Source organism: Phyllostomus discolor, chromosome 12 (genome assembly GCF_004126475.2).
Source record: "Phyllostomus discolor isolate MPI-MPIP mPhyDis1 chromosome 12, mPhyDis1.pri.v3, whole genome shotgun sequence".
In the NCBI taxonomy this organism is placed as follows: domain Eukaryota; kingdom Metazoa; phylum Chordata; class Mammalia; order Chiroptera; family Phyllostomidae; genus Phyllostomus; species Phyllostomus discolor.
In genome coordinates, this window is record NC_040914.2 from 16,221,914 (window position 1) to 16,465,706 (window position 243,793).

Sequence of the window (243,793 nt, forward strand, 5' to 3'; positions counted from 1 at the left end):
GGGTTTCAGCAGAGTAGTCATCAGTATTCCTGGTGAGCCCTTTCAGAGTCGTGGTCGCCACTGATTGGTCAGTGAAAAGGCAGGGGATCCTTAGTCCCTGCAGCCACCCACCTGGTTTTGCTGCTTTTCTGGGTCTGGAGCTGAAATACACCTGGATGTTATCTCCAGGGAGGGGAGCTTCTACGTCTGGCTGTAAATTGCTGGACCAGTTTGTTTCGCTATCTGCCTCAGTTTCCCTGCTCCACGTGTGCTGGCTTCCTGGCCTGTCTCTGTCGGATGTTGCCGTAAACACCTTTTTAAAGAGCACGGTAGTAAGAAGAAGTGGTGCGGCAGGACCGATGAAAAACCGGAGACAAATGGATGTGTCCCGGTAGGGGGCAGGGGGCGGCTCAGCGGACTCGCGCTGACTGGACACGGGGCTGGCGTCTGTGACAAGGACACGGATTCTATGAAGGAGAGGGATGAGTGGGAACAAATCTAATCAGCATTTTAAGTTGCATTATAGGAAACAGTGCCTGGCAGCTGAACTAAATTCAACGTTGCTGTAATTGGACTCGGGACCTGAGGAGTCCGCCCCTGCCGGTTGGGCAGAAGAACTGGTTTGGATCTTCCCTCGGACGGATGTGACACCTGGGACTGCCTGTCTGAGCCAGGTGTGGAGTGTATATTGTCCTATGACTCATACATCAGAAGACCATCTTCCAGGCCGGAAGTGTCATTACCGATAAAAAAGTCTAAAGTCTCAACTGATATTCACTTAGTCTTCAAAGAGTCGTTGTACTAATCACCCTCCAAAGGCAGGACCAGGAACGGTTCGGAGATAACAGTCGGCAAGACAGCAGCCTTGCCCTGGCCGGGTGGCTCAGTGGGTTGGAGCCTTGTCCCCATGCACCAAAAGCTCGCAGGTTTGCTCCCTGGTCACGGCTCAAATCTGGGTTACAGTCTTGATTCCGGTCAGGGCCCCTGTGGGAGGCAACCAACAGATGTTTCTCTCTGTCTCTCTTTGTCCCTCCTGTCCTCTCTAAAAAAAAACGAAAAGAAAAATCATAAACATATCCTTGGGTGAGGATTTAAAAAAAAAAAAGGCGAGCACCTTTAGGTGCTCCCTGGCTGCAGAGCAGCCCTGACTCACGCCCAATGCCCCTTCCACTGCCCCCACCTCCATCCTATCTCTTTCCTCACACATGCACCCAAGTGTTTTTCAAAACGTGCCCCAGCAAAATTTGCCACTCCCCACAAACGCTTAGCACAGTGGAATCCCCTCCACCCCGTGTGATTTGCATGGATTTCGTGCACCCGGAACAAAAAGAGAAACCCTGCAATGCTGTGCCCAGTCCCCTGCTGCGAACTTGGTGAGGGCAGGGCTCAGGAGCAGACCGGGCCCAGGAGTGTACATGCTGTCACCTGGGGGGAGTGGGGACATGTCAGTGCCCCTGAGCTCACGGGCCGCTCAAGGACTTTACGGGGTAGAGACAACTGACTCTAGAACCTAACCAATGAAAGCTCCATGTGGGAGTTCAACTCTGTATTAGAAACTGTATTCCCCCCACTTGGAGTGACAGAGCCCCAACAGACCATGGTCCCTACACCTCGAGACTTCAACACCTGCCTTAATGGAGCTTCCACAGGTGGGGTGGGGTGGGCTGTAAGACAGCAGAAGGTCAAGTATACAGTGCATCAACCGGCACAGCTCGGCTGGGCATCCTCCCAGAAAGCGAAAGGTTGCCAGTTTGATTCCCGGCCAGGGCACGCGCCGGGGTTTGCACGTTTGGTTCCTCTTTTGGCGTGTGGGAGAGCCAACCGATGGATGTTTCCATCCCTGTCTCTCTCTCTCCCTTCCCCTCTCTCTAAAAATATAAATAAATTAAAACCTTTTAAATGTATATACACCCATACATATACATACACAGTGCGTCAGATAGCAATGCTGCGGGGCGGGGGGAAAAGCAGGAAGAGGGGCTGCGGGCTCCTGCTCGAGGTAGGGAGGGTTTGTCTGAGCAGGGAAGGTTGGGGCAAAGAGGAGCCGGGGGTGAAGGGCAAGCCCTGTGCACAGCTGTGGGAAGGCCCAGGCAAAGAGGGGCTAAGCGCACAGGCAGGAGTGCGCCCACCCAGCCCGGGGTCTGGGCGCAGTGGATATCGGGCAAGTGTGAGGAGCTGAAGGCAGGGGAGAGGCTCAGTGGGCGGCCGGGACAGACGGGCGAGCACCTTTACTCCGAGCGAGAGGAGGGCCTGAGAAATCGCCCTCCCACGGCTCTCCACACCCTGCACTGTGCCGTCCTCGTGTGTTCCCCAAACAGCATCTCTGTGTGCTTTAAATGTTCAATGTTACCCGTCCTGTACCCACCAATGTAAAAGAAGGATGTGTCTCTCCATTTTAGTTTTTATCCAATCAGAGAGTTCCCCGCTCTGCTTTCCTCTCCCCCACCCACTTAATCCACCATCAGTGGATTTCCTGTAACCCTCCTCATGTCCTCTCCTTTTGATGGGGGATTCAAATGTAGGGAAATTTTTAGTTTAAATAATAGCGAGTAAGCTTAGTCATCCATGCATGTAAAGGGTATTGTTCTGGGAAGTGAAGGTGTGACCCTCTGACTCCAGGAGACCAGAAGCAGTTCCAATTTTGTGCCTCGGGAGGGACTGGGAGAGCCTCAGGATGCAACCGGAGCCACTGTGCTCCAGGGTGAGAGGACCTAGGGCAAGAACGCTGCAGGGTTTGTAAGCCAATTAATTTTCCCCTGAATTCCAAACCCCTTACCTACACTTTGTCCTCCTTATAAAAAGGGCCGCTTTGAAATGGACTCTAAGACGGTCCATTAGGGTGCAAACCCACCGTCTTCTCAGGTCGCCGTCCATCTGGAGACAGCGCCTGTCCAGATTCAGTCCCGGTCTCTGCTGATTGGGTCTAGGTCTGGTAGGAGACAGGCGGCAAGAACACTAGGTTTTCCGCTCTCTCTTTGATCTAATGCATAAAACAAGCTGCAAAACTGCCATTCTCCGAAGCATTTCTCTCAATCCGTTGAGTTTGTGCTTCCTGGCAGCTGTCGGTTTGGCTGAAGTAAAAATTCTCTATAGTTTGGGTGTTTCTTTAGTAACATGAATAGTATTCCATTGTATATATCCATGTGTACAAAACAGAACCGGACCTGTAAATACCATGAATTTAAGAAAGACTCACACCTATAAGAATCTGTATGAGTTTATTGGAGCCCAGCTAACAACAACCGCCTGGAAACAAAATCTCGGTGGATCGAGGGGATGCTCGGGAAAACAGCAATTCTGCACCTTCTTTTGCTCACTCCAGTCCAACAAGGAGACTACGGGGGTTACATGAAGTCCATCGGTGGTAGCACAGGGAGGCAGGAGAAAGCAAAGAGGAGGGTAATCTCTGAGGCTGGGAAAAAAAGTAAAATGAAGAGGCAGGTACTTAACTTCCTTGACATTGGCGAATACAGGATGGGCACGGTTAGCAACTGCAGTTGACACGGCAACAGTAGCGTGAGGGCTTCCCTGGTGTCTGGTCTGCAGCCATAACTCTGCCCGGAGGGGACTGGAAAAGGGAAGCTCTGACCTTCCCGAGACACGTCATCGGAGATGCCAAAGGACAATTAAGGTAACAGGGACCTTCTCCAGGGAAGATACCGCCCTAGGACATGACGACCCACCATGACTCACTTTCGGTTACGAAGTTTTCATTTCAGGCCCTCCTGTGAGGTGACTTTCGGTTTCCGAGTTTGTGGGCCCCGCCACGCGGGCCTCCCCTGGGCTCATCCCTCAGGTGCCGTACCTGGCGCGTTTTTCATCCACGTCACAAAGAACAAACTGCTGGCTGCCAGAGGGGAAGGGGGGATGGGTGGAAAAGGTGGAAGCGAGTGAGAGGCACAAACTTCCAGTGATAAAATAAACAGGCCACGGGCCTGCGATGTCCAGCACGGGGAACATGTCAATAACAACGTAACAGCTTCACACGCCGACAGGTGATCACTAGACTCACCCCAGGGATCACCTTGTAAGGTGCAGGAGTGTCAAACGCTATGTTGTACGCCTGAAACTAATATACTTTAACGAAAACATTTCAAATAAAGTCAATGTTCTTTGTTAAAAGAGAAAAAAAACGTTATGTCGGAGACTGGGTGTGGCTTCCGTTTCTGATCGCAGGGTAGGAGTCAGCCCTGATTTCACTTCCTTTTCTGGGCTTTGGGAAGACGGGAGGGGAACAACCGCCCAGAGCCAGGCTGTACTCAGAGTGGACGGGGCTGGACACGTGGGCGGGGGCTGGTGGGAGACAGGGAAGTGGAAGTGACCACTCTGGCAGCCAGCCACCTCTCGGGGAAGACAGGCAGGTAGCTGTTGTCTGCGGTGGGATTCCCCCCCAAACCCCCATGTTCTCCTGCTCACTTGGCTGCAGAGCATCGAGGAGGAGAATTCTGCCCCAACCCGACATCCCACTCCCTTTCCGCCACCGCAGCACCACAGGAAGAGTGGGGATGGGATCCTCGCTGCTCCTCGGGAGAGGAACCTGAGATTGAGCTGCACGCAGGTCCTCGCCCTGTATGAAACTCTCTATGGCTCCCTCCTGCCCACGGCAGTAGTAACCCCGCAGGGTCACACTGGGGCTGTCACAGCCTCGGGACACCCGTCGTACTTGCTGCCACTTGTTGAGCAGCTGTATCGATAAACAGCTTTTTCACCATATCACTTATTGCCAAATAACCCATTTAACCATCACCACAGGTTTTTATGATCCCCTATTTTACGAATGAGAAAAAGAAGGCGAAAGACTCGACCCTAATAGCATAGGGTCACCAGCTATTAATCGGTGAAACTGGAGTTTGAACCAAGGAAGCCACACTCTGAAACCCCACCCCTATTCCACAGTTCCCAGCCTCCTTCTCTCCCCTCCCTCTCTGCTCTCTCTCCCAACTTCTCCCACCCCGCCCCCCGCCCCCGGTCTTCTTCCCACTCCACTTTCTGCCTCCCTTTCTTTCCCTCCATCTCTCCACCTCCTCACCCGCTAGGTTCCTACATCAGATCCTTTGGGGCAAAGCTTCACACCTAAAATTGTAAAAGCTTCAGTTCACTACTGTAGGTAGAATACACTGCCAGGCTCCTACTCGGCTGCCAAGAGTGCTGGGTAAAGCCCTGGCTGGTGTAGCTCAGTGGATGGAGCGTGGGCTGGGAACCAAAGTGTCCCAGGTTCAATTCCCAGCCTGGGTACATTCCTGGGTTGCAGGCCGTAACTCCCAGCAACCGCACATTAATGTTTCTTTCTTTCTCTCTCCCCCTTCCCTCTCTAAAAATAAATAAATAAAATATTTTTTAAAAAAAGAGTGCTGGGTAACACTTGGCGACAGCCTCTGAAACCACAAACGTGCGTGGCCTGGGACCCAGCTTCAAGGAACGAGTGGAACTGATGATGTCACACACGTGGGAAACGGCAGGGGCACAGATCCTCAGCGCAGCACACTCTGTAAGAGCAAAGGTCAGAAACACCTTAAGGGCCTGTCCACCCAGGGCGGGTTCAAAATGCAGGGCTTGTTCATGGAACAGCACACGGCTGTGAAGGAGTGAGTGAATGAGTGAATGAGGCACTTGCTACATCCTTTTGTGACAAGATCATGAAGCAAAGTGAAACGCAAGAAGAGACAGAACAATGCCACTGTTTATTCTTCTACATTGGGATGGAAGAGTAAGGAAGTTGCATCCAGAAGGTGGAAACCCATGGCCGGACTCCGAGGAACTTCAACAGGTCCATTGGAGATATTCACTCGCTTATTTTTCTTTCAGTAGATACGTCAGCCATCGCGTGAAGACCAGTGCCTAGAACCGGCCCGACCCTTGAACAGTTTAGACCTGTGCCTGGGAGACACAGAGAAACAAGCGGATGTCGTGTCCCAAACCAAACTTGCTCTTCCTTCCACACCTGCTGCTGCTGCCCTGTCACCCCCACATCCCTCAAAGGGACCACCCTCTTCCGGAGGGCCAGAGCCTGAGGTCCTGGGTGAGAAAGAGGCAACTCCATACCCCACCCCCAGGCTGTAAGCAACGTCCTGGGTCTCCCCCATCAAAGCACAGTGGAATCCAACCACCTCTCACCCTCGCCCCCCCCCACCACCACCCTGAAATGAGCCTCCCTCTGACACCAGAGACCATGGCAGTGGCTTCCCAGCTGACGTCAACCCTCCCCCTCCCCACCCCCAGTCTGTTCCCCACGGAGGGATCCTATTAAAACACAAGTCCAAGCACACCCTCAGCACGAAACTCTCTCAGGTCTCGTCATCTCCATGAAACATAAACATCTCTCCACGGCCTAGGAGGCCCAGGAATGTTTGGCCCCTTCATATCTCCTCCAACTATTCCTTGCACTCTCCATCGCTCTTTCTATTGTAGCCATGCTGGCCCCTTTGCTGGTCCTCAGTCATCACACAGGTTTCCGCCTCAGGGCCTTTGCACTTGCTCTTTGCTGTGCCTGAAACACCCCCGTCATTTGCGGAGCTCACTTCATTTAGGTCTCTGCTTCCACTCATCACCTCGGAGCTGATTTTTCTATCTGCCAGCTTTCATTACATTTTGCTGTAATAAGAAACCACCCCCAAATCTTGGTGGCTTGCATCACTAATTTCTCACATTACACGTTGACCCCAGGCCAGCTGTAGCTCTCACACATTGTCTTCATCCTGGGATCCTGGCGGAAGGACCAGACCCACCTGGGACAGGTTGAGCGGAGGGAAAAAATCAGGCCACAGTTTTAAAACACCTGCTCAGAGTGTTACAGAACAACAAGGGGGGCCTGGGACGATATACTATTACCGAAAGGAACCCCCAGGTCCATTATGTCTGCCATCTATAGGAAAGATGTCTCTCAATGTCAGAGATTCGTGAAAAGGAAAGGAAGTGTTTATTTAATGGTATACAAACTTAAAGTAATGACCTAATGTCTTCATCAAAGTCCTAAAGTCCCTTAAAACACCCACAAGCACATACAGTCTTTCCTTCCCCCTTTGCCCAGTCTGGGGTACCATATCTCAGGAAAAGAAATAGAAGTCCTTGGCTCAGGCAGCCCACGGTTCTTCCCAGTAATCCGTCTTGGCTGGGAGACCTCCCTGGGTTCCCGGCACCCTCAGATGTGTCGCCAAGATCTCTGCTAAAGCCAGGTGGTGGTTCCCCCTACTAATGCTGCAGGGGTCCCCACTCTGGCAGAGGCACGAGGTTCTCTCTCCACTGCTCCAGCCACATGGTCCTCTCTCCCAGGGCCACAGGAGCCCCACGCAGCCAAAACCGCGTGCTTCTCTCTTCAATGGCTGCTGTGTCTGGGTTTAAATCCCCGCACCAATCTTCCTCTGCAGCCCCATTTCCAACTCCTCCCACACTCGACCACACTTGCCCTCAATCTCCCGTCCTTTCCAGCTTTTCTAGCTGCCTGGGTCTGGGCAGGTGTGGCCCCATGTCATGCAGCCAATCTTCTCCGAGCTCCCACACAGGTGCTGTAACTCGGGGGACCTGCCCCCCAGTCACATCTTGGGCGGGTGGTGGGGGGAGTCCCTTTCCATGCCCTGGCCAAGAGCATGGCCACAGCTATTCAGCATATCTAAGTGACCAGCCAAAGGCTATAGGTATGTCAAATGACCATGCCATGGATTAGCTGCAAAGTTGTTGCTGCATAAAACAGCCCTGAATGTTCTTGCTCCGTGTGTCCCTTCCCCCAACTCACACCTGTGGGAGAAGGGGTGAAGACATCTTAAAAATCTCTTGGACACCTTGAGTTCTGGACCCTATTTCAAATGCCCATTTGGGGTCCCCCCTCTTGGCTGCAGCCTGTAACAAGAGCACTGACTGAGTAGCTCATTTGATTGGAGCATCATCCTGATATGCCAAGGTTGCGGGTTCAATCCCTCATCAGGGCACATACAAGAATCAACCACTGAATAGATAAATAAGTAGAACAATAAGACGTCTCTTTCTCCCTCTCTAAAATCAGTAATTTTTTAATTATTAAAAACAAGTAAAAAATAAAACATCTGCTCAGAACCAGGTCGCATTTTCCCCTCCAAATGCAACTCAAGGGTGACACCTCGTTCAAAGGCCCCCACCCGCTACAGGAAACCCTAACGCTGGGAGCTGGGAGTTTCTGACTTATGCCTTGGGGAGGGGACACTGGAGGGAGGGGACTCAAAGTGTTGGACAGCCGCAAAGGAGGGAATTTGAAGAAATTCTTCCTAGTCTCCTTACCCTGTCTTTTTTTTAAGATTTTATTTATTTGCTTTTAGAGATAAAGGAAGGGAGGGAGGAAAATAGGGAGAGAAACATCAATGTGTGAGAGAAAAATCTATCGCTGGCCTCTCACATGCACACCAACCACAGACCAAGCCCACAACCCAGGCATGTGCCCTGACCGGGAATCAAACTGGCCACCTTTCACTTTGTGAAATAACATGCAACCGAGTGAGCCACGCCAATCAGGTCTCCTTGGCCCCTCTTATTTTTTTTCGTGGCTTTTACCATCCCCCGGTATAGTACCCATCTACTTCTTTTTACCTTTCTCTCCCCAACTCCCATCCAGCAAGGGACTTCCAGGGGGACAGGACTTCACTGTTGTTCTTCAGCATTGAGCACATAGTAGGGGCTCAATAAGTATATCTCAATCGAATGAATCCAAGGAGAAAAGGGCCATGGGCCCCAGTGGGGGATCCCAAGGAGCTGTGGGAACCAGAGGAGGGTAGTTTCAGTAAGACCCCGGGACACCTCTCACAGAGACCCCTCACAGCTGAGGGGTCAGCAGGGGCCAGGGGAGTGGCTGTCAGGGGAATCAGGCAGCTCCTTGGCTCAACCCACCCGTTCCGACTGGCACTAGTCTCCCTTCCTCACATCCTCACCCAATTTCTTTTCTTTTAAAGATTTTATTTACTTATTTTTAGAGCAAGAGGGAAAGGAGAAAGAGAGAGAAACATTGATCATTTGGTTGCCTCTCTCAGGCCCCCAGCCTGAGACCTGGTCCACAACCTAGGCACGTGCCCTGACTGGGAATCGAACCAGCAACCTTGAGGTATGCAGGCCAGTGCTCAATCCACTGAGCTACACCAGCCAGGGCACATCCTCACCCAATTTCATCTAGACCTGACACAAGACATTTTATTGAATGCAGCAATTTTTAAAAGACTTTATTTATTTACTTTTAAGAGAGAGGAAAGGAGAGAGAAAGAGAGGAAGAGGAACATCAATGTGTGGTTGCCTCTGTCGCATTCCCCACTGGGGACCTGGCCCACAACCCAGGCATGTGCCCTGCCTGGGAATCGAACCAGCAACCTTGAGGTTCACAGGCCAGCACTCAATCCACTGAGCCATACAAGCCAGGGCAAATCCAGCAATTTTGACAGCATGGATCCTTTGGCCTTCCCAACTATTTATTGACTGAACTTAACTCTTTTTTTTTTTTGGCCCAGGAATACCAGCCACTGAAGGCCCTCCCTCTTCCACTGGCCCTCACCACATCCTAGCCCCATCCCTGAGACCCTGCCTCTCCTTGACCCTCCCACTCCGATTCCATCTCTGAACCTGACCCCATCCCCTGTCCCCAGCCCTGCCTTGACCCCACTCTTGAGTTTCAGTGGCTGGCAGCCTGTATCACTGCCATTATGTGGAACTGTTCAGGACCAAGGCTCTGAGGGTTTGTTTTCAGAGAGAGGTTCTGTTCCTCTCGCCAAGGAGTCACATAGATGCCCAAGGGGAAAGATCGGAGTATGGGGTGAGTTGGGCCCCCTAGCTGGAGCCGGAATGTCAGCAGGGGCGGAGGAGACACCACGGAGAGAAGGCTGCTGGACCACCTGGCTGGGGACTAGGAGAGCTTCCTGGGTGCTAACCCATGAATGGTCTGTTTCCCTCCCGGAGAGGGTGGGCTCCATAAAGGCAGGAATTTGGCGCTGTATTTATTTCTGGCACATCCCTGTACCCGCAATACTGTCTAGCTCAATAAACATAATTGTGTTTTGTGTTTTAGGTTGTTTGTTTTGTTTTTTTTTTATCGTAGTAAAATACACAGAACGTAAAATGTAACATCTTAACCATTTCAAGCACACAGCTCCCTGGTATTAAGCAGCTCTCACCACCATCCATCCCCAGAGCTCTTTTCATCTTCAAAACAGAAACTGTTTATCCATGAAACAAGAACTCCCCATTCCCCCCTCTCCCCAGTTCAATAAAGGTACGTGAACTCTCACCAACATTAGTATTTGATGATAACAGCAAGGTGACGATGATACTTGTCATTCTTAGAGCTGCCAGGAATCAGGCTAAGCAGTTGCTTAAGTCTTACATCACCCCTGTGAGGAAACCGAGGCCCCAAGAGGAGCAGCAACATGCCCTCGCCTGGAGTCCGGGGGCGCAGTGGGATGGGGGAGGAGGTTAAACTGGTTGGCTAAGAACTCAGGGTCTGTCCCGATTGTAGGTTTGAATCTCAGCTCTGTCACTTACCAGCAAAGAGCTGCAGAAAGTCCCTGACTCTCTAGGTCGCCTGCGCCTTCACCCTGTCCAGCGGGGATCCGCGCATCGGGAGCTGCCAGCGCCCAGGACCCACCGCTCCCGGAAACTGCTCTGCCTCCGCGCCCCGCCCCTCCCCTCCCGCCGCGCCCCGCCCCGCCGCGCCCCTCCGCTCCCCCTCCAGCGCTGGCTCGGGGGTGCTGGACGGATCCTGGGAATTTCTGAGCAGGGTTATCTCCGAAGTCTCTAGGATCCGCACGCGGAGCTACTCTCTGTATTCTCTCCCACCATGGCCGGAGCTGCGGGGCCGCCGCCGCTGCTGACGCTGCTGCTGTTGCTGCTGCTGCCGCTGCTGTCGCTGTCCGGTGAGTTCCCGCAGTCCGCGGGCCCTGCTCCTTCTGTCCTCCCCACCTGCCCGGGCACTCAGTCCCCCTTCATTCCGAGGGTTGGTGGATCTTAGGGGCCAGGACTCTTCTCTTGGCTCCCAGAAAGCGCCGGTTTCCTGCTACGTAGGGCAGGTTTCTCATTCCTGTTAGAACAGTGACTCATTCTCCAGAAAACAGCAGAGGTCATTCATTGCCCTGCTCACCATGCCCAGACAAAGGTCTCATGGAGAACAGGGGGTCAGGGTCGGCCTCCTTCTAACCCCATGTCGGGCTGTAATGGCTTGGCCATTCATTCATTCTTCCCCCTCCCGCCGCCCCCCCCCCATCCTCGAGATGTCGTTATTGATGGGGGAGGGAGGGGAGGCGAGCGGAGAGAGAGAAAGAAAAACACCGATGTGGGAGAGAATCCGGACCAGGGATCAAATCTGCAACGCAGGCATGTGCCCTGACCAGGGATCGAACCCACAACCTTTTGGTGCAGGGGATGAAGCTCCAAACCTCTGAGCCACCCGGCCAGGGCTAAGGATACAGCTCTGAAGTCAGACAGCCCTAGATTCAAAACATCTTTAGGCTTTAATACCTGTGTGACCTCAGGAAAATTACCTAAACTCTCTGCTTCCGTAAAATGTGTTGGGGTGGGGAATCCCACCTACCTGGTGAGCTCATGTCTAGGGAGGTGCTGAGCAAGAGTGTGCGCTCCAGACGAACAAATGGAAATGATCATTCATTAGAACAATAGTGATACTGAATCTAGACCCAGGGACGCCGGAGTCCCTCATCTCAGCATTTCTGAAAAATCGATTCACAGAACACCAGATGCTTCTCCCCAGAAAAGAGGGCGCCAAGGCTTGATGGGGAGACTGAGGCACAGAGAGGGGCAGTAATTCGCCCAAGGCACCCGGCAGGAGGTAGCGGAGCGGATGAGTGTGAACTGAAACAGTGGCCAGAGACAGCTGTCCTAGGGTGGGAGAGCCCAGTGCCCTGGGGCCTGGGCGCAGGCCAGACCAGGCCAGGGTCTGAACCCAGGCTCTCCCCCTTGTTTGCTGGTTAGCCCAGGCACGTGGCTTGACCCTCAGAGGCTCACTTGCCCCCTCTGTCCAAGGTGATGAAAACTAGCACCTATCTCTTGGGGCCATGGACAGGTTTAGAAAAGGTCACACTTCAGGGAGCAGCTCAGTGCCTGGCTCCAATGTGACGATGACACAGAAACATGCTGAAAGAAAGGCCACTTCACCCAATGTCATCCGCATGGCAGCCTTGTTAAGGAGGAGACCCTACCCTCTGGTGGAGGAAGTCACCAGAGAAGGAGACTCACTTGTCCAGAGCTGCACAGCACGCCCGTGGCAGAGCTGGCATTCAAACCCAGACCAGCATGCTCACCACGCCACAGTTCCCTGTGTCCAGACTGCACTCTCTCTCCGCACAGCCCCCGTCCACTACCTCCCGGCTTCCTCTTCCTCGTAATGATGATGATGATAACATTTGCCCTTCAGAGTGCTCGGCATTGCTAACCCTTCACATGGATTGCATCACCGAGTCCTCCCAGCAATCCCAAGTTTAGAGCACCTGCATTTTACCAGTGCGGAAACTGAGGCTCTGAGGGGTGAAACCACCAGAACAGAGGGCCACATCGAGTGAGTGGCAGGGCTGAGGTTCCAAGGACGGAACTCTTTCCCTTCCCACCTTCTCCATCACCCTTGTTACTATGAATGAGCATGCACAGCATTGTGTTTATTAGTGTCAGGAAGAGCTATCATGTGTTGAGGACCTAGTATGTGCTGGGGCCCCTAGCAGAAAGAGTGTCCTATGGAACCTGGTGGCTTAGAGGGGCTCTTGACTGCAGCTGGCCCAGGTTCAAATCCCACCTCTGCCACTTACCCTCTGTGTCTTCTGGAGCACATGGCTCTGTACGGAAGTGTCCCCATCTATAAGGCGGGGCTGACAGTGGTACTGGCCTCAAGGAGCTCTTGAAGGACTAAATGCCGAGAGATGCGTGAAGCACTCAGAACAGCCTCTGATCTGTGTAAACAACTCCTGAGCATTCACTGTTGTGAGTCCCATTTCACAAACTAGAGAAAAGAATCAGAGAAGTCAAGTAACCTGCCTGAAGTGTCACAGCAGAGATCGGAATAGATCCAGAAACCCTGGGCTATAATTACCTCCCTTTCTTATTCCAGGATCCCCTACAAACATTCTCCCAGGTCAGGTCCACACAGAGTAGTAGTAGTAGTAATATACCACGTTTCTTATAGATTCTAAGACCTAGGGTTTCTTCCCCTTTTTACTCCTCTAAATCAGAGATGCGCTAAATATTGACGCTGAGCCCCGCCGTAAATGCCAGCACCACTGGAAATTGCATCTTAAAATTGATGGCATGGGGGTGATGAAAGTGTCCCAGAACTAGGTAGCGGTGATGGTCACACAACACCGTGAATGTAATTAATGCCACTAACTGTACACTTTAGAATGGCTTAAACTGCAAATTTAATTTTTTAACCGCTATCTTAAAAATCAGTGATGCTAGGATGGAGCAACTGTAGTAATAGAAGAAAAAATATGGTAGTAAAAGCCCAGTGAAGCAGCACCCACCAGGTCGCAGACCCAACCCATCCACTCTCCCTTTCGCCAGCGCCTGGATGGGGACCGGACCCCTGCAAACACACACACACGCACGCACACGCGCACACACGCGCGCACACACTCCCGAGGGACTCTAGTCCCCTGGTGAGCGACCCTCTAGGCGCCCCTCCCCATCCAGACCCGGATGTCTAGGCCTGACTCCCAACCCCCTCCAACCCGTTTCCCCGCAGAGGCAAGCACCCAGTCCTTCGAGGTGCAGGTGCTCACCCAGGTGAAGGGCTTCCTGGGCCACAACGTGACGCTGCAGTGTAAGGTGCAGACACAGGAGGACGACCTGCAAGTGACGCTGGTGACCTGGCAGCGGCAGGACTCCACGGGGGTCCCCCGCACCGTGGCTGTCTTCCACCCGACCCAGGGCAGCAGCTTCCCTGAGAGCAGGCGGTTGGAGTTCGTGGCCGCCAGGCCCCGTGAGAAGCTGCGGGACGCGTCGCTGACGGTGTTGGAACTGCAAACAGGGGATGAGGCGAACTACACCTGCCACATCGCCACGTTCCCGCAGGGCAGCAAGAGCGCCCGCACCTGGCTCCGTGTGCTGGGTGAGCAGGGAGAAAGGGGACAAAAGGGTGGGTGGGTAGGTGGGAGTTGGAGGGGGCGGGAAAGCAGAGTGGAAAAGGCCCGGGAGGGAGTGATGCCCTCTGGAGCGGAGATCCTGTCAGGACAAAAGTAGGTGGGGCCTGGGAAGCGGAGGACTGGGTTTGCAGGCCACGCTAGTGTCTTGGGCAAGTGGTTTCCAAGTGCTGTCCTCAGCAAGCTGTCCACAGGGTCCCGGGAGGTTACCCAGGTGACCCGCTTAGAACAGAGGTCCCTGTGAGCCCCTGGTAGCTGCCAGCTGTTGTCACTCCCGAATTCTAGGAAGGGGTCGTAGAAAGGCCGAGCTGGAAGGAAAGGGGCTCGGATACCTGGGGGGGGGGGGGGGGGGCTGCTTTACTGGCGGGACCCCGGCGCCCTCTAGCGTCCTGGACTCTGGTTCACTCTCTTGAGCCCAGGGAAGAAGAGGACAGGTCCTCCTTTCCTGGAAATTGAGTAAGAAGTCTCTGTGCCTGGGCGTCCTCTTCTGTGAAACGGATATGGCCATGAGGATGAATAAGACCTGACATTTATTTTCCAATTATGTGCCAGGGACCGTTCCCAGTTTTGCCAGAGTGACTCATGATGAGGCAGGTGCTTGGAGCAGGGCCAGCCACCCAGCACCCGAGCCAACGGCTCTGGTCATTTCAGCAAACCTGGGGCTTCAGGTCTTACGGTTCAGGATGAGGGCAAAGCAAAACCACCCATGAGTCAAATTAAAGAGAAACCTTCAGTAAGTAATAACCCCAGGGAAGGATGGGGGAGGAACCGAGTGAAGCCCCAGGTTTGGGAATCACCAGAATGATGATTAAGAGACACACCTAGAGCTCAAGGCCAGTCCTGTCACTCGCTGCCTCCAGCCAGGCACTCACCCTCTTTACCGCAGAAGCACAGCCCTGCCCTCCTCTCCTCCACAAAGCCCTCTATGGCCACCCCCACTCAGGCCCTCCTCTGGGCTCCCCCATCTCAGCCTCACCCATGGTGGGTCATCACTGCCTGAGAGAGTGCCTGTCTTCCCCTTGGGCTGGACAACCCATAGAGGCAAGGGTGGGGCTGTCTCGGTCGTTGCTGGGTCCCCGACACTGCCCATCCCAGGGCCAGGCCATGTCTTCAGTGACAGATAATAATAACAACATTTATTGAGCACTTATTATGTACCCATACCACTTTAAGAGCTGTGCATGTGTATTCTCATTGCCTGTGGTCCTGTCTTTAGCCCCAGTTGACAGACAAGGAAACTGAGGCACAGGCTTACCCAAGGCCCCCCAAGTGCTCAGGGCCAGAGCTGGGATTTGAACCTGGTTGTCCTACATCCTCAATTAAGCCACCTCCCTCTGCTGCCCACATGTTTGTCATTAATCAATGATGGCAGGTGAGGAGTGACCTGTCCCCTTTCGCTCCTCTCCCCAGCCAAGCCCCGGAACAAGGCTGAGATCCAGGAGGTCCCGCTCCGCCCGCTCGGCCAGGAGCCCGTGCCTGTGGCCCGCTGTGTCTCCACGGCAGGCCGCCCACCCGCGAGAATCTCCTGGTCCTCGGGTGAGGAGGTGAATGAGAGCCAGGAGCCGGGACCAGTGCCCGGCACATTCAACGTCGTCAGCCTCTTAACCTTAACACCCTCGAGCCGGGTGGACGGCAAAAATGTCACCTGCACAGTGGAGCATGAGACCTTCGAGAAGCCTGTCCTGCTGCCTGTGACCCTCAGTGTGCACTGTGAGTGTGCCCGCGTGTGAGCGAGCATGGGAACCACTGCCCTCGAGCAACACGCTTCTTCATTAAGTAGGCCAACTTCTTAGGCCGCAGTCTACACTGCTGCCCCGGTGGTCTGCCCTGACCCACCAGCCGCTGTCCACACTGACACGCACCCCGTGTGCACCGGCTCCTGGAGCACAGTCTGCCTCCAGCTCCCTTGTCCACTGTCTACACTGCCTCGCCCTAGCCTACACTGGCTCCTCTAGCCCACACACAGCACTGCCCCTGTTGTCCCCGGTCACCTGGGCCACCGGCTCTGGGGAGCTGGGTTCCCATTACCCCAGACTCCTCACAGGCCTCTCCGTCTGGGGCTGTTCCCGTAACCTGCTGAGGCTTTTTCCTGTTCTGGCGTGAATCTCGCAGGTCTTCAGTCCCCTCTGAAGGCTCCCTATCTCTGAGTTTTCGTGTCTGTTTCACCCAGACCCCCCCGAGGTCTCCATCTCCGGCTATGATGACCACTGGGACCTCGGCCGCAGTGAAGTCACCCTGAACTGTGACGTCCGCAGCAACCCGGAGCCCACAGAATACGTCTGGAGCACGTGAGTCCTGGGCAGATCCAGACTCGGGGGTCTGAGGGAGGAGAAGATGCAGGAAAGTATAAAGAAAAGTCAACTAGGCCCCTGGCTGGTGTGGCTCAGCAGATTGAGTGCTGGCCTGTGAATCAAAGTGCTGCTGGTTCAATTCCCAGTCAGGGCGCATGCTTGGGTTGTGGGCAGGGTCTCCGGTTGGGGGCACGCAAGAGGCAACCACACATTGATGTTTCTCTCCCTCTCTTTCTCCCTCCCTTCCTCTCTCTGTAAATATAAATAAATAAAATCTTTAAAAAAGAAAAAAGTCAATTTGGGACCCTGAGGAATTTTCTGAATGGCATGCTCAGAGTTTATGAGGGGGTTAGTTTGGGTTCACTGATACACCTGCTCTTTTTTTCTTCTTCTTCTTCGGGTTTTCACTATTTTTTTTTCATTTATGTTTTTATTTTTAGAGAGAGGGACAGGGAGGGACAAAGAGAGGGAGAGAAACATCGATGTGTGAGGGAACCATCTATCAGTTGCCTCTCAAACCCACAACCTAAGCATGCACCCTGGCCAGGAATTGAACCAGCAACCTTTTGCTTTGTGGGACGAGGCTCAACCAACTGAGCCACATCAGTCAGGGCTACCCCTGCTCTTTACAGCCTGCCCGCTCTGTGACCAGTACTTAACTCATGCCGTGGGATCCTCGAATTCTAGCGCATCCCCAGGTCAAAGATCAGCTGGGCCCCAACAGGTGCCATCCTTTGCCCAGGTCACACAGCCATGAGGACACAGAGGCACCTCCAATGGCTGCCTGACTCCAAACTCAGTCCTCTAGCTTCTGGGCCGTGCCACCTCCCTGGCCACCTCGTGCAGCCTGCGCAGTCCTCTCTGAGGGAGCAAACACTGTCCCCACTGTCTGGGTGAGCACACGGAGGCTCAGGGCAGACAGAAGTTACCCTCAAATTCATACCAGTGCTGGTGTTAAGGGTGGTGGCAGCAAAAGGCAAAGGGGAAAACTGCATGACATAATTTCCATTGGGCTTTTTTCCTTAGTACAAAAATAACACAATGCCATTATGGAAACTTTAGATAATTGTGACCGAAAAAAGAATATTGCATCTACAGTGAAAGTACCCGGCCACTTCCAGAAATATCCACTGTCGCCTCTCATCCCGACCCTTCCTGTCTTTTTTCCTGTACGTCTCTAAACAAAAACTGCCGTGGATGCATTTTAACCTTTTCTTCCACCTCGTGAACCCCTTTCCACATCAAAGCACATAGATCCACATCCCTGTCTCTACAAAATTTTATGAGGAAAATTTTCTTTTTTTTTTAAGATTTTATTTGTTTATTTTTAGAGACGGGGAGGAAGGGTAAAAGACAAAGAGAGAAACATCAGCGTGTGGTTGCCTCTCACGTGCCCCCCCACTGGGGACCTGGCCCGCAACCCAGGCACGGGTCCTGCCTGGGAATCGAACCAGCGACCCTTTGGTTTGCAGGCCGGCACTCAATCCACTGAGCCACACCAGCCAGGGCTTTGTGAGGACCATTTTCAAACATACAGAGAAATTGTAGGAATTTCCCAGTGAACATTCAAAAACCCACCACGTGGCTTCTTCTGCTAACATTTCACTACCTTTGTTGTTTTGTCATGTTCTGCCCATCAGTCCATCCCTCTCTCCATCGTCCATCAGTTCTTATCTTGTACGCATGTCAAAATGCCCCAGCCCCTTTTTAATGCTGCTGGGCTTCCCTCTGGGTGCGTGACATCGATGACTTCACCAGCCCTGAGTGTGGGGTGCGGATGCACTCTCCGTTTCTATCTGTGCACATGCCGCGCTGGTGACCACCCTGGTCTGCCTGGTCTGCCCCCCCCCCCCCCCCCCCCGTGGAAGCCACAGTCAGTGAAAGGTGTTGCCAGTCAGAGGCCTCCCGTCTGTGTTGACAGACACCGCTCTCTGGCCACGAGCCACAGCAGGGTTTCCACCCCAGCTCTGCAGACGCCCACATCTCCACGCTTGTCTCTCCCCTGTCCAGTAAGCCCGTGTTTCTCGGCCGCTCCCCGTGTGCCAGGTGCTATTTCCTGGCACACCTGGGTAGATGAAGCAGGCCAGATTCCCTTCGCTCCCAGAGCTTCCTTTCTGGCAGGGAGAGAAATAATCAGATAACATGGTAAACTACGCAACGCCATGGAAAAGAGGAAGCAGAGAAGGGCCATGAGGAGGGGACCCCGCAGTTGAAGTAGGGTGGCCAAGGAAGGTGTTGCTAAGGTGATAGGTGAGCAGAGAGGCCTGAGGGAGGTGAGGGTGAGCTCTGCCGGTACCTGGGGGAACAGCATTTCAGGCAGAGAGAACAGCGTATGCAAAGACTCTGAGGTGGGAGCATAGCTGGATTGTTCAAGAATCAGCCAGGGGAGAGGAGCGGATAATGTGGTCAGTGGTATGGGCGCTGGCTGACGTGGGGCCTGTGGCTGCAGTGGGGCCTGTGGCTGCAGTAAGGACTTTGGATTTACTCCGAGTAAAGCGGGGGCTATGGGAGGGTTAAGACTGCCTTAGTGCGAACGAGATCATGCAGGCTGCAGAGCTGGGGACAGACTGGAGTGGGGGGCAGGGGCGGAAGCGGGGAGCCCAGTGGGAAGGTGGCCACAGTAGCCCGGGGTGGGGGCATCAGACCAGGGTGGTGGCAGGAGAGGCTTTAAGGAGTGGCTGGACTCTGGATACATTGAAGGTGGGGCAGGCAGGAGCTGCTGATAGGCTGGATGTGGGCGTGAGAGAGGGAGTCGGGAGAGTCTCAGGGCTGTTCTCAACTTACACCCCAGACGACGGGAGGGTGTTTGCACTCCTGGCGTGCCGTCCAGGCCGCCCACAGAGGCGGCTTCCTTACCCAGCTGTCTCTCCCAGGACCACAGGTTCCCTGCCACGCTCTGCCGACGCCCAGGGCTCCCAGCTCCTGCTCCATCCCGTGGACGAGTCCATCAACACGACTTTTATCTGCCATGTCACCAATCCCCTAGGGACAGGCGAGGCAGAACAGACTGTCCTGTTCAGAGGTGAGGAGGCCCCTGGGTGAGGGAGTCCCTCGGTCCCAGGACCGCTCTCTGACTTCCATCCTCCCCCGCCCCTCCCAAAAGCACCAACAGGGTCAGCTTTACTTTCTGTGGGCCCATCGTCTGTGCCATTGGCCCCATTGCACAGCTGCCCAGGTACCCCGCTCTGGGAACCCAGGCTGGGGCCATCGTATGGTGCCTCTTCCCCTGGCACCCAGAAAGGCCTGTCCGAATGTATTAGGCAGAACTCTATCAGTTGCAGCTGATAGAGACACAACTCAAAATAGTCCAAGCAAAAGGGGGACTTTATTAAAAATGTACCTGCAGTTATAATTAAACCAGGTGCTCCAGCTGTGTGATCCAGGAGCTTTTCTTTACCTCTCTTGTCTCTGTTTTTCTCTATGCTGGTTTTATTCTCAGGCAGATGCTCCACTTGGGGAGGCAAGATGGCCCTCAACAGCAACAGGCTGACATCCCAATAGTGTAGCACTCCCAGCACAAAAGATATACCACTTTCAGCAGCTCTAGCCAAAATCCCAGGGCTGGCTCTCATTGGCTCAACTTAGGTCACAGCCACCCTGTGAACCAATCACGGCAGCCAGAGAGAATGGAATGCTCTGATTGGCCAGATCTAGGTCAAAGTCCCATCGTAGGAACCAGAGGGTGGGGTGGAGTCAACCTGAACCATTTAGACTGAGGAGGAGGCAGAATGGTAACTTCTGAAAGAAATAAGGAATGATATTTGCGGGGCAGGTCACACCCCAAAAATCTCTGAACCTAAATCCCTGTTTCCTTCTTCTCTTCTAGGAGAACATCCCAGGGATCAGTCCTCTGGGACCACCACCCTGGTCGTGGGCCTAATCGTGGTTGGTCTGGTTGTGGTTGTTCTGGCTTTTGTCCTGTGGTACAGAAAAACACACTCCCGTGAGTCCCCCCCTCTTTGACACATCCCCTGCCTGTCTGCTATGAGTGAACGTCACCGCAGCCACCATAGCTGAGCACTAGTGTGCTCACCCTTCCCATGACAGCCTCTCTCTGAACCCTCTCCCTGACACCACACGGTCCCACCATATTACAGGCAGGGACACTCACATCAGAAAGTCCTGGTCATTGGATCATAGATCCGTTTGACAAATATTCAGGGAGTTGGGGCAGATTCTGCAGGACCTCGAAAGCCACAGTAAGGATTTTGGCTTTCAATCCAGGTGACACAGAGTGGATGGAGGACAGACAAGGACTGAACCGTCCCCAGCTTTCCTCCGCTGGTCTGCTCAGGAATGGTGCCCTAACTCGCGGAAAGTGGTGAGGGTGGCAGGAACTGACACCCCGAACCCCAGATCTAAGTGGCCCTGATGGTCTCTCACCTCAAGGGCCGCGCACAGACTGTTTCCCTGCCTGGAGCACCCTCCACATGGCTCCTTCTGGCAAAGTCCTACAGCTAATTTTTAAGATTTCATCTATTTTTAGAGAGAGGGGAAGGGAGGGAGAAAGAGAGGGAGATAAACATCAGTGTGTGGCTGCTTCTTGCACGCCCCCTACTGGGGACCTAGCCTGCAACCCAGGCATGTGCCCAGACTGGGGATTGAACCAGTGACCCTTTGGTTCTCAGGCCAATGCTCAATCCACTGAGCCACAGCAGCCAGGGCTCCTCCAGCTAATTCTATAATCAAAAGAGCTAGTTTGCCGAGCCCTTTCCACATGCCAGGCACTGTCTGGGCACAGCCCCCTTGAGTGCTCACAAAGCCCCAGCAAAGTGAGTGCTCCTGTGAGCCCCACTTCACAGAGGAGGAAAGGTCACCTGCCAACCGGCACACAGCTTGAAGGACTGGAGCAGAAGGCAGTTCTCTTGGCTACAAAGAATGTTCCCTCGACCACTGAACAAAATTGCCTCCTCACATACCAGCCAGGGGACCCCTCCTCCAGGAAGCCCTCCACGATCCTTCAGGATGATCCAATTACCTGCTCTGGGCCCCCTCACCCATGCCTTGCTGACTCTAGCACATCACCGTGTGGGGACTTGTCTGTCTCTCCAGTGGACTGTGAGCCCCAGGAGGGCAGAGCTAGAACTGCTCGCCACAGCTATGTCCCCAGCACCACCCACCACCAGACCAGGCACAAAAGAGGCATTTGAGGAAGCATTTGCTGGATGTGTCTTCTGCAGAGCCAGACTGCCTGTGTCTGGGCCCTCTACCACTTTATCCATTGTGTCGCCATGGGCAAATGACTCAGTTTCCTCATCTGTGAAATGGGAGTAACTGTACCTGATAATCCAGGTAAAGCAGCTAGCACAGCATTTGGCACATTGTAAGCCATGCACTGGGTACCTAAGCTCTGATTAGTACTGCTATTGTTGCTATAATTATTAGTGTAAATTCCATGAGAACAGGCCTTGTCGTCTGTTTTGTTCACAGTTATATCCCCAGCTCCCAGAATGCACCTGGCACAATGTAGACATTTACTATTTGCTAAATAAATCTCTGTCTGATGATTGAGGACAGTGAGGCACAGAGAGGTTAAGTCATTTGCCCAAGGTCACACAGCTCCTAAAGGACAGAGCTGGGATTTGAACCCTTCCACCTGGTTCCAGAGCCATCCGCAAACAGTATTTATTTATGCTTAATAACTGGGGGAAGAACCTATCCCATTCCTGCTCTACAAATGTATAAACCACTCTGGGACGAGGTACCCCCATGTCAAGAGCAGAGCTGGCCCTAGCATTCAGTGTCCCTGCCACCCACCTGTGTCAACTTCCCGTGCTTCCCACACGGTCCTCCATCCCTGACGACTTCTCCTGTTTCTCCTGTTTCCCAGGTCGGAACCAACGCAGACCCCCGGATAACAATGTAAGGGTGGTGGTGGAGTGCAGGGTGTGTGGGTGGGGGTGGGGTGGGGGCAGTCATTCCTGCATGACCACAGACTAACTGCTGTGGGCTTCCCCAAAGAGGGGACAGGCATGTCTGGGTGCCTACGGCCTTGTGAGGAAGCCAGCGTGGCCTCAGGCACCGGGTCCTGGGTCTTTTTTGGAGATGCCCCTAGCGGCTAGCCATCCCCGGCCCTTCCTGCCGGGCAGAAGCCCCTGGAAGGTTTGCTGAGATGCAGGTTCCTGGAGCTCAGTCCCTGAGAGTCCGGTCTGCTGGGCCTGTGCTGGGACCTGGGATGTGCAGTGGCATCGGTGCCCCTTCCCTCAGGTCACCTTGCCCCTGAAAGTGCTGCCCCGGCTCCCAGGGAGGGGGAGGAGGGGGAGAGGCAGGCCTGCGGCTCCGGCTCCGCACAAGGACTTCAGAGGGAAGACTTTCATCTGAAAGGGCCCTGAGGCTAAAGTCTGAATGTCCCTCTTCTAGGAGGTCTCCTATTTAGCTGTCAACTCTGAGGCCAGCTCTCCCCAGGACCTGCAGGCAGACGGCACAAGGTGACGCCTCCCGGACTGAATGGAGGGAGACTGCAGCCGGCGAGGACGAGGGCCTTGCAGCTGGACCCCGCCGCCACGGGTGAAGTCTCTCTCCAAAGAAGCAGACCGCCCTCTCTGTGCCAGGCCTCAAGATGCCCCCTCTGTGTTGCAAGGCAGCGGGCGGGTGTCCGTTCAGAGCCCCCAGAGCCCCCTCAGGTTCAGCGTGCTCACTAAGGACTCCCAGAACTCAGGGTCGGTGCCACACTCCGGGCCACGGTTCAGTGAGGTTCCTGTCAGCGATGTGATCAGTGGGAGGGCAGAGCCCGGGAGAGACCCGGCCCGCTCACCCGCTTGTCCGCTCCTGGGGGAGACACACGACAGCTCTTCCTTCTCCCAGGAGCAACACATGACAACATACAGGGTTCCATCAACTGGAAAACTCATCCCAGGCTCGGCTTCCAGAGTTTCCGCTGGGGGTCAGGCAGGTAGACGCGGCCGACCTTCGTCTCAAGCACCTCCTTAGGTCAAGCCAATGTGGTGGCCCGGGGCCACCATCAATCGCACTACTAGCACCGCTGTCCTTGGGGAAACAAGGACTGCTATCAGCCAGGACACTGCAAGAGCTTAGAGGTTATCTCCCGTGACAAAAGGTCAGCTCTCTCTCTGGGCAAAATCCATCTCTTCCTGCGCTGCGGGGTCATGGGGTCACACTGGATGTTCCAACTGCCGGGGAATTTTGATGAGACTTCTTTTACCTTCGGCCTTGAGCTTCCGAATCTCCACGTCAGTTGAATTTCTGTGGCTCCAAGAAACAGCCGCTGATCCAAGTCCCCAGAAGAGAGCCAGAGGCTGGGATGCAGCTGCCTGGGGCTGTCCAAGGAGCAGGAAGAACTGGTGGACGTGAACTTGGAGGTTATCGGCTCCTGGCACCTTCTTCAGGGGGTAGCATCTGTCGCCAGCTGGCTGGAGTTGACAGGACCCTGGGGCAGGGGTGCCGGTAACTCACGAAGGAAAGCAGATGTCGGTCCCAAAAGGTGGAGGAAGAGGTGCCAGGGGAGCCGCTGTGCCAGACACCTGCCCTCAGAGCAGGACAGATGCAGCCCGAGACCAGGAGGCAGAGCTGCTCAGCTTGACATGCCCACTTTGAAATGGTCTGTGGTTGTCAGAATTCCTCTCAGAGCAACAGCTGTGTGCTGGGGGATATACCTCAGGGAGGTGAGACCTTGGGCCAGGATGCTGAACTGGAGAGCAAGGCGGGGCCTGCTCTGCCCGAGAAACCAGGAAGGATCTGGGACCTGCCCTAGGCAGAGATGGGAGAGCGAGGAACAGAGGATGGGGAAGAGACAGGACCTGTGGGATGGGGAGGGTGAGGGGCTCAGGTGGCGGCCAGGCCAGTGGAGCTCTGCAGGACAAGGGGGAGACTGGCGGCCTTGCTGCCATGGAAACCCCTCAACGGTCCACAGTCCCCAGACAGTGGGCCATCCCCATGTGGGATGGAACCCGAGAGATGGCAGCAACACCCTGAATCAAGAAGGTCACATGGTGGACACTTGTCCCCAGGGTTCTCCGACACCGCACAGAGAGCTCGTCTGATTCCTATTTATTTATTTATTTATTTATTTTTAGAAAGAGGGAGCAGGAGGGAGAAGGGAGAGAAACATGAAATGAGAAAGAAACGCAGACTGATGGGGCCTGCGATGGGGCGGGGGCGGGGGGGGGGGGGGCGGGGGGGGATCTAACCGGCCGCCTTTCCATTGGCAGGAGGATGCCCAACCAACTGGAGTTGCACCGGCCGGGGCTGTCTTTTTAATTTTTTTAACTGGGTAACACGTAGACATCCGCAAATCTAAAATAAGACGTCAGGGATCCCCTCTGAGTTAACTTGTGCGTAGGGCAAAGGAAGGGCCCGGCTTCCTTCTTCTGCAGGGGGATGTCCAGTTTTGCGCAACACTTGAATGTCACCAGTGCCATGAAATTATGCACTTAAAAGTGGCTAAAGTGGCAGCTTTTTTGTCATCTCTATTTCCCCCACAATTTTTAAAACTGTTTCATGGAACACATCGAAATCATTAAATTGTACGCTTTAGGTGTGGGGATTCTATTACCACAAACTTAGTGGCTTGAAAAACACAAATGATTCTCTGAAAGTTCTGGCAGTCTGAAGTCCCAAATGGGTCTCACCGAGCTAAAATCAAGCCATGGGCAGTTGGCTCCTCCCTGAGGACCCAGCCCTTCCCTGGCCTTTCCTGCTTCAGAGGCCGCCCGCGTGCCTGGGCGTACAGCCCAGGGGCACAGCCTTTTCCCAACTCTCCCGGGTCAGGGAGAGGACGCTGCCTCCCTCTTTCCTCTACCAGGGCCCTGTGAGTTCTCCGGGCCCATCCAGCTCATCCAGGATAAGCTCCCCACACAAGGGCCTTCACAGCATCACATCCGCAAAGTCTGCTGCTTTAAGAGAGCATGTTGGGAGGTTCGTGGGATTGGGACCCAGGTGGCTTTGGGGGCGCATCATTCTATTTGCCACCCGCACCCACGGCCCCTGTCCCACTGCAGATGAGCATGGCGCCACCTCCTGGTGAGTTTAGGCACACAACGGTGTGCGCCGTTCTGCGCCCGCCAGTAACATCTCGCACTCTGCCCAGCGCCTCGGTTCTGTCACTGAAGGCTCCTGAAAGGTCAGAGGGCGTCTTTCAGCCCTTTCATAGCCTCATGTGGACTTTTTCTACCAGGCCCCTAGGGATGGGCGTTTGTGTGGTGTCTGCCCTTTTACAACTACAGCATCGTAGTGACTGTCACTTAGCGTGGGTGTGGGGACACACTCTGGAGGCGCAGTTGCTGAGTCGAAAAGGACGGCCCTTGTCGCGGTAGATTTTGACAGGCGGTGTCCCGCGGGAGTGGAACTGAGTGATCTCTGTTCCCACCAGCAGTGGATGTGATGGCCTGTGTTTTGTGGGCCCCATAGCACCGGAGGGCCCCAGAATTTGGGTTTAGGTGTTGTACGGCTTCACATAAGACTGAGAAAACCACAAGTATCCATATCAGAGGATGGAAGGGAGAGGGCGCAGTGCAGGTCACGGAGAGGCTGGAACAGCACCCCCACCCCTGCACTGTTCTGCACGGAGTGAGTGGGGGCGGGGTCTGAGCTGTCATTAACCCACTTCAGGTTGCCGTGAGGTCCCAGGAGCCTCTGCGCTGAGGATTGCTCTGGGTGAGGATGCCTGTGCTACCAAAATCTAACTTACTAAAAAACAACATTGCCCCAGCCAGAGTGACTCAGTCGGTTGGAGCGTTGTTCCACAACCTTTTGGCCACGGGTTCGATTCCCAGTCAGGGGGTATACCTAGGTTTCGAGTCTGATCCCGGGTCTGCACGTGAACGGGAGGCAACCAATTGGTGTTTTTTCCTCTCCCTCCCTTCCTCTGTCTCTACAAAGCAGTGAAAAAGTGTCCTCAGGTGAAGATTAAGTAAATTTAAAAACCAATGAGGTGACCCAAGAATTCCACTGCTAGGTAGATACCCAAAATGATCCAACACCCAAATAAACTGGTGTATGAAAACGCTCAGAGCAGCACTCTGCACCAATCAAAATGTAGAGGCAGCCCACGGGGATCAGTGGCTCCGCAGACGAGCAACATATGCTCCGGCTGCACAATGCGACACTGTCCAACCATCAGAAGGAAACACCGACCCACACCGCAACATGGGCGAGCCCCGGGAACAGCATGCAGAGTGAGAGAAGCCAGACATGAAAGACTACATATCGTGGCATCCCGTCTACATGAAATGTCCAATACAGGCAAATCCGCAGAGACAGGAAGGAGATCGGAGGTTGCCAGGGCCTGGGGGAGGGGGAGGGGGCAGCTACATGGGCGCAAGGTTTCCTTTGGGCGAGATGAACGGTGTCGTGGAAACAGACTGTGGGGGCAGGGCACAGCACCGTGAACGTGCTATGAGCCACTCCACTGTGTGCTGTAAAGTGGCTGAAATTCTAAGTTTGGTACGTGTTTCACCACAATAAAAAAAAAACTTAAAGATTTTCTTACAGAAAATGTTTTTTTCATTTCCTCACTCTTACTGGCAGAATTTGCAGAACCCAACTACATTCATGATAGGAAGGATGGGTGCATTGTGGAAGAACAGATAATATTCTAACTGGTGAAGAAAACTATTGTCCAATGACACTTATTAATGCATGATAAGGCAGACTTCATCCAAGGGGGGCATGGGGACCACCGCAAGGGGAGGCTGCAGGGAGATCAGACTCAACTCCAAGTGCAACAGGCCGGTGGGAGTGTGTGGCCCAGGAGCAGGCTGGGGTCGGTGGATGGGAACCACTGAGAAGAAACATCCAGGGTGAAGGAGGATTCTGGGTAAACCCACCTGACAGGATCTGGCTGAAGGCAGGCCAGGGCGATCAGACGTCCCCTGGGGAAGGGGGAAGATAAGGATGCCCTGGGCCCTTTTCTAACTCTGCTCTCATATCAAGGGTGGGAAGTTCCAGTTAAACTGATTTAGGGAGGTTCTTGCTAAAATCTGGACAATGCAGAGATGAACACAAGAGTCCAAATGCCAAAGCAGAGTTAAAAAAGGGTCCAGGAGACCCTGAGTAGAGATCAGTTAATCAGAGGCTATAAAAATGTTACCAGGCCCTGGCAGGTGCAGCTCACTGGATTGAGCACAGGCTGTGAACCAAAGGGTTGCCAGTTTGATTCCCAGTCAGGGCACATGCCTGAGTTGCAGGCCAGGTCTCCAGTAGGGGGTGCACGGGAGGCAACCACACATTGATGTTTCTCTCCCTCTCTTTCTCCTTCCCTTCCCCTCTCTCTAAAAATAAATAAAATCTTTTTTAAAAATGTGATGATCAGGATGACCAGGCTGGGATTAAAAACAAGACACCAGATTGTCTGGTTCCACCCCAGCCACCATGTGTGGAGTTCAGCTTTGCATCTCTGCTGTTCGTTTTTTCCCTCCACATACTGGCATCGTCCTTGGGCTGGAGCCAACATGGCTGCTGTGTTCCGGGTATCACAGCCAGATGTGAACCCGGAGAGGCAGCCCACCCCATCCTGGGTGAGCTTCCCCAGCAGCCTCCCCTTAGATCTTATTGGGCCAGTACTGCCCACCATTCAACCAATCCCTGGCCAGAAGCTTGGGGTGGCCTGGGAGGCTTGAACCAATCAGGATCTGCCCTCTGGAGCTGGGGAGAAAGGGGGATGAAGGGTACGGGAGAGGAGATAGAAGCCTGAACATCAGCTATTAGCAACAACACTCTCTCTCTCTCTCTCTCTCTCTCTCTCTCTCTCTCTGAATTTTACTCTCTTCTTTTTGAGTCTCTACTGTCTAAATTTCTGTAACAAACCAACTCCTTTTTAACGCATGCAAATGGAATCAAAGTTATTATTGAGAGTGAGATTTAGCAACTGGAAAATCCAGAGTAACTGGCTGTATGCACTGCCTGGCATTGCTCACAACCGCAATAGCACCACATTGGAGACCGTGGTTGTTCGGAAACCGGGACACCCCAAGGCCACGTGGCCCTCCAGGTGGTTCAGAGTCGAGATTTCTCCCTCACTCCAACCGGGGGACTCTGAAAGACGCCATCACCTCCCACAATCTGATGTGTGCCCAGGACACACACACACACACCAACTTGGTGTTCTCTCACCCTGCAGACCCAGAAATTTCACCCAGCACTGTCCCACCTTCTGCCCCCTCCCCCACCCCAGACGAGCGCTATTCGAGGGAACCTTCTGCAATGATGATGGAAATGTTCTAGGTCAAGGGTCTCCAGCCCCCGGGCCCCAGACAGGTACCCGTCTGTGGCCTGTCAGGAACCAGGCTCCACAGCACGAGGTGAGTGGTGGGCCAGTGATCAAAGCTCCGTCCCACCCCCTGCAAACCCCGGACCGTGGAAAAATCATCTTCCACAAAAACCATCAACCACAAAAATGGTTGCTGGTGCCAAAAAGGTTGGGGACTGCTGTTCTACATCTGTCTAATGTCATAGCCACAAGTCACAAGGGGCTATTGGGCACTTGAAAGTGGCTGGCTTGGGGGAACTAACTTTTTTAAGGCATTAAACTTTAATTAGTTTAAATGTATATTTCAACAGCCATATATAGCTAGTGGCTACAGTATTGGCACAACCCTGGACCCTCCATCACCCAGACTCTGTCCCAACAGAGCTCAAAACTGTAAGCGGCCCCTCCCACTTCTCTAGCCACATACGCCCACCAGTCCAGGATTCTGCAGCTTCCTCAAAGCATCTCCATGGCGTGTAGCCTTGTGCTTCTGCTTGCTTGTGCCGTTTACACTGACCTCACCCCACCTGGTACACCTCACCCCACCCACCTGGTACACCTCACCCCACCCCACCACACCCAATTATCTGCCTCATTCCTACTCCTACTCCAAATCTCAGCTGTCCCCTCCTCCAGGAAGCCCTTCCTGCCTGTCAAGCTGAGTGAAGCATCCCCTTGGGCTCTCCCAACCCCCTGGCTCCCCCATGCCAGCCCTGATCACTCTGGACCATCATTATCTGGAGGTGGGTCTGTCCCACTGTGGACCAAGGGCAAGGTAGGAGCTGTCCTAATAGTCACTGTGTCTCCGGTACTGCCCGGCTTGGGGTTGGGCATAAGAAGTGTGAGTTGGAATGAATGAATGAATGGTTTTGAAAAACCGTGCGAAGAGTTTTAGAATTAGCCAGCCATAGGTCAAATCCCATCTGCCCCTTCTGGCGGACTCGCCTGTCTCTCTCCCCCTCCCCTCAGCTTCCTCATCTCTGAAACGGGCACCGCCGTGCATGGTGGGTATCGGACAAGGTAGTACGTGCTGGGCCAGGCACAGGTGGGGCGCGTTGCTCAGCCAGGAGCCACTGTGACTGCTGTTGTGACTGACAGTCAGCTGAGTGGTAAGAAGAGATGGAAGCAGGTCAAGGGAGGAGTGCTGGGAAGCTCCGGGAAGTCCCCCCGTCACCCAGGGAAACTGGTTCGACCAGTGTCTGCACATTCATTCCAGGGAGCGCAGGAGAAGTCTCCGGAGCCTGTGGAAAGGGGGTGCCGGGGCTCGGCCAGCCTCTGCCATGTCTCATAGGCACCCCCTGGATCCTCACTGAGCAGGCCCACTGCAGACACCCAGGGCGCGGCCCTCCAGCCCCCTCAGTGTCCAGTGGGTGGACCCTTGGCGCCTCCACAGGACATCAGGATGGAGATTCCCATGGGGACGCGGTGCCGCTTCTCCAAGGATTTCCTGCTCTCAGGTAAGGAGGAAGTGTGACCCCAGGGCCTAGGTGAGAATGTGGGACTTAACCCGGGGGTTGAGGTTTCCCTCTGGAAGAAGGGAGGATTGTCAGGGAAGTTGAAATTATTAGAGTAAAATGAAAGGGAGAGCAACAGAGGTACAAACCCATCACCATTTTACCTATGGAATTTTCTAGAATGTTAGGACCATGAGGGCAGGAATTTATCTGTATTCAGTCCCCTGCTGTATCTCCAGTGCCTAGAAACCTAGGGAATTTTACATATATCATATATAATTGATGGGGTAGCATAAATAATGCATATGCCTATAAGTATTGGTTAGATGAATGAATTAATGAAGTCAGAGGGTCTGACTGCTTACAGGCAGTCCACACAGCATCTCAGGGCAGAAGAACCTTCTGGACCAATGGGATGGCAAACCTGTGGCATGCATACCTGGATTTCCACTCCTGAACCCAGGACAGACATCACTAATCAATCCCAGCACTATTTCCAATGAACAGCACTCAGAGTTCTAACCCCCAGATGAGGACTTAGAGGGCAGAAAATGCTGTGACCCCTGCCCAACACACTTCTGACCTCAGGCCTCCCTTTAATTCCTGACAGCCTCAGTCCTGGCCCTCTGGACCCTCCAAGGCTCCTGGGCAGCTCTCTACATCCAAAAGATTCCAGAAAAACCTCAAAAGAACCAGAACCTCCTCCTGTCTGTCCAGGGCCTCCCAGACACCTTCCAAGACATCGTGTGGTACCACGGGGAGGAGGCAGATGGTGGCACAAGGCTGTTCTCCTACATCCCTGACCTACAGCGACCCCAGAGAGATGGCAACGCCATGAAGCAACGAGACATCGTCGGCTTCCGCAATGGCTCCATGCTGTTGCGTCGCGCCCAGCCCAGCGACAGTGGCACCTACCAGGTAGAGGTCACCATCAACCCTGCCTGGACCATGCGGGCCACGACCAAGGTCCAGGTGGCCGGTGAGTGCTGGGTGATGGGGGAGGAAGTGGGAAGTTAATGCTCCCTGAGCAGCTACGATGTGCCCGGCCCTGTGCAAACACTACCTCTCTTCAACACACATTGATTGAGCGCTTACTGTGTACCAGGCCCTAAAGATATTTGCTCCCCGCATGCATTAACAAATAAAACATCTATAGAGTGTCCAACAGGGAGCCAGAGCTGGAGAATGGACTGCCTCACTGACTCCTCACATGCAGTCATTAATGAAACATTTATTGAGCACCTAGTGTTTGCCAGGTCTAGAGGGAGACCATGCAGTCATTAATGAGACATTTACTGAGCACCTAGTGTTTGCCAGGTCTAGAGGAAGACCATGCAGTCATTAATGAGACAGTTACTGAGCACCTAGTGTTTGCTGGGTCTACAGGGAGACGCTGTATCACACGATCCTCGTGTTCATACTCAAGTGTTTTTTTGGTGAATCTACTGTGAGCAAAGTGCTAGAGACAGGGCAGTGGACAACAGCAAAAGCTAACATTTCATGGACACTTGCTGTGGGACAGGTACTGTTGTGAACACGCACTAGGCGGGGGTGTCCAAATTCTTGGCGTCTCTGGGCCACACTGGAAGAAGAGTTGTCTTGGGCCACACGTGAAATACATGGAGAAAAGTAATCACAAACAAACAAACAAACAAACTGATAGTGTTTTAAGTAGATTTATAATTTTGTGTTGAGCTGCATTCATCGCCACCCTGGACCGCTTGTGGCCTCCGGGCCGTGGGTCAGACACGCCTGCTAGCGCCACAGCCTGGGCACAGCTGACATTTGAATCCCGCTAATTCTCTATGTGGGGGGGGGGGCTGTCCTGTGCGCTGTGGGACATCGAGCAGCCTCTCTGGCCTCTGTCCTCTACGTGCCGGTAGTGCCCTTCCAGTTGTGACAGGCCAAAATGTCTCCAGACATTGCCAAATGTCCCCCAGGGACTAAATCACCCCGACTGAGAACCACTGCCCCATAGTAACTCACCCATTTTTGCCTTTAAGAAACTCCATGGAATGTCACATGTCAACAATATCTCCATGGGCCTGGCAGGCGGTGGCAAATAATAAATAGACTTGATTGCTCATTGTCTATGTCCCCAGAGCTACTTTCTGACTGTCATGATGTATTCTGTTTGTTTATTTATTTTTAGAGACAGGGGAAGGGAGGGAGAAAGAGAGGGAGAGAAACAGCAATGTGTGGTTGCCTCTCGTGCACCCCACCCCAGGGAACCTGGCCTGCAACCCAGGCATGCCCTGACTGGGAATCGAACCAGCGACCCTTTGGTTCACCAGCCAGCACTCGATCCACTCGATCCACACCAGCCAGGGCTTGTATTCTAATTTATCAGTTTACACACTGGCCTCACTAGGATAATCATTCTTCAAAGTGAGAGAAATAGGGGCATACTCTTCCTTTTATCATCCAACGTCTACTCCAGTATGTGGGATGTAGTAGGTTCTCAGTTAATGTTTGCTGACTAAATAAATAAATGAATGAAAACTTTAATTAAAAAAGAAACTCCAAGAGGCAGGAGCCATTATTGTTTCCATTTTACAGATGAGAAAACTGTGGCACAGAAAATGGTAGAGCTGAGATTTGATCCTATGAAGTCATGATGCCAGGGTCTGGGAGATTAACCACATCCTCACAAAGAGAAAAAGAAGAGTCTCCCACTGTCATTGAAATGTGGGGTGCCGATAATGAGCATGCATAATAAATTAAGATGCCATTGCAGATAGTGACCTCTACAATAATAGTGATAGCTAACATTATTTAGAGCTTGTCCCATGCTAGCTTTGCATATAGTCACTCATCTAATCCTCACAGAAGCCCTGTGAGGTGCACAGTAGCATTAGGCCGATTTTACAGATGGGGAAACTGAGGCACAGAAAGGTTATGACTTGCCCAGTGAAGACAAATGAAACAGAATGATGTGATCTGGGATGGGAGGTAATCAGGGAGGCCTTCCTGGAGACAGGACACTGAGCAGAGATGAAAAGAAGGCAAGGGAGGGAGGGAGCCGTGCAGGTTTTGGGGGGACCAAGTTCCCGGCAGAGGGAACAGCACGTGCAAAGGCCCTGAGGCCAGACTAATTTGGTGCGTCCTAAACACAGATGGAAGGACACCGTGGCCCACAGGGTGATGAACAAGTTGGGTGTTCGCAGGCGAGTCTGAGAGGCACTCAGGGGACAAGCCTGTAGGCCATGGGGGAATGGACAAGAAGCCACAGTTTAACCCGCCAGTGGGGCCCAGTGCAGGTTGCATTTGCATTTCATCCAGGGGGGACCTGAGGCTCAGGCGGCTTGAGGCGCCTCCCATTTCAGGCAGCTAATCCTCAAATTAGTGGTGCAGGATTTGAATGCAGGGCTGCCTGAATCAGAGACCCGGCTGTCTCTGAAGACACTAAACCACCCATTCACTTATTCCTTCAGCAAACACTCCCCAGGCGCCTCCTCCTCAAGGCCTCATTTGCATCTGGCCCACACTGAGTGGTGCTGGGGACACAGTGGTGACCAAAGCAACCCTGGCCCCGTGTCCCCAGTGCTCACAGCCCAGGAGGGAAGACAGATAGGAACTAAATAATCACACACACATGCACGCACACAAGCAGATCATTGTACACAGTGCAGGGAAGGAAAAGCAAGGGCAGGGGTTATGAGGCTGTAGGTGGGGCATCCACTGTGGGTATTAAGGAGGTTGGGCCAGAAAGGTGATCCTTCAGCAAAGCTTGAATGATGACTGGCCTTTCTAAGTAGAAGGGAAAGAAGCTTTGGGAGGAGTTCGGGTAGAGAGCTCAGCCTGTGCCAAGGGCCTGTGGCAGGAAGCTGCAGGGCTGGTAAACTGAGCTGGCAGCAGAGCTAGGAGAGCATCCTAAGCATGTCTTTGAGCCAGGGCGGAGGTTGTAAGGACAGAAGCTCTCTCCAGCTGGCTCAAAGTGGAGAGAGCTGTTAAAACCCCGGAGGGAGCCCCTGGGAAATAAGCACCACGAGGCCTGGGTTCACAGCTGCTCCCTGGAGCCTAGAGCAGGGCAGGACCCACTGCTGAAGGGGCCCCGCAAGAACTGGGGGGAAATAGTCGTTAGGGAGGCCAGTGCTCCTTCCACCTCCAGAGGACGCCTCCTCTGGTCCTGTCTCCTCTCAGACTCCATGCCCCTCTCCATGGCCCAGCATTCCCTCCCGGACACGACAGCAAAGAGTGTGTTCGCCCAGGCTTCTTTGCATATTCTGAATCCCTTCTTGCAGAATGTGGAGATTTTTTGTAAAAAGGAGCTGAAGAGAGACAGACAGAGAGATTGACAGAGAGACAGACAGAGAATCTGGATGGCCCAGTCTGGCCTGCGATTTGCTTCCCTTGAGTCAAGGGCCCACCCCTTGTCCGAGGGGGTGGGGTCAAGTAGGACAAACCAGAGGCAGAGCTGGGGGTCTGGGCACCAGGGCTGGGAAGATGAACAAGAACTCAACACCTGCCATTTCTAGTAATGATGATATGTATTTGTTATCAGTTTGTTCACCATTAATCCCCTGGTGCCTCGGGCAGTGTTCAGCACACCCTAAGGATCCGATACGTATTTGCAAAGGCATCACCTGTCTAGGGAGCACTTGCTACATGCGAGGGACATCCAGGCTCGGACCTGTGCTGATCTCACCTCACCTCACCTCATTCCATTCCCACGGGAACCCCCTTGGGAAGGCCCTGGGATGACTCCCTCTCTGCAGAGGGGCAAACAGGGGCCCAGAGAGGACCCAAGGCCACGCCTCTGGGAGGAGGGGCACCGAGGCTCCCACTGGGTCCCACTGCATTCCCTCCAGCCCCTGCCACCTGGCTCTTCTCTATCCACGGTGCTTCCACCCCACCGGGGCTCCAGAGAAGCACCAAGGGGTCCCCATGGAGTGTGGCACATAACGTAACGTAGGAGCTGCCCTGGCTCTCAGAGGGCTGAGCTGAGCACAGGGAGTGGGGAGGCAAAGCCACTCAGCTAGATGGAAAAGGAAGAGCCACGGGAAGGCGGAGGCCCTGACCCCTGTGGCTCCGCGGGCCGGGCATTGTCCTGCAGAGCAAAAGGTCACGGGTTCCTTTCCTGGGTAGGGCAGTAAAAAAAAAAAATTAAATTACAACATTTAAAATAAATAAATAAAAAGGCGGAAGCTGAATTCATGGGAATTAGGGACAGAGTTGAAAGTGTCCTCAAGTCAGAATGGTCTCCTTGGCAACCAAGGGCATTTATTTTTGAGGGCAATTGTGGCCCAAACTTCAGCTGCTTCATGGTGGGGGGTGGAGATGGCGGGGTGCACTTCCTGCACCCCCACCCCCTGCCCTCTGTAACTCAGGTGCTCTCTCTGTCCTAATCATGAGGGGATTGGCCGTAACAGAAGCCGCCCCAGCTGGCGTGTGCAGGAGAGGGGTTAGTAGAGGGCACTGCGTGCTCACAGGGCCTCCAGAGGGCTGGGAAACAGGAACAACATACAGATTACTCAGCAAAACTGCTCCCGCCCCTCAGCCCCAGAACAGGCATGGCCCACGCTGACAACGCTGGGCCCAGAACCCCTGCACATGGGGCACCGGGAAGCTGCATTCATTCAGTCCTTTATTCATTCCACAAACATCCACTGAGCCCCTGCTGGGTGAGCAGCACTGAGTTTACAGAAGGAACAGGACAGAGAGCCCTGTCCTTGTGGAGTTTATAGGTCAGTGGGCCTGGCGACCTCATTCCCACCATCGAAGGCCTGGCCCGAGGATGACAGTGCCAGACTGAAGAGGAGGCTAAGGCCCTGGCTGGTGGGGCTCAGTGGATTGAGCGCAGCCTGATAACCTAAGGGTTGGTGGTTCGATTCCCAGTCAGGGCATGTGCCTGGGCTGCCGACCAGGTCCCTAGTAGAGGGTGCATGGGAGGCAACCACACATTGATGTTTCTCTCCCTCTCTTTCTCCTTCCCTTCCCCTCTCTCCAAAAATAAATAAATAAAATATTTTTTAAAAAAAGGAAAAAAAAAAAGGAGGCTAAGAAAGCTAGTCTCTGGCAGGACTCCTGAGGTAGAGGATTCCCAGGCACAGGGCAGCCTGGAAACATGAGACAGGCCCAGGACACGTAGGTACCATGGCTGTCTCCACTGCACAGATGGGGAAACTGAGGCTCAGAGAGGGGAAGTCGGTAGCCCAAGCTCCCACAGCCAGGAAGCAGCAGAAACCAGGCTCAAGAGCCCAGAGGGAAGTCATAGTCACTTATGGCTGGTGTCTGTTGTTTTGTAAACCTCATCGTGGGGATTTCAAGCGGCGCTACATGGGCACCTCAAAAACCTCTGGGCCCCCCGACAACCAGGCCAGTGAATAGGGAGCTGCACATCCCTTAACCGGCCATGCACAGAGAGTCCACATATACTTATCTTCTGCATCCTCCCAGCCACAGCATCATGACCCCCGTTATTTAGGGGGGAAACTGAGGCACAGAGAGCTTAAGCAGCACATCCAGGCCACCTGGCTGGGGACCAGGACTTGGACCCAGGCTGGCCAGCTCCAGAGCCCACAATCTTCACTACGACTTTAGAGGAGCCCCGCCCCCCACCCCCCACCCCCACCCCCACCATCCCTTATCTGGAGTTCTGTTTTCTGCCTTTTGGTGACCTGTGGTCTGAAAATGCTAAATGGAAAGTTCCAGAAATAGACAATTCATCAGTTGTCAATTGTGTGCCATCCTGAGGAGCATGATGAAATGTGCCACCACCCAGCTCCGTCCTGCCCAGGACGTGAATCATCCTTCGTCCAGCATGTCCCTCCCGTGCCCACTCCCTGCCCCTCAGTCACCCAAAGGGCAGGACTAGTGATGCTAGCAACTCTGACATGCCCACGGGAACCCAAACAGTGCTTCCTGCAAGTGAAAGGTGAGTGCAGCGCAGTCAGACACTTTAAGAGACAGAGAGAGAGAGAGAGAGCCCATTCTCGTAACTTTTATTACAGTATAGTTATAATTGTTTTATTATTGTTGTTAGGGCCTTCCTGTGTCTAATTTATAAATTAGACTTTATTAGAGGTACGTAAGCATAAAAAACATAGTATATACAGGGTTTGGTATGATCTGTGGCTTCAGGCATCCACTTGGGGGTGTTGGAACGTATCCCCAGCGGATAAAGGGGAGACTAGTGTATTCCATCTCATCATGAACAGCCATCACAGAAGGCTAACTCCAGGGTGTCAGCGGTTTACTGCTCACCAGCCATTGGACCTTTCATCAGATGGCCACGCCATTCAGAGCCTCCATTGCCACATCTGACAATGGGGGCAACCACGACACCTCCCCCCTCAGGGTTGTTTTCAGGGTGACCCTGGAGCATCCTTATGCTGCTGCTGCCTTTGAAGCTCTGCAAATCAACAGAGCCCAACCAAAGGAGAGAAGCGCAGGCTGTTTATTCAGAGTTCACTCTGTACAGCAAGGCATCAGCCACTGTCACCCTCATCGTGGCTGAGACTCAAAGGCAGGCAGAGGGAAAGCTCAAGGGTGCCCTCCGTGGGGGCCGTTGGCACAGGGAAGCGATCTAGAAGTGGGGCATCCTACTCGACCGGTTAGGGCACATATCTGGCTCCCCCTGGTTGGTCCTGAGTTAGAAGTTCAAATGAATATTAGGGAAGCTGTCAGTTATCAGCCAAGTCCCGACTGCGTGGAGCTGACTGTTACAGAAGTTATTTAGCTCCTGGGACGGTCACTGAGGCCAGCAAGCTGGCTTCCTGCCAGTCTGGCATAGAGCAGGCTGGCTTTTCCGGGGCTGTTGTGAGAGCGTTGGTTTCCCAGGCGGGGGCTACTGCAGGCTGTGGGTCAGAATTCTGCCTTTATAGATGGTCTGGCCATTGTCCGTTTGTAACACGGTCCCTCGAAGCTTTCAGATGTGATCGTGTCTAATAAAATATCAGCATGGACACATCCTGTCTGCAGAAGAAGACCCAGATAATTCCTTTTTAGTAGAGCTGAGCATAAGCGGTCCCAGAGACCAGTGAGGAGAAATGTCAAAAAGAAAGTTTTCAATCCCGGAAGGTGAAACAGCATGTGAGGGCAAGTTCCAGTTACTCCTCGCTGCAGAGCAAACTCGGCGGTATAAAACAAACACCATTTTATCACGTTTTTGACTTTGGGGATCAGGCGTTTAGACAGAGCACAGCAGGGACAGCTCCTCGGCTCTGTGGTGTCTGCAGCCTCCGATGGGAAGACGCAGGAGGCCGAGGTTAGCTCCAGTGCTGGAGGCTGCGTCATCCAGGGCTGTCTGCGCCCACGTGTGTGGCTGGCAACCGGGACTTGGGCTGGGGCTGTTGACCAGATCAGCGTCACGTGGCCCCTCCAGTGTGACTGCCTGGGACTCCTCACAGCCTGGTGGCCGGGTTCTGAGGGAGCGAACATGGAGACTGGGGGTAACCCAAAAGACCGAGGCAGAATATGGACGGCTTCTCCTGAGTGTCACCTACAACGCATTCTTTCTCTTTAAAGAATTTATTTATTTATTCTTAAAGAGAGGGGATGGGAGGGAAAGAGAGAGGGAGAGAAACACTGATGTGAAAAAGAAACATTGATACACAACCCGACCAGGGACCAAACCCGAAACCCAGGCATGTGCCCTGACCAGAAATCGAACCGGTGAACTTTCACTTCTTGGGACAACACCCCACCACGCCACACGGGTCAAGACTACATGGCATTCTTTTGGTTACAAGGAAGTTTACGGTTGGCCCAGATTCAAGGTGGAGGTTGAGGGTGAGGGCATAAATCTTTCTGCTAGATGGGAGAATAGCAAGGTCATATCACAGAAGAGCATACTGTTGCAATCAACTTTGGAAAATCCGGTGATTCACAGGCTTTCTCTTTACATGCTCACTGTCTATAATGAAAGGCAGGAAACACATCACACAAGTTGTTATAAAAAGAGGGCAATTATGTGAATCAGGCTGGGTAATTGCTTCAGCAACAGAAACTGCTTCTGGCTGATTTAGGCAGCAGGAGAGTGGATTAAAGAGTCCTGAACAGCTCGAAGACTCTCAGGACAGAGGACCAGGCTTGGGAGGTGTTTTATGTTGAATCAGGTCTCCTCCAAAAGATATGTTGAGTCCTAACCTGCAGTCCCCCAGAATAGAACCTTATTTGGAAATCACATCTTTACAGAGGTAAGCAAGGTAAAATGAGGTCATACCGGGGGCCCTGACCCAATATGCCTGGTGTCCTCATAAATTGGAGAAATCTGGACACAGAAACGTGTATGTGAAGTTGCCTAGGGTTTCAGTGTCAGAAGCAATACTGGTGTTTTGTTTAGTCAGCACAGTGCTTTAAGGCAGGTTTAAATGAGTGGTCCACACATGAGGCTGGAAAATGTCTTTATTTGGGGCAGGCTTCTGCCCAGTTAAAACTCAGGGTTCTCTTTCCAAGGAAGCAAAGGTAAGGTCTTCACGGCAGCAGCAGCAATAGGACTCCAGTGCTCACGGGCCTCCCAACTCCACAACCGACTTCCAGGGCAGGGGATGTCCTTTTTCCAGGCTCTGAATTGCAGCCCTTCACTTCACTCTGATTGGACCAAGCTGAACCAATCACTTAGGCCAAGTGAATGAGGAGTTCTGATTGGCTTACATCTGGATGGCTGCCTATTCTGATCCAATCACTGTGACAGGGTTGGGACTATACTGATTGGAATATGCTAATGAAGTCCCACCCAGAACTGAGGGTGGAATCAATCCCTCTATCTCTTGGAAATCCTGGAAACTTCACAACAGTGGAATGGTAGAAGGTGCTGGGGAAACACCCACATGCCCATTCTACCAACATTAACTAATTGCATAATTAAGTAATGAGCCATGAAGAAAAAGTGTATCAGGAGTCTCCTTGGCCTAGGGTTATAAAAGAAAGCTTCTAGAAGGAGCTGGGAATGGAAAAGTGAGCAGGAGTTGTAGCACGTGGGGAAGAGCATGCCAGGCAGAGGGAACAGTATGGGCAAAGGCTGGATAGCTCAGAGAGTGAGGAAGGGAGTTGTGAGTGGTGAGACTGGGTGGATGGACTGGGCAGCAGGTGCCAGAGCGAGCAGGTCCTGGGGGAGGGGACTCCAGATGTTGTAAGAAGACTGGCCGATTGGTGGAAGGACGGGGGAAGGGCAGGGACTGGAAGGCTCTCTAAGCCAGCCAACTCAGCCTCAGCCTTGTCCCATCTCCGGAGTCACTCAGGGAAGTCACCTAATAACCACCTGCTGTTGTGGGAATTGGATAATGTAGACACAGAAGGTGCAAAAATTGTTGGTACAGTTTCTGGAAGGGGGACAGCCTTCTACTGTCTGCCCAAAGTGGCCTGCTGGGCCTTGGTTTGTACATCTGCAGAATGGGCCTAACTTAGCCAGCTCCTGAGGTAGGGAGACAGCTACTGAATATGCCCAAATACCAGACAAGTCTGGACGCAGCTACCCATTTCCTCCCAGGGACAAGATTAAACTTTAACATGGACTTCGAACACTTTGAACAGATAAACTTTTAGGGAGATGGATGAAATAGGCAAACATTTATTAATTTGAATACACACACGCACACAGACACTCACACACACATAGAGAGAAAGAGAGAGAGATTCTAGTCCATTGGGAAATGCCTTTACTGGCTCAGAGCCTGAAATAGCTCATTCCCACCATTCAAGGCTCTCAGGACCCAGGCATCTCTTTCAGAAGCCACACGCAGTGGTCATTAGGAGTTCAGGTGTCCCAGGTATGATCCCAGCACTGCAATTACCGTGAACTTACCATGAGCCCTCAGGTAGATCAGTTCACTTTTCTGTGCCTCAGTTTCCTCATCTGTACAATGGCACAGAATCTACTTCAGTGGATAATTGAGAGAGCTGTGTGTGTGTGTGTGTGTGTGTGTGTGTAAACTCATTCAGTCTTCACCACAACCCTACAAAGTAGGTATTCTTACAATCCCCATTTCACAGATGCAAAAACTGAGGCACAGAAAGGCTGAGTGATCTGCCCAAGGCCACATAGCCAGTAGGCAGCAGGGACTAGAACCCCAGTATTCTGACCTCAGGGTCTACGAACTCAGCTGCCAAGAAGGGCTGGGATATAAGTGTTCAACTTGACATGAAAGGCTGGAGGCCTCAGGCTGGGGGCCAGAAGCCTGGTAGGCTTTGTCCCAAACCTGGCACATTGAGTTTGAGAGCCCTGCTAGTCCAGTGCTCTCTGTCCTTCACAAAACACAGCTCAGAACCTCCTGCTTTCACTGGAAGAATGGAGACGACATACCTGAGGCAGAAAAAAGTGGGTAGGCAGGGTGGGGTAGGGGATCACATCAGGAGATGGGTTTGGGATGTGCTGGGAGTGGTAGGAAATCCTAGGGAAGCTGAGACCTTGAGGTGGGGCAGCCAAGGAGCTCCATCCGGGACTCACTGGGTTCTGTGTGCAGTGGAGTCAACCAGGTGGTGGGATACTCAGGTCCAAAAAATGGAAGAAAGCTCTGGGCTGGGAAGTTGCCCAGATCACACCTCAGCTCTCGGTGGATAGTCATGGATGTGGGGGGTAGGGTGTGCTCCTGAGACATCACACAGTCTTGTCTCTCTCTCTCATTCTCTTAGAAAAGCTGCCCGTAAGCACTGGGAATATGACTGCCATCATCATCGGATCTCTTATTGCTGGGTCCCTCTTCATCAGCATCATTGCCTATGTCCTGGTAACAAGAGGCTGGAGGGGCCGTAGCCACAGGTACAGGGGCCCCAGGCCTCTCTGCTTTCCTTCTGTCTCCTCCCCCTGCCCCCTCAATCAACCCCATTCATTGATTCTTCCACAAGTCACATCATCTGACCGATACACAATTTCATCAAATCTTAGGGCCCCTAAAGTGAAAGAAACTTTCCATCCTGATTTTAGAGAGAATTCTGTATTGCAAGGGACAAAAACCCAAAACTTGAATTGGCTTACAAAGAATTAGAAACTGTTTTTGTCCTATGTGAGCTTCAGGTGTGGCTGGATCCAGGGGCTCAATTTTTGCCAAGAAACTCCTTTAGCCCTGACCAGTGTGGTTTAGTTGATTGGGCGTCATCCTGCAAAGTGAGAGGTCATGGGTTCAATTCCTGGTCAGGGAACATGCCTGAGTTGCAGGTTCAGTCCCTGGTTGGGGTTTTTATGAGAGGCAACCAATTAATGTTTCTCTCTCACATCAGTGTTCCTCTCCCTGTCTCTCTCCCTCTCTAAAATAAATAAATATTTTTTCAAGAAAAGAAAGCCCTGGCTGATGTGACTCAGTGGATTGAGCACCAGCCTGAGAACCAAAGGGTCGCTGGTTCAATTCCCAGTCAGGGCACATGCCTGGGTTGCAAGCCAGGTCCCCAGTAGGGGGCGTGTGAGAGGCAACCACACATTGGTGTTCTCTCTCTCTCTCTCTCTCCCTCCCTCCCCCCTTTCCCCTCTCTAAAAATAAATAAAAATTTTTTAAAGAAGAAAAAAAACTCCTCCACATGCCTCTCAACTCTGCCTTTCTCTATGGCGGCTTTATTCTCAGGCAGGTTCTCACCTTGTAGTGTGACAAGAAAGCTCCCAGCAGCTCCAGGCTTATGCCCCACCAGCTCAATTCCCGCAGAGGACAAAACTGCCTCATGTTCCTGATAGTTCCAACCAAAGCCCAAGGGTTGACTTAAATCACATGTTCTCACATGGAGTAGTTACTGTGGCCAGGTGCTGGAATGCTCTGATTGTCCAAACATAGGCTGTTTGGGAAGCCCTGGAGCTGGAAATACAACCAGCTTCACAAGACCAAATGGATTGAGAGTGGGGAGGGGTTCCTCAAAGGCAAACCAGACGCTATTGCCAAAGAAGTGGAATGCATGGTGAGCAGGCAAAGCCATCAGACAGTGCCTACTTCTGCATGGGTGGGGAGAGAGCAGCGGGGGCCTATTTCCCCAGGAGACAGTCTGTTTGCGAAACACTCCTCCCTCCTGAGATGAGCCTCTTCAGAACTTGGTTCTGAGCTGGTTGCAGATAAGCCATCCAATTTTTCTGCCCCCCGCCCAATCCCCAGAAAATGAAGGCAGCAATCTTCTCTCTTCCCTCAACTGTTGCTTGCTTGTTGTGGTTTCTTGACCTTCATCACCTTACTTGTCTTCCTCCTGATATGTCCTAATTTAGGGGTGTCAAGAGGCTGTAAAAAATACTATAAACAGAGCCACTTTAAAATGGAGCCAGAGCAACAAACAGAATAGACTCATAGATACAGAAGACAGACTGACAGCTATCAGAGGGGAGGGGGTAAAGGGGCTGGGTGAAAAAGATGAAGGTGTTAAGAAAAAAAAAAAACAAACATAGACAATGGTATGGTGATTACCAGAAAGAAAAGAAGGTAGGGGGAGATAATGTTACAGAACAGACGGAGGGAGTGTTGAACGACATAAAAGATGCCCCCTTTTTCTCCGGGGGGGGTCCTCCCCCATATGAGGTGCACTTTGCCGCCACAGGAAAGACTCTCAATGCCAGAAAATGGTGAAAAGGAAAGGAATTATTTATTTAAAAGTTATACAGACTAAAGTTCTTTATAATATCCACAAATGCACACAGTCCTTCCCTCTTCCTCTGCCCCATCTGGAGTACTGTATCTCAGGAAAGAAGTAGAAGTCTGTGATTCAGGCTCCCGGCACCATCCACATGGCAAAAGGGAGCACTTCCAAAGCCACATGATCCCAACAAGACACCCAAGCCACATGGTCCTGAAAAGATGCCTAATGGCTGCCGGGCCTGGGTTTAAATCCCAGCGCAAATCTTCCTCTGCAGCCCCATTTCCGGCTCCTCCCACAAGTGACCACAGCTGCCAGCATTTGGGGCAGGTGTGGCCCTATGGTGTGGAGCCAATCCTCTCCAAGCTCATCTGGACCCCATTACAACTCCCTATTTGGGGCTCCCCTCTTGGCTGCGCCCTGTTACAGTAAGAGAGGATAAAGGGGGGGGAAAGGGTGACGGAAGACTTGACTTGGGGTGGTGAACACACAATACACTATACAGATGATGAATTATAGAATTGTACACCTAAAACCTATATAGTTTTATTAACCAGTCACCCCAATAAATTCTATTATTAGTTAATTAATTAACTAAATGGAGCTGGAGCAGCCGTCCTGAGGAAGCACCTTGCACCTCTTATCCCTCCAACCTCTGGAATCTTAAAACCGGACAAGACAGGCTCTGGACTGGAACTAATGCAGCGTTGTGTCCAAAAATAACACTGTTTGCAAAGATAACCAGGAAGCAGACATTATCGCTATGACTACCCAACCGACTGGTGACTGTTAGGTTAATAATTTGAAACATTGTGTGCTTATCTGCACCAACAGAAATGCCTCCTACTGGTGTCATCGTTTCCCTTTCCTTTCTCATGCTTCACCTCCTCACCGGAACACTTTTTGGATTTCTGCCTAAATCCGTTACTTGCTAACTAGCTCTTCCTTTTTTTTTTTTTTTTTTAAAGATTTTATTTATTTATTTTTAGAGAGGGAAGGGAGGGAGATAGAGAGAGAGAGAGAGAAACGTCAATGTGCGGTTGCTGGGGGTTATGGCCTGCAACCCAGGCATGTACCCTGGCTGGGAATCGAACCTGGGATACTTTGGTTCCCAGTCCGCGCTCAATCCACTGAGCTACGCCAGCCAGGGCTAGCTCTTCCTTTTTTATCTCAAGTAAAAGCCGTGGCCTTTCGCTTTGAGCATTTTATTTTTAGCTTTCACCTCCTAGCCCGATTCTGATCAGGAAAACAGTCAACACATATTTGCAGAGGACCTACTAGGTGCCTGGCACTCTTCCAGGCACTAGAAGCTCCAGTGGAAACGGGTTGGAGGTCACATCTAAGTTCAGGGGGAAAGGATGCTGTGATTGGCTACTAATGTCTGCCGCCATCCTATCAAAGGTAGAGCAGGCACAGAAGCCCTTCCCGCTACACTCCTTCACTCCAAGAGCTTCAAGAGGAACCGAAAGAGGTGATGGGGAGCATCTGTCCCTCGGAACACAGTTTGCTGTAGTCTCTAGAGCCTCTCTTTAGAGGCGTGAAGTCATTCACCAAATGGTCTAGAACTGGCTTGCGACTGCCAAGAGTTTCTCGGGACAGAACCCGGTGACTTGGAAACTCCAGACAAAACTAGGCTCCGTGTGTCCTGACCCTCTAACCAGCTTTTCCCCGACTACGACCAGTGATTCTCACAGACTCTGAGAGATTCTCAAAGCGCTGGCTAAACTACAGGCAACTTAACCTGGCATTCCGGGCCAGGGCATTAAAAACACAGAATCATGGAAATACTTAAATACATGGAAGTATTTCTGGGTAAAAGGCCATCCTTTTGAAACTTACCCTCAGATGGTTCTAGAAAAAAAATATGCATGGGGTAAGAGAGAGGAAGAGAAAGAAGACAGATGCTAAAGCAAATGGAGTAAAAATAATAGGTCAATTTGAATAAAAATAATAGGCCAATTTGAGTAAAAGTTATATAGATGTTTTTCATACTATTTTTGTAAATTTTTCTCTAAGTTTGAAATGGTTTCACATAAAAAGGTTTTTTTAATGGCTTGGTATTTTTAAAGGCTTTGGAACACGTGGTGAAAAAATTATTTTTCCATTCTCTTGGCCTCATTCTGCTTGTGGTAACTGAACAGAATTCGATTCTAGCCAGCCTTTAATGCCTTTCTAATATTTGCTGGCTTTTACCAAAAGAAAGTCGGCAGCTACACCAAGCTACAAATCATTGTTGGGCTTTTATAATTTTCCCAGGCATTTTCTGCTTATGTCTCCTTGGAATTAGTTTTTATGTATAATATAACAGCTTCTGATGGGGCTCCCAGCTTCCACTCCTGGCCCCACAGTCTGTTCCCCATTCAGCAGCCAGAGACACCCTGTTCAAATCCGTGAGCTCAGCGTCCCTCAGAGTCAAGGCCACCATGGACATGAGACCCGGCTCAGTCTCCTGCCCCACCCCACCCCACCTCACCTCCCTGACCTCACCACTTCCCACTTTCACAGCCTCTCTTCCCAGCCACATTCCTCTCCTTGCTGTTCCTTTGCTGCTCCTGCTCCTGCCTCAGGGCCTTGCACAGACTGCCCCCCTCAGCCTGCAACTCTCTGTTCCTGATTCCTGCACATCTGGTCCCCTTGGCTATTTAAGGATCCTTAGACTATCCTACTTAAAATCACACACACGCACCTCTTCTGCCCTCTGCTCCTTTCCATCTTCATTTTCCTTCATAATATTTTCCACTCTACTGTTGATTGTTTATTCCAATTCTCTACCATCTAATCTAGTGTCATCTCTGTCTTTCTCTTTCCCCACTAGAGTGTCTGCTCCAGAATGCCAGGGGTCTCTGTCAGTCTTGTTCCCAGCTGTGTCCCCAGTGCCTTCGACAGCATCCAGCTCATGGTTGGTGTTCCATAAATATTTATCCAGTGAAGTTACTAATTGGAGGTAGTGATGCCAAGTGTATTTTAAATAAGAGTATTCAAATGAGCCTATTTAAAGAGAACTATTTTGCCCTGGCTAGTGCAGCTCAGTTGGTTGGAGTGTCATCCCATACACCAAAAGACTGAGGGTTCCATTCCCAGGCAGGGCACATACCTAGGTTGCAGGTTCGATCCCCAGTCAGGGTGCGTATGGGAGGCAACCAATCAATGCTTCTTTCTCACATTAATGTCTGTCTGTCTGTCTCTCTCTCTCTCTCCCCTTCCTCTATTTCTAAAATCAATAAACAAATTTTTAATTTTTTTAAGAAGTACCTTTTCTTTCTTTTTTTAAGATTTTATTTATTTATTTTTAGAGAGGGAAGGGAGGAAGAGAGAGAGAGAGAGAAACATCACTGTGCGGTTGCTGGGAGCCATGGCCTGCAACCCAGGCATGTGCCCTGACTGGGAATCGAACCTGCGATGCTTTGGTTCGCAGCCCGCTCAATCCACTGAGCTACGCCAGCCAGGGCTTATTTTTAATTTTAAAAAAATTTTAAAAGTCAAGAGAAATATTTTTTTTCAAATACAAACAACAGTTTGTTTAGAAAGTCACAGAGTTGTTTTTTGTTTTGTTTTTCAGTGAGCCAGTTGGGCTTTGGGGGCTCAGGAAACAAGTTATAGGGGAAAGAAGGGCCCTTGGAGCTTGAGAGAGAGAGAGAGAGAGAGAGAACAAAAGTACGTGCCTGGAGGGAAGAAGAGGGGGAAGGGGTGGAGAAAGAGAGACAGACAGACGGAGAGCCTAAAGAGAAATATCAAGGAGATCATGAAACAGGTGGACAGAGTGGAATTGCTTAGACGGCCTGTATAAATGACAGCTTTGGAGAAATGTTGCTTATTGGTGTAAGATGGAAGCTGGGGATACTGAGGAAGGGCTGCGTAGCTGGGGATTATGGGAGAAGAGATGTGGATGGGGACCGGTCTCATCCTGGCTCACGCTGAAGCAGGGACCACCTCTCTCTCTGGAGCCTGGTGGGCTTTCCAGCTCCCCTGGGTCTCTGCCTACCTACCCGAGCATTTGACTGTACTAATGCTGGTTCCCTCCATGTGCCCCCAGGATGGCGACCACAGGGAAACCGGAGCTGGACCCCAGTCGTAACAGTGGTAAGCCAAGGGCCCCGCCCTGCTACCTGGCCTTGCTCATGGCTCTCTCCTCTTCTTCCACAGCAACAAACCGCCTTGCCCTCCGCTACTTGGGTTCTCCCAACTGTCTACCCCACCCAGACCTCTCTGGGGTCCCCAGACTCAGCCCACAGATCCCGAGGGCATGGGCACTCACCCCAAACCTGTTTTTCTCCTCTCCTCAATGGCTGGCGCTCCCAGTCCCCAGGCACCATCTCACCCGCCCAGCCACCAACGGGCCACACCCACCTCAGGCTCCAGCGCTCAGATCCCTCCACCCAGCTCCTCCAGGGTGTCCCAGGACAGCCATCACCCCATTCCTGGCAGGGCCCTTCCAAAACTCCTACCGTGTCTCTACTCACAGACCCTCATGGCTCCCCAGTGCCCTTAAGGTAAAGTTCAGGCTCCCTAACATGTCTTTCATGGACTCCCATAAACCGGTCCCCACTGTCTATCCGGCTTCATCTCTGACACATAACATTCCCACCCTCAAACCAACAAACAAACCAAAAGACAGACCAAACATATAGTTCCTCAAACACAGCAGGCTCATCCTGGCTGGTGTGGCTCAGTGGACTGAGCACCAGCCTGTGAAACGAAAGGTCGCCTGTTTGATTCCCAGTCAGGGCACATGCCAATCAATGTTTCTCTCACACATCGATGTTTCTCTCCCTTTCTCCCTCCTTTCCCCTCTCTGTAAAAATAAATACATAAAATCTTTTTTTAAAAAATCTTCACTTCTCCTTACAGTCTCAGGTGTACCCCTCTTCCAGGAAGCCCTCCATGACCCTTCTCCAGGCCCTGACCCCTCTCTGGGAGCTGTCTGGGCTTCCCAGCTCCAGCCCTGCTCACTCTGGGTCTTCACTGTGTGGGGACAGATCTGTCCCCGACATAGGGCTGGACAAAAAGAGGGATTTGCACAAATGTTAGTTGAAGACATAAATGAATGTCGACAGCAGCCAGAGTGGGCCTCTGGGTGTTTCCTCCCTTTGTCCTCTGCTTCAGGTGACAACAACATCTACGAAGTGCTGCCGTCTCCAGTCCTCCTGGTGTCCCCGCTTAGTGACGCGGGGTCCACCAACGCCACCACGGTGAGCCCCTACCCCTCTCCCCTCCCCTCTGACCTGGTGCCTCCCCTCCAAGTCGTCCCTGGTACCTCTGGGGTGCACTGTCACACAGTTTGGGAACAGTGACTGTCTCTCCGGCACCCTTCCTTCCTTAACAACCGGAAGGAAGAGAGACTGGAAGGAAACAGCACGAAGGGCATTTGTCTCTGGGCCTGGAGTCCTGGGGGCGGCTCCGCTTTCCCCCCCATCTGTGTTTTCCACACTGCGCATACACGTTCCCTTTATGCTCAGGTGGGAAGGGTTGATGAAAATAAGAATTAAATGAAACAAGAAGAGAAACTTGAGGAGCTAAGACTATACACATGGAACAGCAGGTGGTGACTGGGAGGCTGACGTTAACAGGGTGACTGTCAGGCCACTAGACGCACCCCATGAGGCGGCACCCTCGCACCCATCGCTCGGAGGGGAGCACGGAGGTGCAGGCAGGTTGCACCTTTCACCTGGGCTTCGCAGTCAGGGAGGGGCGATGGGGACTGGGAGTCAGGCCTTCCCTAACACCAAAGGTCAAGGGCAGCTGGTGGGGGTACCAGGACCTGGCTAACCTGTGTTCTTCCATTGCAGCCCCCGCCCCCGCTCCCACTCCCAGCCCCGCCCCCGCCCCTGCAGCCGGAGCCAGCGCTGGAGAACCACCAATACCAGGTGCGGGTCTCTCAGGCAGGAGGGATGGCCAGGACCCCACAGGCGCGGTGGGGAAGGGTCAAGGAGGCCGCTAGGAGAGCTGCCCTCGCCACCATGCCCCACTCTCGGGGTCTCGCTGAGAGACCTTTGGCAAGTCCTTTCCCCTCCTGGGTTGCACTTTCCTCCTGCATCAAAGGGACTCAGGGCTGAGAGTTTGCACAGGAGGAAATGAAGGGCGGGGGGGGGGGGGGGGGGGGGCGTCGCTCAGGGTCCCTCCGTGGTCAAGGCCCACCCCTGGGCCTGGGTCTCAGCCCCTGTCCGGCCGTCCCCTCCGGTCTGCCCCTGGGTCTCCGTCTTTGTCTCTCAGTGTCCCCGCCTGTCTGCGTGTTTCTGTGTGTGTCTCTCTACCCCCTCCCTCTCCTCTCGCTCCCTCTCTCTGTCCTTCCCTGTTTCTCTCCCTAACTCTCTCTGTATGTCCTCATGTCTTTGTTTCTCTGTATCTTCTCATCTTTTTCTGTGTCTCTGTCCCTCCCATCTCTTCGTCTCTGTCACTCCATGTCCACCCCTTTTTCTGGCTCCTCCAGTACCTCCATGCTCTGCATCTCCCTCCGTCCTCCGTCTCGGCCTCCTGGTCTCTGTTCGGCTGTGTTTTTCTTTTTTTTTTTCTTTTTTTTTTTATATTTTAGGCTTGACTCCTTTTTTTAAGATTTTTATTTATTTATTTATTTTTATTTTTAGAGAGGGAAGGGGGGGGAGAGAGAGAGAGAGAGAGAGAGAGAGAAACATCAATGTGCGGTTGCTGGGGGTCATGGCCTGCAACCCAGGCATGTACCCTGGCTGGGAATCAAACCTGCAATGCTTTGGTTCGCAGCCCGCTCAATCCACTGAGCTACTCCAGCCAGGGCTCGGCTGTGTTTTTCTCCATGTCTCCCAGTCTCTAGCTGGTGCTTCTTTCTCCCCACAACTCAACCCCCAACAACAACCCCCCCTCTCCCTCTCTCCCCCACCAGGATCTGCTGAACCCCGACCCTGCCCCTTACTGCCAGCTGGTGCCAACCCCCTGAAGGGGGCCCCAGCCGGGCCAGTGGGCGGGGAAAGGCCTCAGACCTCCCCTGGAGGCCTCACCCCTGCAGAAAAGTCTCACCAGAGACGCAGCAGGACCAGGCTGTCGGGGCTGTGGGGCCGATTGGGTGGACTCGGCTGAAGACACGGCAAGGCATCCGGCAGGTGTCCGGGGGTGGAGGGGCGGAACGGAAGACCACGAGGGGCCTGGCTTCCCACTCACTCGGCGTGTACCACCCGCCCTTAGTCCAGTCCTTCTTGCAACCTGACCTATGCCATGGGCCTGGGGAAAGCAGGCTCTCACCCCCTTCTCCTCCTCCGCTGGGATATTTGGGAGTTAGGAGGAGGTGGTCTCGGGCCTGCCTCCAGCCAGACCTCTTGGACACCCACTTTGCTGGACTCCCCACCGACTGTCAGTCCACAACGCCCTACCCCCGATCCCTGGTGGCCCTCGGAGCCCCTGTCCCTGGGGACAAGGCAGCCCCCACCATGCATGCCCCAGAGGACAAGGAACATGGCAGGAAGGGCTGGCCCCACAGGTCTGTGGCCCCAGGTGATAGTCCTAGTCAGTTCCGATGGCTGTCGGACCCCTTCCCTGCTCAGCAGAGCCAACCCTTCCCAAAACCCAGTCTCTCGGAACCTGTGGCCATCTTCTGTCCTGTGCCCCCCACTCTGAATCTCACCGCACCCCTCAGGGCAGGACTCCCTCCTCTGCCCCACCCCCCCACCCCCCCACTCCCAAATGTGAGCATGGTCTGTGGCCCTTAATTTATTCATCCATTCAACAATACGTGGGCTGTGCGCCATGCACAGCTCTGGGTCCTGCAGCTCTGGCAGGGAAGGAAGCAGAGAAGACTCCCGCTCTCCCAGAGGAACCTCGGTCCAGGGAGAGAGTCAGGAAACTAAGTAACTAACAAAGGACAAAGGGTGTTGGACAGCACTCAGGGAAATAAAGAAAGGAGGGGGGTTGGGAGTGGTTCACTGAGAAGGTGACAGTGACCTTTAGTGCTCAGTGACACTGAGCAAAGACCTGAAGGAGGAGAGGGAGGGAGCCATGTGAAGAGCTGCAGGCAGAGCTTCTCAGGCAAAGGGGACGGCAAGTGCAAAGGCCCTGAGGTAGGAGGGTGCCGGTGTGTTCAAGGAGCAGCAAGGAGGCCAGGGTGGTGGGAGCAGAAGACGGACAGGGCTGAAGGGTGGGAGGTGACGTCAGGAAGGCGGGCAGCAGCAGAGCGAGCAGGGCCGTGTATCGGGCACTGCACAGACTGTGGCTTTCGCTCGGGAGCTGAAAACAGAGACTGTGGTAGACTGAATAATGGTCCCTCAAAGTGCCTATGTCCTTACCGATGTCGCCCCATGAATTCAATAAAAATATCTATGTCCTAATTCCCTGTGGATGTTACTTATACGGCAAAAGGGACTTTGCTGCTGTGACTAAATTGAGGACCCCCGAGATGGGGAGTTATCCTGGGCTATCCTGGGGGGGACCTAAATGTAATCACAAGGGCGCGTATAAGAGACACAGGAAGAGCAAGCATCAGAGCAGGAGGGAAGGGAGCAGAGACCCCACGGCACACGTGAGAGACGGAGGGAGGGGCCAGAAGCCAAGGCAGCGCAGACTCAGGTACTGGGGTTCCACTGGCCCTCGCTGGCTTTGGAGATGGAAAAGGGCCAGTGAGCAGAAGCTTCTAGAAGCTGAAAAAGGCAAGAAAATAGACCGTCCCCTCGAATCCCCAGAAAGCAACACAGCACTGCTGACATCATGGTTTTGGCCCAGTGAGGCCCGTTTCGGACTCTGGAACTCCAGAGGTGTAAAAAGATAAATTCCTGCGGTTTTAAGCCATTAAATTTGTGGCAATTTATAATAGCAGCAACAGGAAACTGATAGAGAGAATGAGGAAGCATTCACAGAAAGGGAAGGTGCACCTCCCGTGGCCCAGCATGCAAATACTCCGTGCGAGGGACTTCCATCCCCAGACTTCTCAGGACACCCAATGCCTGGTCACTGACCTCCTGCTCGCTGCAAAGGTCAGTGAGGTCAATCACATGTGCAAGCCTCAGCTTCAGGATTGGCTGCTAGGGTGCCGCATATGGGGGTGCTCTGTTCAACTCAACCCTGGATGAGGAGAACCCACGTGCCTGCTTCTCATCTTCTATGCCAACAACTGCCTGTCAGACCCCGTACCTGTTCTCTCCTCTCCTGGATAATGGGGTTTTTAACTAAGCATATGGCTGCCGAGCATAAAAACTACACTTCCCAGCTTCCCTTGCAGCTAGGTGTTATCCCTGTGATGAATTCCAAGCCAATAGGATGTGAGCAAAAGTGATACACAAATCCTCAGGTCATATCCTTAAAAAGAAAGGATTCTGCTTCTTGTCTGGTGACTTAGACTGGAGACAGGCTGCGGTGGTGGGAGCCACCTGGGATCATGGGGAGGAGGGCAGCACAGAGCCAGGTTAGAGGGGGAGCCTGGGCGGGAACACAGGGCCTCCGAGCCAGGTTAGGTAGTTACCTGAGAGACTCCTCCGTTGTGTAAGCCTTTGTTACTTAGGGATTCTATTACACCCAGCTCCTTCTAAATCTTAATACAACCCCCACCTCCAAAAGAAGAGTATTTCAAGAGTAAGCTCTGGGTGCCTGACTGCCTGCTAACTTCTTACCTGTTGTTATGGACTGAATTGTGTGCCCCCAAATTCCTGCTGAAGCCCTAACCCCCAATACCACTGTATTTGGACACACACACCTTTAACGAGGTCATTAAAGTTAAATGAGCTCTGTCTCCAGTTGGTGGTCAGCTGGTTCAAGGTGGAATCCACTGAAAAAGACAGACCGGGGGCTTCAGCACCCTGTGCTAGCAGGAAGGTGGCACTGTGAGAACTTCTATAATATCTACTGCAGACCCCCTAAAATTCAAGTGGACTTGGCCTTGACTGGTGTGGCTCAGTGGGTTGGGTGTCGTCCTGAAAACTGAAAGGTCACTGGTTCACTTCCCAGTCAGGGCACATGCCTGGGTTGTGAGCCAGGTCCCCCTCTGGGGGTGCGCAGGAGGCAACCAATTTCATTATCAATGTTTCTCTTCCTCCCTCCCTCCCTTCCCCTCTCTCTAAAATTAAATAAATGTTTTTTATTATTTTAAAAAATCAAATCGGCTTGGGTTTGGACACTATCAGTAGCAATGGTTCCAGGCTAATAGGCCCATAAAGATGTGATGCTGGGTGGTTGATAGACCCTACAGTGCGACTTCATTCCTAGACAGAAGCTGGATTCATCTGATGCCAGAGAAAATTTCAGGAGACTGAAACTAGATCGGAGTTTCTTTCTAGAAACTTCTTTCCCGGCCTCGAAACTCTCGGGTGCTATATTATTCCTGGATGTACAATAGATGAGGACAATATTTTTCTTTTATGCCTGAAATTGTAGGTGATTCCTCAGATTAAAGATGGAAGCTGACTTTTTTCACCAGAAATGGTTTATAGAATCAACTTGCAAAGATGCATGGAGCAACAGGGCCTGGCCAGGTAGCTCAGTTGGTTAGAGCATCATCTCGACATGTCAAGATTGCAGGTTCTGTCCCCCCTCGGGGCACATACAAGAATCATCCAATGAGTGTATAAATAAGTGAAACAACAAATTAATGTTTCTCTCTCTCTTTTTCTCTAAAAATCAATTAAAAATTTAAAAGTATATGAGGCAGCAAACAAAGGAAAGTACAACATTTTCTTTATTATTCTTAGATTCTTTACTATAATGTAAACTCCATGAAGGCAGGATAACTTCCTTATCCTTAACACCTGGCCTAAAATAAATACTCAAAAAATATTTTTAAAAGATTTTATTTATTTTTAGAAAAAGGAGAAGGAGGGGAGAAAGAAGGGGAGAGAAACACCAATGTACGAAAGAGAAACACATCGATCAGTTGCCACTCGCACACCTCCAGCCGGGGGCCTGGCCCACAACCCAGGCATGTGCCCTGACTGGGAGTAGAACCGGAGACCCTTGAGTTCCCAGACTGGCACTCAATCCACTGAGCCACACCAGCCAGGGCTAAATACCAAAATATCTGAAGTGAACTGAAATTCCCATTGATTTTTTCTTATTACCTAGAACATGGCAACCATTTTAATGGGATTTCAGCAAGACATTTACATGGAATAACTGAGACTTAGAATTTTTGACTCTGATGTAAAATGTATACATAGTTACATTACACTAGCTGGGTACCAGTAGGTCTGTTACAGAACAGACCAGCGAGTGAGGGGCGAACGATATAAAAGATCCTCCCTTTTTCTCCAGAGGTTCCTCCCCACGTACTGGGTTCGTTTTTCCCGCCGCCTGAGGAAAGACATCTCTTAATACCAGAGATCAGTGAAAAGGAAAGGAATTTATTATTTATTTGAAATAATACAAACTAAAGTTCTCCACAAACACACGCAGTCCTCCCGGCACCCTCCATGTGGCAAAAGGGAGCACTTCCAAAGCCTCGTGGTCCTGACTCTCACCCAAGCCGTATGGTCCCAACCAAGACACCAAAGCCGCGTTGTCCTAACCGGACCCATGGTCCCAAAAAGAGAGACCCCCAATGGCTCCTGTGTCTCCGTTTAAACCCCACTGCCAATCTTCTCCTGCAGCCTCATTTCTGCTCCTCCCAGAATTCCGGACAGGTGTGGCCCTGTGGTGTGGAGCCAATCATCTCCAGGTTCTTCTGGACCTCGTTGTAAATACCTATTTGGGGCTCCTCTCTTGACTGCACCCTGTTACAGGTCTACTTAAAACTCGATATCTAATTATGATGTTTGATCCTTTAAGAGGCAATAAAGAATAGCTGTGAAAACAACCTATGTCTATGAGGAGTAGATATATAAAACTGACTGATATTTAATATGAAATCTTATGAACATTTTACAGCCTTAGTAGGTAATTATCATTGGTTTAAATCACACATACCAATCGAGTATAGTTAAAAAGTCATCATTTCTGCTTTATATTTAGTGTTGAAATATTCTCCATTGTTTTGGCCAAATCATAGCACAGGGAACTCATTGACCTATACACTGTGCTCACATCCATGAGGATGTACTTAACATGCAGAGTGTATAAAATCCATCCAACATTGGAAGTCTGGCACACCTCACTGTGTTTTGCAATGAAATTTATTACTCATGCTTATACCAGAATCACACAAATGTCATGCAACTATAATGACTTCTGTTAGAATAAGATACCTATTCTTTAGGTTAAGATTCCTCTATTAGCCCTGGCTGGTGTGGCTCAGTGGATTGAGTGCCTGCCTGAGAACCAGAGGGTCACTGGTTCAATTCCCAGTCAGGCCACATACCTGGGTTGTGGGCCAGGTCCTCAGTTGGGGGCATGTGAGAGGCAACCGATTGATGTTTCTAAAATAAGTAAACAAAATCTTTAATTTAAAAAAGTGGACACAAGAAGGCTTTTTAAAAAATCATGTGTGAGACTGATGAACACCAACATCTGACTTGTTTTACCTCAGGGGTGGTCAGAGGAAAATGGGGTTGAGGTGTACGCAGGGGAGCCTTCAGTTGTATCTGTAATGTGCTCATTAAGATGTATCAAATGTGAAACAAAAGTTAAAAGAGGTCATAGGGTTAGGCCCTAATCCAATAGGCCTGGAGTTCTTATAAGAGGAAGAGACGTCAGAGATGCACCACGTGGAGAGAAGGTCATAGGAGGACACAATGAGGCGGCAGCTGCCTGCAAGCCCAGCAGAGCGGCCTGAGGGGAAAGCACTCCTGCTGACACCTTGGTCAAGCCCTTCCAGCCCCCAGAACTCTGAGAAAATAGATATCTGCTGTTTCAACCACCAAGTCTGTAGTGTTTTGTTACGGCTGCCGGATCTGACTAATGCCAGCTCCTCCTACCACAGCTCCAGGCACTGGGGTGCCAAAGGGGTCTTTTTCCTTCATTACAATAAGACCAGAATTAAATATAATAATAATAATAATAATAATAATAATCAACAGTAGCCTGAAAAAGCCTGACCTCTGTGCCTTTAGAAGGCTGAATTTCTTTTTATTATTATTTTGTAACATATTTTATTGATTATTCTATTACAGTTGTCCCACTCTCCCCCTTCACTCCCCTCCCACCCACATTCCCCCCCTTTAGTTCATGTCTATGTGTCATAAATTCTTTCACTTCTACATTTCCCACACCATTCCTGCCCTCCCCCTATTTTCTACCTACCATCTATGCTACTTATTCTCTATATCTTTTCCCCCTCTCTATTCCTCCCAGTTCCCTGTTGCTAACCCTCCATGTGATCTCCATTTCTGTGGTTCCACTCCTGTTCTCTTTGTTTGCTTAGTTTGCTTTTGTTTTAGGTGTGCTTGTTACTAACTGTGAGTTTGATGTCCTTTTTTTACTGTTCATATTTTTTATCTTCTTTTTCTTAGATAAGTCCCTTTAACATTTCATATAATAAGGGCTTGGTGATGATGAACTCCTTTAACTGGCCTTATCTGAGAAGCACTTTATTTCCCCTTCCATTCTAAATGAAAGCTTTGCTGGATAGAGTATTCTTGGATGTAGGTCCTTGCCTTTCATGACTTGGAATACTTCTTTTCCAGCCCCTTCTTGCCTGCAAGATCTCTTTTGAGAAATCAGCTGACATTCTGATGGGAACTCCTTTGTAGGTAACTGTCCCCTTATCTCCTGCTGCTTCTAGAATTCTCTCCTTCATTTTTACCTTGGGTAATTATGATGTGCCTTGGTGTGTTCCTCCTTGGGTCCAACATCTTTGGGACTCTGAGCTTCCTGGACTTCCTGAAAGTCTATTTCCCTTGTCAGATTGGGGAAGTTCTCCTTTATTATTTGTTCAAATAACTTTTCCACTTGTTGTGCTTCCTCTTCCCCTTCTGGTACCCCTATAATTCAGATGTTGGAATATTTAAAGGTGTCCTGGAGGTCCCTAAGCCTCTCCTCATTTTTTTGAATTCTTGTTTCTCCATTCTTTTCTGTTTGGTTGTTCCTTTCCTCCTTCTGGTCCCTTCCATTGATTTGAAACCCAGTTTTTTTTTCCATCACTATTGGTTCCATGTGCATTTTTCTTCATTTCACTTATTGTCATCTGCGTTTTTTCATCTAATTTATGACCAAGTCCACCAATTCTGTGAGCATCCTGATCACTAGTGCTTTGAACTGTGCATCTGATAAGTTGGCTATTTCTTGGTCGCTTAACAAAATTGGCTCTGGGGCTTTTAACTCTGTTTGAGCCATCTTCCCCCCCCCCCCCTTTGGTCTGGTCGCGCCTGTTACATATGAGGGGCAGAGCCTTAGGTGTTCACCAGGGCGGGGCACCTCAGTCTCTGGGTTGCGACATTGTATGTGGGGGCGGGGTCCGAGAGGGAACAATGGCACCTGCTGCACTCTCACCAGGACTCCAGTCCCCCTTGCTGCTTCCCACAAGCAAATTGGTCCCCTCTGGTGCTGGCTCCCGGGAGGGTGGGCTTGTGCACTCTCTTGGACTCTGTGGGTTTCTCCAAAGAGCCTCCTGTGAGGCTGATAGAATCACCCAGCCTCAACTTCCAGGTGTTTTTAATTGGCGCCTTCAGGCTTTGTTTCCCGGCGCTGTGTCCCTGGGATGTGCGGTCTGTGTCGAGCCGCCCTTTTTTGCTAAGTTCTGCGCTCGAATGTGCGGCTGCGGACAGCCAGCTGCCTTGCGCACCTCACTGGGTCTGCTGGTTGCCTCCTGCACCCAGGGTTTGCCACTGGTCCATCAGCTGCGGTCTGCGCCCTGCAAGCGCACGTCTGCCAGCCACCGATTTTTCCTGCCAGGACCCCTCGAGCCCTCTCCGTAGGCCTCTGATTCCGCCCCTCCTTATTGGACTGGATGTATGGTATTCAGACTTCCGTTGGGTTCATTTCTCTCTGTTCTGGTTGTTTTTTGTTTGTAAATTCTTGTTGTCCTTAGTTTTGGTTGCTCAAGGAGGTACAGTGCGGCCACCATCTTGGATCCTCCTTATTATCATTATTTTTTAAAGATTTTATTTATTTACTTTTAGAGAAAGGGGAAGGAAGGGACAAAGAAGGAGAGAAACATCAATGTGTGGTTGCCTCTCATACGCCCCCTACTGGGGACCTGGCCCACAACCCAGGCATGCGCCCTGACTGGGAATGGAACTGTCAACCCTTTGTTTCACGGGCCGGCACTCAGTCCACTGAGCCACACCAGCCAGGGTTGAATTTCTTGAATTTTCAGAACAGCCTTGGGAGGCTGGGACTATTATATTTTCATTTTGCCGATGGAGAATGGAGGCTCAGAGCCGTGAAGTGACTACCCCCAGGTCACACACCAAGCTAGCTGGTTATGCTTCAGTCACAACCCCACAATCTCCATGGCTTAAAACATCACTGACATTTCTTGCCCGAGCTACATGCTCATCTCAGGCAGGCAGGCGCAACCAGCGGCAGGAGAGCTCTGGTTCCTCCTACTCATTCATGAACTAGGCTGACAGAGCCCGTCCCCATGCAGGTAAAAGGAGGGGCCATGGCCAATCACACACTGGCTTTGAAAGTCTTCTGCCGGAAGTGACCTCCCACTTGCATTTCATTGGCGAAAGCAAGTCATATGATACACTCTCTGCCAAGAGGGCTGGGCAGGTGCAATCCTACCCTGTACCCAGAATAATGAGAACCAGGACGCGTATGGACAGCCCTGTCAATACACCACTGGGATTCACACCAGAGCCCACACCCCTGAGAGGAATTTCCAGGCAGGCCTGCCCTCCTCCCTGTATTCACTCTACGACTCGTTCATTCACTCGGCAGGGGCTGGGCCAGGATGATGAAGGTGGCTGGGGCAAGAAGTACAGAGAGCCAAAAGCGATTTAGAATGAAACATGGATAGCATTTGGACATGGATTAGATGTGGGCGATTAGGGAGAGGGGCGGATCAAGAATTTGTTCGTCCACCAATTCAACAAACATTTATTGATCGCCTGCTGTGTGCAGCTGTTTCAGGATGTGAGGAGGCAGCTGAAAAAACAAACGAACAAACAAAACACACACAGATATCCCTGCGCCTGGTGAGCTGGCCACAGAGCATCCAATGTGATATCCCGGGCAGCCGACGTCGTGAGGGAGAATGAAGCAGGCGCTGAGAAAGTGGAGGTGCCGGAGTGGGGGGATCCTCTGGCGTCTGGTTTGTGCGACAAGAAGGCAGGGGGCAGTGGTGAGGTTCACACAGCCACAGGGCCAGGCTTTCAAGAAGTTGAGACGCACATCCACATGAAAACTTATACACAAATGCTCACAGCAGCATTATTCATAATAGCCGGTGGGTGGAAACTGCCCAAGTGTCCATCGGCGAACAGAACGATAAACAAAATGTGGTCTATTTAGACCATGAAATATTATTCGGCCTCAACAAAGGACTCAAATGTAGATCATGCTACAACAGGGAACACTGTTAGGTGAAGGAAGCCAGACACAAAAGACCACACACCGCAGGGTTCCACTTGTATGAAATGCCCAGAATGGGCAAATCCATAGAGCAAGAAAGCAGATTGGTGCTTCCAGGGGCCACGAGGAAGGAATAGGGAGTGACTGCTAATGGGTACATGGCTTCTGCTGGGAGGGGGGGCGAGGAATGGACAGGTTCTGAAATTGATTGTGGTGATGGTTTTACAATCCTCTGAATATACTAAAAGCACTGAGCTGTGCACTTCAAATGGGGGAATTCTACAGTATGTGAATTATATCCCAACGAAGCTGGTTTTTTATAAAAGAAAGAAGAGGGCAGGGTTTGGGGTGCCCACCTGGAATTCAGGGCCACGTATTGGCAGGAGAAGGCAGCTGAAGACCCAGGTCCGAGGGGTGGGTGGGACTGGGGACCACAAACGTGGTATGCCCTGCAGCCCCTGTTGCCCCAGGAACGGCATCTGTTATCCCTGGTTAGGGTTTGGGTTTATTGGGTCCTGTCCTTGTTGCCAGTCTTGCAGGTGGGACTGGAGTCAACGTGGAGCCAGAAGGGGGCAGCAGAGGACCGTGGCAGACCCACCGACAGGAGCCCTGGCTGCCTTTGGCCGCTGTCCATGCACCTACCCCCAGCCTCTGCCCCTTCCTCCACCCTTCTGGGCACAGAGAGTTCACCCAGCTGCACAGATCTAAAATGAAGGCACCTCCCTCCCTCGCTGTGACTGGGGCAGACAGTGCCACCCACGTCACCTAAATTGTGTGTTCCCTGGTCTCCACAGCACAGCCCTGAGCCAGGCTTTCTCCGAGTCCCCTCCCCAGCCCCCACCTGGTCTCCTGCCCCCTGCCACCCCCCCCCCACCACAAGACAATCCAAGGGATCTTTCTAAAGCCCAGATTCAACACTGCCCCTCCCTGTTCAGAACCATCTATGGCTCCCCAGTGCCCTCAAAGTCCAGGCTTCTCACCACAGCTTTCAAGTCCCTGTGAGGTCTGGCTCCTAGGGACCCCTCCACCTCACCTCTCAGCACCCCCTGCCTCTCGCCCCCACCCTGTGGCCTGTGGTCCACCAAACCGACCTTCTTCCAGGTCCTTGCATATTCTGTTCCCTTTGCTGGAGCATATCCACAGACACACCCCTCCACTCTGATCACCCCACCGCCATTCATCCTCTACGTTTCAGCTTAGACACCTCTTCCTCCAGGAAGCCCTCCCTAGCCCCCAAGCTGGGTCAGGTCTCCCCTGAGTTCATCCACCTCAGCCCTGCTTACTCTGGGTTGTTTCTGTCTGGAGACAGGTTTGTCTCCGTGCTGGACTGTGAGCCCTGGGAGGGCAGGGCCTGTCTCTGTCTGTCATCAGTGGGTCCCAACACCACCCAGCACGGGGAAGGCACAGGGGAGGGGCTCCAGAAATGCATGTGGACTAAGTGAATGTGTGTGGATTCTCATTATCGAGATTCTTCTCTTCCTGTACCTAGCAGTCTCCATTCACTCACTCGTAAACCTTTATTAAGCAACTACTATATATCACACTCTGTTGAATGAACTCGGTCGGACACCAGAGACATGAAGATAAAACCAGCACATCTCCTACTCTCAGGTAGCATTCAGTCTAGTGGTGGGGGGCAATCTGGGACCCAATGGAATAATAATGAATAGTAAACACTTATTGAGCACTTACTGTGTACACTGTGCTAATCACTTTTCATTTACTCACTTATTTTATCCTTGGAGCAGTTTTGTGAGGGAAAAACTGTATTGTCCCTATTTCACAGATGAGAAAACTGAGTCAGGGCGTAAGTGGACAGACTGGGAATGGAACTAAAGTCTTTCTAACACCCAAGCTCTACCTTCTGCTTATTCCCTGTCTCAGAGAAAGACCGACCAAGATGTGACCCACGCCCGCAGACCACGCTGGGGTCTATGTGTGTACAAGCAGAGGGCTCTGCCCTTCAGGAGAGGGCACGGAGCAGAGCGCGAGGCTTCATGCCCAGGAGCTATCGCCGAGGGTGGAATTTTGCGCATGGAGCTCTGTGGCCCAGTTAGGAAGAGACCCCGGTCGTCGGCTGGAACAGGGAGCCTGCAGGAGCCCGGCTCTGCCCAGCAGAGGTCGCTGCCTGCCACTACCACCCTTTTCCGCCGAGTCTGCGGGCACCACTACATTCTCAGGGCTGCGGCTCCTTATTTTGCAGATGAGGAAGTGGCCGTGTGGGGAAGGAAGTGGGCTGGGCTGAGACAGAGAGTGATTATGATTCATGGGGAAAACCCTTCCCTCCCTAATCCAACCTCTTTGTGAGCAAAGGGCATTGCCCCCGAGAGTCGCTGGGTCAGCTGGAGCAGGTAGACCCGAGACTGACCCGGGACAAGGGCTCCCTCCCGTACCTGGGGGGAGGGGCAGCCTAGGGGTTCCAGGGCAGATTCGGTTTGAGGAACGCAGTTGACTGCTGAAACAAACACGTTGATATATTGAACCATTTGAAACCTTGGCACGAGGAACTTTTCCAGAGTGATAAAAGTGTTCTAAAAGTAGATCTGGGCCCCGGCCTGTGTGGTTCAGTTGGTTGGAGCGCCGCCGTCCTATAGTTAGAGGGCTGTGGGTTTGACCCCCAGTTGAGGAGCATATGGGAGGCAACCAATCTCTGTCTCTCCCCAGCACCAACCCCCCCCCCCCGTCTCTCCCCCCTCCCCCCTCCTGCCCTCCCTCCCTCATGGATGTTTCTCTCTCTCCCTTCCTCTCTAAAAGCAATGAAAAAATATCCTCAGGTGATGATAAAAACATAAAAATAAAACTAGATTTGGGTGATGGCTGCCCAAGGTGAATTTTCTGGGATGGAAATTAACGTCCAGTGAAGGAGATAACAAGCTTACGATATTTATGAGACAACTGGAAAATTGAACACTGCCCGGATATTCAAAGATGCTATGGAATTGTTCATTGTTCATTTTCTTTTCACTTTTTAGGTGAAATAATGATGCTGTGAGTTGGGTTTGTTTGTTTGTTTGTTGGTTGGTTGGTTGGTTGGTTTTTTCCCCAATGAGTCCTTATCTTTTAGGGATACAGGCTGAAGTATCTATGAACAAAAGAACATAGTGGCTTAAATTTTCTTTCAAATAATATGGACAGGACGGGGTGTCACCGCCTCCTCCCACCGTCCCCTCCAACACTGGGCTCTGGCCACACCAGCCTGCTCGCCTTCCACGTGCTCACCAAAGACCTTCCTGCCTCAGGGTCTTTGCACCTGCTGTGCCTCCTGCCCCTCTTTCCCGAGGTATTCACCTCCTTCAGGTCTCCACTTTAGGTCACCTCCTCAGAAAGACCCTCCCTGACCCTCCCTCCTTAAAAGGGTGACCCCTGCCTCTCCCTATCTTCTTGCCCTATTTGGTTTTTATGGCACACTCTCCCTGACAGGATATGCTGTAGCAGGTGTTTCATTACTGCCCACCTCGCTCCAATAGGATTCAGCCCCACAAGGGAAGGGATGTTGCCTGTGGCCTTGACACAGCCTACAGATAGTCCATGCTCAATAAATATTTGTTAAATGATTAAATGGCTTGGAAAATCCCAGGTGAATGAGGTGAGGGGGGAGCAGGAGGGGGGAGAGATGGATATCCACGTGAAGGGAACGGCCTGTGCAAAGGTGTGAGGCTCGCTTCTGCGACCCCCCCCCCCCCCCCCCCCGTCCCCTCCTGCACAGCTGTCTGGGTGCACTTCCCAGGGCGAGCAGTTCAGGGGACTGAACGGGGTCTCTCCCCCCGCCCCCCAAGAACAGCCTCCCAGGACCAAGCCCAGACCTTGCCAAGCCGGCAAAGGAAGCCACACCTGGAGGTCAGGCCCCTGAGTAAATATTGCAGCACCTCCAGCCTCGCCCTGGTGAGATAAGGGGAGGAGGAAGGAGGGGTGAGAACGCCGCCAGCCAACCCCTCGGTTTCAAAGTCTAAGCGCATGGAGACTAGGACAAGGGTCCTGCCACGGGGCACAGGGCACCGTTTCTATCTGACAGATATTGATTAAGTCTGCTGGGCAGGGCCTTGGCCAGCGGGCTGAATGAGGAGGCCCCAGGCAGCCTCTGGCTCCCTCCGGGACTAATGTGGCAGCTGGTGCGATAAAAGGGCAGGGGGTGGGGGCGGGGAGCTGACAGGACGGGGTCAGAGAACCTCGCCCCGGTTGGCTGTGGGGAGAAAAGACTCATCTGCTCCAACCTCTGGAGGCAAGGTCCCTGTGCCTCAGTTTCCTTGTCTGCAAAAGGCTTGAGCCTCTCTGGTCTTACTCTTACCCAAACAGCCCTGCCTCCGGGCCTCTGCCCTTGCTGTTCCCTCGGCCAGGAATGCTCTTTCCCCAGAATCAGCAGGGGTCCTTTCTGGAGTCTCAGGGAAAAGGGAAGCTAGGGAATACATAAAGCAGAGTTATTTTAACCAAGCTGCTGAATTCATGAACGTTAGAAAGGTTGCAGCAAGAGGAAAGACTCCGCTCTTGTCCTAACTAGCCGGGGAATTTGAACTTTTTTGGACTCTCCAGTTCTGCATGAGTGCCTGGGTACACATCTGGCCCTTCAGGCAGCCGTCTAATTGTCCCTGGCAGGACTCACATATCCAGGCCACCTGACACCCATTATCCAGGCCACCGGAACAACGTGACCAGACGTCCTGGCACCCCTCTTCCAGGCAGGCTACCTGAATCTGCCTGATAACCAGCCTGGACCAGCCCTCGGGCTAAGAATGCGGGACTGATCCTTCTCCAGAATGTACTTTTATTTGCTATAAGAGCTTTTCACTTTGCTTTCTTCTTCCAAGCACTTCTGGGAGTTTGCCTAGCCGTGTTTCCAGTCTGCAAACGCCAGAACCCTTGAATAAATCTCTGTCATTTATTTCTAGCAAAGTCTCCAGACTCCTTTTTTTTTTAATCCTCACCTGAGGATATGCTTATTGATTTAGAGAGAGAAAGAGAGAGAAGCACTGATGTGAGAGAGAAACATCAATCAGTTGCCTCTTGTTCGCTCCCCGATCGGGGAATCAAACCTGCAACCTAGGCGCTGTGCTCTGACTGGGAATCGAACCCGCAAACTTTTTTGTGGTATACGGGACGACACTCCAACCCACTGAACCACCCAGACAGGGCTCCACACTCTTTTTGAGTTTGCTCAACAAAGTCTCTCCCCCATGTCACCTCCTGCAACGTCTCCTCACTGCCCTGCACAAACCAGTGCCCCGGCCACTCCATCCTCCCCAGCTCTGCCTTCTGTCTGCTCCGGGCTGTAACCCAGCACCCAACAGAGTTCCCAGCCCAGGGTAGGTCCTCCACAAATGTTTGGTGAATGATGAACGGCCCATGGCGTCCACCTACTCGTGCTCTATGCACTTGCTCTCCCCCACCCCCAGAGGTCTCCCAGGAAGGTCAAGATCATGACCACCTACCACCCACTTCACAGAGAAATAAAGGACCCTGCCCATGGTTGCCTGGTCTACTTTTGGCTCAGCTCTGGGCCTGGCACATAGTAGGTGCTCAAGAAACTGCAGCTGTCTGTCGGACCCAGCATCCGGGCTCACGTGCAGGAGCACCAGAGAGGGACCAGGGAGGAGGTGGGTGGGGGCGACAGCAGAGGAGGGTCGATGTGGAGCCATGGCGGAGTCCGGACACCAGCCGCGTCCCTCCCCAAGCCTCCAGGAGCCATGTCCTCGTCCTACTCCTCAGCCAAATCGCCAGAAACCCGGCCTCCCTGGAGGCTCCTGTTTCTGTGTCATCCACACCTGGTGTTCGATTCCACAAATACTCCCTGAGCCCCTGCTCTGTGCCCCACCCTGGGCTGGGCAGTGCTGGGGACACAGTGGAGACCACGGCAGCCCTGGTCCTGAGCTCCCAGGACTCACAGTCCAATCGGGAAGACAGACCCATCACCCAGACAGTGAGGACTCAAGGGGGCCAGGTTAGGAATGGGGATCCCAGAGCACACTCAACCCAGCCTGAGAGTCCAGGAGGTCTTCCTGGAGGAGGAGAAGGAGGAGGAATTGTTGGGCAGGCAATGAAGCAGGGGACATGCTGAGTGAAGGGAGCACAAGTGAGACAGAATAACTGGAGCAGAAAGTTCCAGAAGGGAGAGGTGTCTCATAAGGCCGGGACACATGGGTCGGGACAAGGAGCTGGGCTCTCCTGAGGACACTGGGGAGCCATGCGTGGCAGGCTCTGCACACCCTGGTGGGAGGGCGGTGGGCAGAGACCACGGAGGAGTTGGAGGGGAAGCCAGACAGGATGCAGGAGGTGCCTGGACCAGGGCCGGGGCCGCAGAGAGGGAGAGAAAGGCGTCCATAGAAGAAATATTTAGGAAGGAGGCGCCATAAGGTATGGCGTGGTGGGGGTGGGGGTGCCAGGAGGCGTCAGGGACGAGGCCTCGGTCTTTGTGTCCCTATGACGGTGGACGGTGGCGCCGATCCCTGATAAGGGGACAGGGAGGAGGAGCAGGTCTGGGGAAGATGCCAAGGTCAGCTTGGGACGAGGCGAGCGAGAAGTACGCGGGCACACGGGGGAGGCATCGGGAAGGACGCTGGGAGGAGGTCCCGGGGCTCAGGGGAGGGGGCAGGGCGGGCACCGAGAAGGGTGAGGTGAGGTCACCAGCAGGGTGTGGGGACAGGAGGTGCCAGGTCACCCCCACCTGTCACTCCCCCTGCTGGAGCCCCGCCCAGCCAGGGCAGCTCAGGACATGGCTCTGGAGGAACAAACCAGGACAGGTGAGCCACAGGTATGGCTCCCTGCCCAGAAGCAGGCCGCCCGGGCCTCAGAGGGACCAGGACCCAGACGCCATCAGGACATCGATAACAACAAGTCTGTCAGGATCGCTCTTCCCTCCATAGGCCCCACCGACCCCGCCGTGACCTCCGCCCCACATCCCCTCCCCAGAGACACCCTCCCTGGTCCCCTCCCTTGCCCCTTGCAATTTAAAAATTGCAAACCCCCCTTGCTGGCTTTATTTTTCTAGACGACACATATCTCCATTCGACATGGGAGAGATTTTACATTTTTCATTTACCTCATAAATGTCAGCCCACAAAGGCAGGGACTGTCTCCACCAGCAGCCAGAACAGGCCTGGCAGGCACTCATGTAACATTTGCTGAATGAATGAATGAATGAATGAACCAATGAACAAACGCACAATTTGCGGGGCATTTGCTCCGGGCTGGGCATTGTTGTAAGAACTACACACACGTTTTCTCATTTAATCCTCAGTGCAGCCCTATGAGAGGGGCACAGACTGTGTTCCCATTTTCCAGACGAGAAAACTGAGGCCCGGTGGGCTCCATCGCCTGCCTAGAGTCATGGAGGTGGAAGATGGTGGCAGTAGGTCCAGGATCACACTTGTAATCACAGTCACAGCCACCAGACCTCACAATCGGGGCCTGGCTCTGCCAGGCGCTGGCCACAGCCCTGAGCAGCATCTGCACCATTACTTCTCGGTCCTGCTCGGAAGGCCAAGAAGCACAGCCCCAAAGGCAGTGTGCAGCCTCGGGCCCTTCTGCAGGGACTGGGAAACAGAGCAGAGTTCAAGTGCCTCTCCCTTCCGGAATTTAGGCAAGTCAGAACCCCTGCCTGGTGACTCAGTTTCCCCACCTATAAATGAATGGGGGTTCTAAGAGTACCCCCTCACAGGACACCCACTGAGATGAGAGCTGCAGGTCGCCCACAGGCAGGGAGGCTGGAAGACGGCAGCCACTGTTGCTTAGTTTTCCTCCTCAGTGACCCCTGAGCTCGATAGAGAGAGGCCAGGCCTGGGCCGTGGGTAAAAACTGCCCTAAAACCTTCCCCCGCTACCCTCCTCCCTGGCGACCTGGTTCGCCTCCTGGTACCAAACCCTGGCCCTCGGCACAAAAAAAGGTTAGGCAGTGCCCCAGGAGGCCCGGCCAGGTCGTGGCCCCTGGCCCGTGCCTGCCACGCCCGCCCTGGTACCCAAACGGGGCCCCAGATCCTTGGTGAATCGATCCCTCCAAATTCAGGTGATCTCCCCCGGCTCCAAATCGCCGAACCCTCCCAGGTCCGGCGCCAGACGGAGCCAAGCCCCAACCAGGACGGGCCTCAGAGCGTTGGACGCCAGCACCACCATCTCCAAGACCCAGGTTTGGGGTGAAAGATGGCGCTGACCGGGTGCAGCTGGCTCCTCCTCAGCGGTGAGCGAGAATGCTGCCCCCCAGAACCCCAGCCCCGGGTGGCTTCAGGGAGATAGGGGATCCCAGCTGGCCGGGAGAGGGAAGGTGTGAGCAGCCGTCCAGCATGCTGGGTAGGGAGGGCAGCTCTGCTCCCCACAGGCTCCAAGAGGCGCCAGCATGAGCCAAGGCGGCTCACCCACCCAGAGAGGGTGGCAGGGTGGACTGTGGAGACTTCTAGGACCAGAGCATGAACCGGGGTGAGGCAGCCACTGTTGTGCCTTCATTCATGGGGCAAACCCTTACTGAGGTCTGGAGGCTTAAGGAGGGTGAGTTCTAACCCCCGAGGATGTGGCTTTGAGCAGCTGCCTGCCCCTTCTCAGCCTCAGTTTCCTGGTCTGTGAAATGGGCCTAGCTCACAGGGTCACTGGAAGGTCATCTGGAGCTGTGTTACTGGTGCTTGCTACGGGCACCTGGAGCTGTTCTTCTCCATGATCTCCTGTGTTGACGCCCACCTGTGAGGGAGGCCCACTCGTGACCCCCACCTCAAAGTTGAGATACTTGAGGCTCAGAGAGGTCGACTCACTGCCCAGGGTCACACAGCCAGGAGTGGCAGGGATGAGTGCTAGCCCCAGGGCCCTCCCTCCTAGCCGGGCTCTGCTAGCCTGGAAAGTACCCAAAACCCGGCCAGGTACAGGAGTACTTCTTACGGAAGCTTGGCCACAGTGCTCATTCGGGGAGTCCACATAACTCAGACCCAAGCAGCCCTGACTAGCTGGTCGGGTTTGGAGCTCGCTTGCAGGGTTCAGAAGAAAAGGGGCGGAGTGTGTTAATGATGGGGAAGTACAGGAAGAACACTGGACCGGGGAGCCAGGGCCAAGGGCCTGGAGGAGCCAGCCTGGTCTTGGAAGACTCAGTTTGGTGATTCTCACAGCCAGAAAACCCTCTGGGCCCCACGAAATCCCAAGGCCCCACGGGCTGCGTGTGAGCCCTGCACTTGGGAAAGCCTTAGGCTAGGTCCTCAGCACAGCCGTTGGAACTCAGCCCTCAGAGCATGCACAGCCTCCCCAGGGCGCAGAGCCTGCGGCTGGCTAACGTTCATTGAGCACTCAGGATGCACCCAGAACACACAGGTCAGCCCCCCGGGGTCTTGCTCGGGGGCCCCGGCCAAACCTGACTCGTCCCACCCCTCTGGCTCCTTTTCCTCAGCCGTGTTCCTCAGCACAGGGGCCGAGATCACTATCACCCCCGAGCCTGGCCAGCCGGCGGAAGGGGACAACATCACGCTGGTTGTCCGTGGGCTTTCGGGGGAGGAGCTTGCCTACAACTGGTATGCGGGGCCCTCCATCAACCTGGCTTACCTGGTGGCCAGCTACATCGTAAGCACAGGCGATGAGACCCCCGGCCCAGCCCACACGGGGCGGGAGGCTGTGCGCCCCGATGGCAGCCTGGACATCCGCGGTGCTCTGCCTGGGCACTCGGGCACCTACATCCTGCAGACCCTCAACAGGCAGCTTCAGACGGAGGTGGGCTACGGACGCTTGCGGGTCTATGGTGAGACACCACCCAGACCTCCTCTTCCCCAGCTGAGCCTTCCCACCTGCTCTCCAACCCCTTAAATTAAAAAAATAAAATAAAAAACCTAAAAAATAGTAAAGCCATAAAAAAACCTGAGGTAACATTAAAATGCTCACCTCCTTCTGGATGGCATCCAGGATTAGACCTGCCTTTTATCCCATTCTTTGCCACTCTGGCTGGGGTCACAGGGGCACCACCAGGATCCAGCCATGCCCCTTTGCCTGGGGAGGGGGCACCCCTGGGAACAGGCGGTGCCCGGCGCCCTCCCCCTCTGTCTCTTGCCCCACAGAAATCCTGGCCCAGCCTGTGGTCATGGCCAACGAAACAGAGCTGGTGGAGCGCCGAGACACCCTGCGCCTGCTCTGCAGCAGCCCCAGCCCCGCTGAGGTCCGATGGTTCTTCAACGGCGAGGCCCTGCCCATCGCCGTGCGCCTCGGCCTGTCTGCCGACGGCCGGGTGCTGACCCGGCACGGCATCCGCAGGGAGGAGGCTGGAGCCTACCAGTGTGAGGTCTGGAACCCGGTCAGTGTCAGCCGCAGCGAGCCCATCAACCTGACCGTGTACTGTGAGTCCTCCCGGCCCCGCCAGGGACACCCAGTGCCCGAGCCTCATAGGTGGGGAAACTGAGGCCAAGAGAGGGCGCCCAAGGGCAAACACTGGGCCCGCAGGCCTGCTGGGGTTAGGAACCAGGGAACCCTCTTCAAACGCACACGTGACCCACCTCCTAAAGACTAGCGGCTCTTTTGGAATCGAACGACCCTCCCGCTGGAAGCAGCACTTGCAGGGAAGGGCCAGAGGGGTGATTGGTTTGGGCGAGGGAGGAGGGAAGGGAGATAAAAACACCACCAGAGCACGGAGTCGTTGCCAGGGCGGCCGATCCGCAGCGTGGAATCCGGGGGAAATAACCCACTGAGGTACCCGAGGGCCGGCGATGTAGAAAACTTAGAGCCTAGAATCCTACAACCAAGGAATTCTGGATTTGAGAAGCACAGGATTCTAGACTCTGAGGATCCTAGCAATTCTAGAAGCAGAGATTCTTAGAATCTTAGAACCTGATTCTAAAAGCTTAGAGCCACCCTCTCCTAGCATCTTAGAAGCATAGATCTCTAGAAACTTAGAATCTTAGAACCTGAGAGGATCACTGTCGGAGCCTTAGCATTCTAGACTCTTAGACTGCCTTATCAGAAACCAATCATCTAGACTAATTTATTTTTTTAATGGAGCCATAGATTTCAAAAAAATATCTCAACATTTAGTCTGGCTCAACACCCTCTTTTTACAGAAGAGAAACTGGGACCCCCACCCCCAACACCCGAGAAGGAAAGAGGGTCTGGAATCCTAAAGGGAGCTAGAGACCCATGTGGGCCTCACACAGGCCAGAGCTCTCTCCCTCCACTAGGCTCAGATCCTTCCAGGGGCCCAGCCTGGTGGAAAGCAAGCCAGGGGTGCCCACCTCTCCTCCCCTCTCCCTCTACTGCCCCATTTTTCTCTCGCTGCCGCCCCCACAGTCGGCCCGGAACGCGTGGCCATCGTGCAGGATTCCATCCCCCGCACGGGCTGCACCATCAAAGTCGACTTCAACACGTCCCTCACGCTGTGGTGCGTGTCCCGGTCCTGCCCGGAGCCCGAGTACGTGTGGGCCTTGAACGGGCGGGCCCTAAAGAACGACCGAGACCACCTCAACATCAGCAGCATGACCGCCGCCCAGGAGGGCACCTACACCTGCATCGCTAAGAACACCAAGACCCTGCTCTCCGGCTCGGCCTCGGTGGTGGTCAAGCTCTCTGGTGAGTCGTCCGATCCCGCCCACCCACCACCCCCTACCCCCTCCTCACTGAGGCCCGGTGGAACTGCGAGGGTTTGGTGGCGCCACCCACAGGCCACAGCTTGCCCAGCAACATGACTGGAAAGGGAGAGAGTACTGGGGTCTGTTTGTTGGCCAAGCAGCAGAGGGGCACGTCAGGTGGGCCCCTCCTCCTGCAGGGGACGATGGAGACAGCCCCTCCCAGTCGCCTGCAAAACAAACGACAAATCTGACTCTCTTCCTTGAAGGGTGGCAAACTGAGAAATGGGTCAGGTGCCCCACATTTCGCAGTGGCGAGAGGGGACAACATTCAGCTGTCCCCTCACGCGGGCGCGCCGGTTCTAAATTCAGTCACCAGCTGCCGAGGGGCGTGGCGCACTCCCTGCGGCACAGGCAGCTGAGGTTCTGGGTGGCCCACCAGATCGCCCCGTTATCTGGCCCAGATGATGGTGCGAGCGCACGTACGCACGGAAAATCAGAGCCAATTGTTGGCAAATGGAAAAACACAGCTGGGGAGGCATTTTCTGATCCCTGTCCTCAGATGCCCTGGGGGCTGTGGGTAGTGCAGACACAGCTGGTGTGTTCAGAGCCATCAGGATCCTCAGGGGACATTTTTGCATCCCCTGGGGATGGTGGCATTGAATGCTGGGGTCTGATTCATTCTGCCTTGGTTCCTTCCCAAGTGGCCACCATTCCCTGGGGACAAAGGGAACAGTCCTCCCCTCCCTCCCTCGCCCCTCCCTCCTCCTAACAGGCTAGGTCTCATCCAAAGGGTGGATCCTCTTTCACCCAAAGCAGAAATGACATCCCCAAAGGTAAGTGCACCTCCTGCCCCGCCCCACCAGGGCCCTGGCAGCCGGTCTGGGCAGGAGACGGGGGTGGGCCAGACGACCTCAGGTGTTCTCCCCAAGCCCTGCCTGTGGCGGGGGGTGGGGGGCCCCAGGTACACAGGTACGTGCCGGGTGTGGGCACAGTGCCCCAAACGGCCTCCTGAACTGTCAGCAACCCCGTGGCAGGTGCCAGGAAAGAGACAGAGGAAAAGGGAGACACCGCTCTCCCCCCACCTGGGGGAGCTGCTGCTCTGATGGAGGAGACACAGCCTCTGCCCTGAAAGACGTGGTCCTGGAGCAGAGAGGCAGGGTCTCCTCCCGCGAGGAGCTGCCAGTCAGGGAGAAGGGGCAGTGGGCTTTCCAGCAGAGACATTGGGGGCACGACACCCCATCTCACCCAGCTCCTCAGCAGACGGAGGAGGCCCAGCGCACACTTAGAGAGATTTCCTGTTCTGATGGAGGAGACATGGCCACTTTTATTTACTATTTCTTAGAATTCCTAGTCTGATGGGGGAGACACGGTTCCCCGCTTTGGGGTACTCCCAATCTGATGGGGGAGTAGAGGCCTCCCACTTTCTAGGAATTTCTAGTGTCATGCCTCAATCCAGTCTCTGGGCTTCCAGGGCTGACTGGGAGGACCTACCCAAAAGACTGGAACATCTTGTCTGATGGAGGAGACACACCTCCTACCCTCTGGGAATTTTCAGCCTGGTGGGAAACTGTGGCCCCCACGTCCTGAGGTCTCTCAGTTGGAGAGAAGACACACAACCCGGGGTACACAACTTCCAACTATGTGATGGGGGAAACACGGTCCCCATGTTCTGAGAATTTCCAGTCTAATGGGGGAGACACAATGTCCTGGCCGGTGCGGCTCAGTTGGTTGGAGAGTCATCCTGTAACCGAAAGGTTGCAGGTTTGATTCCCATTTTTTTTTTAATAAAAATTTTTAAATGGGGGAGACACGGTCCCCCATATTGTAGAGCTTCCAATCAGATAGGGGAGACACGGCCCCTATATTTGGAGAATTTCCAATCTGATGGAGGAGACAGGACCCTATTCTCTAGGGTCCTTCAGTTTCATGGGACAGAGACCCCCCAAAGTCTGGAAATTTGTAGTCTAACGGGGGAGACATGGCCCCCTGGCAGGCACTGTAGGGACACCGCCACCCCGCCACACCAGTCCCCTCCTTCCTCTGTCTCCTTCCCAGAGCCTTGCGGGCAGGGGCGTCAGCCAGCTGGGGGGAGGCGTTGATGAGCCAGCTCAGGGGCGGAAGGGGGACACTGTGCCCAGTGCAGGCCTAGCTGACACTGCGCCCCATCGCTCTCTCCCCAGCGGCCGTGGTCGCCATGTCCATCGTGCCGGTGCCCAGCAAGCCCACGGAGGGCCAGGACGTGACGCTGACCGTGCAGGGCTACCCCAAGGACCTGCTGGTCTATGCCTGGTACCGTGGGCCTGCCTCGGAGCCCAACCGGCTGCTCAGCCAGCTGCCGTCGGGGAACTGGATCGCAGGCCCCGCGCACACAGGCCGGGAGGTGGGCTTTGCCAACTGCTCGCTGCTGGTGCAGAAGCTGAACCTCACGGACGCCGGTCGCTACACACTCAAGACGGTCACCCTGCAGGGCAAGACCGAGTCGCTGGAACTGGAGCTACAGGTGGCCCGTGAGTGTGCGGGAGGGCTGGGGGGAGCCTCTTTTCAGACAGGGGCTCCCGAAACGGGCCCCTGACTCCTCCATAAGGCTGAGGGACATAGATCAAGGACAGATATGCCTCCCCACCAGACGTGGAGAAGGGAGCAGTTCCTCCGTCTGACTCAGGGGTCTCCAGACGAGCTCTTCTGGCTCCTCCGTCACACCGATGACCCAGGCCAGGGGCAGACAGGCCTCCCCTTTCAGACTTGCGGCTACCACAGGGGCCTCCCTGCCTTCTCCCTCTTACAAGAGGCCCACCAGACTGAAAGTTCTGAGAAGGGGACCAAGCCTGAGGGTAGGGCATCCTTTATCCCACAGGCGAGTGGGCCCTAAAACATGCAGGATACTGCATCTCCCGCCCCACTGGGCAGATGGGCTAATGATGGGGACTTGCCTCCCCCATCAGACAGGCTGGAGGTGTAGAGCCAGGGTGGATCAGGCTGCCCTCTTCTGCCCGGTGCCCTAGACGGTGGGGACCGTGTCTCGTCCGTTGCATTACAGTGAGAGTGAGGACAGAACTGCTACCAGCACAGGGTGGAATTTACCTCTCAAACAGAAATAGGAATAACCTGTTGCATTAGCACGGCGGTCTCCAGCTGGTGGGCATTGTGTCTCCTCCATCAGACTGGGGGCTCCCTGGTGGTCAGGAACAAGGTCTTTTTCGCCAGATTTGGAATTCCCAGATGTTGGCGACTGTGTCTCCCCATCAGACTGGGCTCCCAGGTGTTGGGGACCGTGTCTCCCCAACAGACTGGGAGTCTCAGAGTCAGGGACTGTGTCTTCCCAACAGACTGGGAGCTCCCAGAGTCAGGGAATGTGTCTCCTCCATCAGACTGGGAGCTCCCAGAGTCAGGGACTGTGTCTCCTCCATCAGACTGGGAGCTCCCAGAGCTAGGGACCGTGTCTCCTCCATCAGACTGGGAGCTCCCAGAGCTAGGGACCGTGTCTCCTCCATCAGACTGGGAGCTCCCAGAGCTAGGGACTGTGTCTCCTCCATCAGACTGGGAGCTCCCAGAGCTAGGGAATGTGTCTCCTCCATCAGACTGGGAGCTCCCAGAGTCAGGGAATGTGTCTCCTCCATCAGACTGGGAGCTCCCAGGGCCAGGGAATGTGTCTCCCTAACAGACTGAGTGTCTCCAGAGCCTCAAGAGGCCTGAGAGACCATGTCCCAGAGGCAGAGCTGGGTGTCACCCGTTAGGGCAGGTGCTCTTGGACACTGTGGACTAGGTCATCCCAGACTGGGGTCTGGCCTCCCTGCAGCAGACCAGGCAGTCTCAGAAGCCACGTCCCCGAGTCACGCACGGACAGAGCCTCCCTCCCTCAGACTTGAAGCTTCCCTGATCAGGCGCCCCACCGCTGGCAGACACCTCTGCAACCCTGCTTTCACCCATTCGCCCACCAGGCCCTGGTTTTCCAGGTCCGTGTTGGGGGACAATGCTGTCCAGCGACAGCAGGCCACCCCCGTGAGGCCCCCGCCTTCCCTTCACCTGTCTCTCTTCTCGCAGTCAGCCTCTCTCCCTTGCACGAGGACCACCGCCACCTTCCTGCACCTGAACCCGGCACAGGCTGAGCGTGGGGGGTGGGGACGCCGGGAGGCTGGGGGTGGGCAGGGCAGCGGGAGGGGAGGGGGCACTGGGGGCTGCTCCTCCCCCTCCCTGAAGGCCTCCTCCACCCCTCTGCCCATCCCCCACCGCAGCCCTGGCGTAGCGGCGTGGACCCGGACGCCTCCAGAGAGAAGAGCTCCTCGTGGCATCCTCCCCATGCCCTCCCCGTGAGCGGAGGGTCGCTGTGGCTGTGGTCCTCTGTCCTCCTGCTTCCACAATAGAGTTAGAGCCGACAGGGCCCTACTCCTTCCCTGCGCTGTCGGGGAGCCAGGGAGGCCATAAACATCCTGGTTAACACAAGTGTGTGTCAGCCTCTCCTTCCACCAGGGCCAGCCCTGCTGCTTCCTGGGAGCCCACTGGCTTCCCTCTGCACCCAAGGTCACTCTCAGTCTGCGGGCATGCATGCAGTGGAGTGCCCAGATCACAGGGCTGGAGCCCCCACTCTTACTGTCAGGAACTCAGGCCCTTCCCCCATCTCCCCAGGTTATATCTGAGGGTCCTGCCTCCCCATGGGTCACCGGCTGCCCCTCCCAGGGACACCAAACAGAGGTGGGCTCTGTGGGACATGGCCCTCCCCTATGCTGTACTTCACTCCATCTCCCAGGCCCTCAAGCAAAGCTGCTTATGCACAGCACAGGGCCGTGTGAATAAATGAATGCAAATGAGGCAGGGGCTGAGTGAGAGGAGAGATCAGGGGAGTGGGAGCCAGAGAGAGAGTGTGCCTTCTAACTCCTCTCACAAGCTGCAGCTTCCTCCCAGCCAAGATGCCCCATTAGAGAGAGACTCTTGGTGTTGGCCAGAAGTGGTGATGGCAGGCTCCAGGCTTGGGGGAGAAAGAGAGGTTTGTGTAGGGAAAGCCTGATACAGAGATTTCCTGGAAGCTTTCAAGACAGCCTTTCTGAGGATGGCTGTGTTGAGGAGGGATGGTGAGCAGTAAAAGATCACCAGAATGAGTTATAAAATCTGGGTCATAATCTCACATTTGTCATGGAGTCACTAGGCCCTCAGTTTGTTCAGGGTATGAACTTAGGATGGACTAGACTTTTCCAAACCATTTTATTAGCCTCAGAGCCCTTTCTTCAAATGCAAAGCTTACATCGTAGGTCAACATATTATTTTAATAGCAATGAAATAAAAGGAGGTATCAGTTCAAAAGCTATAGCCTTCCTTCCCCCCAAATTTCTACACACTTATAAATAATTCCTTAAATTTAAATAATATTTAGATAACAGAGGCCATTAAAATACAAAATATCCAGGGGGGTGGGTGTAGGTGGAAGAGCATATAGGGGGATAAATGGTAATGGAAAAAATACAATAAAAGGTTTTTTTTTTTTAAGATTTTATTTATTTATTTTTAGAGAGGGAAGGGAGGGAGATAGAGATAGAGGCAGAGAGATAGAGAGAAACATCAATGTGCGGTTGCTGGGGGTTATGGCCTGCAACCCAGGAATGTACCCTGGCTGGGAATCGAACCTGGGACACTTTGGTTCCCAGCCCACGCTCAATCCACTGAGCTACGCCAGCCAGGGCTACAATAAAAGTTTTTTAAAAAATAAAATAAATATTAAACAAAACTAGAAACAAAAAAATGCAAAATCAACCAGAATCAAATGGCAGTGAAAACACTAGTATAGAAATCTGTAGGGTATGGCCAAAGCCACACTCAGAGGGGGAATGATAGCCTTCAATGCTGAAATATATTGAAAGTGATAAAAGAAAAAAACTTTTAAAGTCAACCAAATAAACTTTCCATTCAAGAAACTAGAAAAAGTCCATGAAATAAATAGAAGAAAATAAGGTAAAGAATTGAGAACAATAAAAGCAAAAATGGGCAAAATATAAAACAAAATTAGAGTTGGTCAATAAAACCTAAAGCTGATTCTTTGAAAATGCCAATGAAACGGATAAACTTTTTGCAAGTGTGACGTGAGACGGAGACTAACACATAAAATAAAAGAGAGGCTGCTCTGGTTGACATAGAGGATTTGTCTGTGCCAGGTTAGATGCTCAACAAATACATATGAGAGAGAAAGTGTGGCAGGTCCTGTGGATTGCTCCCCAGCAGCGACTCCTCTCTCCTCTGTCAGACACTGCCTCCCAGGAAAGAAGTTGGAAATGTCAGGTCCTCACTTTCCCAGACTGCTTTGCAGCTACAGGTGACCATGTGACCAATTCTGGCCAATAAAGGAAGGAGAGAGCCAAAAGTCTTGTCCACTAACTCTGTTCCCCTCCCTCAAGGGGGCACTGAGGGTTTAGAAGCTATTTTCTAAATCAGTGGTCTCCAATGTGAAGTTTCCAGGCAATAGCACCCCTAGGAACTGAGGATAAATTTGACTCCACACTCTTCATCCCAGCACTATTCAGCCCCAAATGAAAAAATAACATCCATATTTTCCCCATGCCTCCAAGTTCACATAAGAATCGGTGACATGTGTAGGGCTAGAGCCTGAGTACATCAGTTAGAATTTCTTTTTAGTAACTGGCAGGAGAGACTAGAAAAAACACAGGCAGCAAAGAGAAGACTAACATAAGATAAAAGAGAAACTAGTATGTTGAAGAGTGGCTTGCATGAATAAAAGATTGTGTCTCTGTCACATAACAAAAAGGGGGCCCATAAACAAAATGTTCAGAGCTAGAATGGGGGCCCCATGGTGTCATTAGGGACACAGCTCTTTCTATCTTTCTGCTCCATGGTCCTTAGCTTGGGGCTTCCGTTCTTGCCCTCACCTCGTGGTCCAAGGTAGCTGCTGGAGCTCCAGCTGCCTCATCCATGTTCCAGGCAGGAAGCAGAAAGAAGGGGACAAAAGTCAACTAGAACCCCACACCAATGTGCCCCTTTTATGGAACATTCCCCAAAGTTCTAGCCTACAACTTCCACTTGCATCTGATTGGCCAGCTCTTAGTCACATGGGGACCCTAGCTGCAAGGGAGGCTGGGAAGTGGAGTCTTTTCCCTGAGTACACTGCTCTGCTACCCCAAAGAACATCAGGGACCTGTTCCCAAGGAAGACAGAAAGAACAGATCCTAAGTGGGCAGCTGGCCAGCTCAGCCATGCCAGACCTTAGAACTCCTACCTCCAAGCTGGACTAAATGGCCTTTCTCACCTAAGCCCAATGGGATGGAGCCATAGGCAGAGTGGCAAGGAATTAGAAAAGACAGGGGTTGTGTTCAGTTGGGGCTTGCTTTGTGCACTGCAGAATGAGGCCAGCGGGAGGGGCAGAGGGAACGAAGGAGCAGGCAGCTCAGGTTTCTGGGTCAAGCCAGATCCTGTATCAGTGGCGGTAGCGCTCAGATGTCCCCAAAACCAAGTCTCCCATCTCTCTAGGCATCTCTGGGCTCCTTGACGGCCTCCTCCACGCTGTCCAATTCCTTCCTGTCACAGAAAAAACAACAATAACCACAGATTAGTAATAGCGCCCCTATCTCGGGCATCAATTTCGTCAGCCACCATATCAATGAATTCCCACAACAACCTTGTGAGTAGCTACTGCCAATTCCTCCATTTTACAGAGAGGAAACTGAGGCACGGGGAGCTGAAAACCTTGTTCCAGGTCCCACAGTTCCCACAGCTGCAGCGGGGAGGGGCTGGCCCGGGAGTCCCCTCCATTCCTCAGCGGAGCAGGCGGGCGGGCGGTCACATGCACAGGCTCAGAGCCCCGTTGGAGCTGAGCTGGCCACTCATAGCTGTGGGCATGCTGCTTTTCCTCACCCGTAAAAACGAAGTAATAATACTGCGCCCCTCCTAGGATGGCTGAAAAGACTAAATGAGTCAATACGGCAGAGATTCCAGCATGCAAGAGCTTGGTAAATGCCTTTGATCTCCCCCAGTGAGGTGTGTGCTGTCTTTTGGCAACCGGCAGATGGAAAAGCTAAAAACAATTTTTCTGCCACATCTTCTTCCTAGGGGACTTAATTAACCCTGCCACACAGGTTTGCCTCATGTCATGGAATACGGTGTGTTCTTGGACAAGGTAATTGCTGAAAAAAATCCTTATGAGAAAAGATAATGAATGTGTGTGAGCTTTTACAATAACACACGAATCATCTCAGGTTCGGGGGTAACAAGCTCTGAGCAGATTCTCTATCTCTACCTTGTTCCTCTCAGCCTCCTTTGGAAAGGGGACCCTGTGCCCCCCACCCCATCCCCTACCTGCTCATTAAAAAAAATGCCAGGGGCCCAGGGACTCTGCTTCTCCAGGGAAGGGACCTGGAAGATGAACCTTGAAAATGAACAGCTTGGGTGACTTTTGTCAGCGGGAACATGGAGGGATCCAGATGCAAGGACCATTTCACAGAAAAAGGACAGGAGCACAAAGAGGAGGAGGTGACTTGCTGGAGGTCACTCAGCCAGAAAGCTGTGGGGCCAGGAATCAGCGCAGAGAGGGGCAGGAGCTGGCCCAGCATCACACAGCAGGTGGCAGGCTGGGGGCTGAGGCTATGACAGCGCCCCTCCACCCAGACACACACATGCCCTCCTGGCCCACCCCTGCACAAAGCCACGAAGCTGAAGGGGCCGGGCCGGGGCTGGGGGCTAGTCCGGGCCTCCAGAGCAGCCTCTGCCTCTCTCTGCCCCACTCCCCACTCCCCCTAGATGCCTTTTCTAAAGTAACCCTCCTGCAGGGGGGAGGGCAGGGAGGAGGGGTGGGAATGACCTTGCGGCCAGCACGCACAATGGTCTGGTCACTGTCTGGAGCCCCGCCAGGGACAGGAAGGAAACCTGCCCTGTTTTTCTCGCCCGCCTGGGCTGGAATGTTGATTCGGGATGGAGAGAGGGGAGGAGGGTGGGAGCGGGAGGAGGAGGAGGGGGAAAGTGGATGGATGAATAGAAAAGAGGAGGGAAAGGAGGAGGAGGGTTGAAAGGAAGAAGAACAATGAGAAGAGAGAGGAGAGAAGGGGGGTGCTTGGCACCAGGGTGCCAGGGCCTGTCTTTGGGAACCAAGCAAGGAGTCTGGCCAGCCCCAGCCTTCCCTGACGCATGGTGCTGCATCCAGAGAGGGCACCCCAGGGCCAGGGCCACCCAAAGGCCTCGCCTGTGCAGCTGGTCCCACGTGGGAGTTCCCTGAGTTCCGACGGGGACCTTGAGAAGCCAGTGTCAGCCCCCCCATCGCCCAGAAAAGGAAATCGAGCCCCCCTCCCCAGAGGTGAGTTCCCATTTCTGGAATCACATCCCCTCTGGGTCCCAGTGCATACCCTCCTCCTCTCACTTCACTCCACACCCAGCAGGTGCTGCCTCAGGGCCTTTGCACTGGCCTTTCCCTCTGCCAGGAATGTCCTCCCCGTAGCCACCGGCGGAATCGCTCTGGTGCAGTCTCTGTGTACTTCCCACGCACCCGACCACACTGTCTTACCTTAGGCCCCTGCCCATCCCCTGTCTCCTCCACCAAACTGTGAGCTCTGTGAGGCAGCAACTTTCTCCCTGTGGTTCACTGTCCCCTACACACCTGCTGGGGACACAGGATGCGCCCACTGTATAGTAGAAGCAGCAGTAACAATAAGGAGACTTGCCCTACCAGCTGACAAAACACACTTTGGAGCTATTACATTATTTACAGACTGCCACCTAACCAATCACCTTAACACTCAGCACCTTTATTATCTCGCAGTTTCTGTGAGTCAAGAACCCGGGACGGCTTAGCTGGGTGGCTATGGCCCAGTGTGTCTCAGCTGGGCACAGTGAAGGTGGCAGCTGGGCTACAGTCACCTGCAGGTTTGGCTGGGCCTGGAGGGCCCACCGCCGGGCCCACCCTCCTGGCTGTCGGCAGGAGGCCTCGGTTCCTCGCCACACGGACACCTCCCTGCAGCGGCCTCCTGACGAGGCAGCTGATTCTCCCGCAGCGAGAGCGCCAATGGGGCAGCAAGGGGGAAGCCACGATGCCTGTTACCACTTGTCTGGGAAGTCACGGGCTGTCATCGTCACCGTATTCTCTTTGCTAGAAGCAAGCCACAGGGTTCAGCCTGATGTGACAGGAACTCGTCTCCACCTTCCGAGGGGACGATTGTTGAAGAAGTCCTCGAGGACGTGTTTGAGAACCACCGCGGCCACGCTGATTAAAACAAAAGAGGTGGTGGGAAGACAAGGAGTGCTGGCAAGGGCCTCGGTCAGCTCGGGCTACCTAGCGGAGCGCCCCAGACAGGGCGACCAAAGCAACAGAACGTGTCTCACAATCCTGCAGGCTGCCAGCCTCAGCCCGGGGTGCCAGAGCCATGTTGAGTGTCTCATTCTGAGGCCCCCTCTCGTGTCTTGCTGGTGGCCGCCCTCTCACCACGTGTTCACACGTCCCCTTCTTTGTGGGTTCCCGGGGACAGAGAGGGGGCAGGCTTTCCATGTCTCTTCTGCTAAGGACACCCAGGCTGTCAGATCCGGGCCCACCCTCTGCACCTCCCTTAACCTAATCAGCTCCCTGGGGGCCCTGCCTCCAGACAGAGGCACATGGCGGGGTAGGGCTTTGGCATATGGATTGGGGGGGGCTGGGGAACACATTCAGTTTATAGTAACTGCCCAAGAGCAGAATCACTGCTTGCACCCCCAGGCTCCAAGAATAGTGCCAGGCAAAAAATCAGTGTTTAGTAAATACTTGTTAAGTAAATGGATGGAAGGATGCATGGATGGATGAATGGGAAATACCTCTTGGGTGTGCACCCTGAGTGGGCACCGTGTAAGATCACGGGTGCACATAGTGAGCCACACAGCTGGGTGCCCAGCCTCACTGAGCCCCCAGCCCAGAGTGCAGGACAGGTCAGCAGACAAAGTCATTACTAAGTGTCATGATGCTCTGTCACAAAAGCGCAGGTTCTACAAGAGAAACACCAGAGCATGAAATTTAGGTGGAGATGCCAAAGCCACCTCCCAACAGGGTGAAATTTAAGGTATGCATTAGTCTCCTGTGGCTGCTGTAACAGATGCCACAAACCTGTTGGCTTAAAAGAGCAGAAAGGTATCCTCTGATGGTTCTGGAAGGCAGGGGTCCACAAGGAAGCCAGCAGGGCTAAAACCAAGGTGTCAGCAGGCTGCGTCCTTCTGGAAGCTGCAGGGGAAAACCCATTCCTCACGAATCACACTAACACTCGGCACCTTTATTGTCTCCCTGTTGTTGCTGTGAGTCAAGAACCCGGGACGGCTTAGCTGGGTGGTTCTCACTTGCCACGTCTTACAGCGTCTGGCCGCCACCAGCATTCCTCAGCTTGTGGCTGCATCACTCCCATCTCATCTCTGCTTCTATCCTCAAGTCCCCTTCTCTTCTGCAGTCAAAAATCTCCCTCTGCTTCCTTCTTACAAGGACGCTTGGGATGACACGTAGGCCCACCCGGACAATGCAGGGTCATCTCCCCACCTCAGGATCCTGAAGTTCATTACAAACCTCAAGTCCCTTTGTCGTGTGTGGTAACATTCACAGGTTCTGGGATCTAGACCTGGATGTGGGGCACACTATCCAGCTGACCACGGGTGAGACTGAAAGGTCCGAGGAGCCGGGTGGAAAGTTGGCAGGGAAAAGCATTGCACACAGCGGGCACAGACTGTGCAAAGGCCCGGAGGCAGGAAAGCAGGTCCCAGGCCATTGTGGCTGGAGTGGAGGAAGCAAGGGGAGAGTGGAGCAGGCAAGGGATCGTGCAGGGCCTTGGGGGCCACCGTGAAGGCTTTGGCTGTCCCCTCCAGGGACATAGGAGCCACAGGAGGGCTTTGGGGCCACAAGCCCAAGGCCCAGGGCTCTGTCTCAGGATCTAACAGCATCCGCCAACCACATGCTAGAAGAGACTGTTGGGGACACACGTAAGACGCAGGGAGCTCAGTGAGGAGGTGACCGAGGTGGTGACAGGAAGTGATGGCAGCCAGGCCAGGGTGGTTGGTGGCCCTGGAAGGTGGGATAGATCTTGAAGGCAGAGCCGACAGCACTTGCTAAGGAACTGGACGTGGCTGAAGGCGAAGAGGACTCAAGGGGCCTCCAGGCTCCGGCCCTAGCAGGCGCAGGCTGGAGCTGCCACCCACGAGGCCGCAGGGCCGCGGGCTCTGGAAGGGAAGTTGGCAGTGAGTTGAGGACTGTGGTTTTCACCCACCTCCAGGGGCCCCTTATCCTCTCCCCCAACTTCCCCTCCCGCCCGGGCGGAGCCGGCCTTGTTCGCTTCCCTCTGGTCATCCGTTTTTTGATGGGGAAGGCTGGTTTTCCCCTCACCGGCACACCCCTCTCCCTTCTGCCAGGCCCGCCCCTCCCGCCTCGGGAAGCCCCGCGGGCTGGCCTCTGAACTTGTCCCAGCAGGAGGGGGCTCCTGTCACCCCTTCATCCAGCCAGATGGACCCCGAAAGGGGAAGTGGGTCACCCACAGTCACCCGGCATGTGGTCAGCTGAGGACTTCAGGGTCTCTTCTCCTCGACACCCTACCACAGCCCTGGGAAGCTGGAGAGGAACAAGCAATTCCTTGCACATTTCACACGAGAAAAGTGAGGCTCCGCAAGCGGCCCACACTTGCCCGGGGTGCTCCTCGAATGAGGGAGTCGGGATTCCAACCCAGGTCCATTGTGAGTTTCCGTTGTAAGCTCTGACAAGGCAGTCCTGTCCCCCCAGGGCCCAGTACCACAGACAGTGACAACCCAGCACCTGTCAGGGCTGAGATGGGGGAGCCAGGAGGCTGTGTAGGGGAACATCTGACCCAGCTGAGGGTCAGGGAGGGCTTCCTGGAAGAGGGGACTTCTTGAGACTATGTGTGGGAGTTAATGGGTACAAATGTTTCAGGGCAAGGGAACAGCAGATGCAAAGGCCCAGGGTTAAGAGGGAACTTGGGGACTTCTAAATCTGACCTGCCCCCTGCCCCCCACCCTGATTAAACTCCCCTGTGGCTGCCCTGGCCTTACATTCAATCATTCAAACAAACCGTCCAAGGAGTACATTAGTGTTAGGCTCTATAGGGAGAGAGTGGCAACCACAGTAGCCCCACAGGACTGTGACTTTGACCTAGGGAGTCAGGTCAGGGATCTGGAGGAGGCATCTACTCTAAGACCCGCAGGAACACTAAAGAGAAATGCTAGGGAGGCGACAGGGAAAGGCATTCCAGATAGAGGGAACAGCCTGTGCAAAGGCTTGAAGGTGAGTTCTGAGAGTGACTTGCCCCAGGGCTCTTGGGAGAGGCTGCAGAGGCGCTGGGAAGCCACCGCAAAGTGGTGAGCAGAGGAGTGGCGGGGCAGGCTTGTAAGTCAGAAAGAACTCCGCCCCCACCCCGGCTCCCACATGGAGGATGAATCTAGCAAAGCCACAGAAACGTGGATGAGCTTTGGAGCAGGAGCGGAGGGGCAGACTTGCATCCATGGCTGCTGGGGGCCCCGGTCTCCTCCGGCTCTGGGGGAGAGGCCTGGCCCATAGCAACCGCTAGGTGGCGCCAGTATACCACCAGCCACGCTTGAGCTCCTGGAAGAGGGGTCAGCCCTAGAGCCCAGAACTGCTCCCGGTCACAGGAGCAAGTCCCACGTGCCCTCTGCCTCTCTGTCCCTTGGTCCTGGCGCCTCCCAGGCTGGGATTTCAAGTATCCATGGCTCTCCAACTCCGGGGCTCAGGAAGGAGCTGGGTGGGCTGCAACAGACATGCTCTCCATCTCTGGTCACCTCGGAAGCTCAGAGGGGAGCGCTGTGCCTCCCCCATCAGACTGGAGCTGCCTGTCTCCTCCATCAGATTAGAAAGTCTTGTCATGCCTCAGAATGGGCCCTCCCCACCTCCCCCTACTGGCTGGAAGTCCAGACTAGAGGCTCTTCTCCACCGGGGAGTGGAGACTTCTCATCTTCTCCACCTGGTGTGTGAAATCCTGTCTCCCCCACCAGACTTGGCGAGGGCTCCTCATGGTCCCCATCTGGCTGGGAGTTCTGGTCTCCCCATCAGACTGAGGAAACCTTTGTCTTCCGTCAAATGAAAGGGGAGGATCCCTCCACCCTGGCACAGCTTTGAGGGTCCTTCTTCCATCCATAGGAGCCTCACCTGGGAGGAGGGAAACTGAGGCACAGGGTAGCAAAGCAGCATGGCTCTCCGCGAGCGGAGATGCTCCCCTCCCCCTCGGTCCCCCTGCACACCTGCCCCCGCCCTCCCTGCTCCCTGGGTAACTCCCCTGGCACAGGCAGTAGGGGAATTCTGCCCAGCGGGCCTCTGCGTGCTTGCTGCTAGTGGCCCAGGGTTAAAGTTCTTAGTTGGGCTTGGGGTTCAGGGTGGGGAGGGAGGGTGGGGTGGCGACCTAACCCCACCCGGGGACTCCCGGGAGGTCGAGACCTCAAGGCTGGGAGGCGAGGGATGAGCCGGGCCAGCCGCGTTCCTTCTCTGTACAGAGAGGTGGGGTGTGGGCTCGAACTTCTCGGCTTCCGTCCCCGACTGTGCGGCCTGGGACCCGGAAGCCAGCTGCCTCTCCAAGCCTCAGTTTAGTTGCCCCGGGTGTCAGGAGTAAGGGACATGGGGTCCCTGGAGTCGAAATGAGTTCAACCCTCCCAGCCTCAGCTTCCCCGGCTATAGGAAAGGATACATCTCTGGGTGGTTGTGAAGAGTCACTGAGTGCGAGCACGAGAAACTCTTTGGACAGCAGCTGGTGGTGGCCTCAGGAGTCAGTGTGGAGCCCACCCGCTCCCTCCCCCAGGAGGCGGCCTCCTGAACCTCCGGAATTGATCCACTCCACTCTTGCCTCACCTATGGCCCTAAGCCAAGCCCACGGCTCTCTTGCTGGGCAGCTGGTCTCCCTACACAGCCAGAGGGGTCTTTTTATTTTTTTTATTAATCCTCACCTAAGGACATGCCTATTGATTTAGAGAGAAGAAGGAAGGGAGAAAGAGAGGAAGAGAAACATCTATTTGATTGGTTGCCTCTCATACACACTCTGACTAGGGACCAAATCCGAAACTTAGGCATGTGCCCTGACTGGGAATTGAACCCTCGACCTTTTGGCTTTTGGGAGAATGTTCCAACCAACTGAGCCATACTGGCCAGGGCACCAAAGGAGCCGTTTTTAAAACTCAGCCCTGACCCCTGCTCAGCTTCCCGGAGCCCTCAGGAGAAAGCTCAAGGTCTAGTGGGCACTGCTCATCCCCACAGTCCTTTCTGTCTTTCTAACAGACGCCTGTGCTCTCCTCCTCCAAACACCTGCTTCAGGTCTCAGCAGGGCCGCCGGGACGCCTCCCCTGATCTCCACAGACCGGGCCTGGTCCTCCCCTTCCCCATTCTCCTGTACGTCTCTGCTCAGCCCCTCACGAGGGTAGGCGTAAGAGGTAGTACGGTGTCTGCCTTCACAATAGCCCCTGAATGCCCCTCAATTCAGTTATTTCTCCTCATCTCAACTCCCCACTCTGGTCCAGCCACCATGATGCAACTTGAAGCTGGGACCACTGTGGTTACCTCCTCACTGGGACCACAGCCCCTGTCCTTGCCCTCACAGGCAACCAAAGGGACCAGTTAAGACCTAAGTCAGATCATGGCCCTGCCCTGCTCAGAACCCTCCATGGCTCCCACCTCCTTCTGAGTAAACGCCAGCATCCCGGTAGTGGCTCACAAGACCCAAGCAGTCTGCGCAACACCAACCCCCACCTCCCTCTTGCTCACTCTGCCCCAGCCACGCTGGCCTCAGACAGCCAGCACAAACCACCTCAGGGCCTTTGCACATGCTGTCCCCGAGGCCTAGAACACTCTTCCCCAGATGTCCACGTGGCTCCTTCCGTCACCTCCTTCCCATCTCTTCCCAGATGTCAGTCTTACAGCGGCCTCCCTTGGCCACTGGATTATTTTTTTACCCTCACCTGAGGACATGCTTACTGATCTTAGAGAGAGGGGAAGAGACAGAGAAAGAGAGAGGTGGAGAAATATTGATGTGAAAAAGAAACATGGATTTGTTGCCCCTCCTACGTGCCCCAGCCGGGGACTGAACAGGCAACCCAGGCATGTGCCCCGACGGGAAATCAAACCCGTGACCTTTTGGTTTACAGGACAACACCCAACCAACTGCAAGCCACACTGGCCAGGGAACTGGATTTTTTAAAAGGCTTTATTGAAACCACTCCCCAATCTCCTCTCTCGGGTCCCTAGCTAGCTGTACTTTTCTCTGCAGCAAACGTGAGACATTGTTCCTATTTTCCTTGTCTTACTGATGGCTGCCCCCAGGACTGTACTCTGACTTCCCCAGGGCTGGAACCTGAGTGGTGGTGCCCCATCGGAACAAGGCTCGAAATACCTGTAGGTGGAGTGAATGGATCCTACGTGTTTATTATTTTGAAGAGGTAAGATGTTCGCAAGTTTCAAAATCCCAAAAACACGAAATGGAAGTGAAAGTCGCCTACCCATCCTGACCCCCCTGCTCAGCCCCTTCACAGTCCTGCCCCCTCCTCCCAGTTTCACTCTTACCCATTTCTTGTGTTTTTTTTTCTAGAAATAGTCCGTGCACGGACAAGAAAATATGTACACACACTTCTTCCCCCGTCCCTTGTTTATGCCAATGGCACACCCTCTTATCCTGTTCTGCATTTACCCTTAGCAACACCTCTAGAAGATCACGCGGGGCACGAGCCCAGGAAGTCCTTCCTCGTTTTTTCTTTCTTTCTTTCTTTCTTTTTTTTATTTTTTAAGCAATTGTTTACCTGGTGACTAAGGTGGAGAGAGCTTTTGTCACAATCGTTTTTCTTTTTCTCTCTCTCTTTTTTTTTTTTTTTTTCTTCTTCCAGGAGCCGTGTGGCTGGATGGACAAGGGCTCTGATCCTTCTCACTGAGCCGGACTCGCAGGGTAGTTTTGCAAGCTCGCACTGCCACCAGTGGGCATGCGCACCAGGGCGGCCACCTTGGAAAACAGTGTGCCAGCTTCGCCTGAGGCGAAACATGCCCTCCTCCTCTGACCCAGCGGTTTGATTCCCCGGTATTTACCCGAGAGCAACGCAGACCTCTGGCCACACAAACACGTGTCCGTGCTTGTCCAGAACAGCTCTGTTCGTGAGTGCCAGCCCCTGGAAAGAGCCCAGAGAGTTTCCAACCGGTAGTCGGAGCAGCAAACCGTGGCCGCCCACGCCTTGGAACATTATGCAGCGATGAAGGGCGACAAGCTGCACACGCAGGACGACATGGGTGGATCGCAGATGCGCGCAGCTGAGCGCGAGGCCGGAATCGAAAGACTGCGTCACTCCATTGAGCAGACGTTCGGAAAAGGCTGCGCAGTGGGGATAGAACACAGACCGGAGGGGACAGGGGTCGAGGGGGAGGGTATGGCCACAGAGGCCCGGCATGACGGGGTTTGGGGGGCGACAAAAATCGTCTCCATTTGGATTCTGGGGCCGGCTCCACCACTGCACGTGTGTCACACGCCTAGGGGACAGCCCGCTGAAAAAAGTGCATGTTACTGCCCGGGAAGTTGTAATTTTTTCTAAGGCTACATACTGTGTGGTCGCATTTCTATGCCATTCTGGAAAAACAAAACTATAAAGATTAAAAAAAACAACAACAACAGATCACTGGCTGCCAGGGACTGGGAATGCAGGGAGAGTTTGAATACAAAGGGACAGAGGAGTGATAATTTGGAGAGATGGAAATGTTCTCTACCTTTAAGGGGTTTTTTAAGTCAATTTTAGAGAGATACAGGAAGGGGAAGAGAGAGAGAAACATCGACCTTTGTTCCACTTTTCTATGCATTCATTGGTTGATTCTTGTATGTGCCCTAACCGGGGACTGAACCTGCAACCTCGGCGTATTGTTCTGTCTTGTGATATGATGATATGACTCTAAACTTTTATCAGAACTCATCCAAAGTACACACTTAAAATGGGTGTGTTTTATTGTATGTACCTTATACCTCAATAAAGTTGATTTTTAAAATCTCATCTCCCCTCGCCCTTCCCTGGCTGTGTGACTTCAGGCAAAGGCCCTAACCTCTCTGTGCCTTGAATAAAGGGAGGAGGGAGGCAGGGGAAGAGGGACTGTGCATCCTGGTGGTTGCTGGAGTCTCAGGTCTCGCCATGGGTGCACACGGGGGACGTTTACAGACAGAAACAGAAGTGCTTTATGAGCCTTCGGCGTGGAGGTGGTGACAGAGACCCGAGCTGCTGACAATGGCCCCTGTGTCTCAGCAGGGCAGGTCCTGGGCTGAGCACTGTCAGGCCTTACCTGAGTCCCTTTGGACCACTGGGCACTCTCGTTGACCTAGAAAAGCAAGCAGAGCCTTCCCTGGGTCCCAGAGGGACGGCGTCAGGGGGCACAATTCAGAGCACTGTAAGAGAGCCTTGTACAAAAGGCCGGTGGGCCTAATGGGCCCGCTCCCTGAGGTCTCGGCCATTTGGGACAGGGTCTGGTTATATACAACGATGACAACCCAGGGCCCACCCTCGCAGTTTCACACAGATAGTGACACCCCAGAACGGTTGGGGTGTCAACCCAGAGGGGACACCTGACCCAGCCTATGAAGAGAAACCAGGATGGGGTTCCTGGAGGAGGCTGCCCGAGCTGAGACCCGATATGTTTATTGTATACCAACTGTGTGCTCTGACTTGGATCTCAGAGAAAGAGGCATATTTTTGAGGCTGCAGTTGAAGGGCTGTGTGGGGGAGGGGCGCTGCTGACAGCAGGGGTGCGGGTGGAGGCAGAGCCCTAGGAGATAAGGCAGGAGGGAGCGGGTGCCTGGTGCGGGGCCTCCGGGGCAGGAGCCTGGACTTTCTCCCGCTGACGCCCAAGGTGGGAGCAGCTTCCTCAGAATCCATCAACATGTGCAGGAGGGACGAGGCGGGAGGAGGCCGGGGGCAAGGGGAGATGAGGCGGCTCCCTAGGGTGAGAAGGCAGGGTCCTTGTCTCCTCAGTCCCACCAGACACCCTTCTGACCCGGTGGAGCTTCCTCGCTCCCACACCTTGAAGGCAGTGAGTCTCGGTTTGCCAAGGAGGCATTTTCATTTGTCTTCAGCTCCTAAGACTCTCTGACCTGGCCAGGCGTCATTTCTTAAATTCTGTTAGTCTTTGCTCCTGAGGATCTACAATTACAAGTTTATTTGATCTTTTGATCCTTTGATTCCGGGACTCATTCACTCTGTAAATATTTATTGAGCTTTTATCCTGTTTTAGGTGTGAAGGATACAGAAAAGAACAAAACGGGTGAAACTCCTGCCTTGGGGAAAACCATGTTTATCGCCGAGTTCCAAGCTGGTTGTGAACATACAACTCCGTTCGATTCTGTCGCCTGCCGTCTGAGAAACAGACGTGTGTTCTTCCCGTCACACAAAGAGGAAGCAGGCACGGGGTCCTGGAATGTTTTACTTCTACAAGCCTGGGACTCCGGAACTCTTTGTCCCTAAGAGTCTGAGGTTCTAGAATATTTTGTGCTAAAGACTGCTATGCTTCGATTCAAGGGGACAGTGGGCTGAGCCCAGAATTCAAACTGGAACTGCCATGAGATCATGCACGCACACATGCAGGCCAGGATGACTCACACGTGACAAGCCTGCCCAGATGCAGTGCCGGCAAAAATGTGGGGCAAGTAGAACTCAGAGCAGCGCTTGGAGATGGGAGTGAAAACTGGAGAAAGCCCACGGGGAGACTGGCTGAGACTTCCACAGCCAGACACTCACTCACCCTGAGCCCCAACAATTCTGCTAGTGGATGATGCAGGAAAGCGCGGGCTCCCGGGCACCAGGAGATGCACCCCGCATCGTTCAAAAGAGTCAGGAACTGGAAACCACTCATGTGCCTGTCAACAGGAGAAGGGATAGATAAATTGTTGCAGATCCAGGTGGGAGAATAGTATACAGCAAAGAAATGGAAACACTCCAATAGATACTGGAAAATGACTGAACTTCAGCAGCATCAAATTGAGTGGAAAGCCCTCACCAGCATGGCTCAGTTGGTTGGAGCATTGTCCTGTACACCAAAAGGTTGGGGGTTCGATTCCCAGTCAGGGCACATATCCAGGTTGTGGGTCCAATCTCCAGCTGGGGCACGTATGGGAGGCCGCCAACTGATGTTTCTCTCGCTCTTGCTCTCTCCCCTTTCCTCTCTCTCTAAAATCAATAAACATTTTTTTAATTGAGTGGAAGAAGCCAGATCCAAGAGGTTGTACTATAGGACTCTCTTTATTAAAAATTCAAAACTGTTGTGGTCAGATATGCCTTCACAGGCACAAAAAATATCAAGAAAAGCGATGGAATCATAGAAGAACACGGGCTACCTCAGGGAAGGGAAAGGCGTGAGGCCTGGAAGGGGCATGAAGGGGCTTCTGGAAAGGGCAATGCTCTTGACCTGAACCTAACTGTTCCTTCTACTAGAGCTTGTGCAACGCGACATTATATTTTATGCAATTCTCCGCATTGTATTTCACAATTTTTGAATACATTTTTTCATCCCATGATTCTACACTTCTCTGTTCCTCCGACGGCCTGGCTCTCCAGGGGCCGAGGCCCTGGGCCTCGGCGTCGGTGTCGGGCCGGAGGGTGCAGCGGGACCCGCAAGAAGAGAAATGGAGATCTGAAACATGCGATGCACTCTGATTTTCCCAGAAGTGAGCAAGTGTGCTGTGCGTCCGTGTGACCACAGGAGGCCGGAGCGGCGAGTTCAGAGGTGGGTGATGTCCAAAGCAGAAGGCACCAGCCAACCACCGTCGCCACCTCCTGCAGAGGACCACAGTCGGCCCCATTTACCCATCACCCACGGTGCCAGCCCCACGCTCTCGGATGCACCAGCTGCCCAGGGCAGCGCAGCTGGGAGGCAGCAGTGCTGGGCGCTGCTCCTGACTTCTGACCCGGTTCCACAGGGTGCAGGGTGGGGGTGGGGGAGCGCGGAGACATGCCTGCCTGGTCCTCACTCTTGTGGGAAGACGTTGGTGGGCACGGATGACCCCGGCAGGGACCGTGGTTGGGGACTTGGGGACGGGGAGGCGAGCCCAGCACGGCCCAGGCTGAAATGAGGAAGAAGCGAGCGTGACCTCAGCTTTCCCAGGAGCTGGGGGACTTTTGCCCCCCTGTATTTTTAGGCTCTGGCGGCCATAGTGGAGGCTGTGGCCTCGGGCTGGGAGGCAGAGGCGTCCAGGGGAAAGACTGGCTGTTGGGCTAAGATGCTCCCTCCCACGGGGAAGGGCCCTGTGCTCTGCCCCCCGGGCTGACGGAGGAAGGGTGCTTGCACAATGGAATGCTCAAAAGGCAGCACCAATCCCGTGCAGGAGGCCGGCCCGGCGGCTCCTAGGTACTCTGTAGCTCCTGCTTCAGGGCTGCCGACGAGAGGATCTCCCTCTCTCCACGCACGCTCCCAGGATGAGGGCTGATTCACTGAGCGGTGACTCGGGGAGTGAGTCTGGTGGAGGAGGCAGGGCCCAGACTCACCCGCCGGAGCGTCTAACATTGCGGTGGAGGGCGCATGCTCACGCTCTCCAGGAAGCTCTGGCCTCCTCCAGTGCTCATCCAAACGTGTCCCCCCCCCCCCCCGCGAGGGGGCGAAACTGCCGCCCCTCAATTGGGAGCCAGTGTCCTGGACCCACGAGGGAGGCCTGCTGCCGCATCCTCAGGGAATGCCTGGCCTAAGGAGCAGCCTCCCGCCCCGGGGGAGTTCCAAGGGCCCAGTCCCGATGGGGGAGGAATCACCCACTGGGAGAAACATCTAATCTGTGGAAAAGTCACCCCTCACTCTCAGGGGGCGCCTGGGCCGGTGCAGCAGGAAGAACAATTCAAACCTGCAAGGGCCTCCTGCACCGATGGAGACGAGTCCTCACCTCGACAACCGGCCAGTCTGATGGCGGAGGCGTTCCTCCCACCCTCAGGAAGCTCTGGTCTGATGGGGGAGGCAGCGTTCAGTCTCGCATTCTCCCTCCTCCCTTGCTGACTGAGAGAGCGGGCAGGGGCTGCCCCTGCCTCACCTCCGCGGGGTATCCTAGAATCGGGGAACTCCTGGCAGAGGACACTGCAGTTTCCCAGCCCTGGGACTTCCCTTTACTTCTCAGCCCAAGGTCGGGGCCTCACAGGGTCGGTCGGACATGCCTGCCCTGCACCTTCCTTCGCACCTCCCTCTGCGTCCACCGTAGACGTCACGGTGCCCCACTGGGCTGCCGTGCCAGTGGGCCAGGCCTGGCCTCACCAGTGCCCCACCTGGGGAAGGAGGGGTCCATCCCCACCTCACTGGCCAGGCTAGGGGAGCAAAGCCCTCGAGGGCAACCCACAGGTGCAGATGGGCAGAGGGGAAGGGAGACAGACCCAGGCTCATCTCCCTCCTTACAGACAGAGGAGCATGGCATATCAGCACATCCGTGCCCAGGCTTCTACGCCAGCAGCTTTACTGCCGATTCACTGGAGCCTCTCAGCCATCGTGCTATTATTCTCACAGCTCAGAGGGGGAAACCGAGGCCCTGAGAGATCAGAAGCAGCTCCAAAGCCACCCAGGCAGAGCCGATACTCACACTCAGGTGTGTCGGACTCCAGTGCACTGTGGCGGGTTGGGTCCTCCTGGAAGCAACACCTGAGAAAGGGAAGGGGTGAGGGGGATCAGGCCGGGAACATCCAGGCCACGATGCCAGCTCAAGGGGGAGCCCCCAGAGCAGAGATGGCCCAGCCCGCTAGAGGAATCCCGTAGTGGGCAGAAGCTGCCAGAGCCCCTGCCCAGCCTGGCTCAGCCAGCGGCCGACGCTGCCCAGGGGACCGTGTCCGGGACTGGAGAGCTGAGGCGGACCTTGTAAGAGGCAAGACGGGGGATGCAGGAGGCTGTCGGGCATTCCCGTGCCTGGCAGCTGGGCCGCAAGTCTGTTCTTGAAGGGATCCGAGCAGTGTGTCACAGCGGCACTCACTGTCATCTCTCAATTAATAATAGATTAATAATGGAAGAAATTATATCTTTCATTTACTGAGAGAACTTACTCCGGGGCAGCCTGTGCCAGTGGGTGTTAACTCATCTGCTGCTCACAACCACCCTAGGACACTGGCACTGGTTTTGCTCCCATTTTACAGAAGAGGAAACTGAGGCTCAGAGAGGGCAAGTCACTTGCCCGGGGTCATAAAGCTGGAAAGTGGCAGAGCTGGGACTCGAACCCACACAATTCCACAGCAAGGATCATTTACACACGAGGACATTAAGGCCCAGCATCACGTTGCCTGACTGTCCACTGCCACCTTGCTGGGACCCATCTGACCTACACATGACCTTCTGAGACACTCCGTCCCTCAGCATCAGCCCTGTCTGATCAAGGCAGTGCGTGGGGGAGGCAGACACGGTGTCCAGTCCCAAAGCAGGAAGTTGCAATTCTCTGACTCAGCGTGGTGCGTGCAGACCCAGCAAGACGGAGAAAGGGGAAGATTAAGTCTTGGCCTCATCCCCAAGTGGGCTGATCTTGCTTGGTGCCAGGGGTTCCAGCAGCCGCCAAGGCCCCAGGGTGGGGAGGAACCCAGAGGTGCAAGCCGTGCTCCAGGAAGCCGGCCTGCACTCACCCCAGGGGGTGGGGTAGGGGCAGACTCAGGCAACAGACCTGCCTGCAGACCCAGACTGGTCTTCCAGCCCAGAGCCCAGCTGGGGGGCTGTGTAACCCTGGGCAGGTCCCTCCCTATCTGGCCTCACTCAAGGTGTCTGTCTTCCTGTCTGTGAAATTTACCTGCTCTCCCTGAGCAGTCCCAAGGCCTCACTCTGTCCCCTCCTGCCCCAGCGCTCCATCTACCTGCCCCAGCCACCCCAGGCCTGGAGGTGTGGGCCGAGCTAGCCTCCCAAGGTGCCCTTGGGCTTGGAACTTGGCCTCTCTGTGCCTGTTTCCCCACCGCAACCACTCCTCCCCAGGGAATGAGGGTCTTGAATGGAGCTGGGAGGGGATGCCTGTGGCTCCGGGACTAATGTCCATCCCTCAGAGGTCAGCAGGTGTAGGAACCCCGGTGCTGGGGTCAGAGACCTGGCCTAAAATCTTGACCTTTGCCACATGACCCCAGGCAGTAACCTCGCCCCTTGCGCCTGCTTCCTTTTCCTCCATAACATGGGAACTTTAGTTGAATTTTCCTCACAAACTTCCTATTGGGAGTTCGGCCCAGAGTGAATGGAACCATCTTGTCTCACCTCTGGATGGAAAAGGGTGACAAGGAAGGCCTGGCCTGATGGGTCAAGCAAACAACAGGGAGATGAGAATGGGTATCATTCATTCATTCACTCATTCATTCATTCATTCTGCACATCTGGTCTCACTTTATCTGCTCAACAATCCTACAAGGCAGGAGCTATTATCACCCCAACTATAAAGTCATAACAAAGGCACAGAGAGGGAAAGCCACCTATCCAAGGTCACACAGCGAATACAGGGCAGAACCAAGACTCAACCCCATGTCTCTAAGCCCAACATGCTAAATCCTGATTTCCTCCATGAAATGGGTCCTGCTGTTGAAAACGGGTTCATTGACGATATGGCTACACGAGGAACCATGGCAAGAGCAGCGACGTTGCATGGAGCACTTTCGATCCATCGGGCCCTGTAGAATGGAAGTGTTCTTTTCTTGATTGAATCTGTTTTGTGTACCAGGGTGTTTTACAGACAGCTGAGGCTCTATAGGTTAAGTCAGTCGGCTAAGGGAAGCAGCAGACAGGACTTGCATCCAGGCCTCAGCTGGAAGCAAAGCAGGACAGCCCTATCCTCTCTTCTTAAAAAAGGAAACTGAGGCCCCAAGAGCAAGAAAGCTGCCCCAAGCCCACAGCCTTCTAGCTGGAACTTCGTTTCTCTCTCGGGACCTTGAATAAGTACAATGTCGGCCCTTCCTTCCCCAGGGGGCTTGGGGGAAAATCGGAGCGGGAGGAAGCAGTCAGAGAGAGGAGGAGATCTGAATGGGTTTACAAAAGGCAGCCCGAAGAAGGGAAAGTGGTTAGACCCCACGCAGGACTTCCAGGCCTTCTCTGGGAAGTTTCTGGGACTCATCCAGGGGCTGCCCCTGCCAGCAGGGGGCCTCCACAGGTCAAGGCCCAGAGAGGGGAGACCCTAGTCCTCCCCGCCTGGGGTGCAGGGTGTCAGGGGGAAAAGGAGGGGGGAACCGTCCAGGTTCCGCATCCTCCATTCCCGACACTCAGGGAGGTGGCTGTGGGAGCTGGGACTTTCCTGGGCAGCTAAAGATTCTGGGAAATTAGAGGCAGCTGCAGGGCGGGGCTGACTCCAGGCCTCCCTTTGCTTCCCTCCCCTGAGTCCCCGCTGGTTCCCCATGCCCCCTCCCTTCCCTCCACCCCCAAGGAGGCCCACGTCCAACTGCTCCGCCCCCCACAGACAGTGCCTCCACCGTCAAACCCTCAGACCAGTGCCCTCAGAATTCACCTCCACCCTCAGACCCTCTCCAAGTCCCTCCCTTCAGATCCTTCTTTTGCCCCCAGCTCTCTCCTCCTCCTCCCTCAGAGTACAAGCCCTCACTCGGTCCTCCTCAGGCTTTCTCAGACTGTGCCCCCTCCCTCAGACTATTTCCTCCCCTCTCCAACCTGCCTTCCTCCTTCAGAACCTCCTCCCCGACTCTTTTTATCCCTCATCCATCCTCAGACTGGGAACCACCAGTGAGCACCCTCTCCCTTAGCCCTTCTAAGCCCAGCTCTGGGCCAAACGCAGCCACCCTCCTCCCCAGTCCTGTCTGGGCCAGAGGAGCCGTGTCTCCACCTGCCACAGGGGATGCCAGCAAGTGGGGAGTGGGAGGACCTTGGGTGTCCTTCCAATCCTGCTTCTAGGGTCACCACCCTGATGAGCCCTGCCCCCCTGGGGCTCAGCTGCCCTTTTCTGTACTGGGGGGTCATGTTCTCCATCCCACCCCCCTCCTGTGTTTGAAAGTCCCCAGAGATGAAGGCTAGGTGGACAGGGACTTCCAAGCTCTCCTCTTGTTGTGGCCCCCACAGCACCACGAGGCAGGAGTCGGCATCAGCCACAGTTGCCAGAAGAACAAACTGCGTCTCAAGAGGACTTGTCTGAGGAAGCAAGGGGTGGAGGGGAAATTTGAACTCGGTTCTTGCCCGGAAATGTTCCCCCATTACAGGGAGTTGAGGAGATCCAGAGAGAGAAAGAGGAGACTAGGGAAGAGGTCAGGCCTCTCTCTGTCCACAACTGCTCCTCACAAAGGGTCAACGATCCTTTGGGGTGGAGCCCGAGTCCCGGGCAAAGTCATTTCCTGGGGACCGGGACCCCACACCCAATTTCGGGGTCCCGGAGAGACACTGCCTGAGAGACAGACACAGATACCGAGAGACAAAAAGAGAGACGGCAGGCCGCAGACAGCCAGGGGCGTAGGGACAGAGCTGCAGACAGGTGGGGGAGACGCACAGAGAGAAGCTGCGCGCCGCCTGGGGTGCAGCCCCCATTCTCCTGTCCTCCTGAGTCCCTAAAACCTCCCCCTCCGCCTCCTGCAGCTCAGTGACCCGGACTCAACCCCAGCGCCGGCCCCGCCCCCAGGGAAATCCGGGAAAGCCCCGCTCCGCTGGGGCCCCGCCCTGGGGTGGGGAGAAAGGCGGCGGGGGCGGGGACGGGCAGAGGCCGGCCTCCGCCCCTCCCCCCAGCCCCAGCCTGCCTCTGAGTCACGTCCCCCAACCCGCCCGGCCTGTTCCTCACCCACCAACCCCGCCCGGCCCGAGAGGGGGCCTCGGGGGGAAGGGGAAGCCAGATTCCCCACCCCCATCCCCGTGCCCTGGACTTTGGTCGCTCCGAGGCTGGTCTGCGTCTATCTCTCTGTGCCTCTTTTCCTTGGTCTCTCACGGTCTCTGTGCCTCTGTCGCCACGTCTTTTTCTCTGTGCATTTTCAGGATTCCCAGCTCCTGGGGGCACCGGCTGGGCGCAAGGTCTGGGCGCAGGGACCTGGCGGGGAGAGGCACATTCAGCGTTTCTCTGCAACCTCCACCGCATTCTACCCACCCCCTGAGAAGTTCAGACCCGCGGCTGCTGAGGCACTCGGGGCAGGCGGGGCGGGGCGGGCGGAGGGATGGTGCTTGGCGCCTGCCGGGACAGCCCGGGCCCTGGGTGCGTCTTTTCGCTCCCACAAAGGAGGAAACGGCTCAGAGAGGGGAAGTGCGTGGTCAAGGTCACCTGGCGAGGAAGTGGGAGTCGGGACTCGAACCCGCACCCTAGCGACCCCAGGGAGTCGTGAAATTGTTTCCCTTGGGGAGAGACTGAGAAGCAGACAGCACTGGACAGCCAAAACGATGGTGACAGATGAAAAGAGACAGTGAGGACAGATAGAGGCAGGGACAGAGATTAGACAGAGAGCGAGAAACTCGGAGACACCGATCCAGACGGCAGAGCCGCAGAGAGGCAGAGACAGAGACATACAACCAGAAAGACAAAAACACAGAGACAGAGGCTGAGAGAGGCCTGCAGTCGCTGGGGGGGGGGGACCCCCCAGCCCGACCCCGCCTCTTTCCCACCCCCACCGCACTCCCAGTCGAGGCGCAGTCACCCTGGGCACCGCGGAGCCAAGAGGGGCGGGCGCGGGGCGCGGCTCGGGCGGGGCGCACGGCGGGCTGATCCTCGGGGCTACGGGAGCGGCATTGAGTCCAGGAAACCCCTGGAGCGGATGGGTGGCCCCGGGGGGGCCGGGGGCGTGGAGGCGGGCGGCCGGCACCGCCCCGACCGACAAAAGTCCCTTCAGTTCAGCCAGCGGCAGAGGGGAAGTCCCGGCGCCTGGCTCAACCTCCCTCGGTGCTGCCGAGCCGAACTGCGCTCCGGCCGCCCTCCCGGCCGCCGTCCCAGGCGGCCCCATGCCCCGATGCCCCACGGGGGCCATGGACGAGGGGCCCGTGGACCTGCGCACGCGGCCCAAGGCCGCCAGACTCCCCGGCGTCCCGCTGCCGCTCCGCAAGCGCCCGCTGCGCGCGCCCTCCCCAGAACCTGCGGTCCCCCGCTGCACTACGGGCCCCTTTGTCACCCCGGATCCCCTACTTGGCGGTTCCAACACGCCGGCGGTCCCCGCGCCCCCCCACGGCCTGGCCCGGCCAGAGGCCCTCTACTACCAGGGTGAGTGTCTCTCTCTGGTCAAGGTCGGGTTGGGGACCAGACAGGGCACAGGGTCACCGGAGCCAGGGTGCAGAGCTCAGAGACAATTGTAGGGAGCTGGGGGGAGCAGGGGGGACAGAAGGACAGAAGCCAAAGTCCCAAAACCCACATAGGGGACTCCTGGGAAGGTCAGGGGGCAGGCCCTGAGTCCCTGGGATACAGATGTGGGCACATCAGGGAGCAGCCCCTCAGGGCAGAGATATGGGGGTCCTAGGAAGCTGGGTGTCAGGGGTCCCTGAGGGACAGAGCCTAGAGTCTGAATGCCACCCACACGGGGACCCAGGGGACAGTGCCTGTCAGTACAGATTTGAGGTGTCAGAGAATTAAGGAGGCAGAGCCTGAAGTCTCAGGAACACAGAATGACAAACGCTTCTACAGAAGCCAGATCACTAGGCTTGTGAGGCACCAGTGCCTCGGGAGTCAAAGGAATAGAGCCTGGGTTCTAAGGATATTAGGGATCCCAGATGTCAAAATTTCAGGAACCAAGACATCAGGGGGCTCTGGGAATTAGGAGAACAAAATCAGAGTTTTGAGCACCCCCATGTCTAGCACCACAGGAGTCCAAGGAAACGGACCCAGATCCTGAGGTCCTGATGGGCCAGCAGCAGAGGGGTCCAGGCCTCTGGGCACCCAGTTGTGTGTGTTTAGCAGGGATCCGGGATTCATCCGGGGTCACAAGACCAGTTGGTGGTATTGGAGGGCTTGGGGACTGAGGCTTCTAATAATAGGGGATGGGACTGGGGAAATCTGGGACTCAAGAAGTTAGGGCCAGGCCCTGGCTCGTGTGGCTCAGCGGTTGGATTGCCGGCCTATGAACCAAAAGGTGGTTGGTTCGATTCCCAGCCAGGGCACATGCCTGGGTTGACGCACAAGAGGCAACCACGCATTGATGTGTCTGTCCCTTTCTCTCTTCCCCTCTGTCTAAAAATAAATAAATAAAGTCTTAAAAAAGAAGAAAAAGTTAGGGCCAGGATAAAAGATTCCGGGGTCTTCAGACAGAAGTCTGCAGGGCCACCAAGGCCTGGTATTGGAGATACTGGGACCAGGAAACTTGGGGGCAGTAAGGAATGGGGGTCCTCAAGAATCAGGGGGCGACAGATAAGGCCAAACACCCTTCTTCCCATCTGTCTGTATCCCTGATGTCAAGGAGGGGCCATCCCTGGCCACAGCTATGCCCACCTCACCATCCCCAAGTGGCCCCCAAAGGGACAGGGCCCTGCCCAGGGCCTCCAGACCTTTCCCGGTTTCAGCACCTTCCGCCTCAGCGGGGTCCAGCCTGGAGCTGAGTGGGCAGGGGCCCTGCCACAGCCCGCCCTTTCCCGTTCCCCGGGTGAGAACCCAGGCCTCAGCTCTCCCCGTCTGTGTGCTGGGTAGACACCGATTTTCTGCTGCCAGGGTCCCCCCTTTGACCAGGTGATCTGAACAGGCTTCCAGCACCACCCCCCTCACCTGCTGACCCCCCTCCCAAGTGCTCTAGCCACCCACCTAACACCCTATACTTCATCCCTGACTTCAGCTCCCTCAGCCACACATTCACTCAGCAAACAGACCCCGAGGTCCCTCTGCTGGCTGACGATGGGGTTCAGTCCTTAAGGGACTCTTTGCCTAGCAGGAGAAAGGGGTCCGAAACTTGAAAAGATGAGTGAAAATGAGAGTGACCGGGCCTGGGGGGGCAGGAGTTGTGGGAGCCCAGAGGTGGGACGTGGGAAGGCGGTTTGTCCCAGGCCAAAGGGCAGCTGATACTGTAGGAAGGACAGCCTGGAAGTGGGGACGGAGTTGAGGGCCTGTGGGCTTGGCTTCACCCATGTCCTTCCTCTGCCCAGGACCTTTACTGCCCTTGTACCCCACCCCGACCATGGGCTCCCCCTTCCCTCTGCTGAGTCTGCCTCCGCCCCACTACCCCATGGTGTACTCGATGGAGCACCCCTTGTCAGCCGACATCGCCATGGCCACCCGTGCGGATGAGGACGGAGACACGTAAGTAACAGCCCCCCATGAGTGGAGGGTGCGGGTGGGAATGGGGAGACCAGGTCAGCCCTCCACCGACCTCCCCCACCACGGCACAGGGGCACTCAGCTTGGCCTTTCTGGTGGGCTCCACCACTGGCTGTGTGTCTTTGAGCAAAGCCCATTCCCTCTCCGAGCCTCAATTTCCCCTTCTGAAACTGGGCGCCCTGAGAGCACTGGCCTCCCAGTCCTGTTTTTTGGAGCAAGGGGCTTCAGGTTTTTTATCATGCTCCAAAAATGAGAAAGACATTTCATTGATTTATTATATGAATTATGCGTGTTAAGCTCCTAGTACTGAGCCTGATAAATTGTGAGTGCTCAATAGCTATTAATGTTATGATGGTTATTATTTTATATTAAACCCAGCACAAACACACACATGTAAACCTGAAATAAAAATCACACCAAACAAAATATACTTGCCCTCCCTACGTGGGACCTACTTTACTATTCTCTATTCTAGAGTATTTCATTGTTTTGTGGCCATAACTCACTAAATTAATTTGACAATCCCTTAAATTGTTTTGACAAATCCCATGGTTTTATCACCTGAAGTTTGAAGAACATATTCTTGAGAAATCCCACATGGGAGGGCTTAGCCCGAGGCCTAGCACACAGTAACCACCCAACATACGTGGCCATCATGCTTATAATTCTACCTATCTCAGTCTGAATCTCAGCTGGCCACTTTCTCACCCCTCTCTGCCTCAGTTTCCCTCTGTAAAAAAACAACAACAACCGGAAACCATAAGTGAGCAGGGGTCTCCGAGGTGGAAATGAGATGATTTCTCTAAAGCGCGTCTGCCTGGGGGAATTGGTTTGGGGATGGCGAACGACAGGGAGGGATACATTGAACTGGCCTCTCTCTGCAGGGAAGGGATTGGGTGGTGGGAGCGACTCCACTCCTGCTTCCCTGCTGGTGGTAAAGGGGACTTCACACACCCCTGAGCCTCAGTTTCCCCATCGGGAAACCCGCAGCTCCGAACAGCGTCTATCACAGCGAGGGTTCAGGGCAGCTATGAAGTGCGTGGAACGAGGCCTGGCGCACAGTAGGTGGTCAGCACACGGGGGTGGCTTAGTTGGGACAGAGCTCCCCTGCTGGTTGTGGGCCGCGGTGTGCACCCAAGCCAGAGAAAGTGTCCGAGGTAAAGGAAGGGCTGGACGAAGCTAGTTTCCTCCCCCGCTGGCTACCTCTGGGGTCCCCGGTGGAACGTTTCATGTGTATCTATCTGCCCCCAGGGGTAAGTTGTTTGTAACCTGTGAAAGCAGGGTGCAGGAGAACCTACCCCCGTGCCCCACCCGCCCTCCCACGCACTCTCCATCTCCCGCCTCTTCCCCCCCTATCCCCCAAAGCAAACACTTCTGCCTCAGCTGCTCGTCCGGGGAAATCCCTTCCCGCAGAACCTAACCGCAGCCCAGCTGCTCTGCCTCCCCCACGTCAGCACCCGTCACTCACTCGCAGCCTCCCCCTCCTGGCTCTCCCTCTAACCTTAACCCCTTCCGCTGGGGCTGAGGCTTTACCGGAATGGGCAGCTGGCGGAGCCTGGGGGCGGGGGAGGAGGACGCGCTGAGTCTGGGCCCCCAAAGCTACAAAGCCTGCTTGGGAGGCTAGACTTCTAGGGACTGAAGGGAGCAAAAATCTCAGGGTGTCTGGACCCCCAAGAGGTTGGGCAGGGGCAAGCCGGAAATCTGGGTCTTCAAGAGGGGGGAAGGCGAGTACTGATTCCAGGGAGGGGGCACTGCACCCCTTGATCTCTGAGGGGTATGGAACAGGGTGCAGGACAGCTTGGGAATCTAGAAGTGATAGTGACTGGAAAGTCCGTATCAGCCAAGAGGTAGGGTCCCAAGAGACGCTGGAGGTGGATGCTGGGATATAAGGGACAAGGAGCCACTTGGAGTCTGAACCCCGAAGGGTGGAGTTCCAGGGGGCCCCCAGGCTGGAAACCTTGGGGTTTTTCCTCCCCAGAAAAGTGAGGTCTCTTTGAGTTGAGCTCCCCTTCCTCCACGCCCTTGGAGGATGGAAGCCGGGGTGCCGGGGGTGGCCGGGTAGATCCCCGGCGGGACAGGCTTCCCTCCCCCGGGAGCAGGAAGCGGAGCCCCGCCCCGCAGACCTGTTACTGGAAGTCCGAGGGCAGGGCCGCCCCTCCCGTCCCCACTTCCTCCAGCCCCGCCCCACCCCCTGCGGCCCGCGCGTTTATGGGAACTCAGGCCTGGACGGTTTCTCTGAAATCATTCGCTCCCTCTGCCCTCACTTAACCCCGCTCGTCCGTGGAGGGACCCAGGCGGCGTCCTGAGAGATGAGATAGGGAAGGGACCCTTTTTCAGGGGTCCAGGTCCGGCTCCTCGTCCAACTTTTTTTTTTTTTTTTAATTGGACTTGCAAGCATCAGGATCCAGGTTCAGCTTTTCACCTGCATAGTATCCTCCTGGGAGAGGGACTATACTTCGCGGAAGAGACAACCGAGGCTCAGAAGGGCCACGTGACTTTGCCCTAGGCAAACAGCTAGGGAGGACTGGCAGCCCCGTTTGCAACCCTGATCTCCTTAGCAGCCCCTCCCCCTAAAGCCCTCCGGGCCGCAGAATTTCACCATCCAAGCCCAGCACCAAGGGAGCTGGTTTAAAATGGCGGGTCCAGGATGCCCATTCCACAGCCGCCAGGCCGTGGTCCCTAAGCACGCAGTGGTGGATGAGAAAGCAGTTGATCTAGTACATGGGCTTGGAGGAAAGGTTGTCGTGGGCTGTGTAGTTGCACTCAACCTTGGGCCCTCAGTGCTAATGTCCCGGGGCCCTAAGCAAATAAGCCTCGGCCCACGCACAGTCGTCCCAGATTGCCCTTCGCTTGAAACGGCTGTTCCAGGTGGGGGGCCCTGGGAAGCTGGCAGGAAGTGTACTCGCTGGGCCGAGGGAGAAGTCCAGCGGCCATGTAGTCTCATGGGACCCAGGCCTTCCCACAGGGCCCGTTGCAGCTGAGGTGGCCTTTGCAGCTCAGCCAGAAGGCTGGGCCCTCTATGCTGGACACTAAGCCCCTAGATGGTGGCTGCTCCCCTCATGACCTGGGCAAATAGTGCTTTTCAGCCAAGGGTCATTCCCAGAGAATGCTGAGAGCTGACAACCTTCCCAGAAGCTGGGGAAGAAGGGGGGATCTGGGTGGCACAGCCCAAACTCCAGAACAGTGACTGCATCCCAGTTTGTCCTGCCTCCCTTGTGAGCAAAACCTCCTCCGTGGATGAGCAGATACTCTGGCAGCAGAATGTGATGGAGAGTGACGACTGATGGAGACCTCAGTGGCATCTAGTTTATCCCCACTCATTTCACAGATAAGAAAACGATGGCCCAAAACGGCTGGGGGTGGGGGGGACGTGGTCATGGGCTTCAGGAATGGCCAGGGATCACCGAGGTGGATTCACTGATCCAGCGGCACATGTTGGGAGAGCACCTGCTTGGCACCATGCGCGTCCCAGGCACTGAGCAGTGACCAGAGCAGACGAAACGCTCTGCCCCAGTGGAGCTGACCTTCTAGCAGGGAGATTCAGACAGGAAACAAGTCAACTGTATAATGTTAGGCGATGGTGTGGAGAAAAATGAAGCAGGATGTGAGGGAGGAGGAGCATGCTATTGCCATACCGTTTTAGCAGAGGGCCCGTGGGTATCTGGTGGAAGAGTGTTCCAGGCAGAGGGAACAGCCAGTACAAAGGCCCTGGGAGGCCCATGGTTGGAGGGGAGTACATGAAGATGAGGTCAAAAGGATTGAAGAGGGCCCTGGCTGGTGTGGCTTAGTAGATTGAGTGCGGGTCTGCAAACCAAAGGGCTGCCGGTTTGATTCCCAGTCAGAGCACATGCCTGGGTTGTGGGCTGGGTCCCCAGTGGGGGGCGTGTGAAAGGCAACTACACATTGATGTTATTCTCCCTCTCTTTCTCCCTCCCTTCCCCCTCTCTCTAAAAATAAAGAAATAAAATATTTAAGGATTGAAGAGGGAGGAGGCAAGATCACACAGGGCCTGTGGGTTATTCGAGGACCTGGCTCTGAGCAGAAGGGGGGGGGCGTGACCTGACTTGGGGTCGCACAGGGTCCCTCTGGCTGCTATGCTGGGAGACACACAGTAGGGCCACAGTGGATGCAGGGAAGCCATTGAGTACAGGAGACGGTCCAGGAGGAAGATGATGGTGGCTGAATCAGGATGGAGGGAGTGGGGGTGGGAGAAGTGACTCGAATCTGGAGGTACTTCCCAGGTATCCCACACGTGTTGAGGTTGCACTGTTAGGAGCGTGGGGGTGGGAGCTGACCAGCCCCTGATGTCTGTGACCTTCACCCCCAGGCCACTCCACATTGCGGTGGTGCAGGGCCATCTGCCAGCAGTCCATCAGCTTGTCAGCCTCTTCCGGCACGGGGGCCGGGAGCTGGATATCTACAACAACCTCCGGCAGGTGAGGCGGGGGGCCTGGGGACTCAGACTGCTAGAGAAGAAGGGCTCTTGAGTCTGAGGGAGGAGGTGCTCCAGATTCCTGGCTCCTGAGTAAGACTGGAGCTGGGGATCAGGACTGGGAAATTCAGAGGGAGGCAGGACTGGGCCGGGCCACAGGGCAGGACATGGTCCCTCACACACAGTGTCTGTTCCCCAGACACCGCTACACCTGGCTGTGATCACCACTTTGCCATCTGTGGTCCGCCTACTGGTGACGGCTGGTGCCAGCCCCATGGCACTGGACCGCCACGGCCAGACGGCAGCCCACCTGGCGTGTGAGCACCGCAGCCCGACCTGCCTGCGGGCCCTGCTGGACAGCGCGGCCCCGGGCACGGTGGACCTGGAGGCCCGCAATTATGACGGTGAGTACCGACTCGCACGCAGAGTGGGGTTGTCTGGCAGGACCTGGCGTCCTTCTCGGGCTGCAAAGTCCCAGGCCCATAGTTGACTGAGTCTCCGTCTCCTTAAGGGCTCACTGCCCTGCACGTGGCCGTAAACACCGAATGCCGTGAAGCAGTGCTGCTCCTGCTGGAGCGCGGTGCAGACATCGATGCAGTGGTGAGCGAGAGAGCGCGGGCGCGTGTGGGGCCAAGAGGGGCGGGGCCCCGCGGGGGCGGGGCTGGCGTGGGAGAGCCGCTGCAAGGCTGCGTGCGGCTCGAGATCTCCAACGCAACCGAGACGCTGGGCCCAGCGTCAGGATGCAGACGGTCAGCTGTTTGGTCATAGCTTGGAGAGACTCAAGGACCTTCCCCCCCTGCCGCAGGACATTAAGAGCGGGCGCTCCCCACTCATCCACGCCGTGGAAAACAACAGCCTGAACATGGTGCAGCTGCTGCTCCAGGTGGGTAGGCCCTGCCCTCGGCCTCTCGCCCACCATTTCCTGGGGCATCAACTCACCATCGCCCCCGTCCTTCCAGCTTTCGCCCTTCCTTCTAGGCTTCACTATGGCAACCCTAAGACTTTCCCCTCTAGGCTGCGACCTTACTATCCTAGGCCCTCTTCTGTCGCTCTTCCGCCCCCCAACTGCCCAGGCCCTGTCCAGCGAGAGCCTTGCTGACCCTGCCTTCCGGCTTTGACCCTGTCCCCACGCTGTCCTTCCGCCCAGACTCGACCCTGAACCCTTCCCTTCTCCGACTCCGCCGGACCGCGGAGACCAGCTCTAGTTGATTCGTCGCTGCCCGCCCAAGCCCGCGCTGCCCCGCCTCGGGTTCTAGCTTCCACCCTTCTCTATCACCCCGCCCCTCCCGAGGCCCCGCCCCCATCACCCCACCCCCGGCCCCGGTCCCAGCCAGCCGCGGTGGTCCTGACGTGCCCCTCCAACCCCGCAGCACGGCGCCAACGTGAACGCTCAGATGTATTCCGGCAGCTCGGCGCTGCACTCGGCGTCGGGCCGCGGGCTCCTCCCGCTGGTGCGCACGCTGGTCCGCAGCGGCGCGGACAGCAGCCTCAAGAACTGTCACAACGACACACCACTCATGGTGGCGCGCAGCCGCCGGGTAAGTGTGCCTGCTGGTGGGGGTGGGGTGCTGGGGGTAAGGCTCTTCCAGAGCGCGAGTCCATAGGTGTGTGTGTGTGTGCGCGCGCGGGCGCAAGGGAGCAACCACATGCGTGTGCGTCTGTGCCAGTGCGTGGAGGGGAGCGGGTGAGTGCGTGGGTATGGGGTCCAGCAGGGAGGTGAGACTGAGGCACAAAGAAAGCAAGCGACGTGCCCACCTTCACGTACTGAGAAAGAGGCGGCGCTCGCGGACAAGCCACATAAGAGCCGAGATGGAGGAGGGAGTGGCCTGGTGGTGATCCCCCATTGCCTACAGGTCATCGACATCCTGAGGGGTAAGGCCACGCGGCCTGCGCCTGCATCACAGCCAGAACCCTCCCCCGACCGGAGCGCCACCACCTCCCCTGAAAGCAGCAGCCGCCTCAGCTCCAATGGTGAGAAACCGGCTCCCAACCCCCAGCCCCTCTGCTCTCTCCTCCCTCAGAACCATCCAGGAGTTGGGGCCCACTGCCCCCTTCTCTCTGGATCTACCCTGTCACGGCCCTCACCCTGCTCTCTCTTCTTTCCACAGGTCTTCTCTCTGCATCACCATCCTCCTCGCCCTCCCAGTCTCCCCCCAAGGACCCCACTGGATTTCCCATGGCTCCCCCAAGTTTTTTCCTTCCTTCCTCATCTCCACCTGCCTTCCTGCCCTTTGCCGGGGTCCTCCAAGCTCCTGGCCGGCCAGTGCCCCCCTCCTCAGCTCCAGGAGGCAGCTGAGAGGGATGGGGGGGCAGATCTTGGACTCATGAGGAGGGACCTCCCTGCCCTGTGGAGTCACCCCTCCTGGAAACTGTGAAGATCGCACTCTGCCCCCCCCACCCCCAGTGTTCGGAACCAGGATTTGCACAGAGGCACATGTATTTACCCCCTCTTCTGAACACAGATACTCCCCGTCCGGCCCCACCCCAGGGCTCTTTCCCTCATCATTCTCAGGCACCCAACTCCTGTCCAGAATTCCACCCAAATGTGTATTTCCTTCTCCCCTTCCAGAGCTGGTGAAACCAGGGAACAGCCGCTCTCCCCTCTGCCCTCCGCCCATGATGAGGGAGAGATGGGCTATAGCCAGGCACTTAACAACAATGTAAATTATTAGGCATTTTTGTTAGATTTCTTTTGTAATAAACTATTTTTGTACCATATCCCTGGCTTGGCTGGACCTCTTTCGTGAGGGGTCTGGAGGAAGTGTGTTTGTGCTGTATCCAGCCAGTTCCGTGAGTGCGTGGCCACGAGTCTCAGGCTGACGATGACGTGTGTAGGTGGCTGTGGGGCTTCCGGTGTGTTTGCATGTCCTGTCATTGTGTCGCTGTGCCATTGTTTCTGGGGATGACGTAATATGCGACATTATTCCAGGGGGCCCTGGGTGTGTGTGTGTGTGTGTGTGTTTCTGAGGAGTGCTATAGCTGACTGTTGTGTGACTCTGGTTGCTGCGGGCTCTCTGTGCGTGGGAACTTGTGAGACCTGCAGTCATCACGTGATTATTTCTGTGTGACTGTCTCACTGGTTGTGTCCCAGTTTACTCAGTGGCTCCAGGCCTCCCTGATACACAGTGTCTGCGTCTGGACTCTGGGATGCATCCCAGTGTGAACCAGTGAGTGTGAACCGGTCAGGATTGCGTTCACTCCCTGTCATCGCTGCAACTGAGCCCACACATTCAGGGGCTGAAAACAGTGCAAACAGGTTCTCTCGAACTTCTGGAGGTCAGAAGCACAAAATCATCTTCACTGGGCCAAAGCCAAGGTGACGGCAGGGCTGCTGCCTTCAGGAGGCTTTAGGGGAGAATTCCTTCCCTTGCATTCTCCAGCTTAAGAGGATGCCTGCATTCCTTGGCTCGTGGCCCCTTCGAGTCTACAGCCTCTTGCTTCCATCTGGACATCTGCTGCTCCCATCTGCCCCCCTGTGGAGGACCCCGTGATTACACTGGGCCCGCCCAGGAGAATCTCCCCATCTCAAGATCCTTAACCTCCTTTGCACCTGTCAGGTCCCTTTGCCATGTAAAGTGATGTCACAGATTCCAAGGATGAGGACAAGGATGTCACATCCTTGGGAGCCTTTCTTCAGTTGAACCCAGGCTTCCATCAGAGAACCAACATCCCTAGGAGGACAGAATACGGGTAAGAGATTTGTTGCAGGGATTGACCTCAGGAAGGGAAGATGGACACGTAGTGGTGCCGGCGAGGACCAGCTGGAACCTGCCCCCCCAGGAAGGACTGGAACTCCATCAGTCCCTGCTGCCCCCGCGTGAAGAAAGGGCTGTCCTTCAGGAGAAGCTGGTGACCTTGCTCCCGTTGTGTTGGTAATCATGTGGTCCCGTGTTTCTGAGTGACGGTGAGTGTTGTTCTTTTTTTTTTTTCTTATCTGGGGCCTCCCTTGTGGCATTTGTGAACATTTCTGCTGCCACGACCCCTATCACATGCTGCCTGTGTGGGGCCGACATCTTCCTGGGAGGTGCTGTTGAGTTCCATGAATGTGTGTGTGTGTGTGTGTGTGTGTGTGTGTGTGCACGTGCATGTGTGTGAATACATGTACACACATCCATGCACACATACTTCCGGGTCAGCTCTGACCGGGGAACCCGTCCTCGCCTGGGCCTCCTGATTTAGGTGGCCTGGCGCCTTTGTGCCTGTTGGTGACACTGCCTGTGTTTCTGAACCCGTCTCGGAACTGTGGTGTCCCCAGAGCTGCCCAGCCTGGAAGGTACGCTGGTTTCCTGTGGCTGCCGTAACCAGCACCCACAGCTTGGTGGCTTAAAACAGAAATTTCTTGTCTCACAGTTCTGGAGGCCAGAAGTCGAAAACCAAGGTGTGGGCAGGGTCATACTCTCTCCGAAGGTTCTGAGGAGGATCCTCCTCCAGCCCATGGCTGCGCCACCCCAATCTCTTGTCTCCAGCTTCCCACAGCCTTCTCCTCTGTGTGTCTGTGTCTCCTCTTCGGTCTCTTGGTTAAAATTTTATTTATTATTTACTTATTTATTTTTAGACAGAGGGAAAGGGAGGGAAAAAAGAGGGAGGGAAACATCAATGTATGGTTGCCTCTCATGTACCCCCCACTGGGGACCTGGCCCTCAACCCAGGCATGCGCTCTGACTGGGAATCGAATCAGCAACCCTTTGGTTCACAGGCCGGCACTCAGTCCACTGAGCCACACCAGCCAGGGCTCCTCTTATGTCTCTTATCTTATAGACACATTCGTCATTGGATTTAGGGCTCATCTAAGTAATTAAGGATGCTCCCATCTCAAGATCCTTATCTTAATTACAGCTAAAAAGACCCCTTTTCCAAATAAGGTCACATTCACAGGTTCTGGGGACATATCTTTGTGGGGGCCACCATTCGACCCACTACGCAAGGTGACTTTTGGGCGCTGCAAGCAGCTGCGTGACAAAACTTCCCACGTGGCAATCCCACCACCTGTGCCATGACTGTCTCTCCCAGCAGTGTCTGGTCTCCCACGCTGCGGCTGCCCTGCACACAGCGGCCAGCACGCTGCCTGGCGTGAGAAGTGACGGTAGAATGAGTGAGCATCAATCACTCCACACTGTGTTATATATGGGGTCTGTGGTTCTTTGTGGCTGTGTCCGGTCAATATTTTTTAATCCTCACCCAAGGAAATATGTTTATTGGTTTTTAGAGAGGGGCGGGGGGAGAGAGAGAAATATGGATTGGTTGACTCCTGTACGCATCCTGACTGGGGATGGAACCCACAACTTAGGCATGTGCCTGTACCAAGAACTGAACCCACAACTTTTCAGTGTACGGGACAATACTTTGACCAACTGAGCCACCTGACCAGGGCACACTGTGTGACCAATCCGAGGATGTGAACAGAAACGCAAATACTAGCAGCCACTGACCCACACGATGACGCCCATACTCCAGGTGAGAAAACTGAGGCTCAGAGAGCAAGTCTCCTGTCTGAGCCCAAGTCTGCCTCCAGAGCCCACATTCCTAGTCACGGGGGCCTCCTGCCTCTCAAGAAGGTTGTGTGTGGTTGCGTCTGTCATTTTCAATGTGCACGTGCACCAGCGTGAGGATGTACACCTGTGTGTGTGTGCAACCACAAAGGGCATAAATAACGGCCAAGCGTGTCACCCAGGGCACAAACTCTGGAGTCAGAGCTGAGTTTGAGTCCTGCCCTTATGCTTCCTAGCTGTGTGGCCGTGGTCAGGCGCTATCACAGCCCTGATCCTCAGTCTCCTCATCTGAAAAAACGAGGGCGGCCCTGGCTAGTGTGGCTCAGTGGACTGAGCACCAGACTGTGAAGCAGAGGGTTGCTGGTTCAACTCCCAGTCAGGGCATGTGCCTGGGTTGTGGGCCAGGTTCTCCAGTGCAGGTCGCGTGAGAGCCAACCACACATTGATGTTTCTCTCCCTCGCTTTCTCCCTTCTTTTCCTTCTGTCTATAAATAAATAGAATCTTAAACAACAAAAAAACTGAGGGCACAGTAATAGTGTTTACCTTGTAGTGTTGTCGTGAGGATTCAACTTGAATGATACATGTGCAGTGCTTCTAACAGGGTACAGTGCTGAGAAAGAACTCGATACGTGGGCATTGCTGTTCTTATTATCGAGGACACCGAGGGGTGGGGGAGTGGAGATGACAGGACTGTTCTTTGTCCTGATTGAAGAACGGGATAATGAGGGCCTAGCCTGGATGTGTGTGGGTTAGCTAGACTTTGTACCCTGCTGTCAAAACAAAACCCAACAATATTGTGGCTTCAGTGAGATGGAAAGTTTGCTCTTCTCTCATGTGAAGGCCTAGCTAATACCCAAGCCTAAAATAGTAGCTTGAGAATGTCAAAGGCTCAGGCTCCTTCCACCTTGTAGCTCATCTACCTTCAACTCACATTTCCGCCATGTGATCCAAAACAGCTGTTTCATCTCCCATCATCACATCCACAGTCCAACCACTGGGAAAAAGAAAAAAAAAAGAAAGTCAGTTGTATGCCTTGGTAAAGCTACAACCCAGGGACCATATACATCACATTCTATTGGCTAGAACTCAGTTATGTGCCTAGATCTATCATTAGGGAGACTGAGAAATGTAGTTTTATCTGGGCAACATGTAACCAGATAAAATCCTGAGGTTCTGTTACACAAGGAGGAGGAGAGACTAGTTTTTGAGGGTCAACAGTGTATCTCTCATACCAGGGTTCTGCTACCAAAGGGCTACGTGACTTACTGCCCTGAGCCTCAGCTTCCTTGTGTGTGAAATGGAAAAAACAGTCACCTCTCCGTGTTGACGGGTGGATGAGAATGTAATGAGACTGCAGGTATGGAGGGCCAAGCACAAGGCCGGGCCTTTATCAGCCTGGAATATGTGTGTCGGGGGTCTCCTTGTACCTGTGCTCCCGGCTGCATCATGTGTGAGAAACTAGCCCCCAGGGTTCAAGAGCTGAACCAGCACTGACCTTGGTAAGTTACTTCTCTAAAAGAAAGAATCTGGCTTCTCCACACACGGAAATCCCCTCTCAGCCTGCTGACCCTGGGACAGGGCGTCTGTCCTTCCACACCCAGCCCCCTCCCCCCAGAGAGAGGCAGGCTCCAAGGAGGGGGGAGGAGGTTCATACCTACGGTCTCCAGCCCCCCCGCCCTAGCAGAACTAAGCCCCCCTCCCCTCACCAATGCCACCAAGGCAGTTCTCCTCCTCTGTGACAGTCCTAGCTTTCTAAAGCCAGAAGTCATACTCTCAATGCATTTCTCCAGGGGCCCCAACCCTTGTGGCAAAGTTTCGGTTGTCATCAGCACCCTGGGTAAACCCAGACACTCAGCCAGAGAGTGTCTCTTCCAGGTGCATGAATGAAATCTAGCAAATCACGAATGTTGGTACGTTCAAAAAAAAGAAAGAAAAGAACCGGTGTTAAGAGCGTGAGAACTAAACAGAGCACATCTGCCAGTGAGGTGTGTTGGCAGACCTCATGGTAAGCCACACCTCCATCTTCACAGAAGGGAAACAGTCTGGGAAAGGAAAGAAACTCACCTGGCGAGGCTGTGAGTCTAGGACCCTGTTTTCATCTTACCCAAGTGACAGGCTTCATCACCAACAATGGGATGACCAACATCATCCTCCTCCTGGTCGGATACACTGAGAAGGGCCCTGCCTCAGTGCTACAATATTCCCGCCACTAGACTCTAACCACAAGGAAATATCAGACAAGCCCAAATCAAGGGGGACGGCTTACGAAGGAAGCTGGCCTGTGATGTTTAAAAATGTCAGCCTCATCCAACACAAAGGGAGGCCGAGCACTCGTACCAGACACAAGAACTACATGCACACGTAATCTCATGGTGGCTCCTGGATGGGAAAAAAAGTGTTTTGCTAAAAAGGATTGTCTAGGGACAGCTGGCGATTTGGCCAGATTTGACTGCATTAGATGCTAGCATTGTATCATGGCTCCCTGTCCTGCTTCTGAAAACTGCACTGTGACCGTGTAAGGGAATGTCCATGAACATGGAAACACATCCCAAAGAGCTCAGTGGCAAAGGGGCACAATGTCTGAAACTTACTTTCAGGGGGTGGGGGGGCAGGGAAGAAAGAGCTGGTGATAAAGCATGTTGGCAAATTGTTAACAATTAGTGAACCCCGGTGAAGGGTGTATACAAGGCTTTGTCTTATTCTTGCAACTTTTCTGTAAATTTAAAATGATTCCAAACAAGAAAAAAATGCTTGCAAATTAAAAGTCACGGTTTTCAGGCTCTGTGTTTTTGTGCTTGCATCTGTGGTCAATTTGGGGTGTTGGGAGGGTGAATTTGCTGCTGCAGACTCTGTCTCGGGGTGTGACCAGAACCTTAGGGTGTGGTTAAGGTCTGGGGGTATGTCCAAGGACTTAGAGGTGTGGCCAAAGTCTCAGAGGCGTGGTTAGAATGAGGGACAGGCCCTATCCTGCGGTGTGGCCAGAACCTTGGGGCGTGGCCAGACTCGGAGGTGTGGCCAGAGCCTGGGGCAAGGCCTGAGAAACTCGGTTCCCAAGGGAGGAGGTAAGCCTGTACTTAGAGCGCCCTCTTGCGGCTACTCTGGGGTCTTGCCCACCCTTTTTTAAAACAGCTTTTTTGAGACAATGCATATACCCCGCAATTTAACTATTTAAAGTGCACAATTCAATAGTTTTAGTAAGATCACAGAGTTGTGTTTGATCATCACCAAATTCAGTTTTAAACCATTTCTTAACCCCAGCCCCATTCAGCCTTAGGCAACCCCTAATATACTTTCTGTATCCATTTGGACATTTTACATAAACTACGTACAGCCCTGGTAGATAGCTCAGTCAGTTAGAGTGTTGTCCTGATATGTCAAGATTGTGGGTTCGCTCCCCAGCCAGGACACATGCAAAAATCAACCAATGAATGCATAAATAAGTGTAACAACAAATCGATGTCTCTTTTCTTCCCTCTCTCTAAAGTCAATAAATTTTTTAAAAATCATCGTTTCTCTCTCTCTCCTCCTTCCTCTCTCTCTAAAATCAATAAATAGCCCTGGCTGGTGTGGCTCAATGGATGGAGCACTGGCCTGCGAACCAAGAGGTTGCCTGTTCAATTCCCAGTAAGGACACAGGCCTGGCTTGTGGGCCAGGTCCCTGGTTGGGGGCCGGTGTGTGAGAGGCAAATGTTTCACATTCACACAATAATGTTTCTCTTCCTCTCTGTCTCCTTCCCTGCCCCTCTCTCTAAAAATAAACAATAAATTCTTACAAAAGATAAAATCAATAAATAAGCATTTAAAAATCAAATAAAGAAATTAAATCATACAATATGCAGCCATTTGTGATGGGCTTCTTTCGGTTAGCATAATGTTTTCGAAGTTTGTTCACATTGTAGAATGCTATCAGTATTCATCCCTTTAATGGATGAATAACACTTCATTGCATGGGTATACTGCTTGCCCATTTAGCAAGTGATGAACATTTAAGTGTTTTCACAAATCTTTCTGTGGATATATGCTTTCTATTCTCTAGGATATACACACATAGGCGTGGGATAGCTGGGTCATATAATAACTCTATGTTTAACTGTTTGAGCAACTGCCAGGCTATTTTCCAAAGCAGCTGCCCCATTTTGCAGGCCCACCAGCAGTGTGTTAGGGTTTTAGCTCCTCCACAGCCTTTCCAGTGCTTGTTATTGCCTGTGGTTTTTATTGTCGCCATCCTTGTGGTTGTGAAGTGGGATCTCACTGTGGTTTGGATTTGCATTTCCCTGATAATGATGCCCAGTATCTTTTCCTATCATCCACCTCTCTCTTTTTAAAGATTTTATGTATTTATTTTTAGAGAGAGGGGAAGGGAGGGAGAGAGGGAGAGAAACATCAATGTGTGGTCGCCTCTTGTGCGCCCCCTACTGGGGACCTGACCTGCAACCCAGGCATGTGCCCTAGGCATGTGCCCTGACTGGGAATCAAACCAGAGACTCTTTGGTTCACAGGCCAGCACTCAATCCACTGAGCCACACCAGCCAGGGCCTATCATCCACTTCTTTTGTACCCACTATGCAACCATATAAACTCAACCATTTTGCCATATTTGATCCATATTTTTAAAACTAAAGCATTGATGATGTTGTTGAAATCCCAGTATATCCTTCTCAGAGTCCATCCTTCTCCTTCTCTATATCCTGCATTTGATGTTCAGCATTGCCACACACATTTCCACACAATTAGCACATACATAAGCATCCCCAAATAATACAGAGCATTGGTGTTGCAGGTTTTCAAACTTGGTATAAATGAGGGTGCTGTGTTCATTCTTCTGCACTTGCTTTTTTTAAAATCCTCACTTGAGGATTTTTTTTATCCTCACGCGAGGACGTTATTCCCCCCCCCCCATCACTTTTAGAGAGGAAGGGAGAAAAGAGAAACATTAACGCAAGAGAAGCATCAGTTGGTTGCTTCCCATACACTCCCAAACTGGGGATAGAGCCCCGCAACCTAGGTATGTGCCCTAACCGGGAATCGAACCTGCAACCTTTCAGTTACAAGACAACACTCTAATCAACTGAGCCAACTGGCCAGGGCTACACTTGGTTTTTTCATTTCATTGTATCAGTTTCCTAGGGTTTGAAACAAAGGACCACAAACCGAGTGACTTAAACAACAGAAATTTGTGCTCTAACGATCCTGGAGACTAGGAACCCAAAATCATGTGTGGGCAAAGCTAGGCTCCCTCTGAAGGCTCTAGGGCATGACCCTTCCTTGCCCCTTTGTAGCTTCTGGAGTTTGCCCGCAATCCTCAGCATTCTTTGACTTATAAATGCATCACTCTAGTCTCTGCCTTCATCATTGCATGGCTTTCTCCCTGTGAGTGACCTGTGTCTGTGTCCAAATTTACAGTCGTGTTGGATTCAGGACCCTCCCTAATTCAGTATGACCTCATCTGAACTTGGTTACACCTGCGAAAAACTCTTTTCTAAAAACGATCACATTCACGAGTTCCAGAGGATAGAGATGGGGGTGGGGCAGGGCACTACTCAACCACTACACTCATCATTATGTGTTTATGATTCACTCTATCGGTACGTGTGTCCAGTCCATTCATTCCGAGCGCTGCGTGGGAGTCCTTGGTGAGAGTATGCCGCAACTTTCTCATCCGTCCTCCTGGTGATGGACACCTCCCTACCTTGTTTCCGGTTTTCTCCGTTTCCCACAAGGCTGCAACTAACATCCTGGAATGTGTCTCTTGGAGTGTTTTGAGTCAGTGTTTTCCAACCTGCCCAACAAGATCCATTAGTGGGTTTTGAAATCAATTTAGTGGGCTGCAAACATTTTTTCCTTTAATAAAATGGCATTAAACAGAAGAGAAGACACTAGAGCACATGTATATGGACGGGATAAGTATTACCCTGAGAAGCCATGCCAGGTGTACAACGTCCCGCTTTTCGCAAAAGCGTTGGCAAACTACAGCTCTGAAGGATGCAGAGGGCCATGGCCTCCCCCCACCCCGTCAAAGGTCTGATGAATCCCACCGAATTGCTCTCCAATATAATTGTCCATTTACACTTCCGTCAGCTCTTCGTCAATACTTGACACAGTCAAAAGTTTGAATTTTCTCCAGGCCAGTGGGTTTTCATCCTATTTGCGGGAGGAGAAAACAGGCCGACTCAGAGAGGATAGCCATGCAAGGCGCTAAGAGGCCCTCCCCGCGCCCCTCTCCCCGTCCCCCGTCCCCCCCCCCCGCCCCCCGTCCTGGTACAAAGACCCGGGCTCCGCCTAGTCTGAGGTGCAACGTGGAAGATTCCACAAGTGAATGACTCTCGGGTTCTAACAGATGGGGGCGGGGTCTAAGGAGGGAAGTGAGGTGCGGTGGGAGGCTCAGCACCTCACTTCCCTAAACTATTATTTTCGGATTACAAAGTCTCTAGGTAGGTGTACGTATACCTGCGATCACAGCCTGTCCTGCGCGCCCAGGGGCGCGGCCTGGTGCTGTGGGGAGGAGGGACGGCCGGGCCCACAGCGCCCCCGGTGGCCGCCCGGCGCTCAACAGGGGCTGGGCACCTGCTACCCGGAGCGCCGGTTCTTAAGAAAACCACGCCCCTCCAGCCTGATTTCCCGCAGGTTCCTAGAGATCCAGGGATTAAGTCGCCAAATTCTTGCTCCCTCAGACATCCTCCACCCAAACCCTGCTCCTAAGGGACTCAGGGGTCTGGTCGCGCTGTGTCTTCCTTCTCCGACAGAAAGGGATCGCACCATCTCCCTGACCTTTCCTCCTAGAAAGTTCAGCTTTCTGACCTTTAATCCCATCCCACGACCAGAGATCCAAACCTTCACCTGGACTCAGGAGTGCTGCGTCCAGGCCCCACCTCCCTGCAGGGTCCGCAGAGGACCAGCCCTACCCCCGCCCTCAGCAAAAGTCCGAGGTCTCCCCCCCTCCCCCCGCCCCCGCCATTCCTCCATTCAACCAGCCCTCAGCCCCTCCCCATCGAGGCCCGGGCATCTTACTTGCAACTCCCTCCCACCCAGGAATCACCTCCTATCTCCACCCACCCAAGCCTCCCTATCCGGCTGTCCTTTGAGGACCAGACTTTCGAACGCGATCTCTAGGGAACCCAGAAGCGAGGGCGACAGACCCCGCCCCCTTTGGAGACCCAGGCACTTGCTGCCTCATGCCCGGTTCTCCAGGGCCCGCCCTCACCTCTGGCACCGAGTCCCGCCCCGACCTTACCTGAGCCGGGCCGCACCTTTCACCGCCGCACCCGTCCCTCGTCAGGCACCCGAGGGGCCCATGGCTGCGGCGGCGGCGGTCGCACTCGGGTGGCAGAGTGGAGAGCCCCGCGCGCTCGGCCGGGCGGTGAGGCTGCTGCAGCGCCTGCAGGAGCAATGCGGGGACCCCCGGCTCGCCTCGAGTCCACCCTCGCTAAGGGACCTGCTGCCCAGCGCCGCGAAGCTACTTCGAGAGGTGGCCCACGCCCGGCGGGAAGCCGGTGGAAGCGGCCACGAGGGTCCCGGGGGTGCCGGGGACTTTCTCATCGTCTACCTCGCCAACCTGGAGGCCAAGAGCAGGCAGGTTGCGGCACTCCTGCCACCCCGGGGCCAAAAGAGTGCCAACGACGACCTCTTCCGGGAGGGCTCCATACTCAGGTGAGTGGAAACCCTTGGCCCCCGGAATAAAGGTGGGGTCACCAGGAAGGCCTAGGTCAGACTCCCATTCTTATCCCTCAGACCCAGGAGTCCATGTCCCCAGCCCCTCCTCCCTCGGACCCGGGAGTCCACGCCCCCAGCCCCTCCTCCCTCGGACCCGGGAGTCCAGGCACAGAACTAGGTTTTGGATTCAATTCCAGGGCACCTGATGTTTGTTTCTCTTTCACATCGATGTTTCCCTCTCTCTCTCTCTCTGTCTAAAATCAATAAACATATCTTCAGGTGAGGATTTTTTAAAGAATGAATTTATTTAAAAGAAGAACTAATAATAATTAATATGCACTGAGCGGCGACTGTGTGCTGGGTGTGCTGGGCATTTCGTGTGCCTGTAAGAATCCTCACCACTCCCACCACTGTGGGGCAGGAGCTGTACTCATGCCCATTTCACAGTTGGGGAAACTGAGGCTTGGGGGGAAATAAAGGAACCTACCTAAAAGCACACAGTGAAGCCTAAGGGCTACCTTCTGCTGCCACCCACGTCCTGATCACACCTCAGGGAGGCAGCCAGCAGGAGAAAGCACGGCCTCCAGCAGCGCTGCCCCAACCCAGAGGAGGGCTCCGAGCCTGACAGGCACACAGACCACCCTAAATGCTCTGGGCGCCAGCGGTCCCCATGACCAACTAGGCAAGGCTTCTCCTGTGTCGCCGCAAGCTTCAGGCAGAGTCTGGGCCTGCGTGCTGGGGGAGAGGATATTGGGCTGCATCCCCTTTCCTTCACGGACGAAGAAACTGAGGCTCTGACACGGGAGGCGTCAGGGCTGCAGCGGGCAGTGTGGAAATCGGCTTCGCCCTGCACCGCTGCATCAGAGAGCCTGGGGCGTGTGGGTGTTCGCTGCAGAGGGTGGGGGTGTCAGTGGGAGCCCCAGTGTCCAGCCAGGTGCTCAGAGCCCATCCTCACAGGCGACAGCTGGCCAAGCTGGCCCTTATCTTCAGCCACATGTATGCGGAGCTGAGGGCGCTCTTCCCTGGGGGAAAGTACTGTGGGCACACGTACCAGCTCACCAAGACCGAAGCCCACACCTTCTGGAGGGAGCACTGTGGAGCCCGGTGAGTGAGTGCCTGCTCCTGGGGCCCCTGGAGCCTTATCCTGCCCTGCCCAGGGACCCAGGAGTCCTGGTCCCCAGCCTCTCAGCCCCCTCCTCCCTCAGACCCAGGAGTTCTGGCCCCCAGATGCCTCCTTGCTAGATAGAGGTCCTCCATCCTAGGCCTCCCAGAGGCCTCACCTGCACCCCTCCACCCCCCACCCCCCTGCCCACCCAGGTGTGTGCTGCCCTGGGCTGAGTTTGAGTCCCTCCTGCGCACCTGCCACCCCATGGAATCAGGCCCCACAACCTTCGCCTTGCGCTCCACCATCGACCTCACCTTCAGTGGCCATGTGTCCATCTTCGAATTTGACATCTTCACCAGGCTCTTCCAGGTCAGGGGAGGTCAAGGCTGGGAGTTCAGACTTGGGTCCTGTGGGAGGAGGGGCTGGGGACCTGACTCCTGGGTCCTGGGGAATTAGGGTCTGGAGTCTTCTGTGTAAGAGAGAGATTCCTGAGGCCCACTGAGGTATGAGCTGGGTTCTTGGATCCCCGGAAGCACCAGGAAGGGGCGCTGCTCCGCCAGCCCATCCGTGACCCAGGCATCACCCTCTCCAGCCCTGGCCAACACTCCTCAAGAACTGGCAGTTTCTGGCAGTCAACCACCCGGGCTACATGGCCTTCCTCACGTACGATGAGGTCCAGGCGCGTCTGCAGGCCTGCAGGGACAAGCCAGGCAGGTACGCTGCAGCCTGGGGCTTGTGGGTGTTCGCTGCTGAGGGTGGGGGTGTCAGTGGGAGCCCCAGGCAGGCCCCAGGAGAGGAGGCTCCTGAGGGTTCCCGGCTCTCAGTTCTGGGCTTGGGGTGGTAGAAACCCAGACATACTTCAGAGACAGCAAGAACTGAAGGGCTACAGTACCTGGAGTCCCAGAGAGTAGAGAACCCAGAGGTAGGACAGAGAGTGCCCCGGCTGCCCCACCTCTTCTCCTGAGACCTCCTAGACCTTGTTCAAGATTTTATGTATTTATTTTTAGAGAGAGGGTAAGGGAAGGAGAGAGAGGGAGAGAAACATCGATGTGTGGTTGTCTCTCATGCGCCCCCTGCTGGGAACCTGGCCGCTAACCCAGGCCTGTGCCCTGACTGGGAATCGAACCTTCAACCCTTTGGTTCTCAGGCCTCCATTGAGGCACACCAGCCAGGGCTAAATATTTGTATAAACATGCTGTTCCTCCATGGCTTGTTTGTTTGTTTGCTTAATTCTCACCTAAGGATATGCTTATTGATTTTTAGAGAGAGAGGAGGGAGAGAGAGAGAGAGAGAGAGAGAGAGAGAGAGAAACATCAATGTGAGAGATAAACATCCATCAGTTGCCTCTTGTACACACCCCAACTGGGGATCCAACCCAAAACCCAGGCATGTGCCCTGACCAGGGACTGAACCCACAGCCTTTTGGTGTACGGGGACAATGCTCCAACCAACTGAGCCACCCAGCCAGGGTTATTAAATATTTTTAGTAGGAATTCCCTCACCTGCTGGGGTAGGAGACTGAGAGCCAGACACCTGAAATTATTTCCAGCCAGGAGCTTGGAGTCATTGGGTCCCCCCAGAGGGTTAAGAATTGAGGGGCTGAGCCCTGGCTGGTGTGGCTCAGTGAGTTGAGTGCCGGCCTGAGACAGTTGGATTCCCAGGCAGGGCACATGCCTGGGTTGCAGGCCAAGTCCCCAGTTGGGGGCATGAGAGAGGCAACCACACACTGATGCTTCTCTCTCTCTCTTTCTCCCTCCCTTCCCCTTTCTCTAAAAATAAATAAATAAAATCTTTTAAACAATTATAAAAAGAACTGAGGGGCTGAGCTCCCTGAAACACCAAGAGGTCAGATTCGTGAGTCTTTGCAAGGCTAGGGGGCAGACCCCCCAGGGCAGCAAGCGTATTAGCACCCTTCCAGTTACACTGCAAACTGGTTTAAAGGGAAAGAAAAAAAAAAGGATGAACTAATTTCCATAAGTGAAAAGACCAGGTGTCTTTGCAGGCTTCAGGCAGAGCTATATCCAGGTGCTCACGTGTTGACAGTCAAGAATCGAATCCTGTTTATTCCGTCTCTACTTTTGTCTCTGTTAGCTTTGTTTGCAGATATGATCTCCCTCCGTGGATTCTAGAATCCCCAGATGTATACCCTGCCAGCTTAGCAACCTCTGTAGGAATGGGGTACCTCAGTGGAACTCCCAGCAAAAGTCCCAGGGCTGCCCTGGCTAGTGTGGCTTAGTTGGTTTGGCGTCACTCCACAAACTGAAAGGTTGTGGGTTTGATTCCCAGTCAGCCAGGGCACTTGCCTGGGTTGCGGGTTCAGTCCTCAGTCAGGGAGAATACCAGAGGCAACCGATCGATGTTTCTCTTGCATCAAAGTTTCTTTCCCCCTCTTTCTCCTTCCCCTCCCCTCTCTCTGGAATAAAAGAAAAAAATTTTAATTGAAAAACAAAAAAGTCCCAGGGCTGAACCCATTACTATGCTCAGGGGTCCTGAAATGCACCGAGTGGCCAGTCCAGAATCAACCTGGTCTAACCCTGGTGAAGGGGGAAGGGAGGCCAAGCGGCCGATCCCCCATATGACAGGCAGAGAGGAATATAGCACCTCATTGTCTAAAAAGTGGGGAGCTGCGTCATACGGGGGTGGGGACTTGGGCACCTGGATCCCCAACAGTGTGAGGGACTGGGAGGTCCCAGAAAAGACAGTGGTGACCACTCTCTCCTGCCATCCTACCTGCCTCTTCCCGCAGCTACATCTTCCGCCCCAGCTGCACTCGCCTGGGCCAGTGGGCCATCGGATACGTAACCTCAGATGGCAGCATCGTGCAGACCATCCCTCAAAACAAACCCTTGTTCCAGGCGCTCCTGGAAGGAGAAAAGAGAGGCTTGTGAGTCTTCCTAGTGATGGGGCGGGGGTCGTGGGGCTGCACCTCCCAGGGCAGGCGTCACAAACTTGCAATACTACAGTGTTCCAGCAGGTGGCAGACGAGGGTCTTGAGGAACAGGTGCTTTTTCTGCTTCCCACAAAGCTGCTATACAGGCCAATAGCAGCTCCACGGAGGAGGGTGTGGGGAGTTGAGCACAACACCCACGTGGCTCCGTTTCTTGAAATGACCCTCAGAGCTTTCACTTCTATATCAACCATATCCCGTTTTGTAATCCAGACTGTTAGAACAGAAAGAGAACAGGGCAGACATCTGGACCGGTGGTTTTCCTTCTGTGACTTGGCTGCCCAGGGCCTCACTTTCAGCAGCCGCCTTGGGCAGAAGGGGAGGGAGGAAAAAGCAGGTGAGGTTCCCAAGTCCCACCCTGGCCCTTCAGTCAGAGCCTTCTTAGCAGTCACATCTACCTGATACAATGAGGCACGTAGGCATGCAGTCGGTTCTCAGGATTCACGGTAGTTCTGTTCTACAGTCACTGAGGTGGCGAATACTGAGCCATCTCTGCGGCACTGGTCACGTTCTGTCCACCAGTCACTACACAATAACCTTTAAGTGTGCTTCTGTATAAAGACACCTTATGCAGCCCTGCGTGGCTCAGTCACTTAGATCGGTGTCCGGTAATTAAAACAAAGGTCGTGGGTTCGATTCCCGGTCAGGGCACATGCCTGGGTCTCAGGTTCCATCCCCAATCCGGGCGCGTGACATCCCGTCTGGGTGCCTGTGGGACGCAACTGACCAATGCTTCTCTTTCTCATCGATGTTTCCCTCTTTCCCTTCCTCTCGCTCTAAAAAGCAATGAAAATATATCCCCAGGTAAGGATAAAAAATCAAATGAAGACACCTTATATAATATATACTGTTGATTCCTTTAACGCTGAGCACACAGCCAACTATAAACTGTGCCCGAGGGCACTTCAAACAGTGACATCACACCATAAAAAAGCTCAGAAACGTGAGAATCGTGACACTGGCGAGCAGAAAGGGCCCTGGTTCACAGTGTGAGGGCTGGGACAAGGGGGCCGCTGCTGCCTCATTCGGCCTCACGGGAGAGTGGGCCCCTGGGCCACTCAAATTTTTTGCCACTGTGCGCATGCTCATGAACGACCACAAAAGTGCCATAGGTATTGATTTGAGGGTTACATATCTAGTGTGTAGGTAAATTTCAAATATGGAATCCATATAATAAAAATCTATTGTGTGTATATATGCATACATATATATTCACATATACACATATATTATATCACCATATATTTTTAAAGATTTTACCCATTTTGGACAGAGGGAAAGGGAGGGAGAGAGGGAGAGAAACATCAATGTGTGGTTGCCTCTTGCATGCCCCCCTACTGAGGACCTGGCCAGCAACCCAGGCATGTGCCCTGACTGGGAATCGAACCTGCAACCCTTTGGTTCATAGGCCTGCCCATAGGCAACCCTTTGGCTCAATCCACTGAGCCATACCAGCCAGGGATTATTATATCACCATATTTGGCAACCGAGGAACCTGAGGCACAGCGACACAGCCACTTGCCCAGGTCACACAGCCACTCAGCTGATGAGCTGGGATTTGAAGCCAGACAGCAGGCTCAAAATGTGGGCCCTTAACTCACTCTAATGCTCTGTACCTCAGGTCAGACCTCACTGGAGAGAGCGCTGCAGAGTTAAAATAAGTGTGAACACTCTCAATCTGGTGCGAGCCCCTGCTACACACACACACACACACACACACACACATACACGAGATCACGGCCACCATTTCACTGACAGGAACACCAAAGCCCCAAGACAGGGGAAGGGGCACCAGCTCTTTCTGCCCCACGCCGAGGTAGCTTTCCGGGGCTGCACTGGTCACAGCAGTGCCCTCTTGTCAGGCGTTTATGCACAGAGGAAGGGTGCCGAACGTTTCGTGAGCACTGTTCCATACCACCCATCTTTGCCCTAATGCATTTACATCCATTTCACAGAAGGAAAAACTGAGGCCAGAAATGGAGAGTTGCCCAGCGCAGGTCCCACTGTGTGTGTAGGAGAGCTGCCCTGGGGTCCAGGCTCAGGGCTGCCTGCAGCCCTAGTCTGTGTCCCTCCGGGCCTCACTGTGCAGCCTCGGGCAGTCGCCTCTCCCACACTGGGCCCCGGCCCCCAGCTAGGAAATGAGAAGTGGCTTAGGTGTCTAGCGGGGTCCTTGTAGCCCTGCTGGTCTGAGACTCCAGGGACTGGTCATTCGGGAATCTGACTCTGAGATGCTGTTGTGCTCAGGCCTGAAGACTCCAGACCAGGTGGCATTCTGGGAGGATGCGGCCTGGATGGCCTGGGTTTGATCTGTTTCCTGGTCCTCGTCCCCGGAGCTTGAATCACTGAGGTTATCACTGCCCATCATGGGGGTGTGAGGTGACACGGCCCTGCCCAGGAGAGGCAGGTACAAGGAGAGAGGGAGAGAAATACCTCAGGCCAGCAGATGTGAGGCTCCTGCTCATTGGGGAGCTCTGGGCCCCGTAGCAGTGGTCTGTTGGTGGGGGGGTATCTTTGTGATGCCGGGGGTGGGCCCACTGGAGGGACCCTCACTAGCCGTCTCTTCCCTCCCCCAGCTACCTCTACCCAGATGGGAAGAACCACAACCCGGACCTGACTGAACTCTGCCACCAGGAACCCCATCAGTACATCCAAGTGTCAGAGGTGAAGCCCAGGCCGGTGCCCCCTCTCCCCCAGCCTGGCTTTGCTTACTGCCCCCACCCTGGGCTCAGGCACCTCTCCCACGGAGTCAGGCCCTGGAATCCCAGAGGCCTTGGGGTTTTGTGCTGGTGTGATGGCCACGTCACCTAAGGTGCATCATCCCTGGGCCTCTCGGAGCCTCTCTGTTCCTTAGGTGGAAAGCACAGCTCCTCCTGCTGCCTCCCCAGGGGTTTTCGTGGGGATGAGAGCAGGAAATGACACTTCTGAGATCACCAGAACAGCTAATGCACTAGCGCACTCCCAGCCCCCGAGCCTCAGTCTTCCCAGTCACCTCGAGGGTGGAAGAGAAACGACAGACAAGTCATTTTCTTTTAAGTGCAGGCACATCACACAGTGTTTGGAACACGGAAATTTTATTCTGCGTACATGTGAACAGCAAATATAACAGGGTGTCCTGTGTCTTTCATTGCTAACTCTAGCCGCCCTGCTAGCAGCCCACCCCAGGGAGCACATCCCATGACCTGGGGTACATGCAAGAGGCCTGGAGCTTGGGGGACAGGTGGGGGCCCACTGAGGTTTGGGACTCTCTCCCTGCAGCCCCGCTGGTATCCCTGGGCCGATACCACCACCCTTGCCTCCTCCCCTCCCCTCGCCCCCAGGAGCAGCTGCAGCTGTACTGGGCCATGGACTCCACCTTCGAGCTCTGTAAGATCTGCGCCGAGGGCAACAAGGACGTGAAGATCAAGCCGTGCGGGCACCTGCTGTGCAGCCGCTGCCTGGCCACCTGGCAGGTGGGTCCTCCGCTCCACGGGGAAAAGCCCCTGAAGGACCTCCCCTTTGCCGCGTGGATCACGTGAGGAAACGGGCCCAGGGAGAGCAGAGGCTTGCTCAAGGTCGCTCAGCAGTGAGGGCCAGGAGCCTGCCTGTCCCTGTCTGTGCGACTGTCCCCATCTCACCCTGTGTCCGTCACCCCTGCTTCTCCTTCCCCACCTACAGGATTCATGGGTAGAGCTCCTTCCTTTCCTGGCTGGGCCGTCTGGGGCTGGTGACTTCACCTCTCTGAGCCTTAACCTCTGTTTCTGGAGAACGGAGCCACAGGGAGGGTCCCAATCCTGAAGCCCGCAGGCCCGGCCCCTGGGGAAGGGGGCTGTGGCCTCTGTGCAGTGCAGGTGCAAGAGGCAAGTGCTCTGATTGGAACTAAACGCCTGGCATTCAGCTTCCGATCGCTGAGTCATGCATTTCAAAGACATCCATGCCCAATAAGCAAATAACCAGATGTATGACGCAATTACTGGCCAGCTGAGCAGATGAGGAACCAGGCCTCCCCCACCCAGAAAGTTCCCCTTTAGAAAGCCCTGGGTAATCTTCTTAGGTGACCCATGCATTTCCCTTTCTGCACCCTAATTCCCACTCCCATTCTGTACATTCAGTAAAAGGGAACCCATGACACCCTAAGCTGCCCATTCTGCCTCTACTGACGGCAAAGTCGCCACCGGCCAGTGTGACTTGGTGGGTTGGAGTGTCATCCGGTGAACTGAAAGGTCTCGGGCCCTGAGTCCCTGGCTCCTGGGACACACCAGAGGCAACCAATCAGTGCCTCTGTCTCTCTCTGTCTCTGTCTGTCTGTCTCTGCCCCCTCCTGCCCTTCCCCTCTCTCTCAAATCAATAAGCGTGTGCTTGGGTAGGAGAAAAGAATAAAAAGAAAAAAATGAATGAATGAATGAATGAATAACAGAATCTTGTTTTAAAAAAGGCAGAGCCCCCCTGGTCCATGTACCGCCCCCCATCCCACCCCCCCACCCCACCCCCACCCCCGGCCACCGCCTCTCTCTACTTGCGACCTCCCTGTGGCCATCGGGCCCGCCAGGCACCCTCCCGGACCTGAGTAATAAATCTTGTTCTTCCGAGCTCCCTGATGGTTTTTGCTGATGTGCATGCTGCAACCGTAATAAGAACCACCAGGGCCAGTCCAGCTGCAGCGCCAGCCCAGGTGTTGGTGGGGGGATGTGGGGTTGCTGCCTAGGTGAACGCCTCCGGCTTCCTCCCCCCATAGCAGCACTGTCACTGGCTGGGTCCACACCCTAGTGCCACCGAGTTCCCCATTTGTGTGTGCCCCTAGCCTCAGGGTCTGCTCTCCTTCCCCCTTCTAGGCCTGCATCTCTCTCCTCATCTCCCTCTCTCTCTCTCCTCCTCTCCCCCTCTCCATTGGCCTCCCTCTGTCTGTCCTCCCCACATCACTCTGTTGCAGAGGAAGGCCCGAGGGGTCCCAGGGGGTGTTAAAAAGAACTGGGAGACCCTGACGCTCCCCTCCCCCACCCCCAGCACTCAGACAGCCAGACCTGCCCCTTCTGCCGCAGCGAGATCCAGGGCCAAGAGGCCGTGAGTATCCATCAGTTCCAAGGGAGGCCAGCAGAAGCCAGGGCCGCTGCTGAGGGCCCAGGGAAGAGCCATGACTGGGCAAATGAAGAGGAAGAGATGGGGCAGGTAGGCAGAGCCAGCCCGGAGCTGGAACTAAAATTCCTGGGTCTGAGGGAGGAGGGGTGGGGCCTGGGCTCCTGGGTCAGGGGGAGGAGGGGGCTGGTGATGGGATTTGGGGGCTCTCAGGGCCTGGACTTTTGCTTCCCTGAGGGGCCGGGGCATGGCTGTCTCTAGTCTGACCCTGCTGAGGGCTGGGACTCTGTTTCACTCTCCTTCATTCCTCCAGTGGCTGCAACGGTGCCTGGACACTGGGACGCCAGCATGGGTAAGAAGAAAATGGCAGCTCACAGCTCTCTTCCCACCCTCTGTCTCCTGCAGGTGACCCCCTCAGCTCCCCCACTGCCCCCTCACCTGGATCTGTCCCCTGGGCATCCCAGAAGTAAAGGCCAGCTGACGGTGGTGAGTCTGGCGCTGGTCTGAGGTGGGCAGCTCGGGGTTCGTTCCACAGTAGGGGTCCTGGTCCAGCTGGGTGCTCAGGGGTGCCAGGCCAGCCACTCCTTCTCTGCACCCATGGTCGGGGTGCTGTGTCATCGGGCACCCACACCTCTCAGTCCTCTTCTCTTGTGCTCTTCCTTACTCGTGCCCCATCGCTCGCTGGCTTGCTGGCTCTCCTCCTAGCAGTGCAGACCTGTCCTGCCCCAGGGCCTTTGCACAAGCTGTTCCCGCTGCCTGGAGCTCCTGTATCCAGGCTCACTGTCTCAGCCTCCCTCATGGAGATCTTCTGTGACCCCCTTACTGAAAATAGCACCCCTGTCCTTCCAAGCCCCTGCCAGCTGCGTTTTCATAGCTCTTCTCACCAGCTGGCAGAGAGAACAGTCTCTGTTCTCCTTCAGCCGCTTGTCACCCTCCTGAAGTTAGGACCTGGCCCTATTCTCATTATATCACCAAAATCTAGAAGAGCACCTCACACGTAGTAGGTGCTCAATGAATAGATGTTGAATGAGTAAGTCCAGCTGCGTCTTCTCCACAGCCCTACGAAGTCCAGAATGTTCCTCCTCATTTTTCAGAAGCAAGTCACCAGACAGGTGACTGCGGCCGCTCCACCCCATCCAGCCTAGAAAAGGGTACACCAGGGTTAGGGGCCTTAAAATCCTCGGCTTATTTTCTAGGGGAGCCCCAACGTTGCCTTCTTCCAGAACCTCTCATCTCCCACCCCAGGATTTTCTGAGACCTTGGCACACAGGGGAGGGGCAAGTCTCTGTTAGCATCGCAGACTGAGTACCCGAGAGGCTCAATCAATATGGGCTGCCTTCAAACAAATAACTCAGGAAGTCCGGGAACACTGTTCGAACACAGCAAACAAGAGAGCCGGCAGGAAGAGGGGGGAGGGGAGGGCACGCTGACACCAGCCAGGGAAGCTAAAAACAGATCCCAACCTGCAGCCAAAAGCAAATGGAAACATTAGGAGGCACTCAGCCGGCTCCCTGAGGACGAGAGGGGGACACAGCCACAGCGGCAGGCCCAGGGGCACCGCGGGCCACACGACTGCCCCTTTGCCGAAGCTGTGCCCTCTGCCTGGTGTGCCCCCTGCTTGTTGCCCCAAACCCTGCCTGAGTCACAGTCCAGGCAACTCCTGCTCCTTCATCCTTCAGAGCACTGAGGTCAGGCAGCCTGGTGATTTCCCAGCAAGGTGACGGTCATAATGAGAATAGTTAATGTGCATATCACTTTCCCTGGAGGATGGCTGGCACTGCTTTGTTAAAAAAAAAACACTTTTTTTAAGTATAGTGGACATACAATATTGTATTTGTTTCAGCTGTCCAACGCAGTGATTGGACACGTATGCAGCTTACGACGTGGTGACCACACAAAGTCTAGTAACCACCTGTCACCATGCAAAGTTGTCACAATATTACTGGCTGTGCTCCCTGAGCTGGGCCTGCCACTACTTTTTCATGCATTTGTTTCATTGTCATGACGACCCAGTGAGGTGGGTATTGTTGTGACCCCTCTTACACAGAGGGGGACACTGGGGCTCAGTGGTGATCAAGTGATAGGACTGAAACCGGGGTCCCTGGCTCCAGATTCCAGAGCCCATCCTCCCTCCACTCCTTCTGTGGGCCTCGATCGCTTTGTCTGGGAAATGGGTGTGATGTCCATTCCCGCTGTGCGGGGCTGCTGCAGGCACCGGGTAAATGGGGCTGGGTTAATGGCCTGTGTTGCTGTGGTCTTGCTACATGCGAAGCAGCTCCGGAGCAGAGCTGTTCTCCGCCTGAGAAACCCACCTCTAGGGGGCGCCACTATCACCCCGCAGAACCCAGGCACCTGGCTGACCCCTGGGCACCTCTCCCATCCTCACTGTCTGCACGTGCAAAATGACCACAAGGCTGGCATGGGCCGCAAAGAGTTTTAGTGGAGTCAGCAAGATTGGGCGTCTGAAACCCGAGTCAGACCCCCACCCCCACCCGAACTCTCAGAAGCTCCCCAGGGTTCCAAGAATTAAAGCCAACATCTCCACTGCCCTGCCCTTGAGACCTGAGGCTCTGATCCTCCCCATCTCCCCAGTGACCTTTGACACCACCCCCCAATTCCTTCCCAGCAACAACCAGCCCTTCGCTGTGCTGACAGGCCAGCAAGCCCACCACCCAGCGCCAGGCCTCTCCCCGCACCCTTCTGGCACTCAGGCTCCTGCTCACTGGCCCCTCCTCCGAGAGGTCTCCCCAGCCACCCTCATGTCTGCTCCCCTGCCCCCCACCGACTCCCCCTGCCTGTTTCAGCTCTCCGAAGGACTCCTAACCCTTGGGGATATTTCCTTGTTCCCTCACTGATTACTCGGTAGACCGTCAGCTCCGTGAGGAGACAGTCTGTCTGGTTCATGGCTAAAATTTCATTCTTATTTATTTTTAGAGAGACGGGGAGGGAAGGAGAAAAAGAGGGAGAGAAACACAAGTGTAGTTGCTTCTCATGTGCCCCCTACTGGGGGCCCAACCTGGCCCACAGCCCAGGCATGTGCCCTGACTGGGAATCAAACTGGTGACCCTTTGGTTCGAAGGCTGGCACTCAGTCCACTGAGGAGCACCAGCCAGGGCCATGGTTACCTCTTTAGAGCCCAGACCAGTGCCTGACACACTGCGGATGCTAAGAAAATATTTTGGGGGTGAATGAATGAGATGGAGGCATGGATGGATGGATGGATGGATGGTTGGTTGGATGGGTAGGTGTGTGGATGGACAAATTAAGACTTCTTCCTACTCGAGCCAGAGGTGCTGGGGAGGAAGACGCACACGCTGGGAGCAAGACCCTGGCGTACCGCCCACCACCATCGTGTCGCCCCTGCCCTGGCTGGGGCATGAGGCACAGCTGCAGCTCAGCTGTAAAATTTCTTAATCTCCTCTCCTCCAGGCGTCTCCAGCCGTGCCCAGACTCCGGGCCCCTCTTATTTTGCCAAAAATTAGGACTGTGGCCTTGGTGCCGTGGGAAGCCACCTCCCGCCCGCAGGCCAGGGAGGGAGCCACAGAGTGAGTGGACAGGGCAGCTGGGGTCTGGGGCCCCTGGGTCTGAGGGAACAGGGTGTGGGGGCGGACGGGGAACACTAGTCCTAGGAGATCGACAGTTCCTTTCCCCAAACTCTCCCCATTGCAGAAACTCCTAATGGGAAGGTCACCCCCCCAGCTGCCCTGGGGGGGTCCATGATTGCCGCCGGCCTGGAGGCCAGGTGAGTCCCCCGCCCTGCCTGGGTTCTCTCCCTTGCTCCTGCCCACCCCACCCCACCTGAATGTGATATTATTTAAAAGCACCTCTCTTTCCACCTCCCAGGGCACCAGGATGCGCTGCTGAAAGGAGCCCCAGGGGCTGGAAGGAGTTTGGGAAGCAGAAATAAACTGCCCCGCCTCCTGGGTGTGGAGAGAGAATGCAGCAACCACTAGGGGGCAGCTTGGCACCGGGAACTTGGGGGCCCTGAGCCCTGAGCCCCTCCTGATTCGCCCAGGGTTCTGAAATTAGAGAGCCAGGAAGGGTGCGCCCAGCTCCTCTGGATCCGGGAGTCCAGGCCCCCAGCCCCTCCTCCCTCAGACCCCGGAGTCCAGAGTCCCAAGTTCTCAGAGAAGCAGGCAGCCAACACCCTTTGCCCATCATAGCAAAATAATAATAATAACCCCTGCACCGAGACCCAGACATCAAAGTTCTAAGTCCCCCCAGTCAAAAAGACCCCACACTTCCTTAAGAGTCATGTCCACAGTCTTGCCACATCTGTTCCCATCTCTCTCTCCCTCTCTCTCTTCTTCCCCGGGATCCTTTTCCAAGAGTAAAAGTGACCTCTGGTCCAAATCAAGCTGAGAAAGTGTCTGTCACCTCATCACTGAGGGGAGCCTCCCTCCGCTTGAGTTTAAAACTGTCCACGTCCCTTGAGCCCCTATCCTGTGCCCGGCCCCCGGCTGGACCATGCTGAGCACAAGGCCCACAGTCCAGTGGGAGAGACAGACCTGTCCCCAATGGTAACGATCCAGAGTGGGCAGGGCTGGGACAGGGGAGCCCAGAGCGGGCAGCTGACCCATCCTGGGAGGTCAGGACGGGCTTCCAGGAGGAGGAGACATCTAAGCCGAGACTGAAAACATTCCAGCGCAAGTGGAGCTGGAAGCCTGCATCACAGGCTTAGTTGCAAGCAACAGGAGCCGCTGGGGCAGAAAGGAAATTGAGCGAGAGGACTTGGGCTCACTCACCGAATCCAGATCACTCACTGAATCCAGGACGTGATTAGAGAGAAGCAGGACTGGAAAGCGAGCAGCAACCCTGGCAGCTGGCCTCCAGCCACAAACCGGTCTGATGAGGATGCAGCAGTGACCACTGGACACTGGTCACCTTCCTCTGCTGCCCCAGAAGCAGGTGGTGCCTGCTAGCCGTGGCCCAGAGCGAATCAGGCCGAGTCATCGGTGCACAGTGGCCATTGTGACCATCTCTCAGGGCTGCTGTGGGCCAGGATTTGGTGGGGAGCCCGTTCGGGTGAGTCTGGCAGAGGGTGCAGTCAAGTGGCACTTGGGCTGGGGCAGCCAGGGGCTGGAGGAGTGTGCCCCCGCGGTCTCAGACCTGTCCATGGGCGCTCATGCGTGTTAGTCGGGCTCCCCACAGCGTGGCTGCCTCCAGGTGACAGACCGCTTGTGTGGTAGCTGAAGGTCGAGATTGCCACTCTGGTGACCCAGGCAGAAGCTGCACAGCTTTTTACCTTCTCTTGGGAGTCCCGTGGTGTCATTTCTGGCACATTCTGTCGGTTATGTACGTGTGAGTCACAAAACTGCTCAGATTGCAGAGGAGGGGATGCCATAGACCCTACTTGTGTGTGTGTGTGTGTGTGTGTGTGTGTGTGTGTTGGCCGTTGTCATTTTTTATTTGACAGTCTTAAAGGAAAAGAAGTCAGTGCCCCTGACCAAACAGTCATGTACTGCTGCATGTTTTAAACTTCCAGCGCACTGGCGCTGATCTTGAAAAACTCTTTCTCCTTCCCTGTGAGGGAAGACCTGGATCGGCAGGACCTCACTGGTCCTTTGGGGACCGTGGAGGTCCAGCAGAGCTAGGGAGGTCAGGGCTACCCTAAGGAACAGGATTAAGGTCTTCTGAATCGGAGATCCAGCGCCAGGCTGCGCGCACTCATCATCTCCACGGGCAGCCGCGCGCTACGGCATTTGGACCGGAAAACCGCGTCGCCCAACAGCGGGCCTGGGCCAACTCCCGCGAAAGGCGAAGTGAAGCTGAGTGCCAGGTCCTGGGAGAGGGCGCCACGACACTGGTCCCGGTGGCCGCGCACAAGTGAGCGGGCTGCTGGTGGCGGACGCAGACAGCCCCCCATGTAAGCTCGCTCATCTCAGGGACTCTACGGCCTGGTTCCTGGGCTTCCAGCTGCGGGGACCACCGCAAAGAGCTCGACCTGCCGGCCTTCCGCTTGCACCGCCTGCTCCGGGGAGAGGGTTTCAAAAAGCCGGACACCGGTTATCTACATCGCCGAACGCTTGGGTGGAGCCAAAGGGCTGAGAAGCTACCGAGACCCCACTTCTGGGTGGAAGGAGCATCAAGATCAGATGCTCGAGGAGCAAGGAGAATGAGAGACATTGTCGCAGCCATCTTTGGAAGACAGGAGGTGTCCCAGCCGCCGCGGCAGGAATCGATCTGCCAGTCCCTGCTCCTTTAATGTCATTGGCTCCTGATTCCCAAGGCAGAGCCTGATTCGACAAGGTCGGTTGCAAGAACCTGTGTCCTTGCAAGCTTCAACAAGAGAACAGGCTTTCAGGCAACAGGGAGTTTTCTAACTGTGGGAAGGGGGTGCAGAGGCTAGTGCACCCTCCCCAAGTCCACCACAGTCCACCCCTTTGCACGCTCAACACAATATGCGCCCTTTGTCTTAAACTTCCACTCTATTCCCTCCAAAGTTCTCATCTACACTCCCTGCACAACTAACTCTTTTCCAACCAAACATGCATTCACACGCCCCCTCCCAACCCTAAGACTACACAAATTCTCAATGGCTACATTTTCCAGATGCCATCTGGAATCACTTGGGAACGGCCATCAGCCTTGAAATGCGTCACGATCCAGTAGCCCACGAGCTGTGAACTCGTTTTTAAAGATAACCGTTACACGCTGCCTGTGAAACAATGGATACAGGTGGAGGAAAGATAAGGCTTGTTGATTAAAATGTGGAAGTACGTGCCCATGAGGCGGCAAGAATGGACTGGAAAATTAATTCACGGAATTTGTTGCTCAGCTCCTCAGGCCAAGCCCTGTCCTGGGCACCGGAGGAGGAACAGCGGCGAACAGAGACACTCAGAGCTCACGTTCCGTGCGGGACAGACAAACACCTGTGGCAGAGAAGGTGCTGTGGGAGGAAAGTGTAGGCAGATAAGGGCGATAGGGAGGGGCCAGGAAAGCAGGAATTGCTATTTGACCAGGTGATGCTGGGTAGAGATTTGAAGTAAGTCTGTGGGGGGAGGATGTCCCAGCAGAGGGGAAAGTCGGCACAAAGGTCCTGAGGCTGGGCCGTGCCTGGTGGTGGAAGCGTAGCGCGGAAGCCCAGGGAGAACTTCCGCAAAAGCTGAGCTAGTGAGCGGCCAGGGAGAGGAAGAGGGGGTCGGGGAGGTGACGAGGACCAGATCAAGGCCCCGGGAGCCGGGGAGCAGAGCTTTGCATTCATCCGGGGAAGGGAGACAGGGCAGGAGTTTGAGCAGAGGAGTCGGAGGAGTTGACACATATTCTAATGGAGTCTCTCTGGCTGTTTGGTGGGAATGAATGGCAGGACAAGGACAGATGATGTCACAGTACTAGTTTCTGCAAGGGGCTAGGGCTGGCATGGATGACTTTGCGTCCTCAGACCCCACGCATGTCTCCCAGCCCAGAGACCCCGCTGGGTGGGTTCTTGGGGAAAGTGGAAGGAGGGGGGCGGGGGCTGGTGAGAGGCGCCCAGTGGGGCTGGCCCCAGCAGCAGGTGCCCCAGCCGGGGCGCAAGAGCAGGGGAGTGGGGGTCTGGGATCACAGTGCGGGAGCTGGTCTGGAAGTGTGACCATCTTGTCCATGAGGGAGTTGGCCTCGAGTGTCCTCCTGTCTGTGTGGACAGTCTGGGTGGGGTTTGCACAGGGGCCTGTGTGCTCTGGAGTTTGATCCTTGGAGACCTCGCCTGAGGGCCTGCTCTCTTCCTGGCCTTGTGTTGGGGAAACAACAGGGCCCAAGACAGGCCTGGGCCTTGCTCTCCCGGACTCACGTGGCTCGGGGGGGGGGGGGGGGGGCAGGCCCATCCTCAGAGAGGGAGGCCCAGAGTGTGGAAAACCAGGGTGGGGGAGCCCGGAGGGGGCACCTGACCCAGCAGTGGGGGGAGGGGCCGGGAAGGCATCCTAGAGGAAGGAAGGTCGCCTTTCCTGATGTAACAATCGCCCGCCTATATCCCCAGTGCGTAAGGGAGCACTGCCCAGTCTGACTCCCGGACGGACCTGTAACCAGAGCCTTCCTTCTGTGTCCGATGGGCAGAGCCCAGTCTTACCAGTGACCGCCGGTGTGATCAGAGGCCTGGGGAATCTCTGTAGCGTGACCAGCTTACCCCCATTCCCCTCAGCATCCAGGGCTTAATTTCTCCCTGGTAACCAGTGACCTTTCCTGACCCCCTGACCCCCCCCCGCCCCGTCCCCCCATCCAGCAGTTTGGGGATGTTGCCCCAGTCTGACCTGGTTGGTGAGGAGCCTGGGCACTGTGATCCATGATCCTCAGTATGACCTGTGACCCTTCCTCCCATCCATGCACATGCTCTGCCCCCCCTTCTTCAGGTGCCCTGGCCTTCTCGCCTCTCCCACTCACCTGCTGCTGCAGCCTGCTTCTCTCCCCTCCCCCCAGGTAGGGAGGGAGTGAAGGAAAGAGGGAGGGAGGGAGGGAAGGGGTGGCATTCCTGGGATTCCCTGGATGGAGGAAGAGAGAGAGGGCCCTACAGGGGAAAGCTGAAGAGAGGGCACCCCACCCCACCCCCTGCCCTACCCCCACCCCCCTGACCCCGACCCCGACTCCCAGGGAAAACTTGAGTTTGGAGACCATTAGATATAAGATAAAACTGAAGAGTTCCAGGCCAGTGGTCAGACAGGAAAGCACCCAGAACACTGGCCACAGGAAAGGGCCCCCCCAGGGCATCCTGGGAGAAGCTGTTCTAGGCCACTGGTCGGGCTAGGTGCTGCTGGTGGCGCCGAAGGAGGCCAGTGCGGCCACTGGTTGTGTCGGGTCAAATGCACAAGGCCTCGGGTCCAGAGGGGGAGAGGATTTGTGGTTTTCTGGTAAGGTCCAAGATAAGGACACACCGGCTGGACTGGTCCGTCAAGCCATTTCGCCGCCGGTGCTGGTCAGCAGGAGCGACAGCCTGGGGCTAGGGGCAGAGACTGCACGGCTCTGGGCAGAGCTGGGAGGTCCTCTCCGGGCAGTGGGAGGTCCTGGCCCGGTGCCCAGGTTTGGGGTGACCAGGGGGGCTGGGAGGGCGGGGCGGGGCGGGGCGGTGCTTGGGGCGGGGCCTCCTCCTCCCAGCCCCGCGGCGACCTCCTCGCTGCAGCTGGGGCTCAGTTGCTGCTGCCACCGCTGTGGACATGGAGCCCCCGGACGCCTGGGCAGGGACGCGCAGGGCCCCGCGGCTGCTGGCGCTGGCGCTGGCGCTCCTGCTGGGGGCGCACCCAGGTATGCTCGGGCTGAGAGCAGGGCTCGAGGGGTGCGGCTTCCTGGAGCTTGAAGGGGAAAGAGACTTTTACCCACCCCAGGAAACCAAGCTGGCGACCCTAGGAAGGAGGGACATGGGATTATGGGGGGGGGGTGTCGCTCATAATGAGAGATTTGGGGACAGCCAAGCAGAGGAGCTGGGGACACCACAGGGGTGGATTAGAGACCACCTGAGAAGTCAGAACCCCCTCTCCGCTCGGGTCCCAGGAGCGTGGGCCCTCAGCTCCAGGACCTGGGGCCGGGGCCCCTGCCCCCTCCCCCCTCAGACCCAGGGGTCCAGGCCTGTGGTGGCCGGAGTAGCTTCCCCCAGTACCCAGGAGACCAAAAGCTCAGGGCTCCCCTCCTGAAAGATTCTCAAGTTTTGAGAGGGTCAGAAACCTTACAACTAGAACCAGCCAGTCATGCATTTGAGGGTTTCAGAGCCCAAACTCTAGAGAGCCCGCCTCCCTCACGGAAGGGCTGCAGTACCAGCCGTGGACAGTGACAGTGGAACAGAGTGCTGCTGAGTGACAGCGCTCCCTTCCCGGGGCCCCAGATGAATCCACACACCTGGGTGGCGGTGGGAGGGAGGGGAGGAGGCCCTGAGGCCTGGCAGCTGAAGGGCGAAGAGATAGGAGGCATCTATCTGTGCCGCCTGCTCTCTGCTGCTCGGATGGAAGCAGCCCTGGGCAGCAGCCTGGCCCCCAGCCCCGTCCCTGGGCCCGGCCTGAGCCGGAGGTGGGTGCCCGCGAATCCAGGCCCTTGGCACGAGCATGGCAAATAGTGGGTCTCCAGGGGCAGGGCTGGGCCAGGCTGGGCGGGGAAGGCAAGGGAGGTTCTAAGAAATGAGAGCTGATGCCAGGATGCCAGCCCAGAGGGTGAGAGAGCGTGGTTTCCCAATGGGAATGGCTCTCTCTGCCAGGCTTTGGGGCAGGAATCCGGGCCCGGCCCCTACTCCCCCGGGACCCAGGAGTCCAGGCTCCCAGCCCTTCCCCCCTCAGACCCCGGATCCCGGGCCTAGGCCTGTCTGTCCTGTTCTGAGGTGACACCCTTACCTGCTCTCCCACCTCACCCGCTCCCCTGCTCTATCAAAGAGGCGGGAGGGGGGGCAAGGGGCGGGCAGGGGGCTCTGGCGCCAGGCCGGGCATGTCTCAGCCAGCCTGTCCCTCCCACATTCCTGAAACCTGCCCAGCCCTGTCCCCCCTCACCATCCCCACACACCTATCCCTCCTCAGCTCCAGGCCCAGCCAAAGCCCACACCTCACCTCAGTCTCCCACTCCTGAGGGGGAGGCCGGTGCTGAGGGAGATGGAGACTGAGAATGGCGAGCTCAGGGAGACAGACGGGCAGGGACGGTGGGACGAGAGGGAGCCCCAGGCTGAGAGGCACCGGGGCAGAGATGGAGCCGTTCATCCCCCGCCGCTGTGTGCCGGGCCCTGGGTAGGGTGATGGAGGCAAAAGGATGGGCTGGCCCTGGCCCTGCCCTTGAAGGGCATGGGGTCTGGTGAGGAAGGCAGGGACAGGTGCACTGTTACCCCAGGGGGATTGAATGGAGGCCACTGGGGCCCTGTGTGGCCCAGGGGAGGAGCCCTTCGTTCTGAAAGTAAAGAGAGAGATGGAGAGAAATGCCGATGGAGGGTGAGCTCAGAGTCACACAGATGAGAGATGGAGGGAGACAGGAGCTGCTGGGTCTGAAAGAGGAGGAACTGGGGGCCTAGACCCCTGGGTCCAAGGGAGGAGGGTTGGGGGTCTGAGCACCTGGGCCTGAGGGAGGAGGGTTGGGGGTCTGCACTGCCCTGTCCTCGGGAAAGGGGGCTCTCTCCCAAGGGCTCTCCCTACTGGTGGCAGTGGGCAAGAGCTCGGTTGCTCTCCTGCAGGTGCCCAGGCTGAGATGCAGGTGTCTGTGCCCCCCTTGGTGGAGGTGATGAGAGGGGAGTCTGTCACCCTTAACTGTATCCCTGTGGGGACCCATAAAGAGTATGTGCTCAAATGGTTCCTGGTGAGTGCTCTGGGCCCAGAACCGGGGCGTAGTGGAGGGGGTTCTGAAAGTCAGGGCGCAGCGGGGCTGCAAACATTCATTCCTTCATCAACATCCAAAAGACCCTGAGAGCTCCGCCTGGCTGCCTTTCCATTTCACACGGGGCGACGGAGGCCCAGCGAAGGGGAGCTTCCCCTGGTGCCCAGGGGGCGCAGTTGGGGCTAGCCCCCCTTCAAAGGGCTGGCTTTTTAGAGAGACCCTCCAGAGACAGACACCAAGAAAGCAAGACTGGGGTGGGGGGCCATGAAGAGAGAGACAGAGGGGAGAGACAGGGTGGAAGAGGGAGAGGGACCAGACAGGAATGTGGTGAGAGAGGGAGATGGAGAGGGAACCTGTGACAGCAAGTAGGGTGCAGGGGCGGGACTGGAGAGTGAGGTGACAGAGGGAGAGAGACAGAGCACCAGAAAGATGGGAGGGGGGCGCCCAGCAGGGGGTGGGCAGCCCCACGCTGAGGACCCCTTGCCCGCAGACCGATCGCACCAAGGTGCGCCGCCTCGTGGCCGAGGCCCGAGTGAAGGGCTCTGAGGTCCAGGCCAGTGTGAAGGACTCCCTGGGCCGCAGTCCCCCGTACCAGCTGGACGCCCCGGGGCGCCTGGTGCTGGCCGAGGCCCAGGTGAGCGACGAGCTGGACTATGTGTGCGTGGTGACGGCAGGGGCGGCAGGCACTGCTGAGGCAACCTCAAGGGTCTTGGTGTTTGGTGAGTGTCTGTGGGCACCCTGGGGGAGAGAGGGGGGCAGGGGCGGGCCTGGGAAGGGGCTCCTGACAGTAGCATCTCTCCCACAGCAAAACCAGAGGCCACCGATGTCTCCCCCAACAAAGGGATACTGTCTGTGACAGATGACTTTGCCCAGGAGGTACCTCAGACTGACCTTGATTCCAGGGTCCTAGGGGAAGCGAGGGCTGGGGGTCCCAGAGTCTTGGGTCATAAGGTTGGAGGGGGCGTGGGTGCCAGACTCCCACCCCCCTGGGGAAGGAGAGGGTGGGTACCCGGAATCCTGGACCCTGTATGGAGAGAGTTGTTGAGGGAGCGGGGACACAGCGCTCAGGGTCCTGGCTGAGAGCTCAGAGCCTCGCTCATCCCGCCTCAGATCGCCACCTGCCACAGCCGCAACGGGAACCCGGTCTCTCACATCACGTGGTACCGGAACGGGGAGCCCCTGCAGGTGCCCATGGAGATGAACTCAGGTGAGTGGTGGCGCAGGGGCCTAGCTGGGCGTGGGTGGATGGCGTGGCGGCGGGCGCCGACTGACCGCCCCCTCCCTCCCTGCCAGATGGCTACATAACCAGCCGCACCATCCGGGAGGCCTCGGGTCTGTACTCGCTCACCAGCACCCTGTACCTGCGGCCCCAGAAGGCCGACCGGGATGCCGAGTTCCACTGCTCAGCACACTTCAGCCTGCCGCGGGGCCAGCACGGCCGCCTGGACAGCCAGGTCTTCCGCCTCACCCTGCACTGTGAGTCCACGCCGGCCGACCTCCCCGACGTTGGGCTCCACACCTTGCGGAGACCCACTCCTCCGAGCCAGCCTCGCCCCACAGTGCAGCCCTCCGTTTCCCTGCCTCACGCTGAAATGTGTGCTGGCCACATGGAGTAGCGTGAGCGCCCCCTGACTTCGGGCCCCCGCATAGCGCTCTGCGCCCCTTGCGGCAGGACTAAACTTTGCACTGCACCCTCCTGTCCCTAATTGGGTCCCCGGACCTTACACTGACACGTTCCCCTTGCCCTTTCCCCTTAGATCCCACAGAGCACGTGCACTTCTGGGTGGACAGCCCGGCCACCACGGAGGGCTGGGTCCGCGAGGGGGACTCGGTGCATCTGGTCTGCCGCGGGGACGGCAGCTCCAGCCCAGAGTACATACTTTACCGCCTGCAGGTGACTCACTCCCTCGCCCCTTTGGAATCCCCAGCCCTGACTTCTGTGACCTACTGACCTGAACTGAGTTCTAACCTTTTACCTCGTGTCCTTGGCTTAGCAAGGAACCTGGTCGGTGACCCAGGAGCTAATAGGACATCTGACCCCTGGTTTGAGCGAGTCCTGACTTGGCATGACTTGGGAGCCCCCCCCGGCCTAGCAAGACCTCTGCCCCCATACTGGAGTGGGCTCCCACCTAGTAGGACATTGACCTGGAGGCCCTGACCATCAGGGTGCCTGGCTCTGACCTGGGTGTCCCCTGACTTCTCATGACCCCACTGGACCAGGGTGGCTCCTGAGCCAGGCTCCTCATCCTTGGTCCCCCAGGATGAGGTGGAGAATACGCTGGGAATAGACTTTTCGGGGAACTGGACCCTGGAGAAGGTGCAGCGGAACCAGAGCGGGATCTACGGCTGCAGGGCAGAAGACTTCGATGCCGAGGATGACGCCGAGCTCTCCCAGACCCTGGAGCTACACGTGGCCTGTGAGAGCCCCAGGAGGGCCGGGCGGGGGCCCTGGCACCTGCTGCCTCCTCACCTTCACCCTCCAAGTCCTGCCTCCCTTTGGTCCAGATGCCTCCTTCCTCCTGGGGACCCTGCCCTAGCCCCTCCAGACTCCCACACCAGGCAGCCAGAGCGCCCTTTCCAAAGCACAAACCTGACATTCCCCTGCTCCAGAACCTGCCTTGGCTCCCCAGTGCGCTCTGGAGAAAGCCCAGATGCCTTCCCAGGGCCTCCAGGGCCCACCTGTCTGGCTTCACCTGTGGCTGACCCTTCTCCCCATCAAGGCACTTTCCTCGTCACACCCAAGCTTCTCCCATTCCCATGATTCCTCCCGTCCTTCTGCCATCCTTTTCTGACCAGGCTCTTGGGTTCCCGTCTTCCAAGAAGCCTTCGCAGTCCACCACCCCTCCCCCCACCCCAAGCCCCGTGCAAACGCTGGTCCTTCTCCGCACTCTTTCACGTTGGATTTTCTGGGGCCAGATGTTGGGGACGCATCTGAGCCCAAGGCAGCCCTGCCCCCACCTCCGCAGAGCACCTGGCCCAGTAGGGCAGACAGGTGGTCAGGGCCAAATAAGGCACTTTGGGGAGCCAACCCTGCATCTGCGGGGACGAATGAAGAATAAGAGGATAAGGAATAGTCGGGGGGTGTTTCCAGGCTGCGTCCTCAGGAAGAAGATTCTGACTCAGACATCTGCAGGCAGGAAGTTTATGGGGAGCCTTGGCATCCAGGTCTGCTGGGGGGTGGGGAGGGGAAGGAAGCGGGATCGAGCAGGGGAAGAAGCTGGGCCGTGGTCAATAGGAGGCCTCAGTTGGCCCCACAGGGCTCTTGGAAACCAGGGTGCTTCCCTTGGGGCGGAGGGGCCTGCCTGGCTTTAGTACCGCCACCTCCTCCCTTAGCTCTTGGGCTGCCTGAGAAAGGGGGCGTGCCCTCGGGTGAGGGGCTCTCCGCAGCTGAGGCAGTCGCCTGCTGGAAGGGCTGACAGCTGAGGGCTGACAGCTGATGTCCCTCTCAACAGCTGAAGGGGAAATCTGAGTGTCCACAACAGGGGGTTGGAGCAGCCTCTCTGAGGAGGGGGCATTTGAGTAAGACACCGTGGAGTGGGTGCCAAGAAGGGGAGCACTTCAGGTAGCAGGAGCCGTGAGGGCAGGGGCCCTGAGGCAGGACCCGACGTGGTGTACCAGAGAAAGATGAGGGGAGAACTGGGCAGCTGGAGCTCAGGGGGCAAAGGAGGAGGGTGGGTGATGAGGGCAGGGGTTGGTCAGACCAGGTGGGAGGTTTAGGCTCTCTCAAGGAATTTGGCCTCCATACCGTGGGTACTGGGGAGCCAGTGCAGGATTTTAAGCAGAAGGAAAGGCTGACCATGTGGGGTGTTTTTTTTGTTGTTGTTAATTTAAAAACTGTCTTTCTTTGCTTTTAGAGAGAAAAGAAGGGAGGGAGAAAGAGAGGGAGAGAAACATCAGTGTGTGAGAGACTCATTGATTGGTCGCCTTTCACACACCCCCAACTGGGGACCTGGCCCACAACCCAGACGTGTGTCCTGACCAGAATCGAGCTGGTGACCTTTCGGTTCACAGGCCAGCGCTCAGTCCACTGAGCCACACCGGCTAGCTGACCAGTGTGTTTTGAAAGGATCCCTCCAGCTGCTCACGGGAGAGTGGACAGGAGAGGACCAGAGTCCTGCCCGGCAGGAAGGCCAGTGAGGAGGTGACAGCTGTGGCCAGGGCAGTTGGACTGGGTGTTCCGAGGTGGACAGAAGTAGAAGGACCCCTTTTGGGGGCAGAGCGGAGAAGGATTTGATGAACGAAAGGGCAGTCGGGGCAGGGGTGTGAGGCAAGGCATTAAGTTTGAACAAAGGATAAGGGTGGTCCGTCAGAGAAGGGGTACCTGGCACCTCCCAGGCTGTCCGGTCACCTTAGGCCCAAACGTCAGCTCTGGAGGGAAGTGGTCCAGGTGGGCACGGACTCTGGAGGCAGGCTCTGAGATCTGGGCTGGAGACTGGGCCCGGACGGCAGGGCGGAGCGTCCCGGAGACGGGTGGACAAGGAGGCCCGCTCGCACCCTCTGCTGACTGCTGTGCATTCACGCCCACACCCGAGACGGCCCTGAGCAACTCGGTGGGGGTCCGGGTAAGTGGCAGTCTGTCTCCCCTCCAGACCTGGACCCCATCGAGTTTAGCGACGAGGAGGAGCTTTCCTCCACCCTGGGCAGCACGGTATCCACCAACTGCTCCGTGCAAGGCCTGCCCGCCCCGGCTCTACGCTGGACCAAGGTGAGAAGGAAAGGGGCCCTCAGCCCCGGGGGCCCCGCCCTCCCCCTGCCCCCCTTCTCTCACGATCCACCTGGCCTCTTCCCCCCACCCCCAACCCTATAGGACTCGGTCCCCCTGGGGGACGGCCCCACGCTCTCCCTCAGTTCCCTCACCTTCGATTCTGCCGGCACCTACGTCTGCGAGGCCTACACGCCCACGGTCCCCCTCCTCAGCCGCAGCCGGGTCCTCACGCTGCTGGTCGAAGGTTAGAAGGTTCGGGGGCAGGGACCGGCTGGGCTGGGGGCGGTGGGGGGGTTGGGCGGGGGGCATGACCCATGGCAAGTGGCCCTAGCAGGTCCCTCAGCCTCCTCCTCTGTTCCTCTACCCCTCTCCTCTTTCTGCTATCTCCTCTCCCCACCCTGCCTCGCCCTCCCTCCCTGCCTCACGACACCCACAGGGTCCCCGGAGATAAGGCAGGAGGAGACGCAGCCCCAGGCAGAGGGCAGCTGGCGGGAGGGCGATGAAGTGCGGCTGGTCTGCTTCGCCCGCGGTCACCCGGAGCCCAAACTCTCCTGGAGCGAACTGGGCGGCAGTGTAAGGACCCTCCCTCCACCCCGAACCCTCCAGGGCCCCAGGGGACCCTGCTTCTTCCCGGCTCCAAGCACCGTGTCCTCTCTCCCACTTCCTGAGGGGCCCGGCCATCCCCCGGGGCCTGACCCAAGCCTCCACAGCCCACAGAGCCGGTCCCCACAAGGCAGGGCTGGGTGAGCAGCGCCCTGACCGTGAAGCTGACCCACGCGATGAGCAAGAGCGGCATCTCCTGCGAGGCCGCCAACCCACACGGGAACACGCGGCACGTCTTCCACTTTGGCCCTCGTGAGTGACCCCGCTGGGGGCGCAGGAGCCGCGGGGCAGACCGGGCGCTACCGGCCGGCCGAGCGCCTCCTCCTCCTCTCCTTGTCCCCACAGTGGCCCCCCAGACCTCCCAGGCCGGAGTGGCCGTCATGGCCGTGGCTGTCAGCGTGGGCCTCCTGCTGCTCGTGGTCGCCGCCTTCTACTGCATGAGACGCAAGGGGCGCCCCGGCTGCTGCCGACGTGGGGAGAAAGGGGCTCCGTGAGTGGCCTGCGGCCTCGGAATTGACCCGTCGCCCCACCCCATCCCTAGGGCTCACGCTGACCTCAGCCCCAGACCTGGCCCGTCACCGACCCCAGCAGCACCCCATCCTCAGTCCCAAACCGGATGCAATGCGGGCCCATCTCCAACCTCAACCCTAGTCCATGGCCGTCCCCCCTCCTGTCTGCGACCTCCCCACCGACGCACAACAGCCCATTCCCCCCATACCTGCCCTCAAACGCCCGATGCCAACTTAACCCCGTCCCTAACCTCGCCAACCCCATCTCACACCCACCTCCAATCCCAGTTCTAACCTAACCATAACCATTGCCAAACCCAGCCTAACCCCACAGGCACCCCACGCTCCCCTCCAGGCCGCATCTCATCCTCATCGCACCTCCAGCCCCATCTCCCATCCCATGGAAGCTCCCGTCTGCCCAACCGTGTCCCCACCCTCATCCCCAACCTCAGCCTACCCACACCCCTGCCTCCCTCAACTCCGAATCCCAACTTTTCCACTCCGGCCTCTCCCCCAGACGCATCCCAGTTCCAACCCATCGTTGGCACCAAACCCAGCTTCCACCGCACCCCCATCCAACCTCCGACCCACCCGGTTCCCATTCCTAACCCGGAACCCATACCATCTAGCCCCATCTCTAACCCCCAACCCAACAGCCAGCCTCCACTCCAGGCCACAGCCACCCCAACCCACCCCCAAGCTGACCCCAGCTACGACAGTGTCTCCAACTCCAACAGGATCTTTGACCCCAGCTCCAGATCATCCCTGACTCCAGTGTCATCCCCAGCCCCTCCCCTATCTCGAACCCATTCCCACCCACCCTCCGAGCCCGTCTCTACCCAGCACGACCCCATCCCCAGTTCCTTCCCAGCCGGGACCACTTCCAACACATTGCATCTTCTCCTCAGGCCACCCGGGGATCCAGAGCTGAGCCACTCAGGGTCCCAGCCACCAGAGCAGACGGGCCTCCTCATGGGAGGTGCCTCTGGAAAAGCCAGACACGGCAGTGGGGGCTTTGGAGATGAGGTGGGTGAGGGCCTGGGCACCCCGGTGAGAGGGGCCCTGCGGGGGGTGGCGCAGCCTCCACGGGGGCACAAGCTGACCTTTCCGACTTCTCCCCAGTGCTAAACCTGAGGACCTCCAAGAGGCAGCCATCGGACCCGATCTGGAGCTGCAGGCATCAGAGAACCAGCCCGGCTCACGCCCTGCCCGCCCCCCGCCTTCCCCGGCCTCCCCTCTCCCACCCGCCCTTCCTTCCTCTGCAGGCTGGGCAGGGACCTACGGACACTGCGGGGAAGGAGGGAGGGTGCGCTGCTGGGTGGGAGGGGACCTTCCTCCTAGGAGTATGACTCTCCCAGGCCCCAGAATAGCTCCTGGACCCAAGCCCAGGGCCCGGCCTGGGACGAGGCTGTGAGGGTCGGCCGGCCGAGGCTATTTTTACCTCCCGCCTCCATCGCTGGTCCCCCCACCTGACGTCCTGCTGCAGAGTCTGACACTGGATTCCCGCCCCCGCTCTGCCCCTCATCACGGACACTGGAGTCTGGAATAAATGCTGTCTGTCACGTCGACACCATCCTGTGGCTGGAGCCTCCTCTGCGGGATGAGAGGGGAAGGGGCGCAAGTGACGCTCCCCTCCCTTCTGCTCCCCCAGCGCCCTTGCCCTTGCGAGAGCTGGGAGACGTCTGACGTCAGGGGGAAGCCATGAGAGAGGGAGAGAGAGCAGAGGTGACTCAGCCGCGAAGGACGGAAGGGGGAGATGCCCGGGGTCCAGAGGGCACTTAGAATGGCCCCTGAAAGACCAGCGTCTGCCTGGCAGCCGGGCTGCTGTCCCCTTAAATACAAGTTCCCAGATTCTCTTGCCAGAGCCCCAGAGGGAATTGAAGCTGTGAGAGGAAAAATTCTCTGAGCTGTAGAATGGATGGAATTAGGGATGGAGCTGCCTTCTCTGGGCATGGCATCATTCCTGCAGCTGAGGGAGGAGGGGTGGCTCGAAGGGACCCAGACGGAGGGGCCTGGGGCAGAGGGAAGAGGGACTGGAGGACCTGAGGGTGGAGGGAGCATGGGAGGGGTGGACTGGTTGGGGGCAGCTCGGAGATGAGAGCTCTAGAGTCACACAGACAGAGATGGAAAGATTTTGGGACAGGAAGAGACAAAGAGAAACAGAATGTGGGGGCAGAGAGGTAATTAGATAATTGCCGTCAAATGTGTTGAGAGCTTCCCAGAAGCCGAGGTGGAGGTGAGCGTGTGTGACCCCGAGCCCATCAAATGGAGATAAATCACACCTGGTCCCGGGGAGGGCCGCCGCATGGCCGTTCCTGCGCAGGGATGCACAGGGAGGTCTCTGCGCTCAGAAGCCCCTCCCCTCCGCCAGTGACTCCACCTCACTGTCCTCAGTCTGCTCGGCCACAACCCGGACAAAGCAAGATCTGGTGGCCATGGGAAATTGACAAGAGGCTACGGGAACCTCTTGGTAGGCGATCGAGCAGCCTGCCGGGAGGTCCTGGAGCAGAAGAGCTCGCTGCAAACCCCATGGTGTGTTGAATCTGATTCGCACAAATGCAAGAAGCAAAAAGCGATGGGCCAGGTTAATGCACTTAGCTCGGGCACAAGGGATTGAAGGTCCCCGCCACCTGAGTACTGGGGTGTGTGTGGCTCTGTGTCCAGTCTCTCACACTGTGATGTGATTTCAACCCCCGAAGGGAAAGGTGAGCCTGAGGATTCTGCCCCTGGAAGGTGCCAGGGTCACAAAGAGGACAAATGCACCTGGATTTTACCTGCGTGACTTGGGCACAGGACTCATGGAACAGAGCCGGAGTCGCCAGCAGGGAAGCAACCTAAGGATGCCCGGAATGGGCTGACTGGGTCCTTCCATCCTTCCCGTCTCTGTTTAGCTCACGTTCTGAATACATCTAACAGGCTTCACAAGTTGCTTCTTCATATCCGTCCGTTTCATCTGTCTCCGTCTGCGTGTGGCTTCATTGTTTCCTCCATGGCAAAATTGAATATTCTTTTTCAAACAGTGCAGCCGACACACAGAGGGTCCCAGTGTGACTGGGAGAATTTGATGAGACAACAGTGGAAAGTGTTTAGTGCAAAGCCTGGCACAGAGTAATGGCTCAGTTCGTGTGTATTAGTAGCAGTGTCATCATGTAAAGGAAATGAGGGGACAGAGAGAAAAGCAAAGTAGGGTCTCTTGATCCAGGGGAGGGACCAGTTGGGGACAGACCCCACTCTGAGAGCAGACATTGTCGAGAGGGGATTCGGGGAGTTGGAGGGGTAGTGAACAGATGTCAGGAGGAAGGGGAGATAGGGGACTCCAGGGAGGAAGGGGTTCTCCGCCCAGCACCTGGTCCCCAAGTTAATGAGGGGAGGGTCCTGGCCTGCCTCCCAGAGGACATTATTTGCATAGGATCCCTCATCTACATAGGATGCCAAGAAATTTGCATAACAATGGCTTCCTGAGCCGCTGAGGGTCTGCTGGGACAGGAGAGGAGAAGGGGTAAACTTCAGGATCTGGAGCTCCAGGAAGTAAAGGCAAATTTAAAGTAGACTCTTCTCGTTCATCCCCTTCTGCGGCTTCCTATTGCCCTCAGGAGTATGAGTCGCCCTTCACCTTTGTGATTTTAATATTCCCCTCGCCTGGAATGGCTGTCCTTCCCCATTTCCCACCCCCTGTAACAAAGCTTACCTGTCCTTCACAGCTTGCATATCTTGAAGGATTCTGAAAAGTGTTCACTCCCCTTTCCCTGCCCTTGGAACTTTACAAAAGACTCTGTGCCTCTTCTGAACTTGTACAGATTTTATTAGTAAGAATATGTTGATTGCAAATAAAAAATAACAAAAATTTGTGAAAATAAGTTAAAAGGAAAAGTTATTCCCTCATATAACCAGGACTATCAAAGGCTGACGACCTTCAGGCATGGCTGGATCCAGGGGCTCAAATAGTCTTCATCAGAAAACTGTCCTTGCCTTTTCATGAAAACAGGGTCCAAAGCAAAGAAGGAAGCTGCTGCCCTTCCCGAAGCCGAAGCCAATGTAAAAGCTTTGAAGAAAAGAAAGCAGTGCTAAGAGGCATCCACAGCCACACACACACAAAAAAAGATCCATACATCACCCACCTTCTGGAGGCCTGAGACACTTTGGCCCAGAAGGCAGCCTAAATATTCTCAGAAGAGCGCCCCCAGGAGGAACAAGCTTGACGACGGTGCCATCATCACGTTCCCCGACTCCCCAGTCAGCCAGGCAGAAATGAGACGACAACAATACGCTTGTGGTTCCTGTGATGTCAAGGCCAACAAGCACCATATCAAACAGGCTGAGAAGAAGTTCTGTGACACTGACGTGGCCAAGGTCAACGCCCTGATCAGGCCTGACGGGGAGAAGAAGGCGTCTGTTTGACTGGCTCCGGATGAGGATGCTGTGGGTCCTGCCAACAGAACTGGGATCATCTAAACCGAGTCCAGCTGGCTAATCCTAAATATAAAAATCTTATACTATAAAAAAATAAAAAGAAACAAAGTTGTCCTTTTCCATTTCTCAGCTCTGCTGTTCTCTGGCCTGAGCCTGCAACAGGATCTCTTGTCTTCAGTGCCCTCCCTATACTAGACTTCTACAGTACCAACTTAGCAACCCCCCACTAAAAGAAAGTGTCCCTTTCCTACTAGTTGTGGCAAAAGTCTCAGGATTAATTCTCATTGGACAGGAGTAGGACCCACATGTTCATCCCTGAACCAATCCTTGTGGCCAGGGGATCAAATGCTCTGACTGGCCAGGTCTGGGTCAGGTTCACTCTGAACCATAAGGGCTGAGCATAGGGGATTCCCCATTAAAAAAAAAAAAACCAACTTGGGTAGGGGTGGAGGCAGGGAGATGAAACTGAGAAAGAGGTTGCTGGGCGGGTGAAATACAGTTGACCCTTGGACAGTGTGAGGGTTGTGGGCGCTGACCTCCTACGCTGTAGAAAATCTTCATATAGCTACAACTTGGCACCAACTCCACAGCTCCATCAGGATGCCTTTGGCCCTGTGCCCCTACCTCCTCCTGGTTATGACTCTTTGGTGAAGTAGCCTCTCTGAGACTTGGTGATCCTGGAAGTCAGCTCCCCAGGCACGGAACCCGCCAGGTCACTTGTCAATAAGCACAGCGGTGCTCAGCCTTATGTGTGACACAGGACGCAGGGGTGAGACTGCAGTCTACCCTCTGGGGGCTTGCTTCCTGGGCTCACCTGCGCCCACCAAGAACAGCCAGAGGAGCTGAGCCTGGAGAAGAGAGGGGATGAGGGGGCCTTGTGGAGGAAATCTCCTGGGGGCTGGTTATTTTGCTCAGAGGAGAAAAGTGAGTGGCCAGAATTTTACAAAGCCAATGAGTAGCAAAGCTGGCACTAAAACCCCAAGATCCTGGTGCTCTAGTCGGGTCCCTGATTGGGGAGAGGACAAAAAGATCTACAGCACATTTATTATGCACCTACTCGTCCAGCTGACCGCATACCAGGATGTGACAAGTCTGAAATATGCATTTTTGGGCAGTCCCGTCCTGCACTTCCTTAACGTACTTCTCAGTGAAATGAGATTGTCAGAATGTCCCCTTCATGGGCTTTCTTGGAAAAAAAAAGTTAACTAAAAGACATCGGTCATCTCTGGATCCCTCCGTTTGCAACTCTGTGATTTGGGGCCAAGTCACTTCATCTCTCTGTGCCTCAATTTTCTTATCACAAAGGGAGCTGTGTGCACACTTGAATTGGAGTACACTTAAATCAGTGGCTGGCACAGAGTAAGTGCTAAACACATGTATTAATAGTATTATTACCAAGACGTGAATGCCAGTCAATAAGTACGTCTCTACTACTTGAGACCTTGCCCTTCTGGGAAGAAAGTTCAGGTGTACAGGTGGGTAGGAAGGGAGGGCAAGTCTAAGCGTACACTTTGCTAGGGAGCTCCCAAACATCTGCCCCCAATCAGCTTGGCGCCTCCTTTCCCGAGAGGAGCTGGAAAGCATGGATTACAAGCATGCAGTGGCATCCTCTCCCTCAGCCTCCCGCTTCCCGCCCTCACCCCGGCAAGCTGGGCGGCCTCATCAGCTCCCCCGGGCAGCCCAAGGAATGTGAAGAGGTAGGTGGGGGTGGGGAGAAGGGGGAGCCGCCAGGGAGACAAAGAAGCCGAGTGAGAGCGAGAGACACAAAGACCCGAGGAGGCTGGGAAGATAGAGAAGTGGGACAAGGACACGGGGAGGGGCAGGTGGTGTCTGGAGGCCGGACCCTTGCCCAGGCCAGCAGAGAAAGCGGAGAACGGGGGCTGGTCTGTGCTGCCCCCTGGCGGGCGGGCGCAGTAAAGAGGAAGTGCGGACCCGGTGTAGGACAGGGGGGTGGATGCGCGAAGGGAGGCACAGAAAACAGGCAGGGGCACAGACATCGAGAGAAACACGGAGGGAAACAAGAGACAGACACACAGAAACACACATGCACACAGAGTCAAAGGGATGGAAAAAGCCACGGAAAGCAAGCGAAACATAAACAGTGATAAAAAGAGAGAGGACAGAAACACAAAGGGACACCTAGACGTTAGGAATAAAAGACTCAGAGATAGAGAAATAGAGACGAAGAAAACCCAAAGATAAAGACACAAAGACGGAGGCACTAAGACAAACAGAGAAACTGAGAAAGAAGCGATGCAGCGACTCCCAGCGTTCGATGAGAAGGAGAAGAAGATTAAATGAGAAGCCCGGAAACGCGACAGTCACACTTCGAGGGGTGAGAATAAAGGTCGAGAGGCGGAGGTAGGTTAGTGTCTTGGCGTGAGGGCGGGGCTTCAGAAGGGGCGAGCCTATGAGAATCCGCATGCTTCACGCAGGTGTGACAAGAAGGCCTGGACTAAGACTGAAAAGGGCGGGGTTAAGAACTTTAGGCGGGGCTGACACCAGGCGTCCAGCTTTCCCGGAAAAAAACGGAACGGACAAACCAGTGAGAGGATGGGCGGAGGCGTAGCTTCACGTGGGGCGGGGGCAGGGGACGGAGACTGCCGGAGCCTGAAGGGGGCGTGGCAGGACCTTCGAGGAGAGGCCTGTGGACTCGGACTGGGGCGTGGGGTGGGGGTGGGGCCCCTCGATAGAAGCGGGGGCGGGGCTAGAACGCAAGGGGGAGGGGCTTATAGGCGAATGAGGGTACGGAGAATTCTGGGGGAGGGGCGAATTTGGAATCGTGGGGAGCGGCAGGTGCCGAATCCTGGGAGGGGGCGGGTACCGAATACCCGAGGACCGGGAGTGTAGAATTCTGGGAAGGGGCGGGGCAGAAAGCTGGGAGGGCTGGGCGTAGAATCCCGGGGAGCGACAACTTGGAATCTCAGGAGGGGGCGGGGCCGGAGCCCTGGATCAGCTTGGCGGGGGGGCAGCGAGAAAGGGGGTGGGTCCTGTGACGTCAGCGAGTCCAAACCTACTGAAAGAAGCTAGGGGTCGGAGTCAGGCACGGAGCCGGGAGGGCCGGGACGGAGATCCGCGCCAGGAGAGGACACAGCGGGAACCGGCCGGAGAGCCGGGGCCCCTCAGGCACCTGCTCGTTTGCCCAGTCGATTGGCGCACGCAGAGCCACACGCAGGCCCCTGCCCGGCCTCAGTCCCTCCCCGGGCCCCCCATGGCCCGGGCCGCAGCCCTCCCGCCGTCGAGATCGTCTCCGACGCCTCGGTTGCTGCCGCTGCTGCTGCTGCTGCTGCCGCTCAGAGAAGCCGGTGAGTGACCATAGACGCTTCCTTCCCCGAGCGGACCCAACCCTTCCCCAGCTTCTGAGTGGGAGAAGCTTGAGCACCTTTCCCCACCCCTCCCCCAGTTCACGGAGCCCCTGTCTCGCGCGCCCTTTTCCTGACTGGCCTCATCGACTCCAACACCGCCCCCCACCCCATTCTCTCTCAGATACTCCGACCCTTACCTCTCAACATTCCTCTCATCACCAACACCTTTCTAAATGCCAACTCCCCGACCTACACGGGACTTCCGTTACCCCCTGCCCCTTCCTCAGACTGTGGCGCCTAAAGGGTTAAATCCGAGGCCTCTAGCCCCCTCCCCACCCCGCGCCGTTCAGTTAATCTGGATCTGGATTTCCGTCTCCGCTTCCCTCCTCTGGAATGTCTCCCACTCCCCCCAGCCGGAGGGTCGCGATGACGAGGCGAGATCACCCCCCCGTTTTTTTGTTTTCCCAGGGTTGGGCATCTGAGGCCCGGGAGAGATGAGGACACGGGGCCAGATGTGGAAGTCCCCAAGAGGGGCAGGGAGCTCGACTTTCGGTCCCTTGGAGAGACAAGGATGAGAGTTGGGGAGACCTGGGGAGGGCCCTTAGGGAGTTGAAGCCTTTGACTCCTGGGCTTCAGAAAAATTAGAGGCTGGGAGCTCTGTTTCCTGGGGCTCAGGTAGAATGAGGGCTAGGGGCTATGTCTACTGATACTCTAACAGAATTGGGGGCAGGAGCTCAAAATTGTAGGTTTCAGATTAATTGTGAGTAAGAGGCTCTGCCTTCTGGGTCGCAGTTAGAATCGGGGGCGGGGGGCGCGGTGCAAGAGGCCCTATGTCGTTGGCTTCAAATTTAATCGTGGGATGTGGGCTGGGATCCTGTCTCATAGGTTCGAGATGTAATGGAGGGCCAGGGGTTCTGTCTGGAAGCTGGAGGCTCGGTCGCCTGGGTGGACTAGGTGATGGAGTAAGAGGTCGAGTCCCGAAGGCTGGGACCATTCCCTTTTGTTTTGAGTCGTTCACTGGGAAGTCCCTGGGGAAGTTTTTCCGGTTTCACTTTAACCGAGCCCGAGCAGATACCGGCGGGCGCTCTCCTGGCTCCCGCTTCCGGACTCCAGAGTTTCGGGACCTTATCTTTCCTGTAGTCGCGCCTTTGTCCTCGGAGCGGTGCGGGAGGTGGAAGCGAGGAGACGCCGCCCTAATCCCCTGCTCCTCCCTCTGCTTAGCCCCGTAGCCCTTTCCAGTTTCCCACCCCCAAACCCGGTGGGGGAGGGGCTGGGAGGGAACAGGTGAGGCAGGCTGTGGCCCCGCCCCTTGCAGGTGACCCGACTGTTTATCCCCCAACTGGAAGCTCAGGATTCTAGGTTTCACAAGGGGGTCGTGGGGGAGCCTTGGGTCACCCCTCCGGCCTCAATTTTCCCAGCATGTCTCTTGAGTTTTCTCCCAGCCTTGACCTAGAGCTAGAGCTGGGTACGGTCTTTTCCATTCTCTGCCTCTCCCTTCTGTGTCAGAGATAGGGATGTGATCACTTCTCACCTTTTGGCTAAGATCATGTGCCAAACAGGGATGTGAGGTCAGGACCTGCTATCCCTGGAGGAATTCTCGGACTCCCCTTTGGACCAGGCCTCAAGCTGGTGCTTGATCTCACGGAATGCTGTAGATCGTCCCAAGGTGTAGGCCTTGTACCTGTTTCCATTTTGCAGATGAACTGGGCTTGGAAGGGGCAAGCAAGCCGCCCACCGTCCCAGGATCCACAGCCAGGCCCACCCCGGGAAGCCAGACAGCAGACTTCAGGGCCTTTCTTGGTCCTGCTGTACTGGGTGGGCTCCAGAAATGGGGGCCTATAAGCCCCCACTTCCTCCCTTGTAAAATGGATCACAGTCCCTTCCTAGCAGGGCCACTGGGAGAATTCCAAGTTCCCACTGATCCCACGGGAAAGCTCTTAGCACCTGAGGAAGGGGCCTTCCTCTTCCCTGACCCTCCATCCCTGCCTGCGCCTTTGCTCTCTGCCATCTCCCTCTCTGCCCCTCCCTCCCTTCCTTCCTCTTCCCTCCCTCTCCCTCTGTCCCTCTCCCTCTTTCCCTGTTTTCTTCTCTTCATTTCTCCTTCTCTGTCCCTCATCGGTCTCCATCTCCAGGCTCCTCTTTCTCTCTTTCCCTCTCTCCACCTCCCTCTGCTTTCCTCCCATCTCTATTTACCTGCCTCTCGCTGCCCGCTTCCTTCTCCTTGGCCTGCACGAACGAGGGTGCACCGCCTGGGCCTCCTGCTTTTCGCTGCCCATCCGTGTCAGCCAGGCAGCCCCATGTCGTGGAGGGGGGTGGGAGCAGAGGGGACTGCAGGCCTGCTGTCTCTTCTCATTAGGGAAGGGAGACTGGCAAAGGGGGTGATCATATCACATGATGGGGAGAGGGATCCGTGGAGAGAGAGGCACAGACGAGGACAGAAGCCAATGGAAGGAAGGTGACAGAAACAGATGTAAGGACGGGGAAAGAAACCCAGGAATGGAGCCGAGGGATGGGGGAAAGGGGGAGGCAGAAAGATGCTGAATGGGACAGAGGAAGGCTGGTGGAGGAGACCCCAGGATAAAGGCAAAATGGCCTAAGCAGACAGACTTGGAGGTGACAGGTAGGGAGCTCAGAAGAACCCTGTCGTGACTGGTGGAGATGCTGTGACCCCGGGAGGCCAGGGCGCAGGTTTCTCAAGGCCAGCAGTGGTGGGGGGTTAGGTACAGGGAGCGGTGGACATGGGAGCGACAGGGAGTTGGGGACGCCAGCCAGCTCCCCCGCTCCTGCCTGGGACACTGTTAAATTTTTAATGTCCCTGAGCTACAGAGAAATGAAGCAGGAGGGGGAGGAGAAGAGGGGACCCGGTGAGGTGGCTCAGGCAGAGAGAAGGGGTGTCAGAAGTGTGGAGAGACATGGGGAGACCCAGGAAGCGGGGAGATCACAACCTCAGAGACCCTGAGAGATGTGGACCAGAAAACCTCGAGAGATCAGAGACCCGGGGAGGCGCCGCAGAGAGCTGCACCCCCCGGGGACCCGGACCCAGACCTGGAAACCCCAAGACCACAGATGTCAGCAATACAGAGGCGAGAGGACGGGAACAGTAAGGGATGTGGGTGTATCTCCTTGGGCTAGTGACAATGTTCTGAAGTTGGTGGAGCTGGCGGATGCGCAGATCTACAAAAACACTGTAAAAGCCATTGAAACTGTACGCTGTAAATGGGCAAATTTACAATCGGAGATATATCTCAGTAAAGCCATTAGGAAGAATAGGGGAGACACAAAGCAGAGACCGGCGTCCCTGGGAGCTGGAGACTCGGGGGCCACATTGGGACCCTAAGAACCAGATGCCAAGACAGAGACAGGACCAGAGAAACAAAAACATTTAGAGTAGCGGGTGGGGGGGGTCTGTCTGAGTGGCTCAGCCAGCAAGGGGGGACCCCACAGGGGAGGCCCTCTGAGTGTCGAGCCCCTGTGGAGAGGGGAGGCAGGTGCGGATGTCCAGGCTGAGGCAGACAGCCCCATACCCTGACGGATGCTCACTGCCCAGACTGGCTCCGGATGTCCGCTGTGGGGGTGGGCACTGTGATTAATGCAATTAATTAATTAATGAGGTGGCTGAGGCAGCAGCTGAGGCCAGCGCTCAGGGCACGCCAGCCTTCAAGGGCCTCCTGGAGTCTGGCCTCACCCTGTGGGCGAGGGCGGGTCACGCCGAGCTTTCTAGTTTATAGGTCTGGGGGGGGGGGGCGGTGAGCCAAGCCCTACGGGGCCAGCTGGGTAGGAGCCCAGTCCCAGTCCCTGAATACCAGCCCCTCAGCCCCCTCCTCCAGGGCTCAGGAAGTCACTGTGTCCCCTTGTTTCTCTGCCTTATCCATCCTTCTGTGGATCTCAGGTTCAGTGTCTCTGTGCCCCAAAGTTTTCCCCTGGGCTTTCCATGAGTTACCCCACTCTGCCACCATAGGAAACCTGCAGGCCGTGGCCATGGGGAAAGGAAGCGTGTCTGAGGACCCAGCTGACACCTCATCAAGCTGTCACCAGTCTGGCCTCCTGAGAGAAGTTGGTGTTCCCGTAGCCACTCTCCCCCTCACTGTGGGGCTGGCTGTGTCCCGGCCAAGGTCAGAGCACCGGCACTGGCCCAGCAGCACACTAGCCACCAGGGTCCTCACTCGGGCCAGCCGTCCTCCTGGCTTTGTCTCCCCTGCCTGCACCCGAACTGCAGAGCATCTGGGCGTTCCCCTCAGTGTCCATCCACGTCTTCCCAGCCATCCCAGCACCTGTGTGCATCCCAGTCCAGTTCGTCCTCCATCTCCCTGGCCCAGGTGCCTCTTCTTCCCCTGGGTCCTGGCCCCACTCCATCCTGAGGGCTCTTTCTCAAGCACAAACCTAACCCCTGCCTGTAACTCTCTACGGCTCCCCAGTACCCCCAAGAAAAAGGCCAAGCTTGTACTCAACCTCATCCTGTGTGGTCTGGGACACTGTTCGTTTCCCATCGCCCTCTCAATCATTCACTCAACACACTTATGGAGCTCCTGCAGTGTGCCAGGCACCATGCTAGGCTCTGGGGGTGCCACGGAAAACCGGACACAGAGGCCGAAGATCCCTGCCCTCCCGGCCCCCGGCACCGATTTGCTAGTGGAGAAGAGACGTCAGGTGCTAGAGGGAAAAATAGAGTTTCGTTGTTTTCATTAGGGTGATAAAGACCCAGTTGGAGGCAGGAGGGAGCCGTGGGGAAATGTGGGGAGAGGGCTTTCTGGGGTCAGGGAACCGCATGTGCAGAGCTCGTGCAGAGACCCAAGGTGAAACTTGCCCGGCGCGTCTGAGGAGCAGCGAGCAGGCGGATGTGGCCAGAGCAGGGTGAGCCGAGGGGAGAGGGTGGGCGGTGGGGTCAGACAAAGGACGAGTACAGGCTGCCAGGGCCTTGTGGCCGCTGCAAAGACGTGAGCTTTTTTCTCTGAGAGCGAGCCACGGGAGGGCTCGGAGCCCAGAGGAGGTGCCTGATCTGCTGCCGTAGCTTCTAACAGGACCCCCCCACCCCGCCCCCGCCAGCTGCTCGTGTGAACAGACTGGGAGGCAGCTGCCCTCCTCCGTGGGGGGAGGACCGGGAAGTCCCTGGCAGTGGACAGGCCTGGGGTGAGGGCAGCGCAGGGGCAGAGGGGCCCGCTTGTAGGTGTGTTTTGAAGATGGACTGACAGGTTCCTGATGGATTGCCTGTGGGACAAGAGACACAGGGGGCTCAGGGAAGACTCCCGATTCCGAACCTCTTACTGAAGTGGGAATGCCTAAAAAAGAGACTGTTAATGCCACGCGGACCGAGTCAGCCTGCCCATTCATTCAGAAGTAGAGACATAGAATGGGAACCCTGCAGCTGCGGCATCTTAGAACCTAGTGAGGGCAGGGAGAGGGGTGTGGGCCTCTGGGACAGAGTACTGGGGCTGAAAATTACCTGAGGAGTTTGCCACAAGCAACTGAAAGTAGTTGGTTGTTGTTTCAACCCTCTGAAGCCGAAAGTACTGAGATGCCACCAGCCCCCCAGGTGTGGGAGGGCAGCCTCCCTTAGAAGAGGGGTGAGAGCACCTTGAATCACAAGGACCTAGAGAGGGGTGAGGGGCTCTGTGCCCCTGGACCTCAGTTTCCATTGAAAAGGAATAGGGCCTCCTCCCCCAGGAAGCCCTCCCAGCCTCTCTGAGATGGGTCAGGCCCCTGCTCTGTGTGCTTCCTCCACTCCCACCCGCCCCCACCCCTTCCCTCTTAACAACAGCCCTGGTGATGCCTTTTTTCATCACCAAGTGTCTTCCCCACCGCAGTGTCAGCTCCCGATGGACAGGCACCTGATTTTGCCTGGCACGCCTATGGCTCAGAGCCTGGTCCTCAGTCAACAGTGTTTTTATTGAGCACCTCCTACGTGCCAGGCCGGGTGCAGGCTGTGGGGATGCAGGAAGGAAAGGACAGAAAAAAGCCCTTGTGTGGGGGGGTGCTGACTCTGAGCCCCTGGGGTCTGTTTATTGAGTCACTAGTTGGATTGGCTTAGAATGGGGTAGAATGGCTGAGCAGAGCATGCCCCCAGGGCCTGCCCTCTCCCCTTCACTAAATCCCTTCAGGTTCCACACCAAGCCTCAGTCCCAACTTCTGAGTCTTTCTATCTACACCTTTCCCCGGGCCTTTTTGCTGTCTGATAGCCCACTTCCGTCTGCCTCCACCCTCCCCTCAGACCTCTTGGCTTAAGCCAAGTCATTCTCCTGCTGAGGGGCCCTTCAAAGGCTCCCACTGGCCCCAGGGAGAATGCCGGACTCTCTGGTCCCACCCTCCTTTGCTCTCTGTGGCTCACTGGCCTGGGTGTTTTTTCCTGGCCGATTGTGCTCTCTTCCTTACCCAGCTAGAGGGGGGCGCCGCCTTTGGGGGCCAGGTGGGCGAAGGGCAGGATGCGGGGCAGCTGCACCCAGCTGTCCCCCACCACAGCCCCACGTCCATTTTTGTGTGCGACTGGACATTTCATCTTCTGTGCTGCTGGTTCAGCTTGAGATGGTGCTGCGGGGGCTGAAAGTGAACACAGGGAGAGCTGGTGGCCTCCTGTGCTGGAGTCGGCCGTGCCGGCCCTGGGAAGGCCTAGTGGAGAAAATCGTTCTGTGGCGTTGTCACAGCGGGCCCTGCAGGGCAGCTGAAACGTCCCCATTTTACAGATAGGGTGACAAGGCCACCCACCCAGAAAGTGCCCCAGAGGGAAGCCCACAGTGGTCTGCTCCAGAGTCTACACTCTTTTTATTTATTGATCTAAGAGAGAGACATCGATTTGTTCTTCCACTCATTTATGCACTCATTGGTTGGTTCTTGCATGTGCCCTGACTGGGGATCAAACCCCTAACCTTGGTGCATTGGGACATTGCTCTAACCAATGGAGCTACCCAATCTGGACCACAGTCGTACACTCTTTTTTTTTTTTTTTTTTTTCCTAGTTTATTTTTAGAGAGGGGAAGGGAGGGAGAAAGACAGGGAGAGAAATATCAATGTGCTGCCTTTTGCACATACCCAGACCAGAGGCTGAACCCAAAACCCAGGCATGTGCCCTGACCAGTGATCTCTTGCTCTGCAAAACAGTGCCCAACCAACTGAGCCACCCCGGTTAGGGCCAGAGTCCCACACTCTTGAGACTGTGATACGACCCCTCTGTAAGGGAGCCCGCCATCTCCCAAGGTGGTCCGTGGGTTTGAGTAGTGGGTGTGTGTGTAGGTATTTCGTGAGATTGTGTGTGTCACAAAATAGGCTTCACGGACGGCTTCCTTCCGGAAGTCCCTGGGACTGGCCCCATTTGAGAGGCGGCCTTTTGCCGGGCACCCTCTCATTAGGGTCACCTGCTAATGTGCCCTGGGCTCTCGGGTGAGGCCGGAAGCTGGGCAGCAGTTGCCCTTTGAGAACAGGGCGTGTGCCCTTGACCTTGCCTCAAGGCTGAGTGTCAAGAGCCACTTGTAATTATACTTAGCTGGCTGTGTTTATTTAACAAGCCACTGATCTTGTATTTCCTGTGGCCTTGAGGCACAGAGAGGTTAAATGACCTGCCCAAGATCACACAGCTCTGACCGGGGAAAATTATAACAGTGAGAACTTGTAACACACCTCCCCATTCTTTTACATTGTTTCTGTAAGTGCTGATTCCGACTAATATGTAGCTTGCAAATGAAGGACATGTTTGTGTAAGAGTCCTACTAAACTCACTTCAAAAGATACAGACTCAGACCCTCAGGCAGCCCAGCTTTGGGAGGTTCGCTGACCTTCAGCCATGGAGGCAGGATGATATGTAACCGGGAGGATGGGAATCCAGGAATTACTAAACGGGGATGACTAAACCATTAGTTGCCTTACTGGAATGAACTGTGCTAGTCTGCATGTAGAGAGCTTTCTAACCCCCCACTCCTTTTTATTTATTTATTTATTTTTTTAGAGAGGGAGGGGAGGGAGATAGAGAGAGAGAGAAACATCAATGTGCGGTTGCTGGGGGTTATGGCCTGCAACCCAGGCATGTACCCTGGCTGGGAATTGAACCTGCGACACTTTGGTTCGCAGCCCGCGCTCAATCCACTGAGCTACGCCAGCCAGGGCTCCCACTCCTTATAAAAACCTCTGCCTGTACTAAGATGTGGAGATAGGCTTCGTGATGTGAGTGCCCCATCTTCCTGGGAGGTGGGCTTGGAGACTCGAGTCCCCCACCTTCCAGGTGGCCGGCAACTGAATAAACCACTTTCCTCTCCATCAGCATCTGCTTTTCGAGTACTGGCTTTGGCAGAGGTGGGCAGCCAGGCCTGCTTTCTGTAACACAGCAAGCAAGTCCCAGAAGAGTCAGGATTCTGACCCCTCAGTGGCCGTGCTGGGCTGTCTGGCACAGCAGGGAAAGATTCTCTCCCCCCACCCCCCGAGTTTTTATTAAAAGTGAGAAAACAAGAGATAAGCTGAGAAATAACAATAGGTGTTGACAGAAAAACTTGAACTCCGAGTTCAAGTTCACAGCAGCTTCATTCACGATTGCCCGAAAGAGGAACAACCCGCCGTCTCCCCGGACAGTGGAATATTATTTGGCCGTGAAAAAGGCTCCACGTACTGGCAGACACCACAGTGTGCACGGATCTTGATAATATTATGTTGAGTGAATGAAGCCAGCCGCAGAAGGCCCTGTGTTTACATGGAATGTCCAGAATAGGGCCGTCTACAGAGAAAGAGATTAGTGATGGCCGGGGGGTGGGGGGGGGGTGGAGGGGAGACAGGGAGTGACTGTTAATGGGTCCAGTGATTTCTTTGGGGAGTTACAGAAATGCCCTAAAATAGATTATAGCACTATATTCATAACCCTTATGAATATACAAAAAGCCATTGAATTGTACACTTTTAGTGGGTGAATGGGAGTTGTAGCTCAATAAGCCGAGGCTAATAAAAAGAGAGGCTGGGAGAGCTGTAGGTTTTGTAGAAAAGTGAGGGAAGGTACCTTACTGCAGGAAAAGATGAAGACAATCCTCAGACTTAAAGTTTTAAAAAAAAATGTTTTTGCCCTGGCAGGTGTGGCTCAGTGGATTGAGTGCTGGCCTGCGAACCAGAGGGTCGCAAGTTCAATTCCCAGTCAGGGCACATGCTTGGGTTGTGGGCCCCTGCTAGGGGGCATGCAAGAGGCAACCACACATTGATGTTTCTGTCCTTCTCTTTCTCCCTCCCTCCCCCTAGCTCTAAAAATAAATAAATAAAATATATTTTTAAAAGTTCTGAGAAAATGTATTTTGTGATAGGCTTTTAGTCATTTAATTGATTTTGTTTCAGAGGACGGTTTTTCCTTCCGACATTTGATAATGTAAAATCCTCAAAACACACAAGTGTGAGCTGGAAAAGTGGCCCCTCCCCCACCCGCCACCCTTAACAGTGGGTCCCTTCTGCCACATTTGCTCCTTCTCGTTTTCTAAGCCTTTTTTTGGAGTTTGCTGAGAATACGTTTGAGAGCATACTGCAGACGTGACATTTCAACCCTGTATCTTCTAAGAAAAAGGAATACTGGGTACCTATAATTCCTTCATAACATCTAAAAATGTTAACAGTAAATCCATAATATATAATATGGGCCGGACTCAACATACCTTTTCTGGCTGGCCTTTTTGGAATTGAAACTTTGAGAAGGCTTAGGCATTGTATTTGGGGCCTGCGTGTGCCCCGGGGGCCCCCTTGGTGACAGCCCTGCCTGGCCTGGGGGTACCTGGGTCCCTCCCCCGCCTGACCTCTCTCTTTGCTCTCTCCCCAGGAGCCCAGGATGGGCAAGTTCAAATGCCACCCGAGGTGCGGGGCCTGTTGGGGGACACGGTGAAGCTGCCATGCCACCTACTGTCACAAGGCCCTAAAGTCAACGTCTCGCAGGTGACGTGGCAGCGCCTGGACCCATCCGGGAAAACCCAGAGCGTGGCTGCCTTCCATCCGTCCCATGGTCTCAGCTTCCCCAGCCCACAGTTCAGCAGCGAGCGGCTGTCCTTCCTCGCCATGGGGCTGGGGCCCGGGGCCCGGCCCAGCCCAGAAATGCAGGACGCCACACTGGTCCTCCAGGGGCTGAGAGTGGAGGACGAGGGCAACTACTCCTGCGAGTTTGCTACCTTCCCCCAGGGCACCAGTCGTGGGGTGACCTGGCTTCGAGCCATCGGTGAGCAGGGCGAGGGGGACGGGGAGGTGGGGGAGCCCCCTTGCGGGTCTGTTTCTCTCTGCTTTCTCTGTAGTCTGCCGTTCACTGGCAAATGCTCGTTAAGCACGTACTGTGTGCCATGCCGTTCTGCAAGTTTTGGGGGTACAGCAGGCAACAAGGCATGCCACACATATATTTGAGGACCTAGTGTGTGCCAGGCAGTATACTGCCTAGTATTCAGGCAGTATAGGCTCTTAGGGATAAAGCAGTGAGTAAATAAAAATAAGGAAAAAAAGAGAAAGGCAGGTGGCTATAGGTACTATGGAGGCTGGAGAGGCACAGGTTATAGTTTTAGCTAGGGCGGTCCGGTGGTATCTGAACGGGAACTGGAACGAGGGGAGGGGCTCCTGCGGGTCTGTCTAAGGGAAGAGAGTTCAGGCAGAGGGAGGAACATGTGCAAAGGCCCTGTGGCAGGGCCAAGAGGTCTGTGCGGCTGGAGATGCGTGAATGGGGGGGAGTAGGAAGGGACACAGTCAAGGAGGTGATGGATTGTAGACAGCCTCATAGACCACATGGAGACTCTGGCTTCTGACCTGAGAGAAAAAGAGCTACGGGAAGTTCTGCACAGTTTGTGGTCTGACTTGGGTTTTCACAGGCTCCTTCCAGCTGCGAGTGGGGGGTGAGGGTGGGAGCTGGGAGACCTCAGCGGAGGTGACCGCATGAGTCTGGGTGGGAGACGAGGACGTCCGGACCACGGTGGAGGCAGTGGATGGGAGTGGGAAGTGTTTTAGAGGCAAAGCCAGAGGATAATCACATGAGTGGACAAAGGAAACACCAGCATGTTGTAATACAGTAAGAGATGGAGTAGCCTCTTTTTTTTTTAGATTTTATTTATTTGTTTTCAGAGAAAGTGGAAGGGAGAAAGAAAGAGGGAGAGAAATATCCATGTGCAAGAAAAACATCAATGGGATGCCTCTCACGTGCCCCTAACCGGGACCTGGCCCACAACCCAGGCAGGTGCCCTGCCTGGGAATCGAACCAGTGACCTTTTGGTTCACAGACTGGTGTTCAATCCACTGAGCCACACCAGCCAGGCCCTGCGTGGCCTTATTTAGATAGAACAGTCAGGGAGAGCCTCTTATTCAAGTCCTGAACCATAGGAAACCCACCATGGGCATGCAGCCACGAGCAGAGGGAACAGCACGTGCAAAAGCTGGGCTGTGAGCTCACGAGCTTGGCACGTTCCAGGAACAGAAAGGAGGCTGCGGGGGAGCGATGGCCGGGCTCGAATGACCCTCAACGAAGCGGGGAAGCCAACAGGGCTGGGCTGCCGGGGCCTCCGAGGCTCCATCCAAAGCCATCAGGGCACCACGAGAGCACCCTGGTCAGGGTGTTAAAAGTATTAAAGGACAAAACTGGGGGGGGGGGGGCATTGACTGGGAAGACAAAGGGAGGTGGAAGCTGGGAGGCCAGGCAGAGACGGCATTGCCCTGGAAGAGGCGGGAGCCGTGGAGGGGTGCGGAGAAGCCGGTGGAGTGGAGGCTGCTTCTAGGGGAGAGCAGGAGCTCATGCTCGCACCGAGGGAGCGGGGTCAGGACGGCTCCCAGCCTCCGGCTCCAGCACGAGGGGAACCGGCACAGCCACTCGTTGGATGGGGCAGACTCGGGGAAGGCATTTTTTTCAAAGGACACTGTTTCTACTAAGTCTTGGCATTCCCCTGGAAATCCACCTTTCCTCCGAGACTTCCCAGAAGTCATGCCGCTCTGGACACCTTATTTCCCCCTCTCAGCCCCAGCGAGTGTGAGGAGTGTACTGTGTGCTGTTCTGGGTAAACACTTCTCTTTTTAAGGAGCTGAAACTACAAGTGGTTTCGCATAAGTCAGCGGCCAGCTCTTGTCCCCCAACCCTTGGCAGAGGTCTCCTGTGCACTCATTTGTTCTGCTCAAGATGTCTCCGCTAGCAGGGGCACAGGGCCGCCAGACCTCTGCTTTCTTGAGTGGAGCCGCTATAAGTGAGCGCCACTATCGAGCAAGAGGTGGGGGTCAGGAAAATTCCTTTGAGGAAGCGGGGCTGGGATCTGGGGAAGGAAGGAGAGCAGGCCCAAGAGAAGGGAGGCCAGAGCCAGTGCCCCACAGTGGGTTAGGAACTGCGTTCGGGGCTGGGGCTGGGGGTGGAGGGTGGAATTCCTGGAGCCAGCAGAGGACAGATGGGAGGGGGACCAGGGAAAGGTATGCGGGGGGCCATCCGAGGCTGTGATGGTCGGGGAGGCGGGGGAAGAAGAAGAAAGGAGAGGAGGGCTATACCACGTTAGGAAGCTCAGGAGATACCCAGATGGAGAGGTCCAGAAGGAACCAGAGATGAAGAACTCGGGACAGTCTGATTGTGGACACACGTCAGTAACTGTGGGTTCGCGCTGTTCCTCATGGAGGTTTGTGTTCCTCCTAATATTTCCCATGTTTGTTTGTTGTTGTTGTTTTAATTTTTTATTTTAGAGAGAGAGAAAGGGGGAAGAGAAAGACAGAAACATCAATTTGTCGAACCACTTATTTATGTACTCACTGGTTGAGTTTTTAAAATTTTTTTATTTATTTATTTTTAGACAGAGGGGAAAGGAGGAAGAAAGAGAGGGAGAGAAACATCAGTGTGTGGTTGCCTTTTGCTCTCCCTGTACTGGGAACCTGGCCTGTAACCCAGGCATGTGCCTGGTATGGGAATTGAACTGGCGACCCTTTGGTTTACAGGCTGGTACTCAATCCACTGAGCCACACTCTCCAGGGCTGATTTTTTAATGTGTTCTGACCGAGGATCGAACCCACAACCTTGGCGTATTGGGGCAATGCTCTAACCAGCTGAGCTACCCGGCCAGGGCATATTTTTGCACATTTTCTGAGAGGATGGTTGAAGGGGCTAAACTAGGATGAGCGGTGGGTTTCTTCATTGCCTTTCTCCCACTTCTGCCGCCACAGTCTGACGGCCATTGCAGGACAAGGAGTAGCCCCTTCCCTTGGACCTCTGAACCACATTATTTTGCTTGGGCTTCTCTTTTTAACTCCCAGCCTCTTCCAGGCTTTGGGACACTGCTTTACGATATAATGGCTGACGCCTAGGCAGAACAGTGATTGCTAGGCACTGTTCAGTTTATTTGGATGTCTCTCTAGTGTCTGCAACACTTCTGGGGCGGGGGGTACTTTTATTATCCCCCCTTTACACAAGGGGAACCTGAGGTCCAGAGTTGGGGGATTCCTCGCCCAAAGCTGCGCAGCCGCTGGGCTGCAGAGCTGGGATTTGAACCCAGGCACTGGGGGCTCCGCTGCTGATGGGTGTGTTGAGTGTCCACGGGTGAGGAGTGACCGCCCCCTCTGTTCCCCTCCCAGTCCAGCCCCACAACCAGGCGGATGCGCAGGAGGTCACCGTCGGCTCCGAGCCGGTGCCCGTGGCCCGCTGTGTCTCCACTGGGGGCCGCCCGCCCGCCCGGATCTCCTGGTTCTCACCCCTGAACGGAGAGGCCAGGGAGAGCGAGGTGCCCGGGCCCGCGGTCGGCACAGTCACGGTCACCAGCCGCTACACCTTGGTGCCCTCGAGCCAAGCAGATGGTGCCAAGGTCACCTGCAAAGTGGAGCACGAGGCCTTCAAGGAGCCAAACCTGCTGCCCGTGACCCTCTCCGTGCACTGTGAGTGTGTTGGGATGGGCCGCGCCCTCGCTCTGTCCTCACTGACTGTGCCCGGGGGTGGTCTCCCTCGGCTCGGGCCAGGCTCCACACTGCCCCCCTGCCCCTCGTCCACGCTTCTGCACAGGCCCCCTGGGCAGCACTGACACACTTCCCCCGCCTCGTCTGCACTGGCTGCACAAGGCTCTCTCCCTGCGGCCCCCTCCCTCGGGCCCCCAGCAACAGCTTCTCGGGCTCCTTCACCAACCGTGTCGCCTCCTGAGCCTGCCCAGCCCAGCCCACAGCAGCTATAAACCCCGCCCCCCCCCCCAGCACTGTATACTGACCTTCCTGCAGTCTCCACACCAACTCCTGCCCCCCCAGATGACTCCTGTGGGCTCCGCTGGGCCCAGTCAACACTGGCTACCTCCAGTGTATTCATACCAGCTCTTCCGAGCATGGCACATGCTGACACCCCCAGTGCTACCCTGGCACTCTTCCCATGGGTCCGGCCCACTAGTGACTCCACCCTCGGCCACCCTCCAGACACAACCCAGACCCTGGCGGTTTTTAAAGGTTTTATTTATTTATTTTTTACGGAGAGGGGAAGGGAGGGAGAGAAATACCAGTGTGCACAAGACAGATACCAATTGATTGCCTCTTGTCCACCCCCAACAGGGGACCTGGTCTGCAACTCAGGCGTGTGCCCTGACTGGGAATTGAACCAGCAACCTTTCAGTTGGCAGGCCAGCGGTGCTCGATCCACTGAGCCATGCCAGCTAGGGCCGTACCCCAGCATTTTTCACATTGCTCCCCAGGCAGTGCCTTCCGTTAGTTAAACCAAGGTTTAATTAGACTTTCTTATCTGCTCAGGGCGTGTTGAAAATAACACACACTATCTCTAGTGGCTCCCTCAGGTGCTGCCTGCACTGAAACAAATAAACTTTCTCCAAGCGATCGGAGGGTGTGTGGACAGAGGCTGTGTTGGCCTCAGCAGAGGACACAACCCAGACAGATTTGCCCCCGACAGTTTCCATGGGTTCCCCTCCTGCCAGCCCCTCCTGTTTCTGTAGGATTCCACCCACCTGCTTACCTCTCAGCCCCTCTGGGATTCTCCCATCTCTGAGCCAGTCCCCCCAATTCCTCCAGATCCCCCCGAGGTCTCCATCTCTGGCTATGATGACAACTGGTACCTCGGCCGCACTGAAGTCACCCTGAACTGTGACGTCCGCAGCAACCCGGAGCCCACAGAATACGTCTGGAGCACGTGAGTCCTGGGTGGACCCGGACTCGGGGGGTTCTGAGGGAGGGGGGCTGAAGGCCTCAACCATGAGTCCACCAAAACGAGGAATCTGGCAGTTTTGGGGTCTCAAGTCAGGAAGCAAGTTGTGGCTTCCTGGAGCTTGGCTCCTGAGGGCTGCGTCATTGGGCCCGGGCCAGTGCTCCTCTGTGGTACCTGCTGTCCCCTCATGTGACCTCTGCATCCTCCAGGACGTCAGGCGACTTGCCAGCCTCAGCAAAAGGCCAGGGCCCCGAGCTGATCGTCTACTCGGTGGACAGACTGGCCAACACCACCTTCGTCTGCACCGTCAGCAACGCCCTGGGCATGGGCCGCGCCGAGCAGGTGGTCCTCGTCCGAGGTGAGCTGGTGCTGGGGGCGGCCGGGCCTGCTCCCAGGTATTCCTCCCCTTTGGCTCCAGGGGCTGCGCTGGGAGAGGCTGTGCCGCCGGCCAGGGGAGGGGCCCAGACCCAGCTGCTGCCGGGAGAGCAGGCCGCTGTGGCTTCTCTCTCGTGCCCCAGGTGGGGTCTGGATAGGGTGATAGGGTAGATGTGGGCAGAGGAGCCTGGGAGCTCGAGACGTGTGCTGGGAGGTAGGGCCGGGGAAGAGACGCAGGGACGATGCCCCAGGTGCCAGCCGGGGAGATGCGCCCACAGAATCACATCACTGGTGCAGAGGGACGCACATCGGGTGGTCAGAAAGGACCAACAGACACAAATTTCTTAGGGAGTGCTGGTTGTTACCGTCTGGAAGCTGCTTTCACTGCACGTGGGAACATTTGTGTCCCTGGAGCTGGCAGTTAGGAAATGGTGACTACTGGTGGAAGGGGTCTGTGGGCAGGAAGCTCTCCGAGTCTCCTTGACATGAACTCAGACGCAGAGTCTGAGAGGGAAGGGATGGAGGCCAACTCAGCTGACGCACAGGCTGCGGGAAGTGGGGCCGAGATCACAGCTGTAGACCCACACACCTGGAAGGAGGCAGGGCCATTGCGGGGCTGGGCAGCCCGAGACTCAGACACCCACTGGCCCTGTGGCTAGGAGCAGAGTCCCCTCCCTGTCAGAGCCACAGCCGGCAGGACCCACACCCACAGGTAACAGGGCCTCCCTGTGCTTCCAGATGCTCTGGAATCAAAACAGACTCACCCGTGACTAACCCTAACCCACACACTGTCACCACAGCACACACCCCAAGGGGGCAGGGCACCAGTCGAGACGGCGAACAAAGCCAGACAATACCCAGCCAGAGCCCGGGAGTCTGGGAGACACCCACCCTGCATGGCTGTCCATGACACACACCTGTGCACACACAGCATGAGGACCGGGGCCTGCTCCCCTCAGAAACATGACCGCAGATACACGCATGCACAGCCATGTGGACGGACGTGCCCCTGCACTGGGAGACAGATGGACACAGACCCCCTTCCTGGTACCGTCTTACACCGCACACACAGCTAGAAGAGACACCTGGGTGACAACCGGCCCCTCTTCAGGGAGGCGGGCACTCGCCAGGGGGACGTGATGGGCCTGCTCAGAAACACTGTCACACAGGGCACACCGGGGGAGAGGGCCGGCCCGCCTGGGCATGTCGTCGCCTGAGGTCCACAGACACACACCTGAAGGGGTGGGGACAGGATCGTCAGACACACTGCGGCAGGGAAGGACTGTTGATCCTCACGGATCAACGATCACGTCTTGACTCATACAGATGCTGAGAAACTCCCCCAGAAACCCCGTTATAGATTGTCTTTCCACAAAGAGTCATCTGACAAATATTCGCTGACATTTCCTCTTGGCCGGACTTTCTCCTTCACGCAGAGACCACAGTGGTGGACGAGACACAGTCCCTGCCCTCGGAGGCACACCCCGAAAGCTCAGCCCCACCCACCCAGCAAGGCACCCAACTGGAAATACACCCCAGAACCTCCAACCCAGAAACATACCCGAGAAACGGATCCCCACCCACACTCGGTTGGCAGGCACCTCCATGGGGTGCCACCTGCCGAACACAGACACAGTCACACTCGAGGACCATTGGAGGAACAGGGAGCCACAAAAGCATGCCCCCCCCCAAAAAAAAACGACACACACACACACAGGGAAACGCCAAGGTTGTCCACCACCAGGAACACGCCAGGTCCCGAGTTCAGCCCCTTGCCGGCACTCAGCCAGTGAAATGCTCAGAGGCCTGTCAGGACAGGGGAAGAGGGGGGGCACTCAGCTGTCCACAGAATCACACTCCCGCGCTCTGCCTACCCCAGAGGTAACCACAGACCCACCCAAAGTCAGCACATGGTCACAGACACACCTACAGGGGAACACCGACCAGGACAGGGGTCCAGACCCAGGCGGAGGGTGTTCGGCGGAGAGCCTCACCCATGGGAAAACTCCCTGCTCCTGGCCGTCGCTCCCAGGGATTTCAGGGACACAGACACCACAGTCCCCGCATGTGCAGGCCCGACGTGTCGTCACAGACATAGTTCGGGGCTCACACCAGTGCAGGCCTGGTCCACTGGCCGCCACTGCCGGCTGTACCTCACTTCAGGGAGACTATGGAGAACTCTCAACCCACAGACACTCACCTGTCATCTCAAAACACCACCCCCAGAAATGGGCAGACGGTTCCACCCTGAGTGTGAAAACCAGTTTCCAGATGCTGTGGATGAAGCCCGCTTCATGCCCCCCCCCCCCCCCCCAAGTGTCTCGGGGAGGCACATATTTCCCCCGCAAAGAGGCTCACAAACTATTGTTTACCCTTCATACTTGAGGTACAGGTTTTCTGCTTTTTTTTTTTTTTACTGCCACCTGAGTCACTAAACTGATTTGACAGCCTACTGGCTCGGGAGCCCCGCATTGAAGACATCCAGAAACGGATGCCCTCAGGACCTGGGGCGGCCCCCTCAGTGTGCAGAGGTGGTGGGTGGAGGGAGGGTCTGGTGTAACTGGATCCCTCCTGGTCTCTCCCCTGTGCCACCTGCTGGGTGAAGGGGGTGGGGAAAGGGCGGGTGTGACAAGGTTCCCATCCCAGCAGCACGTCTGTCTAGGGTATGGGGCCCCCGATGCTCCCTCCCTCCCTGCGACACCTCCCTCCTCTGCCCTCCCTGGCTTCCTTCTCACTCCACCCCCATCTTTCCCCTACTGTTCAGCCACTGCAGGGAGCACTAGAGGGTGAAGCGACAGTAGTCTTGCTGAGCCTCATTTTCCACACTGGGGGCAGGTGGCCCGGGCAGGAACCACGCTGCCCAGACCAGGTGCTCCCGGTGCTGAGGGGGCAGTTCTCCGGAGGCCCCGCCCCCTCACGCTCCCTCGAATCCACCTCTCCCTCTTCCTGGCTGGCTCTGCCCAGAGATTTCATGATGCTGACCTCAGAGCTCATCCATCCTCGAGGGGCCGCAAACTCACACACCTCCTGGGTCCCAGCAAGCAACCTGGTGGCCAGGTGTGGCACTTAGTTCCTTTCCCAGCCACCAGCCTTCTCTTGGGGTTGCCCGTCACCGGCCGGAGGACGTGAGACCTTGTGTTGCCAAATCTGACTTCCACCCCCCTGAATGAAATCTGGAATTTTCAGTGAAATCACCTGGTGTTTGAAGCGTTGGCTGGCAAGTTTAGTGACACGGGGCTGGGGAAAGGGGACGCCTGGGGCCCCCAACCGGCAGCCCCTCGGGTACAAAGCCTGCAGTGGAGTGAGCGGGTTCGCCCCTCCTGCCTCCGCTTTGCCCAGCATCTCCCTAATTCCTGTCACTGCCCGCTCTGCTTCCCCCAAGATGTATCCTCTTGACCGCGTGTCTCCCTTTCTCTCTCTCTCACCCTCCTTCTCTCTCCTCAGACACCCCCCGGGCCTCTCCCCGAGACGAGGGTCCCATGGTGTGGGGGGCCGTGGGGGGGACACTGCTGGTGCTGCTGCTTCTGGCTGGGGGGGCCTTGGCCTTCATCCTGCTGAGGATGAGGAGGAGGAAGAGCCCTGGAGGAGGAGGAGCAGGAGGAACAGGAGGAGAAGGACGAGACAGCGGCCGAGGATCCTACAATCCGAAAACTGAAGTGTTTGAGAACGGGGGCCCCGTCTACTGGACCACAGCCCCCGGGCCCCTGCGGCCAGACGGCAAGGACACGGAAGAGGGCTTCGAGGAAGAGGAGGAGAAGGCAGAGAAAGGCCTCATGCTGCCTCCGTCCCCGGCGCTCGAGGACGACATGGAGTCCCAGCTGGACGGCTCCCTCATCTCCCGACGGGCGGTTTACGTGTGACCCCCGAGACGGACGGACAGACAGACAGAGACAGAGCCTGCCAGTGCCAGCGTGGGCTCCAGACTGATTGGACTCCTTTGCCCGGGCGACACTGGAGCTCAGATGCTACCTCCCGCTTCCCTGGGATGCAGAGGGAGGTGGAACGTCTCACACTGGACTTACGTCTGCAGGGCGGCGTGGGGGAGGGGCCCGCAGAGGGGCCCCCCCTCCCTGCCAGACTTGTTTTTGGCTCTGGTCTGCCCCAGCCCCTGCCTTGTGACACTCAGGAGTTAATAAACACCTTGCAGGAAAACACCGGGGGTGTTTTGTAATACACTGGACCCCCTCTTGCGGGGTAGAAGAGCTGAACTGGGCTCCAGGCAGTGGGAGCCTGGTGGGGCTAGCCTTGGGGAGGCTGGGGGGCTCTCACCATTTGGGTCCATGAAGGACAGCTCAGATGCCGAGACCCCCGAGGCCAGTGGCAATGGGATCTGGGCTCAGAGACGACAGTGCTTGGACTCAGAGGTTCCAGGCTACCTCCCGGGAGCAGTGGCCAGGCCAGGGCCATGGGAGGGCAGGCTGCCCCCCTGGCATTTTCTGCCCCAAGATGCAGGGCAGGCGGGGCGGCTGAGAAAACAGGAAAGTCCCACCCCTCCAACTGGCCTTTCCCAGCCTCCTTCCTCTTTCTTTTTCCCTGGGGGCCCAGCTAGAGGGAATTTCAGTGATTCGGAGGGAGGGGCTGCAGCGCTGTACGCCACCAAATGCCCCCAACCCCAGGCTGGGGACTGAGGTGTGGGCGTGGGAGGGGCAGGGGTAAATCCCAGTCCTGTCAGTGCGGCCCCCCCCCACTCCCCATGGCCGCACTGTGGGCTTTGTCTCTGCTCCTGACGCTGTCACGCAGCTCCATGGGCTGAGCTCCATTGCCCAGTCTGGGGCCGTTCACTACTTACTGGTGAGTTCACTTCTACCAATTTTGATTTCCGCTCAGCTTCTGGACACACAGTGGTAACCAGGGCAGGCCTGGCCCTGCCCTCCCAGGCATGCAGTCAGTAAGGGCGACAGAGAAACAGTAATTTTAGGATGGCACGGATGGACTGAGCGGCAATTACTGTTCTCCTACGCCCTGATCCTCCCAGGCTGTGGAACAGGAAGTGTGGATGGAAATCAGGCCAGGCCAGGGATACAGACGAGATTCCTCTGGGGGCTTTTATCTCCTCATCTAACCAAGTGAGCTTCCTGGACCCCTGAGGGGGAAGCCTGTGGATGGGGCTTTTGCTCACAATACTTCCTCTGGTTGTTTATTGTCTGCACCTCCCCCTCCCACCCCCTGCCCTTCTCCCCACTGTGGGAGGGCAGGGCCAAGAGGGCCCCGTGCAGGGATTTTGTCAGTCTGGCGTATAATAGGTCCCGAGCGCCCTGTGCCCGCCCCTCCTGACCCAGCTAGCAGAGCCAGCCTGCCCTTGGAGCTCACAGCCTAGTGTGGAAACTGGCAGCCAGGACGGAGGTAATTGCTCCAATAACAACTGTAGGAAGTGCAAAGTGCTACCCAGAAGCCCAGGGGGCCGTAAGCTTCTCTCGAGCCATTTCCCGTTAGGTTGGAAGAGACCCGACCCTCTGTCCAAGATGACTCCTTTCCCCGTAATGAATGACAGGTTATAATCCCAATCCCAGAATCCCACCCCCTGCAATTCTCTGCCTTTTAGACCCACTCCCCTCCCCACCGCTTCCCTTTCCTCGCTTCCCTGCTCTTGCCCTCATCCCTCTGCTCCTTGCTGTTCCTTAAAAACCACACAAAGCTTCCTCCTCAGGGCCTTTGCACTGGCTGTCGTCTCTCTGCCCGGACGGCTCTCATGTTCTCATGGGTCACCCCGTACAGCCCCTTCAGGTTGTTGCTCGAATGTCACCTTGCAGGAAGGGTCTCTGACTGCTGACTCGGTCACTTCCCATCACCTTCCCCACTGTGTGGTTTTATCGTACCTCACTCACTGCCACCTGCCATGTCAGCTCTTGTTTCTGTACTGTTGGTCTCCCTGCCCAACTAGAACCTAGTTCCGTGGGGACTTTTGTATGTTTGTTGTTCGCCACACTGTTCCATAAAAAGTGCTCAGTAAGGATTAGTTGAATGAAAGGATGTCTGTCCCCTGCCTTTGAGGCGGGCAGCTGGGTGGTGACTCGGGGAGGTGGGCTGGGAGTAAGGGGCTGTGGCTTCCTCATGGAGACCCCCTTACACTGTCCCTCTTCTTGCAGAGTCCCCCAACACAGCAGGTGCAGGGGCCACGGGCGGCATCATCGGGGGCATCATCGCTGCCATCATTGCTACTGCTGTGATTGCCACAGCCATCCTCATCTGCCGGCAGCAGCGGAAGGAACAGAGGTTGCAGGCGGCAGAGGAGGAGGAGGAGGAGTGAGTGATGCAGGAGGGGTTCCGGAACTGGGGAGCCCAGGCTGGGGGTGAAGGCGGGAGAAAATCATCTGTAATGGCTGCGTGAAACAGAGACACTCAGTGACTATGGCATGTGTAGGGTGGGGAGGGGAGAGTTTGATTCTGGCTCATAAAGCACGGGTATGACAGCCTCGTTCTGTGGAGTCATCAGAGCCCAGGCTCCCGCTATCTTGTTGCTCCACCTTTGCTCACGTTTCAAGATGGCTCCCCACTCTTCTCTCGTTATCTGTGTACTTGACAACAGACATGGCTATCCTGGCCTCAAAGCCCTCATGCCTGCTGGTGGAAAAAGGAATATAGAGGATATTCAGCCACCCTATAAGGGAATCCATCACTTCTCATTTCCATTGGCCAGAACCTGTCACGTGGCTGTCCACAGCAGCAAGGGAAGCTGGGAAATGTAGTCTTTATTCTGGGTGGCCGTGTACCCAGTAAAATCTTTACTAGTATCAGAAAGGAGGAGCGTGAATATCAGGGAAACTAGCTACATTTCTCTGTTTATGGCACCTCTTACGTGCCAGGCTTGGTGAGATGTATTTTATATATGTAACATCAACACAGCCTCTTCATCTATTCACCGATTCAGCAAGTATTCAGTAAGTACCCACTCAGAGCCAGGCCCTGGAAGTTAGGAATGCAATGATGAGACAAGCATGTAAAATGTGTCCACACACATAAACATATGGAAACATAAGTTCTTTCTGTCTTAAGATTTTATTTATTTTTAGAGGCAGGGAAGAGAGGGAGAGAAACATCAATGTGTGGTTGCCTCTCACGTGGCCCCTACTAGGGCCCCGACCTGGCCCACAACCCAGGCATGTGTCCCGACTGGAAATTGAACCGGTGACCTTTTGGTTCGCAGCCCACGCTCAATCCACTGAGTCACATCTGCCAAGGCCATTCATTCATTCATTCTTTTAACAAACATTTACTGAATTCTTCGTAGTGGGTCCTGGGAATGCCTTGTTGAACGAAGACCTCGTTTTCTCCCTCACATTGCCCACAGCTGGGTGCAGTCACCCACTGACATCAGAAACGACATTGCAGATACAAACTCAGTTGTGTGCCTGAGACGGGAGGTATACTGTTAGATGTGATCATGTAACAGGAGACCCTGATCTTCCTGGAGAGTCGGGGCAGCTTCCTGGAAGAAGAAGATTCATGGGATAAGTAGGAGTTAGCCGGGCAAGGGGAGCAACGGTGGTGGAAAGGGGTATCGGGCAGAGAGAAGAGCTTGTGCACTGGCCCCAGGGTAGGAGGGCTTCTTGGGTCTGAGCCGCCACTTGACCTACTTCCCACCCCACAGCCTGGAGGGGCCTCCCTCGTACAAGCCGCCCACACCAAAGACAAAGCTGGAGGAGCCAGAGATGGTAAGCACTTTGTGCGGCGCCCAGCCACTCCCACCTCCATGCCCACCTTTCCTCAGCAAGGCCAGGGCTGGGAGGAGGGGGCTGCGTGGATGGGCCGACTGTCCGGGGGTCCTGACCTGACCCGTACCCTCCCATGGCAGCCCTCCCAGCTCTTCACTCTTGGGCCTTCGGAGCACAGCCCACTGAAGACCCCCTACTTCGATGCTGGCATCTCCATCGCTGAGCAGATAGGAACTCAGGTGAGGAGGAGGCTGGGCTCAAGGGCTCAGTTTAAGGGCCCGGGATCAGTCTCTGACATAAGAGATCGAGGACTGAAGGTCACAACTCAAGTTCAGAGCTCTGTCTCTGGCCAGAGATTAGGGTTGAGATATGTTTAGAATTCAGTGGGTGAGGTCATGACTGAAAGACCCAAGGGCATGATGTTAGAGTATAAAGTCAGTCAGTGAAGATTAGTTGAACGTCCACATTGGCTAGATACTGTAGGACAAGCCGGTCACTTCCCTCAGCGGTCTACTGGAGGTCAGGGATCAGATGTGGAGGTTGTGATGAGTGAAGGTTTCAGGGGCTATTTCAGGTTTAAGGTTAGGTAGTTGAGATCAGGACCAAAGACAAAGGTTCATGGGGAAAGACTTGGGGTCAGGAATCAAGAGACAAAGTAGAAACCCAGGATGGACGGGGGAGAATCCATGCTCTGGGCTTTGAATTAGGGACAAGCTGTGATTGTCCCAGTGCATTGCTGACCCAGGTGACAAGGGTTGAGATTGGGTCTGGTCATCATGGGCACATGGTCAGGATTTTGGAGTCAGGAGGCAAATTGGTATTCTGTGTCATGCTCAGAAGGTGACCTTGGGCTCCTATTCCTTTCCCGCTCCCAGGAAATGCCTCGGTACCATGAGCTACCCACCTTAGAAGAGCGACCGGGGCCCTTGCTCCTGGGGGCCACAAGCCTGGGGTCCCCCATCCTGGTGCCTCCAGGGCCGCCTGTTGCAAAGAGGATTTCCTTGGACCTAGAAGATGAGGATGATGAGGACGAAAACTACCTGGACAAGATCAACCCCATCTATGATGCCCTGTCCTACTCTAGCACCTCTGATTCCTACCAGGGCAAAGGCTTTGTCATGTCCCGGGCCATGTATGTGTGAGCCACCATGGCCCTGGCCTCTCACCTCTCTGATCCCTCAACTTGCTGCCAGGGGTCTTAGTGTCCCCTGACCTCTGACCCAGCCAGCCACACGCATGTCATCTGTGACTTCTACCTTGGTGGGTCCACTATGACCTCTAGCCCATGATCTCTGACCCAGAGAAAATGGCCATGACAGTGGAAACCTGGCAACCTTATCTCATGTGTTGGAAAGGGTAGGGTATGTATCTGCACAACCTCTGACCCAAGCACTCCTAAGATGGCAACCTTAGTTCACACCTCTCATATCCCAAAATCTCCAGTCTCCTCCCAAATCCTTTCAAAGACCCTAGCCTCTGATTTGTCCTCAGGCATTAAACTCCCAACAGCTCTGCTGGGTTGGATGTTGGGGGCAGGCACCCTGCTGCTCAGACCTGAGCCCTCCAGGCAGCAGAGCCCCACTCTGGCCCCCCACCTGTTCCCCAAAGATGAGAGGGAAGGGATTCCCCCTCTCCCTCCTGCAGGCAGGAGTCTCAGGGTCCAGGCCTTTCTTTGAGTCCCCGCTTCCCCATTTCCGGATTTCAGGAATTCAGCTCCAGTCCAGGACTAAAATGAGTGAGCATCATGCAGAGTGTGCCTTGCTAGCTCCAGCCTTGAGAGAATTTCTTGTTACTTTGAAGACAACTAAGTCCTTTTACTGCTGCTCAGTGGGATGGGACCCAAACATCTCCCCGGGAGTGGGGGGTGCAGATGGGGATCTGATAGTTTTGTAATATATTATCTATAAAATATGAATTTACACATTGACCAATTCTCAACTTGGGTTTTCTGTGGGGTGTGCAGGGGAGGAGGGTGGGACATGGTGGGTAATGAACACGGGGCCCAGGGCTTAAGGCAATCAGTAGACTAGAAGTCAAGATGGGTTACAGGCAAAACCAGAAGAGCCAAAGACGTGAAAAAAAAAAAATTAAGTGAGGGGATAATGAGAAAAATACATAAACCAAAAACAGTGATGACTAATGGAGGCGGGTGAATCCCAGCATGGTGGTTAACAAAACAGTGCAACAGCAGTCTAACGGTTAACGAGCAGAAATGAATGGTACAGACACACAAATGGTAGTAATTGAGTACAAGGGGTTCAAACTTAATGCATAGGTGGCAAGAATAGGCCAAGGGCAAAATTATGTAATAGGAGCTCAGGACATGATGGGTAATAGATCCGGATGAAGGAGCCAGAGGCAGAGATGGATAATGAAGAAATAGGGGCTGCAGGCATGCTGGGTAATAGACTCTAACATAGTTAATTGAAGAGCTAGAAGAACGACAAAAGTGAACAGGTACAACAGAAATAAGCTGAAGGTAGTATAGGCCAGGAGTCCCCGGGCCGCGGACCGGTAGTGGTCCGTGTCCTGTTAGGAACCGGGTTGCACAGCAGGGGGTGAGCGGCGGCCAAGCGAACCGGTCCTTGGTGACAAAAAGGTTGGGGACAGCTGGTATAGGCAATAAACCTGAAATGAATGGGGCAGGGGCATGCTGGGTAATGGGACAGGAATGAATGGGCCAGAGATAGAACCCGCAGCTACAAAGGTTTGGGGTGTAGGGAGCGGGGAACAGAAGGCATGATGGGTAAGGACAGGGTTGGGTCTGTCGCGTTAAGCAGGTACAGGGCATTGTGGGTAACAAAAAGCAGGAGAGGGTTCACATAACCGGTTAGAATTCTCCAAAGGCACTGTGGGAAAGACCAACACTTCCGGCCTTCGGTCGCTGACTCGGGACTGGGGACTCCCCCTCTGCCGCGGTGCGTGGTGGGACGCGAGGCCTGACCTTGCTGCCTAGCAGCCTCTGCCGCGCAACCCACCTTTACCCGTGTCCCCCGACCCTGGCACGTTAGCCAATGAGCACACCAGACTGATTATGTCACCAGGGTCGGGCCCCTGTGCCCGCCGGAGCCAATCATAATGCTGCAAGGACCAAAGCCGGCCAATTATTATGGCAATTTCACCGCGGGGCAAAGTCGAAAGAGGGGCGCCTTCTAAAGAGGGGCGGAGGCGGCGAGTCGGTGGGCGTTGCAAAGTGCTCCGCACAAACCAATGATAGGACAGCACCACAACCCGCGGCGTCCCGAACCAATAGGCGTGGGCCCCAAGAGTCAATGGAAAGGGCGGGGTGGTGTGCTTCGACCTGCTTGAGAGTGGAAGCCAATAAAGAAGGACGTTCCAAAGAAGTGGCTGGGACTCCCATCCGTGGCACCAATAGTAGGGCCAGGCTCTTAAATTAGTGGGCGGAACCTAGGGCAGGCTGAACCAATAAGCTATGTGGGGCGGGGCAATAGTGGCGGCGGCGGCGCCAGTGGGTTCGGTTGCGCGTGGCACACGGGGTGGGAGCGGAGCCCAGGCCGGGAACAGGCGCTGCAGCCAGTGAGAACCGGCACCCAGAGCAGGGCGGGGGTTGGCTGTAGACGGGCCTGGAGCGCGCAGGCCCTGACCTCCGCCCTCTGACCTTTTCCCTTGCAGGCGACCATGGGGAACGTGTTGGCCGCTAGCTCGCCTCCCGCAGGGCCGCCGCCGCCACCGGCGCCTGCCCTCGTGGGGCTGCCGCCGCCTCCGCCGTCTCCTCCGGGCTTCACGCTGCCGCCGCTCGGGGGCGGCCTGGGCTCTGGGGCTGGCTCGGGTCGGGGTTCAGAACGGACCCCCGGGACTGCGGCCGCCAGCGCCACAGGGACCGCGGATGATGGGGCCTGCGGCTGCCTGCCCAACCCGGGCACGTTCGAGGAGTGCCACCGGAAGTGCAAGGGTGAGGGGCGAGGGACCTGCCGGGAGTGTGATGGCCGGTATCTCGGGGGAAGGGGGAGTACATTGAGACAACCTTGAAAATTGGCACCGACCTTTAGGATTATTTGACAGAGCGTTAGGAGTTGACGTTGGGATCGAATGGTGGAACGTTGGACTTGGAGCTTAGAACGATGGGATCAAATGGTGGAATCTCGGGATGGAATGGCATAGGAGTAGAGAAAAGCCTTAGGGACCTCAGGAGCCCCGGGGATCAGCCAAGCCAGCCTTCTCATGTGATCGGCCGAGAAACTGAGGCCCAAGGTCACGGTGTCAGCAAGGGTCTAGTGTGAGTGAAAACCAAAGCTTCTGAATCCTGGCTTGGGATCATTGTGATAGCAAAAGTGTTGGAGATTTATGGAGTGCTGTTCGGGCATTCGGTATATATTAAGTCGTAAAATCTCAGCGATGTTTCCATGTGGTGCATGTCATCGTGCAAATGACAAGTTTGACAGAGATAAGGGAACTTAGCTAAAGGCATGCAGTTGTGGGTGGTGGCACTGGGATTTGGACGCAGGCACAGGCTTTGGTTTGGCCGCATCCATCAGGCACACTGCCGTGTTACTGGTCGGACACCCTGCGGGACATTCTGCTGTGGTTCCTTGGAGAAGGGAGGGCTGGGGTGAGAATTGGGTGTGTGTGTGTGGAGTGTGACAGCGTTTCTCTTCCTCAGAGCTCTTTCCTATTCAGATGGAAGGTGTCAAGCTCACAGTCAACAAAGGGTTGAGTAACCATTTCCAGGTGAGCCTTCTTGCCTCCAGAGGTGCTCCCATCTATCCCCCTGCATCAGCACCTACAAACCCCTCCCTCCTCCCTAAAGGGCTGGGCTCTAGTACTAGAAAAGACTCGACTCAGAGACACAGTGCCAGGCTGACTTCTCAGTGGGGGGCCAGTGGTAGTGTTAGGGACCCAGAATTCAGAGATGCCCCTTCTAGCATAACATCCAAAAATGAAGGGTCAAGTATGTGGCCCTGCCCACAGCCATTCCTCCTCTTAAGCCTCCAGTCTAGTTAGGCGGAGCCTCCTAGTCCTCACCCCCTGCCCAGCCATAGAGGCTTATCTTTCCCTCCTTGGCAGGGAAGCCCGACAGACAGGTATGCCCCATCTGAGGCTAGAGGTGGGCTCCGCTGGGCCTCGGGGGGTAGCCTGCAGCCTCATGCCCACAGCCCTCCCTCCTCTCTCAGGTGAACCACACAGTAGCCCTCAGCACAATTGGGGAGTCCAACTACCACTTTGGGGTCACGTACGTGGGGACAAAGCAGCTGAGTCCCACAGAGGTGAGTTTCCTCTTGTCATTTCATTCATTGTACGACTCTTCCTAACAAATACATAGCCAACCACCAGGAGGCTTTGTCAGTAGGAGGCCAGAGCTGCAGAGGGGGTTGTGAGGGGCAGGGCTTTGTCTCTCCAAGGTGCATTGGAATGGGGGTCATTCCTTCATCCTGAACCCCCCTGCCCAGTCTTGTGCTGGGGGAGGCTTTGAATGTCAAGCTAGGCATGTGGACTTTCCCTAGGGGGCACTGGAGAGCCATGGAGAGATTTGAATTAGGGAAAAGGTCTGGTCAGGTTGATGCTTTAGAAACGTGGCTCAGGCCGTCATGCAGAGAGAGGCTAGGTTAGGGGAGTGGGGGCAAAACTGGAGGCCTGGAAGGAGGCTGGGGTTAGGGTTAGCTGGGACACTGAATTAGTTGACTTTTTTAAAGATTATATTTATTTATTTTTGGAGGGGGAAGAGAGGGAGAAAAACATCAATGTATGGCTGCCTGTCGTGCACCCCCACTGGGGACCTGGCCTGCAACCCAGGCATGTGCCCTGACTGGGATTCAAACTAGTGACCCTTTGGTTCGCAGGCCGCACTCAATCCACTGAGCCACACCAGCCAGGGCTGAATTAGTTACCTATTTCCATTCAATAAATTCACTTATCCTACAAGCCTTCATTGTACCCCCATTCTGTGCCCAGCTCTGTGCTGGGGAAATAGCAGTGACTGAAGCAGCTAATGTGCTCACAGTCTAGTGGAGAGAGGGAACAGGTCTGTCCCCAGGGAGTAACAGTCCAGGGGGTGGGCAGGTCTGAAAGGGGGGGGATGCAAAGGCTATAGGAGTCCAGAGGGGAACCTCGTTCAGCCTAGGTGGTCAGGAGGACTTCTTGGAAGAGGGAATCCTCAGTCTGAAGCTTTTTTTTTACCTGACTTTTTAAAAAACATATACATATTTAATATGTTTTATTGATTATACTATTACAGTTGTCCCATTTTTCTCCCTTTATTCCCCTTTGACCTGCGCACCCCCCTCCCACCTGCATTCCCCGCTTTTGGTTCAGGTCCGCAGGTCTTACATATCAGTTCTTTGGCTTCTCCATTTCCTATACTATTCTTAGCCTCCCCCTGTCTATTTTCTACCTATGATTTTTGCTACTTATTCTCTGTTCCTTTTCCCCCTCTGTCCCCCTCTCACTTCTCCACTGACAACCTTCCATGTGACCTCCATTTCTGTGATTCTGTTGAAGCTTTCTGATTCTAAGCATCTCTCCTGGGCCCATCACTTGTGTACTTGCATAATGCTACACCTCTGCCCTCTAACCTCTTACCTTACCTTACTCTCCGCCTCACAGGCATTCCCCGTGTTGGTGGGTGACATGGACAATAGTGGCAGCCTCAACGCTCAGGTCATTCACCAGCTGGGCCCCGGCCTCAGGTCCAAGATGGCCATCCAGGTGAGTGGGAGTCGAGTTGGCCGCTCACCCGGCTGACCTGGGCACCAGGCTGCCCTCACGCTCCCCTTCCTTCCCTACAGACCCAGCAGTCAAAGTTCGTGAACTGGCAGGTAGATGGGGAGTACCGGGGCTCTGACTTCACAGCAGCCATCACCCTGGGGAACCCTGACGTCCTGGTGGGTTCAGGTAAGAGATACAGGGCTTGGGTGGCTGGTCTCATTCCAGTCCCAGCCTTGCTGGCAAGTCCATCCCCTTCTCCGGACCTCCGTTGTGCCATCTGAGAGGTGGGCATGGGCAGAAGGGGTTCGGAAACATCAGGCGGCACAGCATCACTGGTGAGAGAGCAGGTGCAAGCTCCGCTGCCGGCCTCATTGCAATGGCAGACAGGTTCTGGCACCTCTGTGGGCGTCGGTTTCCTCGCCTGTGAAGTCAGGCTGCTCACAGGGTCGCTGAGTAGGTAATGGGAGTTCATGTGTGTGGAATGCATCAAAGGGAGTCAGGCACGTAATAATGGGTGCTGAGGAGCTGAGCTGCCCTTATTTGCTATTGGTGGGGGTGGGGCTCCGGTGCTGTCGGTGGGCTCAGAGCAGGTCCCAGGGCAGCAGCTTCCGCAGGCGGCGGGTGGAAGACCGGTGGTCTCCTCCTGAGTGCTGATTGACGTGTGGAGGCTGACAGGGGAAATTCCCGTTTGGGTTGGCAGGGGGTGGGAACCGCTGGACTTGTGTTTGTATTTCTGGCCTCTCCGATGAGTACTTACTGACTGTGCACGTGTGTCCTATAGGGCAAGGTGCCGGACAAAGGAGAGTGAAGTCAGCCTTCTGGGACCTCTCACCTGAGAGGGGGCAGACCCCAGGGAAGCAGTGGGGAACGAAAGGGGGTCAGGTGATTATGGGACTGTGCCGAGAGAGAGGGTCTCAGGAGTGCGGAGTGGAGCCCTCAGGGTGTGCCTCAGTCACAGAGGGTACCTGAGCAAAGACTGAGCCAGAGGGAGGGTGCGAAGCAGACAAAGGGTAAAGGAGCTTTTCAGCCAAAGGAACCAGCCAGCACAAAAGCCCTGAGGCAGGACCCTCTGCTGGGACCTCAGAGGTTCTTGCAGCTGAAGCACAGCGAAGAGGACAGTGGCCGTAATGGGTGAAGAAGGAGGGTGAGTGTGAGTGACAGAAACCCAAGGAGTCAGGGCCAAACCACACGAGGCTTTGCGGAAGCTTGGTCTTCACTGTGAATGTGTCAGGGGCCACCAGAGGCATTTGACAGGGACAGGATCTGACTCGGCTTCTAACAGGACCCCCTGTGCTGGCAGGGGGAAAAGAGACTACAAAGGGACCCGCTGTGGGAATGGTGGGGGGGATGAGAAGCTGTTGAATCAGGGTGTACTCTGAAGGTGGCGCTGATGGGGTTTGCTAATGGATTGGCTGCAGGAGACAAAGAGAGGAATTAGGATGACTCCCGCGTTTTGGCTTGAACGGCTAGAACGGTGGAGTTGGCGATTCTGCATCTGCTCTGTCACAGAGAGTAGTGGGTAGTGATTGTGTTTGTGAAGACAGAAAGCCAGAAACTTGGGGGGTGCCCAGGGAGAGCTCCTACTTCTGCCTGCCAGAGGCTAAGGAACCTACTCAGAGGAAGAGGAGCTACCCTGGATGAAGAGGCAAGCAGCTGGAAAGGGGATGGGAGAGGAAAGGGCTGTGTGGTAAAATCTAGGAGATGGGGAAGCTGGGCGTGAGAGGTCTCCTAGGTGGTGCTCTGTCGGCGGTGGGGGTGGGGGGGTCCCAGAAGTGAGGGGCTTTGGGCAGGAAGAAACATTTTCTGTTTCTTTCTGACCTCTGATGGCAGCACCCGTCTGCTCACACTCAGTGTGGTTGGACCCTGAGAGTTTTTCTGACACTTCCTGGAATGGCTGTGTTTCTGCCCCAGGACCTTTGCACATGCTGTTGCTATTACTTAGAATTCTTGTCCGGTTTCGACATGGCTGAATGAGTCTCAGGGCACACATTACCCTCACAAAAAGCCCTTCTGTGGTGAAAGTGTGCACTTGTTCATGGTCTTCGTAGCACCTCCATCTGAAATTGTCTCTTCGCTTGGCTGTCTCCCGTGCTGTGGTGTCAGCTCTTTTCAGGCCGGGACTTGCCTGCCCACTCACCGCTGTGTGCCCAGCACCTGGCACCATGCTGGGGCCAGAACAGGTGCTCAGGATGTGCCGAGCAAAGGAGCGAGAGGTGTAAAGGCAGGTCCCTGCTTTTCCCTCGGCCTGTCGTCAGGCCCTGAGCATGTCTCGTGTATTTGCCCCTTCATTCAGTCGTTCTAGGCACAGGGGGCACAGCACTCAGCTCCCAGAGCCTCTCAGCAGCCCTGTGGGGCAGGTGCTGCTGTCGTCCCATCTGACTGGGGCCCTGGGGGGAATGCCTCCTGAAGGCCTCAGTGAGTTGGACCCAGAGTCCATACTCTCCTCTGCAGTGCTGGCCCCCCCGCCCCCCCCCCCCGGCCCTCACGCTTGCCAGCATCATCCTTCTGTGCCCACACCACTGGCCTCTGGGTTCCTCTTCTTCCCCTTAGACACTGTTGGAAACCACCTACAGGGCCAGGTCCCTGTTGAGCATGCAAGTAACGTACCATCGATGGCTGGGACTCGGCCCTGGTGACTGCACCCCTCTGTCCCTCAGTTTCGTCCTCTGTCACAAGGGCACAGTAGCAGTGAGCACCTCTGGATTCAGTGGAAGTGCGTCTTCAGTGCTAAGTTCCAGGCCTGATGTGTAGTTGGTGCTCCCAGTGTTGTGTGCGCCGCCCCGCCATGGACAGGGCGTCTGTTTTTGTGGCTCCTGTTTCACAGATGAATAAACTGAGGCTCAGGGTGAAATCAGTCGCTTGGGATCACCCAGTGAGGAAGCAGAGGAGCTGGAATTTGAGTCATGGCCCAATTCGAGGGCCCGTGTTCTTACTCGGTTCCCTGCCCACGGGCTCGACTCCGTTGCGGCTTCTGCTGTATTCTGAGCACCTGCTTTGTGCCAGCCCTGGATGGGGCGGTGCTGGGACACAGCCGGGGCTGAGCCAGCCCCTCCTGCCTTCACAGGGCCCCTCTGGGCCAGAGGGAGGGACATTCGCCTTTAAACAGATGATCACCCTGTGACCTTGTTGGTGGTGTGAGAAATCCTACTCAGGAAACATCCCGGTTGCCATGAGAACTTCAACAAAGTCGGGGGGCTGTCTCAGCTGGCAGGACAGCGACCACTTCTCTAGGGTACTCGCGTCTAGTCCGAGGCAGGGTGGAGGGGGGCGGCGCTCAGGAAGGGCTGAGCGAGGGGTGAGTGTGCTGGTGCTGCGTGGGGGCACAGGTACGGGAATCGGTCCTGTCGGACTGGGGCCAGGAACCGACTTCCTTCAGGTGCTGCCCCAGCCTGAGCATCCGCCCCTGGCGTCTGCTCTTCCTGCCCCAGGTGACTCCCCCAAGGAACCCTGGTGTGGCCCCAGCCAAGTAGGGGAAGGGCCCGCGGGTGGTAGCCCAAACCTGCCCCTGCCCAGCAGGTTTGGGAAGCAGACGGGCTGCTCTTCGCTCTCACAGGCCTGTGACCCACTTTCTCTCCTCCTCGCGGGGTTTGGGCTCCAGGTACTTCGTGGGTGCTGCAGACCCTGCGGAACGAGTGGCCTTGGATGAGAGCTGCCGGTCTCGACACAGTCCCAGCTCCGGGAGCTCTCGTGCCACAGGACGCTGGGCCTGGCTAAGAGCCAGGGGACAAGAGAGAGCTTCGGGGATTCAGGAAGGGGTGACAGGTTCAGGAAAGAGGCCCACGAGGATGTGCATCCTGGGCAGCACGTTGTTTGGCTCTGGGAGCAAGAGCATCCTGGGCCCCAGTGATGGGGGAGCAGAGAGGGAGCCACGGCGCGGGAACGAGCCGGTTTCTGCAGGGCACCTGGGGACGGGGAGAGAGACTTCAGCCCCAGAGACTGCACTCAGGCCTGAGTTCCCACAGGCTCCATGCTGTGTCCTCACTGATGACAGGAGTCAGTCGCAAGCGGGGGACCGGAATGCCAGAGTCCCATGGGGACGGTGGCTCTGACCCGGCAGCATACTGGAGAGAATGCCCTGGATGGGGCGGTGCTGGGACACAGCCAGGGGTAGCTAAGAAGTAGCCAAATCCACGAGATAACTGAGGTGCAGGTGGTTGGTTAGCCGGACGAAGCAGAGGGAAGAAGGGAGCACGGGCAGCAGGAACTGTGTGGCCGACGGCTCTGTGCTCTTTGCGTTCATGCAGCCTGAGGCAAGTGTGCCGGCCGTGTTATGGGAAAACGAAGTGGCTCTGTTTCCAAGCTGCAGCCAGGCCATGTGGGGTCTTGCAGCTGTGCTGTGAGGAGCCAGGATGTTGGCACTGGGGAGCCATGGCAGGTTCTGAGCAGAGGGACAGCAGGGTGGGGTTTGTGCTTTAGCGGGAGCTCTCTCGGTAAGTGGCTAGAGAGCGTGAGGTTAGGGCAGACGAGGGAGGAGGGTAGGGCTGGGGGAGCAAGAGGCAAGGCAGGCCAGGAAACCGGAAGTGCAGAGGTTGGGGAGATGTTCAGGGTTCTCCCAGCCCTCAGTCCCAGCAGTGGGCAGAGCTGAGAGGCCAGTGAGTTTAAGTCCCTTTGTGAGTCCAGCCAGTCACTTTTCCTTCTTCCTGCCTATGTTCCCCTCAATTACATGAGGGGGTGATTCTGGCCAGGGGTGTGCTGGTGATAGTTTCATAGCCAGCCCGAAGGGATGAGTGTGTCATCTGCTTGTTGGAAGAAGAAATGTACACAGTGCTGGCAGGGGCCCAGAGTGGCCTCTCCAGGCTGCCCAGGAGACACTGCCAGGGTTCGGGCCACGAGCCCTCAGCCTCTCTCAGCCTCACCAGCAGCCCTCTCCCAGGTGCAGCCACCCTTGTCATGTCCCCCCAGTCCCTGCTGGGCTCCCTCAGCCAATCTGAGTCTGCGAGTCGGGTGTTCTTGGAGAAGCAGCATCCTTGCTCCTGCCCCATCCTGCCCCTATCTATTCCGGCTTTCCCCTTTATGGAGTCTTTCTCTTTCTTAATGGGTGTCTCTGCTCAGTCTTGGTGGGTTCTCTCCAAAGGACCTTACATTCCTCTTTTTGTAGGTTGTCTGTTTCCCTGTCACTCCCTCTGCATCTCTCACTCTGTCTTCCTCCCGCTTCCCCACCTGTGAGATCACATTCGTGGCAGCTACCCTCCTGGGCTGCAAAGACAGGCATGAGTTCAGGAATTCAGCCCCATGATGGAGATGCTCTGTTAGCAGGCACTCATGGGGCCCCCCGCGTGTCCCTGCTGCCGAGGGACAAAGGCTCGGTCGAAGGGATCACTGAGCCCTGGGCACGCTCTGTGCACTGTGCCCGCATCCTTCCTCTGGGCTCCCTTGTGGAGAGGTGGCGCCGGCGGCCCCGATGACTGCAGGCGAGTGGTGGGGCTGCAGTGTGAACCCCTGCCTTCTAGCACCGGATGTGCACTCTCTCCGACCCTCCCCTCCTGCCTCTCTCAGCAGCAGAGTGGGTCACACACTTTGTGACCGTGGGTGAGTGACTGAATGCCCTCAGCCTCTTCTGTAGACAGTGGCAACTGAATGCCAGCTGCACAGGGTTGTACAGACCAGATGAGATCCCACGGGTTTTAGGGGGCTGACCTCGTAGCCCTGTGAGCTCCCCATCGAGAAGCGGGTGTGGGGGGCCTGGGGGCAGGCCCTGAGCCTCCGGCAGGGGCCTGCCTTCCAGACTGCCTGGAGCAGAAGTCCAGCCTTAGTACCCTGGCTGGGCACACGCTGACCACCAAGTAACACCCTGCCTCCTTGCCTGCAGGAATCCTCGTGGCCCACTACCTCCAGAGCATCACGCCGTGTCTGGCCCTGGGCGGAGAGCTGGTCTACCACCGGCGGCCTGGGGAGGAGGGCACTGTCATGTCTCTAGCTGGGAAATACACGTGTGAGCCTGGGGCCCACAGGTCGGAGGAGGGGCTGGGGCTTGAACTCCTGGGTCCGAGGGTGGAGAGGCTGGGGGTCTCGGTCTGAGGGAGGAGGGGGCCTGGAGGCCTCGACTCCTGGTCTGAGGGAGGGGGCATCTGGGTTCCCAAGTCCCCTTGGTGACCTGTCCCCACCCCCACCCCACTCTCTCACAGTAAACAACTGGCTGGCGACAGTGACATTGGGCCAGGCGGGCATGCACGCCACGTACTACCACAAAGCCAGTGACCAGGTGAGCGGTCCAGGGACTGGCTGCGTGGGCGCACTGCCAGGTGGGGGTGGCCAGGGGCTTGCGTGCCCTGGAGTCTGGTCTGGGAAGCTGACTCTGTGTGTTGCCCCGGCCCCCCGCAGCTGCAGGTGGGCGTGGAGTTTGAGGCCAGCACAAGAATGCAAGACACGAGTGTCTCCTTTGGGTACCAGCTGGATCTGCCCAAGGCCAACCTCCTCTTCAAAGGTACAGGCCTCAGTTTCCCGCCCTGGGAAACAGGCTGAGACGTGACTCTCTTTGAGTGGGTGTAGGCCACAGGAGATGGAGAAGGGCAGCGTGCCAGGACTCTTGAGGGCCTCCAAATTACCTGGGGGCCCGGGCCCTGGGCTCCGCACCCCTGCCAGCCACCCTTTCCCATCCCTGCACTCTGCCCTCTTTTCTCTTTTCCCAAAAGTGGGAGGTAACTTGGAGCGCAGCCAGCTCACCCCGCTCACCCCACTCACCTCGTCAGTGGAGACGAGGATCCTGGAGGGGGCGCAGTTGCTGCCAGGCCCAGAGCCGCCTCCCAGGCCAACTGCCTCTAGTCCTCTGTCCGGTCTTGGGTCTTCTCGGACCCAGTGGTTCTCAGGTTTGGGCGTGTGAAGACCACCCCCAAAGGCCGCTTCTGTCAGCCCCAGGCAGGACTTCTGCTGGCAGTGAGAAGGCCCGGGGTTGGGGCGGTTTCACCTCTGAAAGCTTCCAGCCCCTGCTCATCCGTCAGCTGGTACAGAGGCAGGGTTGGGGTTCCAGCTCCACCCCCATGTGAGGAGGGCTCCAGCATGCGCATGTCTGTTGGGCTCTGGCAAACGAGCCCAAGGGGACAGTCCAGTCCCCTTGGCAGATGCTGAGCATCCACTATGCCCAGCCTTGTGCCAGGGGTGCTGGGGACAACTGTCTTCACAGGGGTCATACTAGGAAGGACAGACCCAGCCCCAGGGAAGGGGTGGACAGGATGGGCACAGTGGAGCCCACAGGGTGGCAGAGGGCTCCCCAGAGGGGTCAGCTCGCTGAGCGGAGAGCCGAAGAGAAGTGAGCTGGTTGTTCCCTGGTCTGATGTACTTGGGGTGCAAGGAAAGGTTTCTGGGCACAGCGTGGTCAAGGTCTGGGAGCCGGCAGTCTGGCTGGCGGTGCCTGAGGTGGCCTGGAGGGCGTAGGACTCCACAGGGACGGTGGGAAGTTGGCATACACGCAGCTTTCAGCACAGCTGTCGCCCACAGGCTCCGTGGACAGCAACTGGATCGTGGGTGCCACGCTGGAGAAGAAGCTCCCGCCCCTGCCCCTGACGCTGGCCCTCGGGGCCTTCCTGAATCACCGAAAGAACAAGTTCCAATGTGGTTTTGGCCTCACCATCGGCTGAGCCTCTCCTGGCCTCTGCCTCCCACTCCCTCCTGCTTTCAGATCCAACCTCCCCCTCCCCCTGGCACGGAGGGGAGACCTAAGCCCCCCTTCCTCTCCCTTCCCTCCCTCCTTGGGGGTCAGGAGGAGCAGCAGAAAGGAGGGGACCCATCGCCCCAGCGGCTGAGGGGGGAACTCTGGAACTGTGGGCACTTCAGGATTCAGAGCGCCAGGGACACTGTGCCCCAAGGGCCTGGGGTCCCGAAAGGGTTCCGAAATCGAGGAGCACGCCAGATTCTGAGCGCCGGGGCAGAGGCGGCCAGACAACCTCAGGGAGGTGTTGGGGCATCCCCACCCCCCTAAAGGGCCCTGGGGCCCAGCCCCAAGGGGGCAGCAAGAAGAGGAGCTTTCCTTTCCCTGGCCAGCCCCCACCCACTTTCCCATCCACTCCTCGGTATAAATCATGTTTATAAGTTATGGAAGAACTGGGACATTTTACAGAAAAAAAAAAACCAACAACAAAAAATATACATGGGGAAAAAAAACTGATGGGAGGCCTGGTTTTCCTGTCTGCTCCTTTTCCATTCCATCCTGCCTGCTCTTCCCACAGCGGCCAGTAGGGGGTGCCACAGGGCTGGAGTATGAAAGGGTGAGGCAGAACGGGAGTTTTTTCTGGCTGCTCCCAGGAGCCCAACTTGGAGAGGGGAAGGGCCTGGCCTGGGATCACACAGCCTCCCTGCGGCTCCTGCCCTCCCTGGGGCATCACAGGCCAGGAAGGTGTGGTCTGGCCACTGAGCTGAATCTGTTGGGTGGTGGGGTGGGGCTCCTGGGGGTGGGGATGAGGGGCTTCCCAGGTTCCTAGAAACGGCAGGGATGCTGGGGTGTTAGAACTTTGATAGGTCAGAGATTCTAAAAGTTCATGAAGAATGCAAACACCTGAGAAGATTTCAGAACCACCGAGCCTGATGGGAGGAGTTGAGTTTAGGACTCCTGGGCCCGGGGGAGGGGCTGGGGCCTCTGACTGGTGGACACGCAGGGGTGGAGGCTGGCTTGCCTCTGTCTCGGGTGTCTAATGCTGGGGAGGAGGGGGGATCAGTTGGCCTACCTAGGGCTCAGATAGACACCCTGGAGTCCTCCGGATGGGAACTGAAACCCTGTCTGCTACCGACACGTACCCAGGGTTTGGGGAGGAGGGCCGCTGGGCAGAAATGAACCCTTGTGACCGGGAGAAACCACGACACCCGCACCCTGTGGGTCCCTTCTGAGACCAGACGGGCCTGGCTGATGGCGAGGCCTGCTTCCTGGGACCAGGCATCCGGCCTCCCCTGACCTCATGGAATCAATCCCAGCGCCTCCACTTCACCCTGGGTGGCCTGGTCAGCCCCCTCCACTTGAAGTGAAACAACAGCTGGATTCAAGTACCAGCAGCTAGGGAGGCGACTGTTGGAATGCTCATTATGGCCAATCACGGCAGCCAGATCTTACACAGGACCCCTGGGTGCCAAGGGTGTCCTCTGTACTTCACGCATGGAGCACAGCAGGCTGTTGGTCTCCTTTGGTTTTTTCATCTCCTTATAACATGGGGGCCTAACTCTTGTTTATATCTACCAGCCCCTGGTGAAACTGGCTTTGTCAGATATGTTGCTGCAGTTCCAAGACCCGTGTATCGACAAGGTGAAGTGAGGACTTAACCATAACTTCTTGCATCACTGAATGATGGTGCAAGCCCAGCTGTTTCCCTGGTTTTGTGGACCAGGACACTGGATGTCCAGAGAGACTTGGTCACTTGCCCAAGGTCACACAGATGGCAACTGACAGAGCCCAGATTCAGGCTGGGAAGTTTGGTTCCAGAGTGTCCAGTGCTACCCAGGCAGCACAAACCCTCCCAGCCCTGTGGACAGCACCATGTGCCCAAGCTCACAGCCAGAGAGGCAGCTAAGATTAAGACCCAGGTTTCACTCTCAAAGCCTAGGCAGATGCATTACACTGTCCCCAACCCCTCCCATCTCATTTCTGCCATCGGTTCTGTTCTCCCTCAGACCCAGGAATCCAAGCTCCCAGCCCCTCCGTCCTCTGACCCAAGATTCCCGCCCCAGCCCCTTCTCCAAATTGTGTTTATCCAGTGGCCCGCCTGCCCCTTCCCCTCCCGTGCCCAGCCCCCCTCTGGAGGGCGCCTGAGTTACTGGGTGAGATGTCACCTCCCCTCATGGGGGCTGGGGGCGTCACAGGGCCTCTGAGTCCCACCTCCTTTCCCCTCCCTGCTGTGTGCAGGGGGGAGAACAGCCCACCTCGTGACTGGGGGCTGGCCCAGCTCGCCCTTGCCCCGGAGGAGTGGGCGGGGCGGGGGGAGCCCTATAATTGGAGGAGTCTGGGATCCCTGAGTCCTACTCGGCCAGAGCGGAGGAGAAAGACTGGTTTTCCGGGAGCTGGTGAGAAGTAAAATTGGGGGCGCAGAGACCAGCTCAGGGCCGCTGTGGCTGTAGGGGACTACCAGGGGAGGAGGAGGTGACTGAACTATGCCCTGAGAATCAGGAAAAGAAAAAAAAAAAAGCGGGAGCTGGGAATGAGGCTAGAGGCTGCGACCTTGGGTGGGTGGGGCACGGAGGCTTCCCGTCCCGAGGGGGCTGGAAGGGCCGGAAGTGACCGGCGGGGACGGGGACCGTCCGGCTCTGTGAAAGAACCAGATGAGCCGCAGCAACAGCCCACGAATGGTCGCCCGTTCGAATGGTCACCTACTGGGTGCCCCCTTCGTCCCCAGATCTCCATGAACTGGAGGCTCGGAGGGAAGTGGTGGCGGGGTGGCTAGAGCATCCACTGAAGGAGGACTTTTAAATGAGGGTTGGGCGTCGTTCTGCAAGCGGAAAAGTCGTCGGTTCCATCCCGGTCAGGGCACATGCCTGGGTTGCCGGCCAGGTCCCCCTGTTGGGGGCGTAGGAGAGGCAACTGATCGATGTTTCTCATGCACATCGATGTTTCTCTCCCTTCCCCTTTTTCTAAAAAATAAATAAATAAAAGTCTTTTTAAAACAATACGCGAACATTAAATTAGCTAATACGTGGAAGATGGCGCTGAGAGGTGAAATTGGAGCCTAGAAAGTGGAGGTAGAGTGCGGAATGTGAGACTGGAATTTAGAACACCCAGCTGGGGCTCACACAGAACTCGGGGAGGAGGGGTGAGTGGAATTTGAACCCTGGGAGAGGGGGAAGGAATTTTGGCCGGAAGGCCGACCTGGGGATAAGGAGATAGGAGAGGACAATGAGGGCGATAGACCATGGAGGGACTGCTAAGTGTTTGTGGCGGGGCTAAGATGATGCAGATCTGGGGCTGAGGCTCTGAAGGCCTGGGCCTGGTGGGTGGGGCTTTGGGTGGGAGGAGTCGCCACGGACTATTGATTGACAGTTTCTCCCTCCGCCAGACTAACCTGCTCTGAAGATGAAGGCTTTGTGGGCTGCGCTGGTGGTCACACTGCTGGCAGGTATGAGGCGGGGCTTGCTCAGGTTCCCTGCCCCTCCCCCTCCCACCCCCACCTGTATGCCCCGACCCGTTCCATCCCCGTGTTCCTTTCTCTCCTTGAGAAGAGGCCGCGGTCTGAGGCCTTTCCTAGCAGTTGCTGGCTCTGAGCAGCCGTGTTACTCTCTGGACCTCAGTTTTCCGATCCTTAAAATGGGAGCTGTAACACTTTCTAAGGCATCGTGATCAGGCAGGCAGTGAGCACGGCATAGGAGCCTGCTGCAATTGGCTTTGTTCTCCATCGCCCCAGCATGGCGCGCACACAGACACCCAGTAAATGCGTGTCGGGAGAGGACCCAGGCTGGCCCGTCCTTCGCCCCCTCCCTGCCCACCAGTGCTCTAAAGAAGCACATCAGCATTTGTGGAGCACCGGCCGTGTGCCTGGAGAGGGCAGAGGGCCTTCACAGCCGTGCACGGGTTCCACGCAGGATGCCAGGCCGACGTGGAGGAGGTGAAGCCGGCGCAGGAGCCCGAGCAGTGGCAGGGCAACCAGCCCTGGGAGCAGGCGCTGAGCCGCATCTGGGATTACCTGCGCTGGGTACAGACACTGTCTAACAAGGCACAGGAGGAGCTGCTTGGCACCCAGGTCACCGAGGAATTGACGTGAGTGCCCCCGCCCTGGCCCCTCGCCCACTTGGTGGGCGGTTCCTTCTGGATCCTCAGCTTCCACTAGTCTGGATCTCTCAGCGGGGTCTCTTCATCTCTTTGGCTTCCTCTTTCTATTTTGAACTCCTGGCTTTAACTCTCTCTGGTTCTTCCTCAACCCTTCCTGTCTCGGGCGTATTCCTTTTTGTCTCCCGGCATCATCGTAGCCTCTCCGGTCAGCCCCGTTCCTGTCTCTCTTGGTCTCCTCTTGGCCTCTCCTCTTTTGGGTCGCTCTGCTTCTGCCCTTGACGCCTTGCCCTCCTCCACCGCATCTTCCGCCCTGTTTCTGTCTGCACGCACACCTCCCTTCCACCCTGTCCGCCTGCAGAGTGTTGATGGAGGACGCCATGAAGGAGGTGAGGGCCTACAAGGAGGAGCTGGAGAAGCAGCTGGGCCCCATGACCCAGGAGACGCATGCCCGCCTGTCCAAGGAGCTGCAGGCGGCGCAGACCCAGCTGCAGACGGACATGGAGGACTTGCGCACCCGCCTGACCCAGTACCGCAGCGAGGTACAGACCCTGGTGGGCCAGAACCTCGAGGATGCTCGGGCCCGCCTGGCCTCCCAACTGCGCAAGCTGCGCAAGCGCCTGTTCCGCGACGCCGAAGACCTGCAGAAGCGCCTGGCCCTCTACCAAGCCCAGGCCCGCGACGGTGCGGAGCGCGGGGTCAGCGCCATCCGCGAGCGCCTCCTGCCACTGATGGAGCAAGGCCAAGCGCGGGCCATCACTGTCGGCAAGCCGCTGCGGGATCAGGCCGAGGTGTGGGGCCAGCGGCTGCGCGGAAAGCTGGAGTCGGTGGGTAGCCAGGCCCGCGACCAACTGGACGACATGCGCGATCGGATGGAGCAGTTCCAGGCCAAGGTGGAGGAGCAGGCCAACCAGATGCGCCTGCAGGCCGAAACCTTCCAGGCCCGCCTCAAGACCTGGTTCGAGCCCCTGGTGCAAGACATGCAGCGCCAGTGGGCGGAGCTGGTGGAAAAGGTGCAGTCGACCTTGGGCACCAACGACCCTGCTGTGCCCAAGGAAAATTAATAAGTGCCGGCCAGCCGTGCGGCCTGGAAGACCCCACTCCCGCCACCTCCGTCCCCCTACATCTCCCAGCCTGCAGGGGCCCCCTCCTGCCCCTACTGCCCACCTGGTGGGCCCTGGCTCAATAAAGTGTAAACAAGCTTCACAGCAATGGCTGGGCGTCTGAGTGTGATTTCTCACCGCCCCAGCCTCCGTTTCTCCTTCCCCGCACGCATTTCTCAGGCCTGGCCTCTTTGCCTGTGTGCGCGCCTATTTCTTTGTTTAACTCTGTCTCTGCTTCCTTCTGCTGCTTTTCTAAGGCCTTTTTACCTTTCGCTGTCTCTGCTTCTCTTTGCTGCTCACTCTTTCTCCTCCGCCTCTTTCCATGCTGTCCCTGAGCCAGACCCAGTCCTGGAACAAATCCACCCCTGGGTTCAACCCTGCAGTTGCCCCTGACGACCGTGGGCGAAAGCAACATCTCTGAGCCTCCGTTTGCGCAACTTTGTCCTACCGGCTTTGCAGAGTTGCCAGGACTCAAAAGTCCTGAGTCCACTGCGATTAATAAGCCATTTTTATTTTTCCCACTCATTTTCTCCCCCTTTCTCCATCCAGTCTTTTTTTTAAGATTTTATTTATTTTTAAAGAGAGAGAAAGGGAGGGAAACGTCCATCGGTTGCCTCTTGTACACATTCCAACCCTGACCAGGGACTGAACCCGCAACCCAGGCCTGTGCCCTGACCAGGAATTGAACCAGTGACCTTTCATTTTTCAGGACAACTCCCGACCCACTGAGCCACATGAATCAGGGCTCTGTGAGGTCTTAGCTGCTTCTGCCCCCTTCCCTCTCCCGTCCTCTGCCCTGCTCTTACTGAGAGGCTTCGTTTTCCTGCCCTCCTGTTTCCCTCCACCTCTATCTCTCATCTCTCCCCCCTCTGGTTGTTCTCGCCCCCCCCCACCCCGCCTAGCTTTTGTTTTTTTCCCTTCCTCCACAAGGGTTCATTGTCTCTGCCAGTCTGTTGCACAGCAGCCCTCTGCCTTTCTCTTTCCCTGTGGGTTCACCAGTCCCTTCATTCTGAGCTGTGCTTCCTTGTCCCCCTCCCCTCATTCCCATTCCTTCTCTCCCAGTCACTGGGTCCTGGCTGGACAGAGAAGGGAGAGGAGCCTCGTGGGAGGATCTGCACAGCCCTCTGGAGTGCAAGGCTGGGAGACTGAGTTGACAGACCCGTGACGGTTAAAGCCCCGGATGGAACTGCAGGCGCTCTCTTCCCCCACCTCCTGGGTTCTCCAAGGAGGGGAGCAAGGGTTCCTGCCACAGGAGACTTGAGTTTGTGTCTGCAAGGGAGCTTGCATTTCTTGACTCGCCAAGAGCTGAGTGAGGAGGGGAAGGGTCCCTGGGCTCAGGCAGGACCCTAGTCACAGCCAAGCCTGCTGCTGGTGTGTCTATTGTACTGTGTGCCCTGGGGCTGGGGGATGAACCCTCTTAGAGCCTCTGTTTCCGGGCACCATCAGCCATGCCCTCCACTTGAAGAGATGCATTTTGAATTCTCATGCATGAAGATGTCTGAGTACACACCTGCCCTGGCCTCACGGCAGCCCCAGTCGGTTCTAAGAACTGGGATAAGGGCTGGGAAGGAGCGTCGGGGAGACAGAGGCTGGCGGGGCTTCTGTGGCGCTGAGACTGGCCCCCGCAGGAATCTGGGGAGACACCCTGGAGTCCGGGAAGGGGAGGGACAAAGACCACACCCAAAGACTTAGCCTTTGAATGTTCTTGATAGAGCCTCAGTTTCCCCATTTGTAACCAAACACCTCTAGAGCTGAAGTGAGGATGAGACTGAGAAAGCAAAGCTGTGCTTTTCTTGGGGTGGGGTGGGGGAGGGGAGCAGACATTTGGGTGCGTGTCTGGGGAGAACCGGGCTCACGAGGAAAGCAGATGTCTGGGAAGATGGGGGGGTGGGGGGGCCTGGGGGGAGGGCTCACAGGGACTGGAAGCTGCTGAGTTGGCCAGAGGGGTGTTGCAATCCCGCCAGGGGCCCCTGTGTCCCTTTCACAACCACCCGCCCCCACCCCCAGGCTGACGCGTGGTTGTGGGGGCACAAGGCCAACCAACCTAGAGTCTGGGGCCTGGGGCCACCCTCCCCTGGGCTGCCAGGGGTCACTAGCGGTCAAAGGCAGCCGAGAAGAAGGGAGGAAGTGCTGGACTCTAGCCCTGGGGGACGGATGTAGTGCTGGGAGAGGAGAGGATTGAGGGGGGCGGGCTTGGTGCCAGGAGGTGCCTGAGAAGGTGAAGAAGTGCAGATGGAGTGTGTACAGGGCTTGGAGAGTCGTGGGGGCAATGGAAGAGTGGGGGGAGCTGGTGGAATGCACAAAGGGGCGCACAGGGGGAGCTTTGCAGATGAGGCTGTGTGGTTTAGGCCGACTGAAAAGACCCCTCCCCAAAAGGGGGGTTGGGGACTGTGAAGTTAGGAGGACCCCAAAAAGGGTCCAGAGGGGCCTGGCATGCCCCCAGATGTAAGTGGATGGGGGCTCGAAGGGCTGGTCTGAACGTGAGAATGGAAGAGTATGGAGGGACCCCGGGACATGGAGGCAGACAGAGTTGTTTGAGCTCGCTGGGAAGAGGGAGGGGATGGAAGAGGTGGCCTGGGGACGACACACCGTGAAGTGGGTTACTCAGTAACAGTGACTGACAGACCTCCTGACACTGGGAGGACATGTTAGCAGAAGGGGAGGGGCCCAAGGCCCAGGCTGAGGCCCCCCCCCACCGCACTGTCAGGCTGAGGGACTTGCCTGTGCCCCGCCTGACCCCCAGCCCTACGGCCCAGGATGTCAGAGGTGGGTGGGCACAGGGAGGCAGGCAGCAGGGGAGGCTGAAGGGGAGGGAGACTAACCTGCCCCGCCCCCTCCCCAGCCGATAAAGGCCAGGCCAGGCTGGGACGTGCTGCGCTTGCTCTCCGGTCCAGCGACTGATTCAGGTTGGTGCTCGGTTGCCCGGAGGGACCCTCTGCACTCACCGAGAGCACAAGAAAGGGGGTGGAGGAAGCTGGGGGAGGAAGGAGGGGCGCCACTGCTCACCCCCACCCCCACCTCTGCCTGCAGAGTACCCCTGTGGCCCAGCCATGAGGCTCCTGCTCTCGCTCCCGGTGCTGGTGGTGGCTCTGTCGATGGTTTTGGAAGGTGAGAGTGGGTGGGAGAGAAGAAACTGGGAGTTTGACATCTGGAAGCATGAAGCTGGCCGTGGGCCTGGTGGACCCTCCGGAGCTCTGGGGCCTCTCCCGGTCCCCGGCTCCCTATTGCCTGCTGACCAACCCCCACAACCACCTGGCCAGGTGGCTCTCCCCAGGGCAGTCAGTCCAGCAGGTGGCAATACTCGGCTGGAACACCGCCTGGTCGCTCCAGCACCCTCCCCATTCTAACACCGAGATCCTCAAAAACCACATCCCTGGAAGCTCATGCAAAGGGCTCCTGACACTGAAATGGTGGTGCTCCTGCCCCTCTTCCCGGCAGGCCCAGCTCCAGCCCAGGCTGCCCCGGACCTCTCCAGCACCCTGGAGAGCATCCCGGGGAAGCTGAAGGACTTCGGCAGCACCGTGGAGGAGAAGTTCCGGGCAGCCATCGACCAAGTCAAGAAGAGTGAAATTCCTAAGAAGACCTGGTTAGGACACTTCCCGGGGCATGGGAGGGTGGGGGGTATCCATTAAGACTGGGAAAACCTACAAAATCCTTGTGACCACTCAGCTGAATCTCATGGTGCTCAGACTTGGGGCACAGGCTCCCTGACTCCCCCAGCCAGCCACTGTGGAGAGATGGCCCTGGGCGGCAGTGAAGGACCCAAGCTTGGGGGGTTCTGACAGGCCTGCATCCATAGGCTGCCAGAGACTCTCTTCTCCCTGTGTGACCGTGAGCCTTGGTTTCCTCATCTGTAAAATGGGCGGTTTTGGGGGGAGGTAAACTGGAGCACTTGCATGTAGCTCCCAGGACGTTGTAAGCGCTTGACTTGGTGTTTAACCACCAGTGGCTTCGCTTGGTGAGTTAGAGAATCATTTATTCATGAACAAATATTTGTCGAGCATCTGCTAAGTGCTAGGAAGTGTTCCAAAGTGGGGGTTACTATTGGTGAACAACATACACAAAGTCCCTGCTAACAGAGATCTGACGTTCTGGGGGGCAGGGCGAGAGTGGGGAGGATGGACGCTGAATCGGTGAATTCCCAGGACATGAGTCCCGCTAGAAGAGCTAAGCGCTGAGAAAACGAACAGAGTGGGTATAAACCACCAAACACTAGAGAGCGGCTTTCATAGACTTGGTGACTGGGTCTTTTCTGAAAACACTTTATTTTTATTTTCTTAACTTTTATAGTAGGCATCTATAATTGTCTCACTTTTTAAAATGTATTTATTTATTTTGAATCCTCCCCCAAGGATATGTTTATTGACTTTTAGGGAGAGAGGAAGGGGAAGAGAGAGAGAGAAACATCAACGTGTGAGAGAAACATCCATTGGTTGCCTCCCATCTGTGCCCCCACTGGGGATTGAACCCGCAACCTCTTGGTGTACAGGAAGATGTTCCAACCAACTGAGCCATTTGGCCAAGGAAGAGAGAACGCTTTAAATTGAGATCCATCCCTGGCCAGATAGCTCAGGTGGTTGGAGCATCATCCCAACACACCCCAGTTGCAGGTTTGATCCCTGGTCAGGGCACGTATAAGAACAACCAATGAATGCATCAAGGAGTGAGACAACAAACCGATGTTTCTCTCTCTCCCCCACCCTCTCTCTTAAAACCAATCAATCAATAAAAATTTTAAAACATAAATTGAGATGCAATGATTAGGACAATCCAGCCAGGCTCAGAAATGTAGTAAGAGTGTTCCCTGGGGAGGGTGGGCGCCAAGAGCCTGAGGCAGGAAGATCTGCAGATAATCGGGGGGAGGGTGGCACTCCCTGCCAGGGGGCCTCTGGGCAAAGGCAGGAGTTCTGGAAAGTGCCCTTCAATGAACAGGGAACAACTAGGGCGTGAGCAGGTTTAGAGAAAGTGTTGGTAGCAAGAGATGGCAGGCCTTGAAACCCAGGCCAAGGCAAAGGGTTTTGACTTTAAGGAGCTCTGGTGCATCTGGGAAACTGAGGCACAGAAGTTGGGCCACCCCCAGACAGGGGAAGCCCTGGGTGGAATTTGGGCATCCTGGGAGAGATGACACACAGCAACACCCCCCACCCCCTCTCTCCCCACAGGTCCTGGCTTTCTGATACATTCAGCAAAGCGAAAGAGAAGATCGAAAGTACCTTCTCCTGAACACCGGGAGGGCTGCCCCTCTCCTCTCTGGCTGTGTCCGAGGAGGGGGCTCTAAAGTTTCCCACTCCCCCAACCCCTGTGCTGAGAACTTTCTCCGTGATGCGCCATGTCCCGCCACCAATAAAATTCCTGTAAAGAATTCTGAGTGTTTCTTTCCTGTGGGGCAGGGGCTATGGGACAGCGTGGGGGTGAGCGTTAAGAGAGAGAAGCAGAATGCAAGTGTATTATTGCTCATTCTCTGTGCTGAGGACTCTGGACTTCGTGATCTCAAGAGAATCCTCATGAGAACCTTGCACGCTGGCCCTACAAATCTCTTGAGCGCACTAAGGTCCAGAGAGGTGAAGTCACTTGTGCAAGGTCCCACGGCCAGGGAGTGGAGAACTGGATGGGACCTTCAGCCTGGGGCATATAGCTCTTCTCCGGTGGGCTACCCGAGACAAGGAACACGGGGGTGACAAGGGACGGGGTGACTCACCGCCGTGCTCACAGCAGGTGATCATTACACTTTCAGTGGATAATGCAGGAGGATCTGGAAGAGGGCAAGGGCAGGACGTGGCTAGGGCCCTGTAAGAGAGCCACACAGTGCCCCTCCCTCCAAGTCTCACCATGAGGTCCCTTCCTCCAGGAAGCCCTCCTTCACCCCCAGGCTGAGTCAAACACCTGTGTCCCCACTCTGCCCAGTCTGGGTTGTCACTGTCTGGTGATGGGTGTCTCCGCCGCTGGACTTTGAGCCCCAGGAGGACAGGGCCAACGCTGTCGTCACCACCGTGTCCCAGGGACAGGGCATAGTGCGGGAAGCTTGGAAATATTTGATGAAGCGGGTATGCTAAATAGAAAAAAATTAAAAATTCCATTTTTACAAAACCCCACTGAGGTAGATGCTGTCCCTGACCCTGTGTTCCTGAGGGAGAGACAGAGGCAGAAGGGCTGCAGCCACTTGTGTGATGTCACAGACCAGAGCAGGTGGAGCTAGGATTTGAACCCAGGTGGGGGTCCCAGGGCCACATTGTTTTGTGGGGTTTCTTAAAGATTTTATTTATTTGCCCTGGCTGGTGTAGCTCAGTGTGATTGAGAGCTGGCCTGCGAACTGAAGGATCGCCGGTTTTTTTAAAATAAAGTTTTTATTAATTTATTTTTAGCCATGTCTAGCATAGCTCAGTGGATTGAGAGCAGGCTGCGAACCAAAGCATCGCAGGTTCGATTCCCAGTCGGGGCACATGCCTGGGTTGCAGGCCACAGCCCCCAGCAACTGCACATTGATGTTTCTCTCCCTCTCTCTCTCTCTCTCTCTCTCTCTCTTTCCCCCTCCCTTCCGTCTCTAAAAATAAATAAATAAAATCTTTTAAAAAATTATTTTTAGAGAGAAGGGAAGGGAAGGAGAAAGAGAGGAAAAGAAACACTGACCTGTGGTTGCCTCCCTCACGCCCCACACTGGGGACCCAGCCAGCAACCTAGGCATGTGCGTGGGCTGGGAATAGAACCGGCAACCCCTTGGTTTGCAGGCCAGCACTCAGTCCACTGAACCACACCAGCCAGGGCCCAGGGCCACATTCTTAGTCTGCTCTCCTCTTCCCTGAGTCACCCTGCGGAACGGCCGGCTACAGCCCGCGCGCCAGCCGCCAGCCTCATCCACATCATATTCAGTGGATGAAAATGCACCCACCATCCTCACTAGAGATGAGTTTTGCACTGTGGTTGGCTTGTGGACATTAGGGTATATTCTGCATCACTTTACTTGAACAATCACTAATTTTTATTTCTAGCATTTTGGAGCCAATTTGTTTTTTAAGCTTTTTCATAAGCCCCTGAAAAACACTCAGGCTGGCTCTGACCAGGTGACTCAGTTGGTTGAAACATCGTCCTACACACCGAAAGGTTGTGGGTTCGATTCCGGTTCAGGGCACATGCCTAAGCTGCAAATTTGATCCCCAGTAGGGGCATGTGTGGGACGCAACCAATGGATGTTTCTCTCTCTCTCAAATGAATAAACAATATAATTGTTTATCTCTTTCAAAACAATAATCCTCCAGTGAGGATTAAGGAGATTAAAAAAAAACCACAGGCTGGGGGCCCAGGAGACTCACAGGGCAGAGAAGGAAGTTGGAGGGGCAGTGAGTGCCTGGTGTGAGCACACACACTGCTTTTGAGGGGAGCCTCACCCTCGGGGGCTGACACACACACCGGGGTCTTGGGGTCTACCATTCACAAAGGACAATCCTCACACCCTCCTGTGACCTCTCTGCCCCCAAAACACCCCCCTCCTGCGCAGCTGTTTGGAGCTGCCTCTGAGCTCCACCCCGAGCGACCTTCAGCCTGTCCCTGTCCCTGAGGTGGGCAAACATTGCAAGAAGCAAACAGCAAACAGCCCACACTGACCTTGGAGCTGGGGCATGGGTCAGAGACCTCTCCGCAGGGCCACCCCTGCCCTGCTCCAGCCTCCCTCTTGCCCTCTAGGACTCCAGGGGGTGGAGGTGGGGCAGAGGCTGTGCTGGCTTGGCTAGGTAATGTGAGATGCCTGGGTTCAAATTCACCACTTGCCTATTGGGGAGCTGTGGGTAAGTGGCCTTACCCTTCCTCTGGCAGCCTCAGTTTCCTCGTCTGCAAAATGGGGATAATACAGAGCCCACCCCCTTCCCTCGTGGGGCTGTGGTGAGTCCATTCATCAGGTCAAGGTGGCCTGCCCACGCACGTGGCGCTTAGCAAGCACAGACTTGGTAAACAGCGGCTGACACTGACCAAGCACCTTTGTGGCGTATCTGGCAGTGCTCACAGCGCTTTAGGTAAACAATCTCTTTTGCTTTCCTGGACAGGCAGTCCATGACTCCCCTTCACGATGGAAGGAACAGGCCCAGAGGGGTTAAGCAGCTTGCACCAGGTCACACAGGCGGAACTGTGCGGAGCCAGGCTCTGAACCCCAAACCACCCTGCTTCTCATAAGGCAATGCATGGTGAGTCTCTCTCTCTCCCTCTCTCTCTTTTTAAGATTTTATTTATTTTTAGAGAGAGGGGAAGGGAAGGAAAAAGAGAGGGAGAGAAACATTGATGTGTGAGAGATACATAGATTGGTTGTCTCTCGCACACCCCTCTAATAGGGGACCTGGCCCACAACCCAGGCATATACCCTGACTGGGAATCGAACCTGTGACCTTTCAGTTCACAGACTGGTACTCAGTCCACTGAGCCACACCAGCCAGGGTTCCTTCTCTTTTTTAAATCATTATTATGGTAAAATATAAAACATAAAACATACCATTTTAACCATTTTTAGATGCATAGTTCAATAGCATTAAATACACTCACAATATGTTCAACCATTACCACCATCCATTTCTGGAACTTTTTCATCATCCCAAACAGCGACTCTAGAAGGTTTTAAGCAGTAAATAAAAGTTGGCCTCGCCAGTGTGACTCAGCTGGTTGGAGGGTCATCCCATACCCGAAAGGTTGCGTGTACAGTTCCCAGTTGGGGCACATCCTGGGATGGGGGTTCAATCTCTGGTTTGGGCACGTCTGATTCCTGGCCCATGTGTGTACCAGGGGGCAGCTGGTCAGTGTTTCTCTCTCACACTGATGTTTCTCTCTCCCTCTCTCTCTCTCTCTCTCTCTCTCTCAGCAGTGAAGAAATATCTTTGGGGAGGATTAAGCAAAAAACTCCAGGAAGTTTTATTTTGCTGGTGATTGTTAGTGAGGAACTCTAAGGAACATTTGTTGAACACCTACTGTGTGCAGAGCCCAGGCTGGAGCCACCAGAATGGACAGCATTCTGCTGGAAGCCTCCAGGTCAGGACAGCCCTGTGCGGTCATTCAAGCTGTCCATCAAAGTGGGGTTGTCAGACTTTCCACCTAAACTCGCAGGATGCCTGGTGAGATGAATGTCAGAGAGACAACAGGTAATTCTTAGTGTAAGCCCCAAGTGCTGAATGGGACATACTTATACTAGAAATAAAAACATTATTTATCTGCAATTCCAATGTCACTGGGAGTCCTGCATTTTATCGGGCAACCCTAGACCAAAAACTTCAGCCCGTGGTCCCCTGGCCGAGCCCAGTGCCCTGGCCCCTAGCTGGGCTCTGCAGGAGAAAAAGGTGTATTTTCAGCCCTGGCTGGCGTAGCTGAGTGGATTGAGCTCGGGCTGCAAACCAAAGTGTCGCAGGTTCGATTCCCAGTCAGGGTACATGCCTGGGTTGCAGGCCATGACCCCCAGCAACCGCACATTGATCTCTCTCTCTCTCTCTCACTCTCTCTTCTCTCTCTCTCCCTCCCTCCCTCCCTTCCCTCTCTAAAAATAATTAAATAAAATCTTTAAAAAAAGGTGTATTTTCTCTCTGTCTAGCATTGGACAACCTCCTACTATGTGCACCTGAGGCTTTCCCTCCAGGGCCTTGCCCAGCTTTGGCATAGACTCTGAGAGGCAGGTGGTTATTTGTCTTTTTTAAAGGCTTAAAACCCTCCTCTCACCCCAGTTTTATTTTTATTTTTATTTTTGAAAGACTTTGTTTTTAGAGAGAAGGGAAGGAGGGAAACATGGATGTGTGGTTGCCTCTCGTGCACCCCCTACTGGGGACCTGGCCCGAAACCCAGACATGTGCCCTGACTGGGAATCAAACTAGTGACCCTTTGGTTCACAGCCCATGTTCAGTCCACTGAGCCACACCAGCCAGGATGAGGCAGGTGGTTATTACCTTCCCCATTTTACAGATGAAAACACTGAAGCCCAGAGAATGGGATGTATTTGCCCAGGCCACATGGTGAGGGTGTGTCTGGCCCTATAGCCAAGAGATGTTAGAGATGAAAGAAGGAATCGCGAACAGCTATGGTCTGTAACCACCTGTGTGTTAGCACCTTTCCTTGTAGAATTTCACTGAATTAACATCCTGCCTGAAACATGGACTATCTGCCCATGTTACAGAGTGGGAAATTGAAGCAGAAGTGGGGACTGTCACATGAGGTAGAACCAGGATTTGAACCCTGTGCAACACAGGAGGCCAAAGAACGTTCTGTATTCCCCTGTCAGGCCAGGGTTCTGGGAAGGTAGGAAGGAGGGAGGCCAGCAGGGGCAGGTAGAGCCTCTGACCCTCTCTGCCATCCAGGTCTCTCTCTCTCTGAAGTCCCTGCCAAGGGGCGTGGGGAGGTGGCTGGGGGAGGGCTCTGCTGAGTGCAGCCGCCCCCACCTGTCCCCCAGCCCGGAGAGCTGAGCACAGAGAGACAGAACCCCCAGAAATGCCGCTCCCTGGGTGCAGGCCCCGGGCCTTGCCCTCCCTTTGCTTCTGCCTCTGCGCTGTGCTCCTGGCCTGTGTTGTGGGTGAGCAGGAGTGGGTGGGTGGGGTGGATGTGGGGGCCCTGCAGCGGCTCGGGGCGGATGGGACTCTGACCTGCAGTGCAGTCTATAAGCATGTGGGTGCAGCGCTCATGTGCTCTTGGCGTGTCTGGGAGTGTGTGTCAGTGGCAGCAGTGTGTGCAGTGTGCATGTGGGGTTGGAGCAAAGAACAGTGGCCATGCGTGTGCCTGTGCATGTGTGAGTGTTGGCATGTAGTCCTGGTAAGTGTGTCTGTGAACATGTATGTCTGTGCATATGTGCCCTTGTGTGTTTTTATGGGCTCTTTTTTAAAAAATTATTTGAGACAGAGAGAAGGGAGAGAGTGAGAAACAGCAATTTGTTATTCCACTCACTTATGCACTCATTGGTGGATTCTTGTATGTGGCCTGACCGGGGATTGAACCCATAACCTTGGTGTATCAGGATGATGCTCAAACCAACTGAGCTACTCTACCAGGGCATTTTTTTTCCTTTAAAGATTTTATTTATTTTTACAGATGGGAAGGGAGAGAGAGAGGGAGAGAAACATCAATGTGTGGTCCCCTCTCACACTCCCCCCACTGAGGACTTGGCCAGCAACCCAGGCATGTGCCCCGACTGGGAATTGAACCCTCAACCCTTTGGTTTGGAGACCAGCACTCAATCCACTGAGCCACACCAGCCAGAGCTCTATCAGGGTCTTTATTGGAGCCTTTATGCAAAAGCTTTGAGTGTGTAGGCACATGGGAGGGTGTCTGTGTGCACTGGAGTGAGCACACCGGGGTTGTGCACACGCATTTACAGTGTTAACAAGTGACAGGAGCCTACACAGCGCCAGGCACCACTGCAAGTGCCTTACACACGCTCCCTCTGAATTCCCACAATACCCGATGAGGCAGGTCCTATCATTATCCAAGTCTGCTGAGAGGGAAACTGAGTCTTGAAGAGGTTAAGTCATTAGCCAAGGGCACAGTACAGGTCACGTAGGCACTTCTGTACATGTGTGCGTGTGTACCTGCGTGGTGCCTCTGCTCTGGGGGTGAGGCTTTGCCCAGGCGCATGGCTGTGAGACCACTGGGTGTGTGCAAGGAAGTCTGGTGCCCACCAGGACAGCACAGTCCTGCCAGCCTCCGCCCCGTAGGGGGAGTTCAGTGTGGGGTCCCAGGAGCATGGAGGGGCAGCAAGATCAGGAGTGAAGGAGGCAAGGGGAGGGACACAGGGGTCAGCGAGGTGGGTTGGCAGACTGAGGAGAAAGCCACAGGCAGACAGGGGTTGACGGGAGGGCGCAGAAATTGAAAGAAGACCAAAGGTGGCAGGGACATATAAGGCGATGAAGGCCAGGGGTGACAGGGCTGGCAAGAGCCTGCTCTTGGGCCACCAGGAGTGACAGTGGCAGTGCACAGGGAGGGAAAAGGAGGAGGAAGGGTTCTGGGATCCCAGCCCACCCAGGTTGCCCTCTGTCACACCTAGAATGCCAGGAAGAACTGCCTAAGAGTTCCCCGAGTGCCCCTCCAGGGCTGGTAAGTAGGTCCTGGAACTCAGTGCTAGGCAAGGTGAAGGGGTTGATGGAGCCACTGGTGACAAAGACCAGAGAGACGTGGCAGTGGTTCCGGTGAGTGTACGCAGGAGGGGTTGAACTCCGGACTCCTGGGTCTGAGGGGGGAGGGGCTGGGGGCATGGACTCCTGGGTCTGAGGGGGGAGGGGATGGGGGCCTGGGGGCCTGGGTCTGAACGGGGAGGGGGTGAGTGAGGTAAAGTCTTGGGGAAATCTGTGTTCCCAACTGTGATATCCCGTCTCCCGCAGCGTCCCCACAGCCGTCCAGGGCTTTGCGCAGACCTACTATGAGGACCACCTGCAGGACCTGGGTCCCCGTACCCAGGCCTGGCTCCTCAGCTCCAAGGACAGCCTCCTGAACAAGGCCCACAGCTTGTGTCCCCAGTTTCTCTGTGGGAAGGGGGACCAGGATTAAAATGTTCACAGCCTCCACAATAAAGAAATTCTTGTCAGCGTCCCTGTCTGCATCTGTCCTCAGTGAAGCCAGAGACGACCACACCCCGCACACTGCCAGCAGCTCATGAGTAGAGGAGACACCTGACAAAGGAGGGGCCGTCAGGGGACCTTAGGGGAAGGAGGGGGATGACCCTCCTCGGTCCTGAGACCCACTTTGGGCTTGTGGGGGTTGGGAGACTTCGGGCTGCTCGGTTTGGGATAAAGGCTGAAAGCTGGTGAGGAGGCGGGGTTTGCAGGACCCCACGGGGACCCCTCACACATGGCGCTGCCTTTACTGCCCGCGCGACGAAGACCCCGGATCCTATTCCTGCTGGGAGCCCAAAGCCCCAGCTCCTCCACAGCCCCCACCCAGCCTATCTGTCTCAGGGGTGAGTTTTCAGAGTGGGGGACCTCTGTGGCTTGACCTCAGGGGATGTCACTGCCCTCTGTGCCCCTACCCCACCCCTCGGCGGCTCTGTTGGCCTGGACTTTGGCCTAGGCGACCAGGTGGCGGTGGCTGTAGGGGGGAGGTGGATCCCCAGGAGGTATAAAGCCTTTCTCTGCTCTGCCTTGGGAGCTGGTGAGGATTGCCTGCCAGAGTCTGGTAAGAGAGGGACTAACATGGTGGGGAGGCATCAACAGGGAGGGAGCAAAGATTGTTCAAGAGACCTGGTGTTAGATTCCTGGGTTAGAAACACGGAATTCAGAACTGGAGAATGTTTGCCCCTGCTGGGCCCTCTCCAGGGTCAGATCCCAACCTCTTCACGGCTGCACAGCAGAGTGAGCGAATGGGGGTAGGAGGGCAGCGGAAACATAGTCGCTTAAACAGCCGTGCCTAACTGAGCCGGGAAGCAAGTCCCTGCAGTGACGGGGTCTCGGCATACCCCCTCTGCAGAGGCTTTCCCCGGGCTGCACAACACACCTCCCCCTCCGGAGCACTTACCTCCTGGGGACACATTACATTTTTCTCATTTAATATTTGGGTTTTTAAAACTTTTTTTATTGATTTAGAGAGAGAAGGGAGAAAGAAACATCAATTTGTTGTTTCACTTATTTATGTATTTATCGGTTGGTTCCCCTGACTGGGGACGTTGGTGCATTGGGACGATGCTCTAACCCGCTAAGCTAACCTGCCAGGGTTCATTTAATATTTGTTAATGGTATTTCTGTCTCATGTCAGCTTCCTAAGAGCAGGACCATTGCTGGGTTCACAGCCAGGCCCAGAGCTGTGCTTGGCACTTAGTAGGTGCTCAAGATAATTAGTAGGTGCTCAAGAAATGCTTCTTTTTAATTTTATTTAAGATTTTATGTATTTATTTTTAGCGGGGGAGGGAAGGGGGAAGAGAGGGAGAGAAACATCAATGTGTGGTTGCCCCTTTCACGCCCCCTACTGGGGACCGGGCCTGGAACCCAGGCAGGTGCCCTGACTGGGAATCGAACTGGTGACCCTTTGGTTTGCATGTCTGCACTCAATCCACTGAGCTACACCAGCCAGGGCTTCAAGAAATGTTTCTTGAGTGAATGAATGGATGTTAGAATTATTATGTTAAAATCAGGAGGAGAGGCCCTGGCCAGGTGGGTCAGTTAGTTGGAGTGCCAGCCCGATGTGTTGTGGTTGTAAGTTCAGTTCGATCCCTGGTCAGGGCATATGCAGGAGCCAACCAGTGGCTGCCTGAAACAACAAATTGATGTTTCCCTCTCTCTCTCAAATAAATTTTTAAAACTTTAAAAAAAAAGTTTAAAAAACAAAAAAAAATCAGGAGTACAATCACAGAATGTTAGACAAGGAGGCCCAAGCCAACCCAGGAGGAACTTGGCTTGGTGGGGGGGAGAGGGGGAGCCCAACCCCCTCCCTTTGAATGCCAGGGCCTCGGGAATAGACGCCTCCAGCCGCCCTGCCCCACACCCTCCTCAGCGTTCCAGGTCTTCTGACGCCATGGGCACCCGCTACTTCCTAGCCCTGTTTCTCATCCTCCTGGTATTGGGATTTGGTGAGTGTGATCGGCAGGGGAGGCAGGTCTGCGAGGAGGGGAATGAGTGGCAAGCGACTTCCTTGGCAGTTCCTGTCTGGCCCTGCCCCCGCCTCCTCCTCTCCTGCCCTGCCCATTCTCCCCCTGCGGGAGGCCCATCAGCTGTCTTAACCCACTCTCCCCCTGCAGAAGTCCAGGGGGTCCCTCTGACCCAGGAAGATGAGACCAGCAGCCCCTCGCTGTTCTCCCAGATGCAGGAATCACTTTATAGTTACTGGGATACGGCCAAAACAACGGCCCAGGACCTGTACAAGAAGACCTACCTGCCCTCCGTGGACGAGAGTATAAGGTATGACTCCACCCCCACCCAACACACCAGGAGTCCAGGCCCCCAGCCCCTGCTCCCTCAGACCCTCTGTCCTTTCTCCCCAGGGACATGTACAGCAAAAGCACAGCGGCTATGAGCACTTATGCAGGGATTTTTACTGACCAGGTCTTTTCTCTTCTGGCGGGAGACGAGTAACGACGGGACCCCACGCACAGGAGAGGAGATAGTCCAGAGCCCAGCAACTCTTTCGCTCCCGACCACCCCTCCACTCCCCACTTCCTAGCAGCTCTCCGCATCTTCCTCCCAACTTTAGCCTGAATTCTTATCAATAAAAAAAGACATATCTTCTCTTTGATGTGGTTGCTTTTGTGAGACTTCAGGGACGCATTCATTCCAGCCAACATTTATTGAGCACCTATTATATGCATGTAGCCCTCACCTGGTGAGTGGGAATAAAGAGGTGAATAATAACAATCAGTGATCATAACAACATTAGACGCTGCCCTTCACTAAGGCCCTTCTTTCTCATCTGTCAAATGACAAACTGTGGACACAGCTAACCTCTGCAGTGGCCTCTCGCAGTGTCCGTGGCCTGGGCTGTGTGCTGTTAAGGGGCACATATAAGATTGTGGCCACTTAAATTTGGAGGTTCAGATTCGCAGACAATAAAAACCCCAAGTAAAAGGTGAATAGTTAAGTACTTTATTAAGTGAGAGCAAAGAGAAAGCAAGAATCAAGAGCATACATCACCAGATGGGAAATCACCAACACTGGAACACAGACGCTGGGGAATCCTGGAGACAGCATTTGGGGGTCCGTCTGGAAAAAGTTCTGAGCAAAGGGTCCTTCCCTCTGGTGGGATTCCAAAGTCTCACTTTGGGGGCTCTGCTGAAATCTGTTTTAGACAAAAGTGACTACGTACCCAGGGCCTTTCATGGCTCGATTGACCAACAGTTCCCTCTGGGAGAATAGCCAGTTCTTCCCTAAGGGAATGATCAGTGTTTACAGGTACCGAGTTAAAAATTGGTGGTGCTTAGTCTTCTGTGGGGAAGGGCTAGTTCTCCCTAGGAGACAGCACACCTATATTTCATTCTTCCAATAAAAGATCATGGCTCGGGCACACATGGGGAGGATTCTTAATATTTCTTTCACGCATCAGGCTGACACTTTAAATGTGCCCTCTGTCGCCCGGAGTTGTCCAGCGCGCCTGTGACAGTGGGGAGACTGGTGCTCAAAAGTCTCTGCTAAGCACAGGAAGTCAGTGCCCAGGTTGGCTGCGACCCACGGGGACAGACCTGCAAAAACTGTCCTTCGTGGCAATTCCTGTGCCTTTACTGAGACCCTATCAGGCCCTGGGGATACAGCAGGGAGTAGACAGACAGTCCTGTCTCCCTCGAAAAGCTGTTGATTGATTGGGTCCTGGCCCAGTTTCATACGGTTTTACTGATTAAAATTTGTGGTATGTTGCCCTGCCTGGTGTGGCTCAATGAATTGAGTGCTGTCCTTCGAACCAGAGGGTGGCAGGTTCGATTCTCAGTCAGGACACATGGCTGGGTTGCGGGCCACGTTGCCAGTTGGGGGCATGTGAGAGGCAACTGATCGATGTTTCTCTCCCTCTCTTTCTCTGTCCCTTCCCCTCTCTAAAAATAAATAAATAATCTTTAAAAAATGTGTGGTATGTGTTGTTAGTTGTTCTCTTCTAATTAACAACAGTCATAACATTTCCTGAGCTCCTACTCAGGGCCAGAAGCTCAGTTCCATCCCGTGGACACAAACAGAGAAGCTATTTGGACGGGGGTGGGGGGGTGGGGGGATGCAGAGGATGAGCAAGCTGACCAATGGAGAAGATAACTTCAGCGACACAGGGCAATGAAGAAAAGGAGGGGAAGTGAGGATATCGAGGTCTGGGTGCTGCCACCTTGGATAGATTGTAGGTTGGGTGCAGGGAGGGCCCCCAAGAGGCCCCAGTGGTGCGCTGGTCACAGGGCTGTGCATCACAGTTGCAGTGTGGTTGGGGCTGTGTTTACTAGAGAGTGGGGGAGGGGTGGGGCACTCCCTTGACCCCAGGGCCTGGATGTGGTGGATAGTGGTTGGAAGAGGGTCTCTGGGGAGTGGGAAATGGCAGGCAAAAAGCACAGGGTGTGCAAATAAGAACAGAGGCCCTGCAACCTGGGAGAGGGCAGTGCTAAGTCCTGTGGGTAGGGGAGCTGGACACCTGGACCCCTGGATCCTGAGGGAGTAGAGGGTGTTCCTGGGCCCCTGGTTCCTAGGGCTGGGACTGTTGGCCTCTGAGGACCCAGGGCCTGTATTTCTTCCCAAGTTGCTTGGTATTAACCTCCGGCCAGCCTTTCTGCACTGTTGGGGCAGTTTCCCAGGTCCTGAGGCTGGGCAGCTGTGAATCTAGTGGAAAACAGGGGCCCTGGGGAGGGGTTATGGGAAATGTCTCTAAGTCCCAGGGCCTGCGAGGAGCTGAGGCTGCCAAACCTAGCGGGTGGTGGGGAGGAGGTGCTCTGGAGGAACAATCCCTGCTCTGTCCACTTGTTTCCCACGGACTCCAGCCAAACCAAACCTCAGCCCAGGCCAGTTCTGCTTCCAACCAATCCCAGTGCCTTCCCAGACTCCTCCTTTCTTTCTCAGGCCTCTGCCGCAGTCCTACTCCCCTCACGACCCCAGAATCCAGGTCCCCAGACTCCTTCTCCCCAAAGATTCAGGAGCCTGGGACCCCCGATTTCTCCCTCAGACCCAGGAGTCTAGACCCCAATCTCTTCTGAAGACCCAGTTCAGGTCTCCAGTCCCCTACTCCCTTAGAACCTGAAATCACAGCCTCTGGTTGGTGTTGGGCGTCCCCTAGTGGAAGGCAGAGTGGGTCTGGCCTGTGATTTATTTGCTAGTTAGAAGGAATGAATTTATTTGGTCACTCAAAAGACACGGGGTGGGGAGGGCTTTGCAGGGGTCCCATCGAAGGTCACAGTCTAGCCAAGAGCCTCGAATGCTTCAACAGATCAGATCACAGCTGTATATGGGAGAGGGAAGACAGACTGGGGTATTTTGTGTCTGGAACTGAGAGCAGAGATGGGGTTACAGTGAAGCTGGAGATTTAGCTTCAAAGCCTCTCACTTTTCTGGGTTTTTCTGGGGTCCTCTATTCAAATTTGTACTTATAGTTATGTACTTTTATTTTTTTTTAAGATTTTATTTATTCATTTAGAGAGAGCAGAAGGGAGAAAGGGCTAGGAAGGGAGGGCAAGAAACATCAATGTATGGTTGCCTCTCACACAGCCCCCCCACTGGGATCTGGTGCCCTGACTGGGAATCGAACTGGCAACCCTTTGGTTCACAGCCCGAGCTCAATCCACTAAACTACACCAGCCAGGGCAGTTCTGTACTTTAAAAAGAGGCCTACAAATCTTAGTCTGCTTCTCTCCACACCCTCCCTCCTCTGTTTTAGGGACTTAATCAGTATGTTCATTTGCCCCTGGACTTAGGGCCTACAATGTCACAGAATCATTATTACTACTATTATTATCTGTAAGAGAAGGGGACTGGGCATGAAGTTTTCTAAGGTTTCTTCTTGCCCTTGTGCTGCCCTCAAAGGTAACTCATTCACCTTCTGCACTCAAGAATTTCTTCCTTTCATTCAGCAATCACCCCCTGGGGCAGTGCTGGAGGACACAGCAATCGCCAGAACAGCCCCGAGGCAAGACACAGCACACCCATCCCTGACATTGATGACCGGAAGTGAGCAGAGTGGGATGAGGGAGTCCAGGGATCTTAGAGGTTTGGGAGGCGGTGCCCCACTCAGCCTGGGGAGACAGGGTGGATTTTCTGGAGGATGAGCTATTTGAGCTGAGACCCAGAGGAAAGTGGAGGAAGTAGATAGTAAAATAATAAATACTTGGAATCTCCCTTCCAGGCAATGTGTAAGGTTCCTGGTGAGAGCGCAAGATGTTGATCACTTATTAAGTGGAGGCAGGGGGCCAGGTGCGTATATAATGCCCAGTTTATAAGAGTAAGAAACTGAGGCTTAAAGAGATGTTACTTGAACGGGATCACTTAACCGATCAGTGGTACAACCAGGGTGTGAACCCAGGTCAGACCTCCACCCAACTCATTGGTGAAGGTTTAACAGACAATGAGAATTTTCTGTTCTCTCTGGGTGGGCCTTCGTAAACACCCTCCCCAAGCTAAGAGTCTCTGAACAAGTGTCCACGCTTAGAGCTGTAGACAGATACATAGCTAAGAAAACATGGAGTTCATAGGGTGCCTGAAGCCGAGTCCAGAGCTGCAAAGTTTGCTCTAAACAAGCCGACAACCAAGAGGACGCGCGCTAAAATAGCAGCCCGAGGGCTACTGGAGACGCTGCCAAGGATCCAATTTGGAGGTGTGGTGGCCCTGAGAACCCCGATATAGTACTCTGAGTGCACAGGAACACTATAACCTAAAGGGGACTTATAGGGGTGAAAAGGTTGAGTTAGCAAAAGGGGTCAGAGAACGAAGGTATTGGCCAAACAAGCTACGATGCTAACGAATCTGGGTACGGTGGCCAGGAAGGTTCCTTTAATGCAGGAGGGGGCGTGGCTCGAGACGGACGTTTTTGAAGCATTATGGTGGCCGGGGAAGCTCAAGAACTATGGAACGGAAAGAACTCGAAGAACCAGCGGAGTGAAGCGACCGGGACGGCTTAGAAGACTCATATATACCTGGAAGAGGCGGGTTTACTCGAGGGAGCAGAAATAATGGAGACTGTGGGAAGCGTATATATTAGTCGAGAAAGTCCCGGGAGTTCGGAGCAGGCAGTGTGTATACTAGGGGAAAACAAAAGGGCTACTAGGAGGGAAAAATACGGTGGCTGGATTGAGTCCTTCATAGCCGGAAGCTGCTCTTCCCCGAAGCGCGACTGTGGCGCTCTTGTCCGGTACGGTGGCCGGCGGGTCAAGCAAAGGTGAAATCTCGCGCGATCGCGCTGGCGCCGTCGGGGACGGGGCGGGGCTGGCGGCGGGGGCGGGGACCCGGAGCGGGAAGATGGCGGCGGCGCAGGAGACGGACGGGGCAGGCAGCGCCGTGGTGGCGGCCGGAGGAGGCGGCTCCGGTCAGGTACGGAGGCCGAGAGGGGACTGAGGGGGTTTTCCCCACCTGGGGGGCCTCTCACGGGGCCTGTCCTGCCCCTTAGCGCAGAACCCTGTGCATTAGGCGCCACTTACCCAGAGGGACCTTGAATACCGGGCCCAGCCGGGGCCGGGCGGCCCGGGAGTCCGTACAGTGAGGGAAGCGGGGCCCTGTTGCGCGCCAGGTCCCCTGCATGCTCGCGCTGGGCGGCCACCGGACTTATTGCCCGAGCCGGACACTGGCGCGCAGGGACGCAGACTTGTACCCTGGCTCCTGAGTTCTGGACTCCCGATTCCAGGATCCATGGCCGTTCCTAGAGTTGTCTGGCGTTCAGGGTCTTTCTTGCAGTGTCTGCCTGACGTGTGGTCAATGACTGATTAATTGAGAGTTTTGTATTTCTGGGGGAAGTTAGGAAGTCACCGTGGGTAAGGGTACAGGCACTGGAGGCTGAGAGACCCATACTACAGATGGGAATCCAAGGAACAGCGAGACTAAGTCGCTTGCAGAAGGTCACTCAGGATGGGTTTGGGATTCATTCCATACAGCACTTACCAGACCTCGTGGAGCCGGGGTGGTCAGGAACGGGATAGGTGTGCTTTTATGATAAACTAATCCTGTGGGAGGTTTAGTCCAGATGCTGCTGCCTTCTGACCCATCACCGCCTCAACTAAACTGAGGCCGCTAGTTCAGGCAGCCACCCTTCAGGTGTTCAGGAAATCTGTGGAGTGACAGTAAGGTGCTGTCGACCCACCCACTGGGATGTCACTGACATGTGGGAGGCAGCACAGGGGAGAGGCACTCAGGTTGGGAGGGGAGAATGAAGCTGACTTTCTCTGTGACCTTGTGCTAGTTTCTGCCTCTCTTTGGGCCCTTATTTCTCCAGTGGTGAATGGAGGGGTTAATCAGGAGGGCCGGCCATGTGACGGGCCACAAAGATGGCTACAGCCGTGTCCCTGCCATCAGTGGAGTGGGAGAGACTGACATGTAAAGAATTTTAATCCCGGATGACTAGGGTGGTGACAGACCTCTGTGCGGGGGACTAAGGGAGCCAAGAGGAGGGGTAGATACCGTCACCTGGGAGGACATCAGGATGAGATTTATGTGGTAGAACCCACCCCACATACCTGGTTTAGTATCTTCAACTAGGCCCTGGCTTGGGGGTGGCCTCAGATGTCTGCCTAGTTAGCACTGGACTGAAGATTCAGTCCCTGTCTCAGGGGCTTCCCAGTCTTGCTCAAAGGTCCTTCTCCCTCCATGTTTCTGTCAAGACTTACAGTACTCCTTTGCCTTTGGGATAAAGTACAAATTCTTTGCAGATCAAGGCCTTGCACGACCTGACTTCCTTTAGACTACACTAGGATTTCTGCACCTCAGCACTTACTGACATTTTGGGTTGGACAGTTCTTCACTAGGGGAGGCTGTCCTGCGCACTTTAGGACATTTAGCGGCGCCCTTTACACATCAGATATCAGTAGCATACACACCCCTCCCCAGTTGTGACAAGCAAAAATGTCTTCAGACATTGCTGACTGTCCCTGGGCAGGCACAGTTGCCCCTGCTGGAGAGTCACTGGGATGAGGGGAGCACTGGCCACTCTGAAGCCCTTCTGTTTTCAGGAATGTGCCTTGCTGTCTCTGATCACGGGACCCGTGCTTATGTTTCTCCCTCTTTACCTGGTGGATCCTTACAAGTCCTATTCCTCTCAGATCTCCTCTCCCCTGCGAAGCCTTCTCTGACCCTCTCAGGCTGGGTCAGGGCTCCCACTGCCTTGTAGGCTCCTCTGTCCCGAGTGCCCTCATTGACTTGTCACTGTCCATCCGTCTCTTCCACTGGACTGGGAGCCCCTGGAGGGCAGAACTGGGACTGTGTTGGTCATCACTGTGTCCCCAGCACTGCCCAGCTGAGGACCTGGCACAGAGCAGACGCTCAGTGTTTGTGAGATGAATGGATCTTGAGGCAGAGGCTCGGCTGAGGCTCATCTCAAGCTGAGGTGGAATTCCCACAGTGGATCCAGGTGCTCAGTGAGGACGTCCCAGGCCGTACACTCCAAGCCCCGGCCCAGCCTCATGGTCTCAGCTGCTTCCTGGACCCTTAGTGAGTATTCTGTGTGAGACTGGACAGGAACAGGAGCTGTCCTAGTCTCTGCTATGTCCACAGCCACCACCACCCTCCCCCATCCTATGGTGTCTAGACAGGCCTCGGCAGTCTCATGCTCCAGCCAGCCTGCTCCTCCGTCAGCCAGGGACTGAGACACGGGGCCCCGAAATCCACCATCCATTCCTTCGGTTAATGTGTATTTTGTCCCCACTACAGGCTAGGCCCCCTGCTAGCGCTGGAGACGCAGCTGTGAATGAGACAGAGGGCCCTGCCCTCTTGAAGCTCATGCTCTATCTGGGGGCTTCAGGGTCAGGGTAGAAGAACAGACAGGGACTAACTGTAAGATAGAGAAGAAACTATGTGGTGAGTCAGATGGTAGTAAGTGCCATGGACAGAAATAAAGCTGGGAGGGGGACAGGCAGTGAAGCGTGGGAAGGGGAGTTGCAATTTAAACAGGGTAGTCTGGGAAGGCCTCTCTGAGGAGGTGACATTTGAACAAAGACTTGAAGGGGATGAGGAAGGGAGGCACGCAGATACCTGGGGGAACCCTTTCAGGTAAGGGGAGCAGCCAGTGCAGAGGCCCGGAGAGGCAGAAGGTGCCTGATGTGAGGAAGGAGCAGTGAGGGGGCTGGTGTGCTGGAGCTGGCGAGTGCGCGGACAGGGGTGAGAGCAGGGAGGTGGGGGAGGGAGGGGGGAGGTCAGGACCATGGTGAGGACTTTGCCTTCACTCTGAGGGAAGTGGGAGCCACCGGAAGTTACCTTTTTATTGAGGTGTGATTTAGATACCGTAACGTTGACCTGTTGTCAGTATAGACTTCAGCGGCTTTTAGTGTGTTTACGCAGTTGTGCAGTACAAGCGTCAGCACAGTCTGGCCTGAGAGCACACGCACCCCCTTTTGCAGTCACGCTCTGCCCCTAGCAGTGTTCCTTTTTGTTGTGGAGTAGTGTTCCATTGCACACACGCATCACACTTTGTTCATCCATTCCCTGATGGACATCTGGTTACTTCTGGCTACTACAGATAAGGCTGCTGTGAACATTGGCGAGTAAGCTGTCTAGTGGACATACATTCTCATTTCTCTTGGGTAGAGACCCAGGAGTGGGATTGCTGGTTTGTATGGCAGGTGCATGTTTCGCTTTTTAGGCATCGACCATGTTTTTCCAAGCAGTGGTCCATTTTCCCACCAGCAGTGTACGGCCCCTCTGATTTCTCCACACCCCCGCCTGCACTTGTGGCTGCCCACCTCTCTGGTGCTGGCCATCCTAGTGAAGTGACGTGTCATTGCGGTTTTCATTTGCATTTCCGTGGGAAGGCTTCCAGCCAGTTTGTCTGTGGTTGCGGATAAGAGAACAGACCTGAGAGCCAGCGTGATGTGGGTTCAAATCCTAGCCTGGCCTCAAGCTTCCGTTTCTTGATCCAGAGTCAGCTCAGACCTGCTGGAAACCCTTACTTGCCCTCCCTGCCCCGAATCCAGCCCTGCATGAGGGCGCCCTTGTGCCTGTCTGATCTCTCCGGCTCCCTGGCCAGCTCCTTCCCGGAACCTTTCCCTCTCCCCAGCACGTCCTTTGCCCACGTGTCAAAGACAGCTCCTCGGGGAGGCCTCCCTGATCCCCTCAATCCAAAAGTTGTTACCATCTCCCCCTGCTTATTTCCTCCAGAGCACTTTTCCTATTTATTATTTTTCAAAAAATATTTCATTTTTAGAGAGGGGAAGGGAGCAAGAAAGAGAGAGAGAGCATCAGTATGGGAAACGTTGATTGGTTGTCTTTCCTGTGCACCCCGACCGGGAACCAAACTCACAACCCAGGCATGTACCCTAACTGGGAATTGAACTGGTGACCTTTCGCATTGCGGGATGTCACCCAGTGAGCTGAGCCACACCAACCACGGCCTGTTTACTGCATTTAGTGATCCTGTTTACTGTTTGGTGGGTGTGTTTCCCTCTAGACCCTGAGCGCTGGAGGGCAGGGCCCAGAGCTGTATCTCTACCACTGGTCCCCCCGCTGAACCCAGGGCCTGGTACACAGTGGGTGCTCAGGAAATGCCTTTGTTAACACACGAAGGAACCAAACATAGCTGTAGTCCAGCCCCAGCCCTTGGGTCAGAGAGGGGAGGCAACACACCCAAGATGTCACAGCCGGGAGCAGCGGGACAAGTCCCTCACCCTCGGTCTGGCGGGCCGCGGAGCTCCCACCCCTTACCATGGTGCTGTCCCGAGCTGTGGGAAGTGGCAGGGAAAAGCACTTGCTGGTGAAGGGGACAGGGAGCCACAGATGACAGTTTAACAAATGCTGGCTGCAGCTTCCTGGCAGCAGCACGTGGCCAGGAGAGCCTCTGTCCTTGTCCCCCGGGGCTTTTGAGGCTGACAGAAGATGTTGCAGAGGAGTGGGCTCGGGGCCGTGGTGCGGGCAGGGCTGGACAGTAGAGACCCTGGAGTGGGTGGGTTTGGGCGGCCTAGGTGCTGGGGCCATGCCCTTCAGGGAACATTTGTTGATTCCAAAGGTATTTATTGAGCCCCCGCCCTGCCTGCCTGGTGACCATGACAGTCTCCGTCCTACTCTCGAAGGCTGAGGGGTGAGGGGACAGAGCTGGGAGGAAGGAAGAGGGCAGGACTGGGGAGGCGGCAGGTGCAAGGGGAGGGGTGGGAAGAATTTCTCTATCTTGGGCCTTCCAAACCTGATGTGAAATTCTCTGCTGCTGAGCTTCTGTTTCTGAGTGAGGGGTGTTCCTTTGGGAAGCCCTGCCCGACTCGCCGGCCTGCCCGCCCCCCCTCCACCTGCAGCAGTGGTTCTTCCTGGGGATGCACACAGGTGGCTTAGCCCCCGATGCCTCCACTCGCCCGCATGGAGGTGCACGGAGTCATGGCCCGAGGGTGGTGCATGCTGCATTTGTTGCACCTGCCTTCACTGTGGCTCATGCTCTGGGTGCGTTTTTCTCTGTCTCACCTGCTGTTTCAGGAGCTCCTGAAACGATGGTCCCGCACGGGAATGGCCACAGAGGGGGCCTTGGGAACCATTTGCCCCGGGAAGGACTGTTTAGATAAACCCACACCTTGCACCTGCCACATGACCCCTTCTGCACTGTCCCCCATAGCCACCTCCTCGCTCCCTGGGCTCCAGCCCCAGCCCCGCAGAGCAATGGACAGTCCTCAGAGTCAGACTGTGGCTCTCACCACCCTTGTTTCTGCACCTGCTGCTTCCTTCATTGCCTCCTCTGCACCGGCCACCTGTATTTTAGGTCTCAGCTCTGATGTCCCTTCTTCCAAGAGGCCCTCCCCGACCCCTGGGCTGGAGCAGGTACCCTCTCTGTGCTCAACCCTGTGCCAGGCATTGGGACACAGGGGTGCCTCAGACACACCTGGTGCCTCAGGCTGCGTTCTCCCTCCTCACCCTGGTCTCTGTCTCCTGCAGGTGACCAGCAATGGCAGCATCGGGAGGGACCTGCCCGCAGAGACCCAGCCCCAGAACCCGCCACCCCAGCCAGCGCCCAATGCCTGGCAGGTCATCAAAGGTGTGCTCTTCAGGTGCGCAGGTGCTGCTTTGCTTTTGCTCATTTCAGGAAGGTGAAATAAGGAAAGCATAAAGAAAAAAGGAAAAAGTCCTCGAGGATGACCATCATTTTTCTGTTGGCGGGGAGTCTTTTTTTTCCTGTACAGTAGAATTCTTGTATGTGGTAAAATAGACCACGTTACTGACATTCTGGGGACACCGGAACACAGCACAAACCGGGAGGCGTAAACAGCACTAACTCCTCACAGTGCTGGGGGCCGGCAGCCCGAGATCGAGGTGTCAGCCTGTCTGCTTTCTCCTGAGGCCTCTCTCCTCGGCTTATGGGTGGCCGCCTCCCTGCGTCTTCACATGGTCTTGTCTCTGTGAGTGCTTGTGTCTGATTCTCCTCGTTTTAGAAGGACACCAGTCCTATTGGACTGGGTCCCCAGGGACCTCACTCAGTCTTAGTGCCCTCTTTACAGGCTGGTCTCCAGATACAGTCACCGAGGTGCTGAGGGTTAGGACGTCGCATGTGAGTGGGGGGATACACTTCAGACACAACGTACGCATAAAATTTACTATTTTAACTTTTTAAAAAAATTATTTATTTTTTAAAGAGGGGAAGGGAGGGAGAAAGAGAGAGAGAAACATCAGTGTGTGGTTGCCTCTCACATACCCCGCACTGGGGACCTGGCCTGCAACCTAGGCATGTGCCCTGACTGGGAATCGAACTGGCGACCCTTTGCTTTACAGTCTGTGCTCAATCCACTGAGCTACACCAGCGAGGGCCTTTTTTTTTTTTAAAGATTGGTTTTAGAGAGGAAGGGAGATAGAAACATCGATTTGTTATTCCACTTTGTTATGCATTCACTGGTTGATTTTTGTATATGCCCTGACCAAGGATCGAACCTACAACCTTGGCGTATTGAGACAGTGCTCTAACCAATGGGGCTACATGGCCAGGGCCCATTTTAACTATTTTTAAGTGTGGCCTTTAGTGGTATTAAGTGCGTAGACATTGCTGTGCAACTGTCACCACCATTCATCTCCACAAATTTTTCCTCCTCCCAGATGGAAACCTTGTGCCCATTAAACATGAGCTCCTCCTCTTCCCCTCCTGCCAGCCTTTCTGTCTCTGTGAATTTGACTGCTCTTGGTACCTCATTTAAGTGGAGTCATATAGTCCATCCTTTTTTTTTTTGAGATTTTATTTATTTTTTTTTATTTAATCTTTTTTAAAAAGGTTTTTTTTTTTAAGATTTTATTATTTTTTTTTTTAGAGAGGGAAGGGAGGGAGAAAGAGAGAGAGAGAAACATCAATGTGTGGTTGTTGGGGGCCGTGGCCTGCAACCCAGGCATGTGCCCTGACTGGGAATCGAACCTGCAACACTTTGATTCGCAGCCCGAGCTCAATCCACTGAGCTACGCCAGCCAGGGCTTAAAAAAGTTTTTAATTTATTTTTAGAGAGGGGAAAGGAAGGGGAGAGAGGAAGAGACACATTAATGTGTGGTTGCCTCTTGAATGCCTCCTACTGGGGACCTGGTCTGTAACCCAGGCATGTGCCCTGACTGGGAATTGAACTGGCAATCCTTTGGTTCACAGTCTAGCACTCAATCCACTGAGCTACAGCAGCCAGGACCAGTCCATCCTTTTGCAAATAGGAAAAGGTAGTGGTGCTTCTACCTGTGGATTTATATGGCCATTCCTGGGCCATGGGAGCACAGGGCATGCCTTCTTGAAGCCTGGCTTCTGACTGAGGCCCTGGGGAGATACTGGGTGGGGCGGTGGAATATACCTGGGGTTGGGTTCTGTCTCTGCCTATCTAGACCTGGTGGCAGGGCCTTTGTTTATGTTTCTACAAAGTGAACGTTTCTTTTTCTTCCTGGGGAAGCAGCAAAATGGTCAAAAGAGCAGACTGTGCAGTCAGGCAGCCACTTCTGCCCCTCATCAGCTATAAGGGATTCAGGACATCGTTGTTTAAAACAGTCATCCCTGCCCTGGCTGGTGTGGCTCAGTGGACTGAGCACCAGCCTGTGAACCAAAAGATCACCAGTTTGATTCCCAGTCAGGGCACGTGCGTAGGTCACAGGCCAGGTCCCCAGGTGAGGGTATGAAAAAGGCAACCAATTGCACATCGGTATTTCTCTCCCTCTCTTTCTCCCTCCATTGCCCTCTCTCTGAAAATAAGTAAGTAAAATCTTTAAAACAGTCATCCCCCTGGCTAGAGCACTCCCACTTGGCCATGGCCAGATGCACGGGAACCTGGGAAGTGTGGTCTCTGTTTTGGAAAGCCGAGCGTCCTGCTGAAAAGCAAGGGTTCTGTTTCTGAGGGGGAGCAGGATAGTGGTTCAGGGGGAGCACCGACTTGTCTCTCTGTGCCGTCTTACTGGCTCCCTCCCCCCCAAACTTCTAACTAACACATGCTTATTGTACAAAAATAAAACAACCCAGACAATACAGAAAAACGTGAAGAAGACGTGCCAAAGAAGTATAATGCATTGGTGGCCGTCCTGTGTAAATATGGACCTGTGAGTGGCCTAAATGAGATTGCATAAGGACGCTTGCAGACAGGGTTGTTCAGAGTAGAGGAAACTTGGGAGCAGCCGCTTGCCCAAAATAGGGGGTCAGCTGCCAAAATTTAGAGGGGCGGGTAGCGTCAGACTGTGTCTAAGAGTGGGCCTGCTCGGACATCTTAGCTGCCACACCCCGCCCCTCCCCAAGCTGTACGAGCTGGTTAGGTGACCACCCCTCTGAGGCCTGCGTCTCCACCTCGGAGAGGAGTCCCAGCAGCTCACAGGTCGTGGAAGGAGTTCCATTCCCCAAGAACCCCTGTCGTCTGGGGGTGCAGGGGCTGGCACACGCTCCCTCAGAGATGGTCACGGTTGCTTTTAGATGGCTTTTGTTCACTGTTTGTAAAACTCGAGAACGTGTGTTATAAAGAGAAACAGCTAAAAGATAGTCGCCCACAGTCCTTGATGGAGTCGCGGATCACATCCTGGCGGGGGACCAGGCACCTGCCTGGTCGCACAGAACCCCCTGAGAAGGTCACACAGGACCCGAGAAGCTGTGGAGGAGGGAACTCTGCCCTCGTCAGCCATCAGCCCAGCCATCAGCAGGGGCTCCGTGTGCCTCTCCCGACCTGGGCCCTGAGCTCCGCCAGCTGTAGGGCCCATCCCTTTTCTGCCCGGTCCTCTCCTCCCCTATGTCCAATAGGAGCTCAGCGTTTTCTTTTCCTTCTTTTTTTTTTAAGATTTTTATTTATTTTTAGTGAGAGGAGAAGGGAGGGAGAAAGAGAGGGGGAGAAATGACTCTCACCCACCCCCAGTTGGGGACCTGATCCAGGCCTGTACCCTTACCGCGAATTGAACTGGCAACCTTTTGGTCCTCAGGCCGGTGCTCAACCCACTAAGCCACTCCAGCCAGGGCATTATTTTCTTATATAGCCGTTTCTTTTATGCTTTCAGAAGGTACAAGTAACAAGTATTTTTATCTTTTCCTTCACTTTTACGTGAGGCAGCCTATTTTACACAGTTCTGCACCTTGATTTTTTTTTTCATTAACAATATGTCTTAGAAATCCTCCAGGTCAGTACAGGAAGGAACTTCCTTCAGAGAGGCATTTTTCCTGCAGCTACAGCGTAGGCTAATCCTCCTTAGAGCCAGCAGCACCAAACAGCAGTTCGGAGCCTCTCCTGGAGTTCTTAAAATGGAATTCAGGCTTTGTTTTGAGGGCTCTGCAAACTCTCCAAAGCTTCTAGCAGACTGCATTAAAATGGCCTTTTTAGGGGGTGGGCTACATCTTCAAATTACACCACTGGTTACCTGGAGGGGAGGTGGGATGGGAACTGGGTAGGTAAATGGAGGGAAAGTTTCACTGTACGTCTCTTCATAAATTAAAACATTTTATGAACCCATGGAAGTAATATCTATGTGGAGTAGGGGTGAGGATTCGAAATCTTTTATTTCCTTACTCAGGGAAGTTGAAAAGCATTAGGTGTGGGCTGGTCCCCTGCAGGCCTGGCATCCTCCGGCAGAGCTCCGTGACCTGGGGCACATGGGTGGAGGGCAGTGTCTGTGAGCCTCTGAGTGGGTCCCCAAAACTGTGGGTATGAGAGTACATGCAGATGTTCTCATGTCTTCAGGGCTCTGGGGAGCTGGAATCCTAAAAAGGTCTGGTCCGATCTGCCTCGTTTTACAGGGGCGCAGAAGACCAGACTGGGTGGGGCCCCCACAGGCCACACCCTAAGCCAGGGCAAAGCTGCCAGTGGGCGTCCCTGCTCCCTCATGCTCCCTCACGCTCCCTCACGCTCCCTTGGTGTAGCCACTCAGGTGGGAGCCTCTCTGGGAGGTGGAGGGGTCCCCAGAGATGGGTGGTGCTAGACCTTCCCCAGCTGTGTGCGTTGGGGACTTCTTGGGGAGGCAGCGGGTGGCTCAGCTGGGCCGAGGCTCCTGAGACCCCAGACGCCAGGGCTCCATGGGTTCTATGTAGAGACAGGTCCCCCTGCCTGGTTCTGCCCTTTGGCGTAGTTTGGGGCTAGGCAGGGAGTACCCTGCCCACACCAGAATTCCCTTGTGGTGGTTTTCCATTGCAGAGGTTTTGTGTGCCTTTATCCTGTGCTGAAAATGACAACAATAAGTAACATTTCTACCTTCCGAATGTGTATCAGATTTCATTTGGATGATACGTAGATGTTACTGCTTTGTATCTGAATCAGTGCATTGAATGCTCCTATGAGAGGGGTGGTGTTAGCCCCAATTTTACTGTGCAGGAAATGGAGGCTGAGAGGGGTTACAAGTCTCATCAGAGGTCACACAGTGAGTGGCAGAGCTGGGCTACAGAGCCAGGGGTTGCAGCCTAGATCCTGGGCTCACAGCCCCTCTGCTCTCTGGCTTCTCACACCTGTAATTAACTAGCAGTGCTTGTCTTACTTAATAATGACACAGCTGCTGTGTCTGAGAGACCTGAGCTAATACAGCAGATACTTATATTTTTTCTCACATAAGCAGTATATATGTATTCCTGCTGTATCAAGGTATATAATTATACATATAAAACTAATATTGATATTCTTAGTGTGTTCATTTTTTTAAAGATTTATTTTAAGATTTATTTATTTATTTATTTATTTTTTAGATTTTCTTTCTTTATTTTTTTTAGAGAGGGAAGGGAGGGAGATAGAGAGAGAGACAGAGAAACTTCAATGTGCGGTTGCTGGGGGTTATGGCCTGCAACCCAGGCATGTACCTTGGCTGGGAATCGAACCTGGGACACTTTGGTTGATTTATTTATTTTTAAAGATTTATTTTATTTTTCAGTTGCCTCTCGCATGTGCCCTAGCTGGGGACCAGGCCCACAGCCTAGGAATGTGTCCTGCCAGGAATTGAACTGGTAACCTTTCGCTTTGCAGGACCACACCCAGCCAACTGAGCTATGCCGGTCAGGGCTTAGTGAGTTCATTTTTATCAGGCTTTTCCAGGTTTTTTCCAACAGGAGAGTTGGTCTGAATAACTGAGCCCACTGCTGCTAAAAACCAGGACTGCCCCGGCTGGTGTGGCTCAGTGGATTCAGTGCCAACCTGTGACCCAGAGGGTCTCCAGTTGAATTCCCAGTCAGGGCATAAGCCTGGGTTGCCAGCCAGGTCCCCAGTAGGGGGTGCTTGAGAGGTAACCACACATTGATGTTTCTCTCCCTCTTTTTCTCCTCTCTCTAAAAATAAATAAATAAGTAAACAAATAAAAAGAATAAAAATAAAATTAGGACTAACCCATTATTTACTATCTGCCTTGCCAGTTTTTAGTTGAGGTTTCTAAAATGTTGCTCTTTAAGGTTCCGAGCCTGTAAAATACTGGGATTCCAGATTCTTTGGGTTGTCTCACTTGAGGGGTTCAGGGGGACTGGGATGTCACGTTTCCCAGGTGGGAGGTTTCAAGGGTCCAAGCCCCTGCGCCCTGCGGTCACCGGGAGGTCCTGGAGGACTTGGTGCCGGGGTGTCTGCATGGAGACCGGGGCAGTGCCAGGCCCCCCACACTAGCAAACCATGGAGTCTGGGGTCTCTCCCCAGACATGGCCTTTGGGGGCATCTTATCTACTCACCAGCCCTGTGACTGCCTTCTCAGGGACCTTCCATAATTGGTCAGCAGTCCCAGGTCAGGCCCCAGCATGTGCCAGTGGATCCACGTTGGAAAGAACAGACGGGAACTCACACCTGCCCTGCTTCCCTCCTCAGGATCTTCATCATCTGGGCCATCAGCAGCTGGTTCCGCCGAGGGCAGGCCCCTCAGGACCAGGTGGGCCCCGGAGGAGCCCCGCGCGTCGCCAGCCGCAACCTGTTCCCCAAAGACACTTTAATGGTAACCGCCGGCTGGGAGGCCACACAGGGGAGGAGAGTACCAGGGAGGGTGGGGCAGTGACGCGGGCAGTGGTCCGGTCCCTGGTTACTGCGGGTCTGTGAGCAGGTCCAGAGCTGAGGAATTCTGGGCCTGTCCACAGCCCATGAAACCTGTCACTCACGTGGCACCCATGAGGAAAAATAAGTTCTTTTGGTTTTGTGGAAGTCCTATTTCTAGGGACATCCAAAGGGTCACTCAGTTGCTTAAAGACTATTTTAACAGGGTCCTTAATGTATTTTACTTTAAAAGTACGGTCAGGCTTTAAAAGTTGCAAAGGGAGGTATGTGGGAGACGGGAAAGGAAAGGAGAGGCTGAGCAGGCTGGGGAGCAGGGCAGAGGCAGGGAGAGGAGGAACCCAGAGCAGCCGAGGCTCAGGAGCATCCGAAGCAAGTGTTCAGACCCCAGTAATCCAGGCTCCTCCCTCCTTCGTGGTTCTCTGCAGCTCTGGGATACCCGGTCTCCAGAGTTCTGGTCATCAGAGGGCCACTGCTCAGCCCATCTCGGTCAGTGGGCCTTCAGGGCTCTGGACAGAGGCAGCCACAGGCACTTGGGAAGGGAGGGAGTTCTCAGAGGGTGGCTTCCCTGCACCTGCAGCAGCCAGCCGGCGCTCCTGCAGGTCTTGACCGTGCTGTGTCCACAAGCTGCTGGAGTTCTGTCCAGGATGGCGTGGGAGACTGAGGAGGGAGAAGAGGGTTCAGGGTCGCCATGATCCCTTCTAACCCCAAATTCTCATTGCCAGGCTGTCCACTCTTTAATTGGCTTTTGGTCATAGACACCGTGGACCAGACCAGGACAGGCATGGTCGGGGTGTGAGAAGAGATTTATTCTGCCAGCTACTACTCTTCTCCCCACTAACAAAGTTACTCATGTTAGGGTGCTGGCCTCTGCCCTTGCTCTCCGTCTGCTCTTTGTCCCCTTCAGAGGCTCTTACAAGCCCCCCTCCCCCCCACAGAACCTGCACGTGTACATCTCAGAGCACGAGCACTTTACAGACTTCAACGCCACGTCGGCCCTCTTCTGGGAGCAGCACGACCTTGTATACGGCGACTGGACCAGCGGCGAGAACTCGGATGGCTGCTACCAGCACTTTGCTGAGCTCGACATTCCACAGGTGGGGACAGTTCCGGGGCTCAGGCCCAGGGCTGCTGGACCTGCTCCAGGGGACTTTCCTCGGACCGACTCCCTGTCCTGCTTTCTGCAGCTCAGGCCCCAAGCCTGGCTGTGCCCTCAGCCCACGTGCCCTGTGGCCCCACGCCGCTCTCGGAGGCCTCTGCGCCCTGGCCTCCCCACAGCCCCACATGGATAGAATTGGAACTGGCCTGGGACCCTGCCGATAAACCCCCAGGGCTGGTGTATTTCCGGGTCTAAACCAGTGAAAGATCAGAGACCATCCTTGGGCCGGTGAGGTCACAGCTGGTCAGGCAGGCAGCCCCGTCCGAAGGTAATAGTGAGCGGCGATTAAGCACTTACAGTGTGCAGGGTACCCAGCCAGGCCAGCTGGTGTAACCCCCCTACAGCCCTACAAAGTGGGGACTGTTCTCTCCAGTGATAAGGACATGGAGGTGCAGAGAGGTTAAGCGACTTACCCAAGGTCACACAGCTAGTGAGAGATTCAAACTCAGGCTACCTGGCTCTGGACTCGGGCAGCCCAGACGTAAATTCTGCCTCCGCAAGAAACCCTTCCCGACTCTCGGGCAGCCACTCTCTCCAGTCTGTCACACCCAGCCCTGCCCATGCTGGGGGCTGTCCTTACCTGGACGTGGGTCTGTCCCCACAATGGGACCTCGAGCCCGCTGGATCCGTCTTGGTGACCAGTGTGCCCAGCTCTGTGCCCCTAGCGTGCGGCTGGTGCAGAATCAGTGCATGTTGAATGATCAGTGAATTTGCTGAATCAATGAAGTCGATGTCTTCATGGGGCTGTGCTGTCATTCATTTCTTCTTGGCAGGTCCCCTCAGCATTCTGAGGGAAAGGGGCATGTCTGCTGTATCTGTCTCTGTCTTGGTCTGTGGGGGCGGCTGGATACAGGGTGTGGACACAGCCTTTCTGAGGCGGATCTGCTACCCTATGTTGAGGGGCAGCTCCCACTGGGATTCACGCCCATGCCCCAGGCCCCTCCCTCCCTGAGGTCCCAGCCAACCTGAGGGGCAGCAAAAGAGATCCCCAAGGACTTGGGCCTGACCCTCCTTCCAGCTTTGAGGTGGGGGGGTGTCTCGGCTGCACCTGGTGTTACCTTACGGAGGTGGCTGAGGGACTGAGAATGGAGGTGGGGAGCTGCGGGGGCCTGTTTCGGGGAGGGGATTCACTGTTCCCTCCTCCCTGTCGCCCGCCTGGCAGAGCGTGCAACAGAATGGCTCCATCTACATCCACGTATACTTCACTAAGAGTGGCTTCCACCCGGATCCCCGGCAGAAGGCCCTGTACCGCCGGCTCGCCACAGTCCACATGTCTCGGAGTAAGTCAGTTCCCACAGCCCTGACCTGCCGTCTAGGTGGCCAGCAGCCTGGGTGCCTCAAGCCAGTGCAGGGCATTGAATCCCAGGGCCACAAGGACCAGCGGAAACCCTATGCCCAGGGGTCTGGGGTTGGCGGTCACCCTTTGTGCTCTGTGGACACAGATGGGATAGCAGTAGGCTTGGAAGAAGCAGGTGGACAGAGGGACTTTTGACAGGAGGTGATGAGCCAGCTCCTGTGCAGGACCTGGCTTAGTGGAGGTAGATGCTCAAAAACAGTCTGTTTTTGTGCAGGATGGGCTGGCTGACACTCCAGAATGTCTGTGAGTGGACAGCGGGTTGATGGACACTCCAGAGTAGTCTGTAAATGGACAGAGGGTTGATGGACACTCCAGAGCAGTGTGTGAATGGACGATGGGGTTGGTTTAATGAGGAGGGGGAGACAGGAAGACCTTTGAGATCTGTTTCATCCAGTGTGACCTAACTGCACCTGTGCTGACCCAGCTTGCGTGAGTGGGCACTGCCCAAGTGTGTGGCCCTTGGGGAATCTGTGGAACAGTGCCTCGCTCCCGTTTGACCTGTTTGCACGGGGCCTGCATGGCGGTGGCATGAGCCCTTGGCGATTGGACACACACCTCCGAGCAGTGCCCTGCGGTGTCCAGGCAAGGTGCTGAGGGCCCTGGAATTGGATATGGCCAACATTCTCAGTCTTGCTGGCTGCCAGCTGGGGCTGAACCAACCCCTGGGACTGCGAGTGCCCCCGAGAAGCCCTGGGTCAGAGGTAGCCATTTATGACTTCTAACACGGCCTTACACTGAGACAGATTTTCTCTGCCCAGGGCATCTTCTAAAACTTTTTCTTACCTCTTGTTACAAGTACAGTGCACCCTTGAACAGCACAGGGGTTAGGGGTACAGGCCTCTGCACAGTTGAAAATATATATATAATTTTTTAAAGGTTTTATTTACTTATTTTTAGAGGGAAGGGAAGGAGAAAGAGAGGGAGGGAAACATCAGTGTGTGGTTGTTTCTTGCAAGCCCCCCAGTGGGGTCCTGGCCTACAACCCAGGCAGGTGCCCTGACTGGGAATCAAACCAGCGACCCTTTGGTTTGCAGCCCATGCTCAATCCACTGAGCCACACCAGCCAGGGTTGTATGTATGATTTTTTGCTTTTCTTTTTCTTTTGTATTATAATTGTTTTACTCCCCCAAAACTTAGTTGTCCCTGGTATCTGTCGGGGGTTGGTTCTAGCATCCCCAGCAGGTACCAAACTCGAGGATGCTCAAATCCCTTATATAAAACAGCATAGATCAGTGCACATGGTTGGCTCTGCATCCGTGGATTCCCAGCTACAGATCAGAAGCAGTGCAGATACTTGTTTTTACATCCTCGTGAAATGGACCTGTGCAATTCACACCCATGTTGTTCAGGGCTCAACTGTATGTGGTTTAAAATTCAAATGATCAACACAGTGAAACTCATGAGCCTCCTGTTCCCCCTTTCCCTCCTCCCCCAGTTCCCACCCGCCACAGGCAATGACTTTCGAGTTCATTTAGCTGTTTCTTTTGCTTTTTAATCCCCTGGCTCCCAGTGACAAGCCAATACCTCAATTTCTTGCTTTTTCAGTTTGAGATGTTATTTCCTGACTTCCTACTCTGGAAGAGGAAATCCTAGCACATTAACATAATTTTGATTAGGTTAACATTTGGTATTCAAATAACTGAGGGTGTGACTCTGTTTACATCTGAACCACACTGTGAACATAGTTTGTTTTTTCTTTTCTGTCCAACTTCTCCTCTTCCGTGAGGTCCATGAGTGTTGGCATATATTTGAGTTTCAGCAGCTCTGGAGAAAGCTCTTTTTTTTTAAAAGATTTTTAATTTATTTTTAGAGAGGGGGAAAGGAGGGAGAAAGGGAGAAAATATCAACGTATGGTTGCCTCTTGCACGCCCCCTACTGGGGACCTTGCCCACAACTCAGGCATGTGTTCTTAACTGGGAATGGAACTGGCAACCCTTTGCTTTGTAGTTCGGTGCTCAGTCCACTGAGCCACACCAGCCAGCACTCTCCTGTGAATTTTGAGAGCTCCATCTTGCTTTCATTTTCCTGCGCCTGTGGATTTGTTGATGATCCATCTGGCTGTTTTGGGTAGCACAATAACAGATTTACTTCTATTCGTGTGGTTATGTCTTTCTTACTTATTTTGATAAAAAATGTCCCAGCTCTGGTGTGATTCAGTGGGTTGGGCATCATCCTGCAAAGCAAAAGGTCACCAGTTCAATTCCCAGTCAGGGCACATGCCTGGGTTGTGGGCCAGTCCCTGGTTGGAGCTCATGCAAAAGGCAACCAGTTCATATTTCTCTCACACATCAATGTTTCTCTTCCTCTCTTTCTCCTTCCCTTCTCCTCTAAAATTAAATAAATAAAATCTTTTAAAAAAATAAAAATATCCCAGTCTTTGTGGCTGGGACCCCAGACTAGCGATCTTGGGCAGGATGGTGCGGAGGGGCTAGGTCAAAGTGCTGCATTTTGCAAAATGTGAAGTAACAAGAATTTGTTCAGAGACTTTTTTGTGCCACAAGAAATAAAAGCAGTACAGCTGTGGAGTGAGATAGAAATGCAACATCCAGGGTTGGCTGGTGGCAGAAATCGGGATACTGGCTCTTCGTCAAGTACTGATGGATGCCGAGCTGGGAGAGCAGCGCCTCCTGCTTCAGTCAGCAGACAAGCCTGCCAGCATCCCCCCATCGGTGGAGGGTAGTGCTGTGGAGCCCCTTGAGAAAGATACGGGAGAAGCTGAAGAGAAATGTAACATTTAATAAAAGTTGCCCCGGCTGTTACGGCTCAGTGGATTGCGTGCCGACCTGTGACCTAAATTGCCGCCGGTTCGGTTCCCAGTCAGGGCACGTGCCTGGGTTGCAGGCCGTGGGTGCCTGGTTGGGGGTGTGCAAAAGGCAACAAATCGATATATCTCTCATATGTCAGATGTTTCTCTCCCTTTCCCCTCCCTCTAAAATTACATAAATAAAAATTCTAAAAAGGTTTTAATAAAATGCACTGCTGAGGAACATGCGGTGGGTGAAGTCTCACAGCCACTGGCTTCTCCACTCCGTGGTGCAGTCCCCCTGTCTGTAGGGACCTCGGGAAATGACTGTGAAGGGGAGAGAGCCATCAGCTTCAGAACACGAAGCGTGCCTGCTGACGGCAGGACACAGATTCAGAAGAACTTGGGGCAGAAAGGGCCAGGTGAGCACACAGCCATGTTCCGGGGACTTGGCTCATGCCCGTGTCAGAGGCAGGCCTTGTCATCGTGTGTCCGCGGCCCACAGGCTGCGCCCCTCGGAGCTGTGAGCCAGGCCGCAGAGACTGTAAAAGCCCAGACGCACGCACAGGAAAAGGAAGTGTATGAAGAGTTGTTCTGGAGCAGAAACAAAGCTTTAGGGCAACACATAATGAAATCCCTTGTACTTCCAGAGTGCTAAAATCCAAATTGGGTACACTTACCTTTGATCACATTTTGGTTTTTCTTCTCCAGAAGTTAAGCTAGTTTACGTTGAGGTCTTACAAATGGAACTAGAGATAGAAGGAAGGCCTTAGGGGGGAAAAATGGAAGGATAACTGAAGTGCGAGGAAAGATGTCAGTGGTGGACAGACTATTCCGTGACTAGGTTCTAACATTAACCGGACTCACTGAGGTGTGGCCCCTTCTCATTGACCCGTCTCAGCGCCCACCCCCAGCACCTCCACGCCCAGTGACGTCGTCGTTACTATGGAACTGGTACGGGGCTGTCAGCAAAGTGGGGAGGCACTCCAAGTCATGATTGGACAGTCTGGATGTGACATATTTTTATAATTTCTAGATTTAAAACATAAGTCAAATAAACACATGATTTTAAAAGTTAAAAAAGAGCCCTGGCTGGTGTGGCTCAGTGGACTGAGTGTTGGCCTGTGAAGTAGAGGGTCACTTGTTCGATTCCCAGTCAGGGCACATGCCTGCATTGTGGGCCAGGTCCCCAATGTGGGGTGGGTGAGAGGCAACCACACATTGTTGTTTCTCACCCCCTCTTCCTCCCTTCCCCTCTCTAAAAATAAGCAGATAAAGTCTTAAAAAAGTTTAAGAAGAATATCCCAGAGGATGACCTTTTTTTGTTATTATCTACACTGCATTGAACAGAAGGTTGGCGGCTCAGTGCCCCTGTGTGCTGAGCTCTGTTTTAGGTGAGCGAGTCTGGAATGTGCTCTTTGGATGTTCTGCCTGCTGCCTTGCTTTCGGAGATGTGGGCAGAGGTGAGCTGAGGGGGTGTGGCCTGCAGGGGTCATCCCTAAGGACAGGTCCCACAAGTGGGATTCCTCAGGTCCCTGGGGTAGACATGCCTGACACCTCAGAGGTTGCCTTGAACATGACCCAGGTGGGTGGCTGCTCACTTGTGTCCAGTTGGCCCTCACTGAGGCCAGTAGTTTTCGTGGTTTTGCCTTTGAGGAATGAGACCTTGTTGCCGTGTGGTGTTCACAGTCACAGGGACGGTTGTCAGTGTGGGCTGCGAAGTAGCCTGCGGCCGGTGGACCTGGAAAGCCCATCAACAGCACCCAGCCCTGCCGCACAGCTGGGACCCCTTGGAGCAGGGACTCGGAGCTGGCCACCCACTTCCAGGGCGAAGGATGAGAGGTTGGGGGCAGAGTAGCCCCTCCTTGAAGGGCCAGCACTCGGGACACTAGAGCAGCGTTGTCCCCTAGAGAGACAGTGCCAGCCACTGCGTCGTTTTAACTTTTCTAGCGGCCACGTTAGAAAACAAAGAAACTATAAAATTAACATTAGTAACAATTTTATTGAGTGACATATTGTCATTTCAACATGTAATCAGTGTAAAAGTCACCGGGATTCTCATACGTTCTTGTTCTTCCTCTGCGTGGAGCCTCCGGGTCAGGTGTGGGTTGCACTCACAGCGCCCCCCCCCCCCCCCCGTCTGGTCAGCCCCGTCGGCGGTGCTCAGGGGCCTTGTGTGGCTGCTGCACTTCTAGGAGCTTGAACTCCAAGAAAAGGGGGCTCTTTCCTTCCCGCAGAAGCCAGGTCCACTTTGCATTATAATCCCATCTGCGTGCTACCAAGCTGTAGAATGTTCTCCACCTGAGCCACAGCCTTTCTCCTGGGCCTCCTCCTCCAGGCCCCCTGGGGCCCAGCTAGGCACGACCCCTCCCTCCCCTGCGCAGCCTCCCCTGGGTGCGGAACAGCAGCGGAGCATGTCCCTCTGGAACTGGTTCTTTGGGATGCCCACCCCCAGGTGTCACTGCTCCCCTGGACCTGGGGCCGAGGTCTCAAATGCATTAGTAACGACAGAGGCAATGACATGATGTCTATGTTCACAGTAAGGTCTTTAGGCCCTGGGCCGAAGCCCTGAGTCCATTCCCAGAAATGTTTTTGACCGTGAGCTCGTGTGTAGTATCCAGATGCCTGAAGCTCTTGTTCTGAGTGGGTAGGAAGGATCTGGGCCCTAATGTTCATGTGTATGTGACATGCAGGGACCCTCTGCCTGTCTGGGCTCTGTGGAGCAGAGAGCCACTTCCTAGTGATCCTGCCGAGAAGAGGTGGGGCTTTTGTCCCCACTCTCCAGAGAAGGGACTGAGGCCTGGGGAAGTGACGTGGCTCACCAGCGTTGCTCAGCTTGTGTGAGACAGCTAGGCTATGTGACTCTAGGGCTCGTGGGCTCAGCCAGCACCCTCTCCCATCTCCCCATCTCTCTCTGGCTCCTGGGGGCAGGATGGAGAAGTCACAGGAGGGGCAGGCCGCATTTTCCCCCAGCGTGCAGGAGAGCTGAAAAGGACCCAAGCAGGGTGGAGGTGAGGGGGTTAGACATAAGCAAGCACCTGCTCCTTCCTCCTGGCAAGTCTCGGCATGGCTCAGGCACGGTGGCAGAGGGCCCGTGGTCAACCTGGCTCCTGCAAGAGGAAGTGAGGTCTCCTCCTCCTGGCTGGGGATTCACAGCCCCAAAGCATTTCTCACACCAGTGGTTCTGGGCCTTCTCCAGAACTGTCTGCAGCTCACCGGTGTATGCTCATGAACCCCTAGTCACGGGGCACTTGCCAGGGGCCCATCCCCTCCTGGGGTCCACAGACAGGCTGAGGGGGCAGACAGCAAACCAACCAGTGGGCGTGCAGATTGGAGGCAGTGTTGGGATTGTGGAGGAAAATAGAAATGGTGAGGAGCGTGACTGGCTGGCCTCCTCTTGGGTGTGTAGGGAAGCCCTGTGGGAAAGGGGCATTCACCAGGGACTTGAGGGGTGAGGAGCCAGCCAGGAAGATCCCAGCCATGGTGGATATGTGTCAGGGGGATGGAGCAGCGTGACTGAAGGCCCCGGGTTGATGCATGTGGGGAGGGAGAAGAGAGGCGGGCGAGTGCTGAGACGTCGATGGGGCTTGTGCGCATTGGAGGTGCCCTGCTCGGGCAGCAGGAGCCGTCTGGGGTTTGGGAGCGGAAGAACAAGACCAGACCCTCGGTTTAGAAGAGCTGCTGGCCACCCTGCAGAGAGAAGGTCACAGGAGGCCAGCGAGGAGGTGACTACAGTTATCCAGGAGGGGCCCTGGTAGTTGGGCACCACCAGAAGGAGTGGTAGTTGGGTTGGAGGCACGTGCCAGAGGCGGCGTCCCCAGGACAGGCAAGGTGGGACAGACACAGCAGATGGTGGAACAGGAAGACTTCATGTTTCCGCCCCGAGTCCTCTGCTGGATGCTGGTGTCACTGTAAGGATGGGGAAAGCGGGACTGGGTGGGGTCTGAGAGGGCAGCTCGGGCTTGCTGGTCGCGGTTCCCGTCAGTTGGAGGGTGGGACAGTGGGAGTCAGGGAGCTGGTGAGCAGCTCTGGGTGGGCAGGGGTCCAGGGCCCAGATCCTAGCGGACTTCACGTCCACCCGCTCTCTGCCGCCCTCCACAGTGATCAACAAATACAAGCGCCGGCGGTTTCAGAAAACCAAGAACCTGTTGACAGGAGAGACAGAAGCTGACCCAGAAATGATCAAGGTAAATGAGCAGAGCTCTCCGGCCCTGGGTTGGGGGGGTGGGCGGCGGTTGCTCTTCGAGGCCTAGCAGCCAGCCCTGAGCCGCTGTGGGAGCTCGGTCATCTTCTCTCCTCTCTGACCTCAGTTTCTCCTCTCTGGATGTGGGGTTGGGAAGCAGGGCTACCTCTCAGGGAGTGGGAGGATTCCAGGTGAGGGTGGGTCCCTTCACTATTCCCGTTTTCAGATGGGGACACTTGCCCGAAGTGTCACAGCCAGGAAATGACAGGGCAGGAAATCACACCCGAGCAGGCAGAGCAGGGACCAATGATGAGTTTCCAATAGGAATTGTGGGTGGGCTGGGGGCACCAGGACGTTAACCTGTGCTGGGTGCCAAGAACCTTTCTTTCCTGCAAGGTGGTCCCCAGCAGGCAGTCCGGGAGGGTGGAGGCTGTACATGGGCCCCGCTTCAGGCCTGGGTTTCCCACTGCCAGGTGGCTGGGGGTGCCGAGCTGTGGGGTCTGTGGAGGCTTGTGTGGGTCTGGCCGGGGTGAGCCCCCAGCCACTGGTCACTGTGGTGGTTGCTCTTCTGTCACAATGGTCTCGGGAGCCCTCAGAGGAAAGCAAGCAGGTGCCTCTGAGCCCCACCACCCCTGTCTCCCCTCAGAGAGCCGAGGACTATGGACCTGTAGAGGTGATCTCCCACTGGCACCCCAACATCACCATCAACATCGTGGACGACCACACGCCGTGGGTGAAGGGCAGCGTGCCTCCACCCCTGGACCAGTGTGAGGCCCCCAGCCCCCAGGGGCTTCTGACCAGGCCTTTTCCTCGTCTCCTGGGTCTCTATCTACCCAGCCTGCCCACCCTGCCCCAGCTCCCCCTAGACACTCCCCTTTCTTCCTTGCGTACCCCGGGTAACCCCAGCCCTGACCACCAGTGTTTCTGAGCCAGCCTGCAGACAAGGCTCCTGCAGCCCACGAGCTGTTTTCAAAAAAATGTGCATCACTTGCTGACTTGAAATTGGGACAGCATCGCTTAAAAAACCCAGGTTCCTGACTTCTTTGATAAAACCCTGATATGTGGTCACCCCTGGGGCTGCCGTGGGCTGGAGCTGAGCCAAAGCTGTCCCCTTCGCTGGGGCCTGCCCAGCCCTTCCTACCCTGTTCCCTTCGCTGAGATCAGGTGGCCCTTCAGCCTCGTGGCAGAGCCGCTAAATGTCCCGACCTCCCATCTCTGTTGGAGCCTCTCTGAATTTTCCGCCTCATCCTGGAGGGCCTGAGGCAGTCTCCCACCCTCGCGGGTGCCCGTGGCTCCGGCCCAGGCTGAGTGGTGCCCTGCCCGTGTGCCTGCAGATGTGAAGTTCGACGCCGTGAGTGGTGATTACTACCCCATCATCTACTTCAACGACTACTGGAACCTGCAGAAGGACTACTACCCCATCAATGAGAGCCTGGCCACCCTGCCGCTCCGCGTGTCCTTCTGCCCGCTCTCGCTCTGGCGCTGGCAGCTGTACGCCGCCCAGAGCACCAAGTCGCCCTGGAACTTCCTGGGTGATGAGCTGTATGAGCAGTCGGATGAGGAGCAGGACTCAGTGAAGGTGAGGTGGGGGTGGGTGGGGGCTTCCCAGCACCCTCCTGGGCTGCAGGAGGGGAAGGGGAAGTGGGCCAGGCTGGCGGCCTGGGGACCTCCGGCCAGTGCCGCCCTGACCAGTTTCACAACCTCCCGGAGCCCTCCCCACCCGCAGCCCTGGCTGACGGGGCCCCGACTCCGAGGTGTCTGTTGTCCTCCTGTCAAAGCCTTTCTGTGTCCTTGGTCGGGCTCTCTGGGTCTGGGCCTCCCTGCCCTGCTCCATAGCCTGTTTCTCCCCAGCTGTGGGCTCTGACCTGATGTCTCTGCTCACTGGCACCATCCTCTTGAGCATCCCCTGGTGTCCCCATCTTTCTCTGCCTGTGTCTGTGACATTGAGACTCCGTAGTGCCTGCCTGGGGTTGTCTTTAGTGCTGGGTTTCTGTTGTCACTCCATCTCTCTGTCACCCTGCCTCTCTCCCCATCGCGGTCTCCCTGTCTCTCGACATCTCCCTCTGCACTACTCAGCCACCCCTCCGTGCCCACCTGTCCATCTCTGGCCAGCCCCAGGGCCAGGTCTATGAGCAGGTTCTTCTGGGCATCCAAGAGGAGAGAGGGGTTGGCTAGTTAAGGTGCTGCGTTGGTCAGCCCCACAGCGAGGCCATGGCAGTGCTCATAGGTGTCTCCCCCCACCCCCAGGTGGCCCTCCTAGAGACCAACCCCTACCTGCTGGCACTCACCATCATCGTGTCCATCGTCCACAGTGTCTTTGAGTTCCTGGCCTTCAAGAACGGTAGGGGTGGGACCTTGGGGCCTGTGAGAGGCCATAGAGGGCTGAGGGTGGTAGGGTGCCTGGTCGGGGGATAGTGCCTTCCCCCTCTTCCCTCATTCCCCACAGGTCCTCTCCCTACTGGGGGTCTCTCAGCCCCACTCTCCAAGGCCTGGTGCACTGGCAAGGATGATGACCCCAAAACTCCCAGCCCAGAAACTCCCATCCACCGGGCGTGGTACGGGGGGAGGGGCCGGGCCGGGGAACTCCGAGGCCTGGAGCAGGGAAGCCCCAGAGCTGCTCCCATCACCCTGCCCAGCAGGCTGCCTGCCGGGAAAGGTCCTCTGAGGGCTGAGTGGACGGGGCCCATCCGAGTGGGAAGGTGACAGCCAGGTCCCCAGAAGGCCCCTATGTTCCAAAGGTCAGCAGGAGTGATGGCCAGGGTGTGAGGGGTCCGGCCTAGTGGCAGGTGCTGTTCTGAGTGCCCTCACTGGTGAGCTCGTTGAGTCCTCGCAGCCACAGCCCCATGAGGAAGCCTGTCGTTACCTCCATGCTTATTGAGGAAGCAGAGGCTCAGGGGGATGAGCTAACTTGCCCACAGTCACCCAGCTCCGATTGGCAGAGCCAGGATTGGGGCTCAGGCAGCTGGCTCTGGCACCCACTTTCATCCTCTTGGTCTTGCCTTAAGACAATATTGCTGTGATTAAAAGTTACATTCTAGAAGATCGTAATATCAAAACTGGACAGGAAGTGCTGACCACTGATAGGGAGTCCATTGGCTGTGGTGTGTGCAGGTGCCGGCTTACAGACACTTCTGCTGACCCTGAACTGCGTCAGCTGGGGTCCCTCCTTTCCTGATGATATGTGAAGGCACAGAGGGGGTGGTCACTCGCCCAAGGTCACACAGCAGGGGCGTGGGCCCTGGGTGAGCCCAGCTTTACACCCAATGCTTGCTGCCTCCCTGGTTGGGGCAGAACTTGGATCTCCTCGCCCCCACCAGGTCCCACCTGCAGACCCATTCTCCCTGGTCAGAATTGGGGAGGTTTCTGTGAATGTCCCCTTTAAATCTCGGGGTCTACTGGGGTCGGGGGAGCCTGCCAGTATGCTGGAGCTCCAGAATCAGAACCAGAGCTGGGGGCAGGGACGTCGGCCAGGCTCACAGCCTCACTCACTGAGTGCAAAGCTGGCTGTGCTTGACTGCAGGCCAGGCTTCGCAACGGGCGGCCTCCTGTGGCTGCAGGTATTAAACACTCGACCCCGGCAGCATCAGGCGGTGCTGACAGGGAGCCCGGGGCTCAGAGGGGGCAGACCTGGGCCCTGTGGGCTGGGTCAGGAACAGGTGCTCCGGTTGGAGGCTGGAGCCTGGAGTCCTCGTGTGTACCCCAGGTGTCTGCGGGGGCCACTTCCCTCACAGCCTGAGGGTGGTGGGCCGGAGGGGTTGGTTTTGAAGTGCATGTCCCAGGTCTTCCCAACCACGGGAGGCAGCCTGGCACCAGGGTGGACGGCCCAGGTCTGGTGTCACCACAACCCAGCTTCCAGCCAGGTTCTGCCAGGCCAGGCTGCGAGGCCTCAGGGAAGTGGCTTCTCTGACCAGCCCTTAGCAGCACCTGGTGCGTGGTGAGCACGTGGGACGGGGCAGCAGTTACTGTCACTAGTCGAGGGACTCCGCTCAGAGTAGGGATGTCAGATGCAAGGATGGCAGAGGTTCTGCCTGCAGTGCTCCAGGTGGCTCCCGAGAAGCAGAGGCTCTTTCTGGGTTGGAGGGGGTCGTGTGCACCCCTCCCCCTTGGGCCACCCAGCACCTAGCCTGGGGTCTGAGGAAGGAGGGGCCCGAGAGAGCCACAGGAAGGACTCGGCTCAGCTTGTGGCCCCCCTCCCGTGCACAGACATCCAGTTCTGGAACAGCCGGCAGTCCCTGGAGGGCCTGTCCGTGCGCTCCGTCTTCTTCGGCGTCTTCCAGTCCTTCGTGGTTCTCCTCTACATCCTGGACAACGAGACCAACTTCGTGGTCCAGGTCAGCGTGTTCATAGGGGTCCTCATTGACCTCTGGAAGATCACCAAGGTCATGGATGTCCGGGTAAGGCTGGGCAGCTATTCTGTTTTAGGGGCTGCCAGGGGTTAGGAGGGGGCCTGTCTGGTCAGGCGGGCTCTGGAGCTGGCCCCTGGGTGTTTCCCAGCGCCCGCTGCACTCCCAGGACCAAGGGGATTTTCGCACCAGGGGATTTTTCGGGTCATGTGTGGGGCAGGGGAACTGGGAACAGTGGGGAGGGGCAGGGGCTGGAACAGGCACCGGGCGGCGGGAGCCAGCACGGCAGCCGACCGTGGCCCCCTCCCTGTCTGCAGCTGGACCGGGAGCACAGGGTGGCCGGATTCTTTCCCCGCCCAACCTTCAAAGACAAGTCCACGTATGTCGAGTCCTCGACCAAAGTGTATGACGATGTGAGTACCCCCACAGTGGGCCACGGGGAGGGTTTCTGGGCACTGCACTCTCCTGGGGGACTGGGGGGCAGGTGACAGGGCATCTGCCTGAGGGCTGACTAGCCTGCGCTCTGTGACCTGTCACACCCTCCAGTGTCACCCACCTGCCACGTATACTTCCTGTCTGAATCCAAAGTTCCCAGGGCCACCTGGAAATTCCCCTGGGCTGGCCTGCCAGACCAGGTGTGGGTGAGGACAGGGATCAGGGGTGTAGGGTGGGGCTGGAGGGGCTGGGTCCTAACCCCACCCCGTGCCCCACAGATGGCGTTTAGGTACCTGTCGTGGATCCTCTTCCCACTGCTGGGCTGCTATGCTGTCTACAGCCTTCTGTACCTGGAGCACAAGGGCTGGTACTCCTGGGTGCTCAGCATGCTCTATGGCTTCCTGCTGACCTTCGGTGAGCCCCTCCGCCCCTCGCTGGGCCGTGCTGGGGACTCAGCAGTGATCCCGTTGGGCCGTCCTGGCCCGGCCCTTGAAGCACTCAGGGGCCAGTGTTGGGGGCAGACTCGTCCCCAGACAGGGACAGCCCAGGGTGGGCAGGGGTGGCGCACGGGTATCCTGGAAGAGACGGTTGGTCTGGTCTGGGGGTCAGGGAGGGCTTCCTGGAGACCGTGAATGGCCCTTTTAAGTCCTCGTCCTCAGGGGACCCACACAGTAAACAAGCAGTCGGGTGACTCGCAGCCTGTGATGGGTGCCTGGAAGGGGTCGGGTAAGGGGTGCACAGTAGTCGGTGGTCAGGAGGCCTGTCCAGGGAGATGATGTGTGAACAGGCGAGAAAGATGCCACGGGAGGGAGCCACTCAAAGGCCCTCAAGTGGGACGTGCCTGAGGGGTTGGAAGCAGCAGGGAGGCCGTGGTGGCCAGAGTAGAGTGAGTGAGGGGAGTGCTGGAAGTGAGGTCAGAGGTCGAGTATCGGGACACCCCTCTCTGCTCATGGCTGTCCCCTCACCTCCACCACAGGTTTTATCACCATGACACCCCAGCTCTTCATCAACTACAAGCTCAAGTCTGTGGCTCACCTGCCCTGGCGCATGCTCACCTACAAGGCCCTCAACACCTTCATCGATGACCTCTTCGCCTTTGTGATCAAGATGCCCGTTATGTACCGGATCGGCTGCCTGCGGGATGGTGAGGCACAGCGGGCGGGCGAGCGGGAGGCTGCTGCTGGAGCTGGGCAGGCACAGGCGGGGCTCAGGGCTGAGGGAGGCACCCTGTTCCTGGGCTGGGGGTCAGCCTGAGGGGGCTCAGCCCACCTTTGCAGGACCTCCCGACGCCCACCTGATGGTGGGCCAGTTGGGCCCCTTCCCTTCACACCACCCCCCTCACCCCACCTCTAGATGTGGTCTTCTTCATCTACCTCTATCAACGGTGGATCTACCGCGTCGACCCCACGCGGGTGAACGAGTTTGGCATGAGTGGCGAGGCCCCGACAGCAGCTGCCCCCGTGGCAGAGGCCCCGACGGCAGCAGGGGCCCTCCCACCCCCACCCACTCCCGCCCCTGCCACAACCACCTCTGCCGCTGGGGAGGAGGCCTCCTCACCCCTCCCTGCCAAGTCCACCCCGGGCGCCAGCTCCACCGAGGAGCCCCAGGAAGTCCCTCCAAAGCCAGCAGAGGACAAGAAAAGGGATTAACTGTTCCTGGTCCTCACCGTCCACTCTGGCTCCTGGTGACCACCTCCCCTGCCAACCCAGTCCCCTCGCCTCCCTCCCTGTTGCCCTTTCCCTGGACAGATCGGGCCGGGGCAGCGGGAGGCACCCCCTGGGTCAGGGCCCAGTGTGTGGTGTGGGGGTTGGGGCAGGTCAGGGCACGTGGTCTGTGGAGGCGCTGTCTGTCTGTCTGTTCCTGTGTTCTAGCCATCTTGCCCCGCCAGCCCAGCACCATTGGGAATCATGGTGAAGCCGACGCGGCACTGCTGAGGGTTGGGCCGGGCTGGGGAGAGGCCAGGGCCCTCTGTGGGACTCCCATGGCCGTCCATCGTCTTGTCCCGCATCCCTGACCAGCCCATCCTCCCAGACGCCGCCCTTTAACACAGTCTGGATTTAATAAATTCATGTGGGTGTTTAACTTAAACTCAACAAACCCCCCTCGTGCCTTCCTTCCTCTGTCACCTCGGAGAGCAGGTATGGGTGGCTCTCCCAGGTCTGGGAAGGAGACCTGCAGGGTGCAGGACACGATGCTCGGCCAGGCCCCTTCCCACCCTACTGACCCTCCCAGCAGCCCTCTGATGGGCCTTCCATAACTGTCCCCATCTCACAGATGGGGAGCTGCTCGCTGTGACGTCACTG

The 243,793-nt window shown here is 55.5% G+C and overlaps 12 protein-coding genes and 1 long non-coding RNA gene across 21 annotated transcripts; 12 read left to right on the forward strand and 1 right to left on the reverse strand.

Annotated features, from left to right (window-relative positions):
- Positions 1-5,637: 5,637 nt before the first annotated feature.
- Positions 5,638-10,619, reverse strand: LOC118497713. The gene is made up of 2 exons (XR_004900234.1): positions 10,465-10,619; positions 5,638-6,704 (listed from the first exon to the last, which is right to left on the reverse strand). It is a non-coding gene; the product is annotated as an uncharacterized LOC118497713 (long non-coding RNA).
- A 2,986-nt stretch (positions 10,620-13,605) lies between these two features.
- LOC114511446 (poliovirus receptor) lies at positions 13,606-23,569 on the forward strand. The gene is made up of 7 exons (XM_036012796.1): positions 13,606-14,032; positions 15,474-15,773; positions 16,234-16,351; positions 19,228-19,376; positions 20,181-20,297; positions 22,044-22,216; positions 22,715-23,569. The coding sequence occupies exons 1-7, from the start codon at positions 13,621-13,623 to the stop codon at positions 22,784-22,786; spliced, it is 1,341 nt and encodes a 446-aa protein (XP_035868689.1). The 5' UTR covers positions 13,606-13,620; the 3' UTR covers positions 22,787-23,569.
- Positions 23,570-29,744: 6,175 nt separating this feature from the next.
- CEACAM19 (CEA cell adhesion molecule 19) lies at positions 29,745-51,689 on the forward strand. Its single transcript, XM_028530148.2, has 8 exons — positions 29,745-30,016; positions 30,624-30,992; positions 41,588-41,714; positions 46,311-46,394; positions 47,529-47,575; positions 48,599-48,675; positions 49,282-49,359; positions 50,349-51,689. Exons 1-8 carry the CDS (start codon positions 29,962-29,964, stop codon positions 50,400-50,402), a joined length of 891 nt encoding a protein of 296 aa, XP_028385949.1. The 5' UTR covers positions 29,745-29,961; the 3' UTR covers positions 50,403-51,689.
- Positions 51,690-65,769: 14,080 nt separating this feature from the next.
- Positions 65,770-75,773, forward strand: CEACAM16 (CEA cell adhesion molecule 16, tectorial membrane component). Its single transcript, XM_036012797.1, has 6 exons — positions 65,770-65,855; positions 68,982-69,523; positions 69,837-70,112; positions 71,056-71,334; positions 73,514-73,840; positions 75,566-75,773. The coding sequence occupies exons 1-6, from the start codon at positions 65,770-65,772 to the stop codon at positions 75,574-75,576; spliced, it is 1,521 nt and encodes a 506-aa protein (XP_035868690.1). The 3' UTR covers positions 75,577-75,773.
- A 23,084-nt stretch (positions 75,774-98,857) lies between these two features.
- BCL3 (BCL3 transcription coactivator) lies at positions 98,858-108,541 on the forward strand. Its single transcript, XM_028530024.2, has 9 exons — positions 98,858-99,358; positions 101,221-101,374; positions 105,719-105,827; positions 106,023-106,227; positions 106,335-106,423; positions 106,629-106,706; positions 107,194-107,361; positions 107,677-107,794; positions 107,932-108,541. The coding sequence occupies exons 1-9, from the start codon at positions 99,103-99,105 to the stop codon at positions 108,117-108,119; spliced, it is 1,365 nt and encodes a 454-aa protein (XP_028385825.1). The 5' UTR covers positions 98,858-99,102; the 3' UTR covers positions 108,120-108,541.
- Positions 108,542-118,539: 9,998 nt separating this feature from the next.
- CBLC (Cbl proto-oncogene C) lies at positions 118,540-132,421 on the forward strand. Of its 3 annotated transcripts, XM_036013068.1 has the most exons (12): positions 118,540-118,960; positions 119,921-120,067; positions 120,281-120,437; positions 120,661-120,782; positions 122,815-122,952; positions 125,589-125,676; positions 126,333-126,464; positions 127,996-128,157; positions 128,470-128,550; positions 131,494-131,609; positions 131,734-131,806; positions 131,908-132,421. In XM_036013068.1, the coding sequence occupies exons 1-11, from the start codon at positions 118,605-118,607 to the stop codon at positions 131,741-131,743; spliced, it is 1,509 nt and encodes a 502-aa protein (XP_035868961.1). In that variant the 5' UTR covers positions 118,540-118,604; the 3' UTR covers positions 131,744-131,806; positions 131,908-132,421. The 3 variants fall into 3 exon arrangements, with proteins under 3 accessions (XP_035868961.1, XP_028385951.2, XP_035868962.1); XM_028530150.2 differs by lacking the exon at positions 131,734-131,806; XM_036013069.1 differs by lacking the exons at positions 131,494-131,609; positions 131,734-131,806.
- A 4,692-nt stretch (positions 132,422-137,113) lies between these two features.
- Positions 137,114-146,698, forward strand: BCAM (basal cell adhesion molecule (Lutheran blood group)). The gene is made up of 15 exons (XM_028530001.2): positions 137,114-137,274; positions 139,169-139,290; positions 139,799-140,027; positions 140,114-140,184; positions 140,419-140,515; positions 140,602-140,784; positions 141,066-141,202; positions 141,569-141,725; positions 143,898-144,013; positions 144,116-144,257; positions 144,450-144,586; positions 144,724-144,868; positions 144,962-145,106; positions 146,034-146,151; positions 146,248-146,698. Exons 1-15 carry the CDS (start codon positions 137,187-137,189, stop codon positions 146,251-146,253), a joined length of 1,893 nt encoding a protein of 630 aa, XP_028385802.1. The 5' UTR covers positions 137,114-137,186; the 3' UTR covers positions 146,254-146,698.
- A 5,698-nt stretch (positions 146,699-152,396) lies between these two features.
- NECTIN2 (nectin cell adhesion molecule 2) lies at positions 152,397-177,445 on the forward strand. 3 transcript variants are annotated; one of them, XM_028530012.2, is made up of 9 exons: positions 152,512-152,840; positions 162,604-162,993; positions 166,347-166,643; positions 167,769-167,886; positions 168,111-168,259; positions 174,363-174,519; positions 175,865-175,928; positions 176,069-176,167; positions 176,804-177,445. In XM_028530012.2, the coding sequence occupies exons 1-9, from the start codon at positions 152,747-152,749 to the stop codon at positions 177,068-177,070; spliced, it is 1,635 nt and encodes a 544-aa protein (XP_028385813.1). In that variant the 5' UTR covers positions 152,512-152,746; the 3' UTR covers positions 177,071-177,445. The 3 variants fall into 3 exon arrangements, with proteins under 3 accessions (XP_028385815.1, XP_028385813.1, XP_035868959.1); XM_036013066.1 differs by having other exon boundaries at positions 174,363-174,516; XM_028530014.2 differs by lacking the exons at positions 174,363-174,519; positions 175,865-175,928; positions 176,069-176,167; positions 176,804-177,445 and adding an exon at positions 171,721-172,430 and having other exon boundaries at positions 152,397-152,840.
- A 1,919-nt stretch (positions 177,446-179,364) lies between these two features.
- On the forward strand, positions 179,365-190,692 carry TOMM40 (translocase of outer mitochondrial membrane 40). Its single transcript, XM_028530039.2, has 10 exons — positions 179,365-179,465; positions 179,562-179,841; positions 180,550-180,617; positions 181,061-181,153; positions 182,490-182,591; positions 182,672-182,777; positions 188,401-188,523; positions 188,717-188,793; positions 188,913-189,015; positions 190,026-190,692. Exons 2-10 carry the CDS (start codon positions 179,568-179,570, stop codon positions 190,163-190,165), a joined length of 1,086 nt encoding a protein of 361 aa, XP_028385840.1. The 5' UTR covers positions 179,365-179,465; positions 179,562-179,567; the 3' UTR covers positions 190,166-190,692.
- Positions 190,693-192,431: 1,739 nt separating this feature from the next.
- On the forward strand, positions 192,432-195,477 carry APOE (apolipoprotein E). Of its 2 annotated transcripts, none has more exons than XM_028530044.2 (4): positions 192,432-192,572; positions 193,559-193,618; positions 194,082-194,256; positions 194,627-195,477. In XM_028530044.2, the coding sequence occupies exons 2-4, from the start codon at positions 193,576-193,578 to the stop codon at positions 195,327-195,329; spliced, it is 921 nt and encodes a 306-aa protein (XP_028385845.1). In that variant the 5' UTR covers positions 192,432-192,572; positions 193,559-193,575; the 3' UTR covers positions 195,330-195,477. The 2 variants fall into 2 exon arrangements, with proteins under 2 accessions (XP_028385845.1, XP_028385846.1); XM_028530045.2 differs by having other exon boundaries at positions 192,531-192,648.
- A 2,716-nt stretch (positions 195,478-198,193) lies between these two features.
- LOC114511350 (apolipoprotein C-IV) lies at positions 198,194-207,898 on the forward strand. Of its 2 annotated transcripts, XM_036013089.1 has the most exons (5): positions 198,194-198,274; positions 198,399-198,476; positions 198,807-198,954; positions 207,416-207,499; positions 207,692-207,898. In XM_036013089.1, exons 2-5 carry the CDS (start codon positions 198,419-198,421, stop codon positions 207,855-207,857), a joined length of 456 nt encoding a protein of 151 aa, XP_035868982.1. In that variant the 5' UTR covers positions 198,194-198,274; positions 198,399-198,418; the 3' UTR covers positions 207,858-207,898. The 2 variants fall into 2 exon arrangements, with proteins under 2 accessions (XP_035868982.1, XP_035868983.1); XM_036013090.1 differs by lacking the exons at positions 198,194-198,274; positions 198,399-198,476; positions 198,807-198,954 and adding an exon at positions 205,750-205,893 and having other exon boundaries at positions 207,358-207,499.
- A 549-nt stretch (positions 207,899-208,447) lies between these two features.
- APOC2 (apolipoprotein C2) lies at positions 208,448-210,527 on the forward strand. 3 transcript variants are annotated; one of them, XM_036013092.1, is made up of 4 exons: positions 208,448-208,481; positions 209,793-209,868; positions 210,037-210,196; positions 210,341-210,527. In XM_036013092.1, exons 2-4 carry the CDS (start codon positions 209,814-209,816, stop codon positions 210,456-210,458), a joined length of 333 nt encoding a protein of 110 aa, XP_035868985.1. In that variant the 5' UTR covers positions 208,448-208,481; positions 209,793-209,813; the 3' UTR covers positions 210,459-210,527. The 3 variants fall into 3 exon arrangements, with proteins under 3 accessions (XP_035868985.1, XP_035868984.1, XP_028385866.1); XM_036013091.1 differs by lacking the exon at positions 208,448-208,481 and having other exon boundaries at positions 209,774-209,868; XM_028530065.2 differs by lacking the exon at positions 208,448-208,481 and having other exon boundaries at positions 209,774-209,868; positions 210,280-210,505.
- A 4,627-nt stretch (positions 210,528-215,154) lies between these two features.
- On the forward strand, positions 215,155-243,583 carry CLPTM1 (CLPTM1 regulator of GABA type A receptor forward trafficking). Its single transcript, XM_028529997.1, has 14 exons — positions 215,155-215,268; positions 220,789-220,901; positions 227,094-227,217; positions 228,209-228,367; positions 229,592-229,709; positions 236,631-236,716; positions 237,359-237,479; positions 238,047-238,291; positions 238,960-239,053; positions 240,916-241,106; positions 241,373-241,468; positions 241,769-241,904; positions 242,467-242,634; positions 242,844-243,583. Exons 1-14 carry the CDS (start codon positions 215,197-215,199, stop codon positions 243,137-243,139), a joined length of 2,019 nt encoding a protein of 672 aa, XP_028385798.1. The 5' UTR covers positions 215,155-215,196; the 3' UTR covers positions 243,140-243,583.
- The last annotated feature ends 210 nt before the right edge of the window (positions 243,584-243,793 follow it).

Excerpts from the sequence above, each read along its gene's own strand:
- APOE (XM_028530044.2), top strand. The coding sequence starts at position 193,576 with ATGAAGGCTTTGTGGGCTGCGCTGGTGGTCACACTGCTGGCAG. Across the intron at positions 193,619-194,081 it reads GGTGGTCACACTGCTGGCAG|GATGCCAGGCCGACGTGGAG; the intron begins GTATGAGGCGGG and ends GGTTCCACGCAG. Across the intron at positions 194,257-194,626 it reads CAGGTCACCGAGGAATTGAC|AGTGTTGATGGAGGACGCCA; the intron begins GTGAGTGCCCCC and ends GTCCGCCTGCAG.
- BCL3 (XM_028530024.2), top strand. The coding sequence starts at position 99,103 with ATGCCCCGATGCCCCACGGGGGCCATGGACGAGGGGCCCGTGGACCTG. Across the intron at positions 101,375-105,718 it reads GCGGATGAGGACGGAGACAC|GCCACTCCACATTGCGGTGG; the intron begins GTAAGTAACAGC and ends CTTCACCCCCAG. Across the intron at positions 105,828-106,022 it reads TCTACAACAACCTCCGGCAG|ACACCGCTACACCTGGCTGT; the intron begins GTGAGGCGGGGG and ends TCTGTTCCCCAG.
- BCAM (XM_028530001.2), top strand. The coding sequence starts at position 137,187 with ATGGAGCCCCCGGACGCCTGGGCAGGGACGCGCAGGGCCCCGCGGCTG. Across the intron at positions 140,028-140,113 it reads CTCAAGGGTCTTGGTGTTTG|CAAAACCAGAGGCCACCGAT; the intron begins GTGAGTGTCTGT and ends TCTCTCCCACAG. Across the intron at positions 140,516-140,601 it reads GCCCATGGAGATGAACTCAG|ATGGCTACATAACCAGCCGC; the intron begins GTGAGTGGTGGC and ends CCTCCCTGCCAG.
- TOMM40 (XM_028530039.2), top strand. The coding sequence starts at position 179,568 with ATGGGGAACGTGTTGGCCGCTAGCTCGCCTCCCGCAGGGCCGCCGCCG. Across the intron at positions 181,154-182,489 it reads AGCAGCTGAGTCCCACAGAG|GCATTCCCCGTGTTGGTGGG; the intron begins GTGAGTTTCCTC and ends TCCGCCTCACAG. Across the intron at positions 182,778-188,400 it reads TGACGTCCTGGTGGGTTCAG|GAATCCTCGTGGCCCACTAC; the intron begins GTAAGAGATACA and ends CCTTGCCTGCAG.
- CLPTM1 (XM_028529997.1), top strand. The coding sequence starts at position 215,197 with ATGGCGGCGGCGCAGGAGACGGACGGGGCAGGCAGCGCCGTGGTGGCG. Across the intron at positions 228,368-229,591 it reads CTGAGCTCGACATTCCACAG|AGCGTGCAACAGAATGGCTC; the intron begins GTGGGGACAGTT and ends CCCGCCTGGCAG. Across the intron at positions 238,292-238,959 it reads AGGAGCAGGACTCAGTGAAG|GTGGCCCTCCTAGAGACCAA; the intron begins GTGAGGTGGGGG and ends CCCCACCCCCAG.
- CEACAM19 (XM_028530148.2), top strand. The coding sequence starts at position 29,962 with ATGGAGATTCCCATGGGGACGCGGTGCCGCTTCTCCAAGGATTTCCTG. Across the intron at positions 30,993-41,587 it reads GACCAAGGTCCAGGTGGCCG|AAAAGCTGCCCGTAAGCACT; the intron begins GTGAGTGCTGGG and ends TCATTCTCTTAG. Across the intron at positions 48,676-49,281 it reads GTGACGCGGGGTCCACCAAC|CCCCCGCCCCCGCTCCCACT; the intron begins GCCACCACGGTG and ends CTTCCATTGCAG.
- CBLC (XM_028530150.2), top strand. The coding sequence starts at position 118,605 with ATGGCTGCGGCGGCGGCGGTCGCACTCGGGTGGCAGAGTGGAGAGCCC. Across the intron at positions 120,068-120,280 it reads AGGGAGCACTGTGGAGCCCG|GTGTGTGCTGCCCTGGGCTG; the intron begins GTGAGTGAGTGC and ends CTGCCCACCCAG. Across the intron at positions 120,438-120,660 it reads TCTTCACCAGGCTCTTCCAG|CCCTGGCCAACACTCCTCAA; the intron begins GTCAGGGGAGGT and ends CACCCTCTCCAG.
- LOC114511350 (XM_036013089.1), top strand. The coding sequence starts at position 198,419 with ATGAGGCTCCTGCTCTCGCTCCCGGTGCTGGTGGTGGCTCTGTCGATG. Across the intron at positions 198,955-207,415 it reads GAAATTCCTAAGAAGACCTG|GTCCTGGAACTCAGTGCTAG; the intron begins GTTAGGACACTT and ends GCTGGTAAGTAG. Across the intron at positions 207,500-207,691 it reads GAGACGTGGCAGTGGTTCCG|CGTCCCCACAGCCGTCCAGG; the intron begins GTGAGTGTACGC and ends CGTCTCCCGCAG.
- NECTIN2 (XM_028530012.2), top strand. The coding sequence starts at position 152,747 with ATGGCCCGGGCCGCAGCCCTCCCGCCGTCGAGATCGTCTCCGACGCCT. Across the intron at positions 162,994-166,346 it reads GACCTGGCTTCGAGCCATCG|TCCAGCCCCACAACCAGGCG; the intron begins GTGAGCAGGGCG and ends TTCCCCTCCCAG. Across the intron at positions 168,260-174,362 it reads GCAGGTGGTCCTCGTCCGAG|AGTCCCCCAACACAGCAGGT; the intron begins GTGAGCTGGTGC and ends CTCTTCTTGCAG.
- APOC2 (XM_036013092.1), top strand. The coding sequence starts at position 209,814 with ATGGGCACCCGCTACTTCCTAGCCCTGTTTCTCATCCTCCTGGTATTG. Across the intron at positions 209,869-210,036 it reads CCTCCTGGTATTGGGATTTG|AAGTCCAGGGGGTCCCTCTG; the intron begins GTGAGTGTGATC and ends CTCCCCCTGCAG. Across the intron at positions 210,197-210,340 it reads TCCGTGGACGAGAGTATAAG|GTCTTTTCTCTTCTGGCGGG; the intron begins GTATGACTCCAC and ends TTTACTGACCAG.
- LOC114511446 (XM_036012796.1), top strand. The coding sequence starts at position 13,621 with ATGTCTAGGCCTGACTCCCAACCCCCTCCAACCCGTTTCCCCGCAGAG. Across the intron at positions 15,774-16,233 it reads TGTGACCCTCAGTGTGCACT|ACCCCCCCGAGGTCTCCATC; the intron begins GTGAGTGTGCCC and ends TGTTTCACCCAG. Across the intron at positions 22,217-22,714 it reads GCAGACCCCCGGATAACAAT|GAGGTCTCCTATTTAGCTGT; the intron begins GTAAGGGTGGTG and ends TCCCTCTTCTAG.
- CEACAM16 (XM_036012797.1), top strand. The coding sequence starts at position 65,770 with ATGGGGATCCCAGAGCACACTCAACCCAGCCTGAGAGTCCAGGAGGTC. Across the intron at positions 65,856-68,981 it reads GAGGAGGAATTGTTGGGCAG|GCTAGGTCCTCAGCACAGCC; the intron begins GCAATGAAGCAG and ends GGAAAGCCTTAG. Across the intron at positions 71,335-73,513 it reads GGTGGTGGTCAAGCTCTCTG|CGGCCGTGGTCGCCATGTCC; the intron begins GTGAGTCGTCCG and ends CTCTCTCCCCAG.